This window comes from Podarcis filfolensis (assembly GCF_964270895.1).
Source record: "Podarcis filfolensis genome assembly, chromosome: 2".
Taxonomy (NCBI): Eukaryota; Metazoa; Chordata; class Lepidosauria; order Squamata; family Lacertidae; genus Podarcis; species Podarcis filfolensis.
The window spans coordinates 117,112,893-117,399,619 of record NC_139605.1 but is presented as its reverse complement, the minus strand read 5'-3'; the positions used below and the strand labels follow the sequence as shown (position 1 = coordinate 117,399,619).

At 46.5% G+C, this 286,727-nt stretch overlaps 6 protein-coding genes and 2 long non-coding RNA genes across 11 annotated transcripts; 4 read left to right on the top strand and 4 right to left on the bottom strand.

Annotated features, from left to right (window-relative positions):
* Positions 1 to 45,567: 45,567 nt before the first annotated feature.
* Positions 45,568 to 115,176, top strand: CTDSP2 (CTD small phosphatase 2). Of its 2 annotated transcripts, XM_083599494.1 has the most exons (8): positions 45,568 to 46,230; positions 97,147 to 97,295; positions 99,444 to 99,482; positions 104,736 to 104,837; positions 106,350 to 106,406; positions 108,572 to 108,664; positions 109,334 to 109,519; positions 111,592 to 115,176. In XM_083599494.1, the coding sequence occupies exons 1-8, from the start codon at positions 46,167 to 46,169 to the stop codon at positions 111,715 to 111,717; spliced, it is 816 nt and encodes a 271-aa protein (XP_083455620.1). In that variant the 5' UTR covers positions 45,568 to 46,166; the 3' UTR covers positions 111,718 to 115,176. The 2 variants fall into 2 exon arrangements, with proteins under 2 accessions (XP_083455620.1, XP_083455621.1); XM_083599495.1 differs by lacking the exon at positions 99,444 to 99,482 and having other exon boundaries at positions 45,615 to 46,230.
* LOC310756014 lies at positions 103,413 to 108,565 on the bottom strand. Its single transcript, XR_014544644.1, has 3 exons — positions 106,458 to 108,565; positions 105,300 to 105,364; positions 103,413 to 104,334 (listed from the first exon to the last, which is right to left on the bottom strand). It is a non-coding gene; the product is annotated as an uncharacterized lncRNA (long non-coding RNA).
* A 1,589-nt stretch (positions 115,177 to 116,765) lies between the features above and the next one.
* On the top strand, positions 116,766 to 163,476 carry AVIL (advillin). 3 transcript variants are annotated; one of them, XM_083599198.1, is made up of 20 exons: positions 116,766 to 117,022; positions 122,881 to 122,980; positions 124,403 to 124,477; positions 127,078 to 127,274; positions 133,640 to 133,748; positions 133,859 to 133,969; positions 136,337 to 136,542; positions 138,255 to 138,333; positions 140,374 to 140,472; positions 141,617 to 141,770; positions 142,774 to 142,874; positions 145,829 to 145,966; positions 149,950 to 150,108; positions 152,700 to 152,879; positions 155,078 to 155,223; positions 155,981 to 156,125; positions 158,271 to 158,459; positions 159,358 to 159,426; positions 160,686 to 160,817; positions 162,899 to 163,476. In XM_083599198.1, exons 2-20 carry the CDS (start codon positions 122,915 to 122,917, stop codon positions 163,010 to 163,012), a joined length of 2,469 nt encoding a protein of 822 aa, XP_083455324.1. In that variant the 5' UTR covers positions 116,766 to 117,022; positions 122,881 to 122,914; the 3' UTR covers positions 163,013 to 163,476. The 3 variants fall into 3 exon arrangements, with proteins under 3 accessions (XP_083455324.1, XP_083455323.1, XP_083455325.1); XM_083599197.1 differs by lacking the exon at positions 116,766 to 117,022 and adding an exon at positions 120,413 to 120,536; XM_083599199.1 differs by lacking the exon at positions 116,766 to 117,022 and adding an exon at positions 121,030 to 121,997 and having other exon boundaries at positions 122,200 to 122,980.
* A 2,356-nt stretch (positions 163,477 to 165,832) lies between these two features.
* Positions 165,833 to 174,914, bottom strand: TSFM (Ts translation elongation factor, mitochondrial). The gene is made up of 6 exons (XM_083599446.1): positions 174,814 to 174,914; positions 172,768 to 172,911; positions 171,769 to 171,897; positions 168,229 to 168,351; positions 167,377 to 167,461; positions 165,833 to 166,493 (listed from the first exon to the last, which is right to left on the bottom strand). The coding sequence occupies exons 1-6, from the start codon at positions 174,898 to 174,900 to the stop codon at positions 166,075 to 166,077; spliced, it is 987 nt and encodes a 328-aa protein (XP_083455572.1). The 5' UTR covers positions 174,901 to 174,914; the 3' UTR covers positions 165,833 to 166,074.
* On the bottom strand, positions 168,358 to 171,581 carry LOC310756038. The gene is made up of 3 exons (XR_014544674.1): positions 171,263 to 171,581; positions 170,160 to 170,737; positions 168,358 to 168,629 (listed from the first exon to the last, which is right to left on the bottom strand). It is a non-coding gene; the product is annotated as an uncharacterized lncRNA (long non-coding RNA).
* A 5,477-nt stretch (positions 174,915 to 180,391) lies between the features above and the next one.
* Positions 180,392 to 185,914, bottom strand: EEF1AKMT3 (EEF1A lysine methyltransferase 3). The gene is made up of 3 exons (XM_083599513.1): positions 185,626 to 185,914; positions 183,416 to 183,527; positions 180,392 to 180,845 (listed from the first exon to the last, which is right to left on the bottom strand). Exons 1-3 carry the CDS (start codon positions 185,800 to 185,802, stop codon positions 180,448 to 180,450), a joined length of 687 nt encoding a protein of 228 aa, XP_083455639.1. The 5' UTR covers positions 185,803 to 185,914; the 3' UTR covers positions 180,392 to 180,447.
* Positions 185,915 to 209,942: 24,028 nt separating this feature from the next.
* METTL1 (methyltransferase 1, tRNA methylguanosine) lies at positions 209,943 to 225,866 on the top strand. Its single transcript, XM_083599484.1, has 6 exons — positions 209,943 to 210,123; positions 213,250 to 213,416; positions 217,127 to 217,311; positions 218,151 to 218,264; positions 221,712 to 221,813; positions 223,160 to 225,866. The coding sequence occupies exons 1-6, from the start codon at positions 209,957 to 209,959 to the stop codon at positions 223,298 to 223,300; spliced, it is 876 nt and encodes a 291-aa protein (XP_083455610.1). The 5' UTR covers positions 209,943 to 209,956; the 3' UTR covers positions 223,301 to 225,866.
* Positions 225,867 to 240,048: 14,182 nt separating this feature from the next.
* Positions 240,049 to 252,696, top strand: CYP27B1 (cytochrome P450 family 27 subfamily B member 1). Its single transcript, XM_083599307.1, has 9 exons — positions 240,049 to 240,314; positions 243,629 to 243,819; positions 245,568 to 245,764; positions 246,886 to 247,086; positions 247,892 to 248,055; positions 248,784 to 248,950; positions 249,649 to 249,730; positions 250,794 to 250,991; positions 251,441 to 252,696. The coding sequence occupies exons 1-9, from the start codon at positions 240,111 to 240,113 to the stop codon at positions 251,552 to 251,554; spliced, it is 1,518 nt and encodes a 505-aa protein (XP_083455433.1). The 5' UTR covers positions 240,049 to 240,110; the 3' UTR covers positions 251,555 to 252,696.
* Positions 252,697 to 286,727: the final 34,031 nt, after the last annotated feature.

Here is a 286,727-nt window from a genome sequence, read left to right as displayed (position 1 = left end):
CCCATCAACTTTTGGGGGCCTAGCCCCCTCAAATATTTTATTGTGGGGGCCAAAGACCCCTCAGCTCCTATGCTATGCATATTTACTCAGAAGTTGCATTGCGTTCAGTGGAGCTTACTCCAGCTAGGATTGCAGTTTGACCTCAAAAGTGCACAAATCATCCTTTTCACCTCCTTGTCAACCAAGCAGGTGGGTGTTACACAGAAGCCCATTAATTAGGGTCCAACATCGACTGCTGAACTAGATACGGAATTGAGGAGGACATTTTTCTCAGCTGGTCTACGTTCTGCAACAATACCCCGATAAAACTGTAGTCTTATAATTAATATTCTAACCTGGTTGGCAAATCTGAGATACACTTTTTCCTTAACAATGGACTGTTATTTTGTCTAATTCAACTAAGGGTGCTTCTAGATGGGGGCTTTATAGCACTAACAGGTCTTTGAGATTACAAATGATTGGACTAGATGACCCTACGGGTCCCTTCCAACTGTATAATTCTAATAAACATCTATCTTCGTAACTTTTTTGGCAACACAGGACCCAATAATGCCAGACCCCAAATCTAACATCACAAGTGGCAAAGGTAATAAACCACGAGAAGAATATTTCAGTCTATGCCACTGATCTTAAGATTGCCATAATTGAGCGAAGGACTTTCAAAGGATGCCTCCGTTATGAAACTGCTGGATTAAAATTCGTAAAGGAGTTCCACTCGGTTCATCTGGATAGGAATAGAGACAATGCTTTCCTTTTCTAGTACAGATGTTAATTAGCTTAGCACGGCCATGTTATTTTATCACCTATTACTGCTGTTGTAAAGAGTTGCTGTGATTGTTTTGCAAGCGGCTCTAGCAGAACTGGCACGATCTTGCATTTATTTCTTTTCTCCGTGATTATGCTGCTTACAGCTCTCTGCCCACCCTACATCTTACAATCATGTGCATAACTGATTACTGATGAAGCGGACTCTAGAACTTGAAAGCATGTGCCATTATAAAATGTGTTACCGACTCTAAAGTGTCCCTGAAACTTATTTTTTAAAATAGCAATCCTTTAGCATTCTTGAAGAAGGAAAAGAAATTTGCCCATCTCTGAAGTGCACCCAAAACCAGTCTGACCAGAGCAAGCGGGATAAAATACTTTCAGATGCATGCATGTGTTTGTAGCAGTTTGCCATCAAAGAGCCCGTCACCCTGGAAGGCAAGTAGGAAACAGTGGTTAAGCTATCATTCTGTGAAGGTCCCTATCTATAATGTAATAGGACTACTATTGTGCTGTCACCTGTAGAGATGACCTTCTCTCTAGGGATTTGTTTTGTTAATAGCTAAAGATGCTGCCTCAATGGGCATTGATGACTAATAGCTGCTTGCTTGAATGAGCATTGATGATGGCTTTTGATGGCTCCTTGTCACTGCTGGAGAGCACCTCCTGGTTGTTTCAGAGAGGGCGGAGGGAAACAGTTTTGTACTTGACAGACAGAAGTTGTGTTTTGAAGCAGAGAAGTGGGGCTGTAAGAGCATGTTATTTCCTTTGGGGGAACTGAAGGTGCCTTAAAGGCACACTAACTGCCTGGATGCTTGCCTGCTCCACTGGCTCAATGTGTGCAGTTTAAAAAAAAGAATCTTATAAAATGCACCATATGTTTCCAGGCCTCTTTAAAAAATGTATTTATTAACTGACTTTCAAGAATCAATGTTTATAAAGAAACAATAATTAAACTAGTGCATCCTTCCTTCCAATTCCTCCCCCTCTTCTCTCCCTGAGTGTCTGGATTCTTCATTACCTTCATTAAGGTAAGTTTAAATTCCATACTTGTCTGGATGTTTGCCTAGTGTAACATCAGTTATGCTATATTTACCTTAATAGAGCCACTCATAATTTTCTGTGTGTTACCTACCAGTGTGACCTTTGTCCTTTTGCTGTTCGAATATACTGGATGAAGTAGCGCATTGTTCAACAAAATCATTAGGATCTGTGTTGTTGTTCTTTGCTTTTAGCCATGCGTAGGCAAATTAAGGCCCGGGGGCCAGATCCGGCCCAATCGCCTTCTAAATCTGGCCCGCAGACGGTCCGGGAATCAGCATGTTTTTACATGAGTAGAATGCATCCTTTTATTTAAAACGCATCTTTGGGTTATTTGTGGGGCATAGGAATTCGTTCATTATTTTTTTTCAAAATATAGTCCGGCCCCCCACAAGGTCTGAGGGACAGTGGACCAGCCCACTGCTGAAAAAGTTTGCTGACCCCTGCAGCTGTTTCATTGTTGTTGTTTAGTCATTTAGTCGTGTCCGACTCTTCGTGACCCCATGGACCAGAGCACGCCAGGCACTCCTGTCTTCCACTGCCTCCTGCAGTTTTGTCAAACTCATGTTGGTAGCTTCGAGAACACTATCCAACCATCTCGTCCTCTGCCGTCCCCTTCTCCTTGTGCCCTCCATCTTTCCCAACACCAGGGTTTTTTCCAGGGAGTCTTCTCTTCTCATGAGGTGGCCAAAGTATTGGAGCCTCAGCTTCAGGATCTGTCCTTCCAGTGAGCACTCTGGGCTGATTTCCTTCAGAATGGAGAGGTTTGTTCTTCTTGCAGTCCATGAGTGCCATTTGGCACACTTTTTGAAGCCATTGAAGTCATGTTAGAAGACAACTGATGGTTTTACCACCACTTCTTGGTGAGTACTTGGGGCACGGACTGAGAGCTCCAACCACTTGCAGAAATGGCAAAAGCCATGTTCCCCGCCCCACGCCAAAATTCTGATGGCCAAAGCACACTTTCTCCTCTGACTAGATGTTCACTCTTACACCCAAGAAGGTTTATTTTTAGATTGTGGAAGAGTGACTCACCTTCAGAAGAGGTCCTCCCCTGTGTGTTTGAGTCACTGATCTGGAAGGGCCTTTTCACTTCAAGAAAGGAGGTGTGGAACAGTGACTCATTCATACACACCGGACAGGGAGATGCTCTTCCAAGGGTAATTCTGTGGCATCTCTACATTGGGAGTGTTAAGTTGTGGGCGAACATATCAGACGACACAGCGATTCTTCCAAAGCAGCACTTCATTTGTAAGCTGGAACAGAACTGAACTGAGGAGCTCAGTCAGCCTGCTTATATAGAGCTCCAGAACAATGTAACTGTTGCCATTTTCTAAAACTATCCAATCACTGAACGTCACTTTCGATCCTTCATTTGCATAACTATCTACAGTATCCCCCTGCCGGCCCAGGGTGAGAACTTCAGTACATAACAGGGAGTGACTGAATGGTCAAAGCAGACCCACTGCAGAACCGTGGAGGCTGCCCTCAGTCAACTTCCAGCTGTCTGCCTTCTTCCTTACATCCACTTGCTGGCAGCTTCTTCCTCCATAGCCTCAGCATTGCCCTCAGCAGAGGAGAAGGGCAAAGCTTGAATTAGTGGGCTCTGCCTGTCATTGGCTCTGGCTCCACCTACTGTTGGTCTCTGTGCTACCTGCCTAATGGGCACCAGCCACCACTGATGTAGAGACGTGCTCCCAGCAGAGCCTGCTTAGGAGAGATGTGTCTCATGCAGAGTAGCAGTGCGCACTGTGTTCTCTAGAGAAAGGTTCATTGGGCTCACGGGAGTCTTTCATTAATTACAGACCCTCCAAGTGTCCCAGGGACAGTCCTGGATTTACAGACACATCCCAATTTCTGATCTAATCCCATAATGTCCTTTCCCCCACTTAGTAAAGGTAAAGGGACCCCTGACCATTAGGTCCAGTCGTGGCCGACTCTGGGGTTGTGGCGCTCATCGCGCTTTATTGGCCGAGGGAGCCGGCGTACAGCTTCCGGGTCATGTGGCCAGCATGACTAAGCCGCTTCTGGCGAACCAGAGCAGTGCACGGAAACGCTGTTTACCTTCCCGCCAGAGTGGTACCTATTTATCTACTTGCACTTTGATGTACTTTCGAACTGCTGGGTTGGCAGGAGCAGGGACCGAGCAACAGGAGCTCACTCTGTTGCGGGGATTCGAACTGCCGACCTTCTGATCAGCAAGCCCTAGGCTCTGTGGTTTAACCCACAGCGCCATCCGCGTCCCTTCCCCCGCTTAGGATGTCCCTATTTTCATTGGAGAAATGTTGGGAGGGTATGTAATTATCATATATCTTGCAACACTTCAAATCATAGCTGTCAACTTTCAGATTTGAAAATAAGGGATCAGCAGCCTTGAAAATAAGGAACCAGCAGCCTCACCTGTCCCGGGGACAGTCTACGGGATATCTAACAATCCGGGATAGCAGCAGGAAGAGGCGGGAAACGGCGCTGGAATAAGGGAATTTCCCGCAAAAAAAGGGAAGGTTGACAGCTATGCTTCAAATTCACTTGTAAATCCTCAAGTGATCATGCCTTGCCCCTCCCTGACACTAAACAAGCAGTTATATGTCCAGAAGCACACGGGTATTAGGTAGGGGTTTGTGTCTGTCTCTCTCTCTCTCTCTCTCTCTCTCTGTGTGTGTGTGTGTGTCCGTGTGAAACAGCACGTGAGTTCCTACTTCGCTCTCATGCATTCACTGAATATTCGGAGAGGTTAAAACACAATTTCTACTTGCTTGATTTCCATAAACCTTCTTTTATAAACCTTCTTTGGCAGAAATAGATAAACTATTATTACCATGCTAGCTTAATGCCTTTTTCATATACCTTCTTTCACCTTCTCAATACAAAGAATAATTTGTTTGCTTTCTAAATGTGTGTTAGCGGGACAACTTGGGGTGGGGGGGGTATGCGGCAATTCTCGAGCAGGCAATTCAGAATAATCAATGAAGCTCTTTCAGGCTCAAGGTACAATCTTAAGTGTAATGGTATTTTTCCACCCTAAACTGAGAAATGTGCTTCAGTCCTGCGCACTTAGCAGTCTGCGGCGGCTTCATAACATCTGCCTATGGGGGAAAGTTATTGCTCAACGCTCAGGAATGCATAGCCAATGTGACAGCAATAGGAAATAACCTCAGAGATTATAGTGGGGGCCACGAAGGGGCAGTGAATTCAAAACACAGACTGAATGTAAACAACATCTTTAGGCTGCAGGACTTCTTCCTTGAGAGATTTCACAGCAGCAAAGGCCTCTAGTTATGAAAGAAACACACCAGGAAGATGTCGATGAATCAATTTTTTAAAAAATAGGTGGGATACAAATGTACTGCAATGCTAATTCAGTCATGCAAAATTTTAGAAAAAGTTGATTATTTAAAATATAAAAACGGGGTGGAAGGTATTTCTTCTATCACCCATGGAACAGAATGCCTCTCTTCTGAGATGGCGCCTACCATTAGGCAAATTGCAGCAGCCAATTTTGGGTGTTAGGGAAGGGAAGCAAGTTTTTAGTTATTCATATTTTATTGTATTTTTTCCCTGCAAGGCAGGAGCTCTATAGTGGGATTTTCTGCCTCAGTTTGCCAGGTGACTTGACAGGCCTTGGGTACTATGTACCTTCATTTTAGGCAATGGGGCATAAGCAGTCTCAATTGATGAATCGATTGATTAAAGCTCCTAAGGCTTCTTTAATCATAGGACAATCCTATTAAAATGTTTCACCTATTCCCCTCAGCTTCCCTTTTCTGAACTGTGAGAGAGATGCATTTAGAACTAAGCTGCAAAATGTAGATGCCAATGACAGGAGTGTGTGTTTCAACTTTCCCATGTCATGCGTTTAGAAATGTTTGAGGAGGCGGCAGGAACACACCAGCAAACTGAAGACCCGGAAGGACACATATTCAGTATCACTGAGAAGGAGCTGTATGCTCAGTACACACACAGGGCTGCTCCACAGGAGGAATAAACCTGGTTGTCCCTGAATTCCCCCTTGCATGGAAGAAGCTTGCATGCACATACGGCCCTTTCAAAATTGGTCCGTTTTAAAGAAAAGAAGCTGTGGACTCTCCTTCCTTGGAGGTTTTTAAGCAGAGGTTGGAGGGCCATCTGTCATGGATGCTTTAGTTGAGATTCCTACATTGCAGGGGGGTTGGACTAGATGACCCTCCAGGTTCCTTCCAGCTATGCAATTCTATGATTCACCCCAGAGCTATATACTTTCAGAATAACTTGTGAAAAACGCTATATGCATTGCAAAGGATCTTGAAGTGTGTTGTATATCCATGTGGGACCAGCAAAAATATTATGGTTGGGGTATTTCGGGCAGGGTATGAGAACAGAATACTTAGGTAAGGTAAAGGTAAAGGACCCCTGGATGGTTAAGTCCAGTCAAAGGCGACTATGGGGTTGCAGCGCTCATCTCGCTTTCAGGCCGAGGGAGCGGGCGTTTGTCCACAGACAGCTTTCCAGGCCATGTGGCCAGCAGAACTAAATCACTTCTGGCACAACGGAACACCGTGACAAAAACCAAAGTGCACAGAAATGCCATTTACCTTCCCACCACAGTGATACCTATTTATCTACTTGCGCTGGTGTGCTTTCAAATTGCTAAGTTGTCAGGAGCTTGGACAGAGCAACAGGAGCTCACCCCATCATGGGGATTCAAACCACCGACCTTCTGATTGGCAAGCCCAAGAGCAGGGGTCAGCTCACTTCAGGGGCGGCTCGTGGGCCGGTCAAACGACCTCCGTGGGCCGCTTCTGGCCCATGGGCCCTAGGTTGCTGACACCTGCCCAAGAGGCTCAGTGGTTTAGACCAAAGCACCACCCTCGTCCCTCCAGTTATTAACCAACCAGTCAACTAGTGCTGCTCAGCTTATAATCATTGCACAATTAATGTGTATTCTTTCAGGCATCTGAATGAACTTTGCCCTTTCTTGTGTCATGCATATTCATATTTAGCTATGACTGACAGCATCCCATCAAAAGCCAATCCCAGAGTGGACTGGCATGTTAGACTGCCACTTTTTCCCCCAACCCCAGGCTCACCAGAACATATGAAAGCCTTGCTAATTGATTTCTCCTCCTGCTCCACTTAAACCTATTCACAGGTTCATCACAGGTCATCAAGATTTGCAAATGAGTCAGAGCTGCTGGTCTAGACATTGTTGATAGTCAATCAGCTATAAAAGAGCAGTGGCCTTGGATAAATAATGATTGTGATGGAATATTGAGTACAACAGAGAAATTACGAAAAACAAAGAAACAACATGAACGTTCCAAACTAAGGTGCTACTGTTTCAGTTCTCTACTCTTTTGTTAAAACCTGTTGCAAATTCCAGATTCACCCCAGCACATTTGATTGATTTAGCTTTCATTTGGGACCATACCTAGGCTGATTTAAAATGGCTTGATTTCAGAGAGCTTTTAATATATGTGTTTAATTTCCTTTGGTGATTTTTTTTATTTAAAAAATAGTTTTACTATTGCATGTGTTTGCTGTTCTTCTGCAGGAAAAAAGTATATTCAAGGTGACTCCCAGTAATAAAAGCAAACAAACTGAAATATACACAAGATTTTAAACATCACATAACTCAAACTAGCTAATGGCAACAGTCGGTTAATTAATTAATTTCAACAGTTTCACTTCCCTGGGAGCACATACTAGTGGCAGGCTGCTACAACAGAAAAGGATCTCCAAGTGGCCTCCACTTCAGCAAAAATGGAACGGATCCCACAGAAAGAACCTTTGGGGATCTTAATATCTGGTCAGATTCATGAAGATATATGCAGTCCTTGGCCAGCACCTTGAACTGGGCCTAGAAATGGATCGGAAGTGAGTGAAGCCATTTCAAGAGTGGTAAGAGGTGTTCGGTTTGCCCAGCCAGTAATTAGCTGCTGCATCCTGTACAAAGTGGAGTTTCTGAACCATCTCCATGTACAAAACACCACAATAATGCACATCAGCCAACTTCACATGCCCACCATTTTAGAAAATGGCAGCTAATACAGCATTAACCCTAGAATTGTAGAGTTGGAAATACTACAAGGGTCATCTAGTCTAGGCATGTCCAACAGGTAGATTGTGATCTACTGGTAGATCACTGGAGGTCTGCGGTAGATCACTGGTAGATCATTGGCTCCCTCCAAAGAAGCTGAACAACTGTAGATCGCAGTCTCTTGGGAGTTAGCCACCCCTGATTCTAGTCCAATCTTTTGTCCAACATGGGACTCAAACCCACAACCTTGAGATTAAGAGTCTCCAGCCTTACTGACTGAGCTATAATGCCACTGAATGAATATGTCTTGTTTACACAAGCAAGTTCTGAAGCTATCCAGAAATTCATAGAAAAATATTGGTACAATTACTTTTTTTTTTTTTTGCAGGGCTGCATTGTGGATCCTAGACTGGATAGAGGGGAAAGCAGACCATCAGAATATATTTGACACAATATCATTCTAGGATTCTGTGAATTCAAAAAGATGACATCAAAGCATAATGCATTGGAAAGGTGCATGAAAGATCTGCACATTTCCACAAGCGCAGTAACAGCGCAAAGAGGCAAACCATTAAATGTAAGCCCAGGGGTGGCATGACCGGTTTCAAAGCAAATTCATCCTCATGAAGATTGAATTTCATATGCAGTGACGGAATGTCCAAAACCAAATGGCCTTATTCATGAGAAGGACATGTTGTATACGGAATAAAACATTTTCATCGGATTTTTTTTTTAAAGCTCTGTAAGGTGTGTACCCCTTTCTGTTTTCTTTGCGACTGGATCTCAGCAAAAATGTTGGGAGGGGGAAAACAGAACCAGTTTCTGGAAATGGATCCTCAGCGTGCAGGAGAATTTTCTAGCAGCTTGCTGAGTAGTGACCTGGCTACCGTATTGTAAACCACTCAAAGCGGACAAGAAAAGCAGTATAATGGAACAAGAACATCATCAGCAATAATGCAATGAATAAATAACAACTGGGATTTAGGTGGAGCTGTGTGCATCCTACATTTGTGCTGTAAAGGTAAAGGGTAAAGGGACACCTGACCATTAGGTCCAGTCGTGATTGACTCCGGGGTTGCAGCACTCATCTCGCTTTACTGGCCGAGGGAGCTGGCGTACAGCTTCCGGGTCATGTGGGCAGCATGACTAAGCCGCTTCTGGCGAACCAGAGCAGCACGCGGAAATGCCATTTACCTTCCCACCAGAGCAGTAACTATTTATCTACTTGCACTTCATGCTTTCGAACTGCTAGGTTGGCAGGAGCAGGGACCGAGCAACGGCAGCTCACCCCGTCGTGGGGATTTGAACCGCCAACCTTCTGATCGGCAAGCCCTAGGCTCTGTGGTTTAGACCACAGCGCCACCCGCGTCCCCATTTGTACTGTACATACTGGAATTTGGTAGTGGCTCAGCATAGAGTCCCATCAAATTTCAGTCTGATGCAATCACATGGAAGAACTGAATTAGGACATACATGGCTGGAACTGGAACAGAGGACCCAATTCCGAAGCACCCAGAGGCATACCTAGGCTCCCTTGTGCTCCTGGCAAGGAGTTGTATTGGCATCCCCTCCCCCAGTCCCTTGCGCCGTTGGAAAGACCATGGACCAGAAACTGAACAAGTTTGCTTTCCATCACCTTTGGGTTGATGGGGTCAAAAGACCTGGGCCAGCAACTAGATTCTTCTGCCAAGCATTCTTCCACCAAGGTGACCAGAGGAGCCTGCAGACCCAGAGCAGCAGAAGTGCAGCCTGGAGAACACAAAAACAGACGGCAGGCTGAGCCAGAGTGGAGAGGCGAGATTTTTGCACAACCCCAGGCCTGCAGCTTTGGTAGGGGCTAGCCTGGGATGCGGGTGGTGCTGTGGGTTAAACCACAGAGCCTAGGACTTGCAGTTCAGAAGGTCGGCGGTTTGAATCCCCGCAACGGGCTGAGCTCCCGTTGCTCAGTCCCTGCTCCTGCCAACCTAGCAGTTCGAAAACACGTCAAAGTGCAAGTAGATAAATAGGTACTGCTCCAGCGGGAAGGTAAACGACATTTCCATGCGCTGCTCTGGTTCGCCAGAAGCGGCTTAATAATGCTGGCCACATGATACGGAAGCTGTACGCCGGCTCCCTTGGCCAACAAAGCGAGATGAGCGCTGCAACCCCAGAGTCGTCCGTGACTGGACCTAATGGTCAGGGGTCCATTTACCTTTACCTTTACTAGCCTGGCTAACCTCTAGATATGCCCCGGAAGCACCCACATCAGATTTGTATGCACTTGGGCAAACAGCTTCCTTGGATTTCACCTGTGATCTGGAGGAACCTTATCCACCACTTGGATCGCCGAAGTTAGTGGGAATAAGGTCAAGGCTTTCTCTGTGGTGGCCCCACAGCTCTGACATTCTTTGCCAATGGTTCTGCAGGAAGCTGCCACACTTCAGTTCTTCCAGAATGCCTTGAAAGCCTGTTGGTTTTAGATGGTCTATGCATGACAACGTTTTCTGACTGGGATGTTAACTTTTGCTTTTAACAGTTTGTACAGCATTAATTGATTTTTATTGCTGTTAGTGAACGGATTGTGTTTTAGTGCTGATTTATTGTAGTGGTTTTATTGTTGATATCCTGCCTTTACTGTGTAAGCTGCCTTGAAAGAGTTGTGCTCAGAAAGGTGGCCTATAATCAATCAACCAATTAATTAATTAATTAAAAATAAATAAGTTGAAAATGCTACTCTCTCATTTTCTCCTTTCATGGAGGAGGAGTGCAAGTACATAATAAAATAAAATGGTTAAACTGGTCTCTAGCTTCATCTGGGTAGGAAATAATAATAATAATATAATAATAATTTATTATTTATACCCCGCCCATCTGGCTGGGCCTCCCCAGCCACTCTGGGCGGCTTCCATAGAAACCAAAAATACAGTAAAATATCACACGTTAAAAACTTCCCTGAACAGGGCTGCCTTAAGATGTCTTCTGAATGTCAGGTAGTTGTTTATCGCTTTGACATCTGCTGGAAGGGCGTTCCACAGGGCGGGCGCCACTACCGAGAAGGCCCTCTGCCTGGTTCCCTGTAGCTTTGCTTCTCGCAATGAGGGAACCGCCAGAAGGCCCTCGGCGCTGGACCTCAGCGTCCGGGCAGAATGATGGGGGTGGAGACGCTCCTTCAGGTATACTGGACCGAGGAAATGCTGAACGAAACAAATATTCTGTTTTGACCGAAAGGCAGAATCTTTTCCAAGAGTTCCCTTGAAGGAAACAACAAAGACGGCAACATCCCTCTTCTTGGAAAGCAGAATGGGCGCATGATGAGAACAATTCTATTTCTCAGTGGGATATGACAGGGCACTTGCCATTTGCTTCTTGAACATAGATGCAAGCCTTTTTCAGTCCACACCATCATCCCATGTGCTGATGGCCCACCCATTGAATTCTGCCATAATTCACGTGCAATCCATAAAGACCAGCTGCCCAGACATTTGACTTGGAAGCTGAAGTTTTGAATGGCTTGTGTTGTGTGTGAGCATGAGAACGAGAAAGCTTGCCAACATTCTATTCAGCCCTAGTCATTTTCATTCACAAGAGGCAAAGGCTGTGCCCGGGAGATCCAGCTCTGGGTCATCCCAGGAGAGGTCCAGTGCAAAAGGCTATGCAGATCTGCTAATACCCTTGTGTATTGTTTTGGACGGAATGTGAATGTCTTTTTTTCTTTTCTTTTCGTACAAAATAAGGATGGGAGGCCTGTGGCCCTACAACTCAAATCATCATTGAACATTGGACATGCTGGCTAGGGCGTATGAAAGCTAGAGTCCGGTAACATCTGAGAGGCCACAAATTCCTTGTCCCTGCTATCAAGTTAGCAGCACTTGTTCATTCCAGAGACAGTTTTCAATATGCTCCTGGATTCCTTTATACAGAAACTAGACAGTATACTAAGGCTGCAATCCCATGCTCCCTTGGAAATAAATCCACTGGAAGTGCGTCTTACATCCAAGTAAACCTGCTTAGGGATCACAGTGCACATGTCCAAGGGAAGGCAACAAGCTTTGCAGTTGAAGGGAAAGCAGATAGGTTGATCAAACGGTGAATGCTTATGTTTTGCCTCGAATGTAGCTCATCTCTTATAGCCATGTGATCTAATGCAATAATAACACTATTTTCCTTCTGGGTCTTTGATTCCATACTGCAGCTCTCAGTTTTTGTGCTTCATTAGGCTTTGTCTAGACTCCTCACTCTCCTTTCCTGCTCTTCCAGTGCAAATGCAGGAGCGATGCTGGCAAGCTACTTTATATCTTTCCCTCTTTTTTTGAAAAGAAAAACAAAACAGCACATCTGGGTAGTGATCATCCAGTCTTTGGAACACCAGCACAACTTGGACACTGACCTTTAGCTCACACATGCAGATCCTCAGTGGATTTCTTGATTACTGTACACTTAATGATTGGCAGCCGAAGACGCAAGCATTACGTTTCGGAAAGATGTAAGATGCTATAAAGATTATATCTTTGGGGTTAGACCTGCGATGATCTGTTCACACATGCAAGTGTAGCACACGTATGTGTGAAGCAGCCCTCCTTCACTGTTCAGTCTCGAACAGCTTTCATGATGTTTTCTGTTCTTCCCCATGATGTGCAAAACAAGAGAATTGAAAATATCTCGCTAGCAACACCACAAAAGCAAGAACTGTTGTGACAAGCAAAATGGGGATGAGTAGCCAGGTTCTGGTCTTCAGATTCCTGCTGGTTGAACATTGCTCATTGTCCTGAATGTATTGGAGATTTGTAAATCAGATCCTGCGGGGTGGGGGGTGGGGGGTGGAGTCCTCCTGCTTCCCATGGGGGTGGGCAGGGGGATGAGGACCCGCATTTCAAAGCAGCTGTCTCTGGGGAGTGGCGCAGAGATCTGTAAGGCTGGCAGCTGCGCTTCCTGGGAACAGCCAGGAGCACTTCTGCTGACTGGACTATTTTGAGTTGATTGCCGATCTCATGCTCTGATGTGCTGAAACCTCGGCATTTCCTTGCCTCGTCCTCCCAAGTCATGGCCATGTGCTCTTCTTCCCAGCTCTGAACATCTCTTGACATGAAACAGTGTACATCTGGCAGCTGCTGCCATGGAATAGATTTGCCGTCCTCCCACCTGCAAGCCCTTTGCATGGAAAATTGCCACACTCCCACCCAAGGTGAAGACAGTTCAAAGTCTAGCCCTGAGACATCTCTCTTCCTTTGAAGCTGCATTTTAAGTGGGGTCAGGTACGTGTGTCTCGGGTGACTTCACTACTACTTTTGCAAGAAATCCAGGCTGTCTACGCACTCCTGTTTACTCTGCGTCCAGTGTGTTCTCACCACGGTTTGGGGAAGTGGTTGTACCTATGGCATTAGCCACAATCCTGTATCCATCATCTTGTTTCTTAGGAAATACTGTTTTTAGACACATCCCACTCCCCGCCCCCAGCAAACCAGCTTCCATTCAAATTGAGAAAAAGAACAACCCAGCTGTTTTTTAAGCCAGTAATACATACACAGCCCCAGCGTTTCTGGAAATCAACAATGCAGGGCGTTTAGTTTGAAAAGAGGGGAAACAAAGAAAACCCAAACAACCTCAAATTCCTGACGTGCATTTTTTTAAAAAAATGTCTGGCTCTCTTTGGCTGAATGATCTGCATCCCCCTCCTCACATCTCCCCAAGTTCAGTCTCATAAGTATCAGGGAGTTAAAAAGAAGATAAAAAACAAAACAAAACCAGGACAGGCAGGTTTGTAAAATTATAGGGTTTAGATGCATCAAAACCAAGGCGAGGGGGAGAGAGAGAGTGAAGGTGAATTGCTGCACAAACCTCGTCCAGAACAGGCCTCTTGGATAAGGATCCATTCTCCTGACAAAACGAGTTGCATAACAATGACGCTGAACTGGAAGCCTATACAAACAAGTCCTTTGGTGAACCTACCTCGAGGGGGGGGGAGAGAGAAAGGGGGACGCACAACAGCTGCTTCATCTTGCCCTCCCCCACACCACCCACACATTCTCTCATGCGCTACCAAAATCCTTACTCTGACACAGATTCCAAACAAAAGGTGGAGTCCAAGATGCTTAACGACATCTCCGAATATAGATGCACTTTTTGGGATCTGCAAGCTCTGGGGAGGAGGGGGAGGGAGGGAGGGGCCGCTGCTATTCTTTCTCTCCCCGTTGCATTTTCTCCAGGGCCAACTAGAGAAGGATGCCGGCCTTAAGCGACCCTTTGAATTTCAAAAGAGTAGCAGGAATAACAAATTTTGCACGGAGCAAATCCAAAGTGTTGCAAGGAAGGAGGATCGAATCAAGAGATTAACCGGAATGACAGTCATTCTCACGCCAGCTGGAAACGGAGACACACACACTTTTTCTGCTGTTCTAAATGTGGCCTTTGCCACAGGAATCAGTTGAGCTATACACGAGCCCATGGGTCAAGTTGGTTGTGATGCCTCCAAAACAAAGAACTCCAGTGTTGAAGAGGAATTAAATTGCACTGCGGAGCAAATTTCACCCGAAAGGAAACTGCCTGCACTAACAGGCTTCCTTGGGACTACAGCCACACAGCCTCAAACACACAGGTCTCCATGGGAAAACTGCCCACAGCATTGCATCAATAGTGCAGAAACTAAATGCTGTGTAGATTTTCTGGGTCATACCCAGTGGCGTAGCATGGGGGGTGCAGGGGGGGCCGGCCGCACCGGGCGCAACATCTGGGGTTAGGGCAAATCCACGGGTTAGGGGGCGCAAATCCACGGGTTAGGGGGCGCAAATTACTTGCCTTGCCCCGGGTGCTGACAACCCACGCTACGCCACTGGTCATACCTAAAAACTACCGGTACTTTGCCACGGTGGCTGAGAGATTCAATTGCAAACTCAGGAGCCTCCAGTTCTGAAATATACTCAGAGTCGAGAGTGGATTTCATGCTCTTTATTCAGCTCATAGTGGTGAGGAGGAATGGAAGTTTCCCCAAAGTATCTGCATTATATACATTATTTACACATTATTTACACAATGGGCTGCACTTATCGGCTAATTCCAGAATTCTCCTGTAGGCCAATCAGGTTGTGGATTCACTTCCATCTGGAGCTGGATTGGGTGGCTCCTGCAGACCAATCATACTGCTGCATTGTTCTGGGACCAATCAGACTGCTGCATTTTGGATCCTATTATTCTAGGACCAATCAGACTGCTGCATTTTGGATCCTATTCAACTCAGTACATGACAAGTTCCAATTTCTCCCTCAGCCAAGAATTTGCTGGGTAACTTCAGGCAACCTACCAACTATGAGACCCAACTTTCCACCTGCAACATCGGGATAATAACACTGGTCTGCTTTAAAGGGTTGTGGTAAGGATTACTGAGCGAAATGATGTACCTGAAACATATACCCCCAAAGCACTATGTAGCTCCAAGCATCCGCCTAGATTGTCCCTACCCCAGCAAACTTCTGTGATCCCTAGTAAAAGATTTGCTGCATTCTTGAAAGTTGCATCCCTCCCTTTCGTCTATCGCAGGGTTAAGACCTGGAGCTCATTTCGCTGTGTTGTGATATTATGGAGACCGATAGTCAGCTCTGTTCAGAAAAGATTAGGCAAATTGGTGGAAGACGGGAACACCAGTGGCCGTTTGCCAAAGTTTTATCAGGGGATGGAGCCCGATGGAAGCTGGCCATGCCAGAAATAGATGGAACAAGGAAGCCATCAAGCCACCATGTCTCTGCTTCCTGTTCACTTCCTTTTCGAGCATCTGGTACCGGCCTCCGATGAAGGAAGGACACTTTCAAGTTTGACTTATTCCGGAAGTCTGATTTGTTTTGAAATTCCGATGTTCGAGGTTAATGCCCAAACGGCTGGATAACCTTTCCTGCCTCGTGGGCCTTGAAAACAGAGGGCTTAAAGGCCACCCTGCCAAGAGACAGGAGTTGCACAACCCTCTGGCAAATGATTAAACTGCCTCTCTAGTCCGTGCTAAAGCAATAGTGGCAGACAGGCTTGCCAGGTTGCAGCCTGGAGGTGGTCCCTCTAAGTTCCAGCAGGAAACTGAGCAGCCCCTGCTGTCCCCTCGAACACTCTCTTCTTCTGTCTGGCATATCATGGATCCTAGCTACAAAAAGCAGGGGGAAAACACAAGGACTGCAGGAAGGAATAAGCAGAGACACCATCACTGCGTTTCCTGCCTTACCTCTTGTTATGTACTGAAGTTCTCACCCTGGGCCAGCAGGGGGATACTGCAGATAGTTCAGGTCCACATATGCAAATAAGGGATCGAAAGTGACGTTCAGTGATTGGATAGTTACAGAAAGTTGTTACAGTTATGTTGTACTGGAGCTCTATATAAGCAAGCATGGCTGAGCCCTTCAGTTCAGTTCTGTTCTGGCCTGTGAATAAACAAGAGCTGTTTGAAGAATCGCTGTGTCGTCTGATATGTTCACCCACAACTTAACACCTCTAGTTTTAAAGCAGGGATGAGTAACCTGTGGCCCTCCAGTTCCAATCAGCCCCAGTCATCATGGCCAATGGCCAGGGATGATGGGAATTGTAGTCCACTGACGCCCAGAGGGTCACAGGTTAGCCACCTTACTTTGAAAGTGATAGAGCAGATCCATAGGTTGCAGCCCATACTCCTATTGGTAGAGCATGAGGATGTGTCTCAGAAATTGCCATCTCTTAGCACAGACAGGTAGTACCCTTAAAATCTCCTGGAGCAGGAGGAGCTCAAAAAAGTGTGCCCACCTGTTCATTTTCAGCCATTCCCCAGGGTTGTAGTCTCTTCCCCTTCGCTTGCCTCCCCCAGGCATGTGTCCAAAGGCACTCTCTGGGGAAAGGGGGTGAAATATACTTGGAGCCGAGAGTGGATTTCATGCTCTTTATTCAGTTCATGGTAGTGAGGAATGGAAGTTCCCCCGAAATGTCTGCTTTATATACATTATTTACACAATGGGCCCCACGTGATTGGCTAATTCTGGGATTTTCCGGTAGGCCAATCAGGTTGCGGATTCACTTCCACCTGGAGTTGGATTGGGTGACTCCTGCAGACCAATCAGACGGCTGCATTCTGAATCCTATTGTTCTAGGACCAATCAGACTGCTGCATTCTGAATCCTATTGTTTTAGGACCAATCAGACTGCTGCATTTTGTATCCTATTCAACTCAGTACATAACAGGGGGTCTTCATACCTCGTGGCATTGCTGGGCTCTTCAACCGTACACCCCAGGGGATCACAAGGTAAGTGGAGTTAAATAGATGTTGGGTTGCCCAACTTTACCAATGGGACTACACCTATTCAATGAACAGCTCAGTGAATCATGAGCTGCCATCACCTATTGCAGAGACAGGGAACCAGTGGCTCTCCCAATACTGTTAGACTCCAGCTCCCATCAGTCTCCGCCAACATGGCCCAAGGTCAGGGATGATGGGACTTGTAGTCCAACAATACTCAGAGAGCCGCAGATTCCCCATCCCTGACTGACCAAGTGAGCACAGTTGTCAGAATTTTATGAGGAGAAAGTTCTAACTGGGGTTACAACCAGACTTTTTTTCAGCTGGGACTCACCGGAACTCCGTTCTGGCACATCTCAGGTGGGCACCATTGCCATTCTAAGAGCATGAGGGAGGTGTTCATGGCTAGTTCTGGCACCTCTTTTTCTAGAAAAGAGCACTGGCTGCAACTCTCCTAGCTTCCAATCTCTGCCCACCCAACTCCCCAAGATCTAAATCTTTACAGCACTTTGTCGGTGCAGTTGATGCAAAGGCACAGCAATCTGCTTTGGGGTACTCAGTGGGATAAAACTAACATCAATCAACCAGTCTTATCATTAGGTGTTTTTGCGGGGGAGTCCAGGTGAAACAAAGATCCATTATCTGGCTCGAAAAGATCTAAGATTTCTACGGTTTAACCTGCTGCGTCCCAGCTCTCTGAGACAGAGCTGGGGAGATACCAGTGTTATTGTTCGAGGGGTGTGTCTCTGGAAATGGAGCATAGCAATTGTCGGTAGTTTCAGCACAAAGCTGTACAGCTTTGAAAATTGGGAGGAAAGGGAGTTCGTACCATTTCAGGCCCCTGGCCCCAAAGCAAAAGTACTGAACAGTCCAGAATATTTCTGAGCAGTTGGTATCCCTTATTGGAGCCTGGAAAATCATTCTTCTCCATTTAAAATCCCCGAATAACTGAGAGATGCAGCTGCTACGGCTTCTCCTGTCAATCTTTTCCTGGCCCTTTCTGTCTCCCCAGCATCACCACTGTGTTGTACACCTGGGGACCTGCTTGCTGCAGCAGCAGAGGAAGGAGGAGGAAAGGACCTGGGGAAAAGCAAAACAGATGGGGGAAGCTTCCACAGTTGCAGCATCTGCTGTTTAATGGGTGGTTATAAAGGGACAAAGCAAATCACAAGGTCACGACCTGAAAAATCCTATTGGCTGAAGCATCATGGGACAATATCCTGGAAGGACTGTGCAAGTTTTAAGCAAACTCTTGATGTCAACCTAGACAAAAAAAAAATGTTGGAGATCAGCGATCAGGATTATTTAAAGCGATCAGACGCTATTGGAATCCAGCACCCATCAGGTAGTATGGCACAATGGTCAAGGATGGTGGGATCTGTGTTCCAAATTCTAGAGATCGCTATACTGGCTTTAATGAGATGGATGAGCCGATTTCAGCTATCACACTGGGGGAGAGAAATTGTGACCTTTCCCTCCCTCACAATTTTTCCTGATGAATATTTCTCTCTCTGTCCCCTTGCTGCTTTCTCCCTGTTAGGGAAAAGTTGTGTTTTCACCCTGTGTACATGTAGGCTTTCTCTAAATGCATAAGAAGAACACACAACAGCTTCAAGAAAGGTGGTTTTCATTAGGAAATGGTGCTGGGGGGGGAAATGTCAGCCTCTCCCCTAGCACTGCGGTCCCAACCTGAATCTTTCCCTGTGGCAGCTAACATGCTGTACATTAAAATATTTAATTTGAGTTTTGTTTTGTTGACTGGTCCTAATAGGAGATCTCTGTGACTGCCTCTTTCAGCTCTTTGGATTCACACACCATACATTTAAAGTACTCTTATACCACTTTAACAGTCGTTGTTGTTGTTTAGTCGTTTAGTCGTGTCTGACTCTTTGTGACCCCATGGACCAGAGCACGCCAGGCACTCCTGTCTTCCACTGCCTCCCGCAGTTTGGTCAAACTCATGCTGGTAGCTTCGAGAACACTGTCCCACCATCTCGTCCTCTGTCGTCCCCTTCTCCTTGTGCCCTCCATCTTTCCCAACATCAGGGTCTTTTCCAGGGAGTCTTCTCTTCTCATGAGGTGGCCAAAGTATTGGAGCCTCAGCTTCACGATCTGTCCTTCCAGTGAGCACTCAGGGCTGATTTCCTTAAGAATGGATAGGTTTGATCTTCTTGCAGTCCATGGGACTCTCAAGAGTCTCCCCCAGCACCAGAATTCAAAAGCATCAATTCTTCGGTGATCAGCCTTCTTTATGGTCCAGCTCTCACTTCCATACATCACTACTGGGAAAACCATAGCTTTAACTATACAGGCCTTTGTTGGCAAAGGTCCGTATAGTTTAAAGGTCCATAACAGTCATGGCTCCCCTTAAAGATTGCTGGGAACTGTAGTTTAAGGGTGTTGGGAATTATAGTTCTGTAGGAGGAAGCACTAACAAACTACAGTTCCCAGGATTCTTTGAGGGAAGCAATGACTGATAAAGTGGAATAAGAGTACTATAAATGTACACTGTGTAAATCCAAAAAATGTTGGAAGATCCAACCACAGAGACCTCTTGTCATCTTGTCTAGTTAGTCAGTCAACAAAACAAAACTCAAGTCACTATCCTCCAGTTCACAACAAATGAAAACGAGGGGTCTATAAAAAGACTTGCGTAAAGCAGCATAATGAGGTCAAAGCCACGGAGTGAGAAACAGAGGTCAGGAGTATTTGCCAACCTCTTTCCTAGTCAATAGCCTACTGTGACTATCCAAGCTGAGCGTAAAAATTGCTACACCCAGACGCTGCCAGTCCAGGGCTGATGCTGTTCTCTTTCATTCTCTGGTTCATGTTGTCCGTGTCAGGACAAGGACAATCATGGGATTTTCATTTTTCCAGGAAAGGAAAGGCAATTCCCCAAACTTTTTAAAAGTTATGCACATTGTGGTTAAATTTTTAAAGAGCAGTTTCTAAAGGCGCTTCCAGGTGGTCTCTGTTTTCAGATAGGGTTCAGTCACGCAGTAGCAAATTCAGGTTGAAGTTGGCTGGGGGTCTTGAGCAACAAACCTGCTTCCCCCAAAGTTTGGAGTTTTTGCAGTCAGAAAATGCTATGCGGGGGGGGGGGGGACGACGACACAAAAATTGGGGTGTGTGTGTCAAGGAGGGTCACTTGGTGAGGGAGTGAGAAATGTCTCTATTTTCATCTGAGGAATGTTGGAGAGTAATGGCTCCCCATCAGCGAGGCTGAAAAAATATATCCATCTGCCAATATGTTCAGATTTTATACATAGAATGAAGGGGTGCTATCTTGTCCTCCACTTCTGGTCACCTCTAGACTGTCAGCGTTTTGCAAGACAGGTTCAAGTGCATACCAGACATTAGTTTTGCACAATTAAAAGGTAAAGGTGAAGGGACCCCTGACCATTAGGTCCAGCTGTGACCGACTCTGGGGTTGCGGCGCTCATCTCGCTTTACTGGCCGAGGGAGCCAGCGTACAGCTTCCGGTTCATGTGGCCAGCATGACTAAACCGCTTCTGGCGAACCAGATCAGCGCACAGAAACGCCGTTTACCTTCCCGCAGGAGTGGTACCTATTTATCTACTTGCACTTTCGAAGTGCTAGGTTGACAGGACCAGGAACCGAGCAATTGGGAGCTCACCCTGTCATGGGGATTCGAACTGCCGACCTTCTGATCGGCAAGTCCTAGGCTCTGTGGTTTAACCCACAGCGCCTCCTGCGTCTGCACAATTAGAACAGATTAAAATGGATATAAGCAGTGGCACGTCACCCCTGCTTGTTCCTGCTCCCCTTAACCACTGGTAAGGCCCAGTGGCAGCCACAATGTGTGACAAAATCCTTCTTACAACATGGCAAGGCCGTAGAGACAACGGGCATTTGAAGCAGCTATGTGAAAGAGTGAAAACATCCTGCTTAGTAAATGGTTAGATGTATCCCATCCTCCAATCTGCTTCAGTCTGCACTCTATGTAGAATCACAGAGTTGGAAGGGGCCACAAGAGTCATCTAGTCCACCCCCGTGCATTGCAGGAATCTTTCGCCCAATGTAGGGCTCACAGCTAAGACCCTGGGATTAAGAGTCTCATGCTCCACCGCCTGAGCCAGGAGTCAGCAAACTTTTTCAGCAGGGGGCCGGTTCACTGTCCCTCAGACCTTGTGGGGGGCCAGACTATATTTTGGAAAAAAAAGAAAGAATGCCCCACAAATAACCCAGAGATGCATTTTAAATAAAAGGACACATTCTACTCATGTAAAAACACGCTGATTCCTGGACCGTCCGTGGGCCAGATTGAGAAGGCGATTGAGCCGTATCCGGCCCCTGCGCCTTAGTTTGCCTAGCCATGGCCTGAGCTATCCAATATGTACCCATGCTCTGTGTGTTTACAACAAAACTTTCTGCAAGCGCTGCAGCTGCAGCTCAGTGGTAGATCAGCTGCTTCGCCTGCAGAAGGGCCATACTTCAAATGACCAGCATTCCCCGTGAAGGCAAGAAAGTTGTGATGTTGCAAACACCTCTTTACAAGCAAAGTTGCCCCCAAGAGAGAGCCAGGGCCAGTCCCATCTCCCTGGCACACAACTTATGTTTGCCACAGTCCACGCATGTGAAACATTTTATTCTGTTTTAAATTCTGGTGTCGTTGCAGCTTCTCACATTTCAGGGGGTTTGTTTCCCCCAACTGTGCATATAAAATGATTTATGTGCACACTTCAAAAATATCACGGGTGAAGTGGCAGCAGTAACAGAATCTGGAGATGCTCTCCTTCTGAGCCTTCTTTTTGCTGGGGGAAATAGAGATCGTGGGAGGAGCCCATACTGGAATCTAAAAGCAGCTGAGGCAGCTACAGGGGCAGGACTTCTTTTGTGGTTAAAACTAATTTTTGTCGAAACCCACCATTGTGTCAGAAGAGGCTTTGGGGGAAATCCATATAAATGGGAATCCATATTTTTTTTAAAAAGGGAATCCATATAAAAGCGGGGCGGAGGGAGAAGCTTTCCCCCCTAAGGGCCACATGCAGTAGTTTAGTGGGTAGTTGGGAACCCCATGCCACAGAGCAGGGGTAGGCAACCTAAGGCCCGGGGGCCGGATGCAGCCCAATCGCCTTCTCAATCCGGTCCGCGGATGGTCCGGGAATTAGCGTGTTTTTATATGAGTAGAAGGGACGCGGGTGGCGCTGTGGGTAAAACCTCAGCGCCTAGGACTTGCCGATCACATGGTCGGTGGTTCGAATCCCCATGGCGGGGTGCGCTCCCGTCGTTCGGTCCCAGCGCCTGCCAACCTAGCAGTTCGAAAGCACCCCTGGGTGCAAGTAGATAAATAGGGACTGCTTACCAGCGGGAAGGTAAACGGCGTTCCGTGTGTTGCGCTGGCTTGCCAGATGCAGCTTGTCACGCTGGCCACGTGACCCGGAAGTGTCTGCGGACAGCGCTGGCTCCCGGACTATAGAGTGAGATGAGCGCACAACCCTAGAGTCTGTCAAGACTGGCCTGTACGGGCAGGGGTACCTTTACCTTTATATGAGTAGAATATGTCCTTTTAGCATCTCTGGGTTATTTGTGAGGCCTGCCTGGTGTTTTTACATGAGTAGAATGTGTCCTTTTATTTAAAATGCATCTCTGGATTATTTGTGGGGCATAGGAATTCGTTCATTATTTTTTCCAAAATATAGTCCGGCCCCCCCACATGGACTGAGGGACAGTGGACCGGCTCCCTGCTGAAAAAGGTTGCTGACCCCTGCCACAGAGCATGGTTGGAACCAGTGGCATAGTGCGGGTTGCCAGCTCCCGGGGCCATGTGGAGGGGTTGGGAGGGTAAGAGATGGAGTACCCATGCGCATTCAATTGCCTAACAGCATCCATGCCACCCAGGAGATCGCAGCCGCAGAGATAAGAAAAGATGAGTTGTTCTGTTGTCTGGAGATGTCACTTCTTGGTTCGCACTGAGAAGCCAACGGAGCCCAGCGCCGGAAGCACAGAGCACCGGGTGTTGAGTTTTTGAGCCTGGGACAGCCACCCCTGTGGTCCCCCCATGCTACGCCACTGGTTGGAACCAGCAGTGGGTGGCAGCAACAACACACATTCCTCCCCCCTCTCTCCTACACATAAACATAACAGTGATTTGCACATACAAATCCGGGTCATGTAACCTGATTGATACAACTGGCTGGATTCACTGCCCCCCAGGCTGCGCTGTGGCGATTCCCACTATGAGAAGCCTGTTCCTCCAACTAATTTGGCAAAGGTGAGGGCAGGGCAGCCACTCCATGGGAGGAGCCTGGCGGGAGGTCAGCGCTGCTTAACGCTTTGCTGAAGTGCCCCATAAACACAGTGCAGGACGAAACACAATCTGCCCTCGCGCGGCTTCCCTATTTAGGAGAATACGCTGCTGTTTGCTGCTAAATTAACTCTTGACTCCTGGGGTATGATGTCACATGACCTCTATGGTATAAGGTTACCATTCATTCCAGAAACGTGTCCAATGGGAAGGCCAGCGTCTGATCTCATGCCTGCCTACCTTTCCTTATTTATTTCTGTTGATGCTGATCTTTAAATAACAGCCAAGGTACAATTTCCCACAGGACATTCTATTGTAAATGTGCAGGGGGAACAGGGAACCTGATGTTGGTTTCCTTCCACCTCCCTCACCTTTGCCTGGGATGCTCATGAACCTGTTGCATATAAAGGACTATATAAAGGAACATAAGCTTGAAGTGCAAGGCATAATACAGACTAGATGTTCAAACTGTATTCTCCGGGTAAACCTAGGGCTCCTTGGAAGCTTGCCAAGGGTTCTGCAATATATTTATTTATTGTTCACATTCTTATTTATCCTACCTTTCCTGCAAGGAGCAGAGTACTCTATGTGGTCGTGTCCCTGCCCCTTTGTTTCCTCACGAGGTAGGTGGGGATGGAGGGGGATTTGATTCAGTTCGCATTTAAAGGCAAATTCACACTTTCTAAGACAGTATGCTAACGGAGACAGCCATCCACCGAAAATTGCCCTTCTCCAAATTTTGCAGTGCAGTGCTCCAGCCAAGCAACGTGTACAAAATTGCATGTACTAGGGTCAAGTGTGCATATATAAATGCATGTGTTAGTGAAAGTAACATACAAAATGTATTCTATTGGGGAGACTTGGTTTTCAGAACTTTAGATCTGAAAAATGAGAAACAGGGAAAAAAACCCAGAATTGACATATTTGCCCATGTATAGACATCACCTTGCCAACAAAGGTCCGTATAGTAAAAGCTATGGTTTTCCCAGTAGTGATGTATGGAAGTGAAAGCTGGACCATAAAGAAGGCTGATCGCCGAAGAATTTATGCTTTTGAATTATGGTGTTGGAGGAGACTCTTGAGAGTCCCATGGACTGCAAGAAGATCAAACCTCTCCATTCTGAAGGAAATCAGTCCTGAGTGCTCACTGGAAGGACAGATGCTGAAGCTGAGGCTCCAAGACTTTGGCCACCTCAGGAGAAGAGAAGACTCCCTGGAAAAGACCCTGATGTTGGGAAAGATGGAGGGCACAAGGAGAAGGGGACGACAGAGGATGAGATGGTTGGATAGTGTTCTTGAAGCTACCAGCATGGGTTTGACCAAACTGCGGGAGGCAGTGGAAGACAGGAGTGCCTGGTGTGCTCTGGTCCATGGGGTCACGAAGAGTCGGACACGACTAAACGACTAAACAACAACAACAGGTAACTGAGGCCAAGAAGTAGTGTCTGACCAACAATTCAGCTTCATGGAAGAATAATGATTTGAACCTTGGTCTCCCCATTCCATCACCCTAACCCCAACACCTGCTGCTTCATTTATGATGGCAAAGCTTCCTTGTGAGCCATCTTTTCTACCTCTGCAGCAGGAGTGGATTTGGCGTATTCTTGGTTGTGCTCCTGACTTGAAGGGATGCTATTCTTGCCACACTGCAGCACACAGATCCCGGACTGCACATTGCATTTTTTTTGTCATTGGCAGCTTCCTTTACTGCCAAGCTGAGGGTCAGCGTTGCCAACTGACAGCACCAAGGGGGAATAACCTACCTGATGGTGGGGAGACAGATTCCAATGATTCCTTTCCCTCATGCTTTTCATCAAGTGATCAGCACTGTCACAGAATCAGCTATCAGTTCAGTGAGAAAGTTTGGATTTGATATCCCGCTTTATCACGACCCTAAGGAGTTTCAAAGTGGCTAACAATCTCCTTTCCCTTCCTCCCCCACAACAAACACTCTGTGAGGTGAGTGGGGCTGAGAGACTTCAGAGAAGCGTGACTGGCCCAAGGTCACCCAGCAGCTGCATGTGGAGGAGCGGGGAAGCGAACCCGGTTCACCAGATTACAAGTCCACCGCTCTTAACCACCACACCACACTGGCTCAGTGAGGAAGAACCAGGCCACAACATCCCACTGCTGCCCATGTAGTCTTCTAGATCTGGGACTTTGTGCACATGTTCATGTTTACGGTTTCTCCCCAGTCTTAATCATAGCCTTTGAAGAAGAAGATGATGATTTATGGGATTTATATACCGCCCTATACCCGGGGGTCTCAAGGCAGTTCACAGATGCTTTCAACAGGCTTTTTGAAAACTAATATTGTGCAGCTCACACAAAACCATTATAATTCCACCTTAATAATAATAATAATAATAATAATAATAATAATAATAATATCTTAAACAAACAAAACTTGCCAGTCCTCATGAATTCACCTTGAACTTTAAATGAGCACCCAGGTGAGAGCTGGGAGGGTCCGTCCCTTTTTGTGTGAGATGAGGGTTAAGATCTACCTCTGATAGAGGACTTTGTTTTGTTTTTTTCCTCCTCTTTCTCCATTTTTGTTGTTTTCTTTTTAAATATTTTCATTTAGATCAGTTTGCTTTTTATTTGTGTTGTACGCTGAAGAGTTTCCATCAACATTTTTTAAAAAGCGTTAAACCGAAATGCACTTAAAGATCAAAAGAATACAGGCGAATGCATTTAGAAACACAACATTATTTTACCCAAATCTCAAAACGAACCACAGACCTCGTCATTTGAGAGGCTGATACTTGACTTTTCAAATGCAAATCTGGCAGCTCAGCTGTAGTATAGAAATGTCATAATTCCATCTGTCTGAAAACTACACGTCATGATATCCTTTTCTGGCCTCTCTGTCTCTCCTCCTCTCCTAGGGGAAACATCTTATCTTGCTCCAAAGGCCTTTTCGCCCATCTGATGTACTCTGCCGGGTTCTGTGCTACCTGCAGAGTACACAAAGTCCCTGTAATGAGTAGGTGCTGTGAAATAAAAAGAGCACAGTTGCTGGGGGAAAGTGGCTGATGATATGTTGAAACAGCCATCCTTGTGCAGGGGATTAGTGCATAATATTGTTTAAGGGCACTCAAGCCTTCAGAAGCATAGTCTGAATTACAGAGAATCACGCCCTGCCTCTGAGCTTCCTGGAAACATGTGGCTGGTCCCAGTCAAAAACAGAATGCTAGGCTAGATGAACTCATGCAGGGCCAACCCTACTGTTAGGCAAAGCTGCCTCGGCCAGCAGATGTTCAGGGGTGGACTGGTCAGCAGCAGTCATGTGCTGGGAGGACAGTGTGTCCTGGTCCTCCTAAGCTAGCCTGCTGTCCTCAGAGGAGTGTCTGGAGGCAGTTGGAGGATGGATGGTGGCTAACAGATTGAGGTTGAATCCTGACAAGACAGAAGTACTGTTTTGGGGGGACAGGAGGCAGGCAGGTGTGGAAGACTCCCTGGTACTGAATGGGGTAACTGTGCCCCTGAAGGACCAGGTACGCAGCCTGGGAGTCATTTTGGACTCACAGCTGTACATGGAGGCGCAGGTCAATTCTGTGTCCAGGGCAGCTGTTTATCAGCTCTATCTGGTACGCAGGATGAGACCCTATCTGCCCGCAGACTGTCTCACCAGAGTGGTGCATACTCTAGTTACCTTTTGCTTGAACTACTGCAATGCGCTCTACGTGGGGCTACCTTTGAAGGTGACCTGGAAACTACAACTAATCCAGAATGCGGCAGCTAGACTGGCGATTAGGAGCGGACGCCGAGACCATATAACACCGGTCTTGAAAGACCTACACTGGCTTCCCAGTACGTTTCCGAGCACAGTTCAAAGTGTTGGTGCTGACCTTTAAAGCCCTAAACGGCCTCGGTCCAGTATACCTGAAGGAGGGTCTCCACCCCCATCGTACTACCCGGACACTGAGGTCCAGTGCTGAGGGCCTTCTGGTGGCTCCCTCACTGCGAGAAGCCAAGTTACAGGGAACCATGCAGAGGGCCTTCTCGGTAGTGGCGCCCGCCCTGTGGAACGCCCTCCTGCCAGATGTCAAAGAGAAAAACAACTACCAGACTTTTAGAAGACATCTGAAGGCAGCCCTGTTTAGGGAAGCTTTTAATGTTTAATAGGTTATTGTATTTTAATATTCTGTTGGAAGCCGCCCAGAGTGGCTGGGGAAACCCAGCCAGATGGGCGGGGTATAAATAAATTGTTGTTGTTGTTGTTGTTGTTGTTATATCACTACTGAAATAAGATTCATCTTGTCCTCCTAAGGCAGCAGCCTGTTTTGGGCCGAGTCCATGTTGTGACCCAACAAGGCAGTCCATGGGCACTTTGAAGATGAGCCCCTCATGACCATCAGAGAGAGCCAGTGTGGTGTAGTGGTTAAGAGCAGTAGCCTCATAATCTGGTGAACCGGGTTCGATTCCCTGCTCCTCCACATGCAGCTGCTGGGTGTCCTTGGGCTAGTCACACTTCTCTGAAGTCTCTCAGCCCCACTCACCTCACAGAGTGTTTGTTGTGGGGGAGGAAGGGAAAGGAGAATGTTAGCCGCTTTGAGACTCCTTAAAGGGAGTGAAAGGCGGGATATCAAATCCAAACTCTTCTTCTTCTTCAGAGGGAGTCCCTTCCGTTCCTCATTTCCCAAGAATGGGTTCTCTGGCACGACAACAGCTATTTGCTGGTTTTGCTGCAACAGACTTGATGCGGTTGTCTGGAAAAAAATGAAAGCTGAAAAACTGAAAGCATGCTTGGATCACGCCTCCTCTTTTCACAATTCTGCTGTAAGTTGGGGAGGGAAGAGGGGAAAGTCGCACACAGATCTAAAAGATTGCCAGTGGCTCTCAGTATATTTCCGAGCACAGTTCGACGTGTTGGTGCTGACCTTTAAAACCCTAAATGGCCTTGGCCCAGTATACCTGAAGGAGTGTCTCCACCCCCATCGTTCAGCCTGAGGTCACTGAGGTCCAGCTCCAAGGACTTTCTGGCGGTTCCCTCCCTGTGAGAAGTGAGGTTACAGAGAACCAGGCAGAGGGACTTCTCGGCAGTGGATCACCCTTCCATCAGATATCATGGAAATAAACAATACTTTGACTTCCATAAGACATCTGAAGGTAGCCCTGTACAAGGAAGTTTATAATGGCTGATGTTTTACTGTGGTTTTATAATTTGTGGAAGCCACCCAGTGTAGTTGGGGCAACCCAGTCAGATGGGTGGCATGTAAAATAAATTATTTTACATTGATAATTATTTTACATTGATAATCATCATCAACATGCATTCCACTTTTGATATTGTAGTGGAAGCATATAAATGCACAACTCAAGATTGGGTCACACAAATGCGCTTGCTTTGTTCATAATAAATCAGATGAAAGGTGGAAAAAAATTTTTTAATAACCATCAACCGTATAAAAAAAACCTCTTGCTTTTTCAATTCTCCTTCTCACATTATGCTGGTTCACGAACGTGTGGAGTGGCTCAATTCATAAGCTCTGTTTATGCGTTAATATCTGTAATGGCATGTCATCTCTTGATGGTGCAGTCATCGTCAGATGATGAACGTGTATGTGAACCAACCTCCTGGGCACTTTCTGCTTCAGTTCTTGCAGCAGCCGAGGAGGCAGCCATACATTTGAAGCACCCGCCTCACAAGAACCCCCCAGGAACTGTCGCTTGTCGAGGGGGCTTCTTCCGCATTTGATCTCACTGCACACAAATATGTCATATACACATATGCACCTGTCACCTTGAGCCAATTGCAACCTCTCCACTGAGCCTACCTCACAAGATTGCTGTAAAGAAAAAAATGAACAAGGGATTGTGCACAACACCTTTGACAGATAAATGGAATGAAGTTCAATTTTAGCTGTAAGCTTCCCTGAGTCCCTGTGAGGGGAAAAGGCGGGAAATAATAATAATAATAGTAGTAGTAGTAGTAGTAATAATAATAATAATAATAATAATAATAATAATAATAATAATAGAAGAAGAAGAAAAAGAAGAAGAAGAAGAAGGAGAAACTATGACAATGATCAGGAACATTGTTGTTGTTTAGTCGTTTAGTCGTGTCCGACTCTTCGTGACCCCATGGACCAGAGCACGCCAGGCACTCCTGTCTTCCACTGCCTCCCGCAGTTTGGTCAAACTCATGCTGGTAGCTTCGAGAACACTGTCCCACCATCTCGTCCTCTGTTGTCCCCTTCTCCTTGTGCCCTCCATCTTTCCCAACATCAGGGTCTTTTCCAGGGAGTCTTCTCTTCTCATGAGGTGGCCAAAGTCTTGGAGCCTCAGCTTCACGATCTGTCCTTCCGGTGAGCACTCAGGGCTGATTTCCTTCAGAATGGAGAGGTTTGATCTTCTTGCAGTCCATGGGACTCTCAAGAGTCTCCTCCAGCACCAGAATTCAAAAGCATCAATTCTTCAGCGATCAGCCTTCTTTATGCTCCAGCTCTCACTTCCATACATCACTACTGGGAAAACCATAGCTTTAACCATACGGACCTTTGTTGGCAAGGTGATGTCAGCACCACAATTTCTTTCGTTTCGTGCAGGTATTTTATTTTCAGTATAAATAGGACTCTGTTTTTGCACGCCCCCCCCCCCCGCAGCAAAAGATCAGGAACATACCAGAGAGTAAATCCTATTGAATTCAGTGGGACTTACTTCTGAGTAAAAATGCATAGGATTGTAGTGTAAGACTCCACAGTCTTTACACAGTCTTTACCCAGTTACCTGGGAGTAGCCTCCATTGAATACAGTGAGACTTCTGAGTAGACAAATAAAGGCTTGCAGTGTGAGGCCCCGTTTGCTTCCTAAAAAATGGCTGGCTGCTAAAGCATCGCAATTAAAGAATGTACAGTGGATTGGTTAACTTTTCCTTCAAAATTATAGGAAGGGCTTCGTATGCCAGCACCACAATTTCCTTCGTTTCATGCAGGTATTTTATTTTCAGTATAAACAGGACTCTGTTTTTGCATGCCCCCTGCCCCCCCCCACAGCAAAGGCCCCCTGTTTCCAAAAAGGACCATGTGTGTGTGTGTCTAATTTTTTTCACTTCTTTTAATTGTTCTCCAAGACACAGAATGCAGGAATAAAGGAAGCCAGGCTTCTGTAATTCCAGGACTGTCCCTGGAAAATCCAGGGTATTGTAAGCGAGTAGGCTAAAGTATAGATGTCAGGAGCTAAAACAAAAAAAATTGTGTGTATCTGAAGAAGTGTGCATGCACACGAAAGCTCATACCAAGAACTAACTTAGTTGGTCTTTAAGGTGCTACTGGAAGAAAAAAAAAATTTTTTTTTGTTTTGACTATGGCAGACCAACACGGCTACCTATCTATGTCAGGAGCTGTGCAATCTCTCCTCCCAGTATGTCCCAGCTAAACAAAAGGGGAGGTTATGCTTTTTCCAAGTCAGACGCAACATGTCCCACAGTACAGCTGCAACTTATGGCAAATCACTAACCCCATGGGGGCTATGATTGTGTTTGGGCTCAAGGGCTGTGTTCTCAGCACTGTGAAAGATTATACGACTCACCAAAGGGTAATTAATTCAGCCTAATTTATCATCTGCAATTACAAGTTCATTATTTACCCTTCATTTCTCAATTGCCATTTACAATCCAGTGTTTATTATGCATTGTTTGCATTAGAATTCTCTGCAGTCAGTCTAATTGGAGTGTATTGATGAATATTCCTGGGATGCATGAGTTCATTTGAACAACCCAATAAAACTGCTAATAGGAAAAATGTGTATTTCAGGCAGAGTGTTACTCTCTCTCTCTCTCTCTCTCTCTCTCTCTCTCTCTCTCTCTCTCTTTCTTTCTTTCTTTCTTTCTTTCCCCCAAATTCCTTAATTCAGAATTTATAAGATGGAAGTACTTCCCCTGTTTGGAATTTTTTTTTTAAAAGTCAGCCTTTTAAAAGTCACACAAGAAATAACTTTTGGCTGCAACCCTGCACTCACTTACCTAGGAGTAAATAGTAAATTACACTGAACTCAATTGGACTTACCTCTGATTTAATTGTTTGCCACATGGTTTGGCTTAGCGCTCTGTGTGCACTGTGCCATTGTCAGTAACAGACCATGCTGCAGAGTTCTCTGTTAAGTATGCCTGAGGGGCTGGAGTGTGCCAATCAGAAAATTTGACTTCCTTTTCTTATAAACATAATAAAATAATAAAAATAAAAATAAACAGACATTTTAAAAGTCCTATACCTTTTAAAAGGTAAAGGTAAAACTGACCGTTAGGTCCAATCGCGGGCGACTCTGGGGTTGCGGCGCTCATCTGGCTTTACTGGCCGAGGGAGCCGGCATTTTTCCGCAGACAGTTTTTCCGGGTCATGTGGCCAGCATGACTAAGCCGCTTCTGGCGAACCAGAGCAGCGCATGGAAACACCGTTTACCTTCCTGTCAGAGCAGTACCTATTTATCTACTTGCACTTTGACGTGCTTTCAAACTGCTAGGTTGGCAGGAGCAGGGACCGAGCAATGGGAGCTCACCCCATTGTGGGGATTCAAACCGCCCACCTTCTGATCAGCAAGCCCTAGGCTCTGTGGTTTAGACCACAGCGCCACCCGCGTCCCTTTTAGAAAGTCTAAATTCAAAACCCAGATTGGACATAAAAATCTGTGGTTTGGACCATTTGACTTTAAGCCAACAAACCGCACCATGAGTATTGACCTCTCCTCTGGGATGCCTCATCAAATGTTGCTTTTGCAACTCCCACAAGGCTGTGTATGGATGTAGATAAGCCTTCAGCACATTGGGAAAGAAGGCATTTTGTACAGGCAAACAAATCTTTTCTACAGAGTCAACTGGTTCTTTCCATGCCGTTTCTCCTTGTTTTCTGCAGAATCCAGCCATGCATAGTTCTGGTTGCCTGATAACACCAGGGTCTCCCCAGAAACTGACTTAGATTAGAAGGTGTAAGGAGCCAAAATAATGTTTTGGGGCACAATCTAGTACAGCACCCAAAAATGTGCATTTCTGGGTTCTGTGCAAGATTGTGGTCTCGAAAAAATGTTTTTTTCAAGGCAAGAGCACAGCAATAATAATAATAATGATAATAATAATAATTTATTATTTATACCCCTCCCATCTGACTGGGTTTCCCCAGCCACTCTGGGCGGCTCCCAACTGAATATTAAAAACACAATACAGCATTAAACATTATAAACATCCCTAAACAGGGCTGCCTTCAGATGTCTTTTAAAAGTAAGATAATTGCTTATTGCCTTGACATCTGATGGGAGGGCGTTCCACAAGGCAGGCGCCACTACCGAGAAGGCCCTCTGCCTGGTTCACTGTAACTTAACTTCTTGCAGGGAGGGAACCACCAGAAGGCCCTCGGCACTGGACCTCAGTGTCCGGTCTGAACTCAAAATGGCCACAATGATCTCTCGCAAAAAAAGGATGTCCCAATTTTCCCAGGGCACTTGGTGGGTGTACACAACCTCTTTTGCTTGCAGATATGATCGGTGGGGATTTTAGGGAGATTTTAGACTAAGTTTTAGACTAAGGCTGCCTAAACACTACGCAGCTTATTCTTTACCTCAGATAATTACTCGGTTGTCAGCCCCTACATAAACATATTTGTTCTTAGAACCTAGTTAAGATTCATTTGCTGAAAAGATATGATCGTACAATTTATTAGTACGTTTCTGGAACAACTTGTAGATATGTGGTATTTTACGATATGTGTGTGAAAAACGAGGTTCATTTTTAAAGCTGTTTATTTGGAAACACTCAAGCTGCACAAATCAATATCATAAAACTGTTTAGACGTTTAACAGTAGTTGTGTGTGTGTGTGTGGTGTGTGTGTGTGTGTGTGTAACTTCTGATTCTCCACCCACCCCTCAAATCACTCATAATTGTGTAGGACTAGATCAAGGGTCTGATTTTATAAGGAATGGGACATTTTTATCTTTTTTTTGGCTAATCAATGTTCAGCTGACTGCCCCCCCCCCACTTTCTACCTTTTCATTCCCAGGCTAAAATATTTTATTTTTCTTACTTTTCCTATTCCCCAAACTGAGGAAACAAAATGTGTTTTTCAGCTTTCTCCAATTCTCTTTGCAAGGGAGTGGATGTTTGTTGTCGTGAAAGGCTTTTCAGCTGTCAAAAGTGACAGGTCTCTTGATAAGGCAAGTTCTAAATCTGGAGTCTTCTTCACATCTTGATCTTCCTCTCCTTACTCCTCTGGGTGCCTCGGGGGACTGTGGCTCCTGAGGCGGAAGACTTCACTCCTTGTCAGTCATCTCTTTCTAGCAGTCTGCCCGCATTTCGCTAGCAACAACACACCAATCCTCCCAGTTCCTTTGCCTGTGTTCCCCAAGGCTTGGGGAGCAGAGCCTTCCTGCATGAACCCTGAGAGACAATCTCCAAATTGTTAAGGACCGCACCGTTTACCTGAAGGCATTTATTTACTTTGTAGGTTCTAGTCAACTCTCAGCTCACTTGCCTCTTGGGCCATGAAGGAGCCGGCAGAGCAATGGTGGCAAGAATCTTAAGGTACTGAAGGATAAAACAGATTGGCAGGTGGGGCGGACTCTCCTCCTCAGATAGTGCAGTTTTATAGCCTATGTGTTTTGGCAAGATGGTATGTCAATAGGATGTACTGCCATAGCTATATACAGTGGCACCTTGGTTCCTGAACGGCTTGGCTACCGAACAAATTGGCTCCCGAACGCCGCAAACCCGGAAGTGAGTGTTCCGGTTTGCGGACTTTTTCGGAAGCTTCTGATTGCAGCCAATCGGAAGCCGTGCCTTGGTTTTCGAACCATTTCAGGAGTCAAAAGGACTTCCGGAATGGATTAAGTTCAAGAACCAAGTACCACTGTACTTGATATACACCCCCAATTCTGCAACACAGTTTGCAACTGAATTTCAAGCAAATTTGTGGTGTTGCTGGCCTCCTTCTATCTCAGGAGACAGTGGGGGAGTGTGGAGGGGGTGAAGTCAAACCATTGGAGAGTTGTGTCTGTAGAGACCGATATGTTTTGTTGCAGCTGGGGCAGAGAGCCAGTGTGGTGTAGTGGTTAGGAGCGGTAGACTTGTAATCTGGTGAACCGGGTTCGCGTCTCCGCTCCTCCACATGCAGCTGCTGGGTGACCTTGGGCTAGTCATACTTCTCTGAAGTCTCCCAGCCCCACTCACCTCACAGAGTGTTTGTTGTGGGGGAGGAAGGGAAAGGAGATTGTTAGCCGCTTTAAGGCTCCTTCGGGTAGTGATAAAGCGGGATATCAAATCCAAATCCAAACACTTCAGATGAAGGCGTCCGGTTGTGCTGCTGCAGAGGCACCAAGGCGTTTATGCTCTCTGTGCTCCTCCTCCCAGAGGCTGTTCCTCCTCTGGTCATTGCTATAGGTGTACAACCTGACTATCTGTCTCCAGGCACTGTGGTCGTCTGCAAGGGATTCCCACCATGGCGGGGTTGATGTTGCCAGCCTTCACGTCACGTTTGAAGACAACTTTGTAATGCAAAGATGCCTGGTACCTGAAGCCAGCTCCCCATAGAGCACATCCTTGGGGATCCTGCCATCTTCCATTCTGTGCACATGACCAAGCTGGCATAGATTAAGGTTACCAGACATCCCAGTTTCCCATACAAAATCTGTTGAAGTTGAAAAGTGTCCCAGGATTCATTGAAAAAAATATCTGGTAACCTGAGTGTAGATGTCACTGAGACAGCGGTGTGAACATGCTGGGAATGTGGGCTTGGGAGAGCACATCTTTGTTTGAAACTATATCCTGCCAAATTTATACAGTTCTGCTTGTTCTGCTTCTCCTCTGGGTGAACCAGGGTTCAAAGATCTATGCATGGCATTGAAGCCACTGGAGAAACTGCTCAGCCGCCCCCCCCCCCCCCGCTGTCCCTGTCCAGCTCCCATCATTGCTGATATATCTGCAACACGTAGCCCACATGCACACCAAACATTTAAAGTAGTATGATAACCCTTTAAAACAGCCTTGGTTTCCCCCAACAAATTCTAGGAGGTGTAGTTTGTTCAGGGTGCTGTAGTTTATTAGGAGACTCCTATTCCCCTCTCAGCGCTGCAGTTCCCACAGTGGTTTCACAATCAATCCCTTTTCCTAGAGAACTCTGGGAATTGTAGTTCTGTGAAGGGAAGAGCAAACAACACCTCCCAGAATTATCTAGGACAAGCCATGGCGCTTTGAAGTGGAATCATAATGGTTAGCATGTGCACTCCAAATCCATGTTGCTGATGATGATGCTGTCTTCCTCCCTTCTGGTGTTACTAGAAATCTGTCATCCTAAAACAACAACAACAACAACTCACTGTAAAATGAATGCTCACACGGCGTCCAGAATTCTGGCCACACAGTGGATCTTGACGGATCCTGGTGGATCCCAACGAGCAGGGTGATGGCGAAGTAGGATAAATGCTAATGTGATGAGGCCATGTCATGTGTGTGTTTTTCTGCTATGTGTTACCAGGGAGACGTGGACTGGTGGCATCCACATATCTCCCTGTAACATGTAGTTTGGGCCTCACGGTTCCAAAGTTCACAGCCCATTAGTCATGGCTGTTTATTGGCCCGAGGAATTGCTGCTGATTGATGGGAGACATTTCGACCCCCTGCCCCCAGGGGAGCAGGAGCATTACAGTCTCCACCCTGCTGCTTTCAGGAAGGGCGAAAGGAAAGGAAAATCTCTCTCCCCCCTCAAAACAGAGCCCCAGTATAGCGAGTGCATTCTGTGTGTTGTTCAGCAATTACCCTTTGCTTGCGCTTTCTAAACTGAACCTCCCGAGACCTGAATTTGGGGAGAACATAAGGAACATGAGGAAAAGGGAACAAAGGCTGCATGAAATGATGGTGACGTGCCACTTTAACAAGCATGGCTTCCCCCGATGGGAACTGTAGTTTGTTAAGGGTTTCCTAACAATTCTCAGCAGAGACATCACTTTGCCAACAAAGGTCCGTATAGTTAAAGCTATGGTTTTCCCAGTGGTGAGGTATGGAAGTGAGAGCTGGACCATAAAGAAGGCTGATCGCCGAAGAATTGATGCTTTTGAATTATGGTGCTGGAGGAGACTCTTGAGAGTCCCATGGACTGCAAGAAGATCAAACCTCTCCATTCTGAAGGAAATCAGCCCTGAGTGCTCACTGGAAGGACAGATCGTGAAGCTGAGGCTCCAATACTTTGGCCACCTCATGAGAAGAGAAGACTCCCTGGAAAAGACCCTGATGTTGGGAAAGATTGAGGGCACAAGGAGAAGGGGACGACAGAGGACGAGATGGTTGGACAGTGTTCTCGAAGCGACCAGCATGAGTTTGACCAAACTGCAGGAGGCAGTGGAGGACAGAAGTGCCTGGCGTGCTCTGTTCCAGGGGGTCACGAAGAGTCGGACACAACTAAGCGACTAAACAACAACAATTCCCAGCAGCCTTAAACTACAGTTCCCAGGATTCCTGGAGGGAGGGGGAGCCATGAGTGATATAAGCACAATTTGAAGGTCTGGTGTGGATGTGACCCAGGTCTGCGTAATTGGGAAGTTGAGGATGCTACGTCTTCTCCCTGCTTGTAGGTTTGAAGAGAGCAGGTAATAGCAGGGAGGGTGGACCAGGAGGGCAAAGAGAGTTGGAAGTGGTCCACAGCAGGGAATGGGCTTTGCCAAGTGCCCCATTATGCCCAATTGCACTTGCAGAGGCTATCATTTGCAAAGCAAAGGCTGGCTATTTGGAATCCCTAGGGATGCGTGGTGGCGCTGTGGTCTAATCCACTGAGCCTCTTGGGCTTGCCGATCGGAAGGTTGGCGTTCAAATCCCTGTGACGGGGTGAGCTCCCGTTGCTCGGTCCCAGCTCCTGCCAACCTAGCAGTTCGAAAGCACACCAGTGCAAGTAGATAAGTAGGTACCGCTCCGGTGGGAAGGTAAACGGCGTTTTAGTGTGCTCTGGCTTCTGTCATGGTGTTCCGTTGCACCAGAAGTGGTTTAATCCTGCTAGCCACATGACCCGGAAAGCTGTCTGTGGACAAATGCTGGCTCCCTCTGCCTTAAAGCGAGATGAGCACCACAACCCTATAGTCGCCTTTGACTGGACTTAACTGTCCAGGGATCCTTTACCTTTACCTTACCTTACCTGTTTGGGAGCCCTAAATAGGACCTGGCTGCCCTCTGCCTGGGATCCAGCTTTCCCCACTAGCCACACCAGTGGCCCATATGATACCCATTTTGCAGACTAGAGTGAGGGTCAGGCTCTGAATCTTGCCTTGTGAGTCCGGGGCAGAGTCAAGGTTTCTACCAGATGTTTTCTGGTGTACCACAACTTGAAGGCCAACATTTAAAACAGTGCAGAGCATAAGAAGAGCTACGCTGGATGAGGCAAAAATGACTCTTTAGTCCAGCATGTTGGTCTCACGGTGGCCATCCAGAGGCCTTCACAGGAAGCCCGCAAAAGTAGAAGATGAGGACAATAGCACTCACTCGCGTGGGATTCCCAGCCAGTGGCATTCAGAGGCTGACTGCCTCTGACATATGAAGATTAAACACGGCCATCTTGGCTCCTTTGGGCCTCTGTCTTTGAGCCACTACAGCACAGAATCTCTCCGCGATGATGCATAGTTTGACTGCTTGTTTTGTGTCTGCTTAACAGCAGGCTTCCTCAAATTTGGCCCTCCAGATGTTTTTGACCTACAACTCCCATGATCCCTAGCTAGCAGGACCAGGGGTCAGGGATGATGGGAATTGTAGTCTCAAAACATCTGGAGGGCCAAGGTTGAGGAAGCCTGGCTTAAGAGGGTTATAGATGAATGGGAAGAGGTTCAGAGGAGGGCAATGGAATGGCCAGGAGAATGGAAAACAAGTCCTAAGAGGAAAGGTTGAAGAAACTGAGTATGTTTAGTGAAGATGAGGCTTTTGCCAAGAGCTCACTAGATAGCGGGTGGCGCTGTGGGTTAAACCACAGAGCCTAGGACTTGCCAATCAGAAGGTCAGCGGTTCGAATCCCCGCGACGGGGTGAACTCCTGTTGCTCGGTCCCTGCTCCTGCCAACCTAGCAGTTCGAAAGCACGTCAAAGTGCAAGTAGATAAATAGGTACCACTCCGGCGGGAAAGTCAACGGCAGTGGCGTAGCGTGGGGGGTGCATGGGGGGCTGGCCACACCAGGCGCAACATCGGGGGGGGCGTTCCCACTCGCAGCTCTCTGCCCCTACCTGGCTCACTCACTATCTCTCACTGCAGTGCTGGCTGTGCGAATCCGATCCGAGCCGCCGGGTCGCCGCCCACTGTGGAGGGGGTGGGTGCCAGGCGTGCGGTGCGGAGAGAGAGCGAGGGACTATCTGGGGGAGGGACAGTGCAGCGGCCGCCCAGCGCAGCGCTGAGCGCGGGAGAGAACCACACCAGACCAGACCAGGCAGCAGCAAGAAGAAGCTGGCAGCGGCGGCAGGTTAGGGGTTAGGGGGCGCAAATTACTTGCCTTGCCCCAGGTTAGGGGGCGCAAATTACTTGCCTTGCTCCGGGTGCTGACAACCCACGCTACGCCACTGGTCAACGGTGTTTCCGTGCGCTGCTCTGGTTCACCAGAAGAGGCTTAGTCATGCTGGCCATATGACCCGGAAGCTGTATGCCGGCTCCCTTGGCCAATAAAGCAAGATAAGCGGTGCAACCCCAGAGTCGGCCACAACTGGACCTAATGGTCAGGGGTCCCTTTACCTTTACCACTAGATAAAGAGGGGGCAAAAAAACTGATAGAGATTTTCTGGTCGATCTAAGTGATTTGCCAATACATCTTTGCAAAATTTGCAGGTATTATTTCCGAAGTTCAAGAGCAAGACTGAAGCAATGTACGCAGAGATGTAACTTGCTTCTCCCCTCAAACTTGTGGCAGGCTGTCCACTTATATATTTTTAAAACCCATGCTTTGGTAACCTACCAGATGGATTAATTTCACATTATATATGACACTGCCCTTAAATATGTCCCGGAAGCTTCATTTAATGCAGAACTCAGCCGTCAGAGTTTTAATGGGTGCAAGCAGAGTTGCTTACATTGATAGCTGAGTGTGGGGTGGGGGATTTGAACTCGGGTCTCCCTGTTCCAAGTCCATCAATCTAACCACTGTACCACCTTGGCTTTCAAATGGAGCTTCACCACCTTGAGCCTGGACTCAGTGCTCAGGAAAGGAACTTTAAAATAATCTAAATAATGCATCTCTCTAAAGTGAAAGGGTTTGAGCCATTTTTCTTTGTTTAATCTGGTTAAATAGCTAGAATTGCTGTACGATCATGTGAGAGGGAGGGGGAGAGAGAGAGAGAGTATGTGTTTTATAACTGGTAAATTACCAATGTATGCTGCTGGAACACAAATAGCTCCCTCAATCCTGCCATTAAACAACTGTAACATTTGTTTTTTCTTATCCACCTTCCTCTTGCCCAGGAGTTGGAGAACTGAAAGTACCCAAATATAGATATAAATATCTGCAAAAAAATAGTGTTTTTCTCTAGGAAACAAGTAACTAGAATCAGATGTCCTCTGCTATTCATTTCAGCTCTTGAGGGGGTGCATATTTATTCATTGCCAGCACCAAGGCCAGCATTATACGGAGAGGGTAGGACTGCATTTGAACGGACGGCGAGAAGTTTGTCTGTGCTCAAAGACACATTGCATGCATGTATGCTCCCCAGTTATGGTTGTGCCATTGGGGGCCAAGCTTACCCAATGCCAGAGCTACTGGGGGGGTTGGAATCTCTCACCACAGGACATGACCTCCTCCCAGTAAGAAGGAGGAACAGCCATTCACATTTATTTAAACATGTGTACTCAGGGACACCGCTAAATTTACTTCATGTGGACCTGCTGACCTCCCCAATCCTAGCTCCTGAGAATCAAGTCTGCGTCCACCTGCATCATCATCTGAAGGAGCGTCTCCACCCCCATCGTTCTGCCCGGACACTGAGGTCCAGCGCCGAGGGCCTTCTGGCGGTTCCCTCGCTGCGAGAAGGGAAGTTACAAGGAACCAGGCAGAGGGCCTTCTCGGTAGTGGCACCTGCCCTGTGGAACGCCCTCCCACCAGATGTCAAAGAGAAAAACAACTACCAGACTTTTAGAAGACATCTGAAGGCAGCCCTGTTTAGGGAAGCTTTGAATGTTTAATAGGTTATTGCATTTTAATATTCAGTTGGAAGCTGCCCAGAGTGGCTGTGGAAGCCCAGCCAGATGGACGGGGTATAAATAAATTATTATTATTATTATTATTATTATTATTATTATTATTATCCTTTTCTGATTGTGTTTCTCAGGCCAAAGAATCCTGGGAACTGTAGTTTGGTGAGGGTGTGCAAGAGTTGTTAGGAGACCCCTGTTCCTCCCTCCTAGAGTGATTTAACAACCAATCCTTCTTCAAAGGGAACTATGGGAATTGTCACTCATTTCCTGAAAAAAGCTTGTGTGTCCTGAATTTTACTTCCAGAAATGCAGCCACCCTAGGCACACACCTCATGTACATTTGTGTACACAGGCTGGGAGCCTCAATGACGCCCCTCTGGAGGCTTCACCTGGGGCAAAAAAAACCCCTGCCCCCCCCCATTGCTTCAGCAACAAGTCTTGGGAGTGTGACAAGACTGGCATTGTAAGTATAATGTAACACTGGCTGTTAAATGGTAGCATATAGAATACTTCATGTTGCGGTTTTATTTTATTTTCAATGGCGGATTTTTATTTTTGGCTGCTCTGGGCACTCATGAGGAGGAAGGGCATGATGGCATAATATAATAATAATAATAATAATAATAATAATAATAATAATAATAATAGCAATCCAATTGAATGACATTGTGAAACATATACATAGATTTACATGCCAGTACAAGTTCAGCGGAAGTATACCACTAGGTCATTTTCTCTGTGATCTTGGATGATTAAAGAGTGGATTATAAGGGGGGAGATTCATTTGTGGGCAAAAATGCCTTTCCGTATTCCATGCAAAAGAGCATTTGAATGGCTTTCGCCAGGAATGAGGTGTCCTTCTGTATCTAAACCAGACTTTTGCTTATCGTGCAAGATTTTACTTCTCGTTGCCCCAGCAGAAATCCCGTAAAACCTTCCTGAGTCCATAAAAGAAGCAGGGAGGGTTTTAAAGGAAGAACTATTGATGTAAGCTTCACAGTTCAAGTTAAAGTTTAGTGGCCGGCGGGGAGGGGGAGTTAACATTAAGAAGGGAGGAGGATGCCAAGTCCATCTAAACCAGAGGCACACTCGCAAGTTCATTGTTTTTCTCCAGCTGATTTAACCTAGAACATAACCCCTGCTTTCTGTACCGACAGATGCATTTTGGAACCACCGCTCTGTATGAACATATACGCACTGTTTGTGGAAACAGAACGCTGGTTGCAAAGTATGCTTAAGGGCTAAGGTTTCCTAAGGTGCGCCGTGTAAACCAAGAAAATACATAAACACACTAACCAGCTAAAAGCCTTCTATGGACCCCTGGGGAGGGAGGGGGAAAAGGGCTGTCAGTTGCTCTTTGGACAAAGTAAGCCTCTCTCTTTTGCAACTGGATAAAGTGAGACAGAAGGGGTCTAGGCAGAAAGGGGAGTGGGAGTACTTTAGGGGTCAAGGAGGCAGGGGAGAGGAGGAGGAGGAGATACAGAAGTGATCCGTTTGGCTCCATACTGTGCCTCATTCTTCTCCAGATGGCAGCGACAAGCCCATCTGTGTCCCCCGGGGTCAGGCAGGCCAGTCCCTCCGCTTTAGCTATGTAACTGTTCTTGACAAAGGGGTCAAAGGGCACAGGGAAATGGAGGCCGCTGCCAAACTGGAAGACCCATTGTTTCCTTCAGCCCAGTGGCCAGTCTCAGACAATAGCAGCACCAGATGCACTCGCTAGAGAAAGTTGCAAAAATGACAGGTAGGTACGATAATCCTAATCTCTTTCATAACATCACCCTGAAATAAAATAAAACGTATCAATAGACTGAGTTTGGCATCAGAACGGGTGTGAGGTGCTTTTTTAAGCAATGCTGCCACAATCCGGATTAAAAAAACACAAAACACAGCATTATAATCAGGGGTCCCCTAGTTTCAGTATTTTTCTTCTTCTCTCTCATGGTTTTATGCTTCTAACAATACGCTTGTCACCATTGCTTGACAGAAACATTTGGGTTTCTAGGTGCATTAGATTACTGAAATGCATTATATGTGGGGCTGAAATGCATTATATGTTGGGCTGCCTTCAAAGATGGTTTGGAAACTGTAGCCGGTGTAGAATTTGCCAGCCAGGTTGCTCACCAGGGCAAGATGGTCTGAGCACAGAAGACAAATCCTGGCTCAACTGCATTGGCTACCAATGAGCTTGTAGGTCCAATTCCAAGGGCTGGTTTTATGTGGCTCAAGCCTCCAGAGTCATTTACAGATTCACTGTGAAGACTGTTTTCATGGAAGGCAATCTTACTCAGCTACAAAGAAGACGACCTCAAGGACCACCTCTTGCCATATGAACCAACCCAAACCTTGTGTGCCCCCTTCACAGAAGGTCTGGAGGGTGGTAACATTGCTTGCGGAATGCTCTCCTTGGGGAGATGTCCCCGACATTATTTATTTCCCCCCAGGCCTTTGGCTTTTAATTATCTGCGGACTCCTTCAGTGAGCGGGATATTTTAATCCAGCCTTTTAAAAATACGAATGTATTTCAAATTTTGCCATGTTGTGTTTCACGCTGTTTATAATGTATGTGTTACAGTGGTACCTTGGGTTAAGTACTTAATTCGTTCTGGAGGTCCGTACTTAACCTGAAACTGTTCTTAACCTGAAGCACCACTTTAGCTAATGGGGCCTCCTGCAGCCGCCACGCCGCTGGAGAACGATTTGTGTTCTCATCCTGAAGCAAAGTTCTTAACCTGAAGCACTATTTCTGGGTTAGTGGAGTCTGTAACCTGAAGCATATGTAACCTGAAGTGTAGGTAACCCGAGGTACCACTGTATTTATTTATCGTTGTCACTTTGAGTGACATTGGTAAAGAAAGCAACTAGTAAGTTCAATAAAGGATGATAATAAGAAGTAGCAGGAGAGGTTGCAGCAGTTCCTCGGTCCCCGTTCCTCCCCAGCTATGTTGCCTCCTCTTCTCTTCCATCTGCTGAAGCAAGCAGGGCTTCCGTTTTCCTCTACGGCTTATGGGGGAGGCAACGCAGCGATGGAATGGGTGGAAGGCGTGATGGAGAGAACATTCCGCATTGCAGGCGATATAGTTGCTGATTTGAATTAACTGGAGCGATGAGAAAGCAAACTGAGTCAGGATCTGCAGCTATATTTTACTCCAAGATAAGGGTGTAAAAAGGGACACGGGTGGCGCTGTGGGTTAAACCACAGAGCCTACGGCTTGCCGATTAGAAGGTCGGTGGTTTGATTTCCCGTGACGGGGTGAGCTCCTGTTGCTCGGTCCCAGCTCCTGCCAACCTAGCAGTTCGAAAGCACATCAAAGTGCAAGTAGATAAATAGGTACCACTCTGGCGGGAAGGTAAACGGCGTTTCCGTGCGCTGCTCTGGTTCTCCAGAAGCGGCTTAGTCATCCTGGCCACATGACCCGGAAGCTGTACCCGGAAGCCAATAAAGCGAGATGAGCGCCTCAACCCCAGAGTCGGCCACGACTGGACCTAATGGTCAGGGGTCCCTTTACCTTTACTTTTAAGGTGTAAAGCATGGGTAGGCAAACGAAGGCCTGGGGGCCAGATCCGGCCCAATCGCCTTCTAAATCCGGCCTGTGGACAGTCCGGGAATCGGCATGTTTTTACATGAGTAGAATGTGTCCTTTTATTTAAAATGCATCTCTGTGTTATTTGTGGGGCATAGGAATTCGTTCATTTCTCCCTCATAAAATATAGTCCGGCCCCCACAAGGTCTGAGGGACAGTGGACCGGCCCCTGCTGAAAAAATTTGCTGGCCCCTGTTGTAAAGGATTGCAGCCACAACTTAATTTATTGGTACAAATATGAATTCTGGAATTTGTCAGGGAACCCAAATTTCAATATCCAGTCTATGAGTTTGCATTTTAGTTGTGACCCAACTGCTGAAACCCGTGTTTGTTGGTCATTGTGGTGGTGGCGTTTGCAATAATGTAAACTGGTGTGAGAGGAGGGAGGCGATGGGTCAAACTTGCACATGCAGGGCACCTTGCTGTTTTTCTTTCCTATGTTTCTAGTTGAGGAAAGGAGAATGTTCTGCCAGGGGAGAGATCACAGGTTCGTCAAACAAAATCTCTTACCTCCCCACCTCTCTCCCTGCCCCCGCCAGCCCCCGTTTTTCAGTGATAGATTTTCCATTTGGGTCTGGGGGAACCATTTCACAGAAGGCAAAAGCAAAGACAGAGAATTTTACATGCATAGGTGATGATATCATGTTTGGGCCATATAGAAAGAAGGAAAATATTTAGAATTAGGATTAAAGGCATGTAACAACTGGACTCTGTTGGAAACAACAAGAGCTATAACTAGGGCCGGATCTATATGAAGTCACCAGCCTTGCCTGGAAAGAAATGCACTTCCTTTTCCACACCCAATTCTCTTCTAGGAAAGTCCTGTTTGTTTTGCGCGGTCTTAACTGGTCCTAGTGATCAGGGCTTTGGAGGCCGGAGGGGAGGTTGGCGGTAGTACAGAAAGACTTCCCATTTCTGTAACAGGCTCGTGTTTACCCACCTGAGCCACTTCCCCCCGCTCACTTTAGCATAGCTGTCAACGTTTCCCTTTTTTTAAAAAGGGAAATTCCCTTATTCCGAATAGGAATGTCCCTTAAAAAAACGGGGAAACGTTGACAGCTGTGCACTTTAGGGAAGATCGCGCTCTCATTATAGTTTTTGAAAACTTTGGAAAGGGTTCCGCCCATGCAGCTTCCGCCGACTACTCGGAGGCGCTGCTTGCTCGCTAGCTTTTTTTAAAAAAACCCACGTTTGATCAATTTACTGCTCTTGATTGACAGGCAAGAACTTGCTCATCTTTTATTGCTTTGCACGGCCGATAAATGCGTGCACTGATTTCCCTGGAGCGCTGCAAACGCTCCTTGCTCTGGCGCTTAGCTTTTAATTTTGGGGAGGGCATTGCAGCCGGCCTGGAAAGAGCAAGCGCGCGGAGCGGCGGCCTCTAGGAAGCCCCCCCCCCGCTCTCTCCGGCCGCCCACCCCCGAGGAGGCGTGGCCTGGGCCGCCCTTCCCTTTCCCTCCGGCAGCTGGAATGTTTTAGGTAAACACCGCATAGTAGAGTTTCTGGCGCCGCCCACCCCGCTCCCCCCCCCCGCGCCTCGCGCCGGACCAATCGCGAGGCCGGAGCGGTTTCAAGGCTGCTCTCTCTGCGTGGAGAAGCCCCCGGACGGGCGACAAAATAACAAAAGCTTTGGAAGGTTGCAAGCTCGAGCGGGGCTCCCCCCGCAGCTGCGCCTTCGCCTTGCGCGCCCGGCGCGGTGCCCAGTTCCGGGGAGCTGTCAGGCGGGAGGCGAGCTGCAAAAGGGAGCTGCGGCGGCTGGTTGTTTATCTGGAGGAGGCGGGGGGACTGGAAACCGCCTGTGTCCCATTTCCTCTCTCTCTCTCGTGTGTGTGTGTGGCCCCCCCTCCTTCCTCTCCTCCCTCCCTCCCTCCCTCCCTCGCTCCAGCCCTGGATTCTCCATGTTGGACCCGATCTGAGGAGCATCTGCGTCGCTGCCTTCGCGCGCGGCTTCCTCCGGGGTTGGGCAAGTGAGGAGGGAGTGGGCGACATCGTGCTCCCTTGCGCTCCCCCCACCCCACCCCGTTCCTCCTCCTCCTCCTCCTCCTCCTCCTCCCTGGACATTTCCCTCCTTTCCACCCCCCTCCTCCTCCTTCCTCCTCCTCCTCCTCCTCCCGACCAAAGGATCCCCAGGGTCTGTGGGATTGTTAGATGGAAAGCCGGTCCATCATCACCCAAGTGCAGAGGGACGAAGCCTTGGTGCTTTCGAAACAAGGTAAGGGGACGGCGGGACTTGGAAAGTTTGGTGGCTTTTCGCTTTTCCCTTTCGGCGGGGCGGCGAGGGTGTGTTTGTGTGTTTGTGCGTTGGCGCGCGCTCTGCTCTCGATCGGCGCGGGGCAGGGAGATCCCTTGAACCCTGCTGGGGAGGAGAGGCGTGCACGCGCCTTGAAAACACTCACATATTCTCTCCCCCCCCCAAACACCCCTTCTCATCCCAGTTCCTGGGGAAGCCTCTCCTCTTACACAACGCTGTCCCCATTTTTATACGGACGATCCATGTTGCTCCCCTGGCTGTCATTTCCCCATCTAATATCTCTTCTAAATCTATAGCCCTTTTGGCAGAGACGTCGTCGTCGCCCCCCGAAATTAGATCTCTCCTCACCCCGCCCTTCCTCACTAGTTTTTTTTTCAAAGGGGGGGCGCTTGGGGGGAAAGTATGGTGCTTTCTTCCGGTGCTGGTGCGAAAAGGCGAGGGAGGGGTGCTTGTTTTTGTTGCTCCGAATCGCCGCCTCCCCCCCCCCGTGCTACCCCAATGCCTGTTCTTGAGAGGCTGGGATTTGGGGGATTTCCCCTCCCCCCAAAAAAAACATCCCAGTTATGTGGCAAGAGCCATCCCAGCGTTTGTTTTTCATACGACCTCCCCCCCCCCGCGCGCGCTCTTTTGCGCGCGTGCGTAAGACACGCGAATCCCTCATTTTGCTTCCGAACCGATCAGAATGTGAAGCGTGCCTTGATTTTCTTTCCCCCCCACCCTTCAAGTCGGAAATTTTAAATGCCCATCTTTAGGCATAATTCCTGGCGACCTGTCTGGTAGCCGCCCTTTAATCTGGACTCGAGTGGAAGCGAAGTTCTTCACCAGGCAAACCTCCAAAAAACACACAACACCCCCCCACATGTTGTTGTTGTTTTAAATCCTATGGACCAGAGTCCTCGAAAATGGACGTGGTTCTGTGTCTGGATATTCCACGCGTCTTTTCCGAATCTCCCGATGCGTAGGATGCGCAGGGAGTCGAGTGGGAGTACTATTAAGGGCATTTGAGGCTGGCAGGTTTGGGTTTAGTGTGTCAAGGAAACCGGTCTGCTTCTTGCAGTTTCTTCCCCAGAGTACTGACTCCACCTTTTAATCAGCATTTTCCTCAGTGGTGAAATGCACTGTGTTTCATATTTTTTAAAAATGGCTTGTTTGGGGTGTGTGTGTTTTAAAACCAGTTTCCTCCTTGGAGGTGGCTCCCAAGACCTGATTGGAAGCGCTGGCATTTTTCCTTTGCCACAAACCTCTCTCTCTCTCTTCTCTCCCCCCCCCCCCCGCCTTTATTTCTGCCTGTGTTTATTCAGCTGATGTTTGCTGTCCAGCCTTTGCTTCTCCGCTATTGGCGGGCAGCTTCCCCTCCCCTTATGTTCTTGACAGAAGGGGCCTCTAGAATTCCTATTGCAAAGGGCTAAGCATCACAGGGTGGGGTATAAAAGGGGGGGGGCGATGGACGCTGTCCTCTGTTGGGTGCATCTGACTGATCGCCCTGTTGGATGCTGGGCAGCCCAACCCGAATGCATTGCTTTTTACTTGCAAGAACATCCCATGGGACTTACTCCAAAGCCGGTGTGCATGGGATCACAGTCTTACAGCAAGGCTGACGTTCCCTTGCCTTCTCTGCAGGCTTAGGCTTCAGGTTTGTTTGTTGCCCTAAATGCTCCTGGACAGATCTGCTTGCAAAATAATAGAAGTAATAACAATAAACAAACAATACTGTTTGGGGTGTGTGTGTTTTTGGTGTGGTTATTTTTACTTCTGGACAGTGTAAACGGCATATTTTTCTCTTCGTCTCTCTTGACTCTTGGTAAGGTGGGGAGACACACACAGCATTTTCTAAAAGAGGTTGTGGAATGCCATTTTTTACCCCAGAAGTTCTGAGACCTCATTGGGCATGAAGTCCTTGGCGCCTGAATTTTTGTCATTTACTGCTTGGTGTGTTGTTTTTTCTTGTGCTGGTCCTGTGTGTGTCTGTATGTGAACCCTGTGAAGTGTCCGTGGTCTTGACAGAGATTTTTTTCTAGATCTAAATTTCAGACATCTGGAAGGCTACAGAGGTTGTTGTGTGTCTCTTTTTTAATGTATTGTGATCTAATGAGTGCCATCCCTTTATAGAATCATAGAGTTGTCGAGTGGGAAGGGACCACAAGGCTCACCTCGTCCAACTTCCTGCAGTGCAGGAATTATTTGCCCAACGTGGGGCTTGAACCCACGGACTAAGCCATCCCAAGCCCTTAGTTTAGTTCTATGGAGTGTGTTGATTTGGGGAAAGTAGGGTGCTGGTATGTTTGGTAAGCTTTATGTCCCCGTTTGGACCACTTGAGAGCTTTGCATTCAGCTTGAGTGACCACCTGTTTAGAGAAGCGAAAGTGCCTGGTTTTGAGGATTTAGGCTGCAATAATCCTATGTCTGCATACTTGGGAGCAAGTCCCACTAAACTCAGTAGGTCTTGAGTAAACATACATAGGATTAAGCTGTGTATAAGAGGGGTGAACGCAGCTGAAGTTTCGAAAAGCTTTCCCTGCGGCCTGTATTTGCTGTTTGTGTTATCTATTCTTAATTCATGCTTATTATTTTTCATTTTCTATAAACTGCTTAGTGGAGTTTGTCTGAAAAGCACTAAAAAAAGCATATTAAATGAACGAATAATACAGTGCTAACTGTTGGTTACTTGAGTAAAGAAAAATGTTGAGAAAGAAATTCTAAGTCTCTCTATTTGTCTTCCTTTTTCATGTTTCTTTGCTTCCTGTTGATGCCTGAAAGGGGTTCAGTTTTTCTTCTTGCACATCTCAACTCTGTCCCATTTCCCAGGCTTTTTTGACTTGTCCCTGTTAAGGAAAATGGAGGCTGTGATGGCAGTCGCCCAGGAGAGGAGAGGACAGGACTAACTTGGATATGGAATTCTCTTGCGGATAAACAAGAGGCAAAACAGAGAAGGCCCCATGGGGTCAGAGTGTTTAGGTGTGCTAGTTAGCGACAAGATGACTCCAGCTTTCTCCAGGTGTCAGAGGTTACTCTTGTAAAGCTAATAAGCAAAATTAGGGGTATTTACTGGTCCTGGTTTCTGGTCTTTTTATAGCCAGTGCATTTAAATGGAGGCTATAGATAATGATGAGGTGTATGTGTGCAGTCTCTGTGGGTGGCACTGAGAATGCAAGTCACTTTTACTGGCTCCATCAGCAACAGGCAAGGATTTTGAGTGGTTCGCTATAATCTCTTTATCGTGGGAATGTGCCCCTGTTTGGTTTTGGGACCTCGCCAGCCGTTTAGAGAAAGGAAGAGCTGCTCTTTTCAATACAGTACCGCCTTCTTATGGATTTCACATTTACAAAAAGGCCCAGAAGAAAGCTTGAGTTTCGTGTCAACTGGAGCAGGGAGTAACTCAGAAGAAGAGAGATTTTCCCAAGGAGAGGTTGTGTTGGCAGGATCTAGGAGCTATCCTGAAGGAACTGGGGATATTTATCCAAGGCTTTTGGGTGGTGAGGAATGATAAAGAAAATGTAATGTTGACAGTTCTCAGCTATTGAGTAACGGATGTCCAGCAAGATAAGATGGTGGAAGGAATTCATAGATCATTGTTTTCAGTCGCTGCTCTTTGACTGAGGAAGTCCCTTCCCTTCGAGGTCTAGGAAAGGTCAGCCCAGAATGGTTCCTTGGCTGAACTTAGCTCTGAATGGCTGGGTTAGGGATCAAACAGGTTCAATTTCCCTATTATGTGAAGAAATTTGATTAACTGATTCCCTCTCCCAATTGCATTATTATTATTAGGAACTTATTGTGTTGTAGGCCACCTTGGATTCCAGGAAGAAGCTGGCTGGAAAGGGGAAATGAAAATAAAGAAATGATTTTGTGTATGAGAAGCAAATGGGTGTGAAATGTAGATGCAGCACAGATAGCACGAAAAGGCCTTCTTCCTGTATCCTTAAGAGTTCAGGGAGGTCACTGGTTCATTGACACATGGGTGAGAGACTCCTGGAGTCTCAAACTGGGGGTGGGAAATGTTCCCCCGATCAGGAGCTGCTATTTGGGCCACCGAGATTTGTTATTGCTACTGCTAGGATCTGCGTAGAGATTTCCCCCCTGGATAGTCGGTCATTTCTCTTGGACTGTTTAGGATAAAATCAGTTTAGCCTTGTGGTTCTCGAACTCCAGGCTGCAAGGCTTTGTGCAAGGCTTTCCTTGAAATCCATGTAACCAAATGGAAGAGTCTAGCTGCATTATTTTTATTTTTTTTTAAGGAATAAACAAAGCCTTCCTCTGTAATTTCCATTGTTGTGGGGGAGATTGAGACTGTTATTTTGAATATGGTTGCAGATATCTCACAATACAGTATTCAAGCATAAAGGTGGGTTAAAGCAGGGGTAGGCAACCTAAGGCCCAGGGGCCGGATGCGGCCCAGTCGCCTTCTCAATCCGGCCTGCGGATGGTCCGGGAATCAGCGTGTTTTTACATGAGTAGAATGTGCCCTTTTATTTAAAATGCATCTCTGGGTTTTGTGGGGCATAGGAATTCGTTCATTTCCCCCCCACAAAATATAGTCTGGCCCACCACATGGTCTGAGGGACGGTGGACTGGCCCATGGCTGAAAAAGGTTGCTGACCCCTGGCTTAAAGGATAGGATTGAATATGAATCCTTGCATGACCCTCCCCTTCGTTCTTTCTTCCTCCCCGCCTTCCAGTTTAAAGAAATGCATAAATACTCAGGCAATACAGTGGACAAGCATTCTTCACACTCATATACACCTCCTTAAAGGTAAAGGTAAAGGGACCCCTGACCATTAGGTCCAGTCATGACTGACTCTGGGGTTGCGGCGTTCATCTCCCTTTATCGGCTGAGGGAGCCGGCGTACAGCTTCCGGGTCATGTGGCCAGCATGACTAAGCTGCTGCTGGCAAACCAGAGTAGCGCACGGAAACGCTGTTTACCTTCCCACCAGAGCGGTACCTATTTATCTACTTGCACTTTGACGTGCTTTCGAACTGCTAGGTTGGCAGGAGCAGGGACCGAGCAACAGGAGCTCACCCCGTCACAGGGATTCGAACCGCCGACCTTCTGATCGGCAAGTCCTAGGCTCTGTGGTTTAACCCACAGCGCCACCCGTGTCCCTTATACACCACCTTAGGGGTGCTTATTCCATCTCCAGGTAGCAGTCTTGATGTGCTTCTGGAGTCCAGCTCTCATCATCCCTCACCATGGACCATGCTGGTGGAAAATGATGGGATTTGGAGGCTGCAGGTTCCCCCATCTATACTCAGACCAATCTGAGCCGCCTCTTCCAGAGTCAGGGACTGGGACCATACAGTGAAAGTATGTGTGTGTAAATCTCACATCCCTAAGTGCCTGCACCATGATTTTTGCCACTAGCTCTGTGGGTTGGTCTCTAAAAAGAGCAGACATCAAGCATGTCAAACAAAGACATTTTGACCCGCAAGCTGTTACCTCTTACCCTAGGTGGGTGTGGACAGGCTGCAGTCAGTTGGCAGTGATGGAAATCTACTCAGAGACGCCTCTGTTATTAAAGCATATGTCCCAGGACTGGTAATACAGGTCGGCAGGGCTTAAATGAAGGCCTGAGCAAAGGTGGAAAACCGAAAATGGGGAGGGGGATGGTTCATAGGGGAGAGCATCACTGATTCCTCTGGGCTTAGAGGAAACGGCCACCCATAATGGAAAGGAAATTGGACAGCAATGTAAGTCTTGACAACACAGTATCTAGGAAAGCCAAGCCCTGGGTAGGGGAAGAGTCAAGGAAGACCTTCCCAAAATCTTGGCTGCTGTCCTCTGAGAGAGAGACAGAGAGAGAGAGATAGGTGCCTTCCTGGTTGAAAAATATAACTCAAAACACATCGGGCAACTTGCTAACCAGAAAAGCTGTGTTTTGTTTCTCCGTATATTTATTGATTTTGTGTGTGTGTGTGTGTAATGTAAATGTTGTATAAATCAACACAAAAACAGTAAAATAATACAAAGACAGAAATTAAGTTGTATGGGGTCCAATCTTGTGGATCAGCTGCCCCCCCCCCCCCATTTGAAGTAAATTATTGATGATGTTTCACATGTATGTGTATGTGATACACACACAGAGTGCTTTTGTTGTAAGACTTGCACCAAGACATAGTGAGCAGCGCTGGTATTCTTGTGTGTGGTTCCTTGCTTCCAGGAAATGGCAGGTTCTCCACCCACCATCTGCCTAACGCTTTTCTTGTTCTCAGAGGCAAAAAATTCCCCAGTGCTATCCCTGACCCCGGTCTCTGTTCTGAGGAGGGCGCCTCTGACATCGGCACCAGAGCATCTAAGGAAGTCCTCCTGCCCACCCCCCATCCCGGCATGGCTATGAGTGGTGCTGAAAGCCTGCCTGAGCTTTTCCTTCCTTCCAGACCCCACTTTCCCTGGCAGGGAACCCAGGGATGTAAGCTCTGGTCCATGTAAGGCCCCGTCCACACCATGGCAGTACCATGCCACTTTAAACATGTCACCCCACTCCATCCTGCCCCAAAGAATCCTGGGAACTGTAGTTTGTGAAGGGTTTGGGGAGTTTAACTCTCATTCGTTGTAGCTTTTGATAGTAAAGATAAAGGTAAAGGGACCCCTGACCATTAGGTTCAGTCGTGGCTGACTCTGGGGTTGCAGCACTCATCTCGCTTTATTGGCCAAGGGAGCCGGCATACAGCTTCCGGGTCATGTGGCCAGCATGACTAAGCCGCTTCCGTCGAACCAGAGCAGCGCATGGAAACACCGTTTACCTTCCCGCCAAAGTGGTACCTATTTATCTACTTGCACTTTGACGTGCTTTCGAACTGCTAGATTGGCAAGAGCAGGGACCAAGCAATGGGAGCTCACCCTGTCGCGGGGATTCGAACTGCCGACCTTCTGATCAGCAAGTCCTAGGCTCTGTGGTTTAACCCACAGCGCCACCCGTGTCTGTAGCTTTTGATAGACCTGTCCAAACTTGGGTCTCCAGCTGTTTTTGGACTACGACTCCCATCATCCCTAGCTAGCAGGACCAGTGATCAGGGATGAGGGAAACCGTAGACCCAAGTTTGGGAAACACAGCTCTACAGCTTTACTTTATTTTCTTTTTTGAAAGACTTTTGAACAAACTACCATATTTTTCGCTCTATAAGACGCACCAGACTACAAGACGCACCTAATTTTTGGAGGAGGAAAACAAGAAAAAAAAATATTCTGAATGTCAGAAGCCAGAACAGCAAGAGGGATCGCTGCACAGTGAAAGCAGCGATCCCTCTTGCTGTTCTGGCTTCTGGGATAGCTGCGCAGCCTGCATTCGCTCCATAAGACGCACACACATTTCCCCTTACTTTTTAGGAGGGAAAAAGTGAGTCTTATAGAGCAAAAAATACGGTACTTTATCCATGCTTCTGGATTTAAAACATCAGTTTCAATACAATCAGATATCCTTAGGAGAATATCCAACGACATAAAAATGGGATGCCTAGGATTCCACGCATACATGCAGGACTCTGTGCTGGCTGGGTGCCAAAGCATTTGATATCAAAGCCTAGACGTTGGGGGTGGCGAAGGGTTTGTCTGGGTTGTACATATCCATTTCCACTTTCCCTCCCCACCCCCAGTCTGTCTAGAAGAGAGTTTTGCTTTGTATCCTGCGGAAAGGAGAGTAGAGAGAACAGATGTTATCATCGGTTGGTAGCAGCAACACAGGTTCATCCGTAATTATTACCAAAGTTTTTCGTTCTCTACACTTGGTAGCTTGCAGTGTCACCTGACAAGCCAGTTGGGTGGGTACCTTTTTGGGGAGGGGAGAAATGTCGACTTGTAGATTGCTACACCTTACAGCTTCTGTGGTTGTAGTTCCAGTTATTTCACCTCCACCCTGCTCACGTTTCAAGTGAATTTTGACTTTCAAAAGCCCCTCGCCAGGAATCGTAAGGCAGTGAGAAGCTGGGTGCGCACGCATTGTAACCCTGCGCACAGCCCATCACCACAGGGAGTTTGGAGCGTCTATAATGTTCAGCGAGTCCTGCTGAATTCTGCACATGCCCCTAAAGCACACACAATATAGCGCTGCACCACAAGGAACATTCATTCAGTAAAACTGGGGTGCAAAGCTGTTGTCAATCTCCTCCGTGTCTTTGCACTCATTGGCTGGGAGGTGGGGTTGGGGTTTGCAATTGGATGAATAAGCGTTGCCATATTTCAAAAAGTGAAAATCCGGACAGAAAAGTTGTGAGCTTAAGATGTTGAGCTTTTTTTTTTTTTTAGTTTTGCCCAATGATGTTGAGTTTCTTCATGGAAATCGATAAAAAAAAATGACATTTAAAAGCTGTTTTTAATGAAAATAGGCAAAAATGACATTGACGATGTCAGTTACCATACATCTGGATTTTCCCGGGCATTTAGCTGATTTCTGCCCAAACACTGCTTCCAACTGCAGTATTCTGAGTATGTGTGTATGGCAACACTAGATAAATACTTTCATCATGTTTCCTCTCCCTTTTAAATCCCAAGAGTAGGGGGATAGAGAGAGGGGTGTAGGTATATGCATAGAAACTAGCCTACAATATGAAGCATAAAATTTGCACCCATTGCTCCACCCACTTTTCCCTCTGGCCCTTCCCACCACTGGAACTCAGACCTGAGAAGGTTGAACAGAAGGGAATGTGGTCTCTGACCTAAAAAAGCTTCCCCATCCCTGGACTTGAGACTTGATTTATTTCAATGGAAGGGCCACAGATGTCCCTGAAGTGGCCAACCTGCCATGCAAAGACCCTGCCTCCCCCCACCCCCTGCCACAGGGCCACAGCCCTCATATGAAGTGTCAAAGCTTGCACAGGAGGGAGCTTGCCCCTCAACTTTCTCAAACTTGGATCTCCAGTTTTTGTTGGACTACAACTCCCATCATCCATAGCTAGGTGTACCAGCGGTCAGGGATGATGGGAGTTCGACAGCAGCTGGGAACCCAAGTTTAAGAACACTGCTAGACCCTAGGTCCTCAGGTATGGCCAAACGAGGCCCTCCTGATATTTTTGGGACTGCAATTCCCATCATCCCTGACCACTGTCCTGTTAGCTAGGGATGATGGGAGTTGTAGTCCCAAAACATCTGGAGGGCCAAGTTTGGCCATGCCTGCCCTAGGTCTAGGACATACTCTCTAGCACTGAACTCCCAATCCCAAGAAGTCCACACAATATCTTGTGCACATTTGAGCTTCATGTGGGATTGTCACTGACTGCCTTGCCACCCTCCACCCTCTATATCTGTGTGTATCTACCGTATATCTTCTATAAGCAATGGAACAATCTTCTAGCAGAGATTTGGGAGACGCCCTCCTCGCTTTCCATTTTCAGGCGTGTCTTGAAAACCCCAAATATGTATGCAACACAAAATGATTGCCTGATCGAAAGCATAATTGCTGCACACCACTTGGCTGTGTTATATGAACTGTCAGTGTATAAATACCTTTTATAAACAAGTAAATATGTCTGCAGTGTACACACTTGTCAAGTGAGAATAATGCTTCATGCATTGAATGAAGTGACCCCTGTTCCAGGTTTATATCGTTAACCCATAAGGTGTCATTAGATTTGTTTGTTTTGTTTCTGCAAAAGATGTGATGCGGCGAACCCCCTGGAAGTTACTACTGTAAGTTTATGCTCTGTAGACGCTTCCATCTCTCCCTGCCTCTCTCTCTCTGTGTCTGCCCCCCTCTTGAAGTGCAACTGGATTTATATTCTTGTAACTTAACACAACTTTAGTGGACAAATGGGGACTGTGGTCTAAAGCTTGCGAAATCCCAGGTGCACAATATATTGCTTGGCTGCCTAAAAATACGCTGTTGGTGCCTAAGAATTTGAAGAATGTCTGTGTCTTTGATGGGCATGCTTCAACACATCACTTGACAACAAATCAAGTATTCATTTATGTGTCGTTAGCAAGTTCCCAGCGTGCACAGAAATTAAGGATGCGTTACAAACAGTGGAGCGATTTTAAGGCTACTCTTACGAAAAGTCTAAGTTCTCATTGCTCAGAAGCTGTCGTGCCAAGGAATAAATAAAACCTGACTGCTGCCCCGTCTTGCATGCCTATGGAACAAGTTGCACACAGGGCCAAATGTGCTTTACTGTGTTAGGCTGCAGGAGTCAAGGCAGAGGGTGCCACTCTGGCTGGTCTCGCTCAGTCTCTGAACTTAGGGTTGGGATTACAACCAAGTTGTTGTGTGTCCGGAACAAGGTCTGCTTTCCATGCCCCCCCCCCTTAAAATCTACTCTGGAGGGAGGAAGCCCTCCCCCAACAGATTTAGGGGGTGCACAGAGGGAGGAGTGGGTGGTGGTAGAAGTCCCATTGCAGGAGCAAGCCTTGTTCCTCGCATGCATACCCCACAATACTATGATGAATTCCACCCTAGACCTAATATCTTAACTACAGTCGTACTATACAAAACATTCCAAAACCAAAGCATGGCTTCTGATTGGCTGCTGGAAGCTCCTACAGCCAATTGGAAGCCGTGTCGGATGTTCGGCTTCCGAAAATTGTTCGAAAACCGGAACACTCACTTTCGGGTTTGTGACGTTCAGGAGCCAAAACGTTCGAGAACTAGGCTATTCTAAAACCAAGGTAGAACTGTACTAACCATATGCTGCATGAGAACATTAGAGCGCAGGCCATCTAGTCCAGCAGCCTGTTCTCACAGTGGCCACAAGTGGAAAATCCACAAGCAGGACATGTGTAAAAAGCACATGTTCCATTTATGTTCCTCATGCACGATCATTTGATCTTTCACTTTTCTGCAAAGCAGGAAGTGCCTTTTTCCCTACAGTGTTGATGTTTAATGGTAAAGAATGGCATAGATTTCATTTTTTTTAAAAAATCCTTACGTTCAAGGCTAAGAGAGTTTTAAAAGCAGCACAGAAATGCCCCTGTTATTCCTCCCTTGCAACTAAAAGCACGTTAAACATTTCTTTTTATTGGGGGGGGGGGATGTCTTGCATCTCTCCTGAAATACGCCTAGGCTCTGACTTTGGCAGACCTCCAAGTTCTCTTCCTAGGAAACTAGCAATTGGTGTTAAGCTGAGGGTGACTGGAGGAAAAGGATTGACTGCTTGCCAGAGTTTGCAGGAGGCAGCTGCTGCATATGTTCCAACTAGAACCAGTTGCACCTTGAGAGGGGTTAGCAACATCCACCTGACAAACCTCACTAGCTTTCAGCCAGCAAAACAAACCCCAGCCACCTGCTGCCGCCACAAAAGGGTGATGCTGTCTTTGAAGCTGTGTGACATTGGGACGGGGGAGAAACTCCCCTTTCCATTATCGCAGAATAATGTAGGTTCTTGTGAATAATGTCGATTATCATGAAGATTCTGCTTCCTCGAAACCTGTAGGGGAAAACAAACAAGCCCTGGAGCTGCCTTAGTAGCTTAAGAATGACCATGATTGGCTGTTTAAAAATAAGAGACGTTATGCACAGGCAATGAAGGTTGGGGAGAAGCGAGATGTTGGTGGTAATTCTGAATGTATTTCTGGGCTTTTTGTGTCTCTGCTGCCTTTGCTGTGATGCTGGAAATCTTCACAGTGCCCTGATTCAGACGAATATATCTTGGCTTAAGAACAAACGGTTGGTCTGTGCACATGGCTCCTTCGCATCTTCTTTTGCAGTTTGCATGAACACAGGAGTCCCTAATTAACCATTGCTTCGTGTTTCGGGATCCTGGCACATTCTGAAACTGGTAACCATGGTTTCCCGGGTTGGATGAAACAGGAAACTAAGGATAATTGGATGCATCCTGGTTTAATTACATCTTCCACCATAGGCTGCTCGTGGGGGCAAAAGCCTCATGCGTATCTCATTGTTAAGCTGAGCTTTGATCATCCAAACACAGCCAGCCAGAATACATTAGAATCCCCCTGTAAGGTTGCTGGTTCCCTCCTATGGATGGACAATTGAAGTGCTCTGGTTCCAGTTCAGTTACCGTATTTTTTGCTCTATAAGATGCACCAGACCACAAGACGCACCTGATTTTTAGAGGAGGAAAACAAGAAAAAAAATATTCTGAATCTCAGAAGCCAGAACAGCAAGAGGGATCGCTGCGCAGTGAAAGCAGCAATCCCTCTTGCTCTTCTGGCTTCTGGGATAGCTGCACAGCCTGCATTCGCTCCATAAGACGCACACACATTTCCCCTTACTTTTTAGGAGGGAAAAAGTGAGTCTTATAGAGCAAAAAAATACGGTAATTCTTCTGGAGACAGTGGGACACTGTCTGGCAACAACTCCCATCAGCCCCAGCCAACATGGCCCAGTGGTCAGGGGGAATAGGAGTTGTAGTCCATCAACATGTGGAGGGCCACAGATTCTCCAATCCTGCTGTACATAGGACTCTTAATGGGAATGCTGATTTGTGTGTGTGTGAAATGTGGAATTCCTGTGACAGAAATGCTTCCTTGGTGGCAGACATTTGTATTCCGTTCAAGACATGATTAATGGTCCTGCAGGGGTTTGCGCACCAAGGGAACAAGATGTCGCAGAATTTGGATCTCCAACTTCTGGTGACCAAGCTCATTCCATATTGGGTAATGTAGTGCTATATTATTTTGCACGATATTACGTAACCCGAGGCAGGCTAAAATTCAGAAGATGGACAGATGAACCCAGTGAATGGGAAGACCTCCTCCTGTAACGTTAATGTATACAAATGGTGCAGAACTTAGGGCTGGGCTCAGATATACATGCTCCTCTCTTGATGGTGGCATCATCATCATCAAATAATGACTTGCATAAGTGATTGGCCTGTTCTGTGGCTAGTCAGTCTAATGCCTCACAGATGTTATTGGGCTTCTATTCCCGTTAGCCCCAGCCAGCTTGGCCAACGTTCAAGGATCATGGGAGTTTCAGTTCAGCAGTAACTTTAGGGCACCCTCTAGCCACCCTTGGAAGAGGACATTATGGCTACAGCATCACAGAGTTCACCACTGACCAGACCCAGACCAGCTTAACTTCAGCAAGTGTGTGGCCTAGTGTGCCTTCTGGTCACAACCCTGGGGCATGCACAACTTTCATCCAGGGGCTGCATGATGCTCCAAAAGTAGTTTTGTGCTGTAGCTGCTTTTCCAGCTGGAGTTACAGGATTGGATTTAAGGGACCTGCTCCCTAGACCACACTGTTCTTAATTCATTCTGTCCTCTCCTGGAGCTGTTTTTGCCAGAGTGACTCGAGCCACTTGTCTGTGTGATATTTAATACATCTGCCTGATGACGTGTGGATGGATCCATGTAGAAATACTAACATTCTTGCCCAGTCTCCCAACTGCAGTTCATTTTGATTGGCACCTCCTCCTTGCAGCTACAGTCAGCCTTTTGGGTAGCAACCAAGGACACCCAGATAGGACATACCCCAATGCGGACGTAGTCTCCCTTTTTTGCATTATGGTTCTGATGCCCTCATAGTGATTTTCAAGTGTGACATGGGGCACATGGCACCCTACCATTCTCCCCTGTTTTGGCTCTATGGTTTTTTTACCATCTTAGAGATGTCCCCTCAATCTGGACTATTGTCTCATGACATGTGTTATGTTCTCTAGGTTGCATTTTATTGGAAGGGGGAACTTGTGATCTTACCTGTGCCATTTGGTTGCTGTGGGTTAAACCACAGAGCCTAGGACTTGCTGATCAGAAGGTTGGCGGTTCGAATCCCCACAATGGGGTGAGCGCCCGTTGCTCAGTCCCAGCTCCTGCCAACCTAGCAGTTTGAAAGCACGTCAAAGTGCAAGTAGATAAATAGGTACCACTCCGGCGGAAAGGTAAACGGCGTTTCCATGCGCTGCTCTGGTTCACCAGAAGCGGCTTAGTCATGCTGGCCACATGACCCGGAAGCTGTAAGCCGGCTCCCTTGGCCAGTAAAGCGAGATGAGCGCCGCAACCCCAGAGTCGGCCATGACTGGACCTAATGGTCAGGGGTCCCTTTACCTTTACCTTATCTGAGTCTCTAACACTGGGTTGCAGGCTCCTCACCCCTGCTTTTACAGGTATAGGCTGTTATCCTAAGAAGAGAGTGAGTCCAATTTAGGACCGATTGAGTTCACCAGGTGCATAGGCGTAGAGAACCGTACAGGACTGTGTCTGTAGCCTGTTGTGACACGTTGGTCTGGATTGCATGGGCTGATGTGGCAAGAGGCAGCCGGTGAGGAAATGTCCCATGTTGTGTCCTGGAGCTAGAAATTTTGTGACAGCAGTGGGACGTATGGCTGCACCGAAGGAGGAGAAGGAATCCTGTGTGGAAGAACAAAAGCTTAAACACAGTCTTTGCATAATGTGTTGAAAGTGGTGTGCAGTTCCTTAAATAACTTTCAATAAAATTTACAAGCCAAGTGCTTGTCAATCTCTGCCCAGCCCAAACCCCGAAGCTTACAGCGGGGGCGATGGGTCCAGTTTCCGTCTGTCGCCCCAACATCTAGGTTGTTGTGAGGATAAAATGGTGGCAAAAACAGCCCTTTTCTTCTCTGCTTTGTAGAGAAAGGATGGGATAGGAATGTAATAGAATATTTATTCATCTTAAGACCTTTGCACGAGTTGCCAGAGACACCCAGAACTGGTTTAACTTGTTGGGCAACTGAGTCGAAAAGTGCCTGCCTGTTTTCCCTCATGTCTTTTAGGTGAAGAGGCTGGAGGCTTTGGCTAAAACTATTACTGTTGCTTTCCTTATTCTCTCCCTCCCCACCACCGCAATGATAATGTTCTCTTCTCTCTCTCTCTCTGAGAATAAGAAAATATCCAGATGCAACCTGCAGTAGGTATGTGGGGGGAGAGATTGCTCAATCCTTTCCCCTCCAGAATGTTTTTGTAAGAGTCGGTTTCTCAGCTCAAAATCACCCTCAGCATGTTGCTTTCTTTCTCCCTCCCTTCCCCATTGATGGTGCAAACAAACTCTATAGAATTCCTAATATCATTTCCCCTCCTGTCAATCCTGCAGGTCAAAATGCAGCTTGGCGTGGAAGGATGGGGAGGGAGAGATTTTTGTTTTATAATAATAATGTATTATTTATTCCCCGCCCATCTGGCTGGGTTCCCCCAGCCACTCTGGGCGGCTTTCAACAATAGTCCTTCAGATATTAAAAGCTTCCCTAAACAGGGCTGCCTTCAGATGTCTCCTAAAAGTCTGGTAGTTTTTTCTTTTGACATCTGGTGGGAGGGCGTTCCACAGGACGGGCGCCACCACCAAGAAGGCCCTCTGCCTGGTTCCCTGTAACTTGGCTTCTCGCAGTGAGGGAGCCACCAGAAGGCCCTCAGAGCTGGAGCTCAGTGTCCGGGCAGAACGATGGAGGTGGAGATGCTCCTTCAGGTATACTGGACCGAGGCTGTTTAGGGCTTTAAAGGTCAGCACCAACACTTTGAATTGTGCTCGGAAACATACTGGGAGCCAATGTAGGTCTTTCAAGACCGGTGTTATGTGGTCTCGGCAGCCGCTCCCAGTCACCAGTCTAGCTGCCGCTTTCTGGATTAGTTGTAGTTTCTGGGTCACCTTCAAAGGTAGCCCCACGTAGAGTGCATTATTTGAGCAGGAAAAAGACTGGGCGCAAGCGCAGGCCCAAAGTTTGGCATCCAAGCAAGATGGCGGTTGACCTGTTTGCCTGCACCCAGATCTGTCCCCTATAAAGCAAGAGATGTGGAGCCCATTTTGAAGAGCAAAATGGGAGTACAGTGGTGCCTCGCAAGACGAAATTAATTCGTTCCGCGAGTCTTTTCGTCTTGCGCGGTTTTTCGTCTTGCGAAGCACGGTCCGTCGCAACTGCACCTCTTCAAGCGGCTTTAAGAAAAAAGGAAACAAACTCGCAAGATGTTTTCGTCTTGCGAAGCAAGCCCATAGGGAAAATCGTCTTGCGAAGCAGCTCAAAAAACGAAAAACTCTTTCGTCTTGCGAGTTTTTCATCTTCCGAGGCATTTGTCTTGCGAGGTACCACTGTATAGGGAAGGGCAGTTTCGATTGGCCGCAGTCTCAAGTGAGCAAGCGGTATACGTGTATCATTAAAGCAATACATAGGTTGCAGAGGAAAGCTTTAAAAAAATAAAACGATATACCTATGTTAAAGGCTTGGCATTTCAGTCCATTATTTTTGCTTTGTCATTTTATTTTTCATAATAAAAAGAGTTCACTAGGCCAAGGCTTTATTTATTGTGGGTTCATAGTCAGCTTTATTGAGCCATTTTAACTACTGGATGTTGTTTTTTTCTGCTGCTGTTTTAGTGTGCCTGTTCTGTGGATTTTTGTATGGTTTTATTGTCATGTACTGGGATTCCCCCCCGCTTTCTGATTTTACGCTCTGCTTGATGTTTTATAAGTTGCTTAGAGACTGCTTATGTAGCAGGCTACTGATGATTTGAACAAATCTTTCCCAGACTGCATCTATATTAAAATTTCATAGAATTGTAGAGTGGGAAGGGACCATGAGAGTCATCTAGTCCAGCCCCTTGCAATGCAGGAATCTTTTGCTGGGGTTCAAACCCACAACTCTGAGATTAGGAGTCTCATGCTCAACTAACTGAGCTTAATGTGTTTTTATTGCTTGTTGTTTGCTGCCCTGGGCGTCTTTGGGAGGAAGGGAAAGATGTAGGTCTTAAAATAAATAAAGAATAGATTTGGGTTTACTAGATGCTAGATTTTGGATGTAGCTGTGCATGTACCTGCATGCAGCCATAGGGTGAAACTGGCCAAAGCTCTCGGAGAGGGTGAGCTTTGCAGGTAGAGAACATCGGGTCCAGTCTCTGACTTCACCTATTAAAACATCTAAATGGAAAGAGCCTTAGGAAACGTTCCTGAAACCTGCCTTTAAGGCCTACTGAGAATTATAAGCTAGGTATTTATTTAAAACTATAATGCTTTCCTATTGGGAATAGCCAAAGAAGCTTACAGCAGCAAACAATTGTGTTAAGTGCAGTAAGAATGTATGGCTAAAATCTTCACAAGCAGCCTCTACAATTGTTAAGGAACGATTAGGAGTCGGGTAAAAACTCAGAGATACACAAATTGCCCATTGAAAACCCTTAGAGAGTTAAAAAGGTCTCGGCTTGTCCTCTGAGCAGTACATCAATGATGGTGTCTTCACAAACCTGCCTTGTGAAGTATCCCAAGAGACATGCTCCTGCAGTGGCTCCCAGACTCACCCCCCCATCCCCACCTCGCAGACCCAGCTGAAAATTGCTGAGGGTCTTGGTACACCACTGAGATATTTTTCCATCTGTCGTAGCAATTGCCATGCTAGATGCTGTATGATTCTTAATTGTACCTGCATTGCTTCTTTAATTTTTTTTATCGTATTTTATTGTGTTACCGTTCAAATTCTGCGGAATTAAAACTGTGACGCAGTAAAACACAATATAATAAATAAGGCGCAGTAAAACTACAATTAGAAATCAATATGAATGTTTAATGGAGACAGGCTGCAAACCATCAGGATGAAACAGGTGGAGACCACAGTTTGAGAATCCCTCCTCAGTGTTAGAAATTTGCCAGGTGCCATTTTGCTACTGGTGGGTCCAGTTGAGACCATGTGGAGATCTCTGGATGGCAGGTTGGCAAATGACACCTGCATCTTGCTGGAAAGCTTTCTTAAGCAGGTAAGCAGAAGAACTGATTTATCGTGTTTATATCCCTTTTTCTCCAAGGAGTGCATAAGTTGTAAATTACGTAATTTGAGATTTTTTCCCTTTAAAATATAAGGCGGTATAGAAATAAAATTAATGATCCTAATAAGAAAGAAAAGGGCCTAGACATTCCGTTGTGGCGGCTGTAACTCATGTTTAAAGTGTCATTTGGCAATTAGCTTCTGTATCTGAGTTTCTAACTGTTATGTACTGAAGTTCTCACCCTGGGCCAGCAGGGGGATACTGTAGATACTTATGCAAATGAAGGATCGAAAGTGACGTTCAGTGATTGGATAGTTTGTATGCAAATGAAGGATCGAAAGTGACGTTCAGTGATTGGATAGTTTGTATGCAAATGAAGGATCGAAAGTGACGTTCAGTGATTGGATAGTTTTAGAAAGTTGCTACAGTTACGTTGTTCTGGAGCTCTATATAAGCAGGCTGACTGAGCTCTTCAGTTCAGTTCTGTTTGGCCTTTGAATAAACAAGAGCTGTTTGAAGAATCGCTGTGTCGTCTGATATGTTCGCCCACAACTTAGCACTAACACTGCCCCTGCTGTAGGGTACCATGAGAGGACTAAACGGGAACATGCAATGGGGGGATTCTGTGAACTCCAAACACTGATCCATGATGGGCGGCTTTTTCCAAGGGAGTGGAATTCTGGTATATCTGGGACAGCAGAGAAAACGTCTCTGCTATCAGAAGTTTGGGAGACCCTGAGCTAGGTCACTGGTCTCCATGCCTATACAAAGGAGCTGTTTCTGAGAAACTCACTCTTTTTTTCTATCCACCAGGCCGCTCTGCTAACCTCACTTGAGGAATAATCATTCCTTGCTAAGGGCGCTCTGGAATCCATTTCCTGTCTGGTGTTACATTGTATTTTTCTTTACTCTTGTTAAAAATAGGTTGCAAAGGAAACAATCAGTTTGGACACAATTTGAATGGCCCGAAAGGAAATGTATGGAAGGATTTGCAGCTGTTATTTATTTATTTCACATATTTCTCCTTTCTCTGGTGTATTGCATTTCGGAGGAGGGCTTGAAACATCTGATGACATCATCCGACAGGATTTATATTTTTTTTGCTTCTTTCAAGAGGTTGCATTCATTTCGATATATGGTGGGTTGCATTTTAGCATATTTTCCCAATACAGCAAAACGTTGCTGCAATTTGCAAATGTTATAAAGAAAATTATGGCATGATTAGCTACAATTCTGTATAATACAAAGCACATGCTTAGTAAGGTCTTTGGAGATCATTCCTTAGTTCATACTGGGTTTTTGCCCATCTTTGCGTTTCCTTTGGGAGATAATTTTTATGATTATGGAAAACAGGAAGGCTGTGCTCACACTGTCCTGCGCTGTGCCTTCATTCACTGCATTCCCAGGACTGGGTTTTTAATATATGTTTGCATGATGTACCGTATTTTTCGCTCTATAAGACGCACCAGACCACAAGACGCACCTAGTTTTTGGAGGAGGAAAACAAGAAAAAAATATTCTGAATCTCAGAAGCCAGAACAGCAAGAGGGATCGCTGCACAGTGAAAGCAGCAATCCCTCTTGCTCTTCTGGCTTCTGGGATAGCTGCGAGCTGCGCAGCCTGCATTCGCTCCATAAGACGCACACACATTTCCCCTTACTTTTTAGGAGGGAAAAAGTGAGTCTTATAGAGCTAAAAATACAGTACCTTGTTATAAGATACTACTGTTTGATTCATTGTTCTTAAACCAGCTTCACATGGTTTGCTTGTTCCTGATTCATCTCTAGCCCAGATGTGAACACTTCTGCATAGAGCAATGACATTCTCCTCCCAGCAGCAGACCCCAGTGTCTAAACAAGGAGAAACGGTTTCAGTGCAAACTTGGAGGCAGAATCCCGTGTATTCTGAAATTTCACAATGTGGAGGCTGCTATTTGGTCTCGAATTCAGAATCCTGTGAATATGTCCTGAAAGCAAACCAAACAAGGTGGTAGTCCCTAAGATGGTAAAGATAGGGTTGAAAACAACTGGGAAAAGTCTGGAGAAACTTCAGCGGCCACCGTACGGGCTTAGAAGGAATTTTAGAGTAGTGCTTGGCCAGGCTACCTTGCTCTGGTGGGCAGCAAAAAACCTGGGAGGTTTAACAGCCCTGATTTGGTTAATATACTCTGCATGCTTAACTCTGGTAGGTCACAACTTGTTCAGGCCTGATCTGTCCAGCGAGATCCTGACTTTGTTTCCAAGTCTTTTTGGTGCCGTGTACCCAATGCATGCCCGAATGTTGCACTGAAAGCAGATGCCGACTTTTCATTCCTCAATCTGCTGCTTCTCCTGTTGTGCTTCAGATACTCAGAGGGGAAACATGCCTGTAAGAGTGCTGTCATTCACTGTGTCACAGAAGCATGATAATGAAGATCTCTGAACTTGCTGATCCTGGAATGAGAAGGGCAGGCCTTTAAAACAGTGAATGCTCAAAAGGATACAGATTTTTTTCTTTCTGCATAGAATGATAAGAGTTGGAAGGGACTCTGAGAATCATCTAGTCCAACCCCCTGCAATGCAAGGATATGCAGCTGTCCCATACGGGGATCAGACATGTTATCTGCACCAAGCCTCTAACCAACTGAGCTCCCAGTGCCTTGTAGCTCAGCCCACGATCCCTGTGTAAACGTTTGCCTACTGTTATGTACTGAAGTTCTCACCCTGGGCCAGCAGGCGGATACTGTAGATAGTTCAGGTCCACATATGCAAATAAGGGATTGAAAGTGACGTTCAGTGATTGGATAGTTACAGAAAATGGTTACTGTTGCGTTCTAGTGGAGCTCTATATAAGCAGGCTGGCTGAACCCTTCAGTTCAGTTCTGTTCTGGCCTGTGAATAAACAAGAGCTGCTTGAAGAATCGCTGTGTCATCTGATATGTTCACCCCCAACTTAACACCTACAATGTGCCTCTAGATCGGGGTCGGCAAACTAAGGCCTAGGGGCTGGATGCGGTCCCCCAGACTTGTAAATCCGGCCCGCGGACCCTGCCACCCGCACAGTCAGTTCCCGCACTCTGCGGACGCCTGGCCGCGTGGGGATTGACTTCCAAGATGCTGGCACGACTTCATATTGGTTGCAGGAAGTTCCTGCAGCCAATCTGAAGCCTCGTTGCCTGCGCGCTGAGGTAAACTCGGCACGGCCATGGATGGAGAGGCCGGCTGGCGGGCAGCGGGTCTGGGCCGTGCCCTGGGCATCGTGATGGGTGCATTGCGGGGCTTCAACCGGAGCTTGGTGCGCCTGGTGGCCGGCTCGGCGCTGCTGCTGGTGGCGCACTTGGCGGCTGCACTGGAGCAGCTGGAGGGTGAGCTGAACGCACCTGCCTGGCGCTCCACATGCGCGGCCTGCCCGCTGACCTGGCCTTCGATGACGGGCCGCAGTGCATGGTGCACACTGCCTGGGAGCTCTGTGGGGACAGGCCGATGGAGTGGCTGCTCCTCGTCAACAACGTCTGTGAGCGGGCAGCGCCAAGACGCGCTCCTGAGTGCGTGCAGAGTGCGTTCCTCCTCCAGGTCTGGAGACAGCTGCAGGACTGGCTTGCAGGATATTTATATTTTTCAAAATATGGTCCGGCCCCCACAAGGTTTGAGGGACTGGCCCCCTGATGCTGTCCCCTTCTCTAGATGTATAGGTTTCTGGTTTCCCCCCATAAATACCGTATTTTTTGCTCTATAAGACTCACTTTTTCCCTCCTAAAAAGTAAGGGGAAATGTGTGTGCATCTTATGGAGTGAATGCAGGCTGTGCAGCTATCCCAGAAGCCAGAACAGCTAGAGGGATTGCTGCTTTCACTGCGCAGCGATCCCTCTTGCTCTTCTGGCTTCTGAGATTCAGAATATTTTTTTTCTTGTTTTCCTCCTCCAAAAACTAAGTGTGTCTTGAGGTCTGGTGCATCTTATAGAGTGAAAAATACGGTATTTTGCTGCTGTGCTTTGAAGTTCCAAAAGGCTGGGAGAAGATGTGGCCTTTTTTTCAAATGAGGACAACATTTAATTTCTTACCACCTTCAGCAATAACCCGGGGGTCTGAAAATCTACATGTTCCTGCCTGCTCAAGGAGTCTTTTGAGCCATCCAGAGATCCCACAGTGGAGTTCGCCTTTCGTTTTCAGTGACACTGTGGATTCTGGAATATCTACCCATGGTGCACTGCTTCTGAATTGGGACACTGTGGCCCAGTTGAAACATGGCAGCAGTTGTGAACAAAATACAGTACTGGTCCACGTAAGCATTGTCAGATAGCTTCCGCCTCAGTTTCTTGCAAGACTTTTTCCCCCTGAGAAAATTAAATTTCTTTTTCTCTGCACTCACACGTGTTGCTGGAATTAATGCTTGTGAGGTTCTAACTGGGAAGGTGCTTATGAGGCAAGTGGGGCGTCAAGGGGAAAATGAGGCACTTGGCGAAGAACTCAGCCTCCAAAAATCGCAGCTTACCAACAAGAACAGCAACAAGTTTGTAGCCTTCTGGGCTGTAAAGGGGGCTACCCCACAGAACTCTTTGATCATTGGGTGACTTTCAGAAATAACCATCTACCGTATTTTTCGCACCATAGGGCGCACCGGACCATAGGGCACACCCAGTTTTTAGGGGGGGAAATCAAGGAAAAAAATTTCCCCCCCAGCCCCAAAGAGCAGCGTACAGGCTGCGCACAACCTCTCCCTGCCGGAGGGGTTGCGCGCGGCTATGGCACAAGCCAAGGCAGCGAGCAGGATGGATCCCGCTCACTGTTTTGGCTTCCCCTTTAGCCCTGTGCAGCCTCTCCCGGGAGGGAGAGGCTGCACGGGGCTAAAGAATCCATAGCCCCGTGCAGCCTCTCCTTGCCGGGAGACGCTGCGCAGGGCTTTCCTGGCTTTACTGGGAGGTGGGGGGATTCACCCACCTCCCGCAAAACCGGCAGAAGCCGCGCAACTCCTTTAAAGAGATCGTGGCTTCACCTGGCTTTTCTGGGAGGTGGGAGAAGGGACTGATGCGGCCAGTCAGTCCCTTCTCCCTCCTGTGGAAAAGCCCGCAAGAGTGCACGGAGCTTGTGTGCAGCTCTTGGGGGCTTTTCCCGCTTGCCTCCCCCCTGCATTCGCTCCATAGGACGCACACACATTTTCCCTTGCTTTTTAGGAGGGGAAAAGTGTGTCCTATGGTGTGAAAAATACGGTATATTACACACATGATTTTCCACCGTGAGTCAAAGCAGGGTAGTCTTTGTGCGGATTCTTAGGGCTGCCATATTTCAAACAGTGAAAATTCAGGCAGAAAAGTTGAGCCTTTTTTGGGGGCAAAGTTTTGCCCAAAGTTGTTGGCAAAATCACAAAGAGCTGTTTTTAGCTATTTTTATGGGAAATCGACACGGGCTGCCATATGTATGGATTTTCCCGGACATTTGGCCTATTTCCACGTGGACACGGCTGCCGACTGCAGTATTCTGGTTACGTCCGGGAAATGTCTGAACGTACGGCAGCCCTGTGATTCCTCTCCCCCCCCCCCAGCTTAGTAAGTATAAATGGGTGCAGCATATCTCCAATGTGGGAAAATACTTGTGTCCATGAGGTTCTAGGAAGACAATGGATTGGTGGTGTTCAAGACCAGAAGTTCTAGCCCCTCTGTTTGGTGCAGCTGGCAGTTCTGTATATACAAAAATATTTGTCAGAGTATCTGGGACAATAAAAAAATCTCATATAAAGTTGTAGAAGCAGTAGGGTTGTGTGTGTTTGTTGTTGTTTTTTAAGGGTGTTTCAGAACAGTGTTGTACTGTTGAACGTGTTGAACTGGCACGTTGTACCATTTTCCTGTAGCCAAAGGCCTTCTCTCCCTTCCAGTTTGCACGTCATAGTGGACCATAGATTAATGGATTACAGTGGCCTTCCTATTTTATCCTAACAACAGCAACAACCTAGAGACGACCAAGAGTGAAAGGCCTGTGGTCACCTAGTGAGCTTCATGGCTAAGTGGAGATGCAGCCCTGGCTCCAATCCAGCACTCTGCTTTCCACATTACCCTGGCTGTGTTAAGTATCCTAAAAAAATTCACAAATTTCTCATTCATTCACAGAGTGCAGTGCCCAACAGTGTGTCTGTGTGTGTATACAAAAATATAAATACAGTGTACATAATAATACGGACCTACTAGGATGGTCTACTCTGACTGTTGTTGTTTAGTCGTTTAGTCCAGCTCTCACTTCCATACATCACTACTGGGAAAACCATGGCTTTAACTATACGGACCTTTGTTGGCAAGGTGATGTTTCTACTTTTTAAGATGCTGTCTAGGTTTGTCATTGCTTTTCTCCCAAGGAGCAGACGTCTTTTAATTTCGTGACTGCTGTCACCATCTGCAGTGATCATGGAGCCCAAGAAAGTAAAATCTCTCACTGCCTCCATTTCTTCCCCTTCTGTTTGCCAGGAGGTGATGGGACCAGTGACCATGATCTTCGTTTTTTTGATGTTGAGCTTCAGACCATATTTTGTGCTCTCCTCTTTCACCCTCAATAAAAGGTTCTTTAATTCCTCCTCACTTTCTGCCATCAAGGTTGTGTCATCTGCATATCTGAGGTTGTTGATATTTCTTCCGGCAATCTTAATTCCGGCTAGGGATTCATCCAGCCCAGCCTTTCGTATGATGAATTCTGCATATAAGTTAAATAAGCAGGGAGACAATATACAGCCTTGTAGTACTTCTTTCCCAATTTTGAACCAATCAGTTGTTCCATATCCAGTTCTAACTGTAGCTTCTTGTCCCACGTAGAGATTTCTCAGGAGACAGATGAGGTGATCAGGCACTCCCATTTCTTTAAGAACTTGCCATAGTTTGCTACTCTGACTAGGCACAGGTTTTTCCCAACTTTGCTACCCAATATCTTTTAAAAAAGAGGTCAGGATTGCATTTGGCACATTGTACGTACCAAGCACGTGCTTTTCCTTTGAGCTGCAGCCTCACCCCTCGGCAGACAGGCCTGCACTTGTTTATACTACGGGCGAGGGCTGCGAAAACACTTCTGGCTTGCCTGGTCTGCTCACGCTCACCTGACCCACATGTCCTGGGCAAAGAACACATGAGAACTGATGCCCGCACATTGTCGTTATGCAAGATTGACAACCGGTTTCAAGATTAAAATGATACCCGTTTCCTCTAGGCTGGGGCTGAGTCTGCATCACAACATTGGCACTGCCGGCAGCAGGGTGAGCAGCTGGGAGATACGAACGGTTGAGATTTAAAAGTGAGGCTGGCCTTGGGATGACCCGCTATTGACATACCGCTCAGAAAACCACAACAGTGATGATGGAAAAGGGATCAAGCTAGTCTACTGTGTGAATCCCTCTCTCCGGCAGGTCTGCTCTAAACAGATCCGGGCTCTGTGTTCAAATATCATTCATGGCTTTTACAGTTCCTGATTTTTATTTGGCACGTGATCGTAATCCTGTCTTATTTTGTAGTGTGGCAGTGTTTCATGTTTTTATATTGCAAGTTGCCTTGAGACTTTAAAAACCTTTTAAAGGTGGTATAAAAATATTTTAAATGATCTTCTATCTGAGGACGTGCTGCTTTCTGCATGCTAAATTTGACTTAGAATATGGCTTCTGGTGTGTGATCCCAGAGTGAGAGAGTACACCCATAAATCAGTTTTCAGGGCTGGTTCAGACATGCATGCTCTCATTACTTGATGGAAACTGTGATTTGCATGTATGAATGGGAAATCACAGGTCATAGACAGGCTATTCATACCACCTGGCCCTTCTGTCCCCTTCCAACTCTGCAATTCTACAATTCTATGTCATGCTTTTCATTGGCATTTATACACACACTCAGTATAAGGGAGCTTTTCTACATTCCTCTAGGACAGGCATGTCCAACTTTCAAGAGATTGACATCTACTCCCATTATAAAAAAACTGGCAGTGATCTACCAAAGCTGTTGAGCTTTATTTTTTTGGGGGGGGGGAGCGATCTACCACAGAGCCCTCACAATCTACCAGTGGATCACTATCTACCTGTTGGCCATCCCTGCTCTAGGACTAGGCAATGACTGTGATTTCCTATCTGTACAATCTGAGGGGAAACCAGCATGGGGAAAATCTGGTTTGGGGCTTGGCACCACACGTGACTTGATGCCAGGGAGCACACCAGGTCAAGGGTGGCATGGCAGGATCATGCCAACCTGCACAGTCAAACAGACCGAGCAGGTTTTGCAGAGAGTCGTTGCAGGGTTTGCCGAGGAGCTCTGAGCACAAACTGCTGACAGCCTGCTTTCACTCTCTCTCAGGTGTCTTCTCCAGATGGTAGTCCTCCTGGATAGTGGCAGCTAGTGCCCATTGGGACTGGTAGGGCAGAAAGCAAAGAGTCCAACAGTCGGCAGAGTCAATGACAGGAAGAGTCAGCAAGTTCTGGTTCTGTCTGCGTCTAGCTCCCTGCCGAGTTTTCCAAGGACAAAACCGAGGGGAGGAAGATGACAGCCACGACCACCATTGTTGTGGACTGGTTGGCTGCAGAGGAGTGGTGGGAAGCTGGGAAACCCCGAAAGGAACCACCAAGGGAAGGAAGATCAGAGCCAGGGAATTATTGGTGGTAGAACGACAATGAGTGGTCAGAGGAAACATATAAAAGGTAAAGGTAAAGGGACCCCTGACCATTAGGTCCAGTCATGGTCGACTCTGGGGTTGCGGCACTCATCTCGCTTTATTGGCCGAGGGAGCTGGCATACAGCTTCCGGGTCATGTGGCCAGCATGACTAAGCCGCTTCTGGTGAACCAGAGCAGCGCACGGAAACGCCGTTTACCTTCCCGCCAGAGCGGTACCTATTTATCTACTTGCACTTTTATGTGCTTTCGAACTGCTAGGTTGGCAGGAGCAGGGACCAAGCAACAGGAGCTCACCCCGTCGCGGGGATTCGAACCACTGACCTTCTGATCGGCAACTCCTAGGCTCTGTGGTTTAACTCACAGCACCACCCGCATCCCTGAGGAAACATATACCAGAAAGTAAATCCTATTGAACTCAGTAGAGTAAAAATGCTTCAGATCGCAATATAAGGCTCCCCAGTCTTTTCCCAGTAACCTGGGAGTAAGCTCCATTGAATACAGTGGGGCTTACTTTTGAGCAGACAGTGTAAGGCTCCGTTTACAATAAAGGAAGAAACAGGCCCCGCATTTTCTAAGAAATGCTTGCAATGGAAGAATTTGTGACTGGTGACACTTTCCTTCAAAATTATAGGAAGGGCTTCATATGCCAACTTCACTATTTCCTTCATTTGGTGCCGGGATTTTTGTTTCAGGATAAACAGGACTCTGTTTGTGCACCTCCATGCACACCACTTTTAATTGTTCTCCGAGACGTGGAGGAGAGGAAAAAGGGAAAGCAGGACATTCCGGGATCAAATCAGAAACTGGGATGGCTTCTGTAATTCCAGGACTGTTCCTGGAAAATCAGGATACTTGGAGGAGATGACCATTGGCTCTGGTTGTGATTGGTTTTGACTCCGCTATCGTTGGTCCACTTCCTTTCTGCCCTACCAAGCCCAATGAGCACCAACCACCACCAGTATTATGTCGTGTTCCTCTGCTACAGGGTGTCTGTGGTGGCGGAAATCTGGAGCTTCATCTAGAAGCTTCTGTCTCAAAAACAGATCCTGCAAATTCTGCCAATCCTCAAAATTCTCCTCCCCTCCCCTGTGCAAGATGGGATTTCCTGAGCCCCACATTGGCCAGTACAGTAATAATTTGAAAGCGAGAGGAGCCTTTTTTTAAAAGGACAATATGCCGGCCATTAAAGGCTTGGTCATCTTCCAAGTTCATTAAAATATGTTAATTACGTACAAGTGAAAACACTTAAGTTTGGCCCTTCAACCCTTTTACTGAGTTTGCAAGGCGGCTACCGGTGTTGAACAGATTGCTTGCCCTGAAGCAAAACTTAATTTATGACCACCCTGTCTCCATGTAGCAACTGCCGTCTTTTCTTGAGCGAGTTGCTTGCTGGGCATTCACTAATTGAGCTGAGCACCCCACTCTCCCCCCCTACCCCCCAGCTGCCGTACGGAGTCCCTTTGTCCTGCTTGGCTTCCCAGCAATGCAAATTCAGAATCGCAGGAGCAGGTTCTTGATACGCTTTGAGCTGCCTCTGCTGTGAGCCGGCTTTTGTGAACAAACCTCCGCCTGCGAAAGTAGAATTGGACCACCTTGTAAGACGTGCCTCCCCCCTCCGTGTGTGTGTTGTATAACGTAGGTTTGCCCCAAAGAATGGTTCTCTTGCTGTTAAATTTATGCACTATGCAGGCATCTGCATTAAGCGTTTGACGCATCATCATGTCACTTCATGCAAACCAAAAGAATCCTGGGAACTGTAGTTTAAGGCTGCCGAGAGTTCTTAAGAGACCTCTGTCCCCGTCACAGAACTACAAATCCCAGAGTTCTCCGGGAAGAGAGGTTGAGTGCGTACCCGCCAACATTTCTCCAATGAAAATAGGGACATCTGAGGAAAAGCAGGACGTTCTGGGACGAAATCAGAAACCAGGACTGCTTCTGTAAATCCAGGACTGTCCCTGGAAAACAAGGACACTGGGAGAGTCTGTGGTTGTTAAATTTCCTTTGTAAATACCCAGCTTACCTGACCACCTGTGCTCCCCTGTTCTCTTAGTTATCTGGAAGCAGCAGAAAAGCTGCCTGACTCAAAGGCCTGCTTCTTAAACTATGGTTTAGTACTATGTGAACCCTGCCCCACAAACTATGGCTTGCTTACCATTAACAAACCATGGTATGAGGATGATGATGATGATGATAATAATCATCATCATCATCATCATCATCATCATCATCTATTATTTATACCCCACCCATCTGGCTGAGTCTCCCCAGCCACTCTGGGCGGCTACCAATCGAGTGTTAAAAACAATACAGCATTAAATATTAAAAACTTCCCTAAACAGGGCTGCCTTTAGACATCTTTTAAAGATAAGATAGCTGCTTATTTCCTTGACATCTGAAGGGAGGGTGTTCCACAGGGCGGGTGCCACTACCGAGAAGGCCCTCTGCCTGGTTCCCTGTAACCTCACTTCTCGCAATGAGGTGACTGCCAGAAGGCCCTCGGCACTGGATCTCAGTGTCCGGGCTGAACGATGGGGATGGAGACGCTCCTTCAGGTATACTGGACCGAGGCCGTTTAGGGCTTTTAAGGTCAGCACCAACACTTTGAATTGTGCTCAGAAACGTACTAGGAGCCAATGCAAATCTCTCAGGGCCAGTGTTATGTATGAAGTTATGGTTTGTTGTTGGCGCACAAACTTTGGTTTGTTTCCGTTGCAGCTTGGTGTCATGTCTGAACCCAGAACCCTTTCTTAGCCATGGTTTGTTTGACCACTCCAAATGCTCATCAAACCACAAAGGCATGAGGTAAGAACAGCTGGGGAGCGAGCCAAACATTAGAGAAACAAATTGTGGTTTCTTTGATCACCTGTGGGAGAACCTGTGGTGTGTTAAACAAACATTGATTTAGGATTATGAGGAAGCCAGCCATTTGTTTGGTGGCCAATGCAATCTCACACACATGCAGTGCACGCCCTTGCACCCCCTCAGTCTTGGGTGCAAGTCAGTGCCTCTGATGCAGTAAACGCCCATGCAAATACGTTCCCCAGCTGTGTGTGTGTGTGTGTTGAGCGTGGAAGTCATACCGTGCAATGCAGTGCCCTTGCAACAAACGGTGGTGCTAGTGAATGAGGTGTAGAATGCAGCTGCAGGAATATACCAGGCACTTACAACATCCTAAACTCTGGTGCTCCTATTAATGGCTTGGAAATAAAACTCAGCAAAGGGTGTGTAGGTAGACGGAAGGCTCACAGTAGCCTTTGTTGCTGTGTCATGTGTGCGTAGGGCATAATCTGTGTGGATTGCGAAGCAAGTCCATGCTTTTAGCCCTGTCCTAACTGGGGTCACTGTCTCCTTGCAACAAAGCATGTTGCACATGCTTTAATGCAGAACACAAGTACCTATGCTCATGTAGGGAGCTGCATGTGATCAGGATACCCACACGGTGCAAGTGCTTGTGCGATTTGTGGCAGTGTTGCCTATTTTGTGATTGGTTCGGGTCCAGTTGTGACCACGTGGAGATCACTGGTTGCCAGGTTGTCAATTGACATCTCCATCTGGCTGGCCCTTCCAACTTTCATTAGTAGGCAGAAGAGCTTATGTATTGCATTTAGATCCCATCTTTTTCTCCAAGGATGACATGGTTCACCCCTCTCCTCAGTTAATCCCTACAGTGACCCTGTGGGGTAGGTTAGGAGGCTGTGACTGGCCCAAGGTCACCCAGTGAGCTTCAGGACAGAGTGGGAATTCGAACCCTGATCTCCTAGGTCCTAGTCCAACTCCAACCACTACACCACACTGTCTTCTTAAGAGTGCTTCTGCTATGGTGCAACTATATAAATCAAGTAGCTAAATAAATATGGGGAAAGCAAAATGTCACTTAGATAAGGATCTGATATATTTTCCTTGAAGCTTGCATTTGTTTTATTCTGGCTTGTTTTATTTGAGGTTTTAATTTGTTGTAAACAGCTTTGGGGACACGGGTGGCGCTGTGAGTTAAACCACAGAGCCTAGGACTTGCCGATCAGAAGGTCGGCGGTTCAGATCCCCGCGATGGGGTGAACTCCTGTTGCTCAGTCCCTGCTCCTGCCAACCTAGCAGTTTGAAAGCACGTCAAGTGCAAGTACATAAATAGGTACCGCTCCGGCGGGAAGGTAAACGGAGTTTCTGTGCGCTGCTCTGGTTTGCCAGAAGCGGCTTAGTCATGCTGGCCACATGACCCGGAAGCTGTATGCCGGCTCCCTCGGCCAATAAAGCGAGATGAGCGCCGCAACCCCAGAGTCGGTCACAACTGGACCTAATGGTCAGGGGTCCCTTTACATTTAAACAGCTTTGAGATTTTTTTTTCTTTAAAATACAGTGGTACCTCGGGTTACATACGCTTCAGGTTACATACACTTCAGGTTAGAGACTCCGCTAACCCAGAAATAGTGCTTCAGGTTAAGAACTTTGCTTCAGGATGAGAACAGAAATCGTGCTCCGGTGGCGCAGTGGCAGCAGGAGGTTCCATTAGCTAAAGTGGTGCTTCAGGTTAAGAACAGTTTCAGATTAAGAACAGACCTCCGGAATGAATTAAGTACTTAACCCGAGATACCACTGTATAAAGTGGCATAGAAATGAAATGAATAATAATAACAATAAATGCTGTTGCAAAAAAAAAGCACCTAGATATTTCATTGTGATGACCGTGACCTAGATTTAAGGTACCATTTGGAGATAGCTTAAATACTGAGTTTCTAATACTGCTACTTGGGGGAATGGAACTGTTGATGCACAAGTAACCTGTAGTGCAGTTTTGGGGTCTTGGGGTAGCAAAAACTGGCAAACCACAACCATCCTGATGTATTTAATCTAGGTGTTTGCTGAACTAGAACTCCCATAGTCCAGGACCATTCATTGAGCTTGGAGGTTGAGGCTGATGTAAGTTGGAGTCTAACTGTATCATGAAGGCAGCGAGGCAGCCCAGGATGCCCATGTCTGATCTAATGTCACTACAGTGGTACCACGGGTTAAGAACTTAATTCGTTCCGGAGGTCCGTTCTTAACCTGAAGCACCACTTTAGCTAATGGGGCCTCCCACTGCCGCGCGCGATTTCTGTTCTCATCCTGAAGCAAAGTTCTTAACCCGAGGTACTATTTCAGGTCTGTAACCTGAAGCGTCTGTAACCTGAAGCGTCTGTAACCCGAGGTACCACTGTATTAACATAAACTACAAAGGAGAAACACATGACATCCTTTCTTGACAGGATAGGGATATGGCGCTGTGCTTTTCCTGAGTCAGTGGAGATGGAAACTTGGGAGCCGTCAAGGAGACTGTGTCTCCCCGGTAACTGTCTGCTCCTTCTAGAGAGAGGTTTGTTGTTCTCCCCTCGAGACCCAATGCTCTGCTGGCTTCAGGCAACTGCCTAGGAAGGAGTCCTAGGAAGGAGCCCATCCACCCCAAAGACTTATAATGAAACGGCCAACCAGAAAGACTACAAAGCCTTTGATTCCACCAAAAGCACTAGAAGCAGAGGCTATGTATCTCCTACAAGTTCTGTTCAAGTGTTAAAGCATAGAAAGGATGCCCAGCGCTGGGCAAGGAATCTAGCTTCTTATAAAACACAAAGTTTCTAGCTTTTACAGATGAATCGCCCTTAGCCCTTGTGAAATCTAACTTGATTTATTAGTTTGACTTCCTCCATGGAGGCAGTGAGAGATTTTCCCTTCTTGGGCTCCATGGTTACTGCAGATGGTGACAGCAGCCACGAAATTAAAAGACGCCTTCTTCTTGGGAGAAAACCAATGACAATCCTAGACAGCATCTTAAAAAGCAGAGACATCACCTTGCCGACAAAGGTCCGTATAGTTAAAGCTCTGGTTTTCCCAGTACTGATGTATGGAAGTGAGAGCTGGACCATAAAGAAGGCTGATTGCCGAAGAATTGATGCTTTTGAATTATGGTGCTGGAGGAGACTCTTGAGAGTCCCATGGACTGCAAGAAGATCAAACCTATCCATTCTGAAGGAAATCAGCCCTGAGTGCTCACTGGAAGGACAGATCCTGAAGCTGAGGCTCCAATATTTGGCCACCTCATGAGAAGAGAAGACTCCCTGGAAAAGACCCTGATGTTGGGAAAGATGGAGGGCACAAGGAGAAGGGGACGACAGAGGACGAGATGGTTGGATAGTGTTCTCGAAGCTACAAACATGAGTCTGACCAAACTGTGGGAGGCAGTGGAAGACAGGAGGGCCTGGCGTGCTCTGGTCCAGGGGGTCACGAAGAGTCGGACACGACTAAACGACTAAACAACAACAACAAGTTGGTGGCCATTACTACTTCTCCCTTGTCTGATGCTCTAACCACTCTGTCTCTGTCTCCAGAGAATCTGTAACAGGCATAGCCAGGTGGAAATTCTGCAAAGAAATGGCACATGTGCAAATGCCCTTGATCTGTACAGGTTTTGGAATTCCGGTAACCTTTGCAACGGAGTACGCATGACCCCAGTTACCTGGCTGGGAGTGGAGAGAGCAGCTGGATAGCTTTGCCTGAATTGCTGGTGACAAATAGCCTGTTGCTATTAATCCTCCTGCTGGCGTGCTGAGTGTTACTTCCCATTCTGCTCTAATGAGCCGAGGATCTTGGCCGCTGCCCCCCTCCAGGCTGCAAGGGCCTGCCTCAAGCAGAGTGGTTGGGGCTATGAATGGGGTCAGCCTGTCTGGGCTCTCTAGCCTTCAGCTTCGGCTTGGCTTGGAGATACCTGCTTGCCCGCTAGCTATGATATCTCCAGCAGATGGCTCTCAGCTGTTCCTGGCAGCTGGCGGGGAGATGCGAAGGCAAGGAGCAGGGAGGAGGAGGAGGAGGAGGAGGAGGAGGAGGAAGTGAAGGCATTCCTTCGGTACTTCCAGCTGCTGTTGCGAAATAGACCGCTGCGACCTTTTCTTTTAAACTCTAGGGAGAAAGATTACTGAAGGCAAGGAAAATTAAGTGAAATGATGTTTATGGCGGTGGGAAGAAGGGGAAAGCTGTTTTCAGCAGATCCCGATATAGCCTTGCCTTCTTTTCAATTTGTTCTGTTTTCAATTTGTGTGCCACCTTTCTAAATTGGGATGCCAGGAAACTGCTTTTATATCGAGTCGGTCCATTGGTCTTGCCAGCTTAGTAATTGAGTGGCAGCAGCTCTCCACTGCTTCAGGTAGGGTCCCCCCTCCCCAATCCTACCTGGAATATACCTGGAACCACCTGCATGCAAGTAGCTGCCCTGGCACTCAGCTGTGACCCTCCCACCTCCCCAGTTACTGTACCCAAGGCGATTAACAACCCACAGAAATGACAAAGCATATTATTATTATTATTATTATTATTATTATTATTATTATTATTTATACCCTGCCCTCCCCAGCCAAGACTAGGCTCAGGGCGGCTAACACCAGGTATAAAAACAATTGATTAAAATACAACTTAAAAACAAGATTAAAATACAACATTAAAATGTAGCTTCAAGGAAAATCGCATTTCTTCTCTGTAGCAGTTCAAATGATACCTAAAAGCAACTTAATGAGAGGAATCCAATTTCACACATAGCTTTACAAAATGCTAATGGAGTATCACTAAACATTTTTAAAATATTTTTTTTTAAAAATCAAAAAAAATTTTTTTTAAACAAAGTCACCCCCATTGGTTACCCATTGGTTACAAGAAATATAATTACAGATGGACAAGATGACAGCAGCAAAAACACAGGGACACAAAATGCGGAAAAAGGAATAACTGATCAGCTAGATTACATCTTTCCTTCCCTGTCCTAGGGGGCCATGTGTCACCCAAGCCATCCTGAGAACCCGACACTGCCATCTCCATAGATTCAGGATCAGGATGCGCTTAAGATGGCACTGCAGATCTTGGGTGCCACAAAATCAGCTTCGCCATTTGGTGTTGATTCTGTGTGTGGGGGGGGGGGGGTGTGTGTGGATCTGCACCCCCCATTCCCCCCCCCCATCTCTGAACTAAATGATCAGGAATCAGAGCAAAGTTCATTTCAATTCTTTGCAAACATCTCAAGCAACTAGCAGCTATTTGCTAGGCCAGTGATAACTGACCAATAGGTGGGTCATGGTTCTACCTACTGTCTTTTCCTCTTCCTCATCACACTCTAGGCTTTTGTTTCTACAGACACCTCCCACCCCCCAATCTCACGTCTCATCTCTCCTCTTTCTGCTGCCCCCAGGCCCCTTCTCCCCAACGCAAGGATCTTTGGATTCTCAACGGAGCAAACTAAAAGTTTGTCATTAACGAAACCCAGAGCTGGAGGGACAGCCCTTGTCCTTAAATGACCAGCATAAGGTCCAGCTGCCGCCGCCACTTTTGTGTTTGTGTGTGTACCTACGTGCCTCGATGTTGCACAATGACACTGTAAAGCTGGGGCAAAGGCAGGGAATCAAAGAGATGGGATGGACCCTGAGGATCATGTAGTTCAGCTGCCTGCAATATCCTGGTTTTAAGAGCATAAGAGTAAGATTATGGCTGGGGAGGATTTTCCAAACTCAGCGGTAAGGAGCCTTGCACAATATCATCATGCACCATTTTGGCATCTCCAGTTAGGGAATTTGAGGACCAGCATAACTTTCCTTCTGAGATCTTGAATATCTGTTGCCAGTCAGAGCTCACAATATTGAGCCCCTCAGTCATTGACTTTCCAGTTCTCAACTCTCAGCTTTCATTTTTTGAAGAGAGAGCAAGTTTCTAGTGCTCGTTATGGTAGAGAAGAAACTGGGAAAATGATGTGTTAATATTATTATACACATAGCACAGGTTTTGCCAACCTGCCGCTTCCCTATTCTTTTGAACTATGGTTCCCATCAGCCCCAGCCTGCTTGCCCAATGGTCAGGAATGATGGGAACTATCGTCTAAAACATTGAGTGTGCACCATGCTGAGGAAGAAAGCATTTGTCCAGGTGTGTGAATCTGTGGCTATTCTCTTGCTGCTGAATGCAACAGCCATCATCCCTGGCCATTGAGCATACTTCCTGGGGCTGATGGGAGTTCTAGTTCAGCAACATTTGTGTTATGTACTGAAGTTCTCACCCTGGGCCAGCAGGGGGGGTACTGTAGATAGTTTTTACTCAGGTCCACATATGCAAATAAGGGATTGAAAGTGACGTTCAGTGATTGGATAGTTACAGAAAATGGTTACTGTTGCATTCTAGGGGAGCTCTATATAAGCAGGCTGGCTGAACCCTTCAGTTCAATTTTTGTTCTGGCCTGTAAATAAACAAGAGCTGTTTGAAGAATCGCTGTGTCGTCTGATATGTTCACCCACAACTTAACAATTTGGAGGGTTTCAGCTTCCCCACAGCTGAGCTAGCCCTTCACCTATGTCAGACTAGAAAAGAGGCTGATTACATGGTTTGCCTAAGGACACCGATTTAAGGCTGGGTTGATCAATGTAGCAGAATTAGGTGGGGATGGAGTAATGCCAAGATGCAGAATGGACTGTCCCATGCTCAGACTGCAAGTGGGGAAAAAACACTCTGGGCTGTGTTTCCACATTAAACACCCACCTCCCTGCTGGCAGAAAACTAGCAAACCAGGGAGAGAACTGCAAGTTCAGTCCTTTCATGCCTACCGTGTTGTTTTCTATTTGCATGGAGTTATTTAATGCTGGGGAAACAATCAAAACTGTGACCATCTGTCTCAGAGGTTGCCAACTTGTTTAGACCCAGGGGCACATTGGAGAAACAGTTGTGGACTCCCCACCACACCCCACAAACACCCTTCAACCAAGTACACACTGAAGCGTATACTATCTCCAGTAGAATTTTTCTTCCAAGCCTAATTTCTATGGAAGAGGGGCCCTTTGGAGCATCAAGGAAGACCTCTGCGGGCACATGTGTGCCCACGGGCACCGTGTTGACAACCTCTGACCTACAAATGACCTGAAGTGGTTCGGTCTGTTCTACCTCTGTGTGTATAAATCTGTGTTCATGGCAGAGTTAGTTACAGGCAGGTAGCCGTGTTGGTCTGCTGTAGTCGAAACAAAACAAAAAAATTCCTTCCAGTAGCACCTTAGAGACCAACTAAGTTTGTTATTGGTATGAGCTTTCGTAAAGTGTGCATGCGGGTGGGACACGGGTGGCACTGTGGTCTAAACCACAGAGCCTAGGGCTTGCTGACTGGAAGGTTGGCGGTTCGAATCCCCGTGACGGGGTGAGCTCCTGTTGCTTGGTCCCTGCTCCTGCCAACCTAGCAGTTCAAAAGCACAAAGTGCAAGTAGATAAATAGGTACCCCTCCGGCGGGAAGGTAAACAGCGTTTCTGTGCGCTGCTCTTGTTCGCCAGAAGCGGCTTAGTCATGCTGGCCACATGACCCGCAAAAACTGTCTGCGGACGAACACCAGCTCCCTCGGCCTATAGAGCGAGATGAACGTGCAACCCCAGAGTCGTCCACTACTGGACCTAACGGTCAGGAGTAACTTTACCTTTAAGGTGCTACTGGAAGGAATTCTTTTTATTTTGTTTTGTTCATGGCAGAGGTGAGGCTTAAAGTACATGGGCTTGCTGATTCACAGCTCTGTCTCTTCACTGCCATGCGGCTCAGGCTGTTACCTGCTAGAGGCTTGGGACCCTTTCCAGGGCAGCATCTTCCCTCCATGCGAGAGCACTTGGTAGGATGCTTCATGCGGATGAATGCACACGGAAGTATTTCACTGGAACAGGCCATCCCCAGAACTCGCTCGAAAGGCAGGTCCCCTGTGAGTAGCAGCTTGCGTTCCTGGATAGACCCAGCTTAAAGAATTGCCGTCAAGTTTACACGGATGATTTGTTCTGACAAAACCTGTCCCTGTGTGGGCACACACTCCAAAGCTCATCCGGCAGAGGCAAACTGGTGTCCTGGGATTGGCTCAAGCAAATGCAGGAGCTGCATTGTGCAGCCAGGATGCAGCCATTAGGGCCTGGCATGGTGGGGGAGGGGGCTTCTTTCTGCATTGCAACCCCTTGTTCCTTAATGCTGCTTGTTAATGGTTTGTAAATCTCAATTCCTGAGCAGCAGATAATTAGGGGAAAGAATAATCCCAATTTCTGCAGATCTATCCAGGGAGCTGGGTTGGGTGGGAGCGGGGAAGAGTAGGGACATAATTCAATTTTTTTTCCAAAAAAAACAAAAACTGCAAACTATCCCCACTGCTGAATTCATGATTCCTAATGCAGTATTTTAGGCCCCTTTCAGATGGATTTGTTCCTGTCAAACTGCAAGCAAATGAGGAGGGTGGGGGCATAGCAACAGCACAGAGAAATGCAACTGGCGAAGCATTCCTTTCCCCCACTCCATTTCAGGAAGGACTCGACTTCCAAGTTTCACTCAAATGGAGTGCTGTAAGAGAATGCAAATTTGTGTCCCTTTTGAAGCTGCTGTACTGTTTCCTGCAGAAGAATCTATTTCAAAACGCTTTGGGAAGCTTCTATACTTTTGCGTGCTTGGCTCCACCTATTGCATTTCTCCATCATTCTGGAATGTGACAGGGCTCTGGCAACAGTTGAGCAGGACCCACGGTTTAAATCGAATTCCTTCCATTAATTTGGTAGGTAGCTGTTTGGCAAGCTGATTTTTTCCCCCTTTAGCTTTGGAACTGCAATCTGGGGATATTCGTACTGGCTTACCTTACAAGGTAGTTGGAATTATTCTTTTGAGAACGTGTGTGAAAGCACTTCTTTAAAAAACAACATGATACGAATGTGAAATATATTATTAGATTCTATTTGTGTTGGGTGGGCAAGTAGATGGCGCCTTTTCTGAAAACAGTTGATTGCTAAGAGGAGTAACGTTTTGGCATAGTTTATAAACCATGGTTTGCAGGTAAACCATGGTTATTCTTCATAAACTGCTTAGGGGTTTTATTTACAGTTAAGCAGTATGCAAACTTTGTTAAATAAACTCTCTTGTTTTCTGACCCCAATATTTAGCACCAGAAAGGCTGTTAGGCTTATGACAAAGGCATCTAATAAATTCCTATAATGTGGGGGTGACCCATTAATAGTAAATGAGTGCATAGAAGTTTAGCCTGCAGAATTTGCCCCTGCTCCACAACCAGCGTGGAAGTGCAGAACTAGAAAAAACAACAACCGTGCCTTCTGTCAAGTAGGGTTGGCTGGGATGGAGCACAGCTCTCCGTTCCTCCTCCACTGGTGTGCCGGTTTCCAAACTGGTCACAGAGGAAGGGGTTTTCCTTACTCCATAGTTAGCATGGAAACCAAGTGGACTGGTGGGGCAGTGTTGCTCCACCACCCTTCTGTTGGGGTGCTGCGGAAAGTGGAGGGCGAAGAGGTTGGGGCTGTGTGAGTGCGTCGGCGGAGCCAATCTGGTGCTGCTGCTTTTGCACCTGCATGGTTCTTGCTGCCATCCTGCACCACCCTTGCCCATTCCTGTAAACAGAAACACGGCATTGCCCTGCCATGCACGCCCTGCCATGCCCACAGCTCCTGAGACAGAGACGCTTCCTTGATGTATTGTTAGCCCACCCACTCACCTGCATGGAGTTCCCTGTTTTAAGAAAGGAAGGAGAAAGCAGAGCAGAAACAGGGAGTGAGATGATCTTCCTCTCACAGCACCCATGCACACACCCTCGGGGCCACCTCCTAGCCCAGGGGTCAGCAACCTTTTCCAGCCGGGGGCCGGTCCACCGTCCCTCAGACCATGTGGTGGGCCGGACTATATTTTGAAATAAAAATGAACGAATTCCTATGCCCCACAAATAACCCAGAGATGCATTTTAAATCAAAGCACACATTCTACTCATGTACAAACACCAGGCAGGCCCCACAAATAACCCAGAGATGCATTTTAAATCAAAGCACACATTCTACTCATGTAAAAACATGCTGATTCCCAGACCATCTGCGGACCGTCCATGGGCTGAATTGAGAAGGTGACTGAGCCGCATCCGGCCTCCAGGCCTTAGGTTGCCTACTGCTGTCCTAGAGGAAAGGAGTTCATATTCTTTTGGTCATTTTTCTGTGAAACTCCTATTCATGCAACTCAGCCGGTTCTGACACACAGAGGAGTCCGTGGCAGAACAGGGAACCTGTCCTGTCTCCCTTGCCTTTCAGATTTACGAGTGTCAATAGGCGCTGGACCCTGTTGATGTAACACAGAGTGTGTGAGCTGCTCTATAAGCTCCTTTATGTCCTTTCACTTTCATGGCCATTCAGCATTATTTGCAGGAGGCAAACCAAAGCATTTTGCTTGGGGCTTTCATCGCAGGCAGAACGAAGCACAGATGACAATACAGAAAACTCACTCTCTTGTGCACACACCCAATCCATGTCTGTCCTCGCAGCACCTTAAAGACACACAGTTTTATTATGTATGGCACAAGCTAAGGGTTGCTAACCTGCAGCCATCCAGGTGTTAATGGACCACAACTCCCTTTATCCCTGGGTTCATAGGAGCTAAGAGTCCAAAACCATCTGGAGGCTGCCATGTTGGCTACCCCTGGTTCGAGTTTTCACCAGATCATGGTGTGTAACCCTGAATTGGCAAATAGATATTCATAATGTGGAGTGAGATGGGATAGGGAACATAGAGAAGAGAGTTCAGAGGGAAATGAAATGCAAAGAAGCAGTCTTCTTGTTTGTAAGTAGCGTTATGAAATCATCTTTTTGGGGATGTGTATGCAGAGCTGGCTTTAGTGCGGCGCAGGAGGTTCCCCCGCAATACATATATTTATATGTGGGTGGCGCTGTGGGTTAAACCACAGAGCCTAGGACTTGCCGATCAGAAGGTTGGTGGTTCGACTCCCCGCAACGGGGTGAGATCCCGTTGCTCGGTCCCTGCTCCTGCCAACCTAGCAGTTCGAAAGCACGTCAAAGTACAAGTAGATAAATAGGTACCGCTCCGACGGGAAGGTAAACGGCGTTTCCGTGCGCTGCTCTGGTTCGCCAGAAGCAGCTTAGTCATGCTGGCCACATGACCCGGAAGCTGTACACTGGCTCCCTTGGCGAATAAAGCGAGATGAGCACTGCAACCCCAGAGTCGGTCACGACTGGACCTAATGGTCAGGGGTCCCTTTACCTTTACCTTTTAGCCATATTGATTCTTATGCTGTCAGCAGATTCTTGTTGTTGTCTTTACTTGTAGGCCCAATACCATCGCAAATGTGTTCGAGTTATTTGGTTAGGGTGGTTGCTGTGTTTATGGGGTCTGATGTTGTGACCATTAGGTCATCTGCAAAGAGCCCTAATTTGTAGGTTCTGCCTTTTATTTCCACTCCCTTGATGTCTGTGGCTGCTCGGATTTGTGTTGCTAGAGGTTCCAGAGCCAAGGTGAATAAGAAGGGAGACAGTGGGCATCCTTGTTTGTTGCCTCTTTGGATTGCTATGGTATTAGAGTCCATACTGTTAGTCCTGCATTTTCCTGAGGCTTGGGAGTAGATTTGTTTGAGGGTTTGTAAGAAGTTGGGACCAAATTTCATGTTAGTTTGTACTCCTAATAGGTATTTCCACTCTAGGCAATCAAAAGCTTTGAGAATGTCTAGGGACACAATTGTCAGTGGGAGTTTTAGTTGCCTTGCTGTGTTCGATAAGATTCAGTAGTTTCCTTATGGGGTCTGTTATATTGCGACCAGGGATGAAGGCCACCTGGTCTGGGGCTATTAATTTGTGTGGGAATTTTTTAAGGCCAAAATTGATGTGAATATCTTGTAGTCTTGGTTTATTAATGAGATTGGGTAGTATGATTCTACTTTGAGGCTGTTTTTGAGTGATTTTGGGATAGAGAGTATGTTGGAGGCTGTCCAGGTTTTAGGAATGGTTCCCCCCTTTTATGATGTCGTTAAATAGGCAAGTCATGTAAGGCATTAGAGCTTCTTGGAATTTCTTGTAGAATTCTGCTGTAAAGCCTGGGGCTTTGTGTGGTTTCAGGTTTTTGAGGACCGTATGTATTTCCTCCAGGGTGATAGGACTGTCCATGAATTCCTGTTCCTCATCAGTTAAGGTTGTCATGGTCTGTCCTGCTAGGAAATTTCTGATTTCCTCCTCAGGTGGGTTGTGGAAAGTGTATAGGTTGGAGTAAAATTCCGCAAATTCTGAGGTTTTCTTTGGGGGAGAATGTTACGTTGCCGTCTTTTTTGGGTGATGCAGTGTATTCTTGTTTTGAGTGATGTTTTCCTATACCTGTTCGCTAATAGTCTGGAGTTTTTCCCTCCATACTCATAGAAGCATTGCTTTGAGTATAGAATGTTGATCATTGTATGGTTGATTTCTAGGGAATCTAGTTACCTCCTTTTCGTTCTATAAGTTTAAGGTGTCTTTTAGCTCCTGATTGTTTGTATTGTGATGAGAGGGCCATGATGTCTTCTTCTATTTTGCTAATTTTTGAGGATGCTTTGAAGTAGTTTTGGAGAATTTTTGTGAGACTTTCTCTAATTAGTTTATTTGTGGTTAGCATGAGACTGAAGGACCATGATGGGGTGGTTTGTGTTTCTTCTCCTATTTTAAGTGTAGCTTCTACTGGGGCGTGGTCTGTGATCTTAATGCTACCTAAGTTCGTTGAGTCAACCAAGGGAATCAGACCTCGTGTGAGCAGAATGCTATCTAATCTGGACACTGTGCCGTAGCGCCCAGACTGGAATGTGTGGCTGTTGTCTCCCGGGTTTTTCTCTATGTCATAGAGATCTCTCTCTTTTTAGCATTTTGTAAGAGTCCCTAATTGTTTGGGGTTTCCTTTGGAAGAAGGTTGCCCATCGGGCTGTAGGGTGGATGTCTTTCAGGGAGATAACTCTCATATTTAAGTGAGGTCACCTCCCAGGATTGCTTCCCTATTGGAGAAGGAGAGGAATTTGTTTAGTGTTTTCTGGATGAACTCTAGTTGTTTCGAGTTTGGGGCAAATATGGAGCTAATAGTCAGTTTAGTTTTGCCATCTGGTGTCCATTTAGCGAAGATGAATCTGCCTCTTTTGTCTTTTAGGACTGTCGTGGCTTTGAAGTTCAGGTCTCTACTGAGTAATATGGCTACTCCGCGGGCCTTTCCTGGGTCAGGTGCAACCCATTTTTTACTGAAGCGGAGATCGCTCAGGAGTTTGCTTCTTTTGGGTGGATTGTGTATTTCTTGTAGGAAGGCAATGTGTGGTTTCATGGTGTTCACATACGAGGCGATGCATTTTCTTTTGATAGGGTTTCCCCACCCCCTCACGTTTAGTGCAATTGCTTTTAAGCTAGCCATTCTGCTTGTCTACTCTATAGGATGATTCCCTGCTGAGAATCAGTGTGGTGTAGTGGTTAAGAGCAGTGGATTCGTAATCTGGTGAACCGGGTTCGCTTCCCTGCTCCTCCACATGCAGCTGCTGGGTGACCTTGGGCTAGTCACACTTCTCTGAAGTCTCTCAGCCCCACTCACCTCACAGAGTGTGGGGGAGGAAGGGAAAGGAGAATGTTAGCCGCTTTGAGACTCCTTAAAGGGAGTGAAAGGCGGGATATCAAATCCAAACTCTTCTTCTTCTTCTTCTCCCTGTCTGGGCTGCCCTGTGTCTCTCACCTTATATTGTCTATCAAACCTATTTTGTTGCACTGGCATAAAGTGTGATGGGTGGGGGAAGAGGGGGGTTAGAATTAGATTTGGGTTAAAGAGTGAGGGGGGTAGATTACAGAAAGTAACCTATATGTAGTTACCATATTTTTCGCTCTATAACACGCACCCGACCATAACACGCACGTAGTTTTTAGAGGAGGAAAATCCGTAGGCATGCCACCCGTAGGCATTCCCTCCATAACATGCACAGACATTTCCCCTTACTTTCTAGGAGGAAAAAAGTGAGTGTTATGGTGCAAAAAATACGGTATATAGGTGTTTGTTTGGGAAAATGTGGACTGTCTGCTTCCAACCAGTTGGTACTGGGTCTCAGTTGGCATGGAGGGCCTTGTTTAAGAACAGGCTGTCCTCTCTGTCGTTTGCGATAGGGAATGGTCATTGAAATGGTGTTAAGTGCCTTTGTGACGCCTGTGTTTGGGTATAAGGTTTATAAGCAATGTTGTCCGTGTTGTTAATAACATTATTGGTTTGTTGGCGTGTTAGGGTAGGGATATGGGTATTGGCACGCTCTGGCGCAACCGTTGTGCTGGTTGTGTGTCAGATTTTAGCCTGTTTGTTGATTGTTTTATCGAGGTTGGGGGTATTGTTTTAGTTTGTATGGGTTTCTTTCTTTGTTTTCCTTTTCTTGTACCTACTGATTTCGTTTGTTGCCTTTGTGTGATGAAGGAGGAGACCGAGAGGTTGGCGGATGTGTGGGTATCTATTTTTGTTTGTGTGGTGGTTCTTTTTGTGCCGCCGGTAGGGTCCTTGAGGTGGGGGGCTGAGATTGTGGGTTGTTGGGATGATTGAGGAGGGGGGAGTGGAGAGGGTGAATTGTTGTCGTCTGAGTATTGGGATGGGGATGGGATTGGGGGGTCTCTATGGAGGGGTGGAGTAGGGGGGATAGTGGTGCTGCTGGCAATATTAATGGCTTGAGGGGGAGGAGAAAAGGAGGGGGGGTCACCAGTCCGTCAATTCGAAGTGATTTCCATATGCCTCATTTGGCTGTGGTGGTTGTTGCAGAGTTGTCAGTCTGTGGTATATGGGTTTAACTGAGGTTGGTTTGTTGCCTTGTGTTGTATGTTCGGTGGGATAGTTCTATGAGCCCAGGCCTGTTTGCGTTTCACCATCAGCCCCGGGGTGAACTGACGATACGCCCTAGAACGCTACTCAACCATCACCTGCAACCGTATTTGTCTCACTGCCTTGATTTTATTTGAAATGGTGGAAGATTGCCCACCATTACCAGTCTTTGAATCTAGGATCCCCTCCCAACAAGCTCCTGAGGAATGCCCCTTTCCCCTCTTTTTAAATCAAGTGCTGTAGTCTAACGTTGTGGACAGATGGCAAAATTCCTTCGGAGTGAATGCTCTCTTTTGGGGGGGTGGGGGGAGATAGGTAGCATGTGCCAAGGCCTGCTGTGAAGGCTGAGGAAACTCTGTTCCCTGGGTGGGCTGCTTGCTGGCTCCTTTGAAATTCTCCAGCTTCCTCCCCATGGAGACCTTACAGCTTCCTGCCTCCTCTTTGTTGTTTATCCTATCTGGGTGTTCTGTCTGCAGTGGCTGTGGCCCAAATGCATGTCAAATATGCGCACCCCATTTCTTGGCAATTCCCCACTTCCCCAATCCAAGAGGTGTGCTCGTTAGTGTGTTATATGCTATATGTATATATAATCAAGCTCATCATTCCTCCTGACCTCTCCTGGTGGTGGGGGAACCTAGTAGTAGTAATACCGTAGAATGATGGGTATAGTTTGTGGGCATGCAGTGCCACCTGCTGGTGGCTCCTTAGCATCACAGACACAAGAGTCCCTCGTTCTTCATTTTTACACGCTGATGGTTTCGTGCTAACTTACAGGAGGTGCAGCCGCCACACGACTGACTTGTGGAATGCATTTTAATAATACAGGGGGTGGGGAAGATTAGGCATGTTTATGGATGATGGATCTGGAGGGAGGGTACATTATGGTACTATTCATGGGCTAGTTTGTATGTTTGTATGCAGAATTTGGGAAATACAGCCGTTCTTGAACGTAATCCGTTCCGGAAGTCGGTTCGACTTCTGAAAACGTTCAAAAACCAAGGCACGGCTTCCAATTGGCCTCGGGAGAGTCCTGCACTCAATCGGAAGCCACGTCGGGCGTTCAGCTTCCAAAAAACGTTCGCAAACCGGAACACTCACTTCCGGGTTTGCGGCGTTCGGGAACCAAAATGTACAAGTACCAAGGCGTTCGCAAACCAAGGTACAACTGTATGGTTTTCTGGAAAGCATAGAATTGTAGAGGTGGAAGGAACCCAGAGAGTCATCTAGTCCAACCCCCCTGCAATGTAGGATTCTCAGCTAAAGCATCCATGATAGATGACCATCCAACCTCGGCTTAAAATCCTCTACCACCTTTCAAGGGAGTCTGTTCCATGGTTGAACAGCCTTTACAGCCAGAAAGTTCTTCCTGAAGAATCTCCTTTCTTGTAACTTGAATCCATTGCTTTGAGTCCTACCCCCCAGAGCAGGAGAAAAGAAGCTTGCTCCATCTTCAGTGTGACAGCCCTTTAGGTTTTTGAAGATGGCTACCATATCTTCTCTTTTCCATGATAAGCATACCCAGCTCCCTCAACCTTTCCTTCTAAGGCTTGGTTTCCTTGATCATCTTGCTTGCCCTCCTCTGCACACTTTCCAGCTTGTCAACACCCTTAATAAATTGTGGTGCCCGGAATTGGGCACTCTATGCCAGGTGTGGTCTGACCAAGGCAGAATAGAGTGTACTAGTACTTCCCTTGATCTGGACACTGTTTTTAGTCTTTGTTGGAAGCCGCCCAGAGTGGCTGGGGAAACCCAGCCAGATGGGCAGGGTACAAATAATAAATTATTATTATTATACTTCTAGAATAGCATTAGCTTTTTTCACTGCTGCATCACACTGTTGACTCATTCAAAAAAACCCACACATCTCTGTATGGTTGCAGAACTCCAAGCTGAGGCTGATCAAAGTCTCAGAAACTAAACTAGACATTGAGAAGAGCTAGCTACCTGTTGGAAAGGCATCAAGGTCTTCACTGCTATATGCATGATTCCAAATTGTTCCCAGCCTGGGGTTCCTACAACCTTAATTAACTGTTTACGGTCAGGGGACATGGCCTGAAGCAAACAGAGAAGGTGACATCCAAGGGCAGCTCTGCCAGACTCGTCACTCATCATTATAGCACCAGATTGAATCCTTTTGGCCACTTTATGTCACCTAATCTGCAGACTGGATAGCTGCATTGCCATGATCTATCCATCCTTTCTGTAGTCTTGGTGCTAAAGCACAGCAGTTATCCGGCAGGTAGCTCCCTTATTCCAGCAAACTGCCCCCAGTAGGCTGGAGAGAAAGGTGCCTTTATCTTGCTTTGAGTGAGCTGGTGCCTTACAAAGATACAAACTGTCTATACATTTTACCGATGTTTAGCGATGGTTTGATCGTGTCAATGTCAGGGTAGCCTTGGTGTTCTTTTGTCTTTTCTAAGAAATCTTACTATTATAGAATCATAGAAATGGAAGGGACCTCAAGGGTTGTCTAGCCCAACCCCCTGCAATGCACAAATCTCAACAATCAGTCTCCCATCCAATTTGAAACCAGGCTGGACCCTGCTTAGCTTTGCAAATGTGCCAGCAGTTTTAGTGCTGCACCACTAGGAGGATAAGCCACTGGGGAGATAAAAGTTGAACTTGCTGATGAAGTGCTTTTTCAACACCTTATTTTAATTAAAAAAAAAATCTCACCTCTTTACCAAATCTAGGGCTTCTTCTTCTTCTTCTTTGGCAATCACTTGTAGCCAAGTAAGATTTTCTTCCATAAGCACGGTTTTAACAATGAGTCCCTATGTGACTGTGGAGGCCAGTTCTGGATCCACACGTCCTTCCACAGTGGTTTCCGGGCGGGAGTTCATGGCTATATGCCGCGATGGCTAGGCTCCACCTCCACAGTCAGAGGCAGCAATGCTTCTGAACATCAGTTGCTGGAAACCGCAGGTGAGGTGAGCGCAATTGCACACAGGTGCTGCTTGCAAGTTTCCCATAGGCATATGGCTGCCCACTATGAGAACAGGATGCTGGACTAGGTAGACCTTTGGCCTGATCCAGCAGGTCTCTTTATATGTTCTTATGTACAGTGGTACCTCAGGTTAAGTACTTAATTCGTTCTGAAGGTCCGTTCTTAACCTGAAACTGTTCTTAACCTGAAGCACCACTTTAGCTAATGGGGCCTCCTGCTGCCGCCACACCACCGGAGCACGATTTCTGTTCTCATCTTGAGGTAAAGTTCTTAACCCGAGGTACTATTTCTGGGTTAGCAGAGTCTGTAACCTGAAGCGTCTGTAACCCAAGGTGCCACTGTACAGTCATACCTCATGTTACGTTTGCTTCAGGTTGCGCGTTTTCAGGTTGTGTCCCATGGCGACCCGGAAATACCAGAAAGGGTTACTTCCGGGTTTTGCCGCTCACGCATGCGCAGACGTGCAAAAGGAAGTCACGCACATGCGCAGAAGCGGCAAATCGTGACCCGCTCATGCGCAGATGCGGGTTGCGTTCTTTTCAGGTTGCGAACGGGCCTCCGGAACGGATCCCGTTCACAACCAGAGGTACCACTGTAATCCAAACGGAACTGATGGCTGGTGAACTTGCAATTCTAGAGTGTAGCTGGTCACAACCCAGGAGGGAGAGAGGAGTGGCATTTTATTGTCCTCTCCTTCCTGCTTTCCAGTCTAGGTTGGGCAAAGAGTAATGTTTTTATTTGGCACAGATGCATGTAGATTTGGTGGGGATTCCAAATTTGGGGGTGCAATTCCTTGTTTCCAGCTGAGCTGTGATAGTCAGGGGCAGCTGCAGCAAGGCCCTCAGCAGCGTGGAACTTAAGGTGATGTGGCTGTGAATGAGACATTACTATTTTTATATCTACATTTGTTGAGAGTTGGTGAAACCTTTATTATTGGTCTTACCATGACAGCTTCACTAATCGGCGTAGGCAGAGAGGTGATAATAATATAATAATTTATTTATACCCCACCCATCTGGCTATGTTTCCCCAGCTACTCTAGGCGGCTCCCAACACAATATTAAAAACACAATAAAACATCAAACATTAAAAACTTCCCTAAACAGGGCTGCCTTCAGTTGTCTTCTAAAAGTCAGATAGTTTATTTCCTTGACATCTGATGGGAGGGTATTCCACAGGGCGGGCGCCACTACCAAGAAGGCCCTCTGCCTGGTTCCCTGTAACGTTACTTCTTGCAGTGAGTGAACCGCCAGAAGGCCCTTGGAGCTGGACCTCAGTGTCCGGACTGAGCTGATGGGGCCAGTGGCGTAGCGTGGGGGGTGCAGGGGGGGCTGGCCGCACCGGGCGCAACATCTGGGGGTTAGGGTTAGGGGGCGCAAATCCACGGGTTAGGGGGCGCAAATTACTTGCCTTGCCCCGGGTGCTGACAACCCACGCTACGCCACTGGATGGGGCTGTTTAGAACCAATTTCCTTGATGCTTTGCACAACTCTTGGGTTTGGATCCATCTGTGCTGATATTTTCACTGCTTCCTCTTCCTCTTCTTCCTCCTTCACCTCCCGTTTCAGCCAACTTCTCTTGGACTCTGTGCCACAGCAAACATCCTCCTCAGTCCTGCAACCTTTTGTCCCTGGGGTACTTTATATTACCTGTGACAGGTGCCGTGCTGGGCCAGGCCTCCTCAGGTATAACTTGCAGCCTCATGGTAAAGCAGGTGTCAGTGGGCATTAATATCCTGTCCATGGCTAGCAAAACCAGAATAAATTAGATGAAAATTTGCTCAATAAAATATGGAGAATAAGAGCAGGCACGTTAACTCCATCCATGTGTTAAAACCATAACAAATTGCAGAATTTGAGTCTTATATTGGTGGTGGAATTTAATGTTTTTAGCATAGAGGACGTACAGTTCTGACACTGGACGCCAGCTGGGCTGCACTGATGCAACAGTAGTCCTTTGTAGGCGCACAAGGAAAGACAAAGGCAGTTCATCTGGGGCCACTTTGTTCGTTGCAAGCAGAACAAACGATTGCAAGGCCCCCATGGACCCATAGAATATGATAAGATGTTCTGGGCCCAGAGTCTCCCAGGGAAGCAAAACAGACGAGAGGGGAGGGGGAAGAAGGGTCCCATAGCTTGGCAGGAGAGCACATAATTTGTATGTTCTGGGAGAAATCTTGGGATGATCTCTAGTTGTGGGGTCTGCAGATTGCAGGGCCAGACGGTTACTTCTTCTAGTAAAGTAAAGTGACCCCTGACCATTAGGTCTAGTTGCAGACAACTCTGGGGTTGCGGAGCTCATCTCGCTTTATTGGCCAAGGAAGCTGGCGTACAGCTTCTGGCGAACCAGAGCAGTGCACGGAAACGCCGTTTACCTTCCCGCTGGAGTGGTACCTATTTATCTACTTGCACTTTGACGTGCTTTCGAACTGCTAGGTTGGCAGGAGCAGGGACTGAGCAATGGGAGCTCACTCCGTCGCAGGGATTCGAACCGCCGACCTTCTGATCGGCAAGTCCTAGGCTCTGTGGTTTAACCCACAGTGCCACCCACTCAGGTAGCTCCAAATACCTGAGACCAATTGCTAGAACTGGAGCTGAGAAAGCTGGAGCCAGAAATGCAGATGTCAAAGAGATAAACAACTACCTGACATTTAGAAGACATCTGAAGGCAGCCCTGTTCAGGGAAGTTTTTAATGTGTGACAAATAATAAATTAAAATTACAATTACAGTGGGCAGAAGATGCTGCTCTTGTTGACCCTGGCAACAGAAGAAATCAAGTTTCATGAATTTATGCTAGGCCTGGACAATGCAGAAACTTCATGTTGCCTGCCAGTTGCTGGGGGGACAATATGGAACGTCCTGTTTCCTTTGTGTGCTATCTCCTGTCTGGCCTGACCCCAGACTGTACTGATGGTAGACGCCAAAGTGTTCTGTGAGGGTGGGTTCTGGGGGAATGCCCACAGCAAACTGAAACCTCCTCAGGCAGCAGCCATTTTGAGTTCAGCCACTGTCTGTCGCAAGAGTGCCATAGGTGAAATCTACACACACATGAAAAACGCTGTGAAAATGCTTTTTAAAAAACGTTTTGAAAAATATGTTGGATTTGCCATAGCTCACCATCGCCATCTAATGTCACATTTGTATATTGCACTTTACAAAGCACTTAAAACGTTTTATTTGCAGTTGCATAGCTGAGTCCATAGCGTTAAATAAAGGCTGTCACTTTTGTTCTGCAGTTCAGTCTTCGGTGGCATCATTTTGTAAAGTTTGCAGTAGCTAATGTCGCCCACACAGTTTGGGAGAACTGATTTGGCTAGGGTCCGGTTGCATGAGATTCCCAGTTCATTTCTCTAGGATTCTGGCAGCCACTCTCCAAGGTTTGAGGCAGAAGTCTCTTTCATCCCTACCTGGAGATGCCTTCTGCATGCAAGGCAGCTACTGTACCTCTGAGCCAGGGCCCTTCTCCTAGCAGATTCCTGTTAATTGGACGTTGGTACTCAAAGCAGCGGGACGCGGGTGGCACTGTGGGTTAAACCACAGAGCCTAGGACTTGCTGATCAGAAGGTCAGCGGTTCGAATTCCCGCAATGGGGTGAGCTCCCGTTGCTCGGTCCCAGCTCTTGCCAACCTAGCAGTTCAAAAGCACATCAGAGTGCAAGTAGATAAATAGGTACCACTCCGGCGGGAAGGTAAACGGCAATTCCGTGCGCTGCTCTGGTTCGCCAGAAGCTGCTTAATAATGCTGGCCACATGACCCAGAAGCTGTACGCCGGCTCCTTCGGCCAATAAAGCGAGATGAGTGCCGCAACCCCAGAGTCGGTCACGACTGGACCTAATGGTCAGGGGTCCCTTTACCTTTTACTCAAAGCAGCACACACCTTTCTGTCCTGCACTGGTTTGGAGAATTTCCGTGTCACTTTTTTGGGCCAATCAAAAAATGTTCCAGCGAAGCAGCTTGCCTCCTTCACGGGTCACCCCCCAGGATCTCCAGAAGGAGTCATGCTTCAACCTGCCTGAGACCTAATTCACAAACCCTTACCCTGGATGAAGATTTGCCTGCTCCTGCGTTTTGGTCCTGGATGAGTGCCGCGAGATCTAACAAAGTTCTTTTTGCCATTCCCTTCTCAGTCTTGGTGTCCAAATCCTCCCCGAAGAAGCCTCGGGGCCGGAACATCTTCAAGGCTTTCTTCTGTTGCCTTCGCGCACAGAATGTCGGGCAGTCGGGCTTTGGTGGGGATCATGGCCCACACAAGGAGGAGACCAGCACCATTGCCAAGGTGAGTGGAGGCTGACGCAGCGATCACTCAGTTACACCCAGAGAGTATAACAAGCAGTACTAGTAGTATCTGAGCTTCTTTTCTCTAGCTTTTTTCTGTATTCTAGCTATCCAGGTTTAGGGTGTGCCCCATTAGGATATAAACTCTGTCCTAGTTCTCCAGCTACCCAAATCCTGAAATTGTCCCTGTCTCTGTGTAAATGATCTCTCTCACTTGACACTTCCTCTCATCAGCATTTTTAACTTTTTAAACTCCTGGCTGAGTTCACAAAATACCTATGTTAGCCTCTGTTTACATCTGACTGGCTTTCTCCCAATCAAAAATGGCTTTCAGGAGGGAGCAGTTACTTTGGATCGGAAGCAAGTGCTTCTACGGCCGTTTCACACATTACAGCGCTGCCGTGTAGGAAATAGCATAAACCCCACACACAGAGCATGATCCATGACTGTTGTGAATATCAGTATTTCACGGCTTGCTAATGAGCTGGGAAGCCATGGCTTGTCTCTGTGGGAAGACATATAAGTGGGCTTCAGCCTATTTTCTATCCAGGGAAGGAAAACTTGTACAGTGATACCTTGGTTCTCAAACTTAATGTGTTTTGGAAGTCTGTTCCAAAACCAAAGCGTTCCAAAACCAAGGCGTGCTTTCCCATAGAAAGTAATGCAAAGCGGATTAATCCGTTCCAGACTTTTAAAAACAACCCCTAAAACAGCAATTTAACATGAATTTTACTATCTAAAGAGACCATTGAGCCATAAATTGAAAGCAATAATCAATATACTGTACTATAAAATAAGTAAGACTGTATTGTAGATGATAAAAATTAAAATTATTATTTTTTCTTACTTGCACTGATGATAGTCATTGTTTGTATGGCGGGCTTTTATCCATTTCTGCGGTCACACAATCAATCAATCAGTAGCTGAACTGGGTTTCACGCAGTCACAAAAACAAATTAACCAAAAAAAGCCTCAAAAACGCGAAATAAATAGCAAAAACAAAAGTGCCAAACTTAATCCATTCCGGAAGTCTGTTTGACTTTTGAAATGTTCGAAAACCAAGGTGCAGCTTCTGATTGGTGCAGGTGCCCTGGAAACAATAACTGACAGCTGCATCAGATGTTTGGCTTCTGAAAAACATTCGAAAACCGGAACACTTACTTCCGGGTTTTTGATGTTTGGGAACCAAGGTGTTTGAGTATCACAGCGTTTGAAAACCAAGGTACCACTGTAGATGCTCCTGGTCTCAAAGACCCATCCCTCCTCAAAACATATCCATTTGACCGCATTGTTGCCGCCACCCCATCTATAGATATCCCCCTCCGCTTTTAAAAAAGAAATATATATGAAGCTATATGTGGTAAAGGGACGCGGGTGGCGCTGTGGGTTAAACCACAGAGCCTAGGACTTGCCGATCAGAAGGTCGGCGGTTCGAATCCCCGCGACGGGGTGAGCTCCCGTTGCTCGGTCCCTGCTCCTGCTAACATAGCAGTTTGAAAGCACGTCAGAGTGCAAGTAGATAAATAGGTACCGCTCTGGCGGGAAGATAAACGGCGTTTCCGTGCGCTGCTCTGGTTCACCAGAAGCGGCTTAGTCCGGCTGGCCACATGACCCGGAAGCTGTATGCCGGCTCCCTCGGCCAATAAAGCGAGATGAGCGCCGCAACCCCAGAGTCTGCCACGACTGGACCTAATGGTCAGGGGTCCCTTTACCCTTTTTATATATGGTAAAGAAAACTACTGCTGATCACGTATATAGAGTGCTTTTCCTCTCAGCACTGAATTTCTGCAGCCTGTTCCCCACACACTTTAGAGTTAAGGAGCTGAGGCTTTCTTCTGGGTCAGTTAGCAGGGCTCCCACACTGTTCTCAATCAAGAAACCTTTTCTTTGAAGACTTGAGACTCCCCCAGCCTCCATCACAGTCCAAGCTTTTGAGGCTTGTAGGATCACCTGTGTCAACCTGAACCTACTCGTCCATCACCACCACTCTTTCATTCTAGGTAGAAAATGCAGCCTTTAGGATTCTGCTCCTTAAAAACTTAGTGGGTAAATTCAGAGGCTTTCTGAGATCCCTGATAGTAGTATTACACAGCCTTGCCTTTTTCATGATACCTACATCTCTGCTTTCCTCTTTCCCCTCCTCTTTTAGTCTGATCTGTTGCAGTGTCTTCAATACCAGTTTTACCAGGTATGTCTTTGTTCCAAAGCCAAGGGAGATCTGCATCTCCTCTTTAGCCAGGACTGTGTTTACCTTGTGCGCAAGAGTGCAAAAAAAAAATTCTCCACTGAGATGAACTTGCGTTTTGATTCTGACATCAGAATAAATGCAAGCAAATCTGCTCATCATTTGGTTGCATTACATACCTTTTCCCACTAGCCATGGGAAGTGGACAAGGAGATATAATGAAAGCCCCACACCCTGATCTCTGCAAGTTCTGCTTTTCATACTCCACACCAACCTTTTGCCCTGCTCTTCCCAGGCAAAGGTCTGTCCTTTAGGATTCCTTAGAGGACTTTAGAAGCTCCCAAGTCCGAGCTGGGGTTTTTTGCCAGCTCCTTAGTGCTCTTTAGGGACGTGGGTGGCGCTGTGGGTTAAACCACAGAGCCTAGGACTTGCTGATCAGAAGGTCGGCGGTTCGAATCCCTGCAACGGGGTGAGCTCCCATTGCTCAGTCCCTGCTCCTGCCAACCTAGCAGTTCGAAAGCACATCAAAGTGCAAGTAGATAAATAGGTACCTCTCCGGCCGGAAGGTAAACGGTGTTTCCGTGCACTGCTCTGGTTCGCCAGAAGCGGCTTAGTCATGCTGGCCACATGACCGGGAAGCTGGACGCTGGCTCCCTCGGCCAATAAAGCGAGATGAGCGCCGCAACCCCAGAGTCGGTCACAACTGGACCTAATGGTCAGGGGTCCCTCCTTTAGTGCTCTTTAACACTCAACTGGAGCAAATGTCAGTTCCACAGATGGTTGTTTGGTCTGATTGAGCTTTAAAGAGTGGGTTTTCACAGGGAAAGCTGCTGAGTCTTAAAACAAGTAGTGCTGGCTGATGTCAATTGGGACTGGTAAGGTGGATGACAGGGAGACTTAACTTTAGGTGGAGCCGCAACCAATGACAGGCAGAGCCACCCCCTGACTGGTTGTAAGCAAGGACAGCCCGAGGTTAATGGGGCAGTGCCCCATTCACCATAATGGACCAGCCTCAGCTGAGGACAGAGTTGAAACCTGTGATCCTTCAGACCTTGTTGGACTCCAGTTCCCATCCCATTGGTCAGGGATGGTGGGAGCAGTACTGTAGTTCAGCAATATCTGGAGGGCCATAGGCTCCACACCCCTGCTCTAGTAGCCTTTGCCCATATTTGCCCCAGTCCAGGCAAAGTCAGTCACCCCTAAGTCCTTTTGAAGCCAATGGAGCAAGTTTGTCACAACTTATACAAATACCACTGTTTTCAACATTGCAGCGTTTGAGTGAGACTTAATTGGAACTAACTTAAGACAGTGGGTGGCACTGTGGGTTAAACCACAGAGCCTAGGACTTGCCGATCAGAAGGTCGGCGGTTCGAATCCCTGCGACGGGGTGAGCTCCTGTTGCTCGGTCCCTGCTCCTGCCAACCTAGCAGTTTGAAGCATGTCAAAGTGCAAGTAGATAAATAGGTACCGCTCCGGCGAGAAGGTAAACGGTGTTTCTATGCGCTGCTCTGGTTTGCCAGAAGCGGCTTAGTCATGCTGGCCACATGACCCGGAAGCTGTACGCCGGCTCCCTTGGCCAATAAAGCGAGATGAGCGCCGCAACCCCAGAGTCAGCCACGACTGGACCTAATGGTCAGGGGTCCCTTTACCTTTACTTTAACTTAATTATGATTGTTCCAGGCTAGATAATCTCTGCAGTAACAAGGGCCAGAAATGTTCTTGAGTGAAAGAAGGAAAGAAAGAGAAAAATAGAGTGGTTTTTAAAATTGCCTTCCACATACATGCCTCCAGGCGACGTACGAAATATGCCAAATGATGCTCTAGATACCAAATTCCACGTCTGCATGGCATAATGATGGGCACGCAATGTACACACAGTCCTGCCTACATACGTGTGTGCGCGTGTGCATGTGGGTATTTGTGTTTGTGAGTGTGAGAGAAAAGAGACCTTCACTTACTAAGCAAATTTCTCTTCCTGCTATCGAGAGAGGTATCGGTCGCAGACCTCATTCATACAAAGAGCCAGACTTCTTCTGGAGGCAGCAGGAGAAGCGGTCACATGGTTGAATGTTTCACAATGGGCGGGGACGGGGGACTTCTACACGTACCAGACTACCACATCTGGGAGAAAGCTGGCCTGCAACTCTTCTTGACAGCTCTCTTCCTGTGTGAAGGGGCTAATGATCATATTGCAGCGCAGTTTTCACAAACAGACAGAGTGCTTCTGAATGCAAACTACTGCTGCCTCCTCACTGTAACGTCTCTCTCGGGGCAGGTGCCTCTCCAACGCCAGCCATGTGGAGATTGCTATAAGTAGTTCCCTCTGGTGGGTGCCTCCACATGGAAAGAGCCTCAGGCACGACAATCTTGCCACGCAATCTAGACAGTTTCCCCCACGATACCAGTAACTTCCAAGGGCAAACAAAAATAAAAATGCACCATTGTGGAGAATATTGCTTGCCCTATCGCAGGCATAGGCAAACTCCGGCCCTCCAGATGTTTGGGACTACAATTCCCATCATCCCTAGCTAACAGGACCAGTGGTCAAGGATGATGGGAATTGTAGTCCCAAACATCTGGAGGGCCGGAGTTTGCCTATGCCTGCCCTACCGGCATGGTAGGCTTTTGGAAGGGAATGGGATCCCTAGCCACCTGTTGGCTATTTTTATTTATTCAATTTTTGAATTTGCAGCATGGTTGGCTTTCATTGGGCTCAACCTGGCGCATGCACTTCTGAGGTGCTAGACTCCTTTTGCTGTGGGGTTGGTTTTTGAAAAATCATCCTTCCCTTTCAAGAAAGGTTTGTTTGAAGCAAGAGGTAGCCTCTGCAGTGCTGATGTACTGCAGAAATAGGGAACATGTGGCTCTCCAGATGTTGTCGGGTGCACCTCTCATTATTCTTGACCATTTGCCATGTTGGCTAATGGGAGCCTGAGTCCAGCAAGATGTGGGGAGCAACAGGGTCCCCACCTGGCGTAGGACCAATTTCTATAAAAATGCCTCCTGGCGCAAAATTGAAGTGATGAAGCTGCAAAACAAGGACTTTTTACCTCAGTAAGAACAGAAGAGGAGTTAGTACAGTGGTACCTTGGTTCTCAAACTTAATCCGTTCTGGAAGTCCATTCCAAAACCAAACTGTTCCAAAACCAAGGCGCACTTTCCCATAGAGAGTAATGCAAAATTAATTTAATCCGTTCCAGACTTTTAAAAACAGTCCCTAAAACAGCAATTTAACATGAATTTTACTATCTAACGAGACCATTGATCCATAAAATGAAAGCAATAAACAATCACACAGTCATACTACCAATCAATCAGTAGCTGAACTGGGTTCCACACAGACACAAAAACAAAACAGAAAAGCCACAAAAACACAAAATAAAAAGCAAAAACTGACAGACCTCAGCGTAACACTCAAAATGGAAGAGTGGCATTCAAATTGGAAGCATAACGCTCAAACCGGAGCACGTTTGGCTTCTGAAAAAAATTCACAAACCGGAACACTTACCTCTGGGTTTGCAGTGTTTGGGTTCCAAGTTGTTTGAGTACCAAGGCATTTGAGAACCAAGGTACCACAGTAATAATAATAATAATAATAATAATAATAATAATAATAATAATTTTTATTTATACCCCGCCCTCCCCAGCCAAGGCCAGGCTCAGGGCAGCTAACAAGCAATAATTAAAATAAGTTGAATGAATACAACTTAAAAACAAAATTAAAATACAACATTAAAATATTGAAACATTAAAATATTAAAATGCAGCCTCATCACAGGAGGAGAAAGGAAAAAGAAAAAAGAAAGAGGGGGAGGGAATCAAATTGGCTCCAAACCAAAGGCCAGGCGGAACAACTCTGTCTTACAGGACCCGCGGAAAGAAATCTGATCCTGCAGGGCCCTGGTCTCATGAGGCAGAGCGTTCCATCAGGCCGGAGCCAGTGTTGAAAAGGCCCTGGCTCTGGTTGAAGCCAATCTAACTTCCTTAGGGCCCGGGACCTCTAGGGTGTTGCTATTTATGGACCTTGAGGCTCTCTGTGGGGCATACCGGGAGAGGCGGTCCCGTAGGTACGAGGGTCCTAGGCCGTGAAGGACTTTAAAGGTCAAAACCAGCACCTTAAATCTGACCCTGTACTCCACCGGGAGCCAGTGCAGCTGGAAAAGCACTGGGTGAATCTGCTCCCATGGCAGAGACCCCGTGAGGAGCCTCGCTGCAGCATTCTGCACCTGCTGGAGTTTCTGGGACAGCTTCAAGGGCAGCCCCGCGTATAGCGAATTACAGTAGTCAAGCCGGGAGGTGACTGTCGCATGGATCACTGTGGCCAGGATTGAGATTTTGGTTGTTGTTAAAATTTGCAAAGTAAGGGGAGTGCAAAGTTGAGACGACGCCAACTCATCCCACCTTTTCATATGTAGGCTGGTGGGTCTTCTGGAAAGAAACACTAGGACCACAGTACAGTACAGAGATTGTTAAATATGTCAACTGGGGCTGCTTCCAGGAAGGTGTTCATTGTAGGATTGGTGCTTTGTTATGCATGCAAGTTTTTTGCAGCGTTGACATGTCAGTGAAATAAAAATGCCAGCCCCATATTCTCCTCCCACCCGAAGCTCACACACATTATCAGGAAAGCTTCAAGAATGTCATGCCATGAGGTCTAGCGATGGCCATTAGCTCAAGTGACTTTTGATGATAACCTGTTTCTTCATTTGGGGTCATAGCTGATCAAATGCTCTCGTGCCCAGGCCTCTTGTACCTTTAATGGTTGTATGGAAGAGCAAATAATTCTCAAATCCCTTTCTTCTGTGCAATGATTGAAGAATCACAGAAGCCTTATTCTCTATTGCTGCTGGTCAACCTACAAAGCGATGCAAAGCACACATATACACACACTAACCCAAATAACATTTCCCTTTATTCTGATCTGTGCCATTTCAAACTCTAAACTTTCTTACGGGAGGTTGCCAGTTGCTCCGTAGTCTTAAAACCTTCCTTTAAAAAATAAAAATTGAGAGTTCTAGCAAAAATGTGAAAAGATTCATGAGGACCAGAGCCTTAGGCCATTTGAAAGTTTTTGCATAGGGTTTCTGCTCCTTGTTGGCATTGCCTGTGCTATTCTCTAAAGATGGGAAAAGTTTCCTAAGTCAGTTTTGAAGGACTTCATATTGGGCTTCCCCAGTGCTTTGAAGCTTGTTAAATATACCTCCAGCAACACGATTCACCATGCCAGTGGTGGCTAAGTTTCCTCTCTTCTTTTAGATTCCTGGGACGTGCCTTCTCCCTGAGGTGACTCTGCAAGACCAGGGCCGAATCTGTGTGGTGATTGATCTGGACGAAACCTTAGTGCACAGCTCCTTCAAGGTGACATTCTAAGGGTACTCCTCCTTTTCTGAGAAGTGGGGGGGGGGGTCGAGGCAGAAGGCATCCTTGGCCCACCAGACGTTGCTGGACTACAAGTCTCATCATCACTGGCCATCTGGTTGGGGCTGATGGGAGTTGCAGTTCGGCAACACCTGGAGGGCCACAGGTTCTCCATTGCCGACAGTGCAGGAGAGGACTAGCTTGGTGCAAGTCAGCTCCCTCTGAGAACAGCTGCAAAGGCATATGAAGGGATGAGGGCCTTATGGAATATCAGTGTGAAGGATAGGACTGGGGCTTTGGGAGTTAAACAAAAGGACCTCAGATTCATTGTTTTCCTGATAAGAAGTTTTCTAAACCCTGAGGGTTGTATCCTGTGCAGCCTGTACATCAACAGAATGAACTTCTGCTCATTCAATGGGACTTCCCCTTCCCCTTCTCCCCCCACACAGCCCAGCCATGCACCTTCAGATTCTGTTCCAGATGGTTGTGGAATCTTCTGGAGCGGATTTTGATGTCTCTGCAGGAGGCTGCAAGGGGGAAAGAGAGCAAGATTAAGTCAATGAGGTCCACTTGCATGGTGGTGCATTCTTTGAAGAATCTCCTTGGTTCTCCCATTATTTTAATAAATTAGTTCTGTGTCTACAACCAGTTACTACTGCATACCAGACACACAATGCTATTATTCCAGGGAATGGAGAAGGAAGCCTATTTATTCACGATTGTTTCTATTTCTGCCCTGGAAAGGTGGCTTTGAACCCTTCTCACCTCACCCCTACATGTAAACTCTGCCACTGGAATAAAATTCTAATATTTGCGTCTCTGGTTCTGATCAGCAAATTCTGAAGAAGCTATCAGGGGACCAAACAGGCAACAGGAATTAGAAGGACTCAGCGATTGATTCCCTGACAAATCATTTGATTCTGTTATTAGGTGCCTTGTTGTTTCAGACAGGGCCACATTCCATTGTGGCAGCCTCCCAGGGGCCACATGGAAGAAGCAAAAGTGGACGGGGCAACAGATGTGACTCCTGCCTTTGTATGCTAGAATACATCCCAGCCACGCAAATCACTGAGTTTTCCACACACGCATCCTAGCATTGATGGATGTGGCCTGGGCAAAGTCTCAAAAGACCAGATATAAAGACTTGGAGGGGCTTCATTTAGCCAGACATCTGAAGGCGGCCCTGTTTTGGGAAGCTTTTAATGTTTAGCAGACCACTATATTTTAATATTTTGTTGGAAGCCGCCCAGAGCCAGATGGCCGGGGTATAAATTATTAATTAATTAATTAATTAATTAATTATGAACTGGAGATTCCCTGCCACTGGTTTGAGTGGACGTGACAGCCATTTTAAAAGTGTGTGGCTCAGTACTGGTAAATCAAGCCAAACCCAGTGAGCATCAGATAGTGTCCTTAGGTGCAGAGATTGGCGTGACTTATGGATAAAGTGGGGCAGAATTGTGTTGTGTTACCTTCCAAAAACTAACATTCACCTTTTATAACATTTCTCAGCCAATCAACAATGCTGACTTCATAGTGCCTGTTGAAATAGAGGGGACAACCCACCAGGTAAGGATGATGTCTCTGGGGGGAAGGTCCCCTACCCACCCACCCACCCACCTTGCCAACAGTTTTGGGTTCTCAATGGCATCTGTTCTGGAAGTGGGGCAGCAGAGGGAGGGGGCAATCTCATTTTATGAGCCAAGGAGACCGCCTCCCATTTTGGTGCTGTAAAGAAGAGGAGGAAGACCGTTCTATGAAGGCTTCGGCCTGGTTCAAGTAATCCAGGATAGGCTGTTACCAGGCAACACGGCCTATTCTTGATTACTTGTTTCAGGAGGTAGCTGCTTCCAGCGGATGTTAAAGGAGGAATGGCTTGGATCGACTGCGTGGCAGCGAGAGCTCCGGGAGAGAGAAATGTGACCAGCTGAAAACTGGTGGGGAATCCTTGAGCAATCTTGATGTGCTTTGCAGCATTTGTGCTTCTTTGCTGTATTCCGCTCACCACAATGCCTGTGGCAGCTTGTATTTATTTAAAATACATTAGGGTTAGTCTAAGCACGCTAAGGGGGATGTGGGTGGTGCTGTGGTCTAAACCACTGAGCATAGGGCTTGCCGATCAGAAGGTTGGTGGTTTGAATCCCCACAACAGGGTGAGCTCCCGTTGCTCAGTCCCTGCTCCTGCCAACCTAGCAGTTCAAAAGCACGAAGTGCAAGTAGATAAATAGGTACCACTCTGGCAGGAAGGTAAACGGCGTTTCCGTGTGTTGCTATGGTTCACCAGAAGCAGCTTAGTCATGCTGGCCACTTGACCCAGAAGCTGTACGCCAGCTTCCTCGGCCAATAAAGCGAGATGAGTGCCGCAACCCCAGAGTCGTCCGTGACTGGACCTAACGGTCAGGGGTCCCTTTACCTTTACCTTTAAGCCTGCTAAAGGGCAGTTGTTTCCCTATCCATCAATAAGGATGCTGGTGACTTGAAGAAGTCAGCTGGTAGTTCGCCACACCTCAACCAGCAAGACAGCTTCTTCCAGAGTCCCCAGTTAAGGAAAAAGCTCCACTCCCATACATTTCAAAGTAGCAAAGTGTTCATTATCTACAGACACAAGACAAAGCTAAACAGCAGGGTCCACTATAGACAACTCTTCGGGTCTCTGAAGTAAAGATGCATATGTACAGAGAATTCCAATAGTACTATATCACCATGCTAGCTAACACTGCTATGCAAAACTCACAGCCTCTTCCCCTGACTCTCACAGATTCAGAGTCAGACAGCAAACAGGACAGGGCATGGACAAGACAAGACAGCATAATGAAAACAATGCCCTAGAGACTGTTATACCCATCTCTACGCACATTTCATATTTCCTGAAGCAATGGGAGGGCGAATGACTCATGCACTCAACCTAGCTGATTTTGCTATGGTAACCCGGTGCACCTGGTACCCTTATCTCAGAACATCCAGACATAGGGGATGTGCTCCTCAAGAAATGAGTCCAAGCACACAGTAATTTAACCCATTGTTCACATTACACCACTAAAGGGGAGGTATTCTTTTATTTGCCTCAGTTTTTTTTTTTATGATAGCCATGTCACACAAAAAGGAGTGGAGCTTATGTCCTGTTCAATGATAAAGGGTTAACACTGAATGGACTAAAATGGCAAGCCACTGGAAAGTTGCGGGTTTGTGCCGCACTCTCTGAAATGAGCACACTGTCCATGCAGCTAGTTCTCAGGGTGGGCACCTCCTGAACACAGAACCAGAGACCAAAAATGTGTTTCAGTCTTCCAGCCTCAGTCAGACCCCAGTGCCTTAACTCTCGTTTCACCCCCTCTTGAAAGTCTCTTTCTTAGCCAATATACATCAGACTATGAAGTGGCTGTTTGGATTCGCTGCTGATGATCCTAATGGTGCCATCCTGCCTACCTGTCAAAAGTTGGCTCACGAGGCTGGATCCTGTTTGTTCTATTGATACTCTGTCTTTCCACAAAGTGGGAGTGAGGAAGCAGGCTGGTGTAAGGGGGAGGTTATGGGAGAAAAGCAATGAGCAGGTGGAATCATCTCCCCCCCTCCATCGCTTCTCCCCTACAAATGTTCCCTGCAGTCATGGGCTTTGGCCAACGCAGCACTGAATCCAGTTTTTCACAGTAGCATGTTCACTCCAGCTGTAAGGTGGGTTGTAGATAAATAAAACCAGTAGTCCCTCTGTGCTGACTTCTGCTGCTCACTTCTAGGTGTACGTGCTGAAGAGGCCATTTGTCGATGAGTTCCTGAGGCGGATGGGGGAGCTGTTTGAGTGTGTGCTCTTCACTGCTAGCTTGGCAAAGGTGAGAAGGAGGAGGAGGGTTTAGCCTAGACATGGGCTGGGGGAATTGGTTGATACTTTCAAAGTTAGCAGAAGCTAAGGCAGAAAGGGTAGCAATGGTGTGCTGTGTTACTTTCAGCTCAGAAGATAAACTGGAGGTGAATATAGATGATTCGCGCTCTCTGTCTTGCTAGAAGACTGGTTTGGGAGCAGCTTTGACTTGGGCTAAACTTGGAGTGTTGCTGAAACTTCAGAGCTGTGTGCATTTTTCAAAACCCAAATGCTGCAGCAAGAAACACTTGGCCTATTGGTACTTGAACAAATTGTGCAAAATGTCAAGTTTGCATATAGTTGCTTGTTTTTGCTTCTCCTAACTGTGAGGAAGAGTGAAGGACCATGCAGAGTATCCAAATCTCCACCATTAACTGACCTCTGGAAGTTCTGCTTAGACCCTTGCTGGCCTCCGAAATTGCATTGGGCATCACTGAGATCTCCAAATCCATAGGGACTTGAAACTTTAAATGAATGAATGAATGAATGAATTCCATGCCAGATTCCAAATTCCATGTTTGCACTATCTGGCCAGAAGTGGGCAGAGCCCTGCATGTTCTCCTGATTCCCCCAGGTTGGGTTTCTTGCTTTCTTATGCTGAGCCCTCGTCTTCACACAGTCCTCTTATCACTCTGTTCAGTATGCTGACCCCGTAACTGACCTGCTGGACAAGTGTGGAGTCTTCCGAGCCCGCCTCTTCCGAGAGTCATGCGTGTTCCACCAGGGCTGCTATGTTAAGGACCTCAGCCGTTTGGGGCGTGATCTGCGCAAAACCTTGATCCTGGACAATTCTCCTGCCTCCTACATCTTCCATCCAGAGAATGCGGTGAGCATGCCTTCAGGAGGGGTGGGTGGGTGTGTCCCCCATAAGTGGTTAGTCAATAGTAGCTGGCGTTGACTTTTGACCTTGGCAGGAAAGCAGCAAAGGCTCTTTAAATCATGTGTAAGACCTTATTATTTTGCTTATCGGCTTAAGGAGACTAACAGAAGAGATCGTAAAGGGAAAATAGAAATTATATGAACAAGATATGATGTGGAAACACCAAGATAAGACTGGATAGAATTATGAATTTTGTTTGGACTGATTGGGACTGATTTGGACATTAACGCAGTAATAAGAAGATGATCTGAATCCCCCTTTGGATCTTGAAGTATGGGTTCCCCCAACAAAATTTAAAAATTTGGCTTTGTAATTTGGAATTTATGTGATGTGATTTAATTTGATGTGATTGGCCAGTTAATAAAAATTATTTAAAAAAAATAAAAAATAAATCATGTGTAAGACTTGAGTTCTTGATATGTAGGTAGGTAGGTTGGTTGGTTTAAAAATCTTTTGATCTGCTTTTAGTTAGAAAGAAAATAATAATAGTTACATCGACACCAGGTGAAAGAAGCTCTCTTAAATTAAGCATTCCCCTTTGTTTCTCACCCCTGCCTTTTAAGATGGTGCAGACTGCAACACTTGTGTGCTAGGTAGGGCCATTCAAAACATGTTCTCTCTCTCTCTCTCTCTCTCTCTCTCTCTCTCTCTCACACACACACACACACACACACACACCTGAAGTGGTAAATTCTCAGGAAGGCTGACTGTACCACATCATTTCCCCCTTCAAATCTTCTTTTTTCCTCCCTTTTCTCACGACTCCAGCCAGCTCAAGCCCAAAAGTTCTCCAGCGCATGAAATATTCTTCCAAACCTATCCAACAGAGCACATCTACAAGGTTTCCCAGGTGACAATTCATAGCTGTGGCCATAATTGTAGGAGTGAGTGAGCAGTTAGTATTAGTGTGACTAGTTTTGTCTACAACGATTACCTTTCGTGCACCCTGTTTAAAAACTAAGGCTTGTATTGTCACTGTATTTTGAATATTCACCCGAATACTTTCCAAAGCCCTTTAACTACATGGAGATTTTTTTATACCGTATTTTTTGCACCATAACACTCACTTTTTTCTCCTAGAAAGTAAGGGGAAATGTCTGTGCATGTTATGGAGGGAATGCCTACGGGTCGCGGGGGGGGGGGGGGCGGATCTGCTGCAGTTGTGAGCAGAGGATTCATGGTTCCCCTTCCTTCCCTCCTCCGTGGCTCGCTTTGAAACAGCAAAGCGGGAGAAGAGCCGCTGAGTGGGGAGGAGAGAGGGACACAGAGCCTGCTTCTTTAAAGGAGCAAAGCGGGAGAGGAGAGGAGCCACTTACACAAGTGTAAGCGGCTCCTGTCCGGTTGGTTCCTTTAAAGCAAGCAGGCTCTCTGTCCCTCTCTCCTCCCCACTCAGCTAGCTAAATAGCAGCAAAGTTTTTCAGCTCGCCAAGCCGGGGATGAGCGGGGAGGAGGGAGAAAAGCAGAGCCTGCTTGCTTTAAAGGAGCAAAGCGGGAGAGGAGAGGAGCCTTCTCCCCTTATACCCCTCTTCTTCATTATTAGCAGCATCCTTCTCCACCCACCCCACGCATGCTCCTTGTCCCTTGAGTGCTTTTCCTTCCCTCCCCGCTTAAAACGTGGTTACAAAGGATCCTCGGGATTTTTGCATTGGGCTACTCCAAACTCACTGTCAGATCACATGTCTGTGGCCACAGCATGAACCACAAAAATCATACATCCACTGTTTCGTTTAGAATATTTTTTTTCTTGTTTTCCTCCTCTAAAAACTACGTGCGTGTTATGGTCAGGTGCGTGTTATAGAGCGAAAAATACGGTATATATGTGCCTGACGTGAGGGCAAACCTGTCTCTTCTGAGGGGATGTATCCACGCTTCATATTAATAGCCAAGTGAGTACTGCAGGGTTTGAATTCTGCTCCCAGGTCTTCCTGGTTCCTTAAACATTAGGTCTCTGCTTCCTGTCTACATCCACCGCAGTGCTCCCGACTGACTTCTCCTTGCCCTTTTTGATTTCCCCGTAGGTGCCAGTCCAGTCCTGGTTTGATGACATGGCCGACACCGAGCTCCTGAACCTGATCCCGATCTTTGAGGAGCTGAGCGAAGCGGAGGATGTCTACACCAGCCTTGGCCAGCTGAGGGCACCCTAAGGCCTTCCTATGCCCACAGAGGAACAATTTCACTCAGTGCCTTCAGTCCTGGCCTGGAGGGGAAGGGGGAGCCGTGGGGATGGTTCTCCGCAACCCCACCGCAAGGCAGATGCAAGCACTTTGGAGGCAATAACCTGAACGGCCGCCCACTGGGCAGCGCCAGAGCGGTTTCCATCCAGGGTCTGGCGGGATCCCAGAGCCTCTGGCCTTTCCTCCAAAAGCAGGGTCGCCCAAGACCCCGTCCCCAACAGCGCTCGTATCTATGCACTGCGAGGATACAGGGAGCATCGTGAAGACGCACCATTTCTCCAGGGCTCGGCTTCCTCCATTCGCTGCAGGGTGGTTAGTTCTGGGTGTGGTTTGTGCGGTGTAAGCTGCCAGTTCCTCCTGCCTACCCTCTCCTCTCCTCCTCTAAAGCAATGCCAAATGATTTGGCTGACCCTTTTCCTTTTGTTATTAAAAAAGCTACCTGCCTCCTCGCTCCCTTTTAGATGCTCCTGAGAGTGCTGCTCACCCAGGACATGGGGCACAGCCATGGGGCCTAGCAGTTTTGCCGCCTTATCTCCCAGGCAAGGCAGGGCAGGGCACTGAGCTGGCTGCCCAATACTTCTGCCCTGGCCAGGTGTCTTTTGGAGGGATCCTTTCCTTCAGCTGCTCAGGCCACTGGATTCCTCGGAGGAGAGGCTTTCCTTACCTTGGATACCTGGTTAGAGATAGGGGGGAAAGTCTTATTTTTTTATGAGGCCTTTTCCCTTTTTCCCTATTCCCTTCCAGCGTTTCCCCTTCAGAGCAGTAGTGAACCCGCAGTTTCAGGGGTCTTGGTTCCTAATTATCCTGGGACGCCTTTAACTTCTTTTTATACTGTGTCTTGTGGTTTGGGTTCAGCCCCAGAGGGGAAGGAACCCTTTCAGAAACCCTTGAACGTTAAAAACAAACAAACAGTGGCACGAGCGTAGAAAAGGACTAAGGCTAAGTCAGCCGGCCCATTCCCACAAACTCCACATTGGTTGAGGACCGATGCTGCAGTGATCGCCATATTGCTTCGCTCTGGCCTATTTTTGCTTCTTGGGTGGGGGGGACACAGACCAAGTCACAGGGTTACTATAAACCTGCCTCAGCACTGTCAGTTCTCCCACCCTCCTTCAGTGCGAATTGCTAGCTTTGAAGGACAGGAGGGTGCTGACGTTTTGCCCGCGGGTGGCTTTCTGGGGGCGGGTGCCGCAGAGGCACCCTGCCTTTCCCACTCAGGACTCGTTCTGGGCTCCATCGTCGTAACTTGAAAAGCCCGGCCCCTCGGGTGGCCTCAGGGAATCATGGACTAGCGTGTTAGGAGCTGGGGGTGGGCAGGGGACGGCCTGCTCCATTGCCTTGCCGTGTTCGTTGGGAGAGCGAGGAGGAACGTCGCTGCAACCTCATCTGCGCATGAAGAGACAGTGCCTCTCTTTTCTGCCAGGCTTCCTTAGGAAATGGGCCCCAGAGAAGCAGCTGGGCCTTTTTGCCACACTCTTGTTCCCCTCAGCATTTTCATGGCGGTGCCAGCTCTCGAGAAACCAAACGTAGATGTTGATCTTACTTGCGAGCGGCTGCCACCCCCTCCCTTTCTCCGTCTCCCCCCAGCAATATGGTACGCTGCCTTTCCTAGTCATGTCTCTTAACGTGCTGTGAACAAGTGCTTTCAAAGTGCCATTGGTGGCAACCAAATACCTTCCGCTCAGCCAGCTTGCTTCTCTCCCTCCCGCTCCCATAAGCAATACATTGCAAGTGACTCCATGCTTCGCTGTCGTGGGGGGTGGGGACAGGATGGGGCCATTCAGGGTTCTTTTTGTTTCTTTCTGGTGCTGCCTCCTTGGTTTGGACGCGGGGGGGGGGCAGGTAGCGTGGGTCACCTCACCACCTGGGGCAGGAAGCTAAACAGCAAAACCAGGGGTGAGGAACCTGTGGCCCATCCAGATGTTGCTGGACTTAGGACTCTCATCGGCCCTGGCAGTTGTCCGTAGTGGCTGACAGGGGTTTGGGGCCCAACAACATCAGGAAGGCTTCCTCCCTGCTCAGCAGGACCAAAGCTTTACAATCCTTCTTGTTGGCTGAGGGAGCAGGCAGCTCTTAGCCTGGCCAAAGTGCTTCTTGAAGTTTCCGTTGCCGTTTTTTAAGTGTGCTGAATTGGCTACTCCTTGACCTGTGTGTGTGTGTGTGTGTGCTAGGCCTCAAATGGTGCTTGAGACGAGCCTGCGGCTGCCACTTGTCTTTCCTCCTCTTGCTGGCCTTGCTTCCACTATGAGGCGTCACTCTCTTTGCCTCAGCAGCTGTCGAGAGGGTAATGGAGGTGACACACAAGTCCCTAGCTTCGTGGAGGGAAGAGTTTCTTCTCCTCGTAATTCTGTTTTCTCCACGACACACAACAGTGAGAGAGCTTTAAACACTGCCAAGTTAATGTGTGCTAGAAAGAACAAAAACCCTTTGTTTTTCCTTCCTGTTTGAGGCTATCCTCGCAGTTGGGTCTTTGCCCTTTGTGTCATCCGAGGAGAACTCACCTCCATTTCCCTCCCTCTCCTCCTCACGCTCTTGTCCTGGCCCTTCCTTTTGCTTAGCTCAGCTCCGAAACCCCTTCACTCGATGGGGAAACGTTGCACTCCTGTTTTCTACACTCCTCCACCTCGGCTGATGAAATGCGCTCCATAATTTCTCCTCCATCCCAGTCACGGGACTTAAGATTTGAGCAAACGGGTGGAAGTTTTGTCAGTCACAGCGTGGTGGGATCTGTGCGGAGCTGGTTTTGGCTAAGGAGGCAGACACACGATAAATTAAACTGAGCACTCCCAGTTTCAACAAGCTGCGAACGCTTGCTTGTTGAAAGTAATGTGGAACTACAGAGTCTGCCGAGTGATGGCTCCCATCTGGAACAAGCTTGGCTGTGTGAATTAACTCGAGGGCGGAGTCTGCTGGTGCTCGTTCTCGCTCTGCATCAGGCTTCCTTGGCCTGTTTAATAGCCATGATGATAACCTGAGTCCAATTGCCAATGTTGGGAGTGTGCCTTGTTCAAACCCATCAAAGAGGCAGCGCTAATGCTTAATGCACGGCACCTCTAAAAGGTGTGCCTTTTAGAGGTGCACTGCATACTCCTCCTACAAAAGCAAACACACACAAACACACACACACACACACACAGTCTTTTGCTGTACCTCCTGCATCCCTTCTTTTCAAACATGCATAGCTGGTGGCTTTTGAGTAACAGAGCCCAGGGCTTCCCCCTTCTGTCCCCACCTCATAGAAGTATGAAAACATCAGTTGCCTTAGTCATGTGTCCTCACTTGCTGGGTGGTTTTTCTTTTTTTAAATTTTGTTTTAATTGAAAAAAAAAAGATATCCCAAAACTTGAAGCCGGCACTGCTGCCATTTCGATCTCTTTCTATTTTTGGAATCTTTGTATTAACTGCAAATTAAAGAAATAATAAAAGAGAGCAGGTGTGTGTCTTCTCTTTTTCCTAAGTCTTTGAGCAGAGTGGGTTCTGGAGGCCTAAATGCAATATCCTTTTGAAGCTGGGCGGCAAAATTTCGGGAGGTAAAACTTCCTTCCCCCGGCTGCAGAAAAGAATCTAGCTCTGCAAGCGCCGCAGACAAGGCTGGTTCATACATGACAACTGGAATAACAGGTGAGAGCTTAGGAGCATCTCAATGCAATTCTTGTCCTTGGAAAGCAAATTTGCACATTTGCTGCCCTTTACAATATGAGAAATCAAGCGATGGCAGGAGCATATCAGAGCTAGAGGGTAGTCAGCATTGGGGATGGGGAGCAATGGACAATTACATTTCACTGAAGGGATTTGAGTCATTTGTTAAAAGTTACTGAGTGCTATAATCCAAAAACATGGATAAGACTACCCTGGGGGGAAGTGAAGGGGGGGTGGAGAGAAGCAGAAAGCATTTTAATTTTTAGAATTCAGAGGAGGGGTAAGTGATGGGAACGGGATCTAGCCGCTTCATCTATGAACTGTGAAGGTTTGCTCTCCCCCGACTTCAATCCCTTGATTTTTCGCTTACCGTATTTTTCGCTCCAAAAGACGCACCTGACCATAAGATGCACCTAGTTTTTAGAGGAGGAAAGGGGGAAAGCCTCGTTTTTGGGGCGATCAGCTCAAGTTGTGCAGCTTTTTTTGCAAAGGGGAAAAGCCCCATTTTGGGGGGATCAGCTCAAAGTTGTTGAGCTTGCTGCAAAGGGAAAAAATCCTGTTTTCATGGGGCTCAACTCATAGTTCTTTAGCTTCTTTAGGAAAGGAAAGGGAGCCGTTCCTACAGTTTCTAGGCATAATCTAATTAGCCAGTCACATGTCACTGGGGAAAACCGCCTCCGTCTGCAGAACATTCAACAATGGAGGCCTGGGCAAGGGGGCGAGACCAGAAAGGGAGCCAGCGATCGACCACACATTTACTCCAAAAGACGCACAGACACCTCCCCTTTTTAGGAGGAAAAAAGTGCGTCTTATGGAGCGAAAAACACGGTACCAACCGATGAACTCCATGTGCAAAACCAACTGCAGGACTTGGTTGGGGATCACAAGGCTTGACTGCTCCGGGTTTTATATTTTGGGGGCAGGAGTAGGCCCAGGCAAGACACCCGCCCTTAACCTGAGAGCAAGGTGGGTCATGTGGAATTCTCCCTGCCAGTGGTCCTTCAGTCTTCTTGATTGATTGCCCTGCTCTCTGAGGCCAGCCTTGCCTTGGAGAACCTCCTTTGATGCCCCAAAGCCATCCCCGCCACTTGATATCCAATGCACCATTTAAAGATTTGCTGGAGACCTCAGAAGTATCGAGATTATCCCTGGCGGACAACCCTTCTCTCTGAAGGGCAAAGCCATTGCCTCTCCCCCCCCAGCATTCCTCTCCTCCTCAGTTCCGAGCAAGCCACTCTAATGTGGTTAGATCCCCATCTCCTGCCCCCATTTCTTTGCATTATTGATGCAGCGCTGCACTTTAGAAAAATCAATGGGAAAAGGGTAGAGTGGACATGGGTGGAGTGCATGCGGAGAAGAGAAACCAGACTTGGGAGTCTCCTTTTGTCAGAAACAAATAAAAGATATTTTCCCTAAACTAATTCAATGCTGCTGGGCTAGGCCAGCACTGATTGGCCCAGGCGGCTGATATAAAGGCAAGATGCAAATGCAGGCAAATCTTAGCGAAGGAGCCTGGATCTTTCCTCTGGACTGACTGTGCTACTCGGAGCTGGAGCAACCCATTTCTTCCTGCCTGAACAGCTTGTGCTCCTCAGCCCTGGGCCTTGCAGCGCAGAGGAGTCAGCAACAGACCCAGGTGAGTGCTGCTTGATTTATGGGTGGTCAAACCAAGAGGAGGGAGGGAGGACCATCCCAGGCACGGCTTGAAATAAGGGGTGGCTGTCAAGAGGACCTGATTGATCTAGGTTTTCTGGAAGGGCCTCGGGAGAAAAATCAGATTCTGCTAACGGCAAGTCAAAGACACAAGAGGGACTCTGAAACACAACTGCTTAGCTTACAGTATATCCTTTCAGAAGCAAGCACCCCTAAGTTACTCCCAGTTGCGCATGGGATTTCAACCCCAGATTTCTGAAATTTATTTGGACCTGTAAGAAAACGGCTGAGCTGAAGAGAATTTTATTTGTATCTTGGCCTTTATCCAGGGAGCATAAGGTGACAGAGACTGAACTCATCTTCTCACAACAGCCCTGTCAGGTAGATGAGACAGCTTTCCAGCTGAGCAGAGGGTTGTTGTTGTTTTTTTAAAAAATATATTTATACAGGTCATGTCTGCCAGACAAGACAGGTGGGGCTGGTTGCGGTTCCTTGGTGGTAATCGAAAGGCACTCTGTATGTACTCAGAAGTCACGTTTCGCATATTCCAGGGCCAGGCAATGAAGTCGTTTTCCTTGGGCAAAGCTTGTCTCCCCGTTTTGTGTTCATGTCTGGCTACCTGGTATGAGTCAGTGACTCTGGGCATCCATTAGGTGACATCACAGGCAGCAGATTGTAAGTTAAGTCAATTAGTGGTTCTATTACAGCTGCCAAGACGATTGCTGCATTTTGGAAGAAAGTGAATGTTCTCGGATGAGGGCTGGCTGATTGTGTTCTGGCCCAAAGCAACACACACACACACACACAAACATATATATATTCCAACGACAAGGAAACTCAAATTCTGCATTTGCACTATGTTTATCCTGATTACAGTATGGACATTTTACAGACTGCAGAATATTTAAACAAACAGCTATAGGAAGGAGGGAGGGAAGGGCTACTGTGAGTGCATTAAGTGCATTTCAAGTGCATTATGCAAATGCACGTCAAAGTGCAAGTAGATAAATAGGTGCCACTCCAGTGGGAAGGTAAACGGCATTTCCATGCTCTGCTCTGGTTTGCCAGAAGCGGCTTAGTCATGCTGGCCACATGACTCGGAAGCTGTACGCCACCTCCCTTGGCCAATAAAGCGAGATGAGCGCCGCAACCCCAGGGTTGGCCACGACTAGACCTAATGGTCAGGGGTCCCTTTACCTATTATTATTATTATTAAAATATTCTCTGTAAGATACCTTTAACAACACTTCACCTTTCAGACCATACAGTAATGCTTCTTTGCTTGCCTGGATAGGAGATGAAAGAAGGGTGTGTGAGTTTGTGTAAAAGCTAGTACAGTAGTACCTCAGTTTAAGAGCAGTCCAGTTTAAGAACGATACAAACTCCGCAAAACCGGAAATTGTGTCCCAGTTTGAGAACTTTACCTCCGTCTAAGAACGGAATCCGAACAGTGGAAGGGCAGTGGCAGCGGGAGGCCTCATTAGGGAAAGCGCGCTTCAGTTTAAGAATGGTTTTGGTTTAAGAACGGACTTCCGGAACGGATTAAGTCCGTAAACCAAGGTACCACTGTATGTTGTTGCAGCCATTGCTCCTCCAAATTTTGCCTCGGGCCCCACCCACCTCTGACCCACAGAACATTTGTCCAGAAGAGACGGTGGATGAGGAAGCTAATATTTCCTACCCCTACCATAAAACTATTAAGTCCTGGTTCTAAGCTGTACCATTGAAACTGGGACGGTATATTGTAACGGATGAATACCAGTGCTATTGATTAAAGATCGCTTTTGAGGGGGAAACAATTTTAAACAAATTAGAGGCATCGGGATGCAAAGTATCCTCAACGATCCCTTTTGCATTGTGAGATGTAAGAGCATGCATTACAATCTGCATATCAATGCAGGAAGGAATATGTATCTTACACAGTTTCAGGAGTGAAGCCTAGGCTGAAGGGTCTTTGACCCTCCCCCCCATAAAATATTTGAGGGAGCCACGCCCCCACAAAGTTGATGGGCATTGCCTGGCAAATGGCGTGTGCATGCCGTGCCTTGTGACCCATGGCTTACCTGCCCCCCCCCCCAATATTTTATTCAAGTTGGCACCCCTGGCATGAACTATATCTGGGTAGAGTCATTATGTAACTCTGTTATATGAATTACCGTATTGGCCCGAATATAAGCTGCTCCCTTAAAATTCCACCGGCACTCACACATGTTCCATTTTACCGTATGTCTTTTTCAGCAGCGATACCGTAAAAGCCAATTTTTGTAAGATTGTGAGTTTAAGCCACACTTTAACTTTTCAGGGTCAGAATTTTGAAAAAAAAAGTGAGGACTCTATTCAGGCCAATACGGTATATGTTATATGAATGCAATCTATAACCGGGCTGAACCGGCAAATCATGAAAAACATGGAATCCTATCATCCCTGGAGTCACAACTTGATTATGATGATTACTCTTGACACTGCCAGGAATAGCTGGCATAGTTCAAGGCTACAGAGTGGTTCTGTATTAGACAAACCTGGCCTGGAAATAAGGCTGCAGAGTTAACTGCGTTGGAGAGAACGCCTAGACTGCAGTCCTTCTCTGTGGTTGGTAATCACAGCTAGTGGAGATTTTCACCCACACCAGCCATTGCACCAAAAAGTTTGATGGAGCCCAGAATGAAAATCCCAGCGCAAATGTAGCAGCTGTTCCTTTGCTGGGCTGAGACATTAACACGTGAGTTAGTTCTGATGTGACATGAAATTTTATTTCTGCGTTGAGTTTACTGGGATGACTGCACCAGAACGTTTTTTTTTTTAGTTGTTATGCAAGAATGGCAAATCCCACAAATATTCTGTAGGAATGATCCACAAACAGGAAGCAAGGAGACTCTGAATTTCCTACTTCCCTGCAGAATCCACATGGAGGATTTCCCACTCTGATGCAAAAGTTTCCATGTGTGTTTCGCTACAGGAATCGCTCCAGACATCGCCCATGGAGTGAAAGGTTTATAGTGGAGCCCCCCACTATATCTGTGTTGGTCCCCTATAGTTTTTACGCAAAGCAAAGGCAGATTCCTCAGCTTTCAGAAGTGGTGGTGGCGGGGAGGCCTGAAGCACAGACCTCTGTGCCAAAAGGAGGAGAGGGCCGGACAGTTCTTTCCAGAGCAAAGTCCAAACGGCTGCCCTTTTTCTCTGGAACTTGAGCTGGCTCAGCCCTGCATGATTCTGGCTAATCAATCCCAGCCTTTGGGATGCCTCCAAGGCCCCAAACGAGAGTCTGTAGGACCGGTCTACTCCCCTTGTTAAATCCCACCATCTGCTTTCAATGACTGAGCAATTGGGGGTTATGGAAAAGGGGGAGGAGGGTGTAGTCTGCCGCTGCGGGTTCAGCCGCTCTGATCCTGCCCGCCCTTGCATCTCCCAGAATGCTTTACTGGTCTTTTTGAGTGTGCCTCTCCCTGCCGCATTCAAGAGGAACTAGCACTGAGCATCTACTGTCTCACAGTTGATTTGTAAGTATCTGCATGTCCTCTATATGTGTGACTTGAGCCCCAGCTGTAAGGATGAGAAGAGAGGCTCTGTCTACCTGTGCAGTGAGGCTTGCATGTGCCCTTAGAGAACAGGGTGTATCCAGTGGCTTTTAACTACTGGGGCAAAATTGCGTGCAATCCAGCCTAGGAGATCCTTGCCAGAGAAGCTCTACTCTCTGTCTCTCATTTAACTGGCTTGGCTGTGATTACTCGGAGTCGAAGGAAAGGAAGTAGGGACACGCTCAGCACCGCTCTTGCTCTTCCTTCCCGTCTTCTAGGACAGAGATTAGGGACCTGCTGGGCTCCAGGTGCAGGATTCCAGCTCCCCTCAGCCCCAGCCAGCATTGGCCAGTGGTCAAGAATGATGGGGTTGCAGTCCAGCAACATCTGGAAGTCCGTGCTGGCAAACGCTAGGCATTAAAAGCTGGTCCTGGCTGTGGAGCAAGGCAGGGCAAGGGGAAATGGGGGCGTAAATTATGTTGCTTAAAAATGTGGCGTGGCATGGTGCATGGTGTGGACACCATTCTTGTGTGGCAAGTCCCCCTCCCCCCTTGTGAAATAAAGACACAGGACACTTTATTTAAGGTTAATGGGCGTAAAAGGCCACAACTTTATTGATTACAGGAATTGAGAGGTACTGGCTTAGGCATTGGTTCCTATCAACTAACCGGCTTCAGCCCAATTGCATGAAGGGTTAACCACCAGCGGGGGAAGTCCTGCTGAAGTACGTCAACTAGGACCCCCCCGGGTGTCACCGCTCGGGGGCGTGCCTTAGGCCCACACCTCCATAGTCTTCGGACAGGGCAACGCCCCTCAGAATCCTTTACCGGACTACCCTTTGCTTGGGGAAGGTGATGTCGCTTCCTTCCCCCGACTTCATTTGCATAACAATACCCCTGCCAGTACCGGGAAAGTTGTGACGTTTGCTATGAGGTAGGTGAAAAAACCAAATGGCCGGTGCCAAGTGGAAAAATTCCTACCAGGCCCCTTGACGGCGACCAACCAAAGTTGATCAGATGGAGAGGCGAAGAGAGGGCAGTCCTTGGGCGCGCATAAATAGCCCGGGCCACGCCTCCCTGTCCAGCCGATTGGCTAGGCAGGGAGCTGACGCGCCCGAGGATTCCCTCATTCTTGCAGAGGCTGTAAGCCAGCCCCCGCGTGTGTGGGGAGGGCATGGGCCCACAACCCCACCTCCCCTCCAGCTCAGAAGTGGCTTTGTGGCAAAGAAATGGCAGTGCGCTAGCAAGCACGCCTGTGTCTGTTTTGATAAGCCCTGCCAACTGGGAAGCTCCCTCCATGCCCAAGAGAGAAGGAAAATGTCAGAAAGGCCATAGCTCAGTGGCAGAGCATCCAATTTGCATGCAGAAGGTCCAAGGTTCAATTCTCAGCGTCTCCAGTTTGGGTTGGAAGAGACCCCATCTGCCTTTTCTTCAAGGAGTGCAAGTCAAAGTACATGATTGTTGTTGTTGTTATTTATCTGCCCTTCACGCAGGTGGCGCTGTGGGTTAAACCACAGAGCCTAGGACTTGCCGATCAGAAGGTTGGCAGTTTGAATCCCTGCGACGGGGTGAGCTCCCATTGCTCGGTCCCTGCTCCTGTCACCCTAGCAGTTCGAAAGCACGTCAAAGTGCAAGTAGATAAATAGGTACCACTCTGGCGGGAAGGTAAACGGCGTTTCCGTGAGCTGCTCTGGTTCACCAGAAGCGGCTTAGTCATGCTGGCCACATGACCCGGAAGCTGTACGCTGGCTCCCTCAGCCAATAAAGCAAGATGAGCGCTGCAATCCCAGAGTCAGCCACGACTGGACCTAATGGTCAGGGGTCCCTTTACCTTTACCTTTACACCTTAAGGTCCCAGGGTGGGTTACAATATTAGAAACAACTTAAAACTGCAGGAATAAGAAGGTTCCTAAAAACATACATTTCAAGGGTCAAAAGCTAGGATAAAAAAGTTAATCTTCAGCATTTGCCAGAAGCTGCATAATACAAGAAGGTGCCTGACACACTTCGGTGCAGAGGGAGTCCCACAACTTAGGGGGTTGCCACAGAGAAGGCTCTGTCCTGGGAAATCCCCTGGGCTTCTGAGGATGGTGGGACAACCAAGAGGCATCCCCCCCTGTCAATTTTAGTAACTGAGAGGGCCCATAGGGAAGGTTTCATTCTTTCAGGTACATGGTGTGTTTCACCCCCTCATCGTTTTATCCTTACAGCAACTCTGTGGAAAAAACCTCAGTCTGGCTCAAGATCACTCACTGAGCTTCGTGGCAAAGTTGCACCCCATATTCTGCCCTTGGTAACAGGCTAACCTGTTTGTTCTTATTTGTCAGGTTTTGCTGAGTATTCCAAAAACTGAAAGCCACCATGGCTCTGACCAGTGCCTTCAAGACTGTTACCAACACACCTGGATTGATCATCTGGAGAATTGAGGTGGGACAATGAAATTTTCTCAGGTCTAGGCGGAAGGTTCCTCTCCTCTCCCAAGCTATGTAGGGACCTAACTGATGGGGCACCACCTTTTCACTTGCTATTAATTCCACTTTCACTACCGAACCTGCCATCTAGGTAACTCTTACTAGCTAAGCAAGGTAGCCATCTTTCTTTCTCATAAGGCCCCTGGAGGTTTAACAGTTGTTTGAGAGGCTGAAATTCCAAAAGTGGAGACCACTCCTATAATTGTACTTACTGCTGCTGAAAGCTTCAGTTTGCTTAATTTCTATCCTGCGTGTGCTGGCAACTGATTGGCTGCTGTAACATGCATTATGTGGAGCTGCCCTTGAAGATAGTTCAGAAACTGCAGCTAGTCCAGCTAGGATTTTGTCTAGAGCACATTACACTGAAACTATGGGAACTCCACAAGTTCTGCCTGTAATTCACATCGCTTAAGCCTGAGATACTTAAGGGAGCATCTCTTTCCCCCAACAACCATTGAGTATTAACAGGGGTAGGCAACCTAAGCCCGTGGGCCGGATGTGGCCCAATCGCCTTCTCAATCTGGCCCACGGACAGTCTGGGAATCAGCGTGTTTTTACATGAGTAGAATGTGTCATTTTATTTAAAATGCATCTCTGGGTTATTTGTGGGGCATAGGAATTCATTCATCCCCCCCCCAAAAATATAGTCTGGCCCCCCACATGGTCTGAGGGACAGTGGACCAGCCCATCGCGGAAAAAGGTTGCTGACTCCTGTAGTATAACATAGCAGCAATGGATGGAGATAGGGAAGGTCAATTTTTTTTTGAGCCGAGTGCTGCTGTTAATCAATTTTGAGACTTAAGCACTTATTCATACGCGGGTGGCGCTGTGGGTTAAACCACAGAGCCTAGGACTTGCCAATCAGAAGGGCGGCGGTTCGAATCCCCGCGACGGGGTGAGCTCCCGTTGCTCGGTCCCAGCTCCTGCCAACCTAGCAGTTCAAAAGCACGTCAAAGTGCAAGTGGATAAATAGGTACCACTCTGGCAGGAAGGTAAACGGAGTTTCTGTGCCCTGCTCTGGTTCACCAGAAGCGGCTTAATAATGCTGGCCACATGATCCGGAAGCTGTACGCCAGCTCCCTCGGCCGATAAAGCGAGATGAGCGCCGCAACCCCAGAGTCAGCCACGACTGGACCTAATGGCCAGGGGTCCCTTTACCTTTACTTATTCATATAAGTCTGAAATGTTTTTTTTAAAAAGTTTTAAACATTTGTTTTGAATTGAAAGATTAAATTGAAAGTATTTAATAAGGAAATTGTCTACATCACCATGGGATGCCTGAGACAGGGTTGGGGGCATTGATGGTTGGAGGCTGTGTCACTGAAGCCACTAAATTGGGGCAGGGGGTTGCTTCATGTACTGTGTTTCTCCTTCCCAGAAAATGGATTTGGTATTGGTGCCTCCGAAAGCTCATGGCAGCTTCTACGAAGGTGATTGCTATGTCCTCCTCTCGGTAAGTGGAGATCCTTGCTTATTGGTTTCCATCACCCCAGTCAGCTCTAGTTTAGCTGCAAAGCCACTCTGAGATGGGCAAAAGGCTCCAGGCTCCCCCAACAGCATCCTGCCAAAGTCTGTTTCTGGAGATGCCACTCAACCATATGCCCCATCCGCCTCCAATGCAGGCAGCTGGGAAGCCCAAACGCCATCCTTCAGAGGCCGGGATTTGTTTAGGGTCTGCCAGCTGCTGACCCTTATCTTAGGTCTAAAATAAATTGGGCATGCAGGCTAACAGGAAAGTTCTGCCTGTGCTGGCTGATTTCAGTTGCTTCAGACCGTAACAGGGCAGCTGTGTCCAGGGCAGCTGTTTATTAGCTCCAACTGGTATGCAGGCTAAGACCCTTCCTGCCCGCAGACCGTCTCGCCAGAGTGGTGCATGCTCTACTTATCTCCCGCTTGGATTACTGCAATGTGCTCTACGTGGGGCTACCTTTGAAAGTGACTCGGAAACTATAACTAATCAGGAATGCGGCAGCTAGAATGGTGACTGGGAGCGGCCACCGAGACCATATAACACTGGTCTTGAAAGACCTACATTGGCTCCCAGTACGTTTCCGAGCACAATTCAAAGTGTTGGTGCTGACCTTTAAAGCCCTAAACGGCCTCTGTCCAGTATACCTGAAGGAGCGTCTCCACCTCCATTGTTCTGCCCGGACACTGAGGTCCTGCTCCAAGGGCCTTCTGGTGGTTCCCTCGCTATGAGAAGCCAAGTTACAGGGAACCAGGCAGACGGCCTTCTCGGTAGTGGCACCCGCCCTGTGGAACGCCCTCCCACCCGATGTCAAAGAGAAAAACAACTACCAGACTTTTAGAAGACATCTGAAGGCAGCCCTGTTTAGGGAAGCTTTTAATGTTTAATAGGTTATTATATTTTAGTGTTCTGTTGGAAGCCGCCCAGAGTGGCTGGGAAACACCCAGCCAGATGGGCGGGGTATAAATAATAAATTATTATTATTATTATTATTATTATTATTATTATTATTATTATTATTATTAAAGTGGACTAACCCAGTCCCTGAACATTCTCTCTTCCAGCGCATCATCCCAAGCACTCAAAGGCAACATTTGCATTTGTAAGCTGAAAACCCAAACCCCACATGTATTGGCAGATAGATGCACATGAACAACAGGGGTGGGGAATCTGGGGGGTCACAGCTCCCATCATTCCTAACCATTGGCCATACTGTCAGGGACTGATGGGAGTTGGTGTCAAACAACATCTGGAGGTGCTGTCCCTGTTCTGCTTTGATCAGCAGGGCATCAGGCAAAGGTCTTTCCCATCACCTACTAATACATGGTGCCAAGGGTGTTACTTGGAGCAATCTTCCATCAAAGCATGCACGCTCTCACTGAGTCCTTCCCCTAAGTGTGGGGTAAACATGCAAGGCTTTTCCTGTTGCCCACACACATTGGAGGGGAAACTAGGATCATTAAAGGGGGGGGGGATAGAAGTGGAATGCCTAATGTTTGCAATGACATCTGCTGGAGAGAGTGATAAATACATTTACACACAGCATACTTCATCCTGCACAGCATTAGGACCCTGTCTTTATATATGCTAAGACACAGTTCTTCAAGCTTGGGTCCCCAGATGCTGTTGGACTACAACTCCCATCATCCCTAGGCAGCTTAGCCAATGGTCAGGGAAGATGGAAGCTGTAGCATCTGAGGACCCAAGGTTGGAGAAGGCTGTCCAAGGAGATGAGTCAATCCAAGTTTCTGTTATGGACAAAAACAATCCCATAGCTAGTGGCTGCAGACAGTGATGCGCTGCGAAGGTTGAAGAGCAGTGGTGGGCCTTGGGGTGAAATGGCTCCAGGGCAGTTTTCCAAACTTGGATTTTCAGCTGTCGTTGGACTACAGTTCTCATCACCCCTAACCACTAGCTAGGGATGATGGGAGTTGTAGTCCAAAAAACAGCTGGAGACCCTGCTGTTGGGATTCTAAGCTGGGAGCAAACTCAGTGCTCAGTCATTCAGAGACTTTGGTTATTATTAGTATGCCCCGCAGAGGACCTTAAGGTCCACAAATAACCACACTTTGGAGGTCCCAAGCCTCAAGGAGGTTAGATTGGTTTCAACTAGAGCCAGGGCCTTTTCAGCACTGGCCCCGATGTGGTGGATCGCTCTGTCACAAGAGACTAGGGCCCTGCGGGACTTGACATCTTTCCTCAGGGCCTGCAAGACAGAGCTGTTCCACCTGACCTTTGGTTTGGACTCGGTCTGACCCTTATGTTTCCCTCCCCTTATGGTCTTGATTTATCCGCTACTTTAAAATGAGGCTCCATTTTAAATTGCATTTTAACCTGTATTTTAAATTGGTTCCCCCACACTCTCTCTTTCCCCCCCTATTATGTTTTTACTGTGATTTTATTGGTGTTAGCTGCCCTGAGCCCGGCTCTGGCTGGGGAGGGCGGGGTATAAATATAATAATAATAATAATAATAATAATAATAATAATAATAATAATAATAGTAATAATTATGGTGTGCAAGTCAGGGGTCCCGGATCCTATGACTGTACTTATTTATCACAATGATGTTTGTCCCTCCTGCAGACCCGTAAATCAGGCAGCGCCCTGTCCTATGACATCCACTACTGGATTGGCAAACATTCCTCGCTGGATGAGCAGGGCTGTGCTGCCATCTATACCACCCAGCTGGACGACTACCTCGGTGGGGTTCCCGTGCAGCACCGTGAGGTGCAGGGCCACGAGTCTGAGCTCTTCAAGGGCTACTTCAAGCAAGGTCTCATGTGAGTAAGGGGTCGTCATGGGAATGCCAACATCTCGGAAGGCAGCCCTTTTCTTGTCAATCCAGGCCGCCCCAAGATGTTTTGCTGCCTGAGCCTCCCTGCAGGGAGGGTCTGTTGTTGTTGTTTAGTCATTTAGTCGTGTCCGACCCTTCGTGGCCCCCTGGACCAGAGCACGCCAGGCACTTCTGTCCCCCACTGCCTCCCGCAGTTTGGTCAAACTCATGCTGGTAGCTTCGAGAACACTGTCCAACCATCTCGTCCTCTGTTGTCCCCTTCTCCTTGTGCCCTCTATCTTTCCCAACATCAGGGTCTTTTCCAGGGAGTCTTCTCTTCTCATGAGGTGGCCAAAGTATTGGAGCCTCAGCTTCAGGATCTGTCCTTCCAGTGAGCACTCAGGGCTGATTTCCTTAAGAATGGATCGGTTTGATCTTCTTGCAATCCATGGGACTCTCAAGAGTCTCCTCCAGCACCAGAATTCAAAAGCATCAATTCTTCGGCAATCAGCCTTCTTTATGGTCCAGCTCTCACTTCCATACATCACTACTGGGAAAACCATAGCTTTAACTATACGGACCTTTGTCGGCAAGGTGATGTCTCCGCTTTTTAAGATGCTGTCTAGGTTTGTCATTGCTTTTCTCCCAAGAAGCAGGCGTCTTTTAATTGGCTGCTGTCACCATCTGCAGTGGCTGCTGTCACCATCTGCAGTGATCATGGAGCTCAAGAAAGTAAAATCTCTCACTGCCTCCATTTCTTCCCCTTCTATTTGCCAGGAGGTGATGGGACCAGTGGCCATGATCTTCGGTTTTTTGATGTTCAGGTTCAGACCATATTTTGCGCTCTCCTCTTTCACCCTCATTAAAAGATTCTTTAATTCCTCCCCACTTTCTGCCATCAATGTTGTGTCATTCCTGCAGGGAGGATCTAGCCTGCCAGTTTCAGTGTCCCTCAGTTTCCCAACCTCAGTTTCATCACATATCCACATTAATTTGCGGGGGGGGGGGGGGGAGTGCTCATGAAATGAAAGCATTTGACTGCACATTTCTCTTTTGTATGCAGATTTGCCTAATATACATATTCGGTCAAATTAGCTTTACCCCCTGAATAATGCACCTCTGTATGCCGTTTTGCTTAAGATGTGCATTTTTGCATAGGTAAAGGTAAAGGGACCCCTGACCATTAGATCCAGTCGCAAACGACTCTGGGGTTGCGGCGCTCATCTTGCTTTATTGGCCGAGGGAGCTTCTGGGTCATGTGGCCAGCATGACTAAGCCGCTTCTGGCGAACCAGAGCAGCGCATGGAAACGCCGTTTACCTTCCCACCAGAGTGGTACCTATTTATCTACTTGCACTTTGACGTGCTTTCGAACTGCTAGGTTGGCAGGAGCAGGGACCGAGCAACGGGAGCTCACCCCGTCGCAGGGATTCGAACCGTCCACCTTCTGATTGGCAAGCCCTTTGCTCTGTGGTTTAGACCACAGCACCACCCGCGTCCCGCATTTTCGTATACTTTGCCCCAATTTAATGCATTTTCGCACATGCTTTTCGTTGGAGAACTGCATCGTTTTTTTCAGAGAGCTGCCAATTTCAAGGATCGCTGTGTTTCAACACACATTTTGAGAAGCATTTGTCTTCCCCATCCCTCAAATCCTCTGGGGTTCTTGACAGACATATCTACAGGGAAATGATGTTCTCCTCTTTTAAAACTGGAGAAAGTGGTCACCTCTTGTGAAAGGCTTTAAAAACAAAGGGCTGTTATATTTGCAGGTAATAGTATCTACAAATCATACAATGAAATTTGCATTTCTGAATAAAGTTATGCCAGAGGGTGGATAAAGAAGATGGTTGTTTCCTATCACTTAGCAAACAACATGTTGTTTGTTTAGGCAAATGCACCTGCAAACCATTTTACTATTCTGTCTCCTGGTGGTGCTCAGTCACATGACCCACGAGTATTCTTAAGCAAGGAGTGAGATCCATTCTCTGATGCTACTTGTTCCCAGAATCTGGTTACATCTTATTCGAAGCAGCCTCCTCCCGATGTGGATGTTGTGCTTCCGAAGATATTTCCACATGGAAGAGATGGTTGTGTAACAGACTCTCAGGCTTTTGACAACTTGCAGTAGCGTGGCAGATGTGGAGGCAATTCTGACAACCACCTCTGTCATGATTTGATTTCCAACTCTTTGTGACCCCCTGGACCAGAGCACGCCAGCCACTCCTGTCTTCCACTGCCTCCCGCAGTTTGGTCAAACTCATGTTAATAGCTTCGAGAACACTGTCAAACCATCTCATCCTCTGTTGTCCCCTTCTCCTTGTTCTCTTTCCCAACATCAGGGTCTTTCCCAGGGAGTCTTCTCTTCTCATGAGGTGGCCAAAGTATTGGAGCCTCAGCTTCAGGATCTGTCCTTCCAGTGAGCACTCAGGGTTGATTTCCTTCAGAATGGAGAGGTTTGACCTTCTTGCAGTCCATGGGACTCTCAAGAGTCTCCTCCAGCACCATAATTCAAAAGCATCAATTCTTCGGCGATCAGCCTTCTTTATGGTCCAGCTCTCACTTCCATACATCTTTTATATAGTGCTTGCTTTATATACAGCTTTTCAGGCAGACCTCACAAAGCTGTTTACATACCATTATTAAGAAGCATCAACAGAAAATCAAAGAGCCCATGGGCTGTGTTCAACTTACTTGCAAAGACAATAGGACTGGCTTGTTACTTCAGTTTATGTGAAGTCATACATATCACCATTTAGGGAGTTTCCCCATCCTGTAAAACTATTAAGTTCAGACTCTAAGATTACCTAACCACTGCAGTTTCCTTGTACCTATCCCTCATCAACCACTGTCTCTATACAGTGGTACCTCGGGTTACATATGCTTCAGGTTACATACGCTTCAGTTTACAGACTCCACTAACCCAGAAATAGTGCTTCAGTTAAGAACATTGCTTCAGGATGAGAACAGAAATAACCCAGAAATAGTGCTTCAGGTTAAGAACTTTGCTTCAGGATGAGAACAGAAATAGTGCTTCAGGTTAAGAACTTTGCTTCAGGATGAGAACAGAAATAACCCAGAAATAGTGCTTCAGGTTAAGAACATTGCTTCAGGATGAGAACAGAAATAACCCAGAAATAGTGCTTCAGGTTAAGAACTTTGCTTCAGGATGAGAACAGAAATAGTGCTTCAGGTTAAGAACTTTGCTTCAGGATGAGAACAGAAATAACCCAGAAATAGTGCTTCAGGTTAAGAACTTTGCTTCAGGATGAGAACAGAAATAACCCAGAAATAGTGCTTCAGGTTAAGAACTTTGCTTCAGGATGAGAACAGAAATTGTGCTCCGGCGGCGCAGCGGCAGCAGGAGGCCCCATTAGCTAAAGTGGTGCTTCAGGTTAAGAACGGATCTCTGGAACGAATTAAGTACTTAACCCGAGGTACCACTGTATTGGCCTTGTATTGGGATTTGGGGGGAGTTGCCTTGTTAATGTTGTGCTAATATGGTTTGCAAGAACTGTAATTCTCCTGGGATCAGCCCCCTTAGTGGAATATTTCTTAGTGAGCATATGCACATAAGTGCATGAGCCCAAGGTGCCGGTGTGGGGCAAACTCTGGCATCTCATGTTCTGCAGCTGCTGATGTGCATCTTCTCACTGAAAGCTGATGGGCTTTGCTTTCTCACTGTGGCTGACAAAGTACAACCATTAGCAGAAGCAGTGGCGGAGCCACATGCTGTAGCCCCCGGAGCGGAGAACAGGCGGGGGCGTGGCTGATGTGCGTTCCGAGGGCGTGGCGCATCACCTGTGGGGGCGTGGGACGGGGGCGTGGTGCATCGCTCGCAGGGGCGTGGTGTGCGTTCGGGGGGGGGGCAGCCGCGATGGCACCCTTTCCCCAAATGGTACCCGGTGCGCTGCGTTCCCCCGCCCCCCTTCGTACGCCAGTGATCAGAAGGATTTCCATTTGCCCAACTGAGCTTCTCCTCGCTCTTCTCCCCCCATGTGCCCCCTCCTCAAATCTACTTCAGAAGTAAGTGCCCCCCCTGCTTAAAATGTTGAGTCCCCACTCTGCCATGAAGCTCACTGGGTGACCTTGGGCCAGTCACTGTCTCTCAGGTTTGTTGTGATAACACAGCGGGGAGGGGAGACGAGAACCATGTTACACCACCTTGAGCGCCTTGGATGAAAAGGTATATAAATGTAATAAAGTTGGTATATAAATGAAATAAAGAAAGAAATAGTCTGGGAAGGGCTGAGCACCAAGAACTCTGCATTACCTATTAACTCCACTAGATGGGAATAAAGCGCCAAATCTTTGCGGGGCTGAAGTTCCTACCTTCTGAAAAGTGCCATGTATTTGCTTCACGTTGCCGCGGAAATTTCCCCAACCCTTCTTGCTTTTTAAAGGAAATCCTTTCGTATGAGCCAAAACCGAAGCATCCTTAAAATCCCCATCATTTAACTTGCTGCCTCAACCATTTTCCATGGACCTTGTCTCTAGGCTGGTTACCGCAGCAGCAGGACTCTTATAAAGACATCTTAGATTGTTTAAAGGTAAAGGGTAAAGGGACCCCTGACTATTAAGTCCAGTTGTGGACGACTCTGGAGTTGTGGCGCTCATCTTGCATCACTGCCGAGGAAGCCGGCGTTTCTCCGCAGACAGTTTTTCTGGGTCATGTGGCCAGCACGACTAAGCTGCTTCTGGCGAACCAGAGCAGCGCACGGAAACGCCGTTTACCTTCCCGCCAGAGTGGTACCTATTTATCTACTTGCACTTTGATGTGCTTTCGAACTGCTAGGTTGGCAGGAGCAGGGACCGAGCAACGGGAGCTCACCCCGTCACGGGGATTCAAACCACTGACCTTCTGATCGGCAAACCCTAGGCTCTGTGGTTTAACCCACAGCGCCACCCGCATCCCCTTAAATTGTTTACTCATGGGGGGGGGGGGAATAACTGGGTTGACAGTGCAACCCTATGCTTTCTTACTCAGAAGGAAGACCCAGTGATACTTGCTCTCAGCAGAACGGGCTTAGGATGGGAGCCTAAATCTGCATATGAACAAAATAATAGTTTCGGAGCGGGGAGGGAAGCCCCCCTTTTTTGTTTTAGATGTGGCATTGGTGTGTCACAGAAGCCACGGTCTTGGCATAGGCACGTTCCCTCCTGTGTCTTCCAAGATGGCACCCGGCAACCACGGTTCTTATAAGTATATTAAAAATAGCCAAGTTTTTAAGCGTGTTGTATGATTAATTGGCCAACCTAGCAGTTCGAAAGCACGTCCAAGTGCAAGTAGATAAATAGGTACCACTCTGGCGGGAAGGTAAACGGTGTTTCTGTGCGCTGCTCTGGTTCACCAGAAGCGGCTTAGTCATGCTGGCCACATGACCCAGAAACTGTACGCCGGCTCCCTCAGCCAATAAAGCGAGATGAGCACCGCAACCCCAGAGTTGGTCACGACTGGACCTAGTGGTCAGGGGTCCCTTTCCCTTTCCCTTATGATTAATTGGGGTCATAGGAGCCAACTCCAGGGGGCCATGGGTGCTTGGGCGCCCACAATAATATAACTGTGGGGGCCAGGCACCCACAAAGTCAATGAGGAAAGCCAGAGAGAGGCAGCCAGTCAGCCTCTGTGGCACTGCATCCGAGAGAGAAGCAGTCCAGTTCTGCCCTCTGCAGCCAGCGGGTGAGGCACCCTTGTCTGGAATTTTTTTTGTGGGGGCTCAGATGCAGAGGAAGAGGCTCTCTGCCTCCGCATCCGAGCTCCTCCCCACGGAGCTGCATTTTTGGAAGAGCCCTCATTACGGTGATGGGCACCCACAATTCTGAGGGTGAGATGGTGTCCCTGATTGGTGTTATGGTGGTACCTTGGTTTTCGAACGTAATCCATTCCGGAAGACCGTTTGAAAACAGAGGCGCAAAGGGCGGCCTGCAAATTCAATGGGGAAAATTGAAAAAAACTCAGCGGAAGCTGTTTGACTTCCGAGGCACGTTCGAAAACAGGAGCATTTACTTCCAGGTTTTCAGTGTTCGGAAACCGAAACGTTCGGCTTTCAAGACACTCGAAAACCGAGGTACCACTGTATCTCTCTCTCTCTCTCTCTCTCTCTCTCTCACACACACACACACACACACACACACAACACGCAGAGAGAGAGAGAGAGAGAGAGAGAGAGAGAGAGAGATCTAAAATCAATACATCTAACTGATCAATTAAAATCTGAAGCCACAGTGAAATGTTTACCACAGCATTGGTTGGATATTTCTCTGCTCATCATTTGCTAGTTCTCCGTAGCCGGAAGCCGGAAGATTGTTCTAATTCTGTGGAGCAGGTAGTTACCCAGCCTGCACAGTTCTCACACCCCTCTCTCCCAAACAGCTACAAGAAAGGGGGTGTTGCGTCTGGGCTGAACCATGTGGAGACCAATGTCTACAACGTCAAGCGTCTGTTGCACGTCAAGGGCAAGAGGAATGTGATAGCTGCAGAGGTGAGTTGTCCCTGCCCCCCCCCCATCTGAAAGTGCCCGCAGCTTCTGGTTGCCTTGCTCTAACACACCGCTTCCCTCTCTTCCCTGCCCCTGTCTCCTGCCTTCAACAGGTGGAGATGAGCTGGGACAGCTTCAACGTTGGCGACGTTTTCCTACTGGACCTTGGCAAAGTCATTGTGCAGTGGAATGGGCCGCAGAGCAACAAGCAGGAGCGCATGAAGGTGTGAGCTCTAGCAGGTGGCGCTGTCTTAAGTTTATACTTCCTTGAGGTTATGACTGAGGGCCAAACTACATGTTAAAGTGGGCACACCAAGTTTGGAGGTGTTGTTTTTTAACAGCCTAAAACAGTCATAATAATAATAATAATAATAATAATAATAATAATAATTATTTATTATTTATACCCCGCCCATCTGGCTGGGCTTCCCCAGCCACTCTGGGCGGCTTCCAAAAAAATATTAAAATACCGTAATACATCAAACATTAAAAGCTTCCCTAAACAGGGCTGCCTTCAGATGTCTTCTAAAGGTCTGGTAGTTGTTGTTCTCTTTGACATCTGGTGGGAGGGCGTTCCACAGGGAGGGCGCCACTACTGAGAAGGCCCTCGGTGCTGGACCTCAGTGTCCGGGTAGAACGATGGGGGTGGAGATGCTCCTTCAGGTATACAGGACCGAGGCCATTTAGGGCTTTAAAGGTCAGCACCAACACTTTGAATTGTGCTCGGAAACGTACTGGGAGCCAATGCAGGTCTTTTAAGACCGGTGTTATGTGGTCTCTGCGGCCGCTCCCAGTCACCAGTCTAGCTGCCGCATTCTGAATTAGTTGTAGTTTCCGGTTCACCTTCAAAGGTAGCCCCACGTAAAGCACATTGCAGTAGTCCAAGCGAGAGATAACTAGAGCATGCACCGCTCTGGCGAGTCAGTCTGCGGGCAGGGAGGGTCTCAGCCTGCGTACCAGGTGGAGCTGGTAAACAGCTGCCCTGGACACAGAATTGACCTGCGCCTCCATGGACAGCTGTGAGTCCAAAATGACTCCCAGGCTGCGCACCTGGTCCTTCAGGGGCACAGTTACCCCATTCAGGACCAGGGAATCCTCCACACCCGCCCGTCTCCTGTCCAACAAAAACAGTACTTCTGTCTTGTCAGGATTCAACCTCAATCTGTTAGCCGCTATCCAACCATCCAACCTTCTTAGCCTTGGTTCTCCAGATGTTTCTCGACTACAACTCTCATCATCCCTGCCCACTGGTCCTGTTAGCCAGGGATGATGGGAGCTGTAGTCCAGCAACATCTGGAGACCCAAGTTTGGGAAACTCTGGTGTAGACCGAGCCACAGAGAGGTTGAGAAAGGCTGGTCTAAAGCTTTTACTGATCACCATAGTCCACACCAACAACATCAAGCTGCAATTACTGTACTCATAGAGGGAAAACTTGCAGGCTTACATTTTTTTGATGCTTTAAGAGTTTATTTGCTAAGAGGAAGGCAAAGTAGAAGCAGGGAAAAGAAGCAGACTGGCAGCATTTGTTTGTTGTCGGCTGCTCAGTTTGAATAGTAATAATAAATAATAAATTTTTATTTATACCCCGCCCTTCCCGGTTCAAAAACCGGGCTCAGGGCAGCTAACAACAAATTTAAAACACCTAATTGTAAAAGCAGCATAAAATACAGTATAAAAACATGAATAACAATAAAATTCAAAGTTCAGAAATCAATTTAGGGGAAATCCATCTAATAAGCATTAGATAATCACCAGGGCTAGCTGGCTGAATTTGTCCTACTTGCGCCAGTGAGGAGGCCAGGGGAGAATTAGCTGTGGGGTCTCAGAACAGGTAATCTTCATAAAAGGGGAGGGGGAGGGAAGAAAAGGGAAATAAGAGATCAGGCTGAATTCAGGCAGAATAGCTCTGTCTTACAGGCCCAATGGAAAGAGGATAAATCCTGAAGGGCCCTAGTCTCACAGGACAGAGCATTCCACCAGGTCGGAGCCATCACTGAAAAGGCCCTGGTGGAGGATAGTCTGACATCCTTAGGGCCCGGGACCTCTAAACTATGGTTATTCATGGACCTTAAGGTCCTCTGCGGGGCAGACCAGGAGAGTCAGTCCCGTAAATACGAGGGCCCTAAGTCACAAAGGGCTTTAAAGGTCAAGACCAGCACCTTGAACCTGACCCTATACCCTATACCAGGAGTAATAGTAATTATGTGCGGACAACAATAACAGCTCTTCAATTCTACTGCATGTGCAGATTAGATCCTATAGAGTCAACAGTGTAGACTAGGGTTTCCCAAACTTGGGTCTTGGACTACAACTCCCATCATCCCTGACCTGACTGGTCCTGTAGCTAAGGATGCTGGGAGTTGTAGTCCAACAACAGCTGGAGTTTGGGAAACTCTGGTGTAAACCGAGCCACAGAGCGTTTAAAACTTCTGAAACTAAGTTTACATGTATAGATATGAGTAGTGTGGAAGGGCCGTGCATTTCAGAAGGTCCCCTGAGTTCAATCTCTGACATCTCCAGCATGGGCAAGACTGAGTTAGATGGACTACGTGGTCTGATTTGGTCATGGGCTGTTTCCTGTGCTCCTTAGGCGATGCTTCTGGCCAAAGATATCCGCGACCGAGAGCGTGGGGGCCGGGCTGAGATCGGGGTGGTGGAGGGCGAGGTGGAAGAAGCCAGTCCAGACTTGATGAAGGTGATGGAGAACGAGCTCGGGGAGAGGTTGCAGGAAATCCAGCCTGCCATTCCTGATGAGGTGGTGGACCAGCAGCGGAAGACAAACGTCTCACTCTATCGGTAGGTCAATAAGACTTCCCTTTTGCATGCAAAACTCAGTGGGAGTTGCATGGCGATTCCCCCCTCCCACCAGTTGGAAAAAATAAAGACACAGGACACCATTATTTTAGGTTAATGGGCAAAAATTGGCCACAACTTTATTGGTTACAGGTAAGAGAGGTATTGGCTGTAGGCATTGGTCCTATCAGACTATCCGGCTTCAGCCTGTTGACATGAAAACCGGAAAGGGTTAACACCAGCAGGGTGAGCCCTGAGATGCACATCACTAGGAGCTCCCCGAGGGGTCACCGCTCGGGGTCGCGCTTTAGGCACTGGCCTCCATAGGTTTCGGACGAGGCAACGCCACCTGGAATCCTTTACTGGACTACCCTTAAATATTTGGGGGAGATGATGGCGCTCCCCCCCAACTCATCTACATAAAAATACCCCTACCAATGCCTAACCGCCATAACCAAGAGGCGTTGTGACAATTTGCTATGAGGCAGGCGAAAAACCAAATGGCCAGTGCCAATTCGCCAAGTGGAAAAAATTCCTACCAGGCCCCTTAACAGAGACCAACCGAAGTCCATAGCAAGGTCAGAGGAAAAACCTAGAGGGTGGGTGGGTGGGAAAGCATATCCGCTGCAAGGACAAAAAGGGGAGATCCCGGGGCCGTGCCGGCCTTAAATGACCCAGGCCACGCCCCCGGAGCCAGCCGATTGGTTGGCCCTGGGGCTGACGCGGCCCGAAGATTCCCCCGGTCGCGTGGGGCTGAAGTCAGCCCCGTGCGATTGTTGGGGGCGTGAGCCCGCAACACCACCTCCTCCTTATGTCAGAAGTGGCTTTGTCACTGATGCAGCAGCGGAGTGAAGGAGGTGTTTAGTGCTCATAGAATAGACTGAAAGAAGGAAAATATGGTTGCCCCTTTTGCTTTCAAAAATCCTGCCTGCTAGCAGAGCTAGGAGAAGGGGACATTTTGGAAGCTGCTGGGTCATGCACAGAGGAAAGAGGTGGGCAGCCCCCCCCCCAAGCGAAAGAAGAGGCAAAGCCTCAACATGGTACTGAGATCAGTCTTTATGAATAGTAATAGTCTCAATGTGATCTGGTTGACCAAAGCAAACAAGTGATGGTTCCCTTGGGTGCTGGCAAGTCTTTGGGTGGATTCACGCAAACATGTGCATCACTCAATGACTTGACCATTCCACGATTTGCAGCAGAATGTGTGAAAAAGCATGTGGAGGTGTGATATTTGATGTGATGGCTGTCCTTCACATATGTGCCATCCGTTAAGTTGTGGGTGAACATATCAGACGACACAGTGATTCTTCAAACAGCTCTTGTTTATTCACAGGCCAGGACAGAACTGAACTGAAGGGTTCAGTCAGTCTGCTTATATAGAGCTCCAGTACAACGTAACTGTAGCAACTTTCTAAAACTATCCAATCACTGAACGTCACTTTCGATCCCTTATTTGCATAGCTATCTACAGTATCCCCCTGTTGGCCCAGGGTGAGAACTTCAGTACATAACACCATCACTTGGTATTGCAGCTATTGAATGATGAACATGAAAACATGAAGTCACTCTAGGAGGGACAAGGACTTGAAGGGAGACGAGTAAAATTTTAGGGGGGCTTTAGAGGAAATATTTGGGGGAGTTGGCCAATATGTTGAACGCCGAAGCTAAAGAGCAGACAAATCTCTCTTCCTCCCTCCCTTTTGCCTCTCTTCTAGTGTCTCGGACTCCGAAGGGAAAATGCAAGTCACAGAAGAAGCCAAACGGCCCCTCATGCAGGATATGCTGAGCCATGACGTAAGTCCGAAATGGGGGTGTGCATTCTTCAGGGGCCTCGGTGTGGTGTAGTGGTTAAGAGCAGTAGACTCGTAATCTGGTGAACAGGGTTCGCTTCCCCGCTCCTCCACATGCAGCTGCTGGGTGACCTTGGGCTAGTCACACTTCTCTGAAGTCTCTCAGCCTCACTCACCTCACAGAGTGTTTGTTGTGGGGGAGGAAGGGAAAGGAGAATGTTAGCCGCTTTGAGACTCCTTCGGGTAGTGATAAAGCGGGATATCAAATCCAAACTCTTCTTCTAATGCCCATGTTAAAAACCAAGCCTGTAGCTGTTAGGGGTGTTTGAGAAATCAGTCAGAAACAGAAATGGAAATTGCTTTGATTCATGTGTTCCTTGGAGGTCAGGAACAGAAACCATGCAAGCAAAAACGAGTGGTTTCGCTGCAGGTATTTTAGCCTGCAAGCATTACATAAACAATTGTGTTATTTTCTGTATTTCCCTTCCACTGAAATTAATTTGGTTAAACAATGTAGGTTATAGCAGAAGCCAAGTTGTAGCCCAACTCAAACAGTGCTGGTCACAATGAACTCAGGATGGAAGAGAAATCGCTGCCTCTTTGCACCCCTAGCAGCTGCAATCCACAAACCATTTACAGTACACTGTAAAAGGTAAAGGGTAAAAAAAGGACCCCTGACCATTAGGTCCAGTCGTGGATGACTCTGGGGTTGTGGTGCTCATCTCGCTTTACTGGCCGAGGGAGCTGGTGTACATGTGGCCAGCATGACTAAGCTGCTTCTGGCGAACCAGAACAGCGCATGGAAATGCCGTTTACCTTCCCGCCGGAGAGGTACCTATTCATCTACTTGCACTTTGACATGCTTTCGAACTGCTAGGTTGGCAGGAGCAGGGACCGAGCAACGGGAGCTCACCCCGTCATGGGGATTCGAACTGCCGACCTTCTGATTGGCAAGCCCTAGGCTCTGTGGTTTAACCCACAGTGCCACCCGTGTAATTCTACAGAATTGCCATAATTCTACAGAATAAATCCCCTGTGGTTGCAACCTTCTACAAGCAACTTCCCATTCACACAGGGGTTCTGTTCCAGGTCATACTCCCCAGTGCTGTTAGTCGCTGTTCTGCCCCCTTCCAGGGCTGAAAACAGTGTGAGTGTCAACGGTCGCACATGCCTTGAATGTGTGCAAAATGGGAGCTGCCTGTACTCAATTCTGAGTACATGTTCTTGGAAACATTTCCTGAAACCCATAAATGGCTCTCACACACCACAATTCTTTCCCTCAAAGAATTCTGGGCACTGTAGCTCATTAATGATTGCTGGAAATTGCCATTTGTAAACTGCAGTGCCCAGAATTAACGGAAAGAATGTCTTTTGAGTGTGCTTTCATAGTGTGTGCACAGCCCCAGTATACTCTACTACCAAAGAGGGCCAGATTTGATGAAGTGAAGGGCCGTGAGGGCCGACCAAAGTTGTTGACCTTTTTTTTAAGATTGAAGTTGTTGAACTTTTTATGATTTTACCCCAAACTTGTTGTTGCTTTTTTTAGGATTGGATTTGTGATTTGTTTAGCCTTTTTTAGGATTTTACCCCAGAAAATAAACCAACCCCAGGAAATAAACCAACCGACCAAACAGGCTTTGGACATGCCTGCTCTACTATCAGACCACATGTAAATCTGCCACATGTGTTTCTTCTACTTTCCCCACCTGCTGGCCATAAGACGTGGCTGGCATTCAGAAGCCACATGTGAATTGACTAGGCAGCAATCTGAGACAGCAATCTGGTCTAGAGTGGCAGCTGCTGGCCATTGTCATGAGCATAAGATTGCCTCTCCCAACATTTTTTTTTTAAATCTTGTCTCAAGTCTCTTCCCCTGTCACCAGCCTCAGGTTTAGACATTCCTCTTGCCTGTTTACGTAAGAGGTGGGTGGGGAACCAAGGATTTATAGTTTTCGCCCATTTTACACAGAAACACACGAAACCAATCGAGGAGCTGCGAGAAATTCTTCCTGTGCTAATCATAAACTTCTCATTTGTGCCTTAGGACTGCTACATTCTGGATCACGGTGGGATGAAAATCTACGTCTGGAAGGGCAAAGGAGCCTCTAAGATGGAGAAGCAAACAGCCATGTCTAAGGCCTTGGTACGGCATGAGAATTCAGCTAAGCTGCAATTTTGTTATGATTTTAAATGCCCCAGTTGTATGCAGATGGGAAATGCAGAGACAGAAAGATGTGTATATAATTCTTTAAAAAACGCAAGGTTGGAAGGTGAACCAATTTTGCATGTTCCAATTTACCAGGGACTGCCTCTGTTTCCCAGTATTTGTCACTATCCTTATTTAGCCTTTCGGAGGATATGTGGAAGATGCCTTTAAGGAGCTTTTGTTAGGGTGTGCTAACTTCCCTTCCAGCCGCCCCCTCCTCTTGCCGCTGCCAGTAATTGCTTAACATGGTTGTCAAACAACCATAAAACACACAACCCGACTGCAGTTGCTGTGGCTTATTTCAGGCCTGTTGGCAGAAACGGAAGGTTTACTGGGATTATTATTCCTCCCCCATGCTCAGTTTTTTAAAAATAAGCTGTAGAACCACATTTAGCCTGCAGTCCTGAGTTTCACTGTCCCTGCTATAAATCTATTTTTCACTTTTATGTCCCCACCTTTACATTTATGTCCAAGGAATTCAGTGTGGCACGGGTGCTTCTCTCGCTCCCAATTTTATCCTCACAACAACACTGTGAGGAGATGAATTAGGCTGAGAGATGGTGACTGGGGATTTGGAGCCTGGTCTCCCAGTTCCTGGGGACGTGGGTGGCACTGTTGGTTAAACCACAGAGCCTGGGACTTGCCAATCAGAAGGTTGGCAGTTCAAATCCCCGTGATGGGGTGAGCCCCCGTTGCTCGGTCTCTGCTCCTGCCAACCTAGCAGTTCGAAAGCACATCAAAGTGCAAGTAGATAAATAGGTACCGCTCCAGCGGGAAGGTAAACGGCGTTTCCGTGCGCTGCTCTGGTTCGCCAGAAGCGGCTTAGTCATGCTGGCCACATGACCCGGAAGCTGTTCACCGGCTCCCTCGGCCAATAAAGCAAGATGAGCGCCGCAACCCCAGAGTCGGTCACGACTGGACCTAATGGTCAGGGGTCCCTTTACCTTTACCTCCCAGTTCCTAGTCCAACACCACACTGGTTCTCTTTCAGTAGCAACATGCTGAAGGCTGCAGAGGAAACCTGCGCTAGAGGCAGGACCGAAAACCTATCCTTCCTTCCTTCCTTGCTTGTTCACTACAGGAATTCGTTCAGATGAAAGGCTACCCTCCAAGCACTAACCTGGAGACGGTTCATGACGGGGCAGAGTCAGCCATGTTCAAGCAGTTGTTCAAGAAATGGACAGTCCAGGACCAGACTGTGGGGCTAGGAAGAACCTACAACGTTGGCAAAATTGGTAAGGATGTGCAGAGACATGCCTCGGATCCTTTGGGCAATTGGCAAGGAGCTGCATAGACACCTCCCTCTCCACCCCTGGTTCAGGCCAATTCTGGTTTGCATTCTGTCATTCCCAGTTGACATTGTCTGGAGGTGCAGGTCAATTCTGTGTCCAGGGCAGCTGTCCACCAGCTCCATCTGGTACGCAGGCTAAGACCCTTCCTGCCCGCAGACTGTCTCGCCAGAGTGGTGCATGCGCTAGTTATCTTCCGCTTGGACTACTGCAATGCGCTCTACGTGGGGCTACCTTTGAAGGTGACCCAGAAACTACAATTAATTCAGAATGCTGCAGCTAGACCGGTGACTGGGAGCGGCCACCTGAAAGACTTACATTGGCTCCCAGTACGTTTCCGAGCACAATTCAAAGTGTTGGTGCTGACCTTTAAAGCCCTAAACCAGGCTCCCTCAAACTCGGCCCTCCAGATGTTTTGAGACACAGTTCCCATCATCCCTGACCGCTAGTCCTGCTAGCTAGGGATCATGGGAGTTGTAGGCCAAAAACATCTGGAGGGCCAAGTTTGAGGAAGCTGGCCCTAAATGGCCTTGGCCCAGTATACCTGAAGGAGCGTCTCCACCCCCATTGTTCTGCCTGGACATTGAGGTCCAGCTCTGAGGGCCTTCTGGCAATTACCTCATTGCGAGATGTGAGGTTACAGGGAACCAGGCAGAGGGCCTTCTGGGTAGTGGCGCTCACCCTGTGGAACACCCTCTCATCAGACGTTAAGGAAATCCGGATGGGCAGAATATAAATAATAAATTATTATTATTATTATTATCATTATTGGGATGATTAGCAGCTTTAGGTTTTCAGCAATTTTGGCCAAGAGGTTGCAATTTCTCCTAGCCTTGTTGCAACCCTTGTACTTGTCTCCAGGCCCAAGGGATCATGCACCCCACTTGGCAAAACCTCGTTCTGATGGATGCCAGGTACTTCCTCCCTTTGACAGATGTTTCTTTTCCAGCTAAGGTTGCCCAAGAGAAATTTGATGCCACCCTCTTGCACGCCCGACCAGAGTTGGCAGCCCAAGAGAGAATGGTAGATAGCGGGGAAGGAAAAGTGGAGGTAAGAGTTGTGAGCCCCAATCCCAGAATGGAAGCTCGATTTCTTGTTGGCTCTCTAGTGAGTACAGTGGAAGAAGAGTTTGGATTTGATATCCCACTTTATCACTACCCGAAGGAGTCTCAAAGAGGCTAACATTCTCCTTTCCCTTCCTCCCCCACAACAAACACTCTGTGAGGTGAGTGGGGCTGAGAGACTTCAGAGAAGTGTGACTGGCCCAAGGTCACCCAGCAGCTGCATGTGGAGGAGCGGGGAAGCGAACCCGATTCACCAGATTATGAGTCCGCCACTCTTAACCACTACACCACACTGCCTCTTGGTACCTCAGGTTATGAATTTAATTCATTCCAGAGGGCCATTTTTTATTATTAATTAAATTTTATTTAACATAATTATCACAAAATACAAGCAAAATACATACAAATACATGCATACATATATTTTTCAGATAAGTGCACATATATAAAAAAGAACAAAAAAGAAAAAAGGAAGAAAAGAAAAAGAAAAAATAAGAAGAAAAATTGGAAGAAGAAGAAAAATTGGAAGAATTTCTCTCCAATTTATTCTACAAATATCCCGGAGGTCCATTCTTAACTCACAACTGTTCTTAACCTGAGGCGCGCTTTCGCTAATGGGGCCTCCTGCTGCCGCTGTGCCACAGGCATGCGATTTTCGTTCTCATCCTGGGGCAAAGTTTGTAACCCGAGGTACTACCTCCGGGTTAGCGGAGTTTGAACCCAAGGTGTTTGTAACCCGAGGTACCACTGTACAAGTGCCCCACATTTGCATACAATATTTTTCTCTTCTTTTATATTTCCAAAATAACATACTAGCACAGAGGTGATTGATATGCTCCAGTAGTGAATGGTTGTGGTACTTTGATACTGGAAGTGAGGTTGGGCGAATCACAGTCACCTTGGCTGCCATTGGCTTAGCGCAGGCATAGGCAAACTCCGGCCCTCCAGATGTTTGGGACTACAATTCCCATCATCCCTGACCAGTGGTCCTGTTAGCTAGGGATGATGGGAATTGTAGTCCCAAACATCTGGAGGGCCGGAGTTTGCCTATGCCTGGCTTAGCTGCTGTGAAGTCACACAGAGGGGTCTGGCAGCCTAAGACTTAGCAACCGGAGGGGAGGGGATTTACAAAGCCTTAGAAGTCATTAGCAACAAACTGCTGAAAACTTGCTGTTTAGGAATGCAAATAGCATTCATCTGTAATGTTTCTACCATATTGCTTTTGCACCCTTCCCCCAAGTTTCTACAAAAGGTTTTTTAAAATAAATAATAACTGCCATTTCGTGGCAGGAAAAGGCAATTTCAATGCAGCCAGAAATGTTCAGAGTAGGAAAAACTGCATTGTTGTCTTAATTGGCACCATATAATCTGGGTACAGAATGCGATTGTTTAGCTCTTAGGAGTTGATGTTCCTTGGAATTTATTTTGTGTTCATTCACAAGTCACAAGAGCTGAGATGTTGGAAGTGTGAAATCTACAGTAAAAGGTAAAGGCAAAGGGATTCCTAGTGATTTTTTGGCATCAGTAGAGATTTCTTACACTCCTCTCTTATCTTAATGTTAACTTCCTGGTAAAAAGACTTCTCTACTCTTGCAGGATATGAAAAAGCTACTTTTGGCAGGCGGCACAAGCAGACTTTGGGAATTGGTACTTGGAATTCCTTATCTCTGCTGGGGGGTCCCTTCCTGCAACCCCCTTCCCATTTCTAGTTTATTCTGATTGCATTTCCTTTCACTGCATGATAAGGGTAAAGGTAAAGGGAACACCTGACCATTAGGTCCAGTCGTGACCGACTATGGGGTCGCGGCGCTCATCTCGCTTTATTGGCCGAGGGAGCCGGTGTACAGCTTCCGGGTCATGTGGCCAGCATGACTAAGCCGCTTCTGGCGAACCAGAGCAGCGCACGGAAACGCCGTTTACCTTCCCGCCAGAGAAGGTTTATCTACTTGCACTTTGACATGCTTTCGAACTGCTAGGTTGGCAGGAGCAGGGACAGAGCAACGGGAACTCACCCCGTTGCGAGGATTTGAACTGCCAACCTTCTGATCGGCAAGTCCTAGGCTCTGTGGTTTAGACCACAGCGCCACCCGAAATCTACAGTATGCTTGCTCAAAAGTATCTTTGCGTGCAGCACTAGATGTAACGAAGGAAACACAGGGATCCAATCCTGTGCTTAACTTGTCCAGGGTTTCTGGGGAGAATTGGTGGGCAGAAGAAGAGGTACTTATCCTTATCCCTGCTCACTATTCTGCTTTGCAAATGCCACTGTCAGCTATTTTTAATTCCCCCACTGCCACTGACTGCTGCCATGTCAGCTTATGAAACTAGGAGCGAGCCTGGTCAGAAAAGCAGGCCTGAGGATGTTTTTAGGGGGGAATCAGTGATGTGCCAGCACCAGAGGGATAATGTCTTGCTTCTACCTGCTCACCTGCCAGTCTAACCCTGCGTGAGTCCCCTTGCCCTACATTTCAATTAATCTCAGCAGAACAAATGTTAAGATAGCAATGAAAGGATCTGTCAGTTGTGGTTCTCTGGGCTTCCCTTTTTTCCAGTCTTAAATTCAGTTCCTCACATTTAATGCAGCAATTTGCATTTTTTTAAAAAAAGCTCATGAAAATTCATCAGCATTTTAGTGCAAATTTCTCCCAATAAATAATTTTTTGTATGCTGCTTTTACTATTGTCCATATTGTCGCAAGCGTTTCCTCCCTAATTTTATGCATTTTTGCCTGCCACCGTCACTAATCATTTTTATTATGTGTATTTGAATCTATCGTCTTTGATAAAATGCGTGCTGCAATATGAATTTTCGTGCAGTTTTCTTTTTAAAAAAGCAGATAAATGCCCAAACATGGGCCAGAAATAGGTTGATTAACCTAGGTTATGACTGCACATTTGCTGAGATAACATTTAGTTCCACCCTCTGTTTTGTTATCTCTAGGTCTGGAGGGTTGAGAACCTGGAGCTGGTGCCAGTGGACCATCGATGGCATGGATTCTTCTATGGCGGAGACTGCTACTTAGTCCTGTACACCTATGAGGTCAACAGGAAACCCCATTACATCTTGTACATTTGGCAGGTAAGTGAAGAGCTTCAGATGAGGAAGGCCCTGTATCTGTTGACTTCCCAGAGGAGTTGGCTTCAGAAGTCTTAGGTGCTGCTACCAAATGTTCCTTTCAATTGTCCATGGTGTACAGGTAATGGTGGCTGTAAACTATGGTTAGGGAAATTGGCTGGTACACAAACTGCATGTGGTGCACACAGTCCCTGCACTCTGCTCCCTCCCGCCATAGAGTTTGAAATGCATAGGTTTTACTTGTGTTACTCCCAGGACACAACCCTTTTGGATGGATGAGACAGAGAGAGATTGACCAGCTCAGAGTCATCCAATAACTTTCATGGCTCCATGAGGATTTGTACTTGGGTCTCTTAAATCCAATATGGCTAATGAGAGCCTACGTTGGAGACCCTCACTCAGCATGGCTGTAATGTGCAGCTATACTCTCTGCATGCTAGATCTCTCTGTGCTTCAGGGGCTGTTGAATATAAGCGTAGTGAAAGCGCAGCTAAGAAGGTCAAATCGTATATATGACTGACACCCTCCTTTGGAAATTAAACCAATGTCCAGACTCTAACATTCAAAAACTTTACTTGCAGAAACTGTTAATTATAGATGAATTAAAACATAATATTTACAGTCGCATGCTCATGCAAGCGTGGGCCTACATTTATTTATTTTTTTACATTGTAGCCGTTGTTTTAATTTCATTTTTGTATTATTCCCTTGTATTCATGGATGCATATTTGTATTTAACTTCGCACTGATTTGAAGCCACTTTGTGTCCTTCCTAAAAGAGGCTCCTGGGAGGCCGGACGGACATTGCTGGAACAACTCTTGGGTTGGGGCAACTGGCTAAAAGGTTTTAAAATGTTTTAAATGGTTCTAAATTTGGTTCCTTTTTTGTTTTGGTCAGGTTGATGTTGGTTAAATGTTTAGTTGGGGTTGGCAGTTATTTTAATTTGGGTATAACCGTAAACTGGTTGTTGTTGTTGTTGTTGTTGGTTTCTATTAACTGAGTTAAGATTAAAAAAGGATGTGTACAAAAAATGGAAAAGGGGGGAAACCACCAAAGAGGAATTCAAACAAATAGCCAGCACGTGTAGACACAAAGTCAGAAAAGCTAAAGCACAGAATGAACTCAGGCTTGCTAGAGAGGTTAAAAGCAACAAAAAAAGGCTTTTATGGGTATGTTCGTAACAAAAGGAAGAACAAAGAAACAGTGGGGTCACTCAGAGGAGAAGATGGTGAAATGCAAACAGGGGACACAGAAAGGGCTGAACTCCTCAATGCCTTCTTTGCCTCAGTGTTCTCCGATAAAGAAAACAATGCCCGACCTGAAGAATTTGGAGCAAATGATTCAGCAGAGGAAACACAGCCCAGAATAACTAAGGAGATAGTACAAGAATACTTGGCTAGTTTAGATGTATTCAAGTCTCCAGGGCCAGATGAACTGCATCCAAGAGTATTAAAAGAACTGGCAGATGTGATCTCAGAACCACTGGCAGTCATCTTTGAGAATTCCTGGAGAACAGGCGAAGTCCCGACAGACTGGAGGAGGACAAATGTTGTCCCTATTTTCAAAAAGGGGAAAAGAGAGGACCCAAATAATTACCGCCCAGTCAGTCTGACATCAATACCAGGGAAGATTCTGGAGCAGATCATTAAGCAAACAGTCTGTGAGCACCTAGAAAGGAATGCTGTGATCACCAATAGTCAGCATGGATTTCTGAAAAATAAGCCATGTCAGACTAACCTGATCTCGTTTTTTGACAGAATTACAAGCCTGGTAGATGAAGGGAATGCAGTGGATGTAGCCTACCTTGATTTCAGCAAGGCATTTGACAAGGTGCCCCATGATATTCTTGTAAAGAAGTTGGTAAAATGCGGTCTTGACTATGCTACCACTCAGTGGATTTGTAACTGGCTGACTGACCGAACCCAAAGGGTGCTCATCAATGGTTCCTCTTCATCCTGGAGAAGAGTGGCTATTGGGGTGCCACAGGGTTCTGTCTTGGGCCCGGTCTTATTCAACATCTTTATCAACGACTTGGATGATGGACTCAAGGGCATCCTGATCAAATTTGCAGATGACACCAAACTGGGAGGGGTGGCTAACACCCCAGAGGACAGGATCACACTTCAAAACGGCCTTGACAGATTAGAGAACTGGGCCAAAACAAACAAGATGAATTTTAACAGGGAGAAATGTAAAGTATTGCACTTGGGCAAAAAAAATGAGAGGCACAAATACAAGATGGGTGACACCTGGCTTGAGAGCAGTACATGTGAAAAGGATCTAGGAGTCTTGGTTGACCACAAACTTGACATGAGCCAACAGTGTGACGCGGCAGCTAAAAAAGCCAATGCAATTCTGGGCTGCATCAATAGGAGTATAGCATCTAGATCAAGGGAAGTAATAGTGCCACTGTATTCTGCTCTGGTCAGACCTCACCTGGAGTACTGTGTCCAGTTCTGGGCACCACAGTTCAAGAAGGACACTGACAAACTGGAACGTGTCCAGAGGAGGGCAACCAAAATGGTCAAAGGCCTGGAAACGATGCCTTATGAGGAACGGCTAAGGGAGCTGGGCATGTTTAGCCTGGAGAAGAGGAGGTTAAGGGGTGATATGATAGCCATGTTCAAATATATAAAAGGATGTCACATAGAGGAGGGAGAAAGGTTGTTTTCTGCTGCTCCAGGGAAGCGGACACGGAGCAATGGATCCAAACTACAAGAAAGAAGATTCCACCTAAACATTAGGAAGAACTTCCTGACAGTAAGAGCTGTTCGACAGTGGAATTTGCTGCCAAGGAGTGTGGTGGAGTCTCCTTCTTTGGAGGTCTTTAAGCAGAGGCTTGACAACCATATGTCAGGAGTGCTCTGATGGTGTTTCCTGCTTGGCAGGGGGTTGGACTCGATGGCCCTTGTGGTCTCTTCCAACTCTATGATTCTATGATTTATTGGCTTGTTTGTTGCTCGTATAGGATATTTTGTTTTTTTAATGTTTGATGCTTTGTTGTGTTTTTATATATGTTGTAAGCAGCCCAGAGTGGCTTGCGAAACTCAGCAAGATGGGCAGGATATAAATTTTAAAATTCTTCTTCTTATTACAGTCTCTTATTCTATAACTTCCAAACAGCTGTGTTTTCCTGTCTTTCCAGAGCTCAGCACTCAGCCTTCTGTCTCTCAGTTAGGCCATGCCTTGCAGCTCCTATGAGAGATTTACCTTCTCCATTTTACCTGCTCTCTTAAGCCGAGAAGAAGAACTCTAACACTCTATTCAACTGAGCAGTGTTCACAGTGGATTCTAAAACACAGTCATCTTGCTTCCCATAAAATGAAGTCTCTCCTTCACTATTTCCCTCCCATGTGACCAACCTTAACTAATCACATGAGAACCGCTGTTGTTGTTGTTTAGTTGTTTAGTCATGTCCGCCTCTTCGTGACCCCATGGACCAGAGCATGCCAGGCACTCCTGTCTTCCACTGCCTCCCGCAGTTTGGCCAAACTCATGCTGGTAGCTTCGAGAACACTGTCCAACCATCTCATCCTCTGTCGTCCCCTTCTCCTTGTGCCCTCCATCTTTCCCAACATCAGGGTCTTTTCCAGGGAGACTTCTCTTCTCATGAGGTGGCCAAAGTATTGGAGCCTCAGCTTCAGGACCTGTCCTTCCAGTGAGCACTCAGGGCTGATTTCCTTCAGAATGGATAGGTTTGATCTTCTTGCAGTCCATGGGACTCTCAAGAGTCTCCTCCAGCACCATAATTCAAAAGCATCAATTCTTCGGCGATCAGCCTTCTTTATGGTCCAGCTCTCACTTCCATACATCACGACTGGGAAAACCATAGCTTTAACTATACGGACCTTTGTTGGCAAGGTGATGTCTCTGAGAACCGCTAGAGAACACTATAGAATTCAGTTACCAACCAATCAAATTTAAACCCATAGCAATGCATACAAGCACTTTCAACTTCAGTGAATTCCTTTACTGTACTCAACAGGGACGCCATGCCACGGTGGACGAGCTTGCGGCTTCAGCCTACCATGCAGTGGAGCTGGATCAGCAGTACAACGGGGAGCCTGTGCAGGTGCGGCTGAACATGGGCAAAGAACCGCGCCACTTCTTGGCCATCTTCAAAGGCAAGCTTGTCTTCTTTGAGGTATGGAGGAGAATTAAGGAGCACCATGGAAAATCACAAACTGAATTCCCCAGGTGCCAGGCCTGTTACAGCTAAGCATTTTGCTGTAGCTTAGAAGCAAGGATCCCGGGACCCTCCAGATAATGTTGGGACTTCAGATCCCATAATCCTGAGCCCAGTGGTTGGGGGTGATGGGACCTGTAGGGCCACAGGTTCCCCATCTCTGTTGTACCTGCTCAAGGCCACTGTGAGTCACAGCCAGATTCTCCCTGAACACAAACTCTTTGCTCTTCTGGTATATTTTGAGGGGCAAAAGTCAGGAGTGAAGGAGGAGACCAGAACGTAGGTTCCCTGATATCTCAGTGGAACAGTCTGTCCTTGGGTCTTATTCTTGTCACTTACAGCAGCCAAGATGGGAAGGGCATAGAGTGACAACACAGTTCATTCCTTGTTGGAGCTTCCCTTCTTTGAATGAATATGGAAGCTTGTCATCACTGCTGTAAAAAAAGGGAAGAGGGTGGCAGGGAGTCCTAGATACTTGAGGAATCACGTCAACCATGCAGAATCAGGCACCAGCTTTGGCTTTTTGTGTTTTTCCCTTTCTCCCGCCTTTCCTTTAAAAAGGAAAAAAAAAGAGATTATAGTCCTCATTGTACAAGCAATATCTTCTGAAAGTTGAAAAAAACAAATGGAGGCTGGATTTCAATGGCTTTGGAATAGGGATTCCCACGATCTCACAGTTTTGGGAGCCCTGATTTCCTGCCCTTCCCCCACTCCATCTGCTGTTGTCGCTGTTGTTCCTTGTCCGTACCTGATTGCCAAAATATTCCAAATTCTAGTGTTACAGCCACTCTAGCTGACCAATATATTTTTTATTCTGCTCTGGGTGACACACACACACACACACACACATAAAATTGCACACCTGGATAAGGATCAGCTCACAGTTTTTTTGCAGTTGGCACCGATTGCGGTAGCTACCCTCTCGTGGGGATCATATGGTCCAGATATTCATTTAATGAGTACCTGGAACTAGGCTTTTAGTGGGGTAGCATCTATGCTTCGAGATATTCTTTGCCTCAAAGTTGGATGGTGCCAACAATTTGTTTTTAAGCCTTTTTTAAAAAAATCCAACCAGGCATTTTCAGGACAGTATTGCTGAATATTGTTCTTATTGGTTTTACAGATAGTAACTGAATCATGGGTTAGAGAGGCATTTCATTTCCTCCACAAACTGGGAATTAGGACCAAATATGTCACCAGCTGGTATCTGCAGAATCAGTGATGAAGAATCCCATTTATACAAATGAAATCCTTTGATCCAGGCAGGTGTCAGATGTAGCAGAAGATTAAATACTTGTTCTGAGGCTTCCCTGCTAATGATGAATTTATCAATATTCAGAAGTGCGTGGAAAAGGTGGTAGTGAAACGTATCTGAACTCCCAATAGCCTAGTGAGTCTGCCTCCAGAAATATTTGTGCACCTGTTTAATAGGATGGGAAAGAGGAAGTGTTTCAATCGGTGTTGGTCACAGGCAGTGCTTTTTTTTCTAAAAAAAAAATGTTTAGGGGTACTCTCATTTTCCTACTCATATTGAAATACTGCCCCTCTATGAGGTCAAACATAGATTCACTATATGTTTAGGAGTATGCCTGCCCCCAGAGAAAAAGAACTGGTCACAGGTATTAATCTCAGGGGTGGTTTCGCCTTTGCCATAAGTATTTAACTCAAGTCCCATAAAGAAGCTTCTCATTGAAAATACTTGCCTGTTGCACAGTTGAGAAGTGATAGTCCCAGACCTTTGCCCCTCCAGCTTCTTTCCCAGTAGATGTGCATTTTGTAAATTTTCACCTGCATAGCCAGTGAGGGTAGGACTCTGAGGTAGGAGACCAGAGGCCCTGTCAGGAGAAAAAAGAGGAGGCTCCCCACATGCAGCAGCGAGTGAAGGAATAAATATAACCATCTAATCCAGGGGAGGCAACCTAAGGCCTGTGGGCTGGATGCGGCCCAATCACCTTCTCTTTTTAATTTTTTTTTTAATAAATTATTAGGAATTTGAACAAAACATATTATCTTAAAACATATCAGCCTTAATTCCCCCCCATTTTTCCTCCCCCCCAATAAAACGACCCACCCTCCCCTCCCCCCTTGACTTCCCTCAGCTCCAATCCCTGTTTTCTCTACAGATACTATTCTCTGCATGTTACAAAATTATATAAATCCTTAATTTATCTGACTGGTTATTGTCAATAAGAGGTTTGTGAGTGTTTATTCAAAGCCTGCCAAGGAGTCTAGTTCACTTTGTTGCTTCGCCCAATCACCTTCTCAATCTAAATGCATCTCTGGGTTATTTGTGAGACATAGGAATTAGTTCTTCTTCTTCCCCCCCCCAAAAAAAATATAGTCCGCCCCCCCCAAGGTCTGAGGGATGGTGGACCGGCCCCCTGCTGAAAAAGTTTGCTGACCCCTGATCTAATCCATCACCGCTGCTGTAAGGCCGTTAAGGTTACTTAGGTGATCCGTGCCACCGTACACAGCATTGCTCCAGTTGCATCATTAGGTTAGCAGCGATTTCGGTTTGTTGTTCTGCCCTTCCATCACTTGCTCTTTAGGGCGGGACATCAAGGAAAGGCAGGAGCGAAGCGGAACCACCAGTGCGGCTCTTCCAAATCCGTGGAACGGACAGCTCCAACACGAAGGCGGTAGAAGTGCCGTCTGTGGCTGCCTCTCTCAATTCCAACGATGTCTTCTTGCTGAAGACCCAGACGGACCATTACTTGTGGTATGGCAAGGTGAGGCGAGGAAAGGTGGCTCGGAGCAGGGATGAGGGCAAAGTCAAGCAGGAGGGCGGGTGGGAATCCAGAACCCCACCATCCTTTGCTTTTCAAACAGGCCGCCACAGGGGCATCCCGCCAGAAAGGTTTTTACATGGACGGGTGGGTGTCGAAATTAAGAAAAGAAAAATTGGTGAGACCAAATGTCTGGCATAGAATTTGGACTCCTTGCAGTGGCGGGGGAATCTTCAAATTTCATTAAAAACAGCAGAGTAGTCCCAAGTCTCTGTCTTTCATGGTTGTGAAAGATAACTTTGAAATGTGTGACTTATTATTATTACTGTATTATTATTACCTCACCCATCTGGGTTTCCCCAGCCAATCTGGTCGGCTCCCAACAGAATATTAAAAACATGATAAAACATCAATCATTAAAAACTTCTGTAAACAGGGGTGTCTTCAGATGTCTTCTAAAAGTCAGATAGTTGCTTATTTCCTTGACATCTGATGGGAGGCCATTCCACAGGGCGGGTGCCACCACCAAGAAGGCCCTCTGCCTGGTTCCCTGTAACTTTGCTTCTCACAGTGAGGGAACTGCCAGAAGGCCCTCGGAGCTGGACCTCAGTGTCCTGGCTGAACGATGGGGGTGGAGACGCTCCTTCAGGTATACTGGGATAAGGTCGTTTTGGGCTTTAAAGGACAGCACCAACGCTCTGAATTGTGTTCGGAAACACAATTGCTAGGAATAAATTTCGAAAGCATTTCAGTTATGGTATGCTATACAGATTTTTGCACACAGTGAGTAGCAGCTTAAAATTAAATAGAGAAAGGAAGTCACAAGTCCCCATGACTGTAGAGGGCACTTTGAGAAAGTGCACATGGCCAGGAACACAGAACTAGGATTATCACGGAGCAGAGCGCAGCAGTTGCCCAGGGCAGCAAATTCCAGAGGAGGAGCACCCTACCTATATCTCATATGTGATAGAGCACACATTTTGCATGCACAAGGTCCCAGATTAAATCTGTTGCAGTTCCAGGTAGGTTTACAAAAGACTCCTGTCTAAAACCCCTGGAGAGCCACTGTCATCCAGTTTAGGGTAGCCAATACAGAGCTAGATGGACCAGGGGGCTGACTCCGTATAAGGCAGCGTCTTCTATTCCTAGAACATTTCCCTGCAGTGGCTGCATTTGCATTTATGAGGACAAGCCGTAGCAACTCTTGGGCTACAATAGAAACATCTCACTTGGAAGCTTTTGCTTCCACTTTAGATTAAATGCTGCTTTGCGTGATGTCACAACCCAGGCAAACCAGGGCTAATCTTAACTATGGTTTGTCAAAACCAGTCACGTCAGAACAGGGGGAAGCGTGTGACCACGATGGCTTGCTACAGCTTGTTCTTATAATGCTAAACCAGGGTTTAGTGTTATGTGCAAACACAGCCTGTGCTGCCCTTTTTATGGGAGTGGGCAAGATTGTTGACTTCTAGTTCCAAGTGCAGAAGTACATAAGGCCTGTACTGCCCAGATAGCTCAGGGGGAAATGTTTGGTGTCTTGTCAAGTAGTAGACCAGTATGAAGTAAGCAGCATGTAAGCGGCACACAAAACACTACCAAACCATTCTACGTTCTAAATCTTATATTAATAATCCAAAAATTGAGAGAACAAGGTACAAGATCTACTACAGAAGCCACAAACAGAAAACTCATTCAAATTGTGTCCAAAAGGAAGATTCAGTCTTTAAAGTTCCTTTAGCCAGGCTCCTGTAGATATCAACGAAGATAAGTTTGATCAAACGAAGTGTCAGCGATGTTACGCACGAGAGTTAGACAGGGTGCTGGCGTTTGTCACCTGTTTCACCCATGAAGAGTCTCGGGCTTCTTCAGTAAATTCTCTCTCACGGTTTTGACATATTTATAAACATTCAAGTCCATATGTTATATTCCTTCTTGGCTTAAGCTACAATATTTGATTTCTTTCTTCAGGAAATTCTCCCTCAAGAATTTGGTGCATTTACATACATTCAACTTCATATGCTAAGTTCTTTCTTGACTTAAGCATTTATTCATTGTGTTTCCCATGGTGTCTTGTCAAGACATGACTGCAGGCCTCCCCTTACACCAAAACCTTTCAAGATTGTTTCGTAGCGCACCTAGATGTGGGTCAGCAAGCTGCCCTTCCACTTCCACCGCCTTACCTCTGTGGGTTTTCATTCCAGGGTTCCAGTGGCGATGAACGGGAAATGGCCAAGGAGCTGGCCACCACCCTTTGCAACGGGATTCAGGAGATGGTAGCAGAAGGGCAGGAGCCCCCCGAGTTTTGGGAGCTGCTTGGAGGCAAAGCCCCCTATGCAAGTGAGAAAAGGTATTTGCGCCCTGTCCCTAAACTCTAGTACTTGCTTGTGTATCTGGGTGCTTCTAGGCAGGGGGCTTAAATATTGCAAGCGGGTGTTCGGATATCACAAATATCACTTACCAGATTCCCCCAGTAAAGGTGAATCTGGATTAAATGGGGCAGGGGGAAGGTATGGGTTGGTATTTTGATACTAATGATATCATAGGGATGCTGTGAAAAACCCGCATGCATTGATCCCATAACAAACACCCACCTGGAAGAATGCTGTGTCCCCAACATTAGCGTCCCAGAATCATAGAGTTAGAAGGGACCCTCAAAGCGTCATCCAGCAAAATTTCCTGCAATGCAGGAATCACAGATGAAGAATTATCTAGAGAGGTAGACTCAACTAGCGCCTACTTCCAAGAGCTTTTCGACAACCCAGGCTTTAAAAATATATATACATTATGTTTTTATTAGGCTTTTTAAAAACAAACAAAACAAAACACTATTGGGTTGTGATTATTTTTTATTGCTATTATTTTTTTATTACAATGCTGAAATACTTGTGCATCATAAAGTTTGTGCATTGATTGCTAAAGGCAGACGTAAGTCACCTTGGCAATATGCTATGTTGAAGGGCAGCAGAGAAGCAAGTAAAACTAAAATAATAAATAAAGGGATTAATAACGGGGCCAGCAGATCTTGGTCCACATCTCCACATCCTTATAAGCACATTGGAAGTGAGACCTAAAAAGGACTTTCTCAAACAGTCTCTGTCTTACAGGCTGCAGGAGGAGGTCCCTGACCACCCTCCACGGCTCTTTGAATGCTCCAACAAGACCGGATGCTTTGTAGCCATCGAGATCACAGACTTTACCCAAGATGACCTCAGTGAAAGTGATGTGATGATGCTGGATACCTGGGACCAGGTGAGGCTGGGGCAGGAGAAGTACTGTCCTGAATTTCTTAGCCTCTCATTCTATGGTGGCTGTGTGATTTAAAGTCTCTGGCTACTTCCTGTAATTCTTCCACTCTGTTTGAGTCTTAAGGAGCACAAGGCAGCCTCCTGGAGGTATGATTACTCTGCGGAGCAGGGAGCGTGGAGCATTGGAGGCTTGCAGTACCTTAAAAATATTGTAGTTTGGAAAGGCTTAAAAAGGAAAAGGTAAAGGACCCCTGACAATTAAGTCCAGTCGCAAATGACTCTGGGGTTGCGGCACTCGTCTCGCTTTGTTGGCTGAGAAAGCCGATGTTTGTCTGCAGACAGTATTTCCGGGTCATGTGGCCAGCATGACTGAGCCGCTTCTGGCAAACCAGAGCAGTGCACAGAAACACCGTTTACCTTCCCACCGGAGTGGTACCTATTTATCTACTTGCACTTTGACGTGCTTTTGAACTGCTAGGCAGTGGCGTAGCGTGGGTTGTCAGCACCCGGGGCAAGGCAAGTAATTTGCGCCCCCTAACCCATGGATTTGCACCCCCTAACCCTAACCCCCAGATGTTGCGCCCGGTGCGGCCGGCCCCCCCTGCACCCCCCACGCTACGCCACTGCTGCTAGGTTGGCAGGAGCTGGGACTGAGCAGCAGGAGCTCACCCCGTCACGGGGATTCGAACTGCTGACCTTTTGATCAGCAAGCCCTAGGCTCTGTGGTTTAGACCACAGCGCCACCCACTTAGCAAAAGGCAAAGGCAGTAAGCTTGGTTCTAAGGCAGAATAAATGAGCTCCAAAATACCCCCCCCACACACACACACAAAAGAGCGTATTAAGTTTCTAGAACTAGCAAAGGAACTATAGAAATGCAAATCCATGAAATCCTTCATGAAGGATGTCTGCTGATGGTTATAAGCCACAATAGCCAGGACTGGTCCTTTTCCCTTAGTGCCACTGATAATATGGAGATAGACAATAGAATGCAGCTCCTGACCCACTTGCTTCGCTCCCCTTCAGCATCTAACTGCCCCACTGTTAGGAGTTCTGGGTTTGAAGGAGCCTTTGGACTGCCACAGTCTGTGGATAATGCCACTATATAGTTTAGTCACTTAACTTACCTGCCTATCGGGATGGAATCAGGAGTTTCCGCCATTTGTCTTGGTTTAGCTTCCTTACTGGTGTGCCAAACTACGGCCAAAACCAAACTAATGTTTCCCTAGTTTTCTCCCAGGGCAGCTGTATACTACAAGCAATGGGTGACCTTAGACCAGGGGTAGGCAACCTAAGGCCCGGGGGCCAGATGCGGCCCAATCGCCTTCTCAATCCAGCCCGCAGATGGTCCAGAAATCAGCATGTTTTTACATGAGTAGAATGTTTCCTTTTATTTAAAATGCATCTCTGGGTTATTTGTGGGGCATAGGAATTCGTTCATTCCCCCCCCCCCCCTTTTTAATGATTTTATTGTTATCATTCACTTTAACACACCAAACAGAAAAGAAAACAAATTTCCATCACCACCAAACAAAAAAGAAAGGAATCAACTAATAGTCTTCAAATCATAAAATAAAAATGTTTTTTTTTCTGTCAACCAGACTTCCTGTCTATTCCTTATTACAGATTCTATATTATTTGTTCACTGCCATTACACAGCTAGTTTTGTTCAAGTTTAATAACCCTTGGTCCATTCATAGGTTTTACACCTTTCTTAAAACTGCTACTGAAATTATTCGAATGGCCCCCCACAAGGTCTGAGGGACAGCGGATTGGCCCCCTCCTGAAAAAGTTTGCCGACTCCTGCCTTAGACTAAATCTAGACCTCTGAATGGGGGCAGAGCTTAGTCCCTGTGTGCTCCTTTTATCTACAGTACTATGATCAGGATAGATATCGTGTTGTCCTGCACAATTGCATCAACTTTTGCCGATAAACCACTACAGTCTGGTTTCAGAAAAGCTTCCTAGTTCTGACTCCAGGGGTGGCTGTCATTGGACTCTAATTTCCATCTGTCCCAGCCAGCAGGGCCAATGGTCAGCTGTCAAGAGTTGTAGTCCAACAACATCTGGAAAACCGCAGGTTCCCTCGCTCTAATGCTCCCTGTTGCTCGAATGAGCAACTTCTGAATCATCGCTCTTCTCTTTCCCCAGATTTTCCTATGGATTGGCAAAGAAGCCAACGAGACAGAGAGGAAGGAGGCAGTGACGATGGCTCAGGAATACCTGCAGACCCACCCCAGCGGGAGGGAGACTGACACCCCCATCCTCATAATCAAGCAAGGTTTTGAGCCGCCCAACTTCACAGGCTGGTTCCTGGCTTGGGACGCATATCGGTGGAGTGTAAGTGGAAACCATGCCTGAACCAAATCGCTTTTGTTTTCTAGAGATCTGGGGGTGATTTGTCCCACGAGTGGAATTCAACAAATGAGTTTGGTCAGCGGAGGCCTGTGCAATAGCTTCCACTTGCAAAATAGGGCTTCTTCCCCCCCCCAAAAATGCACCCCCTGAAATGGGCTCTGAGGCTGTCAGGAGAACCCACAGAACAGTGTTTGGAAAGCTAAAAGGCTTGCGGGGACAGAATGATTGACAGTGTGGTGTTGAATTTCACCCCATGTGCCAAATTGACAGAGAGTGGCACATCCACTTTTTGAAATAAATAAAATAGATATAAGTTGGGTCCTTTGCTGAAACAAATACTGACAAATATTTGAAATCTGCAGGTATGTCCAGTTTTGTCAATTAAGTTTTTGAATGTGGAATTTCTCATATAAATTTCAATTGTGAAATTTTCCTGTAACATTCAAAATCCAAGTGCTTTGCAAGCTACTTTTGGGGATCATTATATTGTTTTGTTTTTGGCAGGCATTCAATTTGTACACTGTTGATGATCAGATACATCTGAACCACTGGGATACTGTGTGTCAGCTAAACCTCATGCATAACATCCTGAGTTCCTTTCAGTATATCCAGGCTATAGATGTGGAAGATCAATGCATTGACTGTGCAGTCTTAACCATGCCCACTCTGACTTAAGTTCTACTGAATTCCTGATAAGGACTTTGGTCTTATGCAAGTGGGTCATCTTAGTTCTCCACGTTTTTCCAAAGATTGGTTGCAACTCGATTCAAAGCAGGTCTCGGGGAGAAATACTTGGGAGTAAAACCCTGTTTCTAGCACAGTAAGGTGCCATGGTGCCATAACCCTCTTACAGATAAGTGGTTTTTTTGAACCCTTGCAGGAAGGAAAGACATATGAGCAGCTGAAGAAGGAACTGGGAGATGCCAACAACATTGTCAGAATCACGGCTGTAAGTTGACGCTTTGGTTTCCCCAGTGAGAAACGAGGTCAGTGGCTAAGTAGGGGGAGAAATCTGGGTGCATAAGAAGCTAGAAAACTACCAGATCGTGTTGTTTGTCCAATCTAACCCTGCATTATCTATTTCATGGGTAGGAAACCATGAAGAAAAAGTGGTTGGGGCAACAGACATGACTCTTACCTTTCCACAGCAGACAACATCCTAGCTGTGAAAAAGTCAGTGACTTCAATTCTCCACATGAACCTTCTATCTAGGCAAACAGGTTGCAGCCAGCTAAGTTCTATCTAGGTTGCAGCCAGCTAAGTTTTACTTAGAGTAGACCCACTGAACTTAATGTGCCCAAGTTAGCCATCTTGGTTAATTTCAATGGAACTACTCCGGGTAAGACTAGCACTGGCTACAACTAGTGTCTCAGTAAGAGAGTATTTCACATTGTCTGTTGGTTAGGAAACAAAAATTAATACCTGGGAATTTCTGCATGCAAGGCATGAGTTCTCTCTTGGACACAGTCAAAATTGAGCTAAAGTTCTGCCTTCTCCTACTGCACCTCCAGCAACATCATGGCTGAGGCAAGGAAAACCCATCCCTGTGGCCTTTATTTACTTTTGGTACCCTGGTGGCTTTCTAAAGTAGTGTGCCATGACCAGAGGATGAGAAATTTATTAAATAATTGAAGGGTTCTCCCAAGCCCAATATTCCCACCCACAGACGACCCTGCCCACTGTGTGTCTGCAAGATTCACTACTCCTTCCATTCATTCTCCCCTCAAATCCAGAGAGAAACAGCCAAGTTACTCATCCTCTCCCGTGCAGTGAATCTCACAAAAACACAGGTGGATTTCTCTGGGGTCAAATAAGTTCCTAGTTTTAAAAGTGCTTTCAGTTTTGCTTCCTCATAAGCATAGAATTTATTTATTAATGCCTCTATTTATTTATTAAATTTCTGTATATAAGAAGCCTGTACAGTCGTACCTGGGCTCCCAAAGGCCTTGCGAGCCGAACGTTTTGGCTCCCAAACCTGGAAGGTGAGTGTTCCAGTCTGCAAACGTTCTTTGGAACCTGAACGTCCGACGCTGCTTCTGATTGGCTGCAGAAGCTCCCTGCAGCCAATTGGAAGCCGCACCTTGATTTCCAAACGTTTTGGAAGTTGAACGGACTTCCGGAATGGATTTCGTTTGCCTTCCAAGGTGCCACTGTATAGGGTCTGCTTCTACAGATGGCGTTTTAAAAACCTGCCCCTTTTCTGCTCAGGATCTGAATGATGCATCCGTCACTCCAAAGCCTGGGACCTTGGAGAGCAGCAACTGCCCTACCTACCCTCTAGAAGTCCTGCTGTCCAGCCAGGATGAGCTACCAGAAGACGTGGATCCTGCTAAGAAGGAGGCAAGTTGTTTATTTGTTTTCTTGCATTTATATCCCAGTTTTCTTCCATCATGGAACTCATGATGGCATTCCTGTGGGTTGCTAGGCTTTCACCCATCTAGACCCTTTAGCCTCAAGCTCCTTCTGTTCTGAACTACTTACCGTATTTTTCGCTCCATAAGGCCATGGGGCGCACCTAGTTTTCAGAATTCCACCCCCCCCCCTTGTAGAAAACCCAGCAGAAGCCGCTCACCCTTTAAAGAGCGCACGGCTTTTGCGGGAGGTGGGGGAATTCCCCCATCTCCCGCAAAAGCCTACAGGAGCCGCGCACCCTTTAAGGAGTGAGCAGCTCCTGCTGGCTTTTCTACGAGAAGGGAGAAGGGACTGAAGCGGCCAGTCAGTCCCTTCTCCCTCCTCGGGGAAAAGCCCCCAAGAGCGGTGTGCTCTTTAAAGGGTGCGCGGCTCCTGCGGGCTTTTCTACGAGGAGGGAGAAGGAACTGACTGGCCGCGTCAGTCCCTTCTCCCTCCTGGGGAAAAGCCCGCAAGAGCCGCGGGGGTTTTTCCTGCCTGCCCCCCTGCATTTGCTCCATAAGACGCACACACATTTCCCCTTACATTTTAGGAGGGGGAAAATGCGTCTTATAGAGCGAAAAATACGGTAAGCAGCAAGGCTTAAGCCCCCTGCTGCTGCTGCTCCTTCCTTTCTTCCCTGGTGTTTTTTTATAAAGGAAGTGGCTGGCAGGCAGCAACAGTGTGAGCAAATATGCCTGCCCTCCTTACTGGAGCCTTCCAACAGAAAAAAACCCAGAGCACTAAAAGTCTACGATCCACAGGTTGGGAAACAGTGCTGGGAATAGCAGGCTAGAAATTTCATTCATACATGCATCCTGCTAGGGCTACCAATGACTGTACTACACAAACCTATATTCTGGAATTGGGGGCAGAATTCATCGTCTTAAGCTTTAAAAGGTAACTTCCCAGAGGAATGGATGAAATTTAAAGACTATTTAGCTAAATATGCTAAGATAATTTAAACAGAAATACTTGCAAGTACCGGATTGGCTTAGGATTTAAATATGTGAAGTTATAGAATAACATATCTAAAGTTAAAACGAAAAGAAAGAAAGATGTTAATTAAGTAAATTTTATGAGAAATTCGTTTTGGAAAACTGTTACAATGATATACACAGAAACTCAGCCAGGGGGATTCGAGGAAGTCACCTAACAATGTTAACAAAAGTGGAATTATTATAGTTAGGATTTATGTTTTGTTTGTTTGTTTATTTTTTATGTTATAAATTTGGAAAATTAATAAAAATTTTGGGGAAAAAATAAAAGTAAGTTCCCAGTCCTTTTGGCTGCAGAGGCAGGCTTCAAATGACATGGGCTATACCTGGCAAAATCGCTGAAGGCTTGTAACACGGCCAGACTCCAGTAGAGCTGAAGTTAGACCCACTCTCACAAATAGAAGATGGAGAGGCAAACTTGTTTCTTAACCGTACCGCTTCAGACTGCAGATAGGGACTTGCAGGACTAAATGTGTCTTCATATAAAACGAAACAAAAAAATAAACCCCCTTCGCACAGAAAACCAACATGTCAGGGGGAAGGAGCCTCCCTTTAGCCTTCTCCCTGATGGGCTATTTTCTTATGCCCGACTGTAACTTGGCCTGTTAAACCACTCCCCTCCATTTCCCATCTTTAGTTTTAGATTGTAAGCTGGTTGGGGCAGGGGCCTATCGTTGTACTCCATAAAATGACCATTCACATAAATCGCATGGTTGATAAATAAATAATAAAATTCTATGTGTGGGAATATCGATAAGTAAATCTACTTCAAACATTCATTTGCTAGAGGAGCATTCAGTCCCCTCACCCGAAACACCTGCAGTCTGACGTTCCACATTCAGAAGTAGGTTTTCCACCTCAGCTGATACCTGTGAAGACTACGGCCAAAAGCAATCCATCACAATTAACTTACTTCCTTGGGTTCTCTTGTGCTAACGTGACCTAGAGTGGGGCCTCATTGTGTGCGCTCACTGCTCAAATCCTATCTTTCATTTACTCATCTAGTCACTGTGGTCTTTTCCCCCTCATCAACAGAATTTCCTGTCAGCGCAAGACTTCCTCAAAGTCTTTGGGATCCCCAGGGAAACGTTTGCTGCTCTCCCTACTTGGAAGCAACTCAACATGAAGAAAGAGAAGGGGCTTTTCTGAAGAATAAGCGTTTCTCGAGGTGGAAAAGATGACACCCGCACTCAGTTCCTATTGATTTGGGGGCAGGACCCCTAGCCAGAAGCAGCTGAGCCTGCGAAGGGAGCTGCGTTATGTATCACGTTTGTGCCTAAATTGCGCTTTGAAGGTTGGTTTCGTATCTTTTACTCAAGGCTGCTGCTGTCCAGGAACATTAAAAAAAAAAAAAACAAAACAAAAAACGGCTTCACCATTGCAAGTCTACAGTGGTGAGAAAACCCAACTCAGACGAAGCAGGCAGAACTGAATTTCAGAAGATCCACAGGCAACAGCCGTCTCTGCTCTTGGCTATCGGCTGCGCTTGATGCAAATTAAGTAGCCACGCTGTGGCAGTTAGAAATCCAAGCCACGCGATGGCTGGCTGTTTTGTGTGAATTGGGTCTATATTGCAAACATTAAAAGCCGGCTTCACTGTCCTTAATAACTCATTCCATCCTGCCTGTGACTTCAAGGAATGCTGGGACTTGTAGTTCTGCAATGATTGCTTACGGTCATGTGCAGAAAGCTCTAATTTTGGGGACCGGGTACGGGATTTAAGCACACTAACAGCTACTATATTGATGGGCTGCTTTGCCTTCCCCAACTCCAGTGCCACTGTGGTCTAGTCAACTATTGGGGGATGTGCTGTGTCACTGGTAGAGCCTAACGTCCCACTGCAACTGCTGGTGAGAAAGAGGAGCTAAGAGGGAATATAATAACAATCCAGCATCAAGCAATGTGCCACTAGCACCCTCTCCGCCTAGCCACACTGAAAGAGAGGGACAGGCAACATGCGACCTCCAGATGTTGCTGGACAATTCCCATCATCCCTAGCCCACAGGGGCTGATGGGAGTTGGTCCAACATCTGGAGGGCACCATGTTGGCTATCTCTGCTGTCACAAAACAGGACTTCTGAGCAGCTACTTCGTGCTTGGTGTTGAGCCAGCCCAAGAGAGTTGAGGAGCACCACTTTCCTTGCTTGGAGCAATTCCTGTATTCCTTCCTGCCTAAGGGAGTTTGGAGTTTAACACAGCCAGTCCTCAGTTCTCTAGAGCCAAGCGATTCCTTGTTTCTGAAACACATCCTGCGAAACTACAATGGTACCTCTGGTTGCAAGCGGGATCCGTTCCGGAGGCCTGTTCGCAACATGAAAAGAGCGCAACCCGCAGCACCACGCCTGTGCGGATTGCGATTCGCCGGTTCTGAGCATGTGCGTGACGTCATTTTGCGCTTCTGCTCATGCGGTGAAACCTGGAACCAACCCTATCCGGTACTTCCAGGTCGCCGTGGGACTTAACATGAAAGAATGTAACATGAAGTGGATGTAACATGAGGTATGACCGTATTTTCAATCTGACAAGACAGGCTGACTCTGTTACCTCAAATTAAGTAACATGCTCCTCCACAGATATTTCCATAGAAGCGTTCAACACAGTACTTGTCTGGTACATGCCATATACAACAATTCCACAAAGGAAAGCACAGAAACAGCTATAGCATGCAAAGTTCAGCATCACAAGAATCTCACTTTCTCCCTAAGACTAGCAAGAGACTTTCAAGCAGGAGTGGGAACTGCAGGCTTAGGGTCCAGACGTTGCCCTCCAGGCTTATCTGACCCATAGTGCTACACCCTCTTGGCTACACCTCCTCAAACACATCCCATACCGGCCCTAACTCTGGTAATGCCTCTTGGTTTGCCTGGATGGAGGAGAAAGGGGTATGTGTGACTGCAGAAATTAGCCTGCTATACTAAGGTAACAGTTACATTCATTGCTCCACCTGCTTTGACTCTATCAACTGGCCCTTGGTCAAAAAAGGATTCTGCACCCTTGCTTTTAAAGCATGTGAACCACTCATTCCCAAGAGAATCAGGGTGTGTAGGTGCTGGGGGGAGCAGTCTTCTACGGTCAAAGAGTAGATCTCGACCCAAGCTGACTAGTAGCAGAAGAGTTTATGTCATGTATGTGGTGCTCATCTGCAAATATTACAGAATTTGGGCAGCTGGTCACAGGAGGTCTGGGCTTACTGCTTAACAGGGGCTGTCAGAATGCAATAGGAACAATGTGCATATCCCAGTAGCAAGGAAAGTGAAGGAGACACTGCTCTAGTCCAGGATGATGACTTGCCTGTCCAAGATGCCGTAAGGCATTCAAGACAGGTGTGGATGAATGCAGGTGGGCTGTCCGACAACTTCTGCAACCCGGCCACAGAAGTCAGCTTGTTTTCAGTATGTGTTACAGAACACACAAGCCTTGCTCATCGACTTGCTCATTGGGTACCACAGTAGCTACACTTGCCACTCATGGCCAACCAAGCATTGCCAACTACAGCAGAAGTAGCACAGACTGTTCTACGAAGCTGGACAAGGGAAGCTGTCTGCGGGCAGATCAGCTGTCATTCTGGCCCATCTCCTAGTGCCCCCTCGCCTATTAATGCTTGGGTGGCTGGGCGGAAGAAAGGAGCAGGTATCTCCAGCAATAATTACCAGGGACCTTGGCTTACTAAATGGTGAGAAGTCTGTTCAGACTTTAAGCCTTTAGACTTCTGCTGCAATAGAAGAGGGTGCCAAGGTCGTGCTTCCCATAAGGAAAAACAAGGCCACCCAAGCTTCTAGTTCTCACCGTGAAAACCCTTGACAAGGTAGACCGGGACTACTCATTTCAAGAAGAGAAAGGGGCTCTGTTGGGTTTCTAGTAGCCCCCAAGGACTTTCTGCATGTTTCAAGAGCTGCCCAGTTACGTCACAGACCTAGCCTAGACCACTGGGGTTCACGACAATTCAACAGATGCACTTGAACCAGCAGACACTGTTCCCCTCCTTGCTGCCAGCTAGTTTTATTTGTAACATTGACAGCTGTCTTCCACACCTGGGCAGAGTCGCTCTGGAGCTTTGAAATGAGATTCCACGATTAGTATTCAGCTTCCATGACCAACCCAACACAGCAAAGTTTAATTTGTGACTGGTCAGGCCTGTTAACCAGGGCAGGGCCCAAACAGGAACAGGGAACAGTTCACTTGTCCCAGTGCCACCAGTACAAAAGTACTGCTTACTCTGATGCTGACAGTTCTATATCCTCTCCGCATTCAAACCGCACAAAGTCTAGTACAGATACACCCGTGGGCTGAATGTACTGTCCCAAGGAAATAGCAGGGTCCAGCAGGAAGGGCTGGGCAAGCATCTTGGTTTCAGAATCATCGCCGGGTTCATCCTCCAGAGAGCCTACAGAGAGGGGGGCCATGCCCACCACATGCTGGCCCAGCCTCCAGCCCAGTTCAGCAAAGTCCGACTTTTCACATGGCTCAGAGGGACAGCAGATCACCAGAGCTCCGTATTTGCCAAACATCATGTTAGAAAGTGACGGGTTTCCTTCTGGGAGAGCCCCGTGCACGTAAGAGCCGATGAAAAATTTCTCTGGCACCGATATCCACACTGCTCTCTTAATGACCATGTTCTCCCCCAGCTTGCCTGCATAAAAATAGAGAAGGCAAAAAGGTAGCATTAACCATTAGGAGCACAGGTGATGTTTTAAGGGCTAAGCTATGCTATGCCTATGATAAAGAGCTGCATTCTGAAAAGGAACTGGTCCTTGCAGTAAGCATTGCATTCTTGGCAACTTAACCACCTGGTAAAGGTAAAGGGACCCCTGACCATTAGGTCCAGTCATGGCCAACTCTGGGGTTGCGGCGCTCATCTCGCTTTATTGTCCAAGGGAGCCGGCGTACAGCTTCCAGGTCGTGTGGCCAGCATGACTAAGCCGCTTCTGGTGAACCAGAGCAGCGCACGGAAACGCCGTTTACCTTCCCACTGGAGTGGTACCTATTTATCTACTTGCACTTTGACGTGCTTTCGAACTGCTAGGTTGGCAGGAGCAGGGACCGAGCAACGGGAGCTCACCCCGACGTGGGGATTCGAACCGCAACCTTCTGATCGGCAAGTCCTAGGCTCTGTGGTTTAACCCACAGCGCCACCCGTGTCCCCTGGACACACCTACAAATTAGAGAAAGGGTATTCAGGCAGAAAAGGACTGTTGGCTCAGTAGTAGAGCACCTGCCTTGCAGATCCTTCAATCCCTGGCATCTCTAGGTAGGACTAGGAACTGCTCCCTGCCAAAAACCCTGGAGAGCTGGTGCCCAATAGACAATACTGGGTGAGATGAACCAAATGGTGTGACTCAGTATAGGGCAGGTTTCTTATGTGCTCCCTGCTTTCTTGGTCTTATTTAGCAATCATCTTTCCATATTGCTTACATAAAAAGAACTATCAAACTGATTTACAACAGTAAATGGAAACAATTTAAAAGAGAGAAACCAAATCACAGACAATTGAAATGTAGCACTAGAACACTCACCAATAGCCAGAGCCAGCTGGTCCACAAGCAAGGAGCCAGCGGGTCCTATCCTGAGCTGAGAAAGCTCATTTGAGTTTAAGAAACACTGCAAAATAAGTATATTGTGCATTATAAATCTACAAACCTATCAAGCACTTCTCTTGATATGCACAGCGAGATTTATAACCTTCACAGTTAATTAGAAAAGCTATTTAGGCAACTGCTAAAATGGGTTTTGGGGGGCTGGGGAGGAGAAGAGTGAGACTCGATCTACAAATGCAGCAGTAGCTGCTGGTTTGCCACTCGAAAACACACTCATTGTGGAGCCTCAAGCCAACCTGGACTTCCAAACATGCATGCAGACACAAGTTTCCCTCACTTGCTGTTTAAACTATGTTTCCAGCTAAACAAAGTGTCTGCACTCATGACAACTGCCTGTAGGCAAGCACACAGGAACAGCAACTCACAGTCCTCTTGAAGGGGTGCAGATGAGAAGCCCCAAAGTACTCTTTCCCCAGTTATTTCAATCTAAGCCAAGGCAATCTTCCTCAGAACCCAGATGCACTGGGGTCAGTTTGTGGCAAAGGGACAGCATAGACAAACAGAACATCCCTTAAAAGTCCTTTTTACTCCTGCAGAAGCTTCCTGGGAGCTTTTTGTGGGAATTAACCTACCAGGTCTGGTCAGAAACAGTGGAACAAGCCTCTCTATCCCCCCTCAGCTCTACGATTCTGTGACCTCCCTTTGTGTAATTTACTTATTAAGATTCATTCAGCAGAAAGGTGCACTTTGCACTTAAATGCACAACTCTGGTAACTGCTATCAAAATGTGCCAGGAGTTTTAAGCTATGGAGCCTTTTGTGCCACTCTCACCTTGGCGTAGGTGCTCAGCTGGTCCCTGGTCCCCTGATAATGCAGCATCGTTCCAATCGCTGCCTGCTGAATCAGATGCTGGAACTTGACATTTCGGGCCACAAAGTCAGTCTCGCAGTTCACCTGGCAAAGAAGCATAGCTAACTTTCAACTGCCTTGGTCACCGACTTCTATGGTGCTCAAGACGCAGGAATAAAATCAGAAGTGGCAATTAGAGGATGAGATGACATCTTGTTTTCCAAAAGCACAGGCGGGGAAGATAAGGCACCCAACTTTTTCATCCAGGCTTTCCCTGAGAGGGGATCCAAGCTCTGCTGATGTATTAACCTGATCTAATTATTTGTTATGTATTTTCAATTTGTTTTATGACTGTATTTTTATTGTTAATTTTGTACTATCCGCTGCCCTATTCCCCCCCATACTGTTGGCAGTATAGATATTTTTGAAAATAAAATAAAAATGGCTACAGCTTTAGTTCTGTTCCATTTAACACCCCTCCCCCATGGATCCACCTATTATGCTAGGGTGTGCATTTTAATACTAAGATTAGTCTTCATTGATTTTGTCATCCGAGAATGAAAATATCCCTGCAAACCACTCAGGTGCCCTTCTCTACTTCTGTAGATTTGTGTCGTAAAGCATCAAACTACTGATGAACACATGGATATTCCCATTAAGCATATAATTTTACCCATTCATTTTCAGGCAGCATATCAGCACGAAGGCAACATTTTAGCAAGAATCTTTACATTAACATTCAGAGGCTGCTAGGAAATCAAGAAGATCTAGCAGGCAATCTTGATTGCTGTGTGATTTCTGTAAGATAATATGCTGGCGTAGCATAATTTATTCTTAACACATCTATATTGTTTGTTCATATTCACTAGGTGTCCTTCTACAGTTTAATTTTGTCAATACTTTCTCAGAAATGCAAATGAAGCTAACCTCTCTATAATTCCCTGCAGCTTCTTAATCTGCTTGCCTCCATCACATTGTTTTCTTGTCCATAAGAAAATCATTGTTTGCTCACTCACTAGTCTTTTTCGAAAATATTAGGAATGTGAGACACCAGTCCTTTCGCTACCATAAAATTATACATTTTTTCACTCCACAATCTTGGACATGGGACACCCACAGAAATTCAGGGTGCTCCACATACTCTTCTTTTTTGGAATAGCGGACATAAATCAAAAACACAATGGCATGTGAATGGTGTCCATGACTTTCAATGGGATGCACATTAGGACATGCAACCCCATCCTTAAATTCCCAAGAGTCTGCACATCCATTATGAACAATTTTCTACTCCCTCCAAAAAAAATTTATTGGGTGGAATCAGAGAAGGCAGGCCTGGGACAATTGTCCGCACTGGTGAAACAATATCCATGTCCTAAACTGAGCCAGCCAAATGTTATCCCTAAATCGTGGGTAGGCAACCTGCAGTCCTCCAGATGCTCTTGTGCTATACTCCCATCAACCAGCATAGGCAGTGGCCAGGGATGATGGGCATTGTAGTCCAGCAACACAGGTTCCACACCTAAGCCCTGCCCTAAACCAATTCTAAAATCAAAGCTAATACAACTAAGTTTTTAAGGCAGCCACAAAAAAAGCTGTCTTCCAATCAAATTAAGTCTTCTCTATGAATGATTTGAACTCTTGTACCCATGTAGTCACACTAGCAGGTTCACCACTGACACTACTGCTAGAAGTGCCCCGGCCCTGTGGGATCTTTGCACTTGAGCAGCGACAGCGTGGTATGAAATGACTGCTGAAAAGATCCTGCAGTGGTTTCCTCTGGGTTGGGTGTAAGAGAAAGTGCAAACACACACTGACAGCAAGCTTGGTCCCCTTGGGCATGAACTGTTGGGCAGAATATCCTTTGCAAGAGGCAGCAGCACCCTTTGAATCCCCTTTATTTAATGCCAAGATACCCAAGATAGCCACAAAGGGGACGAAAAAACAGCAGCTTAAAACACTTCTGTGAACTGGTGCAAATGGCACAGAAATAAACACATTCCCGCTGTTGGGAGAGAATTACTGCAGGGTTTCCCACCTTGATTCTCCAGGGTACTTTTTAGGGCTGCTTGCTGAAATTGGTTTAGGAGACACAGAAGGAAGCACTTGTGTTTTCAGATCTGCCCTGATCCATCACGGTAAGCCTAAACAACAGGCCTTTTCTCAAGAGCAGGCACTCGCAGGACAAACCCCCAGAGGCACGTCTCCCAAAGAGCCATGTTTGCTCTGAGGAATAATGTGAAACCGTCAGTTCTTAAAAGAAGAGGTCCGCGTAGCTATGCTTTTCGTAGAGTCATGTGGGAATTACATCTGAGTGGCCCAAATACATTCTTTGCTCCAACAGCAAACTGACTTTCTATTATCAAGGAGTTCTGTTTGGACAAATTGATTCTGTATGTATTGTGAGCTGCTAGAATGGTTATCATAAGAAAGTAGAAATGTTTAGAGGGATCAGAGGAGGATTTATGGTCCATAGCTGTGGGTGAAGAATCAACTCAAAAATTGGAAGACGCAAGATCTACCCACTCTGGAAGAATGGCAGACGAAATTGATTGACTTTATGGGACTGGCAGAATTGACTGGGAGAAGAATCGGCAGAAGAAGAATGGAAGAAATTTAAAGATTATTTGCAAAAATATTGTAACATCAAGGAATAGTGAGTGATGTTGGATTGAAATTAAGGGGTGGTCAGCTGTAATGGTACAAAAGAATATGAAAAAATAGTTCTTTTTTGTACATAAGTTAAAGTATAAGTTACAATAATTTAAGAAGATGGATAGAAAATAAGGTTTATAGCTGTAATGCTATGAGATAAGGATTTGCTGGATGAACAATTTGAACTGGAATACAAGAAGGGGAGGTATGAGGAGGTCAGGGAAATATGTTATTGGAAAATATGATATGAAATTTATGTGTTTTTAATATTTTTTCTTTTTAACTTTTTTCTCTTTTTTCTTTTTGGTTTGTATAAAATGGAAAATTTTAATAAATATCTTTTTTTAAAAAAAAAAAAATCAACTCAAAAATTAAGATATACAGGAGGGCAAACAAAAAAGATTATCTTCAGCAACATGGCAAAAATTTAATGATGATAACAATGGTCAAATGCCTCCTGTGAAATATGCTACTATTTAGAATTCTGAGCAACTTCTCAATTTTAAACAATAAATGTTGTAAGATCTCGAGGACAATATCCTGATATTTATTTTAAAAAGTAATTATTTTAAAAAAATGTTACTACCCCTCAGCACCAATAATAATAACTTTTTTCTAGGGAAAATGAATGAAACAATCCAAATTTGTACTTTGCATATGTGTGTTATGTTTAATATTACTTTACATTCAGTTGTGTTTCCTTGTTGCTGTGTGTTATTAAAGTGTATGTTCTTTTTTAAATAAGCAAAACGTTTCCTGCTTGGCAGGGGGTTGGACTCGATGGCCCTTGTGGTCTCTTCCAACTCTATGATTCTATGATAATTTTTTTTTATTTTTTAAAAAAGTTTTTGTCAAAAGGAAAATTCTCACCTCTACCATCACTGCAGAGCTTCCCTCTTGCAGCAGCCCAATAAGCCCTTCTTGTGTCTTCCGTCCTTGAAGTTTGGAGGCTTTGCTCCATCCTTCCTTTTGGGCTTGCTCATGTAGCCAGGCTTCAGCCTTGAAAGACAAATGCAAACCCATAAACTGAGATACTATTGCCAAGAACAATGCAACAAATCAATTCAAACCCCAAATAAAAGCACAAGTATTATACCACTGTAGAAAAAATGGGGGATGTTCAAATATTATTATAAATATGGCCTCATATATTTTATTTTAAAAATGTCTTGCAGATGGAGAGGAGAATATAAGAATATGAAAATATTTGGTCCATTGACATCCTTGTGTGTAAATATAAACTTCAGATCAACCATTAGAAATATGCTGATTAGATCCATTGCAGGTTCTAGAAGACATAGAATCCATATCTACTTCCAACAGGAGACTAAACTAATACTGTTTTGGTGCCTCCTCTGGTGCCATTCACAGAGACTGCTGTTAAGGAATCATCAGTTTACTAAGGTTTCTCTATATGACCAAAGATAAGAGTTAGCTGTTCATTTGGAAGCAATTCCCACTGACTGAAACACATTTTGAAATGCACAGTGTTTTTATGAATCACAATGCATTTTGTTTATCCCTGAACTTTTGGGCTCCTTCTCCAAGTTCTTCATCACGATAATTCATCTGGCATGGAAGCATCTCCTGGTTGTCTTTTTGTGGGGCTGGGTGGACAGCAAGAAAATAGTCCCTACCCTTTGCCTACACTGACTGAAGACGCACAGGATAAAACATTCTGGCCTCTAAACTCACTTGCAACCACATCTCAATGTGATTTACCCCACTGCCAGTATGCATTGGACTGCAAACTTAACATAACATAAAAAATGCTTACAATACCATTCTTTTCCCGAAAGTACTTGAAACACTCAGGCAAAAAACTAAAATTAAACTTGCATTTTACATCACCGAAACATTTGTTCTTACCTCACTGACATCATCAAATTTCTCCAAGGCTTTCTTGCAGTTCACAAACGAGTAGCCAGTTTTCTTTCTGAGCTTCACCAGAGCTTCCTTTGCTGCTAGAACTGGAAGGCCAGCATGAAGGAAACGAACTAGATGCAAGTCAAACTACAAGGGGAGAGCAAGACAAAAATAAGTGAAAAGGATCCAACAACCAAGAAGGAGAGGAAAATTTAAAGAGCAACCCGACGCATGCTTACTTAGGTGTCAGCCCCATTGATCTCACAAGAACCTTTCTCCAAATATATGCATAGAATCAGAATATGTTCTGATGCAACTACCTCTTTCAAGGGCTATTTTCTGGGTAAAAAGCATTCCCAAAGATCTACACATGCGCTTGCCAGCTCAGCACTTTTGACTCTTAATTGTTTAATAGCAGCAACATCTTGACATTAAGAACTTTGGGGAGGGGGGACTCAGTAACAGATGTTTGTGTGCTGCAATCTCTGACACAGAAAACGAATTTTTGTCTTAAGATACACTCACATGTGCCTTGCTCGTCGGTCTTACATGCACGTCCAGCCCCTTTCTTGACCACTATTTTGCACTGTGCTCCAGCTAGTGGTCTTCAGGAGTCAGGAACCCCAAACCGTACAGGTGCCACACAACTCCCACCCCGCACATGAAAGAACCCGATCGTTTAGCGTGTCGGCACCTAAACTTTGGAACTGCTATCAAGCAGGCACTTTCATTGAACTCTTTTTAAACTTTTGAAGTCCCCGCCTACTGCTATCAAGCAAAACAAATGCAATTCCTTGTTACGCAGATGCAATAGTTACAACATATAGAGCACAACAGGCTGAATGGTAATGTTTGTAACAAATTTCTTTACTGGTTACGTCCTAACATACAAATCAAGTCCAGGATGCACACCATATACAATCCTTAAGCAAGGTATAAAGGTACCCCTGCCGGTACGGGCCAGTCTTGACAGACTCTAGGGTTGTGCGCTCATCTCACTCTAGAGGCCGGGAGCCGGCGCCGTCCGCAGACACTTCTGGGTCACGTGGCCAGTGTGACATCGCTGCTCTGGCGAGCCAGCACCAGCGCAGCACACAGAACACCGTTTACCTTCCCGCTATAAAGCGGTACCTATTTATCTACTTGCACTTTGAGGTGCTTTCGAACTGCTAGGTGGGCAGGAGCTGGGACCGAAAGACGGGAGCTCACCCCGCCGCGGGGATTCGAACCGCCGACCATGTGATCGGCAAGTCCTAGGCACTGAGGATTTACCCACAGCGCCACCCGCGTCCCACCTATTAATTAAATGCAATGCAGACATATTTTTCTTTCTTAATTCATTCTTGTTTGAGTTCATATATTACACATATATTACCTCGAATGTGGTTGTGCTCTATATGTTGTAACTACTGCTATCAAGCAGGAACTTTCATTGAACTCTTTTTGGCACCTGCTAGAAACCACATTGCCTACCCGGGGTGATCTCCCATTGCTCGGTCCCTGCTCCTGCCAACCCAGCAGTTCAAAAGCACATCAAAGTGCAAGTAGATAAATAGGTACTGCTCTGGTGGGAAGGTAAACGGCATTTCCGTGCGCTGCTCTGGTTCACCAGAAGCGGCTTAGTCATGTTGGCCACATGACCCGGAAGCTGTACACCGGCTCCCTCGGCCAATAAAGCGAGATGAGCGCCGCAACCCCAGAGTCGGCCACGACTGGACCTAATGGTCAGGGGTCCCTTTACCTTTACCTTACCCAGGTGCTTATAAATGCTGGTGTGAATTTAAACCTCTTTTGTAGTATTTTAACTTTTTTTGCGGTTTTTAAAGTGTGGTTTTGACTTTTCCCTTCCCCTTTGATTTTATCGTTTTTCCTTTTTGTGTGAACTGCTTTCACGATTTAGAGGAGTATTAAATTTTATTAATTTAAATTAATTTAAAATGCAGACCCCGCAAGCCTGAGCTCCATCATCACGCTCCGTGCCCCCCCCCCACGGATCTAAGCAGGGAGAAGCAGAGGCAGCGACGCCCAACGAAAGACTTTCGCACTCACTTGCCCGGCCAGAGAACCCCTTTTCCGCAAGGGCAGCAGCGCCCTTCCCAGCCCAGCCATCCGCTGCATCTTCAAGGCGCTTGCCATTATGCGTCACTATGTGCGCGACGCGACTCGCGCCATTACGACCGTTCGGCTGAGGCTGCGCACGCGCGGTGCCGCTCGTTACTTCCGCCCATCCGGTCTGCCGGGTTCCAGTTCGCGCAACGCACGCCATTGGCTGTAGCAGCTGGGGGTGGGGCAGGTGGCGCCGAGGAGAATGAAACTGATAGAGCAGCGCTCACGTTTCAGATTCCGGGTTTGCTTCGGACCTCTAGTTTCGCCTTGTGTTAAAAGCAATCCAAAGATATATTTATAATGCAGAAGTGATAGAAGAGAGAACTGCGCAAAGGCCGTGCCTCCGATTCCTTTTTTTTTTAATGAATATTTATTAAGTTTTCCAATTTTATATAAACACAAAAAGAAAAAGAAAAAGAAAAATATTAAAAACAATTCAGTTTCAATAACAGTCTTTCAGTCACATGTTTCTTTGACTTCCTCATACCTCCCCTTCTTGTTCTCTAGTTCAGTTTGTTAATTCAGCAAATCCTAATCTCTTAACATTCCTTTTAGAATATCACCTTATTTTCCACTCAACTTTTTTAAATTTAATAACAAAAACAATTATAATCCCCATTATCTTTATCATAACAGCTAGAGACCACCAAAGTTCAAGGCCGTGCCTCCGATTCCAAGTGAGGGTGGAAGGGCTGAGGCGGCTTCGCAGTGCAACCCTCACCGGGTCTACTCAGAAGTAAGACCCATTGAATTCAATGGGGTCTAGGATCGCAGCCTTCTTCTTGCTGCAGCCTGAGTGTTTTTGGTGGAAGCCGTCCTTTTATTCCCCCGCTGGCTTCATTTCCACTGCAGCTCCCTTAAGCACCACTGAACAGCATGGGGTCATTGTACAAAAAGATGGACACCCTTCATCAAATATCCCTAATGCCCAGGGCTGGCCCAAGACATTTTGGCACAAAATGGCTCCCCCCCCCGCAGGAGAGAAGGGGTGAGTGAAGATCCACGTCAGGAAAAAGGGGTGAGGGTAAAGATCTGCTGCCCATGTGGATCCTGCTGCCTGAGGCAGTCGCCTCACCTTGCCCCATGGGTGGGCTGGCAATGCTGATAACACTGAACTACTGGGAAACGTCATTATAAACTACCCCAGCATCGCTTCAGGTTGGTTTTTTTTTGGGGGGGGGGGTGATACAAGACTACATTTTGGACTGTGTTCAGCCATCTCTTCTCTTAGACGCTGGTTTCTTCCCCAACCTGCAACATAGGTTGTACACAGGCTCTCTCTCTGTGTTTTCATACAGAAGACGTGCTTTTTGAAGACCACCCACTTTTCTCTTTACTTCCACTCCCATCATATATTTTAGCTTGCATTTTCCCCAGCAATTTAACATAACCTGATTGTCCCGCAAGCTTATCAGTACTTATCCTTGCAGGCTTATTCTGGTTTGGCTGCACTGGTTGTATCCACATATGTGGAAGAGACATTAAGCAAGCTTTTGAGGTTGTGGTTGCTGGAGATGGTTCATTCCACAATTGCTGTTTCATATGCTTTCCCCCTGTACTATTTCTGGACCGCAACAACATCAGGCCCACGGCAACTGAGCAATGTTGCACTTCCCATATCCATGATTAACAGCATGGCAAGCCTGTTGTTCAGCATGGTCCTTCACTCTCCGCTGTCATACAGAAAGATCAGGACTAATCTACTCTACAGGGTCATTGTAAGGACTAATGATGTAATATATGCAAAGTTATTTGATAAATTAAAAAGTACTATACTGTAGTAAGTGCTTAGAAATACAAACAATTAAATAACGGATAGACAAGAGGAGGGAACCATGTACTGCACAGAAACATCCCTTCAGCTAATCATCTATAAATCCTAATGGTCTCAGGGATGCAGCTCTGAGACACTTTAAAATATGGTTACCAGATTTTTTTCAAGGAATCCGGGGACACTTTTTTTGGAATTTCATGCTTTATTTTAGGAAAGGGTTGCCCAGAGTTATTGACCTTTTTTTAGGGGGACACACCAAAGTTGTCAGGTGTGCACCTCGACACAAGTCAGGCGGAGAAGCCCATCTACAAACACACAAACGCCAAAAAAAAAAAAAAAAGGTTGGTGGTGGTGGAGAGAGAGAGATTGAGTAAAGGCACTTGCTGGTCTTGGGAAAACACGCATTAAAACACACACACAAGACACCGGCTTCCCATAACCGGGAGACTGCTGGAGGGAGAGTGCAGTCTCTATAGAGATTTAACTGGTGGTGGTGGTGTCTCTGTCTCGCAACGCGGCAGAGCTATTTTCTATGCTTCTCCTCTTCTTCACCGCCTCAGCACCTCGCTCGCCCCCCCCAACTCGGGCGTGCAGAGCCTGCAGAAGAGCGCAGCGGACTCTTCTGCTACAGGCGGCTCTGCGCGATTTCAAGGCGAGCGTTGATCAAGGAAGTGAGTCAGAAAGAAGCTCTCTGGCTCGCGCTTCGGTTTAAATAGCCCCCCCTCCAGCCAGCGGATTGGCTGGCTGGAACTCTGACGTGGCTGGGACCTCCGGTGTTGCTCGCTGCCATGGCGCCCACATGTTGCCTCGCCGGAAGTCCTGAGGCATAAATCCGGGGACATTAATTAAAATCCAGGGATATTCTGGGGACAGATTTGTGAATCTGGGGACTGTCCCTGGAAACTGGGGACGTTTGCTAACCCTACTTTTTAAAAGAAATGCAAACATAGAATATTACTTTAAATAGCTTCTGTAATTCACATGTTGAGTAAAATCTTACCCAGAGCATTTACATGCATAGCTTCCTTAAGATATTATACAAATTGAACTGAAATCAGGGTCCCTAAAAATGCTACCTATTGATAATTTATATAATCAGGAAATTGATGAGATAGTACCTTAGTGCAAAATAGAAATACATAGTGCATAGGCATGTGTGATGTTAAGCCATCTTTAAAAAGATAACATTATCCTTGTAGAAATGATATATCCATCTTTTTATGCAATCACAAAATTGTTATTTTAAAAAAGCATCTCTTAAAATGAGAAAAGGCATCTTAGTGTAAAGCACTTGTGTAATGCTTCAGGTCCCTTGCCCTGGAGTTACTAAAATAATATTTTCTTTTTTGAACCAGGATCATTATTAAAGTTAAAAAAAAGTAGTTTTACAAATTTCACTTAGCAAAGAATACCAGAGTGCCAAACACATTAAATCTAAGGGCACATCCGAGAACACATGCCTTCTCTGCTTGGTGCCACAGATGCACACTTGCAAAATATTACACCAAAGGGGCAAAGAAGTAAACGACTCCTGTCAGCCAGATCACATTCTGGAGCGCCTGCTCTCCTGTGCGCAGAGCTCCAGATTTATCTCTGCATTTACCTAGGTAAAGGTAAAGGGACCCCTGACCATTAGGTCTAGTCGTGACCGACTCTGGGGTTGCGGCGCTCATCTCGCTTTACTGGCCGAGGGAGCCGGCGTGCAGCTTCCGGGTCATGTGGCCAGCATGACTAAGCCGCTTCTGGCGAACCAGAGCAGCACACAGAAACGCTGTTTACCTTCCCGCCGGAGCAGTTCCTATTTATCTACTTGCACTTTGATGTGCTTTTTGAACTGCTAGGTTGGCAGGAGCAGGGACCGAGCAACGGGAGCTCACCCTGTCGCGGGGATTTGAACCGCCAACCTTCTGATCGGCAAGCCCTTGGCTCTGTGGTTTAACCCACAGCACCACCTGCGTCCCTCTGCATTTACCTAGGAATGTTTAAAGAATGGAACCATCATGGTAAATCAGAAACAAGCGAATGCTGCCGAGTTGCTCCAATTCTTGTTCCACCATTCCTGGAGCAACAAACTGAAGCTTGACTTACCATGCTTGGTCCCGGCTTACCACCTTGGTGGAACATGTGACCGTAAGCCGAGGCGCATGGCTGGGCGCTCCAGGAAGGGTGGAACAAAGCAGGAATGGTTCAGTAGTCTTCACTAACATGTCACTTTTTCACAACAAACAATGTGGCCGTGATCAGTGAAGCCTTTTGAAGGACTTGAGAATCACAGCAGTGGGTATGGCACCGCCCTGACATAGCTAGGGAATAGAATGGAAATGCATGTCACATGAACACTTAGGAAGAGCTTGATGGATCAGAACAAATGTCTGTCTAGGCCATCATTCTGTTCTCACAGTAGCCAACCAGATGTCACCAGGAAGCCCACAACCAGGACACTGCCCTGAGATTGACAGATGTAGGACAGTATGCAAATAATAATAATAATAATAATAATAATAATAATAATAATGGCAATATCTCTCTCAGAAAACACTGCCTTTTGAGGGAGCATGACCTTTCACATGTATACAGTGGTACCTTGGGTTAAGTACTTAATTCGTTCCGGAGGTCCGTTCTTAACCTGAAACTGTTCTTAACCTGAAGCACCACTTTAGCTAATGGGGCCTCCTGCTGCTGCCGCTGCACCGCCAGAGCATGATTTCTGTTCTCACCCTGAAGCAAAGTTCTTAACCTGAGGTACTATTTCTGGGTTAGCGGAGTCTGTAACCTGAAGCGTATGTAACCCGAGGTACCACTGTACTGGGATTTTCTTACTGCAACAGTCCACAAAGATAAGTTATTACAAATACAGTGGTACCTCGGTTTTCATACGTAGTCTGTTCCGGAAGACCGTTCGAGTTCTGAGCTGTTCAAAAACCGAAAGCCCAGTACGGAAGCCAGATGGCATGTTCAGCTTCCGAAAAGTGTTTGAAAGCCGAAGCATTTACTTCCAGCTTTACATCATTCGAAAACAACCCGAAATGTTCATCAATGGAGATGTTTCGAAAACCGAGGTACCACTGTATTACCATTTACTGATGGATAGAGAACTCTGGATAATAGTTACCACAGATGAATGCTTCACCCCACCCCAGACTTCTGGATTAAAAACACTCTGTTTTTTTTTAAAAAAAAAATACACCGTATTTTTCGCTCCATAGGGCGCACTGGACCATAGGGCGCACCTAGTTTTTAGGGGGGGAATAAAGGGGGGGGGAATTATTCCCCCCCCCAGCCCCAAAGAGCAAAGAAGCCAAGACTGGGAGTGGGATCCATCCCGCTGGCTGTCTTGGCTTCCTCTTTAGCCGCGCACAACCTCTCCAGCCGGGAGAGGCTGCGCGCAGCTCTGGCAGAAGCCAAGACAGAGTGGGATGGAGCCCGCTAGCTGTCTTGACTTCGTTTCTAGCTGCGGGGCTGGGGCGGGGGAAGCCCAAGCTTCCCCTGACCCCAGCCCCCAGAACGGGTCCGGGAGCAATGGCAAGGTGAGGTTGCGCGCAACCTCGCCGTCGCTCCTGGAGATTGCCGGGACGGGGGTGGGGGAAGCCTTGCGGATAGCTGCCTGAAGCCTGGAGAGCGAGAGGGGTAGGTGCGCACCGACCCCTCTCGCTCTCCAGGCTTCAGCGAAAGCCTGCATTCGCTTCATAGGACGCACACACATTTCCCCTTCATTTTTGGAGGGGAAAAAGTGCGTCCTATAGAGCGAAAAATACGGTAGGTAAAGGCAGTGTTTGCTACACACACTGGTAAACCCAAGAAGCTCACTGTCTGATGTCACTTTTGCAGGTCACTTTGTAGATATTAATATTCTCAACCTCATCTCTAAAGACCAGCTTTGAGGCGAAGTGCAGAGGCAGCAAAGTCTCAAAGAACAGCGCCGTACTATGCTCCTGACGCATCTTGGAAGACAGGTAGATGGTAGACTGAGCACCACATAGATGCTGGAGAGTTCTGATCAACAGGGGGTAGGTGTGCTTGAGATAGACAATATCTGCACCCAGGATGAAGTCATAATTTTGGGGGAACTCTTTGTGGTCCACACCCCACGACAGAGCACAAACTCTGGTTCGTGTCACGCATTCTTCAGGCACGTTCCGGCGGACATTCTCCTCTATCTGCTTCATGGCCACAGGAAGATCTGTGATGGTCACATCACCGCCTGGAAGAATGGAAAGGAAACTGTTAGCAAAAAATTCAGTTTGGTACCATATGCATTACTCATAATGTTGCTTGAGGCTCAGGTGGCCTCAGTGGCCTGGAGTGCCTTCCATCAGCTTTGGCTGGTGGCCCAGCTGCACCCCTGTCTGGACAGGGATAGCCTAACTACTGTTGTCTATGCTCTGGTAACCTCAAGGTTTGTTGTTGTTGTTGTTTAGTTGTTTAGTCATGTCCGACTCTTCGTGACCCCATGGACCAGAGCACGCCAGGCAATCGTCTTCCACTGCCTCCCGCAGTTTGGTCAAACACATGTTGGTAGCTTCTGGAGCACTGTCCAGGCATCTCGTCCTCTGTCGTCCCCTTCTTGTGCCCTCAATCTTTCCCAACATCAGAGTCTTTTCCAGGGAGTCATCTCTTCTCATGAGGTGGCCAAAGTATTGGAGCCTCAGCTTCAGCATCTGTCCTTCCAGTGAGCACTCAGGGCTGATTTCCTTCAGAATGGATAGGTTTGATCTTCTTGCAGTCCATGGGACTCTCAAGAGTCTCCTCCAGCACCAGAATTCAAAAGCATCAATTCTTTGGCGATCAGCCTTCTTTATGGTCCAGCTCTCACTTCCATACATCACTACTGGGAAAACCATAGCTTTTACTATACGGACCTTTGTTGGCAAGGTGATGTCTCTGCTTTTTAAGATGCTGTCTAGGTTTGTCATTGCTTTTCTCCCAAGAAGCAGGCGTTTTTTAATTTCGTGGCTGCTGTCACCATCTGCAGTGATCATGGAGCCCAAGAAAGTAAAATCTCTAGGTTAGATTAGTGCAATGTTTTATATGTAGGGCTGCCTCTGAAGATGGTTTGGAAACTTCAGCTGGTGCAGAATTTAGCAGCCAGGATGCTCACTTGGGAAGACAGTCTGAACATGTTACACTAATCCTAGCCCAACTGCCCTGGCTGCCAAGTAGTTCAAAGTGCTGGTTTTGACCTATGAAACCTTAAACAGCTCAGGACTGCAATACCTCAAGGACCGCCTCTCCCCATATGAACCAAACCACATACTTACAAAATAAGGGCAAAGCCCTTATCTACGCTCTATCACGCTTTTTCTTTACAGAGGGGGCTATGCATGTTCCATCTGCCTTAAAAGTTTATAGTGCAAAAGTGGTTGCAACTATGGCCTATGCGGTCCCTTTATGGGGCGCTTTTGTAAACCTCATGCCTCTGGTGACATTGCAAAATCTTTTTCTCAGACGCCTTTTGAAACTACCCTCCTGTGTAAGCAACTCGGCTATTCGCTTAGAACTTAAGACCCCCTCCTTAGAGATCCTGATGTGGAGACATGCCTTTAATTACTGGCTGTCCCTTTGGCATAAATTGCCCAATTACCATCTTATTCAGTGCCTTTGGAGAGATGAATTTACCAGCCCATGGGCAACAAAAATCCATTCCAAACTGTTGTCTTATGGAATCTCTCCTTCTGATATACTAAATTTAGATCTAATTACAGCAAAAAAGGTCATCAAACAAAGATTGGAGGAGGTTGATTTGCAACAAAATCTTACTACAGGTGGAGGTACATGTTCTCTGATAAATCAGGGCATTACATTTATGTCCCAGATACCTCGATATCTGTCTACCTTATCGGTTGCGTCGCATAGATTCGCTTTTGTTAGAGCCAGATTTAATGTGTTCCCCTCAAATGTGCTGAGCAATAGATTTTCTAACGGTAAAACCTCTGTTTTATGCGCATGTGACAACAAATCAATAGAATCCCTTTATCATATCTTGTTTAATTGTCCTTTATATATTGTTCCCCGATCAAGGATTCTGAGTTCAATCATTTTGGAAACTGTTGCTAAACCACCTGAATTACATCTAGCCTATCTACTCCAGGACATTGACTCTTATAGAACATTACAGGTTGCCAGATTCCTGAATTCAGTTCTTTCATATAAAAGACTTCATGGAATGCTGCATGACTATTAAAAATCTAGTAAACTCTATCCACCATCTTTATATTCAAGGCCACAATATGGTACATCTAGAGATTGTATGTAACGTGAAGGAGATTATGCGTTGAAATATTTTAGTTGATATTTTAGAATGTTAAATGCTATTTTATTTATTGATTGGTTTTACCTTGTGGGCTTATAGCCGAATAAAGTATTATCTATCTACCTACCAAACCAGACCCTGCAATCATCACCTGAGGCCCTTCTTCGTGTGCCTCCTCCACGAGAGGTCCAGAGGATGGCAACATGAGAAGGGGCCTTTTCTGTGGTGGCTCCCCATTTGTGGGATGCTCACCCCAGCAAGGCTCACCTGCCACCATCACTTATACAACTTTAGACACCATGCAAAAACGCTCCTCTTCAACCAGGCCTTCGGCTGAATAACATTCTATGTTCTTTTAAATGTGTTTTGTGGGAGAGGGGCGGATTATCGGTTGCTTTTGCTTTTATTTCGCGTTGTGACTTTATCTTGCATCTTTATGCTGTGAATCAACCGTGAGATCTTCGGATGAAGGGTGGTATATAAATTTAACAAATAAATAATCAATAAGTGATCCTACATACCAAGAAGGGCTGCAAGGATGCCCACGACGCCAGTCCCAGCACCCAGTTCTATAACCTTCTTGCCCCAGAAATTCAGTTTCTGTGCCTCAAAATACTCGCAGAGGGTTAGAGCCTTAGACATGGGAAGAGAGAGAGAGAATGAAGAGTAAATGAGGAGTGAATTAAAGATCCCAAGGATACATTCAGTATGCCAAGCACATCTATGTAGGTGATGCAAACTTTCCCATTCCACCTTTGACAACAGGACTAGTAGGCCTCGGTCCAGTATACCTGAAGGAGCGTCTCCACCCCCACCGTTCTACCCGGACATTGAGGTCCAGCGCCGAGGGCCTTCTGGCGGCTCCCTCACTGCGAGAAGCCAAGTTACAGGGAACCAGGCAGAGGGCCTTCTCGGTAGTGGCACCCGCTCTGTGGATCACCCTCCCACCAGATGTCAAAGAGAACAACAACTACCAGACTTGTAGAAGACATCTGAGGGCAGCCCTGTTTAGGGAAGTTTTTAATGTTTGATGGACTATTGTATTTTAATATTCAGTTGGAAGCTGCCCAGAGTGGCTGGGGAAGCCCAGGCAGATGGGCGGGGTTTAAATAAATTATTATTATTATTATTATTATTATTATTATTATTATTATTATTATTCGTGTCCCTGCTGACAACGGGATGATTTCACAACGGCTGACAATGTATGCAGTGGAGGAGGGAAGAATTGTAATTGTACCCGTGAAGCATTTGACATTTAGGGATTAAAACGCTGCTGTAAAGAGGAAGGAAAAGATGAAGTTCAATAGCAGAGCAGCCTGCACTGAACACAGATCCATCTCAAGCTCATGTCAAGGGCGGACTTTGGTAATATGGCACCCTTAGCGAGGATAAAATTTGGCATCCCCCCAAAAAATATTTCTCATTTTCACAATAATTCCTTTTGATACAGTTGCTTTTTATTCAGTTCTTTTAAAATTCTTTTTATTCTGTATCAATATAGGTTTTTAAAAATATTATTATTGTTATTATTATTATTATTATTATTATTATTATTATTATTATTATTATTTTGTGCCCCCTCAGCTGAGCACCCTGTGCAAGGGAACCACCCGCACCTCCCTAAATCTGGCACTGCTTCACAGGACACCAAAAAGCAGCTGCCCATTTTTAGAGGAACTAAAGCAACACTTTCACATTACAGTACATACATACGCACATACACCAGTCTTTATTTTCTTGCTGGGTTTCCCAAACTTGGGCGTCTCCAGCTGTTTTTGGGCTACGGTTCCCATCATCCCTGCCCACTGGTCCTGCTTGCTAGGGATGATGGGAGTCGTAGTCCATCAACATCTGGAGACCCAAGTTTGGGAAACTGTAGTGCAGACCAAGTCACAGAGAGGTTGAGAAAGGCTGGTCTAAAGCTTTTACTTTGTGCCACAGCGCTGATCACCATAGTCCACACCATCAACATCAAGCTGCAATTACTGTACTCATGGAGGGAAAACTTGCAGGCTTACATTTTTTTGATGCTTTAAGAGTTTCTTTGCTAAGAGGAAGGCAGAGTAGGAGCAGGGAAAAGAAGAAGGCTGGCAGCATTTGTTTGTTGTCGGCTGCTCAGTTTGAATAGTAATAGTAATTATGTGCGGACAACAATAACAACTCCTCAATTCTACTGCATGTGCAGATTAGATCCTATAGAGTCAACAGTGTAGACCAGGGTTTCCCAAACTTGGGTCTCCAGCTGTTGGACTACAACTCCCATCATCCCTGACCACTGGTCCTGCTAGCTAGGGATGCTGGGAGTTGTAGTCCCAAAACTGCTGGCGACCCAAGTTTGGGAAGCCCTGCCTAGATCTATTTTCAGTGCAGACTGCTTCGCCCCTTTTGAAACAGGCACGTTGGGGCAGGCTTGTGCAAGAGATGCGCCGAAAAGTTCCTGCGGAGATCACTGCTTGAGCCTGGATGCTCAGAGGCGACCACTTAGAAAACGTAAATATGCAACGGCAAGATTTCTACCTGTTTTAAGAAGACTCCTGCACGGATGTGCCAAGATCTACCTGAAGCAATAGCCCAGCTGCCTGCACACTTACCTGGAAGTAAGCCCTGCTCAACTCTGCGAGGCTTACTTCCAAGTAGACATGCACAGGGCTGCGCTACTAAGCCTTTCCTCCTCCCAGCCTCGTGCAAATCTCTGGCCCCGGACGGATCCAGCTGCGCCCGGACTCACCGCCTCCCAAACCGGCGCAGCCACCCCCAGCTGGGCGCCGTGATGCTGCGCGATGCTCAGCTCGTGCCCGCAGAACCGGTACCGGGCCTCTGCCGGGAAAGCATCTGCAAAGAGCCCCAGCTCCTGCGGGAACACCGACTCCAGCCCGGCCTCCGCGTCGGCGGCGAGCGCGGCCATCTTCGTACCTTTCCCGGGGGCGGGACGGAGGAGGCCCTTTCGCAGTTGGGCTGCACGGATCTGCCGCCTCTAGAGGCCGCTGGGCTTCACCACCATTATTATTATTTCGCTTTATCTCACTCAAGGCAACCCAAAAGTTACTTACAAGCAGGTAGGATGCTGCTGGATGGACCAGGGAGGCCGCGTCTTCCTCACCTGTTCTCCAGGTGGGTTGGTTTGGTGGCGGTCCCACCCTAAGGCTTCATAACAGGGGGTTTTCTTAGTTTTGCCCAAAGTTGTTGAGCTTTTTTTACAGCACCTGAAAACAGGAATAGGTAATTTATTTATTTATTTATTTATAAAGCTATTTATAAGGAATTTTGCCAAAATCTACGCTTCCAACGTGGGTTGCCATACATACCGGATATTCAAGCGATTTCCGCCCAGACTTTTTCCGGCACCCTTCATCCTAGGATTACAGCGCAGTTTACGACATAAAAACGCAGAAATGCATAGTACCCAGTGCAATTTTTCAAGAAAAAGAGGTGCTGGAACTCACCTTGAATACTTCCCTCCTTCTCTTAGAATGGCAATGGCGCCTACCTGACAGGTGCCGGAACTCACCTGAAAACATGCTGGAACCCACCTGAGAGGTGCCGAAACTGAGTTCCTGTGAGTTCCCCTTGGGAAAATGCCCAGATAGTAGCAAAGAAACAAACGAAAAACCCTGCTGTTGTATTATAGTTGGGAAAGGATGCACAAATCAAGCTGTAACAAACATTATTATTATTTATAAAATTTGTATACTGCCCTACAACTGTAGGTCTCAGGGCGCTTCACAACACAAAGTTACAATATTTGTTGTTTAGTTGTTTAGTCGTGTCCGACTCTTCGTGACCCCCATGGACCAGAGCACGCCAGGCACTCCTGTCTTCCACTGCCTTCCGCAGTTTGGTCAGACTCATGTTTGTGGCTTCGAGAAACACTGTCCAACCAAAAGTTACAATATACGAAGGACAAAATACCATAATAAAAATAATCAGAGCACAAAATACATAATGAGAACAATAAAAACATAATAAAAATAAAAAGAATCGAAATATAATCAAAACAATCAAAACACTAATAAACAATACACTCCCCAACAAAAGCCACTAAACATTACAAAAATCTAAATTAACATGTAACATTTCACAACAGTGTAAAACAATCCCACCCTCCAAATAAAAAATCACCCACCCAAGTTAAAACCCAATTTTTATCCAAGCTAAAATTATTGTGGATTTTCACCTTTACAATTCACACTTTAATGTAAAGACTGTGATTTTGTCTGCTGCAAGTCCAGCCCCATCTACTTAAAGGAAGAAACAAAAGGCACAAAATAAAAAATGGCATCTTGCTGCTTTGGACACCAGTGATTAGGCTGTGCAATTCTGATTTCCAAAAGCATTCGCTGGACAACATGGCTTGCTAGTTACGATCAATGGAATACAAAAACTAAGACCAAGCCCAAAGAATCACTGTAATGTTTCTTTTTTTAAAAAAAAATTATTCAAAATTAAAACAAAACATATTATCCAGAAACATATCCTTATTCCCCCCATTTTTCCTCCCTCCCCTCCCTCCCCCGACAGAACCCCCCCCCCACCCCCCAACTTCCCTCAGTTCCAGTCTTTGATTTCTCTAAAAATGCTATTTTCTGCATGTTACACAGTTGTATAGATCCTCAAACTATTTAGCTGATTATTATCAATAAAAAGTTTGTGAATGTTTATTCAAAACCAGCCAAGGAGTCCAGTTCGCTTTGTTGCGTCTTCAAATACTTTGTAAAGGGTTCCCATTCATCTTTAAAGTCACAGTTATCCTTGTCCCGTAGCTTGTATGTCAGTTTTGCCAGTTCTGCATAGTCCATCAATTTTTCTTGCTATGATTCTTTAGTTGGGGTTTCTTCACTCTTCCATCCTTGTGCTATTAAAACTCTCGCGGCCGTTGTCGCATCACTGTAATGTTTCTAAGCAATTCAAAATCACTGTAATGTAATGTTTCTAAGCAATTCAAAAACATAAAAGATTAGTAAGTATTCATGTAGTATACACTAGAACCACATCCCTTTACTCCAGATTGGTTAATTTGGAAAAGCTCTCAGTTCTTAAGCCTCAATTTAGTTTGAGTGGATATGTCTCAAACTGATTGCAGTTATGTAATTATAATGATTATACCATCCACACCATTTGTAAGAGCAACCAAAGTAGTTAAAATATAGTGGTACCTCAGGTTACATACGCTTCAGGTTACATACACTTCAGGTTACAGACTCTGCTAACCCAGAAATATTACCTCGGGTTAAGAACTTTGCTTCAGGATGAGAACAGAAATTGTGCTCCAGTGGTGTGGCGACAGCAGGAGGCCCCATTAGCTAAAGTGGTGCTTCAGGTTAAGAACAGTTTCAGGTTAAGAACGGACCTCCGGAACGAATTAAGTACTTAACCTGAGGTACCTCTGTAATGTTAACAACAACAATTTCCCCCTAACTCCTGTTAGTACTGGTGGAACAAGCTGGCCACAACTCAGACTGCAATTCTATACACGTTTACATGGGCTTCAGTCCTGGTGAATTCAGTGAGACTTACGGCTGTGTAGACATAGAAGCATAGAATTGTAGAATTGGAAGGGAGGCTGAGGCTGATCTGGTCTAAAACCCTGTGATAAACGCATAGGATTGTGCTGTAAATTCAGTCCCATTGCTTCCAGTGGGATTTACAGCCCAATAAGAAACAGCCACGAAATTAAAAAAACACCTTCTTCTTGGGAGAAAAGCAATGACAAACCTAGACAGCATCTTAAAAAGTAGAGACATCACCTTGCCAACAAAGGTCCGTATAGTAAAAGCTCTGGTTTTCCCAGTAGTGATGTATGGAAGTGAGAGCTGGACCATAAAGAAGGCTGATCGCCAAAGAATTGATGCTTTTGAATTCTGGTGCTGGAGGAGACTCTTGAGAGTCCCATGGACTGCAAGAAGATCAAACCTCTCCATTCTGAAGGAAATCAGCCCTGAGTGCTCACTGGAAGGACAGATCGTGAAGCTGAGGCTCCAATACTTTGGCCACCTCATGAGAAGAGAAGACTCCCTGGAAAAGACCCTGATGTTGGGAAAGATGGAGGGCACAAGGAGAAGGGGACGACAGAGGACGAGATGGTTGGATAGTGTTCTCGAAGCTACCAGCATGAGTTTGACCAAACTGCGGGAGGCAGAAGTGCCTGGCGTGCTCTGGTCCAGGGGGTCACGAAGAGTCGGACATGGCTAAACGACTAAACAACAACAACAAAGAAACGGTCCCAACTCCATGTTCGACAGGACCTGGGCAAAGTGTGCTTTCGTGGGTCCACTCACAGGGCCATAATGCTTGTCAATATGGCAAGTTAGGTGGGTGGGCGGGAAAGACTTGCTGATTCCAAATCCCCCTGCAAGCCTGTAAGCACAGAAACATACTGCATCCTCTGAACGATTCCTATTGGTGACAATGTCAGAGCTGTCCAAAATTCAGCACTTTTTCTTGTTGGGATTTACTACTGTAGAAGAAATGGCAGGGACACTGGAGCTGGGCAGAGACTGCCTCACTCCTTTAACACAGGCTGTGTTCATACTCCGGTTTAATGTGCACTCACTTCACTTTCTAGTCCTGGGTTTTTAATCCTTGTTCACAGGACCTTATCCAAAATGCTTGCATGTAGTGTATGTTGTTCTAAAATACTACTGTTTGATGTGCTGTTTCTCAAAAGAACTACAGATGGATTGGAGTCCTTTGTTGTTGTTGTTTAGTCGTGTCCGACTCTTCGTGACCCCATGGACCAGAGCACGCCAGGCACTCCTGTCTTCCACTGCCTCCCGCAGTTTGGTCAAACTCATGCTGGTAGCTTCGAGAACACTATCCAACCATCTCGTCCTCTGTCGTCCCCTTCTCCTTGTGCCCTCCATCTTTCCCAACACCAGGGTCTTTTCCAGGGAATCTTCTCTTCTCATGAGGTGGCCAAAGTATTGGAGTCTCAGCTTCAGGATCTGTCCTTCCAGTGAGCACTCAGGGCTGATTTCCTTTAGAATGGATAGGTTTGATCTTCTTGCAGTCCATGGGACTCTCAAGAGTCTCCTCCAGCACCATAATTCAAAAGCATCAATTCTTCAGCGATCAGCCTTCTTTATGGTCCAGCTTTCACTTCCATACATCACTACTGGGAAAACCATAGCTTTAACTATACGGACCTTTGTCGGCAAGGTGATGTCTCTGCTTTTTTAAGATGCTGTCTAGGTTTGTCATTGCTTTTCTCCCAAGAAGTAGGCATCTTTTAATTTCGCGGCTGCTGTCACCATCTGCAGTGATCATGGAGCCCAAGAAAGTAAAATCTCTCACTGCCTCCATTTCTTCCCCTTCTATTTTATTTTTCTATTCTAAGCCCCTCGACTGACTTCAGGTCCAGTGTTGGACCATTTCGATCGGATACTCCCTACTGATGTGGATAGATTCCTCCAAGTTGGTAGGCCCACCACCTGCCTCCTTGATCCGTGCCCGTCTTGGCTGATTAGGGAGTGTCCAGATGTTGCGCGGACCCCCCTGGTTGAAATTATCAAATTGTCCCTTGACATGGGGACATTCCCAGGGGAACTGAAGAAGAAGAAGAGTTTGGATTTGATATCCCGCTTTATCACTACCCGAAGGAGTCTCAAAGCGGCTAACATTCTCCTTTCCCTTCCTCCCCCACAACAAACACTCTGTGAGGTGAGTGGGGCTGAGAGACTTCAGAGAAGTGTGACTGGCCCAAGGTCACCCAGCAGCTGCAGGTGGAGGAGCGGAGAAACGAACCCGGTTCTCCAGATTGCAAGACTACCACTCTTAACCACTACACCACACTGGCTGAAGGAAGCAGTGGTGTGTCCACTCTTAAAGAAAACTTCATTAGATCCCTTAGACCTATCCAATTACCGCCCAGTTTCAAATCTTCCATACCTGGGTAAGGTAATTGAGAGAGCGGTTGCTGAACAGCTTGGTAGGTTTCTGGAGGAAACATCGGCATTAGAGCCATTTCAGTCCGGTTTCCGTCCTGGTTTTGGGACGGAGACGGCTCTGGTTGCCCTAACAGATGATCTCCGTAGACAACTGGATCGAGGCGGGTCAGGACTGCTGATCCTTTTACATTTGTCAGGAGCCTTTGACATGGTCGATCATGATCTTCTGGACCAGCGCCTCGCAGACGTGGGGATACAGGGCATAGCCCGTAACTGGTTGTGCTCTTTTATCTCTGGTCGGGGACAGAGGGTGGCACTAGGGAGGGAAATGTCGTTGCGCCACTACTTGGTGTGTGGAGTGCCGCAGGGTGCAATTCTCTCCCCGATGCTTTTTAACATCTTTATGCGCCCCCTTGCCCAGATTATTCGGAGCTTTGGGCTGGGCTGTCACCAATATGCTGATGACACTCAGCTCTATGTGCTGATGGATGGCCACACCGACTCGGCCCCGAAAACAGTGAACAGATGCTTGGAAGCTGTGGCTGGATGGTTTCGTGGGAGCCGATTGAAACTAAATCCTTCAAAGACAGAGGTCCTATGGCTGGGTCGGGATGGCATGGGGATGAGGGACCAACTCCCTTCTCTTGCGGGGGCCCAATTAGTGCCATTGCCTTCCGTTAAGAGTTTGGCTGTAATCCTTGACGCCTCCCTTTCCATGGAGGCGCAAGTTACAGCAACAGCCAAGGCGACATTTTTCCACCTTTGCCGCATCAAGCAGTTGGTCCCTTACCTTTCCCGCCCCGACCTGGCCACAGTGATCCATGCAACGGTCATCTCCAGGCTTGACTACAGTAATTCGCTCTACGCGGGGCTGCCCTTGAAGCTGTCCCAGAAACTCCAGTGGGTGCAGAATGCTGCAGTGAGGCTCCTCACGGGGTCTCTGCCATGGGAGCATATTCACCCAGTGCTTTTCCAGCTGCACTGGCTCCCGGTGGAGTACAGGGTCAGATTTAAGGTGCTGGTTTTGACCTTTAAAGCCCTTCACGGCCTAGGACCCTTGTACCTACGGGACCGCCTCTCCTGGTATGCCCCACGGAGAGCCTCAAGGTCCATAAATAACAACACCCTAGTGGTCCCGGGCCCTAAGGAAGTTAGATTGGCTTCAACCAGAGCCAGGGCCTTTTCAACACTGGCTCCGGCCTGGTGGAACGCTCTGTCTCATGAGACCAGGGCCCTGCAGGATCTGATTTCTTTCCGCAGGGCCTGTAAGACAGAGTTGTTCTGCCTGGCCTTTGGCTTGGAGCCAATTTGATTCCCTCCCTCCCTCTCTTTCTTTTTTCTTTTCCTTCTCCTCCTGCGATGAGGCTACATTTTAATATTTTAATGTTCCATTATTTTAATGTTGTATTTTATTTTTGTTTTTAAGTTGTAATCATTCATCTTGTTTTTATTATTGCTTGTAAGCCGCTCTGAGCCCGGCCTTGGCTGGGGAGGGTGGGGTATAAATACAAAATTATTATTATTATTATTATTATTACTATTATTATTATTATTTGCCAGGAGGTGATGGGACCAGTGGCCATGATCTTCGTTTTTTGATGTTGAGCTTCAAACCATATTTTGCACTCTCCTCTTTCACCCTCATTAAAAGATTCTTTAATTCCCCCTCACTTTCTGCCATCAGTGTTGTGTCACCTGCATATCTGAGGTTGTTGATATTTCTTCCGGCAATCTTAATTAAGCTGTTTCTAATTCATCTCTAGCCATGGTGTGAGCATCTTTGCATTGGGTAAAGACACCCCCTCAATGCCCCTTGGTACACAGACAGAGGTGAATCTGACACTAATGAAGTCGTGCTGATGTGAACAGCTGGTGGATGGGAGAAACAGCTGTGCATTGCACAGGGGGTGGGAGACCTTCACTGCGCTCTAAGGCTGGATCCAGACACATCACAGAAGCGTTGCAGTTAAACGCATTGCAAACTTTGTATGAGAGATCGGGTTAGCCAGCCATCTGGTGTCACAGTGTTAGAATGCATAAACAACGCATACAGTGAGGGGGGGTGGAAGTATTTGATCCCCTGCTAAATTTGCCCATTTGCCCTCTGACGAAGAAATGACCAGTCCATAATATGTATAAAGCGATTTTTCTTTGCCAGTGTAGCTGAGTCCGAAGTAAGGCAGTAATGTGAACACATCCATAGTGCCTGCTAGAAAATATAATCTCAAAACTATTATTTCTTTCATGAAAATGTACGCCCCTTTAATAAATTCACGCTTCACCCTCCTTTACTCTATTAGGCAACCTGTATTTAAACTCTGTCTGTTTGTTCCACAGTGATTCACAAACAGACACACATCACTAACATCCCTGGCAACATTAACTATTTGGCTGTGGGTCTTGCAGGCCCTCTCCCCTCTAACGTCATTACGTACGTTTGACTAGTAAAATAATAACACTGTCGCTCGCTAGGTTTTGACCCATTTCACTAAAGTGTCTGAAGGATGTTCCCTGACCTGTTTCCGCCTGCTGCACAAGACTAGGGGTTTTAGGACAGAGAAATGAAGTTAGTTATTCCCACGTTTACCGAGGGAGCAAAGTCACCTGCTTACTGCTGCCTGCTGAGCTTTGAGGACTGAAGCCGTCCCTTGACGCACAACACCGTTAAATGTTAGCTTGGCTTGACTCCCATACAGAGAAGGAAGCACATGTTTGGGTGAACCAGCGACAGCTGTAAACTGAAGCCAGCACAGAGTTAAAGATTAAAAGCCCCATCAAATCCCTGTTACGTCTTATCGTGGCTTTTCTTTGACTTCTCAGTGGCTTCATTATATTAGTTTTTTATAGATTTGTTTTTATTTGGACTCTGTTTCCTCATTTTGATTATGTGCTTGGCTACTCACACAATATTCCCACAATAACCTCTTGCTTAAAAAAAGCCTTTTCTTTATTTTGATCCTTACCAGACCCTATTTTTTACAAGAAGAGAAGGGGGGAGGAGAGAGAATAACATTTAAAATAGTAAATTGTATCCAAGTAAGTTAGAATAGACCCATTGAAATTAATGGAGCAAAGTTAGTCATCTATTAATTTCAATGGCTTTACTCTTGAGTAGGGCTAGCAACCCACAATAATTATGATGTTACACTCGAATACAAAATAATTCACATCTATAATGATCAGGCAGATAATGTTTTCTGCTACGGATTATATTTGGTTCCAGAATTTTAAATAGATAGAGCTGTATATTAGCGATTCCCCTAGTCTAATTACAGTTTGACGGCAAATGTGTTGTCCTTAGTTTTGGAATATCTGATTCAAACCCACAGTATGAGGATCAACAGATAACTTTGGACAAGTCACTTTAGCTACTTAGGGTGGAACTGTACACAGTACAGTGCTGTCTTGGTTTACGAACTTAATCAATTCCGGAAGTCCGTTCTTAAACCAAAACATTCTTAAACCAAGGCGTGCTTTCCCATAGCAGTGGGGGACTCAATTTACAAATGGCACACACTCAACAGAAAGCGAAACATGTTCTTATTCCAAGGCCAAGTTCACAAACCAAATCACCTCCTTCCAGGTTTGCAGCGTTCTTAATCCAAGTTGTTCATAAACTAAGCTGTTCTTAAACCAAGGTACCACTGTACCTGGTTACCTGGGATTACGTTCCATTAAACTCATCGGGGCTTACTTCTGAGTAGACATGCACAGTATTGCTCTGTTAGCCTAGAGTAGCCATTGACTTTTTATGGTGCCTGTCAGGCCATTGCATGCCACTCTTTTCTGTCAAAACAAAAATTTTTTTTCCTTCCAGTAGCACCTTAAAGACCAACTAAGTTAGTTCTTGGTATGAGCTTTCGTGTGCATGCACACTTCTTCAGATACACACCTTCCAGTAGCACCTTAAAGACCAACTAAGTTAGTTCTTGGTATGAGCTTTCGTGTGCATGCACACTTCTTCAGATACACATGTGTATCTGAAGAAGTGTGCATGCACACGAAAGCTCATACCAAGAACTAACTTAGTTGGTCTTTAAGGTGCTACTGGAAGGAAAAAAATTTTTTTGTTTTGACTATGGCAGACCAACACGGCTACCTATCTGTAACTCTTTTCTGTGTTATTCTCCCATAGGTTTTTCAAACCCCTTTAACTGTGCCAGCCTGTGCTTTGTGACTTGCACTGTGCCGCTGCTGATTTTCCAGGTTAAAAGTTAAGGTAAAGGGACCCCTGACCATTAGGTCCAGTCGTGACCAACTCTGGGGTTGTGGAGCTCATCTCGCTTTATTGGCCGAGGGAGCCAGCATACAGCTTCCGGGTCATGTGGCCAGCATGACTAAGCTGTTCCTGGCGAACCAAAGCAGTGCACGGAAACGCCGTTTACCTTCCCGCTGGAGCGGTACCTATTTATCTACTTGCACTTTGACGTGCTTTTGAACTGCTAGGTTGGCAGGAGCAGGGACCGAGCAATGGGAGCTCACCCACGTCGCAAGGATTCGAACCGCCAACCTTCTGATCGGCAAGTCCTAGGCTCTGTGGTTTAACCCACAACGCCTCCCGCGTCTTTTTCCAGGTTACTGTGCTGTTTAATTAGAAGATTCCTCCTCTGTAAGGAATAGCTTCTCTTGCCTCCATGCTTTCTGTTCAGCATGTTTTGCATTTCAGATGAATTGCAACCACAAGAACAGCCCCGCTTGATTGAGGGCAACAACGTTTTCTTGCTGTGGTTTCTAGCAACTGGAGAGAGAGAGGTCTTCAGTGCAAGCCTATAAGAACTATTCAGAAATAAAGCTACACCACTTAGTAAACCCATTGAATTCAAAAGGACTTCTGAGTAGACATGGGTAGGATTGCAGCTGATTCATTCTGTTCTTTTAGTGGCTAGTGTTATTTCATGCTAAAACAAAGGAAAGAAGCAAAATTCATGAGTAGAAACCAATAATTGCACCCCACAGCTGGGAAATGGAATGAACTAATTTTGTTGCAATAATGTGGCAATTCATCAGTATTTCATCCGCAGTGGTGGGGCTGCAATTGACAGGAAGCAAAGCTGCAAGGAGGAAGTTTCTAACTGAAGTTGCAAAGGACATCTGTTGAAGGAAACTTACTTATGAATAAAATCATGTTGCCCATCGGGATATTATATTGCCATGTATAACCACTGTTTTAATTCTGTTTCCAGCCATTTACAGGAAGACAAGATCCCAGCTGCTCCAAAGGGCCCTTATGTGGAAACAATCGCTGTATCAGAGCTTCACGGATATCGCAGGACTGTTAAGAGGCTAAACTATTGCCTCGTTCATTCATTTGTTCATTCATTCAACCATTCATTCATTCATTCATTCATTCATCCAATCAATCAATCAATCAATCACATCTATTGATTTTTAATGTCAAATTTCAATATTATATTTTGAGGTCAAATGTCTTCTTCAAAATAGTGAATACTAACAAAAAAATGCAGAATTTCAAAATTTTGCAACATGTAATTTTTAGCTCATGAAAGTTGAGGCTTTAATGATCACAATTATTATTTAGATTATTTCTTCATAAAATTATATCCTTGTCGCAGCCAGGATAACATGCAGGTGGAGGAGAGCTGGTGGCAGCAGAGGGAAATTCTGCTGATATTTTCATTTGTTTTAGGAGGGGAAAAGCAGCTCCAATATCTCAATGTCTGTCAAATCAAGGTCCGCTGTGTTCATTAATCCACATCTCGTCACGAACAAGAGGCTGTCAATTGTACTATTACTCTTTAACTACTGTTCTTTCAGTTTCCTGTTGGAAGTAGCCAAACCATTCATCCATCTTTGTCAATGTGCGTCAAAGCCACAGGTCACTCCAGTGTTCTGAAGCGGATCTTTGGCAGGGAAACCTCTGAAGGTTATTTTCCGAAGCTAATATGTTAGACAGTGGAGTAAACTGGAGGTTCTCATCAGAATAATTCAATTCAGTGGAACAGAGGGCTACAAATGCAGTTTCTTCGCAAATACAGCACATGGCCCATAAGGTCCTATCAAAAATAAAGTACATAAAAATAAGGTGCTAAAGATGATTTGAAGATTTTGGACTTGGGGGGACACTTCTGCAAGTGGAACCACTTGGTTTGAAAACCACAATACAGGCTGGAGCCTGAAATAAATATTGCTACATGCAGGACTACTATATTATTATAACTACTGGGATTATTATATCTTTGCTGATTAGGATTAATGTAATTCCATCCATATACACAACACTTCACAAAGAACCTTGCTCTCCTTGTGTCTAGAATACAGAGGCAGCAAAGGAAAGAATAACCGATTAATGCAGTTACACATCCTTTAGCTTAGTAAAAAATGTGATGTATTATTGATATAACAATAATAACAACCACACTATACATTATACACTTAGTGTACTCTCATACCACTGTCACAGCCATGACTTCCTCCCTTGCAACAACTCTGGGAACTATGGTTTGTTAAGGGTAGTGAAAGGAGTTAGGAGACCCTCACAAAGCTACAATTCCCAGTGCCCTTGACAAACTGCCATTTCCTGGATTCTTTGAGGGAAGCCATAACTGTATGATGTCATACCCTCCAACATTTTTCCGATGAAAATAGGGACATCCCATTCCATAATGATAATTTTGCTGTTTATACCCCACACATCTTACTGGGTTGCTCCAGCCACACTGGGTAGCTTCCAACACAAGTTGGATAAAAAACAATGATTAAAAAAAATAATCCAAAAAATCAGATTTTAAAATTTATTTTAAACAGATTTTTTCATTTAAATCGGATTTTTTTTTTATTTAAATTGGATTTTTAAAATAAAATGCTTTTGGAGGAAAAATCTTTCTAAAGATAGTTTTCTGTTTAAGTTACATTATAGTCCAAAGGCTATTCATCAGGAAATAAGGATTTGTTTTCAGTTTTTCATGTGTGCTAAAACTCAGACTAAGTTGTTTTGTTTTGTTTTAAAAAAAGTTTAACCACATAAGTTAACAAACATGGACACATATGCTATAGTGTTATTGTTTTAGTTAAATAAATTGTTTAAATTGTTATTAAGGAAATGATTATTGTTCTCTTTCCAAAAAAGTATGGCAGAAAAGTTGTCCAAATATAAACTGTTAATTTATTAAACCTCACAATAATTTCATAATTATACTATTCTAATAGTATAACCACATCAGTAATTTTTGATACAACTGTAAAAACTACTCCAAAAAAATTATTATTACAAAAATGAAACCTTCATCTGGTTGTAAATATTAAGATTATACCAGCAAGAATGAGTCTTTCTGTAATAAATGATTTATATCAAATCTTACTGACTAATGATTTAAATTGATTTGATTTGAATCAAATCAAATCCACCCTGTTCCAACATGTATAGAAACATAATAAAACATTAAAAAACTTTCCTATACACAGTTGCCTCCAGACGGCTCAGGGGTCAGATAACTCCATACCCTCCCAACGTTTCTCCAATAAAAATAGGGACATACTAAAGAAAAGTGGGACATTCCGGGATCAAATCAGAAACTGGAACAGTTTCTCTAAATCAGGGACGTGCCTGGAAAATAGGGACACTTGGAGGGTCTGTGATGTCGCTGCGACTTCAGCAGCTTACAAATACAGTGGTACCTCGGGTTACAGACGCTTCAGGTTACACACTCCACTAACCCAGAAATAGTGTTTCAGGTTAAGAACTTTGCTTCAGGATAAGAACAGAAATCGGGCTCCAGCGGCGCGGCAGCAGCGGGAGGCCCCATTAACTAAAGTGGTGCTTCAGGTTAAGAACAGTTTCAGGTTAAGAACGGACCTCTGGAATGAATTAAGTACTTAACCCGAGGTACCACTGTAAATATAAATCCAATTTACAAAAAAAGTCTTCGCACATAATTAAAACACAGGGTAAAACAACTTCACTGAAACAGTTACAAAATGCAATAAACTCGACAGAACTACAGCAATTTAAAACAGTACTGAAACCAGTTGTGTGAATTAAAGAGATTGCGGCAAAACCTTTGTGGGAAAGGGGGGTTTCAAGGAGGGATTTGTGAAGGAATCAATAGGGATGGTATCTCAGAGGCGGAGGGGCAACAGGGCAGAAAAGGCAGGGTCATTGCAGGGAGCCGTGAGGCTGAGGTGGTGTGGAGATGGACATGTGAAGGTCACATGTGAAGGCTCACCACTGTCACCAAAGCTCTCCCTGAGATGTCTGCCAATTGGCCAGTGCGTTTTCCTCACCCATTAAATTCAATGGTACTCACTTCTGAGCAGAAATGCACAGAAGGATTTCTGTGATGTTCAGCCCACGCTTTTAAGTTCCTTGACAATATTGTTCCTGAGAAATGACTTGGAAAGATGAATAACATGAGCAGGGAAGAACCTCTATGAACCTGTACAAAGCAAAACAATGTGTTTCTATATTATTATTCTGCAAAACAAGATAGCAATTTCAAGCCAGTTTATAGGCTTCTGAAGAAACCTGATTACATGGAAGCTGATACTGTGAAAGAGTATCACTTCTATGATGTAACAACAGCCTTTGCCTCAATTAATACAACTTGTAATTTTTGTGCTATCTTTCTACTGCTTCTGTGTTCATTGATAAGAAGCTGCATTTTCTAATTATGCTTTCCTTCCTGAAGATGATGTGAAGGTAAAAGGTAAAAAGGTAAAGGACCCCTGGACAGTTAAGTCCAGTCAAAGGCGACTATGGGGTTGCAGCGCTCATCTCACTTTCAGGCCAAGGGAGAGGGCGTTTGTCCACAGATAGCTTTTCCAGGTCATGTGGCCAGCATGACTAAACCGCTTCTGGTGCATTGGAACACCGTAACGGAAACCAGAGCGCACGGAAATGCTATTTACCTTCCCACCGGAGCAGTACCTATTTATCTACTCGCACTGGTGTGCTTTCGAACTGCTAGGTTGGCAGGAGCTGGGACACAGCAATGGGAGCTCACCCCATCGTGGGGATTCGAACCACCAACCTTCTGATCAACAAGCCCAAGAGGCTCAGTACAGTGCCAGATTTACGTATAAGCTAAACAAGCTATAGCTTAGGGCCCCACTCTCTCGGGGCCCCCAAAAAAATTTAAAAGAAAAAAAAATGGGTGTACATTTCCAAAATATAAGATAAAAAACAAATAAAATAAAACCTACATACAGCAACAGTGTTTTGTGTTGTGTAGGCTCCTATTTGTTATGTCTAAGTGGCTTTAGATACCTATTAGCTCCATAAATTACCATATAGCATATATTGTTGTTGTTGTCGTTTAGTCGTGTCCGACTCTTCGTGACCCCATGGACCAGAGCACGCCAGGCACTTCTGTCTTCCACTGCCTCCCGCAGTTTAGTCAAATTCATGCTGGTAGCTTCAAGAACACTATCCAACCATCTCGTCCTCCGTCGTCCCCTTCTCCTTGTGCCCTCCATCTTTCCCAGCATCAGGGTCTTTTCCAGGGAGTCTTCTCTTCTCGTGAGGTGGCCAAAGTATTGGAGTGTCAGCTTCAGGATCTGTCCTTCCAGTGAGCACTCGGGGCTGATTTCCTTAAGAATGGAGAGGTTTGATCTATATACATAGCATATATTCAACACAAAAAACAGTGACAATTTGTTGTTGGCAAAGGACAGCTGGACATATAAAGGGCCCCATTACCTTCAGTAGCTTAGGACCTCATCAAACCTACAAATCCGGCCCTGGCTCAGTGGTTTAGACCACAGTGCCACCTGCACCCCTAAAAATGATGTGATTCACTTAAATCCCTAAGAAAAATATGGGCCTTGTTCCCATACAGCTGTTACGCAACTGGCCATTACTGGTAGAGCTCAGTGGTTACGAACAGCACAAAGAGGAAGCACTCTTCCAAGAACATAAGCTCCTGTCTTACAAGGAAAACCAAGCAGAAGTCAGGGTGTTTGGTTGTAAATAACAATAGCTTGAAGTTCCCTAATGCTTGTAACCAGAATCATACAATGTGTGTACACAAGGTAAGGGAATGAATGGGCACAAGTTGCCTATCAAAGATGAGAACACATGGAAGCCACATTTCAGTCTTTTTGGAAAGGGGTTCCATGGTTAGACAAGACCAGGTGTTCACTTTGCACAGGCAGTGGATTATGTTGTTGTTTAGTCGTTTAGTCGTGTCCGACTCTTCATGACCCCATAGACTAGAGCACGCCAGGCACTCCTGTCTTCCACTGCCTCCCACAGTTTGGTCAAACTCATGCTGGTAGCTTCGAGAACACTGTCCAACCATCTCATCCTCTGTCGCCCCCTTCTCCTTGTGCCCTCCATCTTTCCCAGCATCAGGGTCTTTTCCAGGGAGTCTTCTCTTCTCATGAGGTAGCCAAAGTTTTGGAGCCTCAGCTTCAGGATCTGTCCTTCCAGTGAGCACTCAGGGCTGATTTCCTTCAGAATGGAGAGGTTTGATCTTCTTGCAGTCCATGGGACTCTCAAGAGTCTCCTCCAGCACCAGAATTCAAAAGCATCAATTCTTTGGCATCAGCCTTCTTTATGGTCCAGCTCTCACTTCCATATATCACTACTGTGAAAACCATAGCTTTAACTATACGGACCTTTTGTTGGCAAGGTGATGTCTCTGATTTTTAAGATGCAGTGGATTGGTCTTAAAGGCAGATAAGAGAGGAACTAGTTTGACCCATTAGACCGATTTGGAAGTAGGGATGCTTGAGAATTCAACTTCTGTTCATTCTGATGCAAACTGAGGCAGGTTGCTTTTGGATAGCCTGTTATTGTTGAGCAGCATGGCTGCTTGAGGGGGGAAACTTGGTGCCACCCTGCCCTGCTGCACCCCTCCACTGCCTTCCACCCCCTCAAATGTTTTATTAGGGAGGGTGAAGACCCCTAGGAGTTGGCTCCTATGTTCCACTCCTATGTGAAGGTGGTGAAGGTCCTGTGTGAGTGCCTGTAGGTGGTTGGAGGATGGATGGCGGCTAACAGATTGAGGTTGAATCCTGACAAGACAGAAGTTTTGGGGGGACAGGGGGCGGGCGGGTGTGGGAGACTCCTTGGTCCTGCATGGGGTAACTGTGCCCCCTGAAGGACCAGGTGCGCAGCCTGGGAGTCATTTTGGACTCACAGCTGTCCATGGAGGTGCAGGTTAATTCTGTGTCCAGGGTGGCTGTCTACCAGCTCCATCTGGTACGCAGGCTGAGACCCTACCTGTCTGTGGACTGTCTTGCCAGAGTGGTGCATGCTCTAGTTATCTCCCGCTTAGACTACTGCAATGCGCTCTATGTGGGGCTACTTTTGAAACTGCAATTAATCCAGAATGCGGCAGCTAGACTGGTGAATGGGAGTGGCCGCCGGGACCACATAACACCGGTCCTGAGAGATCTGCATTGGCTCCCAGTACGTTTCCAAGCACAATTCAAAGTGTTGGTGCTGACCTTTAAAGCCCTAAACGGCCTCAGTCCTGTATACCTGAAGGAGCGTCTCCACACCCATCATTCAGCCTGGACACTGAGATCCAGTGCCGAGGGCCTTCTGGCGGTTCCCTCATTGCGAGAAGTGAGGTTATAGGGAACCAGACAGAGGGTCTTCTTGGTAGTGGCGCCCGCCCTGTGGAACGCCCTCCCTTCAGATGTGAAGGAAATAAGCAGCTATCTTATCTTTAAGAGACATCTGAAGGCAGCCCTGTTTAAGGAAGTTTTTAATATTTAATGCTGTATTGTTTTTAACGCTTGATTGGAAGCTGCCCAGAGTGGCTGGAGAAACTCAGCCAGATGGGTGGGGTATAAATTATTATTATTATTATTATTATTATTATTATTATTATTATTATTCCAGGGGCTACATAGCAGGAGTAGGTGGATGAGGCCAGGGGCAAAAATGGGCAAGGCAATGGATGTGGCTTTTGCCTTTCAACAGTAGGCTGCATTCCAGCCATGCAAAAGTCTCCATGCAGGCAAGCAAGAGGCATTGTGACAGCTGAATGACATATTCCAGATAGGCAAATGGTGGTTGTGGGGAGGGGCTGGTGAGAGGTATGACACAGGTGAGCTGGTGAGGCCTTAGAGAGAGTCCCAAGGACTGGAAAAAGAAGTCTGGAGGGTAGAACACTCACCCTGAATGATTCAAATAAGCCAACTGGGAGATTTTGATTGCTTGCTTGTAGCAATGATTTGACTCTACACAATTATGTTCTATTTTGTTGCATTGTGCAAAATATGAACAGGCCAGGGCTGAACTGATACTACCCTTGCTGGTACCTTTCCCGGGAAAATCAGAGGCTCACTACGGTACGTCAGGTTCCTACTGGAAGACCGGACAAATGCTAGAACGTTAGCAGTGGCAAAATTTTTATCGGTGGTTGCAAGAACAAATGAGCCCTATATTCTAAACAAAATACTTGTTTAACCTGGAGGGAGGCTGTATGAATTGTGTATTGATTTGTAATGATTTGTTGGGTCTCTGGACCATAATAAAGATTGAAACTGAAATTTTAAAAAATTGAAATTATGTTCACAGGGCTGGAAAACTTCTTTCCTTTCTAACAATCCACAACATTTCTGCAAAATGACTTAAGGGCAGGATGTTTTATTGCAAACAGATTCAGGAATCGTGGAGGGGAACAGAACATCCCTTGAGAGTATTCCTCGAAAAATGCTTGAATTAGGGTGATGTACGTTTTTCAAGAATGCATTCCAAAAGAAAACATCCTGTGCCAAGGAACCTTCACGCCCGGAATTTCTGTGTTGACCTCCCCTTTTCATAGAAAAGATCTGCAACACGTAAAATATGGTAAATGCTGCCTGGGAATCGGAGAAGGCCTGATAATTAAAACAGGCAGGCAGGAGGTAAGTCTCAGCAGATCTGAGCGGTAGAGGAAGCTATACACCTGTCAGGCATTTGCACAGAGTAGTGGGAAAAGGAGATAGCCTTGGATTGCTTTGCATGGTTCAATTGGCCCCACATCCAGCAAGTCCAGGAAGGAAGACTGGACAAAGCTGGCATTGCACTCACCCCACTTCTCAGAGCGGTGACAAGTTCCAAGACCATCGCTCTTACTTTCCCCCTGGAAGGAGGTCAATGGAAGCTCATTGGTGTTTTACACTATTTGCTCTTATTGGTGTTTTGTGATGTTTGCATTCATTTACAAATGTACACACAAAACGTAGATGGAGACTGTTATGTACTGAGCTGAATCCTAGACCAATAGGATCCAGAATGCAGCAGTCTGATTGGTCCACAGGAGCCACCCAATCCAGCTCCAGGTGGAAGTGAATCAGCAACCTGATTGGCCTGCAGGAGCAGCCAATCGGGCCTCTGGAGGAAGTGAATCCTGATTGGCCTACAGGAGCAGCCCGGAATTAGCCAATCACGCGGGGCCCATTGTGTAAATAATGTATACTGTATATAGCTAGAAGTTTTGGGGAAAGCTTCATTCATTGCTACTATGAGCTGAATAAAGAGCATGAAATTCACACTCAGCTCCGAGTATATTTCAGAGACACTGCTTAAACATAGCAACAGTTGGCCAAAACCAACTTTTCCCCACATCAGGTGTGGAATTCTACATAGAATTTGGGTATGTGAGTGGGAAATGAGGTCGGCTTGCACAATGGGACTTCCCCACCTTCGTTGCCCTGTGCCTGTTCTGGGTTTCTGTCCAACCCTCCAATGCAGAGATATGGGGCAAAGGGGGAGGAGGCAGGGGAAGATGTGTGAGCAGATGTTCTACATGTACCCCCGAGGGTCTCCACAGAGACAGGTAGCACTCCCAAAACACTGGAAGTTACAAAGGCCACAGTTTTGTATGCAAAGCAGCAAAGGGGCCACGGGGCATGTCTTTAGCCCGTCCCATCATGTGCTCAAGTGTAACTGTTTATTTATATGTATATCTTAACATTTATGCACTGCTTGATTTTTTAAAAAACAAACTCAAAGCAGTTTGCAGAAAGCTAAAACAAGAAAATCAAGGAGTAAATCACTATACTTTAAAACATGCAAAAGTGGAAAAGCTAAAACAGATTAAAATTAGGTTCTACACTGAGAAGCCCATTGGTGTTAAAGGTTCCCCTCCAATTTAGAACCCTGGTATTCAACTGATAGCCCTACTAACAGAAAATGTAGATGAAACTGACCCCATTGGGAAAGACTCTCCCCTCCCAATTAATAGAACCAGGTCTCTGATACACACTACCTCTTTCTGCCTGGCTCTCCTAGAGGGGAGCTGCTTTAAAATGGGCTGACTTTGGGAGCAGAAGAAGTATCACCCAGTGCAATGAGTAGGCTTCCACTGGGAGGAACTGTTGAACTTACGTCCAGCTTCCAGGCTTCCCATGGTTGGCCCCTGTGAAAGCGAGAGGCTGAACTAGATGTTATGATCCAGCAGGGCTCTCACGTTTCCTGGTTTCCGCAGCTCTCAGTGACCCCAATAGCTGAAAATCCAACTCTCTCTTGGATCTACAACAACCATCTCCTCTCAGCCGAAGTTCCAATACTAAATTCCTACTTCAGACAAGTACTGTAGGACATCTTGACTCCATGCAACCTCCAAAGTGTCAAGTCCAAAAGGGTCAAACCTTCTTCCTAGAAAAAGAACCGTCACATGATTGATAGCAAGTGAGACTGGAAAATAAACTGTGTGGAAATAAAAATATTAACTAAAGGCTTTGTTTTGCGGAAGATCTGGAAAGGAAACGAAAGGGTGACGCAGTTCTAATCGGGATCCGCCATTATGAGACAGACTTTGTTACGAGATTTACAGTCAAAGGGGGAGGCGAGCCACTGTTCTGTTATCATGTTTGAATTCTACGTCTGATCTGGCAAGAACTCCCCTGGAAAGGCTGATTTATGGAGCAACTGGTCTGGGAAAATTAATGAGCAGACGCTTAGACTTTATTTCATCGGAACTGTCGAAATGGCGCCTGCCGCCCGAATAGGACTTTTGGATCAGTGTGAAAATCCACACAGAAACATAACAATGTTTGCTTCAACTCGCTTGTGGAAATAACCCGGAGGTTATTAAGAAGAAAAACGATAACAACAAGAAGATTGGAAGATGGGACTTGTGAACATCAAAGCAGCAGAAATACGAGATGATTGGACCCTTACTGAGCTTGAAGCATGGGTACCCCCAACAAAAATTTTAAAAATATTTGGATTTTATGATATGTATTGGTATAATTCGGATTAATTAATGTGATATGATTGGATTGTTAAATGGAAAACTTAATAATTTTTTTTTAAAAAAAACCTTCTTCCTAGAAGAATCTGCTGGCCTCAGCTAGAAAACTGGGTACTGCTTTGTGATGGTTGGTGAGAAGGTTCTTCTCTCTTCTGCAGGTCCTGGGCTGCTCAAAATGTTACCTGTAGCAGAGGGAGGCACAGGAAAGTGTGGGAGGATGAGAGGTGGGGGGTTAGAGGGATGTTTCTAAGTCCCTCCAGTCCTCTGACACTGCTGACACTGCATCCTACTGCCATAGTGTCATAGCTCCTCAGCCCTATCCATGGCAGCCTCCAGAATTAACCCTCACCCCAGGACAATTCTGCAAGTTTTTGTAAATGTGTTTCCAATAACCCGGGAAAGACCTCCATATGTCTACAATCAGTTGCCAAGCGTGTTCTCCTCAGCTAAAAATGATAATTACAACTTTGCAAATAAGCTTCATGTGCCTTAAAAAGAGAGAGAGATTATGTTCCATTGATAGAACACTAGACTTTTACCAAGTTTTGGGAGTCCACCTTTTTTGCTGCTGTAAATTAGACACAATCAGTTTTCCCCTGTTTGTAGAATACTCCCCCCAGGGAGGCTCGCCTTTGTCACATATGTTCAGGTGCCAAGAAAAAACCTTCCTCCTCTCTTTGAGAGAGCCAGTGTGGTGTAGTGGTTAAGAGTGGTAGACTCGTAATCTGGTGAACCAGGTTCGCTTCCCCGCTCTTCCACATGCAGCTGCTGGGTGACCTTGGGCTAGTCACACTACTCACCTCACAGAGTGTTTGTTGTGGGGGAGGAAGGGAAAAGGAGATTGTTAGCCGCTTTGAGACTCCTTAGGGTGGTGATAAAGCGGGATATCAAATCCAAACTCTTCTCTTCTTCTCTTCTTTGCCAACCAGCAAATGGAAGATGCCAATTTCCACATGTGACTGCCACATGTTGAAAGCAGTTCTGGTTTGGAAGTGCTGGTCTCTCACATAGCTTGTAGGAGGGATTATACCAGAAGCTAACAGTGGGCTTTTAAAATGTTTTTATATGGTTGACTTTCACAAGACCTCTTTACCACTCTTGTCCAAATGCGTAAATATCACTCATGCATAAGACGCTGAGATGAAAGAGGTTGGGCCCTGAGGAGTGAGCTTCTAATTCTTCTAACCACTCTTTACCATTAGTGTGAAAATGTATTTCCAAGTTGGAATCCCTTTGAAAGTATTATTTTTAAAATTTTAACATTGCACTCTTCCGGGACCCCGGGTTTTCTGATGAGAATAGAACATGCCATACCATGTGGCTGTGAAATATTTGCTGATGCAGCTAACAGCTTCATTAACTGGAAACAGACATCTAGCGACTGCATGAGTCACTATCAGTTCCATATCCAAATTCCCCCGTGTGGCCGTGCTTCCGTAAACAAGAGCCACTTTATCAATGCCACATCAATGACAAGAAGAAGCAGGAGTTGGTTTGGGGAACGCGCCTTGACCCACCCTTTGCACCCTCTTCCCATCTTTTTCGCACATCTGTTATGGCGGCATGGCCATCCAAATAGCAATGATTTGGTTGACCAAGGTGGCATTGAAGTTCCTTTTGGTTTTACCTGACCTTTGTTGCACCCTGTGTTGCTGCTATTCCTGTGAGCCCTCAAGGAGCTTCCTGTGGGCATGGTTTGTACTCTCTCAGTGCCCTGGTTGAGAGATGACCAGGGTGAATGAAAGAGACACTCTAATCATCCTTTCCCACTAACACGAGCTCATTCAGGCCTGTGGTTTCTTGGGGACCTGGGGGTGATGATACAGATGGGATGTTGGCTAAAATGCAGCTGGTGGAAAACTCAGAGCCAATCAGCCTTCTTTGCCATAATCAAGGCAGCAAAGAACCGATAATTCTCCCCTTTGCATTATTGTAGGGTGTATGAACATGGCATTTTAAATGGGATTCAATACGTGTGCATGTTTTTTGTTTTTGCATTTTGATATGCCATACTTGCAGAAAACAGTGGGTTAAAAAACAACGTGTGTTGCAACTGGTCCAACCCCAAACTCAGCGAGGAGCACCTCAACAACAGAAGTAGGGGATGAAGTGATAGACAGCACCCATCGCAAAACATGTGGGAACTTGAACAGACTAGCTATGAATCACAAAGGGCCTGGTATGAATCTCATCACTGCCGTGAACTCCCTAGTGATCCCCTCTCTCATCTTCAGTCTCCTCTCTGTTTTGCAACATGGGGGGATAATAATACTGTACTGACATACAGGGCAGTTGTGAAGATTATACTTAGACAAGACATGTAAACTGCTTTGAGCACCTGAAAGCACAATGCAAATATTAAGGGGTGGGTTTTTTTTAATTGAAGAATATTCAATTATAGTGTTTATACCAAAGCAAATAAATTGACACCTAAACAAGAATTAAAAGGGGAGAGTTGAAATATGGAAGAGGGGGATGGGTTAGGTTGTTTGAACCATATATACTGAAAACACAAATATAGTGGATGGTCAACTAGTACGATGCAAAAGTCTCAAGAAAATCCGATAAAATGTTCTTGTATTTCCCTTCTTTGCACTCGTGTCAATTCAATGCATGGCCAGTTCAAACAGGGACAGGGAGTGCAAATCATTAACCCATTGCTGCAAGGAAGCAGATAACTTCTCATTCCAGTGTTGAAACACCATGCATTTGGCTGACGTTGGTTCATGACCCATGGCTTTTTTGGTAATTCTCCCTATTATTGGGGAGGTAATTCAACAAAGCATGCACATCTTTGAAATGTAGTAAGGTTTCCAGTACCAAAATGGATTAGCAAAATCCCTAAATGTGCTTGTACAGGCAGCTCCACATCATGTTGGTAAGGGACACCATTTCTAGCAAGTCTGAAATGTTAATTTTTGTTGCATGAGACACATCCTCCAGTCAAGGGATGACCTTTTGATACATGAAAGTGCCGGGGACCGCTGCATAGATTGCATGGCCATTCGAAAACCCTGTTTCCCTCACAATTTATTATTAGTTGGCAGATGGGGTCTGGGACTTAGGCAAGCCATTATACACCTCAGTCTCACACATAAGCATCCCATCTGTATAAAAACAGAAGTTGCCAGGTGGAAACAATCCTCTTCATCCAGGCCTTCATTTGATTAAACAACCTATGGCCTTTTAAATATGTTTGTGGGTGTTATTGTTTTGTTACTGTCGTTATTACTTTATGTATTTCCTGTTTTTATGCCCTGCAATTTTCAGATGAAACGAGGCATACAAATTTAATAAAATAGTAATGTCAAAGACGGAATTAAAAAGAAAGGAAACCAGGCTGCATTGCATGGTTCGGAAATGAGTGTGGGGTGTGTGTCTGTGTCTCTGTGTGTAAACATACACACATACTGTTCTAGCAACCTCACACCCAGGAGTGCTGGGGAATTCTAAGAGAATCGGTGCAGTTTTTGAAAGGTTCAGTCCACCACCTTGGTTCAAAATGGGTGTCCCAATCTCACGCAAACCTAGGTGAAAACCTGCTCTGTGATCTTGTGATTCCTGAATTTCAGGCTGTTAGGAAAGAGGACCTAGACTAGAGCATGAGACTCTTAATTTCAGGGTTGTGGGTTTGAACCCCATGTTGGGGAAAAGACTCCTGCATTGCAGGGGGGGCTGGAATTGTAGGGCTGAAAAGGACACCGAAGGTCATCCAGCCTAGATGCCCTTCGGTGTCCTTTCCAGCCCTGCAATTCTAAGAACTGATTTGAGCTGGAAGAGACCCCAGGGTCATCTAGCCCAACCCCGCCTGCAACGCAGGAATCTCAGCTAAAGCTTCCATAACAGGTGGCCATCCAACTTCTGCTTTAAAACTTCCAGGGAAGGAGAGCCCACCACCTCTCGTGACAGTCTGTTGTCGCCAGGAAGTGCTGCAACCGCCAGAAAGGCAACACAAACGTCGCCATGGAAACAGGCAGGAGCGCGCCGGCCGCTGCGGGCCCTTTAAGGCGGAGGGCGCCACGCGATGACGCGCGTCTCCCGCGACTCCTGTCCTCTGGGTGCTCCACGTGGCTCCGGCGCTGTGATCGCGATGGAGGGGCCGGCGGCGGCAAAGGCGCCGCCGCCGCCGCAGAAGCGCTACTACCGGCAGAGAGCGCATTCCAACCCGCTGGCGGATCACACGCTGCGCTAGTGAGTGCGGGCGGGATAGGGAAACAGCAGCAACCCCGCGATCGCCCCGCTTCTGGGCTCCCACCCTCGCCGCCCGTTTCCGTAGGCTTTCCACGGGCTCACAGAGACGTCTGTCCGCTTTGCCGGGCGCACCCCGATTTTACCGTGCTGACGTGTTTTGCTGTTGAAATCCCTGGGGCTCCCTTCTTTGTTTGCCTCCCGTGTCGAAATTCGCACCTCCCGCCCCTTGACTCAGGGAATATGGGCCCCATAGGGAGTCAGACCGCGCATTGCTCTGTTCGGACCGGTGTTGTCTCTTATGAATGGCAGAGGAATCTCTGCGTCTTTCCCAGTATTGCAGCTGGAGTTGCTTTCGTGGGAGGGGATAAGGAACCTGGGGGGTTTCTGCATGCAAAACATGGGCCACTAGTCTGGCTTACCTGCTTCTTGGGCAGACGTTTTCGTGATCTCTTAATTTCTAGGGAATCTAACCTTCCAGATGTTGGACCTTCCAGATGTTGCTGGCCAGCAATATCTGGGGGTGGGGGCTCTAGCTCATCATCCCTGCTCTAGAGTTTATATTCATCAGTGACAAACTGTCTTGGTGCACCCCTCTTCATGGTGAACTGTGAGATGATGGCACTGCAGTCCTACATACATATTTGCTCAAAAGCAAGCCCCATTGAATTCAGCTGTAATGGTCTGGTTCTAACTCTGCTTAGAAACAAGGCTCCTTGATATCCGTGGCCTGCCTGGCACATAAGGTAAAGTTAAAGGGACCTCTGACCATTAGGTCCAGTCGTGGACGACTCTGGGGTTGCGGCGCTCATCTCGGTTTACAGGCCGAGGGAGCCAGCGTACAGCTTCCGGGTCATGTGGCCAGCATGACTAAGCCGCTTCTGGCAAACCAGAGCAGCGCACGGAAACGCCGTTTACCTTCCCGCCAGAGCAGTACCTATTTATCTACTTGCACTTTGACGTGCTTTCAAACTGCTAGGTTGGCAGGAGCAGGGACCACGCAACGGGAGCCCACCCTGTCGCGGGGATTCAAACCGCCGACCTTCTGATCGGCAAGTCCTAGGCTCTGTGGTTTAACCCACAGCACCACCCGCGTCCCTTGCACATAACGCTTCACTATTGTTGTTCAGCAAACTGCAACTTGTCCTACAAACTGTGGTTTGTTTCTCCCAAGTTTGTCCTGTTTTGCCTTGTGTCTTTTTAATTTGGTGAGCATCTGGGGTGGGTTGGCCAACCAAAATATGGACAAGGAAGAGTGCTGTGTTCACACTTAATGCCAAGCCACAGTTAAAACAAGCTAAGGTGTGTAAGCCAACATCGATCCGTCACCTCAGATCATGGTTTGATTTGGGAGTAGACAAACCATAGTTAAGCTGCTGGGCAAGGTTTGCAAGTAAACCTAAAGCATGATTTATGTAACTTTAGTTTAATAAGCTATGGCTTTATGTTAGATGGGAACCAGACCAATGGGACTTGCTTACAAGTAAGGATACTTAAAGCTGCAATCTCATGCACACTTGTTTGGGCATATTGATAATTGAATGAACGGGAGCTTCACTGTGTATGTGTGCATACGACTGAGGCAGGATATATTGCAGTCTGCAGCTCAGTTATGTAAGGTGAGCGTCATTGCATTCAGTGGGACTTGCTCACAAGTTAAGCGAGCCTTAATACAATTCATGTACAAAGCAATTTCCGGGGACAGTAATTTCCAGTGACATCAATGGAACTTGCTTCCAAATAATTGTGGTTAGAATTTGACTGTAGTCCCCTAAATTTTATTGTCTGGATCTCCCCCCCTCCCACTTCTTCCAGATGGACAAATTGTCACTTTCCTTGTTTACGACATAAGTCTTTGGAATGTTTCTGGAGATGCAAATCATGGGAATATTTCTCTGTGTCAACATTATATGATGCATACCAGCCCTGACTTCTTGCCCAATTCAGTTTTTGAAACCTGTAATAAATTGTGTCCCACAGAAGTTGTTCCTCATGGTTTCCTCTTGGGAAAACAGCCATTGTTGCTTCATACCAAAATACTACATTTATAATCTGATAACTGTAGCATATAACAACAATGCAGGTTGCATACACACCATACATTTAAAGTACATCGCTCCCCCTCAAAGAATCTTGGGAACTGTAGTTTACACCTCACAGAGTTACAATTCCCAGCACCCTAAACAAACTATAACTCTCTCTATATATATATATATTTGGGGGGGGGTGTTGATCGTGTACTTTAAATGTATGGTGTGTCTGCAATCTCCATTTCCCGCTTTTTCTGTCACCCCTTTGTGTAATTACCGTATTTTTCGCCCTATAGGACGCACTTTTTCCCCTCCAAAAATGAAGGGGAAATGTGTGTGTGTCCTATGGGGTGAATGCAGGCTTTCGCTGAAGCCTGGAGAGCGAGAGGGGTCGGTGCGCACTGACCCCTCTCGCTCTCTAGGCTTCAGGAAGCTATCTGCAAGCCTTGGGAGCCCGCGGGAGTTCCCGCCGGGCTCCCAAGGCTTGTGGACAGCAGCCTGCAGCCCGAAACCCGGGGAGTGCAGCGGAGCATGCCCCGGGTTTCGAGCAGATATCCGCAAGCCTTGGGAGCTCGGCGCGACTTCCCGCCAGGTTCCCTAGGCTTGCGGATAGCAGCCTGCATCCTGAAGCCTGGGGTGCGCTGAGCAGCGCACCCCGGGCTTCGGGCAAATATCCGCAAGCCTGGGGAGCCCGGCGGGAGTTCCCGCCGGGCTCCCAAGGCTTGTGGATAGCAGCCTGTTCTGGGAGCTGGGGTTGGGGGAAGCTCGGGCTTCCCCCGCCTCAGCCCCGCGCCTGGGGGGGAAATAATTTTTTTTCTTTATTCCCCCCCCCCAAAAAAACTAGGTGTGCCCTATGGGCTGGTGCGCCCTATAGGGCGAAAAATACGGCACCTTGCCTGGTGCAGAGTTCTGGAGATGGCTTGCCGCTATTTTGTGACATTTTAGTTGGTCTTAATAAATGAATTGCCCAACTGCAAGGTTTTTTTGCCTCATATGTACCAATACAGGTATTACTTTGGGTGGTGGTTTTTCTAGGGTCAACGTATAATTACTGTTCTTCACTCTTACTTCATGAAGTCCTCCTGTTTCTTTCCGATAGTCCTGCCAAGCCTGAAGAAATGGACTGGTCAGAGATCTACCCCGAGTTTTTTGCCCCTTTAACTGCAGACAATCAACACGATGACCTGAAGGATGCACAAGACAGAACTAAGCCTGCGTCTCAAGTAGAGTTTGCTGATATCGGCTGCGGTTATGGGGGCTTGCTTGGTAATTTCTCCCCAATGAGAGTTAGCTGATGGTTAAGGTTTTTCTACGCGTTACAAGCCTGTAAAAGACTATAAAACAATCCTTTCCAAATGCTTTCCTTCTCTCCCTGGTCTGCAACAGCTGTTTATTCAGAAACCATGGTAGGAGGGAGGAAGCGGGAGAGATTGGACAAATAAGAGAGTATTTTTTCCTTCCTTCTTTTTCCTTTTGCAAGGTTTCAGGGGGTTTTCCTGGGGTAAAAATTCTGTGGTCAGGAATGCATTACAATTTCCCCCATAGGAATCAGTGGAAATCATTGACTTGTCATGTGAATGCTTGCCCAACAAAAGATTTCCTGAGAACACATCGTGTTTTGGATAGCGAGATCCTGTGCATTTTGTTGTATTGCAGTTTGAATTCTGTACTATAAAATACAATATATGAGAAATAGAAGAACTGATGGAAACACAATGGAAAACCATACAGTATTTAGCACAGTGCATTACAATGGCTACAGCAGGCAGAAAAATCATTAGGTGGTCTGCCAAGTCCATCTGCAATTTTCAAGGGGTCTGCATAGAACACATTTGAGTTAGAGTTTCCATTCATGCTGGAGGAAAGAAAGCAAATGGCGTGGATCCTGGTAGTATTTTCTGCATTTGCAACTGGTGGTACTGTAATTCCACAGCCTGAGAATTGTCAGCCTTCATTTGAAAAAGCAAGTGTGCAGTCCTCATGGATGTGAGGACAAGCCTCAAAAGATGCAGGCTGTGACTGATGTAATCTTAGAACCAGGAGATTCTAGTGATCAGGAGCAGACAGCTCTTTTTATCCTTCCTCATAATCAGTGGAAGCAGAATACAGTGGTGCCCCGCAAGACGAATGCCTCGCTAAACGAAAAACCCGCAAGACGAAAGGGTTTTCCGATTTTTTAGCGGCTTCGCAAGACGAATTTCCCTATGCGCTTGCTTCGCAAGACGAAAGCCCATAGGGAAATCTCCGGGGACAGCGGGGAAGCGCAGCGCGCCTTCTCCTCTGTTCCCGGACCTGTCCTGAAGGCTTGCGGTGGGAGGTCCGGGAACAGAGGAGAAGGCGCGCAGCGCTTCTCCTCTGTTCCCGTGGCTTGCGGTGGGACGAGGGTTTTTCCTCCCCCCCGCCAGCCTTCAGAACAGCATTCTGAATGTTGGCAGTGGGGAGGAAAGCCCTCCTCCCACCGCAAGCCTTCAGGACAGGTCCGGGAACAGAGGGGAAGTCCTGCAGGGCTCCCCAAGCTGCGAATGTCTGCCCCGCGCGAGGGGCGCTCTGAAGCAGAGCGCCCCTCGCACGGGGCAGCAGGCTGCTATCCGCAGCTTGGAGAGCCCTGCGGGGAACTCCTGCAGGGCTCCCCAAACTGCGAATGTCTGCCCCGCGCGAGGGGCGCTCTGCTTAAGAGCGCCCCTCGTGTGGGGCAGCAGGCTGCTATCCGCAGCTTGGAGAGCCCTGCGGGGAAGTCCTGCAGGGCTCCCCAAGCTGCGAATGTCTGCCCCGCGCGAGGGGCGCTCTGAAGCAGAGCGCCCCTCGCGCGGGGCAGCAGGCTGCTATCCGCAGCCTAGGCAGCCCTGGGGGAACTCTTCTGAAGGCTGGCGGCGGGAGAAGGGCTTTTCTTCCCACCGCCAGCCTTCAGAAGGCTGTTCTGAAGGCTGGCGGTGGGGAGAAAAGTCCTCCCCCCCCCCGCCAGCCTTCAGAAGAGGTCCGGGGACAGACCGTCCCCGGACCTGGTCTGAAGGCGGTCTCCATAGGAACGCATTAATTGATTTTCAATGCATTCCTATGGTAAACCGTGCTTCGCAAGACGAAAAACTCGCAAGAAGAAAAAACTTATGGAACGAATTAATTTCGTCTTGCGAGGCACCACTGTAATTTATTGAGATGGCGACACATCTGCTTCATTTGGCAAACAGATGCTCGCCGTGGAATTCCCAGTGAGAAATGTGTCATTTATTAAGCATGAATAGGTCCTGGCTCTTACGAAGACCATTGTCTATATTTTTAGAATTCATTCTTGCTGATTCACAGTGATCGGAAGGCGATGGATTGATTTCTACTGTGGTGTTTTCCTTATAATGAGGGCGGCTATCATGCGACAGTCTGAGTTTATAAAGAGTCATGATCTGCCGGTTATCTACATTAAAAAAAAACCAAAACCCTTTACTCAGGAAAGAAGCTTGCCGCAAGTTTTTCACATGATTAATTGTCGCTCCTTGACCATCTTGTGAATCCACAGACAGGAATGTGTTGGATGGAGGTAAAAAGAATCTGAATTGAAAGTGAGTCCCACTGAATTCAGGGAAGTTACGGCCCCCTATTTGCGTGGAAATCATGAGTTCAGTGGGACTCGCTTCCCACTGCAATCTTATCTCTTAGCCTTAAAAGAGCGTCTAGGGTTGAGTCTTTGTTCTTAAGTGTCTTCCAGATGTTTTGGACTTCTGTGCTGACCGGGGCTGATAGGCGTCCAAAACATCTGGATGGCAGCAGGTTGGGGAAGTCTGCCTTCCGTGAAACTAAGGCTGCAGTTCTGTGTGTGCTCTTCCCTTGGAGCAAGCTGGACCGAACGCAGCTGGACTGCTTTCCAAGTCAGCCTGCATAAGACCTGCGTAATCGTACACGCACTTCCGTGTGTGTTATGTTCCACTGAAATTAGTGGGATTTACTTCCTAGGAAATACACATAGGGTTGTGCTGTGTTCCTCACTCGGTGTCACTCCCTGTGCTTAAATTCATTGCTGGCCATGCTTGTTTTTCACATTTCTTTGTCCTCTCTTAACGCTGAAATTTAAACAGTAAGTTTTGCAAAGCATCATCTAAATAATGTTTTGCAATCATCATAATAATTGATTATTTCTACCCTGCCCATTTGGCTGGGTTTCCCCAGCCACTCTGGGCGGCTTTCAACAGAGCATTAAAAACAGAATAAAACTTAAAACATTAAAAACTTCCCTAAGCACTGGAGGTAGCCAACCCGGTGCCCTCCAGTTTTTGGGGACTACAGCTCCCAGCATCCTTGACCTCTGGCCATGTTGAGTGGGGCTGATGGGAGTTGTAGTCCAACGAATCTAGAGGCTTTCACTTGGGCTACCCCTGCCTTATGCAATAACAATAGAGGCACACACTGAGAATGTTGAGAGTGCTACAAAAAGTGGACCAAAGCCGGTTTTGGGTGGACTTCCCCGCTCCTGGTAGATTCTTGCAAAAAGTGCTAAACTTTGTAGACCTTGCTGTGCTCTAGCAAGACACTCCTGTGTTCTTAAGCAAGAGGATATAGCAAGCTCATACTCTGGTTAGTTGTGCTGTTTTCTATTAAGAGATTTTCACGTCGTGTCCTTTGCTTTGGAAATTTGCATCATATTTGTTGACCATCAGCATTCTAGTAAAGAAATTATGAGTAGGCCTACTCTTGGCAGACCTGGTCCTAGCTAAGCTTACTGAAGAAGGAAGTCCCATATATTTCCGTGGACTTCTAAACAGAGGAATGATGCAAAGACAGTGTAAGAAAAGGAAGTTAAGTCTAGCAGAGGGGTTAGAAAGCATCTCGTTGGCTTTGAAATGTGGAGTTGCAGGGGCAGCAGGGAGATAAAGCATCTTTGACTTTATGGCCACCTTGTGCTGATTTTATTGAACAAGATTTATATATATGAAAAAACCTCTGTCCTCTTAAGTTACTGGCTGGCTGTTTTTTGTTTTTGTTTTTTGCAGTTGCACTGTCTCCCCTGTTTCCCAAGACTTTAATGCTGGGTCTGGAAATCCGAGTGAAGGTCTCTGATTATGTGCGGGACAGGATCCAGTCTCTGAGAGCATCTCACCCCGGGCAGTTCCAGAACATCGGCTGCATCCGCAGCAATGCCATGAAACACCTGCCCAACTTTTTCCGCAAGGGGCAGGTGAGTTTCCAAAGAGTGTTTCTCCCCATTTGGAGTTTTAAAAATTATTTGTGTACACACTTTTAAAGACACCTGTGACGCTCCTGCCCTGGACATTTGAGGTTCTCGCTGTTTCCTCCGAAAGAGAAACCTCTGTCATCTGTTGCTGCTTTTTCATGGATCTTTAGGGTAGATCCTTGTGTTTTAAAAAAAAACAATGTCCCATACAAAATTGCTTTGTCCTGTCAGACTGTTGGTGATATCTGTTACAGAGATGAGGAATCTGTGGCCCTCTGACTGTTTCTGGACTCTGGCTGTGTACACACAATGTATTTAAAGTACATTTAAAGCATGTGGCTTCCCCCAAAGAATCATGGGCACTGTAGTTCCAGCAACCCTTAACAAACTACAAATCCCACGGTTCTTTGGGGGAAATATGGTGTGTGCATGGTCTATAATTCCCACCATGGCCAGTGGTCAGGGATGTTGGGAGCTGTAGTTCAACAACATCAGGAGGTCCATAGCTTCTCATCCCTGCTCTAGTCTAATGGTTCACCAAGGCTTCACTGAGGTCCTCCCCAGCTGTGCTGCCCAAGGTTTTGTTTAGCTGGCGGTGCATCCAGAGTTTGATTCTGGAGCTTTCTACAGGCAGAATGTGTGACCTCCCGCTGAGTGCCAGTCTCATTCCTTTGGGGACGGGAGGGAGACAACAAAGGCTTTGTTGGCCCTGGATATTCCCTAGCCAGGCCAAATGCAGATTAGGGGTTATGTTTAATTTGCAGGCTGCTGACAGGCTAATTTCTTCCATTCCTTCTGGTGGTGAGGTATCTCTTTCTTGTTCTTTTTTGCATAAAACCCAGCTGCGCAAAATGTTTTTCCTCTTCCCCGATCCTCACTTCAAGAAGACGAAGCACAAATGGCGGATTATCAGCACCACTTTGCTGGCAGAATACGCCTATGTTCTCCGCGAGGAGGTGAGTGCATTGCTCTCGAGGGGGGTGTATCCTCTTCCGAGCCCCTTTCAACAGGAAGGCATCAAGTTTCTTTGTCTGCCGCTTTTCTGTGGCAGAACCATGCTCAGAGCAGCTCACAAGCAACCTACAGAATAAAATACAACAACATTTCAAGGCAAAAACCAAAAGAGACAGACAATTTAGGCCAAAAGCACACTGATATCAATAGGGCAAACAAACATCTCACATTAATAAACACTGAATGCAAAACATTTTCCATCTACTGCAAGAGCAGTAATAATAATAATATAATAATAATTTATTATTTATACCCTGCCCATCTGGCTGAGTCTCCCCAGCCACTCTGGGCGGCTCCCAATCAAATGTTAAAAACAGTACAGCATTAAATGTTAAAAACTTCCCTGAACAGGGCTGCCTTCAGATGTCTTTTAAAGATAGGATAGCTGCTTATTTCCTTCACATCTGAAGGGAGGGTGTTCCACAGGGTGGGCACCACTACCGAGAAGGCCCTCTGTCTGGTTCCCTGTAACCTCACTTCTCGCAATGAGGGAACCGCCAGAAGGCCCTCGGCGCTGGATCTCAGTGTCCGGGCTGAACGATGGGGGTGGAGGCGCTCCTTCAGGTATACAGGACCGAGGCCGTTTAAGGCTTTCAAGGTCAGCACCAACACTTTGAATTGTGCTCGGAAACGTACTGGGAGCCAATGCAGATCTCTCAGGACCGGTGTTATGTGGTCCCAGTGGCCACTCCCAGTCACCAGTCTAGCTGTCGCATTCTGGATTAATTGCAGTTTCTGGGTCACCTTGAAAGGTAGCCCTACGTAGAGCGCATTGCAGTAATCCAAGCTGGAGATAACTAGAGTAGTTTTTGTTTGGTTGGTTGGTTGGTTGGTTTTTTTTTCAGTATCCCCCATATGTCTACGAACATCTCTGGTGGTCATTTGCGGTCTAAGGAGTGCAGGGGAAGAAGCAGTAACTTTTGTGACACTTCCTTGCTGGAGGGTATTATTACTTAGCATACACAGCCAGGCATCCGTTGTGGGGATCCTGTGGCCTGCCAGAAGTCGCTGAACTACAACTCCCATCAGCCTCGGTGAGCATCGTCAGTGGCTGGGAATGATGGTCGTTGTAGTTCAGCAACACCTGTCAGTTTGCATTTCTTAGTGCAGAAAGTATTGATCTGATGTGTAGAGATCTTTCCTGTTCTAATTAATTCAAGAGGGTTCTGGAAGCTTCTCTGTGTGAAAGGAAGAAGCAGAAGGTTCATGATGTTTGGGTTATACCTTCGGAGAAGCAGAGTACAGCTGACTTAAACTGCTTAATCTGTTAAGATCATGCTGGCTATAAAGGTAGGACCAGAAGGAGCCTGGGTTTCACTTTCACCTTCTATCTCTTTTCCTTCTGATGTGGTGTTCTGTACATAGATAGTGTTAAGGTTTAGTCTTATTATAAGTTATTTTGAGTTAAGTCTGCTGCAACTGGATTTCTAATGGGCAGTGCCAATCCTGAATGTATTGGATTTGTGACCATTATGCTCATTTGCCTTCAGTAGGAGTAAAGCTCTGCTGAATGAAATATTAATTGCCTCTGCTCTATTTTTGGGGGGAATCCTGCAACGTGTTTTAAGTTTTTACTCTGCTAACTATACGTTTGAATCTGCTCTGGATCAATATTGAGTAGAATTCCATGACAGTTTTTTGGATGACCTCTGTCTGAGAGGTGAGCCGCTATTAGCCAGAGTAGACAGGCAATCTGACCAGGTAATAAACCAGCTACCTAGGATTGGGCTAGCAGTCCATGAGACCTGGGAGCATGCCCTGTAACCATCCCAATCCCCAGGTATTTCTCCAGGACGTCAGGCTTCTGAGGCAGATGCATGGGGGTTCCATGGCAGCCCAGATTGGCGAGCGATGGGCTCCATGAAGAGGGACAGTGAAGGTTTTGGAGGTTCTTCTCTTGGGCTGCGTTGCACCACAGAGGTCTCTGTCTAGACATTCCCTTCCACCTCAGCATTCCAAGAGGATGCGTGAACGGAGGAGGAATGTGTCTGCCCTCCGGCTTAGACGCCCTTCTGTGCTAATTCCGCCGATCCCGAGTGCTTCCTAACGGTAGGCCTTCCCAGAGTAAGCTACGCCATCTTCATCCTCCAGAAACAATTACTCTCTTTTATCAAAACTCCAGGTACGTCATCGTGCCCTGGAGCCTAGGGAAAAGCAAGACACGGGATCGCTTGGGAATTTCACTCCCAAGAATTAGGGACGGGTGCTTATTAGTGCTGAAGGCAAAACTGTTCTCCCAGCTCCTAGCAGGAGGCTTGTGCTGGCAAAGTTCCTGGCAGCCGAGCGAGCATTGCGCCACTTCCAGCCCCTGACTTTGTCCTGGCAGCTTCTCCCCAGGGCATCCTGGCTAACTCTCCTTTCACCTGCCAGGGGGTGGGCGGGAAAGATGGAGAGCATCCTTGCTGCTGCTGCTTCTTGCGTCGCCTCTTTTGGGGTTGCACGCAAAAGGGAGCCAGCCTTCGTGATGAATCAGCACCAGGCCTCGCCCAGAGTCAGCGTGAGTCACCCCTCAACTCTCCAGGTAGCTTTCCCAAGGCTAAGGAGGAGTCTGGCACAGTGCAAGAGGCGGCAGTGCAGCAGCGCCCTCAACAATCGTGAGGGCTGCAATTGCTGAGCCCTAGGCTGCAAGGAAGTTGGGGCTTCAGAATACCCAGTAATTACTCCTTTTCGGAAATGAGCCCGGGATCCAACTTTGAACAGGAAACTTCCAGTGGTTTGGGAAAATCTTTTTCTGCTGAAAACCTTCCCCCTCCATTTGCATTGGAATATTTTGCCCCAACCCCAAATAGCAAACTGTTCTGGCTTCTGTCCCATGTAAAGGTAAAGGGACCCCTGACCATTAGGTCCAGTCATGACCGACTCTGGGGTTGTGGCGCTCATCTCGCTTTATTGGCTGAGGGAGCTGGCGTACAGCTTCCGGGTCATGTGGCCAGCATGACTAAGCCGCTTCTGGCGAACCAGAGCAGTGCACGGAAACGCCGTTTACCTTCCCGCCGGAGCGGTACCTATTTATCTACTTGCACTTTGACGTGCTTTCGAACTGCTAGGTTGGCAGGAGCTGGGACTGAGCAACTGGAGCTCACCCCATCGCAGGGATTTGAACTGCTGACCTTCTGATTGGCAAGTCCTAGGCTCTGTGGTTTAACCCACAGCGCCACCTGCGTCCCTCTCTGTCCCATGTAGTGCTAAGTAGTTGTCCCGTCAGCTTTCCTGCTTGCACAGTGGGACTTGCCCATCTTTCCCCCCACACCATAAGCACCCCCAGATCTGTCCTGGGGCTTTCTCCAACCCTCCAGATCAGATTTGGGGAGGCGGGGAGTCCCGTTACGCAAAGGGAATAGAGAGTGTCCGCTGCATCCTGCTTGTAACATCTCCCTTGTTTCTTCCAGGGGCTCGTCTACACCATCACGGATGTGGAAGAGGTGCACAGGTGGATGGTGAAGCATTTCAGGGAACACCCGCTTTTTGAGCAGGTGTCCTTGAAAGAACTGGTGAGTGCAAGGGAGCGTGCACATCCGTGCAAGTGCATCATCTCTGATGTAAGGGTTTTTTGCAGTTCCAGACAGGCTTTCGAAGCAACCTGCATGAAAACGTTTCGTAATTCTCCCAGCCTGCTCTCTTGGAATTAGGTCACCGCCCGATGAACTTCCAGGTTCCAGATATAGCCTCTGAGGAAACCGCCCTAGTGACACATCGGCACTTGCACTTGCAATCTTAAATTTCAGCACTTGTTAAAAGTATACAGACCTAAAGAGGAGTAAAATGCAATAAACATGTAAGGGATCACTGGAGCCGAATAAACACATAAAAGTTTCATGGCATAAATCTTACATGTGCATGCCTAGAGGCTGGGAGCCAGCGCTGTCCACAGACACTTCCGGGTCATGTGGCCAGCGTGACGAAGCTGCTCTGGCGAACCGGCACCAGAGCAGCACACGGAATGCCGTTTACCTTCCCGCTATAAAGCGGTACCTATTTATCTACTTGCACTTAAGGGTGCTTTCAAACTGCTAGGTGGGCAGGAGCTGGGACCAAACAACGGGAGCTCACCCCGCCGCGGGGATTCGAACCGCCGACTATACGATCGGCAAGCCCTAGGCGCTGAGGTTTTACCCACAGCGCCACCCACGTCCTTTTATTCAGCATACATCAGGACAAAGGAAAAACATGTCTTCTCCCTTCGTGTCCAAGAGCAAGCAGCAAAAGCAATAGCAAAGCGGAAGTTCCCAGCAAGCTCTGCTGGAGTATAAACAGACATGTGACACACAACAGCTATGCCTATACTTAAGGTGGAACGGAATATCAATATCCTAACATTGTCAACCTGAGAGAGGCATTAAAGGTTGGCCCAAAAGACCGGCGAATGTGCCCAAACTTGCCACAGATGCAGGCATATAACTCTCTTGGACACAAACACACAACTCATCCATGCTGTAGTGCAGGACTGAGAGGAGAACTGTAAATTTCTTGGTCCACTGCTATTGTGGGACAATATCCCCTTTTGGGGGTGTATGTGCAGAAAATGCCTGGTGGAGGTAGGAGCCCAGTCTTCCTTCCCACCCTGGTAAGGTCAAGGACCTCTGGACGGTTAAGTCCAGTCGAATTTGACTGTGGGGTGCAGCGCTCATCTCCGTTTTCAGGCTGTGGGAGCCGGCGTTTGTCTGCAGACAGCTTTGGCATAGCAAGGTCTGTGCACTTTTATTTCCCCGCTGGGTGCAACTTAGTGCTAGATGGATAGTTTCAACTTCCACAGGGTGAAAGAGAAGTTCTCCCAGTGCTTTGTGCGTTGTGACCGTCCTTTTTTAATAAGCAGCCACACCTCCTCCTCTCCCAACAGACCAGTGATCCTATCGTCGGCCTCCTGGACACCTCAACTGAGGAAGGGAAGAAGGTCCAGAGGAATGGAGGCAAGACCTTCCCGGCTGTCTTTCGGCGCATCAGGGACATCACAGAGGAACAGGAAGCGCCAGGATCATGACCGGGGAATTTCCGGGGCCTGAGAAAATTCACGTCGTCCCAACTCGTGTGTCGAAAGGGAGGTGTTGGGGGCAGGGATTGCATCAAGAATGGGGCGGACTCAATGCCTCTGGTCACGCTGGGGTCAGCCTTCTATTAACACAGCTGGGGATTCCCCTTCTGGGGTAACTCAGCTGAACGGTTGAGTAAGGGATTGCCTGCTTTGTTTGCTTCTTCTTTTGCCCGCAGAAGGACGGGGGTGCCTTGTCCCAGCTATACCGGGGCAAGCATCAGCCCCACGTAGCAGGATGAGTGATCTGGGAGGTGCTTCCCTCTCCATTGAACCATCAGTCACTTTCATTTTGTGAATGAATAATAAACAGGAAGAAAGAACTATCAGGCGCTATGAGTTGTCAGGTCCAGCCTAGCTTCTGAGCTCAGCCCGCAGTTGTGCTTTGGAGCTGCAGTCTTCCATCTTCTTCCCCAGATCAGTGCCAGGTGTAAACCCCTGGCTCTTAGGGGTGTGTGTGTTAGAGAAAGAGAAAGTCCTGCCACTATGAGAACCTGTGCCTTTCTTAAAGCAGGCCATAGATGTAGCTGGACTGCATCTCCCCATCCCCGTGCTATGAAGAGATCAGCTGGGCTAAGGCAACATGCTCCTAACCCCCAGTGCAGAGAGCCTAAGATGGGGGAGATTCTGAAACTTGTCAATCACCTCTTTGAGTACTTTGGTCTTGCAAGAATCATTCCCTCACTAGTAGCCTGGATTGTAGGGGAATGACTGCAGTTGTTACCCATGTGCAGTAGGATAGCTTCTGCACACTCGACTTCTGTATCTTCCACCCAGGTGAGCAAGAATCATGACCAGAGTTCACTTTCCAGCCAGGCAAAGACACTCGAGGTTGTGGAGCAAGGACTGAGGGGCTGGGAGAGTCCCATGAGCCAGACAGAGGGGTCCAGAGAGCTGCATTTGGCCACTGGGCCAAGTGGTTCCCCACGTCTGCTTTTAGCTTATAGGGAGCATGTCATTGCAAAGATGCTCCATAAATATACACTTGGATATGCCTCTGCCATGCATTACAGTGGAACCTCGGGTTGTGAACGTGATCCATGCGGGAGGCATGTTTGCAACCTGTAGTGCCGCGTCTGCGCACGCTCGTGACACAATTTGGTGCTTATGCGCAAAGCATGTTTTAGCGCTTCTGCACATGTGTGAGCGCCAAAACCCGGAAGTAACCCCTTTCTGGTACTTCCAGGTTTGGCACAGTCTGTAACCCGAAAACACGCAACACGCAGCGTTCACTACCCAAGGTATGACTAATAATTTGTCCAAAGAGTGACCTATAAACCAGGCAATATTTTCCATCGTTGATTCAACTCTTACAAGTGAGGGGGCAGGATTCCTATCACTGGAAATCCAAAGCAGCGCCCATGGATTTTGCAGGTTTATTAAAGAACCAAAACCATTTCAAGCCAGCATCCATAAGGGCTAGGAACTTGTTTTTGAGAGCGTCAAAACCCAGGATGCTCAAGCTGCCGTGGAACTGGGAGAATATACAGGGATGAATCTTTTCCCGAGGTTCCTTTCTCTCGGTAAATACATCGTTTCCTAAGGTGCATAAAAAGATCGCTAGGTCTGGAACCTTTGCCGCGGTGCGATAATGAGTCATCGCCAAAGGGTAACGCAAGGTGGATAGGCTGTGCACATTCACAGAGCACTCCCCAAACTTCAGAGTTGCATGAGCTAAGCCTGAGTCATCCTTTTTTTTCACTCGCCTCGTAAGCGGAGCCGGAACAGCCTGTTGTTTCTGCCCCAAGGGTGGTCTGCCTGCTTGACGATGGAAGGGCTGCGGGTTGGGGAGGAAGGTGAACCTCCTTTCCTCGTTGCCAAGTACCTGGTGTGGCAAGCCGGGTAATTCCTAGCGCACAAGGGAACTTGGAACAGGACACATCCAGACTGGGATTTGAAGTCGCCTCCTTCCCCCCACCCAATGCTCCAGACACGGGAGTGTGTCTCATGCTGATAAGAGGAACCAAGATGATGTCACCTGACTTGGGTTTTTAAGGAAAAACCCCTTCCCAGTCCCACAGCTGGATTTGATTGGATGTTTGGGCTATAGTCCACTGTTTAAAGCAGACACTGTCCTGCAGGGTTATTTGGCTCAGCAAGCTGAAGCCAGCATCCCAAGGATCATTTAGCGGGGTGATGTCTGTTTGGTCCCATCGTTTTTTGTCTCCCGACAGATGTCTCCTGTCCGGCAGAGTGGGGGGGGGCTCCTGAGGGGAGCAGCCAGGCAAGGCAGCCTTCCCCATTCACAGAGGCTGGCTGTGTCATCCAAACATACTGGCTCAGATGAGCTTCATTAGGGGAAGGAGGGATTCTTGGGGAATTTGAATTTTGCTAGCAGATTTTTCAGAATGTCGTCGTCCTACACATGTATCCTTTCTCCAGATTTTGCAGTACCCTTTCTTAGCTTCCCTTGCCCCCCCAAAGTACCAAAATGCATGAAATAAATTGTGCTGTTTAGATACGCAGATTTTTGAGATAAGAATGCGTAATTAAAATATGTATTTAAATTTCAAAACAATGCTGTGGAGTTCTGTTATGTTTTTTTAGAAAGAAAGCACGGGTAAATATGGTAATGGGAAAGAACAGACTCAGGTCCCAACTGTGCCATATATTTAAAGCAGCATGATATCGCTTTAAGCCGCCGAAGTTGTTAGAAGACCCCTGTTCCTCTCACAAAATTCCCAGAGTTCCCTGGGACAATGCATTGGCTGTTAAACCACTCTGGTAATTGTAGTTCTGGCGGGGGGGGGGAACAGAGGTCTCCTGACAACTCTCGAACTACAGTTCCCAGGATTTGGGGGCAGAAGCCGCAACGGTTTAAAGTGGTGTGACACAGCTTTAAATGCATAGTGCAATTGGGGCAAAGAACGGAATGCATATGAATTTGTTGTGGTCTAGAAATGGACTGATCCTTCCATCCCGAACTAGAAGGGGGATGTGAGGCCAGGAGAAGTGGCTGCTACATCAGGACTAAATTTACACGTCTGGAATAATTTCATTTTGCAAAGGGGTGCCCCACCCACCCCCACTACAATCCTATCCTTAAAGGTAAAGGGACCCCTGACCATTAGGTCCAGTCGTGACCGACTCTGGGGTTGCGGCGCTCATCTCGCTTTATTGGCCGAGGGAGCCGGCATACAGCTTTTGGGTCATGTGGCCAGCATGACTAAGCCGCTCCTGGCAAACCAGAGCAGCGCACAGAAACACCATTTACCTTCCCACTGGAGTGGTACCCATTTATCTACTTGCACTTTGACGTGCTTTTGAACTGCTAGGTTGGCAGGAGCAGGGACTGAGCAACAGGAGCACACCCCATCGCGGGGATTCGAACTGCCGACCTTCTGATCAGCAAGTCCTAGGCTCTGTGGTTTAACCCACAGCACCACCCACGTCCCTTTTACAGCTATTAAGTGGAGCTTAATTTGAGCCCGGAACTTATTTTCTGTGCCAAGGCCTAGCCCTAGAATATGAAGTAGCTGGGTTTTTGTTTTTGTTTTAAAAGACTCTGGGGTTGCGGTGCTCATCTCGCTTTATTGGCCGAGGGAGCCGGCATACAGCTTTTGGGTCATGTGGCCAGCATGATTAAGCCACTTCTGGCGAACCAGAGCAGCGCACGGAAACGCTGTTTACCTTCCCGCTGGAATGGTACCTATTTATCTACTTGCACTTTGACGTGCTTTCAAACTGCTAGATTGGCAGGAGCAGGGACCAGGCAACCGGAGCTCACCCCCTCGCGGGGATTCGAACCGCCGACCTTCTGATCAGCAAGTCCTAGGCTCTGTGGTTTAACCCACAGCGCCAATCCTATCCTTACTTGATCCCAATGGGACTTATTTCTGTGTAGACAGGCCCTTATAGGATGCCAGTGCTTCAAGATGAAGGAATCCCTGGCGCTGCCCCTAACATAGAACGTGGGTCCATTTAGTGTCTGTGGCTATGATTTACTCACTTAAAACTTTTATATTCTGCCTTTCCATTGAAAAACAAGAGGTCCACAAGGAGATGGACAAATATTAAAACCCAATAGGATGTGACTAAGGACTCGACTAGATCTCGCAATAAGCATGCGACTTGACATTTGTGTGGTTAGTTTATCTCCAGCCATGGGGGAAGCCCAGTCAGATGCAGGAATGTTCTGTGGGGGAGAGGGAAGATATTTAACCCTTTGCCTTTGCTGCGGCCCTGATCCAGATCAGCTAGCACATCGGAAAAGCAAAAGGTGTCAAGGCTCTTGACTTCAGACCAGAGCAGGCAGCCCAACTGCTACTTTCAATGACATGGACTGTAATCCTATTTTCTATACCCCTGGGATCAATGGGGTTTGCTTCCCAAGAAGTAAAAATAGGATTGTAGCTTTTTTTCATGGCGATTGATTCCGAGCACAATTCAAAGTGTTGGTGCTGACCTTTAAAGCCTTAAACGGCCTTGGTCCTGTATACCTGAAGGAGCGTCTCCACCCCCATCGTTCTGCCCGGACGCTGAGGTCCAGCGCCGAGGGCCATCTGGCGGTTCCCTCATTGCGAGAAGCAAAGCTACAGGGAACCGGGCAGAGGGCCTTCTCAGCAGTGGCCCCCTCCCTGTGGAACACCCTTCAGATGTGAAGGAAATAAATAGCTATCCTATTTTTAAAAGACACCTGAAGGCAGCCCTGTTCAGGGAAGTTTTTAATATTTAACGCTGTATTGTTTTTAATACTTGATTGGGAGCCGCCCAGAGTGGCTGGGGAAACTCAGCCAGATGGGCGGAGTATACATAATTAATAATAATAATAATAATAATAATAATAATAATAATAATAATAAAATTATTATTATTATTATTTATTGTAGCCAGAGTATCCGGGCCTAAGTTCTTGTGATAAACCTGTTTCTGAGTTGAACTACATCAGACTACAGGTAGGTGCTCACATGAATGAAAGGCCCTCAATATTCAGTCTGGGCTTGGGAGGAAAAACTGTATAGAAAGGAAAAAGGAAAGGAAAGGGGAAAGGAAAGGAAAGGAAGCAGCTGATTCCTATAGAAGAGAGGCAGACACACAACCCCATTGCACACACAGAAAGCTAGTATGTTAAGAGAAAGTGGTTCGCTGTAGCCTAGCTTTCTCCGTGACATATTAACTTTCTGTGCAGAGGGAAATTTTTGTGTGGAGAAGCATTTGTGAAGCTTGATCTGAAGTAATGTAGCTCAGATACACAGTGAAAACAAGCCATAATATTATGAGCTGCAAGGAAACCCCAAAGATCAATGAAAAACCCTCTCCTGTGGGGGTGAGGGAATACATAGTTATATATAAACAAATCTTTCCATTAACTTAAGTACAGTTTCATTAATTTCCACAGTCTTAGGGTCACACAATTGCATGATATGACAATGAAGGGGGAAATCAGTACATGCATATAATATTAGCCAGGGAAGAATAATTTCAATGCCCGTTTGTAACTGAATTGTTGTCTATCCCATGGGATGCTGGTCAGATACCTGCTTTGGCCAAAGCCTTATTTATTAACTGGCATATATTAACAATTCATTGGTAGGTCTATCTAATCAAAACAGCCCTTCAGTGCATTGCATAGCCACTGGCCATTGCAAAAATCAATTTAAAATGATGTTAAAAGGTAAAGGTAAAGGGACCCCTGACCATTAGGTCCAGTCGTGGCTGACTCTGGGATTGCAGCGCTCATCTTGCTTTATTGGCTGAGGGAGCCAGCGTACAGCTTCCAGGTCATGTGGCCAGCATGACTAAGCCGCTTCTGGCGAACCAGAGCAGCACACGGAAACGCCATTTACCTTCCCGCCAGAGCGGTACCTACTTATCTATTTGCACTTTGACATGCTTTCAAACTGCTAGGTTGGCAGGAGCAGGGACCGAGCAACGGGAGCTCACCCCATCGCGGGGATTCGAACCGCCGACCTTCTGATCGGCAAGTCCTAGGCTCTGTGGTTTAACCCACAGTGCCACCCGCGCCCCTAAAATGATGTTAAAATATCATAAAACAGAAGATGCATGGATTATACATAATGGTTGGAGAATGTGCAAAATTCAGACAATATATGCACATTCCACAAGACCTGTTGGGGAGCTGTATTGACTGGGAAATATGCATAATTCCTTCTTCATGAATCACTTATGTGCACATTCTCCATGAAGACTGGTAAATGTGCACACTTGCTGGCAGTGGTGCACATTAACCACTCAACTTAAATTCCCCTTTACATATATAACAGGTCAAAGCAATCTGTGAAAACCACAATTTTAAGCCACTGCCTTGGTGGGAACATGTAGTCATAGGTTTCTCATCACCTTAAGAAGAACAATTGGCCCACAACTTGCATTTCCCGTTACAGATGAGCCCCTAGTGATGGTTTACGCAAAACCGGGGGTGGGGGGAAGAAGAGAAGATTGTTTATTGGAAATGTGAAAAGTCCCTCCTGCTATTTGTTTGTCCTTAATATAGACATGGAAGAAACAGGATGGAGAACCGCGAGAGCAGCTGCTCCATTAGGACATTGGGATTTGGGGGGGAGATGCACAGGGACCCATTTAGCAGAATGAGCAGCCCCCCACCCAAATGCAACACGTCTGCTTACCAGATTTTGAAGCAAGGGAAGGAATAGAGCACACATTAACATCTAAACGGGGTTGGAGGTTGCGGGTGGTTTAAGACCATTGGGTCCAGAGTCCAGAATTACTTGACTGTAGCACTAGCATATAGAAACCAGGTAAAACTCTCAGTTAGTGAAATCTCAGAAGATCACAGAGAAGTTGAGGTTCCTCCCTAGCTGCGTCCCCTTTCAAGTGTAGTTTCAATTTGCTCTTGTGGGGGAAAGCAAAGTGCTGTGTTTGAGGGCACCGTGGCGGCTGAGCGCAAACCTTTCTACCTAGCAGTGCAGCCCAGTCCCTTCTAATAGAGGTTTAGGCTCAAATGCTCTCCGCAGCTGCAAAGTTCAAGAGGGGGGCCAGCCTTAGGACAGCTTGCCTTTTCTCTCTTCCTTGCTCACCTTGCAAAAGTGTTGATATGACAGCATTCTATCAGAAGTTTAAAGCACTGCATCACGCACAGTCTGCAATCCTGTGCACACTTGCCTGGGAGCAAATCCCACTGAATTAAATGGAGCTTGCTTCTGAATCGACACATATAGGCTCACACAATGCAAGATTATCTAGCTAAAGAGCAGGTAGTTGTGTTGGTCCATGGAGGAGGGTGGAATTCAGACAAGGATAGTGAGTGAAACAACACCTTTATTGAGAATAATCTCAAAGTAACGTGTATCTTCAGAGCTCTTCCACAGGCGAAATCAAAGAGGTGAGGAGAGGAGATGGGTGTTTCAGGGGAAATGTTTGATGTTAAGCCATGACTCCGACCGGTTTCAGTCTTAAAATAATGATGGAAGGAGGTCTTGCAGATTAATTAGGTAAGAACCAAGCCTTGTGCAAAAGATCTCTGCTTACACAGAGGCGTGTTGGGTTGGAGACTAAAGATCTAGGAGTGAATTTGGTGGGGTTTTTTGTGTTTTTTTGAATAACTTTTTATTGGGTTTTAAAAACAAGGATCATGAGGATAATAAATGATATGAATAAATAGACCAGGCATGTCCAAAGTCCATTTCGGGGGCCTAATCCAGCCCACTGGTCAGTTTAATCCAGCCCCTGTGGCTGTTTATTTCTTGGGGTAAAATCATAAAAAAACCTCAACAACTCCAACCCTAAAAGAAGCTCAGCAACTTCAATCCTACAAAAGGGTCAACAACTCTGGTTGGCCTTTTGGTCAGCCCCCATGGCCCTTCACTTCATCAAATCTGGCCCTCTTTGAAAAAAGTTTGGACACCACTGAAATAGACCAAGTCTTCTCCATGCCATTTGTATATCACAAAAATAGCATAATAAAATTTGCCGTAATATCTACAATGGGGAGAGGTAATACCTCTGATGAGGGGCACATGCTTCTTCTGGGGTAGTTTGTCGACCTTTGGTCCCCACCCTGCACCCAGTTTTCACCTGGTCTCCAAGAAGCTGTCAGCATGTGACAGAGGCCGCACCCTGGGAACAGAATTGACTGGCTGGCTAAACAAGGTGGGGGTAGCTGAAGAGTCTCAAACCCGTTTTTAAAAAAATTAAATTAAATTTTTATTTTATTAAAATAATTCAACATTAATACATACATATTACGAATATACAGACAAACATACATTTCCTACAATCCTTAAAAATATTCATACATACCCACACTCGATCCCACAGATACTTCCTTTTCCCACCACCATCCCTCACCCCTCACCTCACCCTTGTGTTAGACTTCCAATCTACTCAATTGCAATTTCTTTCCACTTCTATTACTTCCTTTCACACACTTTTAAACCAGCTTTCTACTTCTTTTTCTGGTACACATTGTTATCCATGTTATTTAGTATTTCAGTACTTTATAATGGAAGAGTCTCAAACCCTTGGTGAGTTAGGGACTTCCCCAGCATGCAAAGACAGGCTCCTGCAGATTGAGTGGATGAGACCAGCGGGCAAGAAAGTGGTCTCTGCATGTGATGCAGAGGGAAGTGAGAGGCAGATGGGGTTTGTCAACCTGGGAAGGGAGCCCATCTAGAAGAAGGAAAACTCTGATTCTAAACCTCTGCTGCCTTGTGAGGTATCTTGTCTAGGAGTAAACCCTAGACAAATCTGGAGTTGAGTCCCTAACAAAGATGGATGGCTCACCTGCTTCCAGCAGCTCCAGCCCAGCTGGTGACAAATGCTTTCCTTTGGACCACATCAGCAAAGCCGAAAGTGGGGTCTTGTCATCTGAGAACCCCAGAACCTCCATAGACACTGTCCAGGCTTGTGTGCTGGACAAGTCACTTTGGTGCTGCTAACACAGCAGTTTGCCTTTGCTCTCAGATGCACACTCCATTGCCTCTCAAGTCAGACAGATGGCAACAGCAAAAATCTACGACACATGATTCGTATGTCATGGTGGTCAATGCACGAATTTGATCGTTTTATTGATTTATTGTGTTGTGCAATGTCTCATAAAAATCACGTCCCTAGGCGATGTTAAAAATACAAAATGAAAACATAGCAGTAAAAACCATATTCAAACAATAAAAGAACCACAACACACATAAAAGATAACCAGCATTAAAACCCAAATACAAAGCCAGCGGGGGCGGGGGGGGGGGCGGGATGGAATATACACCATGAAAGGAAAAAAGCTGTCAGGTGCATGGCAATCCATTAAAACCGCTAGCTGTAACAAAGAAACAGAAACAGAGCCCAAAATCTTGGGAGAGCAAAAAGGTCTTAACCTGCTGCCAGGAGGACAGCAGTGTGGGCACTAAACAAGCTTTCCTAGGGAGAGTAATCTGTAGCCAAGCGGGGGTGTTTGCCACCAAAGATGCCCTCTCTTTCTTTGGCCATCCTCCATATTTCGGATTGCAAGGGTACATAGAAAAGTCTCTGCAAATGACACAAGGGTACTCATTCCATTTGGTACTGAGGTCCCAAACCACAAAGGAGAAAGTAGTAGGAAATAAGGTCACTAACTCTAAGGGATATCAGTCTACTATCGGGGAGAAAGTCAACACAGGTTAGGTTAGACAGACAGTCGATCTACCCCTGTCTATCTTTTCCCACATGCAAACCCAACAGGTTTATTAATAATAATAATAAAAAAAATTTATTTATATCCCGCCCTCCCCAGCCGAAGCTGGGCTCAGAGCGGCTAACAACAGTAAAAGTAATACAGCATTCTAAAATCAACTCATTCTGAACTCAATTCAAAATCAAATTAATGGCAACCATTGGGCTAGAGTTCTGTGAGGATTACCAAAGGAGGGGGTCAGGCTGTGCCTTGGCCAAAGGCCTGGTGGAACAGCTCTGTCTTGCAGGCCCTGCAGAAAGATGTCAAGTCCCGCAGGGCCCTAGTCTTTTGTGACAGAGCATTCCACCAGATCAGAGCCACAGCCGAAAAAGCCCTGGCTCTGGTTGAGGCCAGCTTAACCTCCCTGTGGCCCGGGACCTCCAAGATGTTTTTGTTTGCAGACCGTAAGGTCCTCCGTGGGACATACCAGGAGAGGCGGTCTCGTAGGTACGAGGGTCCTAGGCCATATAGGGCTTTAAAGGTTAAAACCAGCACCTTAAACCTGATCCTGTACTCCACCGGGAGCTGAGTTGGACCTCAACATTTCTCACAAAAACTAGCACTCTGAACTGTGCCCGGAAACTAATGGAAAGCCCAGTGAGTGTGCTGACCTGATCCTGGAGTCCTGAATGGGCAGAACTCTGCAAAGAAAACCCTCCCCCAATCATTCACATGCTGGCATTTCTTTGCAGACAGCTACCATGCAACACAGGGACGCGGGTGGCGCTGTGGGTTAAACCACAGAGCCTAGGACTTGCCAATCAGAAGGTCGGTGGTTCAAATCCCCATGACGGTGTGAGCTCCCGTTGCTCGGTCCCTGCTCCTGCCCACCTAGCAGTTCGAAAGCACGTCAAAGTGCAAGTAGATAAATAGGCACCGCTCTGGCGGGAAGGTAAACGGCATTTCCGTGCGCTGCTCTGGTTTGCCAGAAGCGGCTTAGTCATGCTGGCCACATGACCCGGAAGGTGTACGCCGGCTCCCTCGGCCAATAAAGCGAGATGAGCGCCACAACCCAGAGTCGGCCACGACTGGACCTAAGGGCCAGGGGTCCTTTACCTTTTTACAATGCAACACACAGTTGTAGCAGAAAGAAGTTGCCCCCCTCCTACTCTACAGTCAACAGCGAAATGCCCTAACTGAGCAATGTGTGGGCAGGGCGAATGAAGCATAGCAAAAGTGCCTGGGTATTGAATTCCAGAGTCTTCAGAACAGTGTACTTCAACCTTGCCTCCCCAGGTGTTGCTGGACTTCAACTTCCATCATCTCTGATCATTAGCTAAGGTGGCTGGGGGTGATGGGACTTGGAGTCCGATAACATTTGGGAATCCAAGATTGAACAACATTGCTCTAGAAGGCCCCATCCCTATCTTGAGTAACCACCACCATGTAGAGATGGAGAACTTAAGAGTGGGGGGCGAATCTCTGGCCCGTGGACTAAATGTGACCCACATTTCCCCAGTTGGTCAGCCAGGGAATTTACCCCAAACCATGCCCACCTACTAAATGTGACCCACATTTCCCCAGTTGGTCAGCCAGGGAATTTACCCCAAACCATGCCCACTTAAAGTCATATGCAATGTCAGGTGGGACATGGCTATAAAAAGAAGGACGGAGCTCTCCACCCAAAAATTCGATCTTGCTTGGTTCAAGAACATGCTGTGCTTGACCGTTGCAGAAAACAGGACTGAGAATCAGCTGGTGCTGAGTGTTAGAACACACGGTTATATACGTATGGAACTTCCCGCATTTACCCGTATTTTTTGCTCTATAAGACACACCAGACCACAAGACGCACCTAGTTTTTGGAGGAGGAAAACAAGAAAAAAAATATTCTGAATCTCAGAAGCCAGAAGAGCAAGAGGGATCGCCACGCAGTGAAAGCAGCAATCCCTCTTGCTGTTCTGGCTTCTGGGATAGCTGCACAGCCTGCACTCGCTCCATAAGATGCACACACATTTCCCCTTACTTTTTAGGAGGGAAAAAGTGAGTCTTATAGAGCAAAAAATACGGTATTCCCAGGCAATTTCAAAGCTGTCTTCAAAGCATCTGAGGCAACTCACAGGTGATATGAAAGACTTCTCTCTGCCTGAGAGTCTGGAGAGCTGCTAGCAGTCAAAATAGACAACACTGAGCTTGATAGACAGATCAAAACAAGCACTCTCAAATATTGTGGATCTCTAAAGATCAGTCAGATTGGCATGCCTTTTGCTGGCTGTGAAGATCAATTCTGTTGCCTATGGAAAATGAGAAGGATTGTGAGTCTGTGGGAGTGTGGAAAAACTACAGAATGTGGTAATTAGTACAGAATTCAGTTTCTGGGGTATTTCTGGCTTTTAAAAAGCTTGTAGAGGTTCTGGCTTCCATTACAAAGAGACGTTTTCTAAACAATGCGTCTGAAATGGTCTGAAATGGAAGTGGCCACAAATTACTACACAGTGCCCCCAAATAGTACGCATTTATTTAGTTTCTGGAAATTTGTTCTCACTTCGTCACCAAATACCTCAAGCTGGCTAATAACGATATAAATAAAGCAAAATTAGAATGGTTAATCCCCTGTTTAAACAAAGGCATTGACAACACATTGTTAATCCAGGAAGGCAGCAAATAATGCAATATACAGACTTTGTGGGTTGCAGGAGTCATCAAGAATGAGGGATGCGAATAAGTCAAAATCAATTACACATTTGTAATTGTAATTGTAAACAATTACACATAGGCTAACTTGAGTCTTTTTTTAAATTTCCAAGTATTATTAGTACAAATTTAGATAGCATTTCTGACCATTAGGAGTAAAAAGCACATCACTGAGTCACAAATGGTGGGCTGTGGCCAGCTAAATTCTACTCAGAGTAGACTCATTGAAATGAATGGACCTAAGTTAGTCATCTCCATTAATTTCAACGGGTTTACCCTGAGTATGACTCACATCAGATGCATCCTGTTATCTCCTTTCTATATGTGAAAACTTCAATGTGGTGAAATTATAGAATGATTTCATTCGATTGTGCAACCTCTTCAGCATACTGAAACCAGCATGATTCTGTTTATCTGGGGAGACCAGTCCTAAACAAAATTGTATATATATATATATATAAGATAAAGCATTAGAATAAAAGTGTAAATCTTCGTTCCTTTGCAATCAATTTTAGCACAAATATTTTTTTTAAATCAAAACCTAACATTCAAAAGGTAACACTAATGCATGCCCCTAATCTGAGGTCATGTGCTCACATTTTCTAAGCCCAGCAGAGGTATTAAAAGATAACACAACCCTTGCTTCCAAGCTCACAGTCTTATAGACACAATACAAACAGAAAAGGGAAGGGGAAAGCAAACACTGGAGCCCTGGGTCCTTCACATATTAATTTACTTCAACACGTTGAATTTATGTATATTAATTATAGTATATTATTATAACATTAGAGAGAGAGAGAATGTGTTATAATGATATATTAGCATATTTCTTCCTATGCACATAAAAATGTAAGGCTGTCGTCACTCTGCAGTTGGTGCGGCCACCAATAGGCAACCCCACCAGCTGCAGTGTAGCATATAGCAGGCCCTTGGAACAACGCAGCGGCAGGTGGCCCAGGTGAGCCGTTTAACAAAGTGGGAAGCACTGTAATGAAGTCTAACGGAGAGCGGAAGGTACTTCATACAGTGGTTCAGTAAGCCTCCACACTCTGTTAAATACACTTGCAGTGAGGGTTAACAGAGCGGGAGAGGGGGGTCATACAGCAGCTTAGCGAGACACTCTGTGAGTTGCCTTCTGCCTCCTTTGAAAAGTGAGTCGATGAAGCATGGTTTTTTGCAGTTCCTAGTAGCTCGTATAACTGCAAGAGATGCCTTATACGATATAGATGCCTTATTAGGCTTGTATCGGTTGTAGCAATTGGTTTTAGCATTTATACTATTTTTGTAAGTTGCATTGGGTCAATTTTATGAGAAAAGCAACTAATAAAAGTAACAATAAATTATCATTATTATTAAGGTATATGTTTTAATTATACACACACACACACACACACACAAACAAACACATACTGTACATGAATACAGTGGTACCTCGGGTTACATATGCTTCAGGTTACAGATTCTGATAACCCAGAAATATTACCTCAGGTTAAGAACTTTGCTTCAGGATGAGAGCAGAAATCGTGCTCTGGCGGTGCGGCGGCAGCAGGAGGCCCCATTAGCTAAAGTGGTGTTTCAGGTTAAGAACAGCTTCAGGTGAAGAATGGACCTCCGGAACAAATTAAGTACTTAACCCAAGGTACCACTGTACATTAACAAATTACGTGTGCACATACCCTCAGAAGCATTGAAGATTTTTTTTTAAAATCTTGTGTTGAGTAATTTACCTGTAACCATCGATCATGTTTAGTACCTTTCCTCTCTGGCAGTACCACTTGCAGGTTCTGAGAGGCCCTTGCAGGTGTGAGGAACTGTTTTGGCCCAGTGGGCCAGATCCTTATCTGACTACGTCTCTACCTGCCCACAAATGGCATTAGGTGTGTGGGGCAGGTGGGTGCGGATTTTGAAAAATGGCTCCATGTGCCAAATGAGGACACCAGGTGGGCCAAATTGGGCCCATGGGCTGGAAGTTCCCCACCATGGCCCCTGGGGGGAAAATGCTCATCTCCTCCTCACCTGTGCATTCACTTACCTTTGGCCCCACATGGCGCAATGTCCCAGAGAGACAGGGAGGCACACCGGCAAGGAGGAGCAACAAAGCTGGGTATGGCCACCCTCCCAGATCATGCTTCGAGAAAGCCCACCGGCAGGCCATGTGTGCAGCAGCCTTGCTCTGTCGATGGCAGCCTCAGCCAATTGCTGGTGCTGCAACAGCACTGAATTTGGGGGGGATTGGCCTCAAAGCGGGTGATGAGAGGACAACAGGAAAAACAGTGGAACCAACAGCGCAGTGATGACGTTGGTTGGATTTCTCTGGAACATTTGGGCGAGCGGTTGACGTCAATTCTGAAGAAAACGCCTTGTGTTTTTGGCGCACCCATACATACATATGGAAGCAGTCTTACAAATCCACGTGAATTCTCCAGAACTAGGAGCTCTCGTGAGCTGTTTCATGAGCCCTACAGGAGACCTTTCCCTGCAGTGGTGCTGTTAGGTAATTGTAGACACTGAATTTAATGGTCTTGTTCTCCTCCCTGCCAAACAGCCCATTGGATGATCATGTGCCTTATTTTGAAATGTGCTAAACCATCCCTGCTCCGCTTGGGAGACCTTTTGCACATTTGGCTGAGTCAGATCCTGGACTTCTGCCCCCCCCCCCAGCCCTTCCTTCAAGGCATCACTGATTCTTTCCTCTGTTGCCTCCCCACCAAAATTTTAGATTCTAAACTTGGCAAGGCAGGGATCTGCTTTTTGTTTTACTTTCTGCATCCATGTAACTTCTAGGCTGCCCTATACCCAAAGTTATCTGGGTAGTTTACAATGATGAAAACCAACTAAATTGCCATCAGATCAACAACTTGCAACCGGTACACCAATATTAAATCAGAAATCACCCAGAAACAGAGAAAAGTGAAAAATGCACTTTTTCAAATAAAAAAACCAAAGGCAATTTTTGCCCATTTCTACTATTCAACACATCATCTTCATAATTTATGATACAGTGGAAATGCAGGATTAAAATGTTATACATATGTACCATAATTCATTGCTATCTTTATTGCAACATTATTTATGGCTAATTTATCCTCAGGAGACTCTACTTAGTTATCATTCCTAGTGATTTTTTGGCATCAGTAGAGATTTCTTACACTCCTCTCTTATCTTAATGTTAACTTCCTGGTAAAAAGACTTCTCTACTCTTGCAGGATATGAAAAAGCTACTTTTGGCAGGCGGCACAAGCAGACTTTGGGAATTGGTACTTGGAATTCCTTATCTCTGCTGGGGGGTCCCTTCCTGCAACCCCCTTCCCATTTCTAGTTTATTCTGATTGCATTTCCTTTCACTGCATGATAAGGGTAAAGGTAAAGGGGACCCCTGACCATTAGGTCCACTCGTGACGGACTCTGGGGTTGCGGCGCTCATCTCGCTTTATTGGCCGAGGGAGCCGGCGTACAGCTTCCGGGTCATGTGGCCAGCATGACTAAGCCGCTTCTGGCAAACCAGAGCAGCACACGGAAACGCCCTTTACCTTCCCGCCGGAGCGGTACCTATTTATCTACTTGCACTTTGACGTGCTTTCGAACTGCTAGGTTGGCAGGATAGGTTGGTAGGAGCAGGGACGGAGCAACGGGAGCTCACCCCGTCGCGGGGATTCGAACCGCCGACCTTCTGATCGGCAAGTCCTAGGCTCTGTGGTTTAACCCACAGCGCCACCCGCGCCCCTCTTCACTGCATGATACTGCACCGCAAATCTCTACGAACCATTGCTGACCTTTCTCTTTCGTTTTATTGTTTTTATTCCTTCTTTGCGCTGTTCAGCAAAAACCAAAACCAAAAATAAAATCGGCTGGCGCGAAGATGAGAAAAACCGTTAATTCTAACCCTCGGGCAGCCCGATCTTTTGCACGTTCGTGCGGAGGGGTTTACAGCCTGTCTTTTGCTTTCTCAAATGGCAGGGCTTCAGGAACATTTTTTGGGTATATTATTCCTACTTTGGGTCGGCGCGCGTTAAGAGCGGCAGCGGACGTTTGTCATCCGCCTGACGCTCTTGTGGACGGAATGAATCTGCAGGGACAGGGACGGTGGCGCTTTTGCGCGCTTGCTTTTATGAGCAAAAAGCTCGGCATGGCTCCTCTCGTGTCCCGAAGAAGCCTTCCCGGAACTCTTAAAACCAGGCGCAATGACTCTTTTGCAGGGTCGAGGAGTCGCAGATCAGGCGCGCCCTCTCCAGTTCATCGCGCGCGCCTGCCCGACTCTTGCAAAAGCGCACGGGACGCCATCCCCACCCACGCGCCCTGATTGGCCACCCTTGGCACCCTGCGGCAGGATGAGGTGCTGGACCAAGAATCGGGGCGGGGACAAGGTATGAGGCATGGCAGGGGCGTGTCCTGCCGGCTTCCACATGTTTTCTCCATAAATAGAAGGCGCCCCAAGATGCTCCTCCAACAAAACTTCGCCACCCGCACCCAACTCTCGAAGTATTTCGGCTTTGGAGAGCAAAGATGCCTCAGACGCTCAAGCTGGCCGGCAGGGCATCCTTGCTGGCGCGATGCTTCCCTGAGATTTGGGCTGATCCTGTCCTCAAAGCTCCGGTCAGGGTGATCAAAAGCCACAAGACCCTGGACGAGATGCCAGGACCCAGCGCTCTGAGTTTCTTCAGCGACCTCTTCTGCAAAAAGGGGCTGTCACGGCTGCACGAACTCCAGGTAAGCTTTTACCAGCGTAAAAGTAAAGGGCGTTGAATATCCTCTCCCCCACTTTTTCCTTCTTCTTTTTTTGCCATTGATTTGTCTAGGATCGTATGTTTATGGCAGGAAAGGCACATTAAAACGGTCGCTAAGTTCTTCCTCTTAGTGCCTTGAGGCTTGAAAACTTTCCTAGTCACATCTACTTAAATTTAATAGTGGACTGGTTTGGTTTCAAAGGGTAGGAGGAGAAGTCAGGTTTTTCTTTTTCTTTAGTTTGAAGTGTCTCTTGAATCAGATGGTGGGGCTGTAGAATTCTGCAAGCTTTTGAGTTTCACAGAAATCTTCCTCTGTGGAATGGAATAACATTACTGTATGTGCAAACTTTGATTCATTGAAACACACACATACTGCATGTTGGAAGTGTAGATTTTGGCGAATTTCCTTAAAAATAGTTCAAAAACTGATGACACCCCAGTTTTTCTTTCTCTGTTACCTTGGCTCCATCAAAAAGTTTGTATGCTTGAATGTGGTGAGGTAACCAGATATTTTTCATCCTGGAGACTAAGGAGAAAGTGAGCCTCAAAGTTAAGGTCAATTCCTTAAAAAATTCCAGGAGATTCTGATAAAGAACACTCCAACACATCTGTTGAAAATCCTGACTGTATCTATATATCTGTATCTATAATTATATCTTCAATGAGCACTGGCATTTCTTTCCAAAGGTGAAAAGAACAAGGCACTGCAAACATTAAAAAGTTTCCCAGGGATGTCAGGGATGGGAAACCTGCAGCCCTCCAGATGTTTCTGGATTCTAACTCTCACCAACATCAGCCAGCATAGTATGTGGCTAGGGATGATGGGAGTTGTAGTCCGATAGCATATGGAGAGCTCCTGATTCCCCACCCCTGCTGAATGGGAGCATATTTTGTTTTACTTTGTTTATGCAATTTAAACACCATTTTAATGTGCCTTTCCTGCCATAAACATACGATCCTAGATAAATCAATGGTAAAAAAAAGAGAATAAAACGAGGTACAAGGATCTTCCCTCAGGTGTACTTAACATTTCCGATGAATGCCACTCGCCTCCAGCCAGGCTTGTAAAAAGCTATTTATATAATGTAGACTAAGCTTGGCTTGCTTGTCAATACAGCCCTGTGAAAGCTTGTCAGTAAGGCAGGTTGACACAACTCTAGGTGTTTCGTTCTTTTTTTTTGCTTTGCAGTGTAAACCATTGGTGTCCCTTAAATACCATCTCTCTGTGTTTAAAGCCCACATTTCTGCAGCGATGTGTATAAGTGGAGGCGGTTTAACCCATAAATGCTTGCTTTGACTGCATGTGTGGAACGAGCATAACAAATGTTGTGTGATTTAGTCATCTTGACAAGAATGTTAAAACCTTTTCTTTAAAAAAAAACTAAAAATGAACATTATATTAGCCTTCACTTGCTCACACACGTCCTGAAAGTGAGAGAATTGCTTGAAGCTGAGGACGAATTTTAATTGGCCAGCAGTGGCGTAGCGTGGGTTGTCAGTACCCGGGGCAAGGCAAGTAATTTGCACCCCCTAACCCGTGGATTTGCGCCCCCTAACCCTAAGCCCCAGATGTTGCGCCCGGTGCGGCCGGCCCCCCCTGCACCCCCCACGCTACGCCAGTGTTGGCCAGTTCACTAATCTGGTGACAATTTCCGTGCCTTGTACTCCCAAAACTTGCTTGCCTTCCAACTTTGTTGATAGCTTTATACTGTACATTCAACATGAACAGGAATGTATAGTTCTTATTCGTCCTTTCAACAGACGTTTGTGGGAATTTAGGCGTAGAGAAAGTAAGTTGGGCTGCAATCCGAGGCAGTTATGTTTACTCAGAAGTTAGTTCCACTGAGTTATTGGGACTTACTCCGATGTAGTATTTTCCCTTCTTTTCCCTTTTACTAAACATAGTTTTATAGATTCCCAATATATAACAACAATTACAAAAAAGAAAAATAAATACAAAATCCCAGCTTATTCCCATCCCCGCTCCAAGACGAATCAGCCTAATCTGTGATCCAATGTAGTCTTATGCACACAAAATCCCATTGAAAGGGAGAGTAAGGCAGGTGTTTAAGACTGCAATTACATAATGAGGGGCTAATCCTCACTTCTTCTTGTCCTGCTGCTTTCTTTAGCGCTTAGAGTAAGCCCCATGAACTCAGTTTCAGAGTAGGCATGTATAGGGTTGTTCAGTAATTTTCTCCCATATCAGTGGCACTTGAAATGTGTTGAACTTTTCCCTGGATAGTGTTCTGTTGTGAGGACGAGCGTGATACAGCTTGTAAAGCACAATTTGCATGTGAAAGTACTATGTAAATGAAAGGTTGCTTTTATTTTTGTTTATTGCTGAAACGTAACTCAGCAATGAATAACTTCCCCTTTGGGCTGTATCAGGTGCGATGGTTGGAACTGTGAGTGAGACTGAAAGCTTCTGTTTGAAACAGGCCCCTCCCAAACCTAATTAAGGCAATGAATCATTCATTTAGCTTACTGTATCTGGCTCCAGCACCGGAGTAACGCATGCAGCATCTTTATACAATTTAGTCATGTTCCTGATGCCCCAGAGCTATGCCAGGATGTCAGAGTCTTGTGGCAGTTTCTATGATGTGGGGTTCTTGCAACAGAGCTTCCTGTCCCACCCACACCCCCAGAAAAGGCACCCACTTCTCAGTGATGGAATCACAGAAACGCAATCCCGTTTTGTAGGTCAGCTGATCACCACGACTGCTCTATACGGCCAGAAACAGCAAACCGTTTTTGCCAGAGAGCCAGTGCACTGTCCAAGGGCTGAATGAGATCTCTTAACTCTTAACCCTGCAAGGAAGTCTATCTTAATTAATTAATTCCATTTCTGTACCACCCTTCACCTGAAGATCTCAGGACAGTTCACAAGATAAAAATACAGGATACAAGCTCAAATCAATAGTTAGAACAAAAACAAAGCAATATCCCTCCCGATACTGCTTCTCTGCCCTGGTATGAGGGGACTGAAATTCAGTATGCAAAGCCTTCCTAGTATGGGAACATGGTATTGTGCAAAGCTTCACCTGTTGAATATGTGCCTTTCATGCAGCTGTTTTAAAAGACCGATGCAGTTCAGAACAAAAACCATGCCAGGTGGTAACCCCACCTGAAATCTTCTTTCTATATAAGGTTGGAAGCAATCCAGCAGGTGAAATTAAAAACGTGTGTGCATGGACCATGGTAAGCAGGGAGGGAACTAGACTTCTCCTCTTGGTGTTGAACCCTCCTAGAGCGTTCTGTGTTATCTAATAAGTTTTCCTCCTGCTTCTGTCCTAGATCGAAGGCAAAGCCAAGTATGGCCCAATGTGGAAGGCCAGCTTTGGACCCATCCTGACGGTCCACGTTGCAGATCCCAGCCTGATTGAGCAGGTGTTACGGCAAGAGGGCAAGCACCCCATTCGCTCCGCCATCTCCTCCTGGAAGGATTATCGGGAGTCTCGAGGCCATGCGTATGGGCTCCTTACTGCGTAAGTGTTAATTCTTCTCTCTCTCTACACATGGGGCTGAGGAGGACAGATGTTGCATTTGCACGCTGGTGTGGGGCTTGTGAAGCCCATTCAGCATCTCTCTCTAGTCTTGTCTGGAATACTTTCAAGATGATCTTCGTTACCTGGAGCCATGTGACGTGGAGGCCATTTTGGGAGCGAGCCTGAGACCCTACCGTTTCCCATGGGCTGCTGGATAGAATTGAGAGCCTGGGAAACAGTGTGGGATCTGACATGGTTTTTAGTTCCTGTGACATGAACATTTATGAAAGTTCCTACAGTAGGCAGTTACATAATCTACCACCTACACGCGGTGTGTAAGGAGCTTGTCTTAAAGGAGTTGCATGTAACGTCCATTTCCTGCTCTCCCTGTCCTATACGGTATTTGGCACTCTTCCCTGATGAATGAAGTAGCAACCACTTGACTCTTACACAACAGGGGAGGGGACACCTGTGAAAATACAGCTCTGATCTCCCCCAGCCAACGTAGTCAGGCGTGATGGGAGATCTGGTCTAGCAACATCTAGAGAGCCACAGCTTTTACAGGGCGGACAACCTACAGCAGAGACCTCTGGCAATCCTAAATCAGAGAATTAAGGCCTTGGTGTGCAGGTCTACAGGATTGCTGGGTCTCCTGTGAGACATTGGCTGGAGCTGAGGAAGTAGATAGAACCCAATGACACTTGCCAGGAGAGGGCACCTGTGTCCCCTGGAGTCCTTGAGAAGGATGCTAAAGCCCTGACATTTCAGCTCAAGGGATTAAGACCTGCAACTCTAGCTTGACTTGTCTTGCTTAGTGCTACCTTGTGGACGGCTCCATATCTGAGGTGAAGATTGGTCAGGGCAGGCCTGTTTATGTTCTCGCATGCACCAGAGTGACATTCCTCCACGCTCTAGACAGGTGGCAGGCTTGCCACTTGCCTGCCACTGTGGTAAGAGTTTGGGCCGAGGAGTTGGACAGCTGGACAAATGGGCCAGAGCTCCTGGCGCTTCATCATCACCATAAAGCTGGGATGGGGGGAAGAGTCCCTCTTCAAAGTACCACTTTCCAAGGAAAGAGCTGCAATGTTTGCAAGCTGCTCCCTGAGCAACAATCCCTGGCCTGACTCTTATCAGCAGTTTCACAGAAGCTCTCTCCATTATTGCTTTGCTAGGGTTTTGTACTGCTCCTTCGGGAGCTTTTAACTCCAAGTTCTGAGCTTGCCTTTCCTACTGTAGAGCACCGGTGTGGTAAACAGAAAAAAGGGGGTCCCCCTTCCCCACCTTCCATCCGTTTTTTGCAACCCTGCTCGCTGCGGTTTCCTGTTCCTCGCTCTCGCGGTTTTTTTATTTCCCGGAAATGTGTCAGGCAGGAACTGCAGGATCCTTCCGGGGCTTGCACAAAAGTGCCAGCTGGGAGTGAGAAATAGCTAGAGCAATTCTATGACTCAGGGCTCCCCTTGGTGGGCGTTTTCTCATCAGCTGGGCTGCTGCTTCTGCAGTTTAGACACAGGATGTGAGTAATGAGGAGAAGTGGAAGAACAAAGCCACTGGCAGTTTTTCTCTTTCGAAGCACCGCTCATCAATTTCAGCGGGACTTTTATCCTTCCCTTGTGCAGGGAACATGCTTAGATTCCCAGCGCTGAGGACTTGGGGTCCCTTGTTTTGAGGTGCTTGTGGCTGCCCTGTCCATGGGGTTTGGACATGTCTCCTGCCCAGGGAGCTAACGGTGGCCTCTCTCTTCCATGCAGGGAAGGCGAGGAGTGGCAGAAAACTCGCAGCCTCCTTGGGAAGCATATGCTGAAGCCCAAAGAAGTGGAGTCCTACACTGGCACTCTGAACGATGTGGTCAGTGATCTGATCCGACGGCTGGAGCACCAGCGGAGTTTCCACGATCAGCACGTGGTCAAGAATGTGGCTGACGAATTTTACAAGTTTGGATTGGAAGGTATGTGTTTTGTTTACCGCATTTGTGTGTGTCACCCTAGTAAACCGTGTAGCCCAGAGTTATATCGGTTGACATTTAAGCATCGGGGGAAGCCGGGATTAATCTTTTGTTCTTGTTGCAACAGCTAAGGTGGTCATTTTGAGCAGGTTCTGGACTGGATTTGTTTGGGAATGCTTTTTTGTTTTAGGACAGGGTGATAATTCAGTGAGATTATGTCAGGAACACCTTTCTCCCCTGCCCGTTTCCTGCAGCGCCTCATTCAACTCTGCTCCTGCAAAGCTGCATTTGCCACTTCACAAAACCTCAGAAACTCTCCTGGTGTCCCTACTTCCAAAATCCTTCCGTACCATAAGCCAGAACAATGTGTTCTGCAGGAACTGGCACTGAGTGCAGAATCCTCCGGCATCCTTTTAAAGAAAAATCTCAGCTTTCATTTTTGTTTCTTAGATGACAACGAATTCTAAGTTTTTAGCCCTTGTGGCTGTAAAGATGGACCTGAAAACAGAAGCCAAAGTGCGAAGTTTTGTGAAGGAGGATTTACTAGAGCCAGGAGCTGGGATTATCGTGCTTTACATAGTTAATTGATCTTTCTCCTATCTAGTGGAAACAGTTATGAAAGGTGTAACTGAATTGGCTTAGTTTGCATGAATTGCAAAATCCAGATCTTGTAATAGAATTCTGAGAATTTTTTGGGTTGACCAGGGAGCTGCTCCACCAACACATTCACAATATTTAACTGTTCTTATATGGATATATTAAAAGAGTTCTCCCCCACCCCCACACACCTGTCATTCACCATGGATGTGCCAAACAGGTATTGTGAAAGATCCATATCTTGGTCTGACTCAAGTTGTTGAAGAGCTGGGGAAATCTGTGACCCCCATAGATGTTGGACTCAAACTCCCATCAGCCCCAACCAGCAGGACCAATGGTTAGCGATTATAGGAGCTGGAGTCCAACAATGTGCAGTGTGGCCACATGTTCCCCATCCCTATTGCAACAGATGTTTATTAGAGTCCCCCTGAAAGTCACATCCACATATTTGGGCAAAGCAGCAAAAGGAGCCAGGCCAGATAGCATCTCCTCTCGTGGCTTAATCGATTTAATTGCTTTTGTTCTAGGCATCTCTTCCGTCCTCTTTGAGTCCCGCATTGGTTGCCTGGAGCCCAAAGTGCCCCAGGAAACGGAGAACTTCATTAGCTCCATCAACACCATGTTCATCATGACTCTGCTGACGATGGCAATGCCCAAGGTCTTACATCGCATCTTTCCCAAGCCATGGCAGAAGTTCTGTGAATCCTGGGACTATATGTTTGAATTTGGTGAGTGTTGCCACCAGAGCTTGTCAGCACCTTGAAGAGGAGCTAAGTGGCCTGTTGCTGTAGCACCAATCAGAATCTTTGTCGCTCACTAAGCAAGCTTGGCATAAATCGTAGCATTTCATTCTCACTACACCTGTGTGTGTGTGTTGGGGTTATTTCCCCCTCCTGCAAGAAGTTGCACAGTTTTTGTCGTGCTTGGAGATTACAGGCTAAATGTATGTGTTGCTTAATTCCATATGGCTCTGAAGGGTGGTTTAAAACTGATGCAACCACCGTTCCAATTCTGGAAAGAAAGAAAAGATTAATCGACGTAGGTTTTAATAGCAGGACCAAGAAAGCCGCCTGCAACACTTACCAATAATTACATGGCAGAGAAGGCCTTCGTAAAAGGAATATTTTTATAGGGTTTTCTAGATATTGATCGGGATCCAGATTTAATAACAACCTTTTTCCAGAAATGCATTAGTACTGATGCCACTGGTAAAAACAAACCACTAGATTCACTTCTGGGGGAGAAGCCACGACTGTTAAAGTGCTTTAAACATGTGATGGGGATGTGACCCATGCATAACCAGCCATTTAGCCTCCTTGCGGCTAGATCATGCAGCAGCTCTCCTGTCGAGATAGCAATGCCATGAGAATTCAAAGAGAGGGCAGCCTGTAAGCCCCTGAAATAACTGTTTGAGCTGTCTTCCTGCAAGAAGCAATTGGCCCAGGCTGACATGTCCGCGACGGGTGACTGAATGCCTTGCTTGGCGGCTCTCCCTGGAGAGCAAGTGCTCATCTCGTGCCAATTCCTTTCCAGCCAAAGGACACATTGACAAGCGGATGGCTGAAGTTTCAGAGAAAATCTCACGGGGGGAGAAGGTGGAAGGAAAATACCTGACTTACTACTTGGCACAGGAGAAACTGTCCATGAAATCCATCTATGGGAACGTGACTGAGCTTCTGCTAGCTGGCGTGGACACGGTAAGCCTTTTGGAAGACACTGGGGGGAAGTGCTTCTTACAGGAGCAGGCTCCCCCCCCTTACACAATTGGGCACTAAGTGAAATAGGTCTCTGAGATGGAAAAATAGCAGAAGGCCCTGGTAGCCACTGGTTGGCATGCTGTGCTTTCCTGTGAGACAGACAGCGGCTTCTGATAACCCACTCTGGTTATCAGTGCCACGCCATGGAATCCTATGTACTGACCCCTAGTTTGAGGATTTTCTTTGGCCTTTGTGCCTCTTTGTATCTCCTCTTGCAGGAGGGCAATTTTACACCTATTCAGTGGAGCTTAATTTGAGCCCGGAACTTCTGTGCCAAGGCCTAGCCCTAGAATATGAAGTAGCTGGGTTTTTGTTTTTGTTTTAAAAGAACACCTCTATGCAAATACAAAGTAAATTTCCTGGTTCTAGGGCATGGGACGCTGCACACGCCTCTTTCTCTCTCTTGGAACGAAGGCTAGAAACACTCCCTTTCTCTTAATTGGTCATAATTGCAGCGTAATATCTTGGCTGTTCTGTGCAATGTGATTGGCAGAACAAGAACCCGATATCCCCTAACTTCTGAGTAGGCACGTATAGGATTGCCCTGCTAATATTTACTCTTCTGCCATGCAAAGGAGGAATAACTCTGCTGCAGAAATCCCATTCTGACTGGGGTCCTACTCCTAATAGCCTAATGATGAACCCTGCCCTGGTCTCTATGCCTGCAGATCTCAAGCACTTTGTCCTGGAGCCTGTATGAGTTGTCCCGTCACCCGGAGGTGCAAACAGCCCTCCACAAAGAAATTGCAGCAGTGATGAAGGGCAGTGCCATCCCAACGGCAGCCGATGTAGCCCAAATGCCCTTGCTGAAGGCGGTGGTGAAGGAGGCGCTGAGGTGAGCCCCATTTTTGGGAACGGATGGGAGAGTACATGGGGAGGTTGCTTGCTGAGGATGTGACCAAGTCTGGCATTGCTTAGAAGACCACTATCCCACCAACCTTATCCTGAGATTCCTGCATTACAGGGGGTTGGACTAGATGACCCATGGGGTCCCTTCCAGCTCTATTATTCTATGACATTGGCCATGCTGGCTGGAACTGTTGGAAGCTCTATTGCCAACAACATCAACAGAGCACCAGGTTGAGAAAAGTCAGTCTAATCCTTTTAAAAGTTGCACTGAAGCTGGCATTCAGGTGAGGACCAAGGATGGAGCCTTAGGCAGCTGTATAGGAAAAGGAGGCAGATTCCCTGTGATTTGGCCACTAGCATTCATCCTGATGATCCTTAAAGCCAGGAAGATTTAAACTTATCTGCTGCACTTTTCAAGCTCTGTGCACATAAGTATTTTTACTGTTGTTAGCTGCTCTGAGCCCGGCTTTGGCTGGGGAGGGCGGGATATAAATAAAATATTATTATTATAAGTAAGAAAATCGGGTGCTTCCTTTGGGCTGCAACAGCTGCAGCAGCATAGTCAGCCAGCTGGGAGATTTGCACTCAAAGAGGAAAAGGTTAGGGAGCTGAGTAAACATTGCGACACGTTGCGGGGAATCAGTTCCCTTATATTCACTTTGGCTGCTCTGTTTTTCCCTGCAGGTTGTACCCTGTGATTCCTGGCAATGCACGTGTCATCTCAGACAGGGACATCCAAGTGGGAGACTATCTGATCCCCAAAAAGGTGAGCGTGTTACAAAATTGGATGCAAAGAGGGGATGGGGACGGATGATAGCCATCGTTCTCTGGGTGGAGCTAAAGAGAAGCAGTAGCTTTAAGAAGGCAGTATCCATTTTGGGATATGCATGGCTCCTAAAGGGCTGTAGCTCAGTGGCAGAGTACTTGCTTTGTACGCAGAAGGTCACAGGTTCAATGCCCCAGCAGCTTCAAGAACGGCCAGCCAAGACTTGTGTCTGAAATCCTGGATAGCCACTGCCAGTAGATGTAGACAATGCTGAGCTGACTGGACCACCATCAAGACTTGGTAGAAGGCATGTTCCTTTGTTCATAAAGGAAGCAAGCCTGAGAAGTGTAGCTTGGCTTCCTTGCTTGAGTCCTCTGGAGCATTCTGGCTCTGCAGTGCACCTGCTTCTGGCACACTGTGGTCCTCAGCCACATAGGTCGGTGGTGAGCAGATGACCCTGGCAGGCGGAATTGCCTTGTCTTCTGCTTCATCCTGCAGAATGCTCCTCTGGCCTATGATGTGCAACCGCTCCTTTAGATCAGGAATGCTGCAGGCAGAGAACTGCTGCAAATCTGGAGTAGGAAATCCCAACACCTACAATATCTGGCCAAGAAAACACGTGTGTGGATCAGGTGGTCATTGCTTGGAAGTGTTGGATGTGCACTCAATCTGTGCAGGGTCCTGAAGAAGTCTTAAAAGCAAACCTGGCCTGTGAACCCAAGTGAATAGAATAAGCATCCTTTTTAAAAAAATGCTTCTCAGCAACATCTCAGGCACATAGGTATCCTCAGCAAACTGATGCACGTGCAAAGGGTTCCTTGCAGGAGAGAAAACAGTGCAGGAGAAAGAGGAATGGCAGTAAAGATGCAGGCAGAATGAGGTTAAGGCTGCAGCGCAGAAGCTTTGCTCTCCAAATGAGAAAGGGAGGAAGCCGTTGAAGGAGGACCAGGATGAAGCTTATGAAGGCATGCTTCTTAGGGATGGGTCTTTTGGCCACGTGCACCCTAAACCTAGGGTCCCTGGGCTGTTTTCCTCATGATGTTCCCTTTCCCTGCTCTTTCAGACCTTGATCACCCTCTGCCATTATGCTACATCACGTGACGCGAAGTACTTCTCCAATCCCAACTCATTCCAGCCGGAGCGATGGCTGCGAAAGGACGACGCTCACCACCCGTACGCCTCTATCCCCTTCGGCTTCGGCAAGCGCAGTTGCATTGGACGACGCATTGCAGAGCTGGAAGTGTATCTCGCCCTGTCTAGGGTGAGTGTCTGCAAGGAGAAAACCCTAGATCAATACTGATGGAGAAAATGTGAAAGATCCTAAGGGGCTGTTTTCATCTTGTGGAACTGAGACACAGTGGGTGGGTTTATCCCAAAAGCCCTGTTCTTGGAGGGACAAGAGGTTGCATTCACCTTCTGCCAGCTTTTACACCACCATCCCTCTTGCTGATCCTGGTCCCTCTTAAAGGGACCAGCACAGTCAGGTAGAGGTTTGGCAGGAGCCAAATCTAGTGGGCCTAGATTTGCAAGGTTTCCTGAATCCCAGTGGAAAGTGAATGCATTCAGATCTTGTCTCTCTTGCTCTCCTCTGGGCAAGCTCCTCGGGCATCTCCTTTGGCCTTTTCCCAGATGACATCTTTGTTTTATGCCTTGCTGTTCCTTGCTCAGTAGCTGCCCTGCTAACAAGCCATCGCTCCTCTTGTCTTGCAGATCCTGATGCATTTTGAAGTGAAGCCAGAACAAGAAGGCCACATCGTGAGACCCATGACACGCACTCTGCTGGTTCCAGAGAAGGAAATCAATCTGCAATTTCTGAGCCGCTAATCAGGACGAAGCAGAGCAACTGATGCTGGTCTTCCCATCAAAGCACACTAGACCTTGAGGCTGGGTGTGACAAAGCTAATCTTCTGGATTCTTTGGAGTCTGCTTGAAGAACAGCTGTAGAGCAGTGACATTGACTGAGGTCAGGCAAAGGGGCCATTGGTGCTTCCTCTCTTAAGTGGCACCCTCCGCTGTGTCTTGGAGGTCTTGCTAAAGGCGATTTCTCCAGAGTCAGAGTTTCCCAGCACATTATATAGAGTATCAATGTGCACTTAAAATAAACAGAGGGGAACTGTGAGAAGAGCAGTTTTGCTCTGAAACGTACCTGCTTTTCTCACTCAGCTTGATAGTTCCCAGAACTTTCGGGAAATTGGATGGAAAGCAAGGAGCCCAGAAACCCAGTGGCAGGTGTGACTGTACTGTATACCAAACTGCCAATGTGATATCTGTGCAACTGTGAGTTCATGTGTGCGTCCCCAATGCTCCGTGACAGCAACCTCAAGGAAGGCATCCAAAAAAGAAGTGATACGGGTGGAGTTTTTGCATCTTCTCCACCACAACATTGTCCATTAGGTGCCTTGGGATATGTAAATCGTCCATATTAGATCAGTGTTGGATCACTGTCAGAATGCAGTCACCCAGGTTATCTCTCGCTTGTATCTTGAAAGTGATATTTAGTTTCCTTCTCAGGGTGGAAAAGCTGGTTTCTAAATGCAGGGACAGTATTTATATCCCCACCCAGGTGTGTGAAAAGACCCCCAAAAGCAAGCCAAACTTCATTTCAAATTATATGTGTTTTTTTTAATCACTGAAGTTGAGGCAGTTATACAGATCTTCCCTGTTTGGAGCTGTGGGAATGGAGAATGTATTTAAGAGCCTTATTATTTATTATTATTAATATTGTTATTATGCTAATCTTTTGTATTTTAAATATAATCATTTATATTTAATACCCTTCCCCTACATATTTATATTTTTATAACCTATAAATTATGTGTACAAACGTTCTGTATTTTAAAAACAGCTGCATCAGAACAGTTCCTGTAACCAAAGCTGTCTACCTTAAAGGCTGTTTCTTTGGTGCTATGTTTAAATGTTATTTATTATCTCTGGATAATAAACATGAACTGGTTTTTTTAAAAAAATCTGACTTGTTTATCTGTGACTTTGAGCTGAAACGACAAACTGTGGAACAGAGAGATTGTGATTGATTGCACTTTTGATCCCACCTTTCCTCCACGGCGTTCAAGGTGGCATACATCGTTCCCCTCCTCTATTGTAACTTCACAACATCCCTGTAAGGTAGGGTAGGCTGAGAGTGAGTTACTGGCCCACAGTCACCCAGTGAGCTTCATAGCTGAGTCGGGATTTGAACTCTAGTTTCCCTGGTCCTAGTTCCAACACTCGACACCACACTGGCTCTCTGGTTATGGCAGGGTGAGCATTATCTAGTCACTGACGGTTAACTCCCATCACCCATCACAGTGCAACTCCCAAGGTGGCCAAGCCATCATGTTTAAACTGAAGTGGCAGGCGTAATTCTAAAAGAGTTCCAACATTACAAAACAGCTCATGACCTGGTCTCTCCTACACCTTATCATTAACCAGGGTGACAAAAAGCTTTTTCCTCCTACAGAGTTCCAAGGAACAGCCAATCACAGTGCAAAATCCTCCCCCCCCCCGTAGTGTATTTATACCAAGTCTGTCTAAGTTAGCGCACCCGACAAACTGAGCCCATTTTTAAACCCCAAGGAAACGCACCACGGAGGGCTCGGAAGGGCTGGTATCCGCATCCAGGAAACCTGGGCAGTTGCTGAAGCCCCAGGGCCCAAGCAGGACCCACAGCTGACCCCTGCCCAGAGCCAGGAGGCTGGCTCTGACAAACCCTTAAATCCCCCCCTCCCCGTGCGCTGTAGCATCACTCTGGGTCAATGTGAATGGCAGATAGACCCAGCCGCCCAATGGTTGCAGCATTGCTGCTCTCCATCACTGCCCATAGCTGTCAACTTACAGATTTGAAAATAAGTGACCAGCAGCCAAAATAAGGGATTTTCGGCAACCAGCTGAAATACGAAGTTAAAAGGGACCAGATAATTTTGGAGAGCAGCGCCGGTTTTTAGCCCTTCGTTTCCAGAGGTTGCTGCTCAAGACACCAGCCGATGAAACACTGCAATTAAATAACTACAAGCAGCAACCACTTTTCGCGCAAAACGAAGTCCAAGCTACGAAGATGCTGCTGCAGTTCTGCATCTTTTCTCTTGTGTTCCATCTGCAGCTCTCAGTTCCATCAGGTGGGGCGGGAGGAAGGGGGGGGGGAAATAGCGCCCAAAGTAAACCTGCAGATCAGACCATCTATGCTAGTCTACCACTACAAATCTATGGGAGAAGCGCTTGCGGTCCTTCCTCCGCTTTCCCCCGCTATGGTTAGCCCTTGGAACACCTGCCCGTGCCTCCGCCTCCGCCTCCTCCTCCTCTCTCTGAACTGCTTTTTCTATGGTTGCCCTCACTCTCCTCTCAAGGCTCCTCAGCAATTCATAGGTCGCGCCAGGCTGCCCATCTCATCCGGGTCCTTCAGCGGTGCAGCCGCAGTACGGTCTAGTGGGAGCAGTGGCGGCGGGCAGAGGGGAGGCCCCAGGCAGAGATGCTCAGTTTGGCGGCCGCGAGGAGGGTGGCAGCAGAAGGGCCCGAGGCGCCTGCCAGTCCCAGCGTGGAAGGGCTCCTGGGGGCCGAGGCTGGTGAGAGGAGGCCGGAGGGGGGTGGGCAGGGTAGCCAAGCAACACAGTTGGAGCCTCCCTCCTCCCTGGCCGGCAGGAAGGAAGGGAGAGGAGCTACTTCCTTTGAAACCCAGGAAATTTAAGGGACATCATCAATAAGGGACAGCAGCGGGACACGGTGCTGGGATAAGGGAGTTTCCCGCCAAATAAGGGACGGTTGACAGCTATGTCACTGTCTTCATATCAGACAGTGGAGCCACACCTCCTGTATCCACCCCTCTCTGGCAAGGCAGTGCAGTGCGACAGGGGCAGGAAAAAAAGGCTTCTATAAAGGGGAAATAGCACCATCTGAAGCAGAGTGTTAATAAGAGGCCAAGACTTGGGATAAATAAATAATATAAATAATTTTTTATTTATACCCCGCCCTTCCTGGTTCAGCAGACCAGACTCAGGGCGGCTAACAACAAATTTAAAACACTTAATTGATGCAACAAAAAACAGCATAAAACGTGAATAACAATAAATTCAGAATTCAAAAATCAATTTAGGGGGAAAATCCATCCAATAAACATTAGATAATCACCAGGGCTAGCTGGCTGAATTGGTCCTACTTGGGCCAGCGAGGAGACCAGGGGAGAATTAGCTGTGGGATCCCAGAGTGGGTAATCTTCATAAAAAGGGGAGGGGGAGGGAAGGAAGGGGAATAAAAGATCAGGCTAAGTTCAAATTGAAAACCAGGCGGAATAGCTCTGTCTTACAGGCCCTGTGGAAGGAAGTTATATCCTGCAGGGCACTGGTCTCATGGGACAGAGCATTCCACCAGGTTGGAGCCACCACTGAGAAGGCCCTGGTGGAGGATAATCTGACCTCTAAACTATGATTATAAATGGACCTTAAGGTCCTCTGCAGGGCATACCAGGAGAGGCGGTCACATAAATACAAAGGCCCTAAGCTATAAGCAGTGTCCAAGCTACTCCTCCTATCTCCTGATTCAAAGCACACATATGCCAAGTGGTGCAGACATCCCCTTGGCTGGGCCAAGCTGGAACATGATTCAACTGCCTTTCCTGCTGGTTGTTCCTTCCAGTCTTTTATAGTGCCTACTTGCCGGAAACATCTATTGAGGAAAGCTCAGCATCCAAACATGCCCATACCAGAACCTTGTGTTACTGTAGCGATACTATGCACTCAGACTTGCCCTTCATCCCTTGTAGGGAGACAAAGACAAAGAGATGGTGGCTATTTACTTTACTTCCTTGTGTGTTGGACATATCACTGGCAAACCCCCGTGCAGCCATAAGCAAACTCGGCCCTCCAGATGTTTTTGGACTACAACTCCCATCATCCCTAGCTAACAGGACCAGTGGTCGAGTTTGCCTATGCTTGCCCCAGTGTGTGTATGTGTGTGTGTGTGTGTGTGTGTGTGTGTGAGAGAGAGAGAGAGAGAGAGAGAGAGAGAGAGAGAGAGAGATATGAGAATGAGAGGAGGGGAGAGAGGGAGAATTTATTTAATGCTTTCATAAAATCATAGAATTGAATAATAGACTAGTAGTTGGAAGGGACCCCAGGGGTCATCTAGTCCAACCCCTTGCAATGCAGGAATCTCAGCTAAAGCATCCCTGACAGTTGGCCATCCAACCTCTGCTTAAAAACCACCAGTGAAGGATAGTCCACAACCTCTACTGCCAAACGGCTCTTACTGTCAGAAAGTTCTTCCTGATGTTTAATCGGAAACACCTTTCTTGTAACTTGAATCCATTAGTTCTGGTCCTACCCTCCAGAACAGGAGAAAACAAGCTTTCTCCATCTTCCATGTGACAGCCCTTTAGATATTTGAATGTGGCTATCATATCTCCTAGAAAGGAACACAGGTGGCACTGTGGGTTAAACCACAGAGCCTAGGACTTGCCGATCAGAAGGTTGGTGGTTCGAATCCCCGCGACAGGGTGAGCTCCCGTTGCTCGGTCCCTGCTCCTGCCAACCTAGCAGTTCGAAAGCACGTCAAAGTGCAAGTAGATAAATAGGCACCACTCCGGGGGGAAGGTAAACGGCGTTTCCATGCACTGCTCTGGTTCACCAGAAGCGGCTTAGTCATGCTGGCCACATGACCCAGAAGCTGTACGCCGGCTCCCTTGGCCAATAAAGCGAGATGAGCTTCACAACCCCAGAGTCGGTCACGACTGGACCTAATGGTCAGGGGTCCCTTTAGCTTTTATCATATCTCCTGCCAATCTCCTCTTATGCAGGCTAAACATACCCAGCTCCCTCAAGCGTTCCTCATAAGACTTGGTTTCCAGGACCCTGATCATCACCCTCCTCTGCACATGTTCCGGCTTGTCAATATCCTTCTTAAATTGTGGTGCTCAGAACTGGACACAGTATTCCAGGTGTGGTCTGACCAAGGCAGAATAGAGCAGTACAGAACTATTACTTCTCTTTCTTGGAGGTGAGAGGTAGCAGCATTTAATGAACATTCACAAACTTTTTATTGATAATAATCAGCTAAATAGTTTGAGGATCTATACAACTGTGTAACATGCAGAAAACAGCATTTTTAGAGAAATCAAAGACTGGAACTGTGGGGGGAGGGAGGGGGAGGGAGGAAAAATGGGGGGGAAATAAGGATGATATGTTTCTGGATAATATGTTTTGTTTTAATTGTGAATAAAAAAGTTATTTAAAAAAAAGAGAGGTAGCAGCATCTTTGCTGAGAACATTTAGCACCTTTATTTCATAATTCCATTTACTTCATAAAATTAATACACCGCAATTTACAAAAAAAGGATAAAACAATAAGACTATTACTAAAAAATTTACAATCATAATTTAAGCCATATGGAAAATTAAACCACAACAGAACAGACCTTTGAAGTTTTGAATACAAAACGCACAAATAAAGATGAGAAGCCATGTGATTTGTGACCTGGCTGAGTTCCCGCATTGTCATGCCCAGGAAACAAATCTCACGAGTAGTGAATCATCACTTCTGGAAACAGGGAGTGTATCAGGTTATGAAAGGTAGCATATCATTTGGGGAGCTGGTATGCAATTCAGATACACCCTCTGGCAGTGGTTTTGTGCACACCACTTGTGCTAGCTCCTTTCTGCATCGTCCTCTCAACTTTTAACAAAGAGCTGTTCAAAAGACCTTAAGAATACTTTGCAACTGTTTAGAAGGTGTTGTTGTTTAGTCGTGTCCGACTCTTTGTGACCCCATGGACCAGAGCACGCCAGGCACTCCTGTCTTCCACTGCCTCCCGCAGTTTGGTCAACAGATATAAAAGAGATGTTAATGAACGCAGAGAGATCTTTCAGGTGGCAACTGCGCTGAAGAATAAGGCAAGGCCAGAGGTGTGACCTTGGTTACTCTATCACATCCGTCGAAGTAAAACATTAGGCCCTTCCTTCCTCACAAGGATGAGTTTTTGTGGACCAGTGCAACCACAGGCACACAGATTGCATTTGCAATTTTTACACTGGGATTTATTTATTTTATCGCGGCCTGCTCCTGTTTTGGAATATTTGTGTTTTAGATGCATTGTACCTCTTTATGTTGTGAGCCTCCCAGAGAACAATGTTCTGTAAATAACAGTAACTAAATAGATCAAACTATGCAGCTCTGATCACGCAGGTGATGTTCATGACAGGCGTCCTAGCTTGGAATGCCCCAGGCAACCACCACCTTCGTTAGTGCCACACCTCATAGGATGTGATTGATAGTTACACATATCCCTGGAGGAGAGCGACGGGTTTCTACATGGATTAGCTGGGAGTTTACAGTTTAGGTGAAAATTGAAGTCCCATGCCCTCGTGTGACCGAAAACATTTCCTTTGTTCCACATATTTCCGCTCTGCGTGTGGATGTCCTGGGCTGCCCAGATGACAAGACCTCCTCTCCCCTCGGTCTCACTGATGTGGTCCAAAGGAAAGTAGAGCAATACGTTTGGCACCAGCCGGGCTGCAGGAGTTGCTGGAAGGAGGTATACAAGGGCACCATCTAATTGTCTTAGGGACTCTGTGAAGATGATGTACAGATGGTACACAACACCAGTGCAGTTAGGGAAAATATACAAAACTAGTTCAAATGTATGTTGGAAGTGTAAGGAGAAGGAGGGGACATTTTATCATATGTGGTAGGATTGTAAGGTAATTAAAAAAATTTGGGAAATGATTTACAACGAATTGAAGAAAATGTTCCATTTAACATTTGTTAAAAAACCCGAGGCATTTTTGTTGGGGATTGTAGGGAAAGACCTGCCAAAAAAGTTGAAAAACATCTTCATGTACGTGACAACGGCCGTGAGAGTTCTGGTAGCACAAGGATGGAAGACTGAAGAAACCCCAACTAAAGAATCATGGCAAGAAAAATTGACGGACTATACAGAACTGGCAAAATTGACATACAAACTACGGGACAAGGATAACTGTGACTTTAAGGATGAATGGGAACCCTTTACAAAGTATCTGAAGATGCAACAAAGCGAACTGGACTCCTTGGCAGGTTTTGAATAAACATTCACAAACCTTTTATTAATAATAATCAGCTAAATAGTTTGAGGATCTATACGACTTTGTAACATGCAGAAAACAGCATTCTTAGAGAAACCAAAGACTGGAACTGAGGGAAGTCGGGGGTGGGGTGGGGTTTTGTGTGGGAGGGGGGAGGAAGGAAAAATGGGGAGGGGGGAACAAGGATGATATGTTTTTGGATAATATGTCTTGTTATAATTTTGAATTTTTAAAAAAATTGTCTTAGGGACTCCACTCTGGATTTGTGTAGGATTTACTCCATAGCCTTTTCTTCTCCTGAAGATACCATGCAAGAATGTGGAGGCTTAGGATCAGAGTTTTCTTCTCTGGGATGGGCTACATTCCCAGGTTGATGAGCGCCATTTGCCCTTCACATACCAATACAGCACGTGCAGAAATCACCTTCTTGACCATTGGACCCAATACTGGTCTCGTTCGCTCAATCCACCAGAGCCCATTTTCACATGCAAGGAAAGCCCCTAACTCACTGAGGGTTTGAGACCCATCAGGCACCCTTGCCTGGTTTAGCTGGCCAGTCAAAGTCATTCCTAGGGTATGACCACGGTTGGAAGTAGACAGCTTCAAGGCGCCACAGATTAGAGCTGAGGGAAGGGTGGAGACCAAAGGTGGACAAAGAACTCCAGAAGGAGCACAACATGTCCACCACCAGAGGTAGTACCCCTCCCCTAACACACCATACACCAGGAGTGACAGCTTGGCCATGGATACCCGGGGCTATGGGTACTAGTGCATGGCCCTAGTGCTGAAATTTGTGGGTGCCTGGCCTAATCATGGGGGGTTTTGTGGGTGCTCGGGCACCCAGGGAGCCAGCACCTATGCCATACACCCCACCATTTATCTGTTTGTTTGTTCATTAGATTTATAGCCTGCCCTTCATTCAACGGAGCCCAGGGCAGCAGTCCTGATTTATAGCGATTGATGCTGATAACAATGGAACACTGAATGGGAATGAACATCAATGGAGGCTGTTGCTGCTGCAGCCACAGCACCTGGGCCCTCACCGGCTTGGGAACGGCCCGGCAGCCATTTCCCAGGGAGGCTGCAGCAAATCACAAGTTCAACAATTCCCTATCTCAGCAAATTGATGGTGGTGAGACCCTGCAAGCACAGGCTTGGTGTGCTTACTGCAGAAATGTTTTTTTTCCCCTTGGAACAGGCGGGGGCTAGGCAGAGGTGCTGGATTTTGGCTGCCAAAGGATCCCACTGGTTGCTGTGAAGCGACTTGCATGGATCCGGCCCTTTTTCTCCCTCTCCTTGAGGCTCTTCCTCCTGTCTTCTAGAGCACAGCCAGAGAAGATTGTGATCATTTCCTCTTTCCTCTTGGCACAGTTTAAGCAACTGAGGTGCCTGTTCTCCATGGATTGAGGCCTACCTCTCCTCCAGGCATCCTCGGCTCCCATCTCCTTTGGGCCTGGGTGGCCATTTACACATCATCGCAACAGGGGATGGGGGAAGATGATAAACGAGGGCACATTCCCATTAAATGCAAACATGTTATATGTGTAGATGCAGATATAGAAATAGTTCCTGTGATTTAAACAGGAATGTAATGCACCTCACCATCAAGGGGGGGAACTGGGACCAAGGGACCGCCCAGTCTTCGATCCAGGAGCTAACTGTGGACTGGTATCTTCAATGCCCTTCCTGCTCTCCTTTCTCAGAGTCATTTATCTTTAAACCAGACTTATACGGGACAGCTGTCCAAACAGAGGTTGTGCTCCAGTAGAGGACTGCCCTCTGGAAGCCCATCAGATAGAGGACTTGCCTCTGGAACAAAGCAGTCCACATGTCCAGCCTCTTCAAAAGGTCATCGTTCTTAAAATGGAGACAAGAGCTGTTGCCTGCTGTGATGGGATGTTGAGCTGCTTGTGCGTAAAGTTCCTAGTCCCTCAGTGTTTGGCTAAGTCCACAAACCCCTGTCTGTAACGGAGCTCCATAAGCATGGCCCCGTCAGTCGCTGGCAGAATCCGACAGTGGGCGTTTACGGAATTTCTTCCAGCATAACAGCTCCTTAACGGAAACACGTCTTCTGGACTCTCTACGTGACAATTTCCGCCGAGGAGTGGGTGTCCCTATAGGAGGTCCTGAAACCTCCTCGCTGTTCTCGCTGGAATTGTCTCTGAGCCATTCTTCTGACTCGCTTTCCCTTGGAGCTCTTTCTCGCCCCCTGCTGGTTCCCTCCTCCGCTGATAAGTCTCTCTCAACCTCAGGGAGCCCTTGCACCACCGGTTCTTCCGATGACAGTTCCCTGACACCTGCTGTGAGCTTGCTGTGTGCACACCATTCCTTTAAAGCACATTCAAAGGATGCTCTTTCCCGCAAAGAATTCTGGGAACTGTAGTTTACGCCTCTGTTCCCAGCAACCCTTGGCAAACTGCAACGCCCATAATTCTTTGAGGGGAAAGAAAGCATATACAGTGGTACCTCAGGTTAAGTACTTAATTAGTTCCGGAGGTCCGTTCTTAACCTGAACTGTTCTTAACCTGAAGCACCACTTTAGCTAATGGGGCCTCCTGCTGCTGCCGTGCCGCCAGAGCCCGATTTCTGTTCTTATCCTGAAGCAAAGTTCTTAACCTGAGGTACTATTTCTGGGTTAGCTGAGTCTGTAACCTGAAGCGTATGTAACCTGAAGCATATGTAACCTGAGGTACCACTGTAATGTGTACACAGACTGAACATTGGCACTGTAGAACTCAGGAGGAAGGCACCTTGGTGTGAAGGCAACAGATTAATCCACTTCCGATTTGATCCACTTCAGTTCCACAAACCTGAAGTTCTGGTTATGTGCTTGGATCCCTGCTGCAAAATGCAGTCTGCATGCACCTTGAGTTGCCGTTTACTATCGCTTTTCTAGCTCTGTGATATTATGCATGGGCTCTTCGAATAAACCGACTCCTTGGATCTCATACGAGTGTCTTGCCTACGATCCAAAGCAAAGAGTAACAGGATGCCACAATAAGACTGTGGTTAATAAATCTACAGTGAATCTTTATTGCCCCTCTCTTTTTTTGCTCTGACACGTGCTGCCTCTTGCTGCTGCTGACGAGGCAACGTTCCGGTGAAAGGAGGGCAGGGAAGGAGTCCGCCTGGGGTCCCTGCTGGAAAGGTGAAGGAAGGGCCATTGGAAGCGATGCGCGTCGTTCTTGTGCCAGAGGGCTCAGAGCCAAGTGTGAGAGGTAGGAAGGGAGGTACGGAGAGGTTGTGAAAGGGCACGAGGAGGAATGGAAAAAGAGAACCAATAGCTTGCAGCTGCTGCTTCACCTACCTCTAACCTGCTTTGAGTGCAGCCAAAGTAGCTTAGTTGTTCCGATTTGGATTCACTGAAACCATCCCAAAATGCCTGCTTTATCTTTTTTTTTTATATATATATAAAATATTTATTAAAGTTTTTAAAGGTACAAAAAGAAAAATCAAGAAAAACATCATTTTAAACAAAAAAAAGATGAAATACAAAAAAGAAAAAAGAAAGATAAAAAAGAAAGAACAAAGAATTAAAATCCCTTAAACAACAAGAAAAATCAAGAAAAAATACAGCAAATCTTCCCATTTGTTTTCTTTCATTAGCTTATTTCCCTGACCTCCTCACACCTCCCTTTTTTGTATTCTAAGTCAGTTATCCATTTCAGCAAATCCTTTCCCTCTTTTCAAATTTTTGTCCTGTAAATTTATCTTGATATTGATATAAATTTACTTTCCCTCCTTTCACCAATTAACAGTCTGTTTTTTTCTAAATCTTTATAACATTTCTGCTAAAATCACATGAATTCATTCCAACATCATTCTAACATTCATTAATCTTACAATGCTTCTGTAAATAATCTTTGAATTTCTTCCAATCTTCCTCCACTGACTCTTCTCCCTGGTCTCGGATTCTGCCAGTCATTTCCGCCAATTCCATATAGTCCATCACCTTCATCTGCCATTCTTCCAGAGTGGGTAAATCTTGTGTCTTCCAGTGCTTTGCAATAAGTATTCTTGCTGCTGTTGTAGCATACATAAAGAAAGTTCTGTCCTTCTTTAGCACCAATTGGCCGACCATGCCCAGGAGAAAAGCCTCTGGTTTCTTCAGAAAGGTATATTTAAATACCTTTTTCATTTCGTTATAGATCATCTCCCAGAAAGCCTTGAACCTTGGGCATGTCCACCAAAGGTGAAAAAATGTACCTTCAATGTCTGCTTTATCAAGAAAATACTAGGATGTAACAAGTTGGTTTGGGTGTGATGTTAACTTTCAGAATGCCCCTATTTTATATTGTGTGTGAGCTTGCCAATTAACAAGGAAAACAACAACAAACCCTGACCATGTGATGATTTTAGCTTATGAATTTTATTGTTTAATGTTTTTATTTGTACATTAGGGTATTTTTATAGCTTTGTTTAGAGTATGTAATGTTTTAATAATATAAATGTTTTAAGTCTTTTTTATATCAATTCAGTATATTTTCTTTTAATTGTCAAATAATTCTGTGTACATTGCGGCAGCCTTTGGCTATGTGCAATAAAACTGACTGAGACTGAACAAACCCTGGCCTGTTCCACTCCTGCACCTTTTAATAGCAACTTAAATGATAAAGATGCCTTTTGCCTGACGAGAGAGCAGCATTTTTTGGCCTGCTAATGTCTGCAGACAAAGGGCAGGTGTCTCTGTGGCAGCAGGACACCTGGTTTGCATGCAGAAGGGCTTGAGGTCAATCCCTGATGGGCTCTCCAGGAAGGGCTGGGAAAGATTCTGGCCTGAAACTCTGTGGTCAATGCAGATGGTAGTGAGCTAGAGGGAGCAATGGTTTGATCTGGAATAAGGTAGCTTCTCATGGGCCTCCTAAGCTGCTGGTAAAAGCTGATCAAACAGTGTCCTCAGTGGTTATCCCTGGGCATGCAAACCACCCCAACAAATGTGAATCCATACAATACCATTGTCGTAGAAGCAAACACAGTGGAACTATAAACTGCACCACTTGAAGCAGCATTCCTTGGGACATACATAAAAGGCAGGGCAAATTCATGGAGGGAAAGGTTGCTAAGCAATGAGTGTCATTCCTTCTGTTTCCTATGATCACTGCATACTGGCAGCAAGGGATGGAAAGGTCTGACAATTTCAGTTCTCTCAGCTTCTCATTTTTTTCAGTCTTAAATTCAGTTTGCCACATTTCTGCCGTAATTTTCAATTTTCTCTTCAGCATTTTAGTGGGAAATTCCTCCTTATAAGTTTGGACTAATGTCCATATCTTTGCTAGAAATTTCTCCTATTTTCTGCATGCTTTCTCCTCATATGTGCATTTTTGTAAATATTGGTTGGAAAACTGCATTGGAAAATTCAGACAGCTGTGAATTTCAAAGGATGACTGCGTTTCTGTTCTCATATTGTTTTGGAACGTGCAAATTTGACTGATTTGGTCTTAAATGTGAACCAAATTGATTTCTCCCCAATTCATATTGGCAACCATATGGCTGTATATTGCACAAGGGCCCACAGGAGGTAGCAAACTCCCCAAACCCAGAAATCTTCTTAAATTATTGTATATGAAATTTTTGTGTGTCATTTTTGAGAACAATTGGGTTTATCTTTTCTCTGATAGAAACAAGCCAACTGCCATGTCAATCAATATTACATATAAAGGAACTCTTGTACATTATATATATTCTGATTACATATCCTCTTCTCATAATGTTTCATCTCTGATTTGAAGGAATGTGATTGGGTACAGGGGTATAATCAAACTAAATTTGATTATACTCCCTGTATTATACTCACCTTGCTTTCTTATGTAGCTGAAAGGCACCATCCATGTGCATATAAACCCATTTGCTAAATACAGAATAAACACCTGTTAAAAACATATTTGTTCAGGAATTTGCTGTCTGCTAATTTTTCCTGGCTGTTAATCGCATTGCTTGGCCATTTGTTTCAGTCTTTTGAATGGGACAAACCAACAAACAAATAAAAGAGGGAGGTATCAACAGGTTCAAGGAAACCCCAGTTTTCAGAAGTTTTTTTTTTTTTTTTTTTTAAAGATTAAGGGGGAAACCCTAAGTGGGAGGATCCCAAAATAGCCCAATTTGTCCAGCGCACATTTAGTTGCCTTGGAAAGCTAACTGAATTTTTGTGGGGAAATGGAAAAGCAGGAGAGAGGAGGAACCAAATAAAATATCTCAAACAGTAGAATTCCATGCTGCAATATTTTGCAGCTCCCCTTCTTAGCCCTAATAAGTGTGGTTGCACCTGTTCGGTGGCAGCATTCTTGCAATTACCAGTTGATGGGGACAAGCAATAGAAGATGGCTGTCTCCATCATCCCTTACTTGCGAACTTCCCAGGGATTATTATGGGGAGAGCGATGCTGTAGTAAAGATTTCACCCGAGCTCCCTTGTCCCCACCAGGGCTCCTGTGTCTCTGTCTGCATGAAAAGGTATAAGTGCCAAAGGTGCACCTCCCATGCTGTGGGGGGAAAGAGATGTACCTGTTGAATAGCCACAGCATAGCGCTGCAAGGATGGGGGGCGGGGGGAAACCTGGGAGACATGATGAACTACAGTGGTACCTTGGGTTAAGTACTTAATTCGTTCCGGAGATCCGTTCTTAACCTGAAACTGTTCTTAACCAGAAGCACCACTTTAGCTAATGGGGCCTCCTGCGGCTGCCACACCGCTGAAGCATGATTTCTGTTCTTATCCTGAAACAAAGTTCTTAACCTGAAGCACTATTTCTGGGTTAGCGGAGTCTGTAACCTGAAGCGTATGTAACCTGAAGCGTATGTAACCTGAAGCGTATGTAACCCAAGGTACCACTGTACTCCGTTAGGAATGCATCCTGTCAACCTGCAGTGTGTCGTCTTTTTTTTTTTTACGTTTGGCTATGGGAAGAACTTCGCTTACAGGGAACGCTGAGCGAAGGGGAGGTGGCATTTGAAATGTCTCTCCAGGGGGAAAAGGAGCAGTGACGTCCACATATGGTTGAATGGGTATCAGAGGGACGCTGCTTTGTAGCAGGCCCGGCTCATTTAGAGTCCAGAGTCCCAGATAATTGACGTCAGCTAGTCAGCTATTTCTCTCTCGCCCTCTCCCTCCCTCAACAGCACGCATACAGTCCACGGTGTGGCATTAACAGGCTCGGAAGGGCAGCTGGGGAAATGTCAAGTAGCATCTTTTAGGCGAGCTTGGCTGGTTAACCATTACACAGCGGGTTTTTCTCAACGTCGCCACAGCTGAGCTTTCCGGTGACCTGCCATAGGATACCGTCAGTGGAAAGACGGAGCGTAGGGATTCTGATCCTTTCTTTTCTTTTTTTAAATTTTTATTGATTTTAACATATAAATTATAAAATGTACCACAAAACTTATCACTTATACAATCTTTTTAGACTTCTATCAGCACTTCTGATGATCCACCGTTTTAACCACTTCTTAACTTTATATTGCCTTTACATCTCTTAACAAATCATCCTTCCCCTTCTCCAATTTTGCAATAATACTCCTCACAAAACTTCTTGCAAACCTACAAACGTCGTCTGATCTTCACAAATACTTTTCAAGTAGTCCGTAAATTTACTCCAGTCTTCCATGAATTTCTGGTCCCGCCGGTTTCGAATCCTTCCTGTTAGCTTATCTAGTTCTGCATAGTCCATTAACTTCATCCTCCATTCTTCAATCGTCGGTAATTCTTCTTGCTTCCATTTTTGGGCCAGTAATATTCTTGCTGCTGTTATTGCATATAAAAAGAACTTACATTGCTTTCTATTTATATCACTCCCCACAATGCCCAGTAAAAATGCTTCTGGTTTCTTTATGAATGTATATTTCAACATTTTTTTCATCTCATTATATATCATCTCCCAGAAGCATTTCACTTTTTTACATTCCCACCACATGTGATAAAATGTTCCCTCTTTTTCTTTACATTTCCAACATTTGTTACTGACTTTATACATTTTCGCTAACTTAGCAGGTGTAATATACCATCTATACATCATTTTCATCACATTTTCTTTTAGGGCATTGCATGCAGTAAATTTTAAACCTTCTTTCCATAATTTTACCCAATCACTCAGCTGTATATTATACCCAAAATCTTTGGCCCAGTAAATCATAACCAACTTAACCTCCTCATCCTTAAAATGCCATTCAAGCAGCAGTTTATACATTTTAGACAAAATTTTAGAATCAGGCAGGGGGTGATCCTTTCAACTTGGTTTTCTGTCTCCTCACAGATCATCTTTTGATATGCATTTCGATATTGAGTGTGGTGCAAGCAGCATCCTGCGTTTGACAAATAAGACGCAGGCATTGCCCGCCCCCCTAGCCTTTGACGTCATTCTCCATATAGATCGTTTCTCTGCAAATGAGAAGAGGCAGTTGAGAACACTGGCATAATATAACGGTGAAGGATATAATCTTGAGGGATCGCTGGCTGAAATCTAATCTTGGCCTCAAATTCACAAGGGGGGCTTCAGGGCAGCAACAAGCTACAGTGCTACCTTGGTTCTCAAAAGCCTTGGTACTCAAACAACTTGGAACCCAAACACTGCAAACCTGGAAGTGTTTCAGTTTGCGAACATTTTTGGAAGCTGAACATGCTCCGTTTTGAGTGTTATGCTTCCGTTTTGAGTGTTACGCTGAGGTCTGTCTGTTTTTGCTATTTATTTTGCGTTATTGTGGCTTTTTGTTTTTGTGACTGTGTGGAACCCAGTTCAGCTACTGACTGATTGATTGTGTGACTGCAGTACATTGTTTATTACTTTCATTTTATGGATCAATGGTCTCATTATACAGTTAAATTCATATTAAATTGCTGTTTTAGGGGTTGTTTTTAAAAGTCTGGAATGGATTAATCCATTTTGCATTACTTTCTATGGGAAAGCACGCCTTGGTTTTGGAACGCTTTGGTTTTGGAACGAACTTCCGGAACGGATTAAGTTTGAGAACCAAGGTACTACTGTACTGCTTCTCATTCTCAGTGCTGCCGATTGAAACATGGGGATAATCATACTGGTCTACCTCACAGCATTGTTTCATTGCAAGGATTATTGGGGGGGGGGGAATCCTATCCTAGCACAGTGCAGAGTTCCTGCTTTGCATGCATACCAGTTTTAGGTAAACCCCCTTACAGGTTTGTGATGATTAAGCAGCGTATAAAACTGTTGTGGGGTGGTTGGACGCAGAGGAAGGAACCAGCTGGGGAACCCTCAAAGGAAGAAGGCTCAGAGCAAGGGGAATGGTGGTCGTGGGTAGCAGGGCTTAGTGAGCTGGGAGAGTCTGTGGCAGAGAGCAGTCCAGAATCGGAGGCAGAAGCTGCAGCAGGTGAGTGGCAGGTGGGAGGCCAAGAGACAGAGAGGAATCAGGCTGGTGAAGAGTCACGGGTGTTCTTTGCTCAAAATAACAGCAATAACAACATTTTCTCCTGTTGAAAATTTCTGTGGAAATTCTCCCTCATTTCTGTGGAAACTTGGGCACTTTTTGGAAGAAAGTCAGCATACAGGTGAATTATAATAAATAAATAAAATTGGCCAATTAAATAAATCACCATACCTTTATGTTTTTTATATAAAAAAATAAATCTACAAGACCAGCACATGGTTACAAACAACTACCCCAGATGGAAAAGGCAAAGAACTCAGTGTGTGAAGGGTTAATTTTGCTGTGTCTGCTACTGTCTTCCTTTCCTAAACACCTAAATCTGCACAGCTGTGCTTAAGCCATGCAGCCAAGGACAGCCCAACTCTTAAAACTGTTTTTATTAATTTTAAAAAATGACAAAGGAACTAAAATCACGAAACAGCAAAAGCATGCTAAGCCAGGAGGAGTGTGGCTCATGGCTTAGGGATATTCAGGCATGGTCCACAAAGCATTAAACGACTGGAACTGATGTGCAGCGTCTGGAGAAATAAAATTTTGCCATTGACAAAATATTGTGGTTGGAGAGTGCTGAGAAAAGTGTAAGCCCCTTTAAAAGCAAGGCTGAATGACTCCAGACAGATCTGTATGCTCTATAAATCGACAGAAGGGCAACTGATCTTGGAAACCCTGGTCTCTGCTGCCACTTTCAGGACACAATATTCAATTGCAGCCATCCTCCACAGTTTGCATCTCTAGAAGGGTTGCCAACAACTCCTGCCCTGCGCCCCAGATGGTTTTGAACTACAAATCCCATCATTCCTGACCATTAGCTGGGCCTGAGGAGCACCGTAGCCCAACACATGCACAGGGCACCAGGGGTGGGAAACCAGAGGCTTGCCCAATCTTAATGAACTATCATAATCCCCAGCCAGTGGTGATGGGATCTGTAAGAGGCTAAGGGTGTGAGGAAATAATAAACGAAAATCTGGCCTTATTCCCTTATGGGGGACACAAGAGCCATTTGTAGGTTCTCCATCCGTCGGAGAAAATAACATAGGCCACCCAGAGAATATCGCAAAGCAAAGCAGCTAGTAAGCCTGATCTTTATTGAACTGTTGCAACAGGGTGCTCCCCTCACACGCAGGATAAAGAAGGAGGACCCAGAACCCAGGTGTGCCCGCCCTTATATAGACATTTTAAATTGGCCGCCAAGACCACCCCCAGAAACATCATACCTACATCCCAGAAAGGGCGGTCTACAGCAGAAATCTGAGTGGGTTGTTTACCTCCTGTCTGGCAAGTTACCGTATTCTTCGCTCTATAGGACGCAGACACATTTCCCCTCCAAAAATTAAGGGGAAATGTGTGTGCGTCCTGTGGAGCGAATGCAGGCTCCTTGGCTTCAGCGATAGCAACGCGAAGCCTCCGAAGGGCAGAGGGAACGCTCCCTCTGCGCTCCGGAGGCTACGCATTGCTTTCGCTGAAGCCTGGAGAGCGAGAGGGGTCGGTGCGCACTGACCCCTCTCACTCTCCAGGCTTCAGGGATAGCCGCCTGAAGCCTTTGGAGCTCAGTGCGAGGTCCTGCTGCACTCCAAAGGTTTCAGGGATCTTTGAGGCTGGCGGTGGGGGAAAGCAGTGCCAGCCCCAAAGAGCAGGTCAAAAGGAACCCGAAGCCTCCAGAGCCCAGCGGGAACTCCCGCCGCACTCCAGAGGCTTCGGGTTGCCTTCACTGAAGCCTGGAGAGCGAGAGTGGTCAGTGCACACCAACCCCTCTCGCTCTCCAGGCTTCCAAGGTAGCCGCCTGAAGCCCCCAGAGCACAGCGGGAACTCCCGCTGTGCTCTGGAGGCTTTGGGTGAAAGCACCTTGAACACACCTTGTTTTAGAGGGGAGAACAAGAAAAAAAAATTCTCCCCCTCTCTGCGCAGCACCCTTTCAGCGAAGCGGCAGGAAAAATGGAAGGGGCTCCATTTCTCCTGCCGCTTCGCTGAAGGGGCGCTGAGCAGAGAGGGGGAGATTTTTTTTCTTGTTCTCCCCTCTAAAACAAGGTGCGTCCTATGGTCGTGTGCGTCCTATAGAGCGAAAAATATGGTACCTGTTAATGCTTACTTGATTGGATACCCTGGGGAGCCTGGCCAGTCTTTTGTAATGTTAAATACTTAGTTCCTGAGCCAGGTCACAGGCTCACCCTGTTCATACACAGACATACCCATAAGACAGGATTTGTGAAGAAAAAGACAATGGGGAGGCTTTTCCATTTGACTTTGCAGAGAAAACATTTGGTCAGTTTGGGAGTCAAAATGGCTTCATGGCTGCTTCCCTGCTCTGCCCCAGACATGTGGTTTATATATTTATGTACATGTTTGCTTGGTACATTTATGAACCTTTATTATACACATAATATATTATACACATAATTCATGTCTTTCTGCTTTCTTCGTTCCAGTATCGGTTTTTTCCAAACCGCTTTCGGATGTCAGGGTTTTGAATGACATTACTCCGAATGAAGATATAGCTTTCTCACTCTTGGTTGCTTGTCACTTTCTGGGATGCTGGAACAGAAAGTGCATTTTTATCTCCTTTTCACTGTCGGGGTATAGGTCTGGACCTGCCTTTCATCATTCTCAAGGAAAACCAGGTCCCTGTGGGCTCCACTAGGTGGAGACACTTTCTTGGCGGAATAGGACATAGACGGTATCACGCTAAAGGTAAAGGTAAAGGGACTCTTGACCATTAGGTCCAGTCGTGACCGACTCTGGGGTTGCGGCGCTCCTCTCGCTTTATTGGCCAAGGGAGCCGGCGTACAGCTTCCGGGTCATGTGGCCAGCATGACTAAGCCGCTTCTGGCGAACCAGAGCAGCGCACGGAAACACCGTTTACCTTCCTGCTGGAGCGGTACCTATTTATCTACTTGCACTTTGACGTGCTTTCGAACTGCTAGGTGGGCAGAAGCAGGGACCGAGCAGTAGGAGCTCACCCCATCATGGGGATTCGAACCGCCAACCTTCTGATTGGCAAGTCCTAGGCTCTGTGGTTTAACACACAGTGGCACCCATTAAACTACGACACCTTAGTCTGACACAAGGCACTTGCAGATTACAATGGGAAACCATGAGGCTCAAGTCCCAGGGTCTGACACCTACTGGACCCTCCGATGTGATGAAGACTTGCAACTCTTCAAGAGATGATTAGGGAAACTTAGCAGCCTTTGAATCCGGAGCCTTCAAGAAGGAGGAAGACACTTTTCTGCTCCAGACCTTCCTCACAGAGGAAGTGGGAAGAGAGACCTTGCTGCAGGCTCTGACATCATACACCCTGTTGTCTCTGCCCCATTGCTGCGCACATGTTCAAAGAGGCGCCTATGTGCCCACAGCTGCACACACACAGAGAGACACCGTGCCGCACACAGATGGGACTCCCAGGGTGGTGGCCTTTTGCAATGTTGCCATGAATGCATGGGATGGGGCAGTACTGTGTAGTTCATGGGGGTGGGCCTCGGGTCATGCTCCCAAGCAGAAAGGTCCGAAGAGGCTTGTTCCATCTGTCCAATGGCAGGGTTGCGAGAGACGCTGTACTTTTAAAAGACAAGGAGCCTAAACCTGCTCGTGAGCCATTTTGTAGATGTTGTAAGGGAGGCAGCAAATCTTCCCAGCCTTTCATTCTGCAAAGCAAACCACTCAAGGCTCAAGCCGCTACTTTTGATCTGACGGCATAAATATACAGATTTGTAGCATCTGTCTTGCTCACTAAACCTACTTGGGTGGTTGAAATAATGGGATTTCCTTCCGAGGGAATCCTTTAAGAAGCAGTGGGGATAAGAACAGGAGTGGACAAGCGCATAAGGCTTCTCTGGTGAATCTTTCCTGTGGCCTATGGAATCTACTCTCCTTTGATGCATGTATCACGTGGGCCAAGAGCCCAGCGCATGTGAGTGCAGTTGCCAACTTTCCAATCGGGGCCTGCAGCTGTGCCTCTAACAGTAGCAGAGTGTGCAGACGTTAGCAGCTCCTGGGAGTCATTTTGGACTCACAGCTGTCCATGGAGGTGCAGGTTAATTCTTTGTCCAGGGCAGCTGTCTATCAGCTCCATCTGGTACACAGGCTGAGACGCTACCTGCCCACAGACTGTCTCCCCAGCGTGGTGCATGCTCTAGTTATCACCCACTTGGACAACTGCAATGCGCTCTACGTGGGGCAACCTTTGAAGGTGACCCAGAAACTATAAGAAATCCAGAACGTGGCAGCTAGACTGGTGACTGGGAGTGGCCACCGAGACCACATAACATCGGTCCTGAAAGACCTACATTGGCTCTCAGTACGTTTCAGAGCACAATTCAAAGTGTTGGTGCTGACCTTTAAAGTCCTAAACGGCCTCAGCCCATTTGGAAACTAATGAGTCAGACTTAATTGAAAGCCTCATTGTGCAATGAAGAGAAGGACCTGTGCACACCAACTGAAGCAGGACCCTGAGCCCATAGTTGGGCTGGATGCATCACTGACTCATCCCTTACCTCCTTTGCTAGGCAGGTGGAATGTGAACTGGCTGAGCCTGATAGTTACAGCCTAAATGGTGGAGACTTGGGCAAGGGGAAAATAGTGAAAACTGGCAAAGACTTTGGGCAGTGTTGATGGGTAAATCAGTCACCCAACAGTTATAGGGACAGAATACTTATTGAACTACCCAATAGCAGATTTGCTCTGAAGTTGTCCCCAGGTGATCTTGTCATTGTCTCTTTCCAAGAATTTCCACAACCAAAGATAGATTGTGTTTTCTTAGAGTCTTTGGAATATGTAAAAAAGGTAAAGGCAAAGGACCCCTGGACGATTAAGTCCAGTCAAAGGCAACTATGGGGTTGTGGTGCTCATCTCGCTTTCAGGCCGAGGGAGCCAGCGTTTGTCCACAGACAGCTTTCTGGGTCATGTGGCCAACATGACTAAACTGCTTCTGGTGCAACAGAATACCGTGATGAAAACCAGAGTGCACGAAAATGCCATTTACCTTCCCACTGGAGCGGTACCTACTTATCTACTTGCGCTGGCGTGCTTTTGAACTGCTAGGTTGGCAGGAGCTGGGACAGGGCAATGGGAGCTCACCCCGTTGCAGGGATTCGAACCGCCAACCTTCTGATCAGCAAGCCCAAGAGGCTCAATGGTTTAGACCACAGCGCCACCTTTGGAATATGCTCAGAAGAAGACTCCTTCTTTCTTGTTGGTAGCATTGGGACTGTTATTATATGTATATTGATTCTGCTTGTCTAAATGTTTGAATTTTTTACTGATTCATAATTTCTGTAAGTTGGCCAGAGGGATAAAAATGCCACAAGTAATTAAATATATAATCCTGCATAGAGGCCAAGCCAGCCCAGTTCATGCTTCCACTTGCATCATCATAGAAAGGACAGCCTCATATTCAGTTGAAAGCTCCAGTAGTGCATTTAAAGTAACTTTAGACTCTACTTTACCGAAGGCTCCCCACAACCCTTTAGATCAGCGGTGGCCAAACTTGGCCCTCCAGCTGTTTTTGGACTACAATTCCCATCATCCCTACCTAACAGGACCAGTGGCCAGGGATGATGGGAATTGTAGTCCCAGAACAGCTGGAGGGCCAAGTTTGGCCATAGCTGCTTTAGATGGTAACAATGTGAATGACTTATGGTACTTTACTTTAAACCAGCTAAGCCAACCATGCTGCCTTGCTTGCCCACCCCCCAGCTCATTTTGCTGTGTGGGGGTCCTGGACATCTACCCAAATTGTGCCCTTAATAAGCTCTGGTATTGTTCCATTAGCGATGGATGAACCTGTTGGTTTTGGCTTCTCTCAGTTTCCCACATTTCCACAGCAATTTGTGATTTGTTTTATTTGGGTTGGGGGGGGGAATCCTTCGAAAATTTTGCTAGCATTTAACTGTGGATACCTCCTGATATCTGGGACGCGGGTGGCGCTGTGGGTTAAACCACAGAGCCTAGGACTTGCCGATCAGAAGGTCTGTGGTTCGAATCCCCGTGACGGGGTGAGCTCCCGTTGCTCGGTCTCTGCTCCTGCCAACCTAGCAGTTCAAAAGCACACCAAAGTGCAAGTAGATAAATAGGTCCCGCTCCGGCGGGAAGGTAAACGGCGTTTCCGTGTGCTGCTCTGGTTCGCCAGAAGCGGCTTAGTCATGCTGGCCACATGACCCAGAAGCTGTACGCCGGCTCCCTTGGCCAATAAAGCGAGATGAGCGCCGCAACCCCAGAGTTGGCCATGACTGGACCTAATGGTCAGGGGTCCCTTTACCTTTACCTTTACCTCCTGATATACACATTTTTTCAAACAGGTCCCCCTGCCAATAAAATGTTGTTTTGTATGTTATTTTCACCAACCTATGTACACCTCCCCCTGACATGCGCATCTTCATAAACATGTTCTGGTTGCAGAAATTCATTGCAAAATTCGGAGAAGCGCAAATTTTGAAAGATGCCTGTGTTGCTGTTTGAGACGCCCTGGTGGCAAGTCCTACAAACGTTGAGACAAAGCATGAATGATACACTGGGCAAAGGATTTGGGATATAATATCCAAATGGCAGGTTGGGAAAGGTTATGGAAAACAGACTTGAAATTTACAGAATGTTGTAAATTGAAAGAAAATTATATGAAAATGATGTACCGGTGGTATTTGACTCCTAGTCAGTTGGCAAAAATGTATAGGACAAGTACAAATATCTACTGGAAATGTAAAGAAAAAGAAGGTACCTTTTATCAGCAAGGTACCTTTTACATTATCAAGTGGTGGACTTGTAATGTAACAAAAGCTTTCTGGGAGATGATATATAATGAAATGAAAAAAATGCTTTAAATAACCTTTGTTAATATAAAATAAAACCTTAAAATAACCTTTGTTAAGAAACCAGAAGCGTTTTTATTAGGAATTACAGGTACCAACATTCCAAGGGAGCAGGAAAGGCTTTTTATGTATGGAACAACAGCCGTCCGGATGTTACTAGCCCAGAGATGGAAAGAAGACAAAGTCCCTGCCAGAGAGGAATGGCAAACCAAGATAATGGACTATGCCGAGATGATAAAACTGACTGGAAAACTCAGAAACCAAGAGGACAAAAACTTTATAAAAGAATGGGGAAAATGCATAAGTTACTTAGGAGACCACTGTAAGCAGATGGAAACATTGGCAGGATTTTGATTTCACTTGTAGTGTAATAATCACCATGGATAATAAGGATTGATATAAAAGTCAGAGTATGGAAGAATATGCAGTTCTAAATGTTTAAAATGGGACCCCATGGAGGGGGTCGAGGGAAGTCATGAGATTTGGATGAATCTCTGTACAGTGGTACCTCGGGTTAAGAACTTAATTTGTTCCAGAGGTCTGTTCTTAACCTGAAACTGTTCTTAACCTGAAGCACCACTTTAGCTAATGGGGCCGCCTGCTGCTGCTGCACCGCCGCGGCACAATTTGTGTTTTCATCCTGAAGCAAAGTTCTTAACCCGAGGTACTATTTCTGGGTCAGCGGAGTCTGAGAGCCAGTGTGGTGTAGTGGTTAAGAGCGATAGACTCGTAATCTGGTGAACCGGGTTCGCGTCTCCACTCCTCCACATGCAGCTGCTGGGTGACCTTGGGCTAGTCACACTTCTCTGAAGTCTCTCAGCCCCACTCACCTCACAGAGTGTTTGTTGTGGGGGAGGAAGGGAAAGGAGAATGTGAGCCGCTTTGAGACTCCTTCGGGTAGTGATAAAATGGGATATCAAATCCAAACTCCTCGTCCTCCTCGTCCTCCTCGTCCTCCTCCTCCTCCTCCTCCTCTTCTTCTTCTTCTTCTTCTTCTGTAACCTGAAGTGTCTGTAACCCGAGGTACTTATCTGGTTTTTCAAAAAATAATTTTGTATTTATAAAACCAAATAAAAATGATTTTAAAAAAAGAAAGACAAAGCGTGAATGGGGCAGGCTGTCATGAAAACGCAGATGGAACTGAATTTCTTTCCCACAGACTGGAGATGGGACTCGCCTTAGCTCCCGCTCATCTCAGCATTGGTCCGTCCTACAAGCCACATAACGGTCACATCCCCGAGATTAATAAACAGTAGGAAGTGGCTGGCCTGGCCTGTGCTCTGGCAGCCTTCCTGCCCCCCTCCAGCCCCCTGCACTCGTGCCTCAGCCTAGGGATCGAGGGGCCTCTTGTGCAGTCTCGTCATCTGGAAGATAATTGGATTTTAGCAAAAGGGAAAAAGCATTGGAGACTTTGCCCCTGGTGCTGAACTTGCTCGTGTTGCCTGGGCAGGCGGCAAATTATCCCCTGCCCAGAGGACCCAACTCTATTCTCTTTTCTCTCTCTCTCTCTGAACCAGGGAGTCCATTAAGTTGAGTCAGTTTCTGTCTCTTCAATTTCCAGGCAGGAAGGTTTAGTGCAGCTTGATGAGGGGGAGATAATAGCATAGTAATTTAATCGTCTCCCCAACCCCCTCCTTCCCTCCCACCCCCATCTTGTAGCATCAGGAAATTAGGAGGGAAGGAGACAGTAATCCGGATGGCATCGACTTTAACCCTTGTAATGTGGAGCGAGGCCAGTTCCCCACCAGCAGCAGCAGCGGCCGTGAGAGGGAGGCATACGGCAGGCCCCACGAGGCTCCCTGTGAAATGGCTCTTGACCTCTTGGCGCTTGGTGAACTCTTGTGAACTGGCTCCGTCGGAAAGCCGTGCTCTCCAGGCCACCCCAGGGCATTTGAGCACCTGGAGCAGAGCTGAGACTTGCTGCAACATTCGGATGCTGGTTCCTGCGTTCATCCCATTAGTATTGCTAACAAGGATACTTGGCTCTTGCCGCCCAGGAGTTATCTTTGCTTGCTTCCCACTCAGCAAGAGCCAGTTGTAACAAGAGGGCAAATGTGGAGGACCCCTTTAAGAGGAACCGTTCACCATAGGCACAGAGAGGTTAGTCTGGCCTCAACTAGAGCCAGGGCTTTTTCGGCTGTGGCTCCGATCTGTCACAAGAGACTAGGGCCCTGCGGGACTTGACATCTTTCCGCAGGGCCTGCAAGACAGAGCTGTTCCACCAGGCCTTTGGTCAGGGCGCAGCCTGACCCCCTCCTCTGGCAATCTGCACAGAATTTTGCTTAATGGTTGCCATCAATTTGATTTTAATTTGATTTTAATTAATTTTATAATGAATGTTTTTAGAATGTTGGATTATTTTGATTGTTGTTAGCCGCCCTGAGGGCGGGATATAAATAAAATTTATTATTATTATTATTATTATTATTATTATTATTATTATTATTATTATCATTATTATTATAGCACCCTATCTAGCTCCACCTACCCTGATTTGCAGCAGCTGGAGGAAAATATTCAGATGTATGCAAGGATCTTTGTGCACCTACCCACACACTTAACATATATATATACCATGCCTTTTGTGGAATAATGGCGTTAAAATGTACCTCGAAGGTAATCTGAGCCAACACCATGCCAGTACAGGAAACCCATGACTGTAGCATTCCAATTAAAATGTTCACAGCTGGTTGAGAGAGAGAGACAGACAGACAGACAGACAGAGAGAGAGAGAGAGAGAGAGACAGAGAGAGATTGTAATATTGATGTAGGGCAATAACTACACACAGAGACCATTCTCCATCCCTACAGAAACACACACATACACACCACCCCTGAGCAAGATGGGAGCCCAAGCTAATGATGATGATGGTAATAATAATAATAATTTTATTTATACCCCACCCCACCCTCCCCGGCCAAGACCAGGCTCAGGGCAGCTAACACTGAATATAAATACAGTAAAAACATTAAAAAAACAAAAACAAAAACAGTTGATTAAAATATAAGTTCGAATACAGTTTAAAAGGCAGCTTAAAATGCAGCCTCATTTTAGTGGTAGACTATAGATCAAAGCCATGATGGGAGAAAATGTCAAATATTCACCAGGGCCAACTATGCATGGTGGTCCTACATGGGCCAGCAAAAAGAGCCGAGAGAAAATTTATATACAAATCCCATATAAGGGGTTCCATTAAAAAAAAAAAAATGAGAGGGGGGGGGGTTAGACTGAGTCCAGCCCAAAGGTCAGGCAGAACAGCTCCGTCTTGCAGGCCCTGCAGAAATATGTCAAATCCCGCAGCGTCCTGATCTCCTGCAGTAGGGCGTTCCACCAGGCTGGGGCCAGAGCTGAAAAGGCCCTGGCCCTGGTTGAGGCCAATCTAGCCTCCTTGGGGCTCGGGACTTCCAAAGTGTTGTTATTTATGGACCTTAAGGTCCTCCGTGGGGCATACAAGGAGAGGCGGTCCTGTAGGTACGAGGGTCCTAGGCCGATGAAGGAACAAGTGAATTAAGTACCCAGGTGACAAGAGGGAAAGTACCACCTCTTTAATTAATGAGTGCTGAAACAGTTTGCTACACTTGCTGCCAAGGCAGCACTTTGGGAGCAGACGTTGAAGAGGAGGAGAACTAGGAGGGTCCCCAAACTCAGGAGGGCTTGCTTGTCTCTGTTGCTTGGAATGGCAAGTGCGGAAGGTGCTGCTTCTGCATTAGAGTCTGGTTTTTGGGCTTCCCAAAAGAGGCATTTGGCTGGATGCTGAGCTTAGAGGGGCCTTTGGCCGGATCCAGCTACTCACCATTCACTCATGCCCTGCACTCATGTCTCCATGCCCATTCTCTTTTCTGACCACACCTCCAGCTGTAATCTCTTTTTACAGTTTTGTTTTTAAAAATAAATAAATAGCATTTTCTTTGTGTCAGGGGCTGAACTGAGGAGGAATGGTGGGAGCCGCCCCCCTTCTCCTGATCCTTCCCAAGGGCAGGAGGACAGTATTGATTTAGAACAGTGGTTTGCAGAGGGGCATAGTCCAGAGGGGGAAAGCTGGGGAATACTGGGTGAGAGACAGCTGACAGATTCAGTGTCCTTGGACAGCATTCCTGACCCCCCCCCCTTTGCCTAGGACTAGATGGGCTCTGAGAGTGATAGAACAGAAAGCGCAGAGGCAACAAGCTCAGATTACCCGATTTAGGAGTGACGTAGATTAATGGGGACGGAGACAGTGAGCCTTTACTGGGAGCAACGCCATCTCTAGAGAGATATGCGCTCCTTTGCCTCTCGCTGTGATTATGAAAGAAACTAACTGGTAAGAACGCTCCTTTTCGTTTGATCTGCTCATTTACTGCCACCAGGGAAGGGATCCCGTTTCCCGAAGCCTGACACTTTGGTGCAAAAACGAAAAGAGGTGGGTTCTTTTTGACAGTGCAGAGTATGAACCACCATGGTGGTGGGAGCAAAGGAAAGGATCTGGCTATTCATCCAATGGGCAGGTGAGGTCCATCTGCCCAGGGGCTTAAACCTCCAGGGTGTACTTACCTGCTAGGCAGCCACTGTTGCTACCCGTGCAACCTGCTGCTGTGGAGCATATTGTGGTTGACTAGCAACTGCAGGTCAAACTCTTCACAGCTCCAATCCAGAAAATGTGGCACTAGGCTGGTAGATCCTTGAGGAGAAGAAAAGGTCCAACATATGTTTCTGTAATCACCCTAGGAGAGCTTGTTAACATGAGCTTTCCAGATACCATATTTAGGATTTGCACAGCATTTTCCTTTAGGTCAGACTAAAGGTGACCCTGCCACTCATCCATTCTCATCACTATGCAGCTGGGCTCACTTGCCTAAGATACCTAGAGCAGAGGTTAGCAGACTTCAGATTTGTGGGTACTTGGGCTGTGCATGCACACCATATGTCTAAAACATATCCCTCCACCTGCCCAAGACCCCTGGGAACTTTAATTTAAGGATGCTGGGAATTATAGCTCTCTGGGGAGTAAACTACAGTTCCCCAGATTCTTCTCACAATCCCCGAATCCTGAGATTCCTCCAAATTAATAATAATAATAATAATAATAATAATAATAATAATAATAATAATTTATTTATACCCAGCCATCTGGCTAGGTTTCCCCAGCCACTCTGGGCAGCTTCCAACAAACACTAAAATACAATAACCTATTAAACATTAAAAGCTTCCCTAAACAGGGCTTCCTTCAGTTGTCTTCTAAAAGTTTGGTAGTTATTTTTCTCTTTGACATCTGGTAGGAGGGCGTTCCACAGGTTGGCGCCACTACCGAGAAGGCCCTCTGCCTGGTTCCCTGTAACTTGGCTTCTCGTAGCGAGGGAACCGCCAGAAGGCCCTCGGCACTGGACCTCAGTGTCCGGGCTGAACGATGGAGGTGGAGACGCTCCTTCAGGTATACTGGAATCAAATGCAAAGCAGTGTTCTATAGGGAACAACAGACTTTTGGAATTTACGAACATGGAGCCTCTGAGTCCAGGAATTTGTTTTCACTACCGGAATTGTGCTCATACTCCTGTCACACAAAAACGCACCCCTTGTCCCCCCCCCCACTCCAAGCTCTCTTTATTTCAGCAGCCTAATTTAGATGGTTTGGGGGGAGGGAAGAGCATTTCTGCTTCTTCTACACATATGTTGAAGAACAGCCATTCCCAGGAGCTGAGTCATGTCAGCGCAGAGACTTAATGGGCTGACTCACTCAATGTATCATCACCTGCTCTTGCCAGGCATGCAACCCTGTTTTCTGGGGTAGGCACCATCACATGGGATGGGAAGGTGTGAATAAACATGCCTTGCATGTTGTTGAGTGCTTCTGGGAATTCACCCTGCCTCCCAGGCTGCCGACAAGATCAACAGTGCAAAGTTAGCCCCTGAAAGAATTCTTCTTGTACTGTATCACTTTGAATGGGTGGTGGCGGAAACGACACGTTCGAATGCTCCCCCATATAAATAAATCTAAAACTTAGCCCATCAAGAAAGGCTTTTCCTTAATCTCCTCCCTATATGTTTACTTTCTACCCACCGTGAGAGAGTTGTGTGTGGGGGTGTTTTAATGTGGGGGCGCAGCTAAGCATATGATCTCCCCCAGCTGCAGTCTGAAGTGGGAGAGACAGGCAGGCTTCTGTTGCATATTTCTCATGACCGTTGATAAATTTGGCCCTACTCATCAGGCCAGAGTTCTAGCTTGGCCAGCCATCCCCAAATATGTGTCCCTTTACTAGGAGAGGAGCTCTCCTTACCCTTTCACCATTGTTGTTGTTGTTTAGTTGTTTAGTCGTGTCTGACTCTTCGTGACCCCATGGACCAGAGCACGCCAGGCACTCCTGTCTTCTACTGCCTCCCGCAGCTTGGTTAGACTCATGCTGGTAGTTTCGAGAACACTGTCCAACCATCCCGTCCTCTGTCATCCCCTTCTCCTTCTGCCCTCCATCTTTCCCAACATCAGGGTCTTTTCCAGGGAGTCTTCTCTTCTCATGAGGTGGCCAAAGTATTGGAGCCTCAGCTTCAGGATCTGTCCTTCCAGTGAGCACTCAGGGCTGATTTCCTTCAGAATGGAGAGGTTTGATCTTCTTGCAGTCCATGGGACTCTCAAGAGTCTCCTCCAGCACCATAATTCAAAAGCATCAATTCTTCAGCGATCAGCCTTCTTTATGGTCCAGCTCTCACTTCCATACATCACTACTGGGCAAACCACAGCTTTAACTATACGGACCTTCGTCGGCAAGGTGATGTCAGCTTTCACCGTTACATTGCTCCAAATATTCAAACCACAAAATCCACCCTTCTGTGTTTCGTTTTCCAAAAATCAAGCCTCTGGAACCCTTGCCTTATCCAGCCACATATGTGAATGGCAAGGGTGTGTGTGTGAATGCACTCTGCAGATGCTCAGAAGCACTCTTGGACTACTTTGCATGTCCCAAGGGTTGACATTTGAAAGGAATCTGTAAAGTCCTCACACCCCACCATTACTGCCTGCCCAGCCTTGTTAAGGTGTTCTCTACCTTCATACTTCAGGGGCAAATATACTCATAACCTTGCTCTGTCTTTTCCAGCAACAATAAATTTCCTTCCAGGGTTAATGGCTCAGCCTCAGCACCTGCCTTTGTGAGAACTTGAAGCTGGGAGATAGATGAGCCACCCGTCTGTTTTCTAATGAGGCTGTCTGGGCTTACTTCATTCAGCCACCTGCTGCCTCCCACATCAGCCGATTCCTGATTCTCAGCTACTAGGTGACTCCATCCTACGCTGCTGGCATTCCCCCCAGCATTACATCAGTCTTTGGATGAAAATGCCTGTAGGCCTCTTGTTGCTACACGAGGCTGGGATGCTAAAGGCCAGGCAGAGGACAAAAGTGGTACCCGGAAAAGGGGCCATACGCTTTGCATGCATAAGGAAAGTGAGGAGATTGTGGTCCTGCAAGGGTGCAGGGAACGTTGTTTGAGCTCTTGCAGAACTACAGGTCCCAGAATAAGTGGAAGGGGGAAGCCCTGCCAATTATATCAGAGGACAGCTCTAGAAGCAATGTGTACATAAGCATTCAACAGAGTTTAGCATTACAGCTAAACTTGCTTTCTCTTGTGTATGGTCTTAGCTCACAACAAAAGGCCTTCTTTTATTTTAGGTGACAGCATGCTAAATTGTTCCCTGCCTGCATCGATCTGAGTTACTGACACCTTAGGAATGGCAACTGTTCTGTCCCCTGTGGATACCTGTTCATGGCTTTTGGTTTGCAAATGTATGGAGATTGGTGCGATTTGTGGACACAGACAGCTGTGCAATGAACCAATGGGACACAAAAATTAAATGACTGCAGACCTCACCTTTAGAACTAGAACCTGGTCATTGCAAAAATGCATTTATTAAAGTCTGGCTGGTGGTTTGTTGTTTGATTTGAATTATTATTATTTATTATACAGCTTATACTGATTTTTTTATGCTTCTGATTTGCTGTTCTTTTTAAAAAAGATTTTTTTTCATCATCCTTTTTTCTTGGTTTAACTTGCAAGCCACCTCAACAGTCTGCAATACACTTACAGTCAGTGTATAAATCTATTTATCAACCAATTACTTCAATGTAATGGGATGGGGTGGGGAAGAGGGAATGTGCTGTCTAATGAAGTAGTCAGATTTTGACTCTTTCCTATCCATCGTCCTGTGTTGTAACACACACACACACTCACACTCACACCCTTACACCATTTCCCATGAAATATGGGTGGGTTTTTAAAAAGCACATTACAAGTAATTCAAGATGGCACTGGCCTATGCCAAATTAGTATAATGATACTACAGTGGTACCTCAGGTTACATACACTTCAGATTACAGATGCTTCAGGTTACAGACTCCGCTAACCCAGAAATATTACCTCGGGTTAAGAACTTTGTTTCAGGATGAGAACAGAAATCGTGCGGTGGCGGCGCAGCGGCAGCAGGAGGCCCCAGTAGCTAAAGTGGTGCTTTAGGTTAAGAACAGTTTCAGGTTAAGAACAGACCTCAGGAATGAATTAAGTTCTTGACCCGAGGTACCACTGTATGTTTATTCCCTTCAAATGGTTAAGAGTATCACTGGGGGAGGGGGGGAGAGCACAGAAGGAAAGTGCATTCTGATTGGGGGGGGGGAGAGAGAGAGGTTTGTCCCACATATTAAGATTTCTGAAAGAGAGATCATGACAGATTCCACGTTTCTGCTCCCACCTTTCTTCTAACATGTCCTATTGATTTGATTGCTAATTTTCAGATGAGCACACTTACGACTGCAGTCTTAATTTCCAGTTTGTGATTCCGTTATCATTTGTATGGGAGAGTACCATTCCTTCAAGTAACCAGAGAGGTCCAGCAATGGGTGGGGGGGCAAGCTACTTGCTTGGAGTGGGTGGGGGTGGAGAGTGCTCACCTCGACTTGCTCCCTCTGTTGCCGCCTCTGCTCCCAGTTGCAGCTACAGGTGTGTTCTAAGGTACGGCCATCTTGATTCAGAGCCACCTGAAGCCAACAGGCCAAACATCTCTGCGAACAGCTGACCATGGGATTTGCAGAAGTGTAAAATGAGAGACTGTTTCATAACCCTGGGATCCAGGTAAGACTCCTGTTGTCTGCGCACTGCTTTCAATACACTCCAATACACAGTTAAGCATACCTCTTTAGCTGCTGTCCATCCTGCTAAGGTGTCTAATATTGCTACTGTATAGGAGTTAGCACCATGGGGTTCAAGGTTAGCCAATTCTGTGCTGTATTATGGCTTTATAATTCATAACTAAAATTCACAACTGGCTGTGTGGGACGCTGCCATCTGGATACAGCCATTCAGAGCTGGTACACAGAGAAACTTGTGCAATATCAGCAGACCTATAATGCTGGTACCGTTATCTCACCATTGCTCCAAAGCTTGGTTCTTAAGGATTGCCACCCAACCTTCCTATCCCTGGTAGAAGAAGCAGTCGTGGAGAAAGGCTTGCATTTTGCCCTGCAACAAGGGAACCGGTTTCCTTCTCATGAGCCTGGCTGCTGTTTCAGCACCACGGACAGCGCTTACCGTTTATAGCAGATAATTCCTTCTTTGCCAAGCGCCTCAATCCCTGTTCACATTGGTTAAGAACCCACTGGGCAAAGGATGCACATTGTACATAAAAAAATGTCCAAAGATGTTGTTACACAGAAGCCTTGAATGGCCTCAGAGCGGCTTCATGCATCTCTGAATGGAAACATTCTAAAGCCTACCCTTCTGTCTTTTTAAGAGAGTTGCAAAAACACAAAGAGAAATAAACCTAATGGGCAGAGGTGAAGAGGGTAATAAAGCGACCCTCAGGCCTTAGATATTAAAAGCCACATGAGATGCAAAAATCCCCTGATGTGTGGGGCTAAGATTAAGGGGAGGAAATTAGGACTTGCCAAAGCCAATCAACTCAATGGTCCAGTTCAGCCCTTGCCTCTTGCTTATCCAAATATTTTCTGAGCACTTCGTCTCTCCAGGCTATCCCACCAGCCAGTGGCCTAGCTAGGAACCAGCCCACCAAGACACATGCTGCCAAAAGGCACAAGCAGTTGCTCCCTGCAAGTCATAAACAAAAAAATCAGCAATGAGGAAAGCAGGAGAGGTCATTGTGAGGAGCATGGGATGGGGGGGGGATGAAAATGGCACAGAGTAGGACACTGCTCTTTGCTGGTTTGCAGACTATTTAAAGCAACTGGACAAAGAAAAACATGGTGAACTGGCAGCACAATGGCCATTTCACACGGCACCAATGGATTGGTGACCATTGAAGCCAGTGGCTCTCAAATTTTGCTGCAACATCCAATGAAGCTGAACATTGGAAAGGACTTCTTCACAGAACGTAAACTATGGAATTCACTCCTGCAAGAGGCAGCTGCCAGCTTGGATGGCTTTAAAAGAGGATTAGGTGAATTTATGGAGAATAGGACTAGCAATGACAAACCTAGACAGCAATGACAAACCTAGACAGCATCTTAAAAAGCAGAGACATCACCTTGCCAACAAAGGCCTGTATAGTCAAAGCTATGGTTTTCCCAGTAGTGATGTATGGAAGTGAAAGCTGGACCATAAAGAAGGCTCATCGCTGAAGAATTGATGCTTTTGAATTATGGTGCTGGAGGAGACTCTTGAGAGTCCCATGGACTGCAAGAAGATCAAACCTATCCATTCTGAAGGAAATCAGCCCTGAGTGCTCACTGGAAGGACAGATCCTGAAGCTGAGGCTCCAAGACTTTGGCCACCTCATGAGAAGAGAAGACTCCCTGGAAAAGACCCTGATGTTGGGAAAGATTGAGGGCACAAGGAGAAGGGGGACGAAAGGACGAGATGGTTGGACAGTGTTCTCAAAGCTACTAACATGAGTTTGACCAAACTGTGGGAGGTAGTGGAAGACAGGAGTGCCTGGCGTGCTCTGGTCCAGAGTCGGACACGACTAAATGACTAAACAACAACAACAACAGGACTATCAATGGTGACTAGCCACGGTGACTATGGTCTACCTCTTGTCAGGGGCAGTATGCTTCTGTATGCCAGTTGCTGGAAACAGCAGGAGTGCTGTTGCTCTCAGCTCTTGCTCTTGAGCTTCCCCATAGCATCTGGACTGGTTGGGCCACTGGCCTGATCCAGCAAGGCCCTTCTTATGCTAATAACAGGTACAATTCCAACTTGATTATTCTTTGAGACTACTATATAGTCTAACCTCACGGTCATGAAGATGCTCAAATGTTTCTGAATTCAGCCTTGCAAATAACTCACAGACATCCCCATAATCCAGTTGCCCACATATGCCAAAGCTAGTGATCCATGGTTTAAAACAACTTTTGGAAAGATTCCATTACAGGGGATTTTTCCTACTCTTCACAAGCAACTAGGCAAATAGCTATTTATAAGTCGGCGCTACTGTGATGAAATGGATCACTCTTTCTTCGCGCATAGATAAAAGGCTAAATTTGTTTTACTTCCATGCTGCATGCCTGGAGAATAATTGCAGCTTGGGGCAGCACCCAGGAGTTGCACACTGAGAAATGGCCCCAATGTGTCACTCCCTCATATCCTTCTTCCGACAGCTCAAGCTCTCTCTCTTGATCCAGCAAAGCACCGTGGCTCTCTGATGCCTCCATTCATCTGATGGGTTGTCAGTGGACACCACTTTCCTATAGCAGGGATGGGGAAACCTCCAAATGGTTGGAACTGCAACTCCCATCATTCCTCATCATTGGCTGCACTGGCTGATGGAAGCTGGAATCCGACAACATCTGGAGGGG

Bases quoted from the DNA above. Each gene is read 5' to 3' on its own strand.
- CTDSP2 (XM_083599494.1), top strand. From the start codon at position 46,167: ATGGAAAGCCGGTCCATCATCACCCAAGTGCAGAGGGACGAAGCCTTG. The intron at 99,483-104,735 runs GTATGTCTTTGT...CTCTTCTTTTAG, and splicing joins TTCAATACCAGTTTTACCAG to ATTCCTGGGACGTGCCTTCT. The intron at 109,520-111,591 runs GTGAGCATGCCT...ATTTCCCCGTAG, and splicing joins TCTTCCATCCAGAGAATGCG to GTGCCAGTCCAGTCCTGGTT.
- AVIL (XM_083599198.1), top strand. From the start codon at position 122,915: ATGGCTCTGACCAGTGCCTTCAAGACTGTTACCAACACACCTGGATTG. The intron at 122,981-124,402 runs GTGGGACAATGA...TCTCCTTCCCAG, and splicing joins TGATCATCTGGAGAATTGAG to AAAATGGATTTGGTATTGGT. The intron at 127,275-133,639 runs GTGAGTAAGGGG...TCTCCCAAACAG, and splicing joins TACTTCAAGCAAGGTCTCAT to CTACAAGAAAGGGGGTGTTG.
- TSFM (XM_083599446.1), bottom strand. From the start codon at position 174,900: ATGGCAAGCGCCTTGAAGATGCAGCGGATGGCTGGGCTGGGAAGGGCG. The intron at 172,912-174,813 runs GTGAGTGCGAAA...CTCCCCTTGTAG, and splicing joins GGGGTTCTCTGGCCGGGCAA to TTTGACTTGCATCTAGTTCG. The intron at 168,352-171,768 runs GTGAGAATTTTC...CTTCTTTGCCAG, and splicing joins GCTCTGCAGTGATGGTAGAG to GTGAACTGCGAGACTGACTT.
- EEF1AKMT3 (XM_083599513.1), bottom strand. From the start codon at position 185,802: ATGGCCGCGCTCGCCGCCGACGCGGAGGCCGGGCTGGAGTCGGTGTTC. The intron at 183,528-185,625 runs GTGAGTCCGGGC...CCCATGTCTAAG, and splicing joins CTGCGCCGGTTTGGGAGGCG to GCTCTAACCCTCTGCGAGTA. The intron at 180,846-183,415 runs GTATGTAGGATC...CCATTCTTCCAG, and splicing joins CATCCTTGCAGCCCTTCTTG to GCGGTGATGTGACCATCACA.
- METTL1 (XM_083599484.1), top strand. From the start codon at position 209,957: ATGACGCGCGTCTCCCGCGACTCCTGTCCTCTGGGTGCTCCACGTGGC. The intron at 210,124-213,249 runs GTGAGTGCGGGC...TCTTTCCGATAG, and splicing joins GCGGATCACACGCTGCGCTA to TCCTGCCAAGCCTGAAGAAA. The intron at 221,814-223,159 runs GTGAGTGCAAGG...CTCTCCCAACAG, and splicing joins AGGTGTCCTTGAAAGAACTG to ACCAGTGATCCTATCGTCGG.
- CYP27B1 (XM_083599307.1), top strand. From the start codon at position 240,111: ATGCCTCAGACGCTCAAGCTGGCCGGCAGGGCATCCTTGCTGGCGCGA. The intron at 245,765-246,885 runs GTATGTGTTTTG...CTTTTGTTCTAG, and splicing joins TTACAAGTTTGGATTGGAAG to GCATCTCTTCCGTCCTCTTT. The intron at 249,731-250,793 runs GTGAGCGTGTTA...CTGCTCTTTCAG, and splicing joins ACTATCTGATCCCCAAAAAG to ACCTTGATCACCCTCTGCCA.